General features: G+C 43.9%; 1 protein-coding gene and 1 pseudogene across 12 annotated transcripts; one reads left to right on the top strand and one right to left on the bottom strand.

The window, feature by feature from the left end:
• The first annotated feature begins 111,501 nt into the window (after positions 1 to 111,501).
• Positions 111,502 to 112,730, top strand: LOC308588535 (tigger transposable element-derived protein 1 pseudogene; annotated as a pseudogene). Its single transcript, XR_014013517.1, has 2 exons — positions 111,502 to 111,589; positions 111,934 to 112,730. The product of XR_014013517.1 is annotated as a tigger transposable element-derived protein 1 pseudogene (transcript).
• Positions 112,731 to 125,061: 12,331 nt separating this feature from the next.
• PCDH17 (protocadherin 17) lies at positions 125,062 to 262,063 on the bottom strand. Of its 11 annotated transcripts, none has more exons than XM_081198273.1 (6): positions 259,403 to 262,063; positions 214,215 to 214,273; positions 213,872 to 214,044; positions 159,838 to 159,921; positions 134,771 to 134,845; positions 125,062 to 126,328 (listed from the first exon to the last, which is right to left on the bottom strand). In XM_081198273.1, the coding sequence occupies exons 1-6, from the start codon at positions 262,004 to 262,006 to the stop codon at positions 125,643 to 125,645; spliced, it is 3,681 nt and encodes a 1,226-aa protein (XP_081054399.1). In that variant the 5' UTR covers positions 262,007 to 262,063; the 3' UTR covers positions 125,062 to 125,642. The 11 variants fall into 11 exon arrangements, 10 of the variants coding, with proteins under 10 accessions (XP_081054399.1, XP_081054402.1, XP_081054403.1 ...); XM_081198276.1 differs by having other exon boundaries at positions 213,872 to 214,041; XM_081198274.1 differs by having other exon boundaries at positions 126,196 to 126,328; positions 134,771 to 134,840.
• Between the last annotated feature and the right edge of the window lie 15,031 nt (positions 262,064 to 277,094).

Genomic DNA, 277,094 nt, shown 5'->3' with positions numbered 1-277,094 from the left:
AAAGCCTTGCACTCTAGAAATTCTTTCTGGGCAAAATGAAAATTATAAAAAACAAAACACAATGTGATTTCACTCCAGAGGCAAGTTCTAACATCTGATATGTGGAACTCATTATATGGCAACCTATTCAAAAATCAGCTTGCTTGACAGGGTGAGGTGAATGCAACTTCCATTCAGCTCTGTGACAAATTAGTTCTTTTTCTACAGACTTTCACTGGAGTCCAGACACAAGAAATCACCTACAGCTGAAGCAGGAATTTAACTTTTATTTAATACTGCCAACTCTTCCTCTGAAAATGGCTTCTCTGCCATTGATAAATGTGCAGCGTTTCAGAATTGAGTTCAGAATTAAAACTTGACATTGGCCTTTAGCACTGCAGTGATACAACAGGCTGCCTTTACGCCAAACTCCAATGCACAATGACCGCCTTGAAACTTGAGAGCTGGCAATGCTGTTGATAATGTGGGCAGAGAATCATAGAATCATAGAATCATAGAATCATAGAGTTGGAAGAGACCACAAGGGCCATCGAGTCCAACCCCCTGCCAAGCAGGAAACATGCCCCCTAAAATGGGGAGAAAGTACCGTATATACTTGAGTATAAGCCAACCCGAATATAAGCCGAGGCACCTAATTTTAGCACAAAAAACTGGGAAAACTTATTGACTAGAGTATAAGCTGGTTCACCACACCACAGACCTGGTGGTGGCGGCAGCGAAGGCAGAAGGAGTAGCCCAAAAGGGCTGCTTTTGGGCCGCTCGTCCCTCCACCACCGCCGCCCGCCTCACTCGAGTATAAGACGAGGGGGGCTTTTCCAGCATTAAAAAATGTGCTGAAAAAGTCAGCTTATACTCGAGTATGTATGGTAAATGAACCGCCCAGCTCCTGCCAAGGCAGCAAGGTAGGAAGGAGGGACTTGCATAAAATCAAAGCAAAAACAGTTTCCCTTCCACTGCTTCCAAGTCTTCAGTGCTGGCGCGCATTTTGGGGATGTTTCAGGGGAATGGGAATGCTGTGAATCATCTGGTTTCTCCTAATCTGCCCTGGCATGATTCTATCAAAGCTAGAGCTCTGGTGGCAGTAAGGCAAAATGGCCAGAGAAGTTTCCATGGCAGATGGTAGGGGCTCCAAGACTGACTCTCTCTTTCTCTTTCCAGAGCAAGACACACCCTTTGGCCCCCTGGGGTGCCTTCCAGGTGGTGGGGGCACAAGATTGCAGCCTGAAAATCATTTCTCAACTAAACACATATCTAAACAGTTCATCAGGGAATCCACTAGGAATGTGGCTCAAGAGCTCATCAAAAAAGAAGCCCCAACCTTGCTTCAGATTTTTCTTTAGGCACACCTATGTTCTCAAAAGACTCACAGGCACTGACCTGAGTCAGACATTGGAAATAGCAACGATGGAGACATACAAGTGCAGAATGGCTCCACTGCTCTCTGAATTGTGAGACACCATCTACTCTCTGGTACCTTCTTTCCTGTTAACCTCGAGTTTGGTCAAGGATATATTGGATTAACTAAAGATGCCAAAACTGTTATTTTGCTGCCTAGATTTTACAACTTTGACTTCATGCCATAATAATAATAATAATAATAATAATAATAATAATAATAATAATAATATAATTTATTATTTATACCCTGCCCATCTGGCTGAGTTTCCCCAGCCACTCTGGGCGGCTCCCAATCAAGTGTTAAAAACAATACAGCGTTACATATTAAAAACTTCCCTGAACAGGGCTGCCTTAAGATGTCTTCTGAATGTCAGGTAGTTGTTTATCTCTTTGACATCTAAAGGGAGGGTGTTCCACAGGGAGGGCGCCACTACCGAGAAGGCCCTCTGCCTGGTTCCCTGGAGCCTCACTTCTCGCAATGAGGGAACCGCCAGGCTGAACGATAGGGGTGGAGACGCTCCTTCAGGTATATAGGACACAGAAGATATGATTTCCACCAAATCTCAAATTCTGTTTTTCTTCATAACTTTCAGTATGTGATATGGGAATGGCAATGTACACAGAACATTCTCCCTTTCTTGTAGAAGTAATGGTATTTCTCTAGATGGGCCTTTGGTGTGATCTGAAAAAAGTGGATAGGTGGTTTGCAAATAATCTCAGAAGTAGACTTACACAGGGCCTCTGAGTAGTGGCTGGCAGGATGAAGAATCAACCCATCTCTATTTATTATAATAACATGTATAGAAAGGGTTCAAGACTATGCAGCTAGTCTCTTCACTCAAGCTAAGCGCCCAGGCCAAGTCCATGGTGGAAGTCACCATGTTTTAAAGGGGGGCCATCCACCAACATTACTCCTCATTAAGCTAGTCCTTATATTCTAATGGCTTTGATGAAATGGCTCCATGAAATTAAATGGCAGATATCCTAATTAAGGATGCTGTTATGTCTGTCTTTTATTTATGGGTGAATATTACAGATTTGCAGCTGCCTTGACAGATTGCCATCTGCCATGGATGCGTTAGTGGAGATTTCTGTATTGCAGGGGGTTGGACTAGATGACCCTTGGGGTCCCTTCCAGATCTAGGATTCTACGATTGTAGAATTGACCAAGCTGTGGGTTTCTGAACAGTTTGCTTTGAGTCAAGAACTAGATGTGCACTAATAAGTCAGCTGGATTTATAATGGGGACCAGACAGGCAATAGCAAGTAGGTAGAAACATTCACAGAGAACCAGTGGCAATTAAGCCACTTTTCCCCACCCCATCAAGAACAATCTTTAACAAATGTTTTCAGTGGGATGTAAAAATATGCTTCTGTTTAAAAACAAATGAAAATGTAAAAGATCTCTCATCTTAAGAAAACAAAGTATATTACTGCAAGGATCTACAAAGAAACAGATGAGAACATTCTGCCTTGCAAAAAAATGGCTATCTGCTTTTCTGAGTGAATGAACAAGGTCTCATCATGAATAACAGGAAAAGTTTCACAAATCTCTCCCATATCTGTGTGCTGTGACAAAGTTCTTAATGGCTGTGTGTTGTGGCTCATGGCCATCATGGCAAATGGAAAGACGTCTGCTATTCAAACAAGATCAAGTCAGGTCCCTGTCAAGAAAACCTTTGATATTTTCATGAGTCTCTCTCTCTGTTTTTACCCTTTACTTTCTTCTGTCAGTGTCAAACATAATGGGAAGAACATTGTTAAGAAATGGAGCAGGTTTTGATTTACCCTCACAAAAGCCACAAAACACAGGTCTGCAGCTTTCCTCTCCATTCCTGAACTCATTTCATGGCACCTGTAGGTATTACGGAGGCCTGAAAAGACTTCGGTGATCTTATTGACCATATGTGCTATAATCCTACTTAAACACAAAAGCTGTGTAAAATAATCCATCAAAAGCCAGGAATGACAGAGTTAAGACTTCTTGTTCTATCCCTAACTGTTCCACACATTTAGGGACTGCACTCTTGCTTCTGGGAAGGCTAGCCCATGCATAACCATGTCTTTTTTCTTTTTTCTTTAGAGGTGCTTAATGGATGCTTGAAATTGATGCCTTTAATTTTATGATATCTAAAGTTAGGCTACCCACACTTCAGGCATTACCAGACACATAAAAGCATAAGTATATCTGTTCAAGCCTCCTGTGAAATGTCTGAAGCAGCGAATTACATCCCCAAACCACTTTGGATGCAGAATGACCAAGAAAAGGTAGTCCACAAGCAAAAGGTAAAGGTAAAGGGACCCCTGCACATTAGGTCCAGTCGCAGACAACTCTGGGCTTGCGGCGCTCATCTTGCTTTATTGGCCAAGGGAGCCGGCGTACAGCTTCCAGGTCATGTGGCCAGCATGACTAAGCCGCGTCATGCGAACCAGAGCAGCGCACGGAAATGCCGTTTACCTTCCCGCCGGAGCGGTACCTATTTATCTACTTGCACTTTGACGTGCTTTCGAACTGCTAGGTTGGCAGGAGCAGGGACCAAGCAACAGGAGCTCACCCCATTGCAAAAGTGAGTCCAAATGCAAGATTTGCCAGGATGAATGGAGTTATAAATAGGTGGCTGCACTTCTAGAATATTCTTTTAAGATCCAGTCTACACCTGGAGGAGATTAGAGTGGGATACTGAGCTGGTAAGATTTTGGACTATTCCAGAAAATGGATATGTACCTTGTTTCCAAAGGCCTTCCTGAATGTAGGTTAAACCATCTCCCAGTTATGCTGCTTTTATAATGCAGGGATATTTTTACTAACGAAAAGGATAATGTAGCCACGAGGAAGTGTACATTGCTGTTCTTTCCCCACCTTTTAGTCTTTGGGCAGTTCTTTCTTCTGAATTTTCATAGGATATTTACCTTCACATTCATTTTTTGTTTATTCTGTTCTTTGCAGATAGCAAGTGGGTCATACTGCTTATTCACTGTCAAAATGCATCATATTGTCTATGCTACGCCTGCTTTTCTCCACAATAATACTGTCTATGTACAAATGTATGTCTTCTTCATAGTTGCCCCATATTGATCTCCAGCCTGCTAATACAAATAAGTTTCAGGTGAGCCTGAAGATGTTTCCTTGCCAGAGCTGCAACCTTGAGCAGAGAGAGGCTCAACTAATCCCACTCTTCTTCTGCTGCTTTCATTGCTGTAGTCTTCCTCTGACAGAATCCACACGCACAAAACTCCCTCTCTGCTAACCAGCACTTGCCCATATATGAACTTTTCCTTGCCCTTTCCAGGCAGAGACAGAGCTAGCTGCTCTGGTACCTGGAGCAGCGCACATGCTGTGCACCCGGAGGCAGGGGGCGAGCGTCCCAGGGGGGCAGCGCGACGATGTCACCCCCCCTCAGGGATGGCACCCTGGGCAGAGCACGCCCACTGCACCCCCTTCCTCCGCCAGTGCTTCCAGTCCCACCCTGGCCAATCACAATGGGTAACTGAACATTTTAAATCTGCCCCCACCACTTTAAAAAGTGATCTTCACTTAAACAAAATGAAGTGGCAGAGTCCAGGAACGACTATGCCATATGATTCTGCTGTGTATGTAGAGGAGTTCTAATAAAAAGGTAAAGGGACCCCTGACCATTAGGTCCAGTTGGGGACGACTCTAGGGTTGCGGTGCTCATCTCGCTTTATCGGTCGAGGGAGCCGGTGTACAGCTTCTGGGTCATGTGGCCAGCATGACTAAGCTGCTTCTGGCGAACCAGAGCAGCCCACAGAAACGCCGTTTACCTTCCTGCCGGAGCGGGACCTATTTATCTACTTGCACTTTGACGTGCTTTCGAATTGCTAGGTTGGCAGGAGCAGGGACCGAGCAATGGGAGCTCACCCCGTCGAGGGGATTTGAACCACTGAACTTCTGATCGGCAAGTCCTAGGCTCTGTGGTTTAACCCACAGTGCCACCTACGTCCCAGAGGAGTTCTAATATAGATCTTCAAAAAAATAAATCAATCATTAAGCAAAATTAAAAGAAATGCTTTCAAGGATGAAGCCGGTCACCACAAGTAATAGGCCAACACTTACTCTAAAATCAAGAAACTGCAGTGCATAGGGTCAGAACTGTTGCCTTCTCAGCACAGAGAGAGTAATGCAATGTGTTACACAATGCCCTGGAAACTGATGGAAGAATAAGATTTGTGGGGCTTTGAAATCCATTTCTAATAATTTGATGCTTTAAAATCATTGGGGAGCTTGATAATGGAGAATATGGTGGGCATTAGGGATATTGTAAGGAGTCAAATGGGGCGCGGGTGGTGCTGTGGGTTAAACCACAGAGCCTAGGGCTTGCCGATCAGAAGGTTAGCGGTTTGAATCCCCGCAACGGGGTGAGCTCCCGTTGCTCAGTCCCTGCTCCTGCCCACCTAGCAGTTTGAAAACACATCAAAGTGCAAGTAGATAAATAAGTACCGCTCCAGCGGGAAGGTAAACGGCGTTTCCGTGTGCTGCTCTGCTTCGCCAGAAGCGGCTAAGTCATACTGGCCACATGACCCGGAAGCTGTATGCTGGCTTCCTCGGCCAGTAAAGTGAGATGAGCGCCGCAACCCCAGAGTCGGCCACGACTGGAGCTAATGGTCAGGAGTCCCTTTACCTTTTAAAGGAGTCAAATATGGACATTTAGAGGGAGAAGACACCTTCAGTTGTCCCCAGCACTTTTCCAGCTACTGCAAGTAAGTTCCTGGGCCCCTGGGAGTGCAGGGCACATGGCAGCAGGAGTGATGGAGGCAGGTGCTCTATGGGTGCCATTAAGCTTTTAGTGAACATTAAAAGCAGGTACTTGCACAAGGCTCAAGCTTTTTTTCAGTCCCTAAATTGAGTGCTCATAAAAATTCAACGCATTAGGGGTTTGTGCATCTCTCCTGAAGAAGCATAATCACAGCAGTCTCATCTCTATATATTCAGAAATGTGTAGTACAGCCTTCCTGGGATTACCCCACTTTGGACTGTAAGTGAGATACTGGATGTTTAAATTATTCCTCATGGGGGGAGGGGGAAACACTGCATGTTCTTATTTTACCAAGGGAATTTCCATCACATAAATCTGTAGAGCAGCAAAACTAGCACAGGAGAAGGCTAAGCTACTTCTTTTAAATATTCAGAACCTTCTTTCATGCAGAAAGACAACATACCTGTGCATGCTCAAAGTCCTTTGTACAGATAGTACACACATTGCTGGCTGAGAACACAGCCAGGTCGTTCTTTTTCTTGATTCAGACCGAAGCTGGTTTTGAGGGAAAACACCTCAAAATGCAATATTACATAAGAAATGGCAGGGTAGATGTGAGTTGTGGTTAATGTCATATGCACACCACTTTCGAAACCAGCAGCTGGAGCTCACTGGTGAAGAATAAATTAGAACACACACAGCCTGAGTAGATGGTACACAGCTAGACAGACTGATAACCTGACTCAAAATTGGGCAGCAGCATCACATATACAGTTTTGTTTTAGTGAAAAGCTTTCTAGGCAGGCTGGAATATGAACTTTTCAATTAAATCCTTCCAAATGAGATTAGACGGTATAAAATTTATAGTGTTGCCATTAAAAATATCAGCCAGCATGCAGAAAGGTTAACCCTAATCCCACAATTCAAACACAAAAAGAAAATGGGGGCTTTTGCTGGTGGCCTCCCAGCTTCTTCTTAATTTCAGGACTTAAATGGACCTTTCAAAAGCTGACAATAATCCTATATAACCCCTTTGTAGAATATTAGAAAGGATCCAAACACTGTATTCAAGAATGAAAAGATAAACGTTGCAATTACAGTTTAATCTCTTCAGCTACAGAACTCCTATTTGCTTACTTTCTCACCCAGTATCATTGTCCTTAATGCTGCCTTCCCCTCCACAGTCACACTAATGACAAATGCAAAATGTTATGCAGATGGTTTTAAAAGGCTTAAGCCTTTCAAGACTTTCATGAAAGATCTAGGAGAGGAAATGGTTGGCAGACGCTGTTTGTGGCTCCTTAAAGAGTCCTTGAAGAAAATGTAATGCAAATTTTATGCCATTTTTTTCATGTTGCATACTGTGCCCACAATAAGTGAACAAATTATTGATTTTCAATAGGGAAATTATATCAAACACTTATTTCATGCTTTCTGGGTCAGCGTTAGCCAGCAATAAGCTTGTCAGGATGACATTTATTTAAATCCAGTAACCTCTGTTATGTCAGAGGAGGAGATGCTGAGTTTGCACAATGAATCAAAGCTGTCTGCTTTAATGTAGATATCCTAGCACATTTCCTTAAAATCAATTTTAAGAGCAATGGAACATCCTCAAAGCACATGAAGCATTCTTATTGTGTGAAAATGGACCATTCATTTGGCAGGCTTTGAAACAGCAATTGTGTAGTGTTTTGCTTCTTTAAGGTAGGCCAGAGTATTACAGTTCCTCAGTCTGATGGGGTTTAAATTGATAACCTTTGCTGTCCATTCCAGGAAAGGTGCTATTTGGGGATTGTTTGGTGGAATGTGTCCCCGTGATTTTGGCAGTGGTAATAGCTGCACATACAAAACTGGCATATAATGGAGATGACTAAGGTGGCTTCTTTCTTTCACCTGATTTTCTGTGTACAGGAAGAGGTTTTTACATATGATGGAGCATTCAGTGATTCATCTCCTTCCTCTTGTGGTCTAGTCCAGGGACAGTGTGATGACCTTATCTGCTGTGTGTAAAGTGGGCTTCAGAGAGAGTTGAAGGAGCCAATCTGCCAGCCCTGCCTGCCCTCCTTGTACATCTATCTTCAAATGGAGATCTGTGGGCAGGTTTCATCTTGAGCATTTAATTCTGCAATGTGCATAGCCCTTTAGGTACTTTAACAATTAATCACCAGAAGATAGGAGAGAATGAAAAGTGAGAAAGGACATGTGAGTCACTCAGGCGTCCTGTTCCCCACATATCCTACCTTCCAATCCTGCTGACATACAAGTAGCTAACTGGATTCTGAAATCTGTAATAACACTGACAATTCCCAAGAATATAAGGCCTCTGAGAATCTGACTGCAGAGCTGTAAAATCAAAGGCTATAGAATGCATTTGGTGAAGCTTTGACCAAACTGTGGGAGGCAGTGGAAGACAAGAGTGCCTAGCGTGCTCTGGTCCATGGGGTCATGAAGAGTCAGACACGACTAAACGACTAAACAACAACAACACAAATTTAGCATCAAATGGAAGACACACTGCTGAAGTAAGGTCCATTCAGGATCAGCCGAATGGAGCTCCTGGGTCAATCCAAATCTGCCTAAAGCAGTGTGACTAGCATTCAGCAACAAAAGCAAGGTGGGCTTGTAAACAGAGCAATCAGGAGCCTTTACTGAGTGCAGCATTCCTGAACTGATCTGCCCCAGCACTGCAGCTTGCATTTGGTGCCAAATTTCAACAGTGAGAAACGCAAGCTGCTTGGCTCTGCTTAAATTTGGCACAGAATGCAAATCATGATTCTTCACCTGGGCTTGGATTAACCAGATGTCCTACGACGTCATGGGGTATAGAGGGGCTGGTCAAAATCAGATCTGGCCCACTGGCTGAAACTGGTCCCATACCCCTGCAGTTCATGAGCCACCCCTGCATAAACAACTGCTGGACTGCAACCAGCTTGGTGCATCCCAAGGTGTACAGGCTTGAATGAATCATAGAACGGTAGAGTTGGAAAGGACCCCCACCTAGCCCAACCCTTTGCAAAGCAGGAATCTCAGCTAAAGCATCCAAGACAGATGGCCACCCAACCTCTGCTTAAAAGCCTCCAAGCAAGGAGAGTCCACAATCTCCTGAGGGAGACTGTTCCCCTGTCGAAAGGCTCTTACTGTCAGAAAGTTAAAATAAAAAAAATCCTTCCAGTAGCACCTTAAAGACCAACTAAGTTAGTTCTTGGTATAGTTAGTTCTTTAAGGTGCTACTGGAAGGATTTTTTTTATTTTGACTATGGCAGACCAACACGGCTACCTATCTGTGTCAGAAAGTTCTTCCAGATGTTTCATTGGAATCTCCTTTCTTGTAACTTGAAGCCACTGGTTTGAATGCTACCCTCCAGAGCAGGAGAAAACAAGCTTGCTCTGTCTTCCATGGTTTAGCCCTTGAGATATTTGAAGATGGCTATTATATCTCCTCTCAGTCTCCTCTTTTCCAGGCTAAGATCCCTTATAAGGTCCCTCCACCCCTGAAAGATTCCATAACATTTGCACTCTGGGCTGCTGAAGAAGTTGAGAAGCAGAATGCAAGATAATGGGAATAAAGGGTGCCTGTTGTGGTTTTTTTTAAAAAAAGTCCAGCTTTGTTTTTAAAAGTTACTTACACAGTGAATTCTAGTTTCAGAGTCTGTTATGAATAAGTCTACCTTTACTGGACTTTTTCCCCTCATAATGATTGAATTATCACCCGATTTTGTGTGTGAGTGTGTTCTTTGCGAAGTGCTCAATGTCATCTTCCCCTTTTGTTGAAAAGTAAATTAAGCAGCTCAAAGAAGCTTTGTGCCAATGTGTTTGCTTCTTTATTCTGTCCGGGAATATTGGGAATTCAGATCGCCTCCTTTCTTTGCAACACCAAGTGTAATAGCTTTAAGAAGAGCATAAGAAGAAACGTTGTAAGCAGAGGGGGAGAGAAAATGCAAATACACTGTGGCAAAGGTCCCAGGAGAGAAATAATACATGCAGGCATGATGCATTTTTCTATGTGTTTGAAGCAACATTTCAATTCCTTGGTATTTATTGGAGGGGCATAATCTGATAAAACTTTTCACCCATTTTGGTAGTCCTCTACCAAGGCAGTGATACAGAAGAGCAGACTTGCTGAAGCTGTCATTCTTGCACTGAATGAGGGCCACCACAATTGCGCAATGCAGGCATGTTGTTCTGGGTTGGTGTTTTGGAGAAGAAACAGGAAGCAGGCAGCCTGCCAAAGAGGTATGCATGAGCAGGCAGCTTCAGAATCTCTAGCTGCAAAGGACCTGGTGGAACCCTTCTGGGCCTTCTGACCATCTGATACAAACCATCTCCCTCCTACGTTGATGCTTCAGAGAGCCTGTGCTTCATTGACTGGCACCTTACACATGTAGAGAGCCTCTTTGGGTTCCTCACAGTGTCTCCACTGAGGTGCTGGAAGGTCATGCAAGGGGCTCCATTACACATGACCTGGGCATTGGAAAGGTGCTTTCATGAGGTGTTGCCCTTTCCAGGTATGATTCTCACAGAGGGGAGTCAACTTCTACAGACATGAGGATTTTGTGCATTTATGTATTTATTTATTTGCTTTCATAATACAGTGGTACCTCTGGTTGCGAACGGGATCCATTCTGGAGGCCCGTTTGCAACATGAAAAGCCCACAACCCAAAGTGCCATATCTGCACAGGTGCGCAGTGCGATTTGGCTCTTGTGCGAATGCACAAAGCACAATTTAGCGCTTCTGCGCATGCGCGAGCGGCAAAACCCGGAAGTAACCCTTTCCGGTACTTCCGGGTCGCCGTGGGACGCAACCTGAAAAAAACGTATCATGAAGCAGACATACCATGAGGTATGACTGTAATGAATTTGCACCCCTCCCTAAATCTATTTAAAAATACTTCACTAAAATCAAACTAAAAAAAGCAATGGTAGAAAGAGATTAAAAGTAAGCAACGACAGTCCCTCAGAAGGTGGTGGACTCTCCTTTCCTGGGGGTTCTTCAGCAGAGGTTGGATGGCATCTGTCAGGGAGGCTTGAGCTGAGATTCCTGCTTGGCAGGGGGGTGGACTAGATGAACCTCGGGTCCCTTCCAACCCTATGATTATATGATTCAGTCAATAAGATGACAGACAAAACCAGGTCAAAAACAGTTGCGCCACAGATTAAAATTTAAAAGTAAAAGCTGAAGGAGGGGGCATTTACCTGGTGCCAAAAGACATCCAAGTCAGAGCCAGGTTTGCTTACCTAGAATAATGTTACCTAAGTGGGGCGTCACAACCAAGAAGGCCCACCCTCCATTTATCACCTGGCTCACCACAGGTAGTGAAGTACCCCTGAAGATCACTTAAGACTCTTTGTGATCCATTTTATTCCCCTCAGCTTTTTCTGACCTCTAAAAAGGAGGGTCCTGACAACTCCTCCGAGGAAGGTTGAGGGGAGTGCAACCTGTTCACCCACACCGGGGGCTGAGCTGAGAGGGAGCTGCAGGAGACGCCACAGCAATGGTGTAGAATGGAAGGCGAGAGCAGGATGACAAATTGGGGTGTCACACCGCTGAAATTTGGAAGCCCAGAGTCCACCACTACAACTCATCTTTCAAGCCACTCTTCCTCAGTGCAAACAGCAACAGAAGCTGTCCTCCTCCTCCCCTCAGATTCATTGGTATCAGGCAAATGGGAGCAAGCAGCTGAGGGGCAAATTGGATGCAATCTCTTCCAAGCCTCAGTAGCTGTTCATATTCAGGAGTGTGGTGAGGGAGAGGCCGAGCTCTCAGGAAGAGAAGACGGGAGTGGGGCGAGTGGGAGAGGCAATGCTTCTGCCTTCTATCCCTTGGTCAGTTCAGAATGTGGCCTTACACTCTCACTAAGCCAAGGGCTAAACTAGAACATGCTCCTTCTTCCTATGTGTTCCTTCCTTGTTGCAATCTTCAGTTCTCATCCTACTTGTTTGTTTGTTTGTTTGTTTGTTTGTTTGTTTTGTTGCTGAATGAATTATTTCTAACTCTGCATTAATATTTTTCTACTCTTAGTCAAACAGGGCAAGGGCACAAAAACGGTGTTGCAAAGCAACAATTGTTATGTCAATATTACGGTGGTATCCAAATGGGATTTTTGAATGTGTACACTGAAGTTTGCTACTAGATGCTGCCGAGACCAGTACCTCCTTAATGCACAAACCAGTGGGAAAATCTTCCAGAGCCAGGATGGTCTAAAGAAGGAATTATCTGGCATCAAGGCTAATATCCAAGTCTTTATGGGTTTAATTGAGTTGGGAATTTTATCAACAGTCGCTGCACCACCCCCACCCGGCATGACCTAATACATCGAACCAAGATCTTGATTGCAATTCAAGTGACCTTGAAACCCTAGCTGACATTGCCCTCAGCAATGAATGGGATTCTGGGAGGCATGCAGACGTACCCTTACAGGATATACCCCCTCCAAGCAAGACTGTTATCAGAACGACCTACTGGAAAAGTCCCATCTTACTATAGCTGATCCTATCCTGCTTCTTATTGGTGAATGGCAAGAGGCTTTGGAGGGGAAAATGGGTGAGCTTGATTCAGTAAGAGACCAAAATGGACCGGTTTTAAGGGTAAACTTCCATCAATAAAGCAGTGACCTGATTTTAAATAGTTCTACTCAAAAGAGACTTTTCAGTCTAACCCTGATTACTATATCTCTATATTCAAATGGCCGTTAATGTGTGTAGATAAGAAAGTTCAGAGGTATTAACTGAAATAATACCAGTAGCTGGGACTGAAAAGAAGGTTCATGGGGATTTGACATGTTCATGTTTATATTCCTTGGGGCACAATGGAACAAGAGGTGTTATTGATTTGTCCTTCTCTTCCTTGGAGTATTGCAAAACTTTTTGGTCTTTGCTCCCTAATTTTGCAAAATATAACGTGTCATTTAAATGGAGGTAAGCATCTCTTAGGTCAAAACCCCCATTTCACATATACTAGATGCTGCCAAAATTCAAATATGCTATAGGGAACATTGGAATATATCTAGATATTTATTTAATTAGTTTCCAAGCTGCAGCCTTCCCAGTGGTTAACTAAAACTGTGCTAATTTATATATTTTTAAAAAATGCACACTAAAGTCACTTTCTGCTGGCAAAAACCCAGCCACAGAAGGTGGCCATGATTCTAGGGTTGCAGTTGATTCATGCTTTACCACATACGTAATAATTGCAACTATTCTGAAGCAGTTTGGTTCTCTGAAATAGCTCTTAAATGATAACTGTCATGGATAAACTTTTCTTATCATATAAAAGCATTACCGATTAGTGGAGTCCAGCTTCTCAAATGAGATGCTCATCACTTGACAGCTGAAGGGTGGTCAGCATGGTGTGCCAAAAAATAGAATTATACACCAAGAAAACTCAGATTTTGGGCCAAGTAAATTCATAAAAGTATTACAGCAAGTCACATTATATAAATTAATATGAAATTACACAACATTTATTCTAACTTGGCCTATACTGAAGAGAGTTTAACGCTTTCAAAACTGCCCAACCTAAACATAAAGAATAAATCATGCATTTTAAAAATTACTTGAAATAAAATGTATGCTGCCCTTTGATAGTATGTATATATATGCGGGAGGAATGTGACTGTGTAGTGATGTTAATAATGTTTGTTTGTTTGTTTGCTTGCTTGATTGATTGAAAAAAGCCTCTTCATAAAAAATTGTTGTTATGTACTAATGTGCACTGAAGGACTTTTCAAGCCCTGTTGTTGTGCACTGATGGGCATAAATGGCTGTATTTTTAAACACACATACATTAAAATTTTTGTGCATTTTGAATGATCACTCCAAATAACCAAACATTGTATGCTTTTCAAGAAGGCAAAAATGTTCATGGAATTCACTTCCTGCCCTGTTTAGCACAACAACAATAATATATTAAAATGGGAAATATCACATCAGTTTTACAAATGGGGGCTTGAGAGCGAGGTCAATTGTCCTTCTGGGGACTGAAGCTCCACCACTGCTAAATACACTTTCACAGTTTATGCAGGTAAGCCTGCATGTTGCCACTCTTGAGTTCCTTTACCAATAATTGAGGAACTTTCACCACTTTGTAACAGCTAAATTTTGCTGCCTGTGCAACCTATTCCGAAGCACTTGAATCTGACCTTTGAGGAATTTGTAAGGAAACCGTATTTTTAAACCGTACTTTTTTTAACTTACAAAATGTGTGCATTTTCTCTGCTAGGGGCAGCAGAGGAGAACTTTGGAAGGAAATTAGAAGGGCATATTTCAAAGGTCTAACAGCTTAAATTTCCACGCTTTACTTTGCTGCATAATTTGTAATTTTAAAACTCTGCTGGGTTTCTCTCACTAAAGAGCACTTGCTCCAAACCTTCAGCATCCAGGGAATTCTTTTTTTGTGTATATTTTTTCCTCCCCACCAACAGTAAGTCCTTCAACAGGAGTGTCCTAGGGCCATGGCAGTAGTGGGACCTGAGAGGGGACTTAGGCTGGATTCTGAGCCCATTCAGCAGCCCAGCAACAGAGCAGGCCTTTAAAGGCTTGTTTCCCCCTGCCAGGCTCTGGCAGAGAATCAGCATTGCTTAGGAGTGTAGATTAGTTATCATTATTAGTTATCATTATAGTGGTTAGAATTATGGAGCTGAAAAATAGCTAAAAATAATGTTATGTACTCGTGAATTTTCATAAACATTCTATAAGAACTTTCTAGTAGAAAAGTGGATGCAATTCTTCACCCAATGCTAAATAAGTGGGGAGAAGCAGCTGCCCACTCACCACCCACTGCTGTGAATTACCATATAGTATATCAACTTTGGTTGAGATTAACTGCAGCAAATAATTACCATAATAATTACAATAATTGTTATAGAAATGGAAAAAAGCCTTGTAGAATAGATTGGGGTAACATGCATTCCTTTTAAAACAAAGGACTGACTCATTATAACAAGACATATTTTCTCTCCGAAACTAATTAACTTGTCAGTCAAATTTACTTGAACAATGTTTAAAATGCCTGTGGAATTCTGGAAAAAAGTTTCAGAAATGTTGAGGGTGGGTAGGTGGGGGAGATGGTGATCCATCTTCATATTTTCTTTCTCTTCTCACTTCCCATTTTGCTATATATACATAAGCATCAATGAAATTAATGTATGTCACATCACTTCACATTACTGGGAAGAAGGGAGAAAGACGCACGAACTTTGTAGCCACTGCCACCTAGTCTGGCTCCACTGCACTCCCACTGCTGGCACATGAACCTGAGGACACTTGATGTCAGTCACAATCTAAATGTAGCCCGTAGATTTTTGAGAACTAGTCCTGTATTGAACCAGCTTCCATCCGATTGGAAACACAAGCCATGGTTCAGCTGAGTTGTGCACACTTCAGACAACCTCTGCGCATGGACAAATGCTGGATCAGGCCAATGGCCCGTCTAGTCCAGCATCCTAGACAGTGGTCTGTGGGAAACCCCACAAGCAGGATTTGAGCGTAATAATAATAATAATAATAATAATAATAATAATAATAATAATAATTTATTTATACCCCGCCCATCTGGCTGGGTTTCCCCAGCCACTCTGGACGGCTTCCACAGACACCAAAAATACACTAGAATGTCACACATTAAAAACTTCCCTGAACAGGGCTGCCTTAAGATGCCTTCTGAATGTCAGGTAGTTGCTTATCGCTTTGACATCTGATGGGAGGGCGTTCCACAGGGCGGGCGCCACTACCGAGAAGGCCCTCTGCCTGGTTTCCTGTAACCTCACTTCTCGCAATGAGGGAACCGCCAGAAGGCCCTCGGCGCTGGACCTCAGTGTCCGGGCAGAACGATGGGGGTGGAGATGCTCCTTCAGGTATACTGGGCCGAGGCCGTTTAGGGCTTTAAAGGTCAACACCAACACTTTGAATTGTGCTCGGAAACGTACTGGGAGCCAATGTAGGTCTTTCAGTGTTATGTGGTCTCGGCGGCTGCCCCCAGTCACCAGTCTAGCTGCCACATTCTGGATTAGTTGTAGTTTCCGGGTCACCTTCAAAGGTAGCCCCACGTAGAGCGCATTGCAGTAGTCCAAGTGGGAGATAACTAAAGCATGCACCATTCTGGCGAGACAGTCCGCGGGCAGGTAGGGTCTCAGCCTGTGTCCTAGGTGGAGCTGGTAGACAGCTGCCCTGGATACAGAATTGACCTGCGCCTCCATGGACAGCTGTGAGTCCAAAATGACTCCCAGGCTGCGCACCTGGTCCTTCAGGGGCACAGTTACCCCATTCAGGACCAGGGAGTCCTCCATACCTGCCCACCTCCTGTCCCCCAAAAACAGTACTTCTGTCTTGTCAGGATTCAATCTCAATCTGTTAGCCGCCATCCATCCTCCAACCGCCTCCAGGCACTCACACAGGTCTTCAACGCCTTCACTGGTTCTGATTTGAAAAAGAGGTAGAGCTGGGTATCATCTGCATATTGATGGACACCTAGTCCAAACCCCCTGATGATCTCTCCCAGCGGCTTCATATAGATGTTAAAAAGCATGGGGGAGAGGACGGAACCCTGAGGCACCCCACAAGTGAGGGCCCAAGGGTCTGAACACTCATCCCCCACCACCACTTTCTGAAGACGGCCCAGGAGGAAGGAGCGGAACCACCGTATGACAGTGCCCCCAGCTCCCAGCCCCTCTAGACGGTCCAGAAGGATGTTATGGTCGATTGTATCAAAGGCCGCTGAGAAATCCAGCAGAACTAGGAAACAGCTCTCACCTTTGTCCCTAGCTCGCTGGAGATCACCAACCAGCGCGACCAAAGCAGTTTCAGTCCCATGATGAGGCCTGAATCCCGTCTGGAAGGGATCCAAATGGTCCGCATCCTCCAGGCATGCCTGGAGTTGTTCAGCAACCACCCGCTCAGTCACCTTGCCCAAGAATGGTAGATTTGAGACTGGGCGATAGTTGGCCATACTAGCCGGGTCTAAAGATGTTTTTTTAAGAAGCGATTTAATGACCGCCTCTTTCCGTGGATCTGAGAATGTTCCCTCACAGAGGAAAGCATTCACCACCCCACAGAGCCCATTGCCCAGCCCTTCCCGGCTTGCCTTTATTAGCCAGGATGGGCAAGGATCAAGGAGACAGGTGGTTGGTTTCACGCGTCCAAGCAGCCTGTCCACATCCTCGGGGGTAATGGATTGAAACTGATTCCATGCAACTTGATCAGACAGGGCTCTAGCACTCTCCCGCCCCAGCCCTGCTCCCACAGTGGTGTCTAGCAAGAACAGCACACTCCCCTCCTTCACTTTTCAGCAACTTTTATTCAGAAGCATTACTGCCTCTGATGGTGAAGCCAGAGCATCGCCATCATGGCTTGTGTCACCTCTTCCTCACCTTTTCTCTAAGCTAAAAAGTACCAAGTGTTTTGATCTTGAGTCACTCCATCCCCTTGATCATTTTGGTTGCCCTTTACTGAACCTTTTCCAACTTGACAACATCCTTTTTGAGGTCAGGCAACCAGAATTGCACACAGTATTCCCAGTGCAACCATGCTATAGATTTGCAAATCTAGCGCATGCACAGGTGATGACTTCCTTGAGTTCAGGAGATAGGAGGCTACGGATGCAGGGAAACCAAGCTGGTAATGTGCATCAGGTGAAGTCATGCCCACCCATTCACTGGTGTGTACAGCAATGTAAACATGCAATTTGAAGCACAGTGCACTCATACAGCTTCACTGTGTTTCAAGCTGCTAATGTGTACCATGGAGTGGAAGTGGCTTGATGTTCATGTATTATTTTATTTGGCCCTTAAGCTTTGATTATTCATTTATTGGCTGATTACAAAGTTGTGGTTGTGGTCCTACATTAAGGGTGAGGTGGATGAATATCATCCCACCAGGATTTTCCTGCTGTCTAATTTCTTTGTGCTTCCCAAACACACAGAGAGAGGAACAGTAAGACAGAAACAAAGATAGGAGCATAATTTCAAAAAATATTTAGGGAGTATCCAAGAGGAAATAAGAAAAAGTGTGTGTGTGTGTGTGTGTCAGAGGCAGAGAAAGCAGCAAGCGTCCTGGGGTTGCGCCAACCATGGCAAGCATCGGGGGGGCACGTGTGGCAATGTCACCCCCCTCAGGGATTACACCCAGGGCGTGTCGCACCCCCTGGACCCCCCTTTCTCTGCCAGTGGTGTATGTACTGGCACAGTGCTTGTTAATAGCTTAATAACTACCATCTGAATGGAAGAGAGATTGAGGGAGAAACAGAAAATATTACAAAAAAGTATCCACATGCTTGTGAATTCTTAAAAGTTCAAACAGTCCCATCTGCATTTGTTGTGAAGTCTTTCCAGTAAAACTAATGAGAGTAATTTTATCCATTGAACAGTTCTAAATTTAGTGACAGTAGAAAAGCAAGTCGTGCTTTTATTTACTTTAAGTGGGCTGTTGCAAATTTGATGTGGGCCTATCAATAGTGGGAGGATTCTATTTGCCCACCTTACAGAGTTGCTTCAGCATATGCAAAAGTGATATTTAGGTGCTCCTGGCAGCTTCTCAAATGTTGGGATTTAAAATATCTTCTTAGAGGTCATTCCAAGTATCTAGCAGAGTTTGCTGTACAAATGTGTTTCATCCCACAACCTGGGTGGCTTCATTTGTTAGAATCCACAGCACACGGTTATAGCTGTTAGAATATACTGTTCTAAACTCCTGTTGCAATTTTTCATTTCCATCAAGTGTCCCCCTCTGTTGTTTTAGCCTGTTATTGGACTTGTGTAGCACACAATTTGGAGAAACAGGAGGATAGCAGCTGTCCGATCTGTGATTAGTCCATGAATTGTAAATCAGGTCGGTTCACTTTAAAATGTGACTAAACAAATTTTTTTTTGAGCATTTCTATCTGATCCCTGGAAGCAAAATGTTTCAGAAGCTCCTGTGCGGAAAGCAATTAAACAAACATTTTCATAGGACTAGCAGTTTTTTTAATGGGAGTTTTATATTTTTCTACTAATGAGGCATAACACCACCCTTCTCCTTATTTTCACAGGAAAAGAGGACAGTGCCATAAACCCTAGAATTCTTGAGAATGGTCAAACCAGTTTTCTGTGAAAGGTGAGGAAAGTGCAAAATATTTATTTTTTCCATTTTAACATTGACTATTTCCATTAGCAGGCTGCTTAGATCTTAGCACTCACATTAGGACTCTATAGGAAGTACTTGCCACAGAAAATTGCTGTCACAACCTTTCGTTACTTTACACAAAAATCTGTAGGAACAGTAATTAGACAGTGATAAAAAAGACAGTGATTCGTTTTTGAGGGGCGGGATGCAGAAAATAAACCTTGCACCATAATGAAGTCCTTTGCCCTTCCCTCTAGTCCACCAACTGTGTTCTGCTCCTCACCTAATCAAGATCTCATCTCCCTTCCTCCTCTTCTCCCCCTTTCCCTAACATTCCTCCTTGGCTTTGCCTTCCTCTCTCCCCACTGCTCTTCCACTCTTCTCCCGTTACTTCTGATAACTGCTGGTAACTTTTCCACGCTAGGCCAAGTTCACTTCACTGTTTTATTTTATAATTGTCTTGTTTTATAATTCCCCAAAGTATTTTTCTACACTTTATCAGCATGTTCTAATCCTACTTCTTTTTGCATACCCCCCCCCGGTATTTTGGGAGGGCAATTCAGGGCACCCCACCCTATTGAACCCATTGCTCGCTCCCTCCCTTCTCCTGCAAGTGTGAGGTCACACTGGCCTGCACAGCACTGAGAGATGCCATGCCAACCTGCACGGCCTCCACCTCCTCCAGCGCTGCAGAAGTGCCGTGATGGAGGGAGGAGGAAGATTGGCAATGCACGGGGTTTTCCTTCCATTTTGGGGGGTCCCATGCTCTGGTGTGAGCCAGCTGACTTGCGCCACAGCACCGAACAAAAAAGTCTGTCTTTTGGTCCTGCACTGTGGGGCAGCCAGAGCATAGGAGTCAAAACAGGACAACTGGGATTGGAATCAGAAGACGGAGTGACTTCTGTCAATCTGTGATGTGCCCTGCTTAAATCAGGACACTTGGAGGGTATGTTATTAGTATATGGGTCCTATTTTGAGTCTACTAATTTTTAAATTAGTTTTAATAACTCTACCTCTCCAAATGTGGTGTGCTTTCTTGAGAAATACTTGGGGTACTGAATCCAGTTAACTGGCCTCTTGGCCAGACTGCTACTGTGGTCATTTGTTCTAGGCTCAAGGCTGACAGTGGCAGCTCTTCGCTCTTGCTCCTCAAATCTCAAGTGATGTCCGGTAAGCAAGATGCGAAGCCTTCTCGCCCTGCAGGCTTAGTCCAGACTTCTTAATAAAGGATCATGCAGGCTTGCCTTGGGCTCAAATGAAATATACCCTCTGCACTCAAATCCACTCTTCTTTTCAAGATTATTGTTCCAGCCAAAGGCCATGACAAAGCTGCAGCAATAAAACAATACAGATCCATAATATGAGCCAGCATCCATGATGTAAGAGAAAAGTTATCAGAGACAGTGCTTTTAAAAACAAAACAAACAAACAAAAACATTTAGGGGTATTCTCATTCCATTTGAGACTCAGGAAACACCGTGACAGAAAATGAGGCCGCCAGGGGGGGGAGCAACAGAACTAACGAGTCACCATGCTAGAGAAGAAACTAGAAATTTTATTTTTTTTAGTTTCTTCTCCTGTTAGATTCACAAAATGTTTAAGGGTATGCATACCCCTGCGTCCCCCAGAAAAAAGCACTTATCAGAGACATCAACAAATTCAAATCCAGCTTAATTTCAAATTAAGCCTCTGAATCACCACAACAATTAATAGTGATTTTAACTGAACTCTTTTTCCAGACTTTTTTGGCAGCCAGTGCCACTTTCTGTGTTATGAAAGAATTATTGTCACTCAGAAGAAACTGGATTTCTGCTGGGGTATATAAATGTTTCAGAAAGTGATTTCTTGGGTCTCTCTAAAAGGGGCAGGCTAACAGATGATGAATGATGTCATCCACTTGAGGTGCATCACAAATATAAAGTCTGTCTGTGTATGGGGCAGCCATGCAGTGGGCATCACTGGGGAAATCTGGTGTTTTTAATGAGTTACAGGTCCCTTCTAGATTCTATCCAGAAGAGCCAATCCCTTAGTTGACACTTATTCAAGGTCAAAGCAGAGCTTGGCCTTTTCAAGATTGCCTTAATGCAGAAGGGAGTTTATGCCTGCTCTACCCTATATGCCTGTGAAGTGATATGGCAGAGAAGCAGGGACACTGACTTGGGCCCCAGGTTATGGGTCCCCAAGGGCACCTATGACATAACGTGACATCATGGCGTCATGGAGTCATGTTGCATTGGTGGCACAGCAGCGCTTACAATGCCTCACAGGGTCTTCAAGGGCCTCACGTCCAAGGCCCTGCAAGACCTCCAACGTGACTTCCGGTTTCTACCAGAAGTTGTGTTCAGAGGCCTGGCAGGGCCTCGGGTGTCACTTCTGAGGCCTTGCAACTTCGGTTTCTACCAAAAGTCACGTTCAGAGTCCTACATTGTGGGTGCACCCTGCCCCCCCCCCCCCGGAATCTATGTCAGAGAGGATTGGGGCCCAACTAATCCCTGATTATTACATTCACTTTGCAAACAAGTCTACGCTCAGAGTTGAATGTCTGATAGTTTGCATTCAAGCAATCATGGGAACTTTAGTTCAGTGACAGATGAGAGCCAGTCTGGATGGGACGCCTTGTAAAGAATCCTCAGCAGCTGCTCAAAGCTCCCATTCCTAATTAAAACAAATTGAACAGCTGTTTTTAACGTGGTTAATAGTTGCACAGGCAATCAGGCTGAAGCTAAGCAGATCTGGTCAGTGCCTGGCTGGTGGATAACTTGAGGACTTCATGGACACTACTTTGAGTTCCATCATGGATGAAAGGTGGAGTATAAATGCCACCAATAAATACATGTGCACTGATGCATCTTCCAGGTCAGGCCTTGGTATTCATAATGCCATTTCATCCCGTTTCTGAAATGGATCTCAAGAATTTCATGTACAGGAATGAACATGTATACTCACATCACCTATCTTGTAATGCTCCCAGTTGGATGTTTGTTTGTTGTTTGTTTGTTTGTTTACTATATTGGCCTATGCCCACAGGTCTCAGGGTCGTTCACATGTTAAAATACACAAGGGATATGCAAAGCAGCCCTAAGGACGCTTCACAGAGCAGCATGCATATAAAGATTGCTCCCTAATAGACTTGTCTGTTCATCTGCTAGAGGCTTATATTCTGTAACGTGCATGGCATTATATAGTACATACAGTGCAGTGAATAAGACACACGCAGGGGGTATACAAATTGCATTTGGGAGGATTATATGTAACCAAATCTGAATGATGAACACATTGTCCATCTGCTTGTTTTCAGTGACAAAATTACCAGTCACAGCATTAATATGGAAGCACATTGGTGTGATAAGGCATACTTCAATTTGCAGGAGGTGGACACAGATTTGGAGCATGCTGCATGCTGCAGCAGTGTTTATCCAATTTAAGCTTATTTTCACTGAGGTCATTTCAGTCTGTCGGAATAGCTCCTAATACACATAGCAAGACAGACTCAACAAAAAAAGAAAGAAGATTAAGTGGGCGGGGGGAGAGAAAGGGATTACATAAAGAGGATGTTCCTCCGTGTGGCAGAGGAGGCTCTCTGGCTTCGATTTACAACACAGTGCAGCCAAAGTTCCCCAGAGCACCAGATTCCGGCAACTTTGAATGTACAAGACATTGACCCTTCAGAATGCAAACCAGCTGAGCTTCTCATTTGGCTCTTACTATTCAAAGGATTTGAAGCTTTAATTAAGGAAACATCCCAGGACGTCTTTCTCTTTAAATGGGCAGCACCTGCATCAAATGAAAATGATCTGTTTGGACTGCTTGATTTCCTAACATTACAGAGGCAATTGACAGCACCCATATGGCCATTAAAAGCATCTGATGAGCAAATACACAGGAACTGCAAGATGGTCCATTCAGGGGGGGAAAAGAAGATGAAATATGATTCATTCCTTGAAAAGTAAATTGCTTATGATAGAGCCATAGAAAGAAACACTCTTTCTGAAATTTGCACTGTGGATGGACAAGATAATTAAGACTGCCGCTGTAATGGTTTTGGCCTTCAGAATATTTAGCATAAGACTATTCTGTGAAAATTACCTCAATGGCATACGTAGATTATATCTTATTTTTGAACTGAATGTCAAAAATCACATCCTTCTTCTTGTTTTCCTGTGCAGGAGTTGGTGGCTGTGCCACAGCATGGTAAATTATCATTCCCAGCCTCATACACCTGCAAGAAAGATGTACATAATTTAAAGAAATGTAAAGGCTTTAAAGAAAACGTGGGAGTCTTTTCCAAAAATCTGCATTGAAATCATGCTTGTAGAAGAAAATGTGGAAACAGCTGATAGAATATATTTATTCAGACTGAATCAACTCACAGGAAACATTCAGACTGAAGTGTAATTCTATGATTTTAATTAATACAGAGAAAAGGGAGCTGCACTATAAGTTTTTCTACTAATTATAAACTAATGTTATAAAAGCATTAATACTCCCTGAATAATGTTGACTAGTCAGAAAGCTTGGAGTTCTGAGGATATTACTGGAATACCTACAATCTAGAAATGTGACTTTGGGCTGGATTTCACATTCTGTTTTCCATGCCCCAGTCACCTCTGTGTGCAGAATTTCTTCCTCCCTGATGCATCGTTATTTATTTAGGAGCATTTCTACCATGGCTACCAAGGAAGTTCTTCAGGCAGCTAACAATATATTTAAAACACAATAAAATAGACATTGATTGATTGATTATTTATTTTTATACCACTTAATATATTAAACAGATATTAAACATATATTAAGTGGTGTACAGAAAACAGAGGCAACAACTGACAACTTAAACTGTTACAAAAATACAGTTACATATAGAAATGTTACATTAATACAAAGTTACCCATTTTTATGTATTACTGGTATCAATTTGTTTTCTTTTGACACACCCTCCCTCTCAGCCTCCGGGTTCTTACCCAAGGGTCCAAACAAACTCTCAGCTCGCCCGCAAAAGTCTCACAGTGAGAAGAGTACCTGGAAACAGTCTCTTAATCTGCTTTTCATGGGGAGGCGCAAGATGGCTGGTCCTTCCTCAGGCTGCCCACAGCTGCATCTCATTCAGCTGCCCTCTCCATACCCAGTTCCAGCGTGTTGGTTGGGTTTCCCAGGGGCTCCAGACGATGGGGAAAGGGTCCCCTCCACTCACAGCTCTCCCCCCCCCCCCGTCCTCTCCCCCTCCTCCTCCACCAGCTGTTTTGGACAACTTGCACAAACATCCTGTGATATGGCATAATTAAGCAGCACTGTAATACATGTAATTTCAGTGCTAACTTAAAACTCTGCCCTCACACAATGTAATGGTGTGAGGAAACATGATATTTCATTTCTAAAGCAAAGCTTGCTACAGACGTAAACTGATTTAGGAAAGAGGAGGCATCCTATGTCCCCAGTGGCACAGGTCAGTGCTCTGGCTCTCAACCAGAAGAGGGGTGCGGGTGGCACTGTTGTCTAAACCACTGAGCCTCTTGGGCTTGCTGATCAGAAAGTTGGTGGTTCAAATCTGCACGATAGGTGTGAGCTCCCATTGCTCTGTCCCAGCTCCCGCCAACCTAGCAGTTCAAAAGCACACCACTGCAAGTAGATAAATAGGTACCACTGTGGTGGGAAGGTAAACGATGTTTCCATGTGCTTTGGTTTCCGTCATGGTATTCAGTTGCGTCAGAAGCAGTTTAGTCCTTCTGGCCACAAGCTGCCTGTGGACAAACAGCAGCTCCCTCAACCTGAAAAGCAAGATGAGCACCCCACAGTCGCCTTTGTCTGGACTTAACCAACCGACTTAACCAACCACCTTTACCTTTACCTAACCAGAAGGTTGGTGGTTTGTGGGCGGCTGTGGGCAGGGCTCCTGCATTACAGAGCTTGGGCTAGATGACTCTCAGGATCCCTCCCAACTCTAGAATTCTATGATTCTATATGACAGACTTTGGTAATATGGCACCCTGAGCTAGGGAAGGAAAATGGCACTCGCCCACCCAATATTTCCTATTTCCACAATAATACCTTTTGGTATACAGTGGTACCTGTACCTGTTCCAGAGCCCCGTTCGCATCCTGAACAGAACGTAAGACGTGACTGTGTGCGTGCGCGGGTCACGTTTTGCCACTTCTGTGCATGCTTCTGGAGCACAACCCGAAAATACTTATTCTGAAGTGTATTTATCTCGAGGTATGAATGTAGTTGCTATTTTAGTTGATCTTCTCAAAAGTCTCTCAAGTACACTCCCATGGCTGGGAGTTTGTTAAGTTTGTTAAGAGGGAGATAGTAAAAGCACAACGTCAGGCAATACCAATGAGACGGAAACATGGAAGATGCTTAAAGAAGCCAGGGTGGCTATGTAAAGAACTTTTAACTGAGTTAAGATTAAAAAAGGATGTGTACAAAAAATGGAAAAGGGGGGGAAACCACCAAAGAGGAATTCAAACAAATAGCCAGCACATGTAGACACAAAGTCAGAAAAGCTAAAGCACAGAATGAACTCAGGCTTGCTAGAGAGGTTAAAAGCAACAAAAAAGGCTTTTATGGGTATGTTCGTAGCAAAAGGAAGAACAAAGAAACAGTGGGGTCCCTCAGAGGAGAAGATGGTGAAATGCAAACAGGGGACACAGAAAGGGCTGAACTCCTCAATGCCTTCTTTGCCTCAGTCTTCTCCGATAAAGAAAACAATGCCCGACCTGAAGAATTTGGAGCAAATGATTCAGCAGAGGAAACACAGCCCAGAATAACTAAGGAGATAGTACAAGAATACTTGGCTAGTTTAGATGTATTCAAGTCTCCAGGGCCAGATGAACTGCATCCAAGAGTATTAAAAGAACTGGCAGATGTGATCTCAGAACCACTGGCAGTCATCTTTGAGAATTCCTGGAGAACAGGCGAAGTCCCGGCAGACTGGAGGAGGGCAAATGTTATCCCTATTTTCAAAAAGGGGAAAAGAGAGGACCCAAATAATTATCGCCCAGTCAGTCTGACATCAAAACCAGGGAAGATTTTGGAGCAGATCATTAAGCAAACAGTCTATGAGCACCTAGAAAGGAATGCTGTGATTACCAATAGTCAGCATGGATTTCTGAAAAATAAGTCATGTCAGACTAGCCTGATCTTGTTTTTTGACAGAATTACAAGCCTGGTAGATGAAGGGAACACAGTGGATGTAGCCTACCTTGATTTCAGCAAGGCATTTGACAAGGTGCCCCATGATATTCTTGTAAAGAAGCTGGTAAAATGCGGTCTTGACTATGCTACCACTCAGTGGATTTGTAACTGGCTGACTGACCGAACCCAAAGAGTGCTCATCAATGGTTCCTCTTCATCCTGGAGAAGAGTGACTAGTGGGGTGCCACAGGGTTCTGTCTTGGGCCCGGTCTTATTCAACATCTTTATCAACGACTTGGATGATGGACTCAAGGGCATCCTGATCAAATTTGCAGATGACACCAAACTGGGAGGGGTGGCTAACACCCCAGAGGACAGGATCACACTTCAAAACGACCTTGACAGATTAGAGAACTGGGCAAAAACAAACAAGATGAATTTTAACAGGGAGAAATGTAAAGTATTGCACTTGGGCAAAAAAAAAAAAAAAAAATGAGAGGCACAAATACAAGATGGGGGACACCTGGCTTGAGAGCAGTACATGTGAAAAGGATCTAGGAGTCTTGGTTGACCACAAACTTGACATGAGTCAGCAGTGTGACGCGGCAGCTAAAAAAGCCATTGCAATTCTGGGCTGCATCAATAGTATAGCATCTAGATCAAGGGAAGTAATAGTGCCACTGTATTCTGCTCTGGTCAGACCTCACCTGGAGTACTGTGTCCAGTTCTGGGCACCACAGTTCAAGAAGGACACTGACAAACTGGAACGTGTCCAGAGGAGGGCAACCAAAATGGTCAAAGGCCTGGAAACGATGCCTTATGAGGAACGGCTAAGGGAGCTGGGCATGTTTAGCCTGGAGAAGAGGAGGTTAAGGGGTGATATGATAGCCATGTTCGGATATATAAGAGGATGTCATATAGAGGAGGGAGAAAGGTTGTTTTCTGCTGCTCCAGAGAAGCGGACACGGAGCAATGGATCCAAACTACAAGAAAGAAGATTCCACCTAAACATTAGGAAGAACTTCCTGACAGTAAGAGCTGTTTGACAGTGGAATTTGCTGCCAAGGAGTGTGGTGGAGTCTCCTTCTTTGGGGGTCTTTAAGCAGAGGCTTGACAACCATATGTCAGGAGTGCTCTGATGGTGTTTCCTGCTTGGCAGGGGGTTGGACTCGATGGCCCTTGTGGTCTCTTCCAACTCTATGATTCTATGATTCTATGATCATAGTTACAGCAACTCAGTCGCCCATCTGACTGGGCCTAGTTATGAGTGTGTACCCATATAAATATTTGTTGTTGTTGTTTTATTTTGAGCTCCCACGGCTTGGCGCCCTGTGTGAGGGAGCCACCTGCACTGCTCTAAATCTGGTGTTGCCCTAACCACCAAAAGTGATGTGCCCAGGAGCCAGAAATCTCTCCCATTCATACATTCAGCCCACATGAGACGGAGGGAGCCGAGATACTACTTCACATGAAGGTTCACAATCGCCAGCGAAAACAACGACACAGACAAGGGATACCGCTATGCACTGGCGGAGGAAGGAGGGTGCTGGGGGTGCACCGCTCCGGGTGTCATCCCTAAGCGGGGGTAACATTCGGTGCTCCGCCTGCCTGCCGCGAGCCGTCGAGGGAAGGGGGAAGCTGCTACGCTGCTTTGCCGGTTCCTTCCTCTCTCCTTCCCACTCGCCTGCCTCCTTCCCATCCTCTCCCCTGCCTGCCTGCCTGCCTGCCTCCTCCAGCCGGGAGCGCGGCGCAGCAGCTCCCCCCTTCCCGTGACAGCTGGCTGTAGGCGCGGGAGTCACAGGCGGGCGGTGCGCCATTGCCCTGTGCTCCTGGCTGGAGGAGGCTGGCAGGCAGGCCGGCAGGGGAGAGGACGGGAAGGAGGCAGGTGAGTGGGTAGGGGAGAGGAAGGAGCGGGATCAGTGGATGCGCGCGTGTGTAGCTATCGCGCACCCGAGAGGGCACCCTCTGCACCCCTCGGGAGTGCGCCCGCCCTGGGCAGCGCAGGCATATGCTCCACCACTGCCACTATGGTAAGAAGTTGGCAAATAACTACACACTTCTCACTTTGCAGGAACCCTTCTCATTTGAAAATGAGAGGACACTTACTTAATTTATATACTTCAACTATCGACCAATTAAGGAGTAAGGAATTAATAACACATTTATTAACAGCAGCTAGTATGGTAATAGCCAGAACATGGAAAATCTTGCAACTAATGAATATTGATCACTTGCATAATATAGGCTGGCAAACAGCCATAATGGAAAAGCTGTCGTAAAAATTGAAGGTGGCAAGGAGAGAAAAAACAAGATAAATTTTACACTGTATGGTATAATTTTATGAGATATACAAATGAAACATGTGGACAAGAAACATTTACAACATATATTGCAACATGGCGTGTAGATAAGCAGGCAATACTCTTTGCTTCACTTCTATTATTCTATGTTTACCAAGTTGATTTATTGAACATTTCATTTTACTGTTTTACTATAATCACCTCATTATCATGTACTGTAAAATAATATGTTTAGTAGTTTACCCCCCTAGTGATGCATTTTTGTTAGTTATGTCATGTCTTATGATTTATATGTGTACAATTTTGCAACAACAAAATAAAAAAAATTGTTTAAAAAAGGGAACTGAGAGATCACCACAGATGTTCCTTTCCAGAGTGAAGAGAGCACTCGCTCAGTAGCAAGCACCTCACAACTCTCTCTTGCACTGCTTCTAGAAAAATCTGCAGTCGTCTCATCAAAGGCTCGTGAATCTGGACTGGTTTGGCTAAAATAACTGTCGGGCATCACAGTGGACTCTGGGGTGCCTCCTCATTCCTCAATGGCAGTGACACCCATCAGTTAAAAGTAGCCTCTGCCTCACCAGCTTCCCAGGTAATAACAAATACTTCACCTTGCGCTCCCCGTTTAAAGGCAAAATGAATAGCAAGGATGTAGACAAACACAGCAGTTTCCATATATATGATTCCTTGGCTACCCGTTGGCTATCCCTGTTGTAAATATACTCAAAGTGGCTGGATAGGAAATTGCCTGGAAGACTCATGCAAGCTACTCAGGGAAAATATAAATGTCCTGAGTAAATAAATATCCTTCCTGTCTTTAAAAACACAAACAGAAAACCCATCCTCCATCCTGATATAGAGCTTTGTGCAGTTCAAAAAGTTTACAAATTACCCTGTGAATGTTGGTTAGTCACAGTAAGAGCATTATTTTATTGACCCTGCACATTTTATTCCAAGAGACCAACAGGGCTGTGATGTTTTGATCTGTTTCCAGAAAGGAATTCTAACAGATTGCAGCATGATCCTTCTTTCCTAATAATTTATCAACATACCATACGGTGACAAAAGCCAAAATCTCTAACCTAATTTACATTTTTTTAAAACACCTTTTTGTAGGTCATCCAAAAACCTGATGAGATCCAAGGTGGCAGCTCTTGCCTGTCTGTTTCCCATCAGAGACAGAGTGATAGGAAGAAAGGGTAAGAAGCCCACCTGCAGACCCTCATTTCTCATCTGTCAGTGGCAGCTGGGAGTTGGTGGTGAATGCATAGAAAGCAGAGATTATTTTTACAAAAGGTTGTGCTCTGCAGTTCTGCTCACAGCCTCTGCTAAGCAATTTGGAAACATTAGACTTTCTCAACTGACCCTTCAGTAGCCCTGCAGCAGCCGCAGCAGCAGCAACAACATACTAGCTGTTGGTCATGGGAATTTTCAGGTGGAATTTCAGTACAAAATTTCCTGTACACAAATTACAATCCTTTCCATTTCCTTTGTTTGAAATATTAAAGCAAGCAGTAGTGTTCCATAGCTCATGAAAGGATGAAAATATTCTAATAGAAATCAGATGGTTTATTGATCAGAACAGGTTCGCATGTTGTCGCCTTGGCCCAGCATATAAGGGGCATTTTAGTACAGAAGACATAATCTGTGTACAAGAAAAGTACATAACAAGAAGATGAATATCAAGGGAGGAATTGTATACACAAGAAGCTGGCATATAGGAGCGTCTCCACCTCCATTGCTCAGCCCAGACACTGAGGTCCTCTTCCGAGGGTCTTCTGGCGGTTCCCTCGTTGCGAGAAGTGAGGATACAGGGAACCAGGCAGAGGGCCTTCTCGGTAGTGGCACCTGCCCTGTGGAATGCCCTCCCATCAGATGTCAAGGAAATAAAGAATTACACAACCTTTAGAAGACTTCTACCCTCTATGGGGAAGTTTTTAATGTTTGATGTTTTACTGTGTTCGATGCTTTAATTTGCTGGAAGTCACCCAAAGTGACTGGAGCAATCCAGTAAGATGGCCGAAATAATAATAATAATAATAATAATAATAATAATAATAATAATAATAATAATAATAATAATAATGTAAGCCAGTGTAAATTAAGCTGCAATTAAGTTACACCAGAGCCAAACTGTGGAGCCAAAGAATTTCAACTTTTGAAAAATAGGACAAATGATACTCAGATTTTGCCCTTTCAGTATTAAACCTATGTTGATAATTACTCTAAACAGTTGAACTCAGATGATGGCCCATACCTGGTGGTTCAAGTCCTCACCTGGGACTTTTTTTGTTCTTAGCTTAGGAATCAGAGTCTCTCTTTCTTGGGTTGATGCCAGTTGTCATTCCAGTGAAGCTTCAAGTTCTTTTAATACATTTCCATTTCTCTCTACAAACCTCAGTGAAACGTTCCATCCAGGTTTCTGCAGATATTTGCACATCTTTCAGAATTCTCTCCTACCTTCCATAGAATAATAACCCTCCCAAAATGTATCTCCTCTTTTTTACTGATAAGCTTAGATCTTCCCAAAACATGTTTTTTTAATTATTTCCACAGATAATTTCCCTTTGAGCTCACTGTTTACCATTCCCTCTCTCTGGCAAACCATGTCCATATATTTGCCTTTGATGAAGTAGTGTGTGGTCTGCAAATGCTTATGCCATGATGAACGTGTTAGTCTTTAAGGTGCCAGCAAATTTTGTTGTTTTAAATTGCTTTCTTGTTTTCTTTAAAGGTGTGTGTGTGTGTGTTTAATCAATTCCTCAAGGGTTCTTGTTGCTTTTAATCATTGTGAAAGTCTCATGTATTTGTGCAATTTCCTCTTAGCTATCCTACATTCTAAATCAAACCACCCATGGATCTGGCTTCCTAAAGTCTTATCTGATGCTGTCTTAACCACTAAGCAATAATCTTATGATATAAATTATTAAATTTAGAAATTTCAAAATACACTGATAACACTAGATACACTCTGTGCCTTCCATAACTTTCTTTCTACTGTCTCACTTAGGGTTCTATATGCATCAATTTACCTCTTACCGAATTTAAAATTGTACTATGAGGCCTCATGCCTCTGTTGGATTAAAGAATGGATTGTCTTAAAAAATACTGATTCGTTAGATCTAGAAGGCTTCAATACCAGATTCGGATGGCACACATATTTGTGGCACGGCAAAGCAAAAGTACAGTGTCCCAGGGCCCCTTGCAACTTCATGCAAACAGGAGCTTCATCAGGCCTTGCTCACATGTGGCCATGACCCTAAGGGCTGCACCACTCACTCCTTTTGCATTGGGGAAGCCGCCGCTGCCTTTGAACAGGGCCTTCCTACGACACAGATAAAAACACTGGGCCTCCAGCACTTCTCGGCTTACAAGCATTACATCTGCTCTAGCAGCAACCGAGTACTGACCTCTTAATTGTCTGTTTCAGGTGTGGTGCCCAAGGAAATATGGATCAGTGGACTGACTGATGGGGTGCACCTGTCGGTCACTGGCAACAAACTCTGGTTGCAGGATCTGGCCAAGGGCCGAAGGAGTGGTTGTGTATCTGAGTGGTTTGGTGGTGACACAGCAAAATGGGGGGGGGGGGGCTCGGGGGCATTGGGTTGGATCCTTAGCTAAAAAATCCATGTACGGAAAAGTAAGAAACCTTCACTTACCAGAATTGTAAGCCCCTCTCTCTGGATAACCCCAAATTGTTTCAGGTGAATTCAGCTGAAATGCCCTCCAAAATTCAATCAAAATCTGAGAGTGAAGCAGAAGGAAACCAGCCCTATTGAAGATTATGCTTCACTTGCAGTGAACTTGGTTTATCATTACAGCCCCCTCAAGTCTGAGCATCATTGGAATCACTGATGGTATTACCTAGGACAAAAAATTATTCCCAGACCTCTGAGCTGATAACATGCACAGAAATCCCTTCTGCCACAAAACCATCTCCCCTTATGGTCTGCACAGTGTTGTTGACATCTGAGAATCTGGTATCCCATTTATAATGACTATTGTGTGTAGAAAATATTAATACTGTATGATTTCTAGCTCAGTGCCTGAGCAAGAAATATGTTGCACATCAAACAGTCAGCACCGATGCGACAATAATAGACTCATTTACAAGACGCATCAACAAATAGTTCTTAAAGCTAGTGCAAATGTATTCCTAAAAGCATCAATGTTGGAAATGGAACAGAGAGAGTCTGCTATTCCCCAAAGTTAAAACTTCTTCTAAAAAAATATTTTCAGCATGCTTCCCCTCTCTAAAACATAAAAGATAAAAATGCTGGGTGTAATAATAATAATAATAATAATAATTTATTATTTGTACCCCGCCCATCTGGCTGGGTTTCCCCAGCCACTCTGGGCGGCTTCCACAGAAACCAAAAAACACTAAAATATCATACATTAAAAGCTTCCCTGAATAGGGCCGCCTTAAGATGTCTTCTGAATGTCAGGTAGTTGACCATCACCTTGACATCCGATGGGAGGGCATTCCACAGGGCGGGCGCCACCACCGAAAAGGCCCTCTGCCTGGTTCCCTGTAGCTTCGCTTCTCACAATGAGGGAACCGCCAGAAGGCCCTCGGCGCTGGACCTCAGTGTCCGGGCAGAACGATGGGGGTGGAGACGCTCCTTCAGGTATAAGAAATATGCACAAGATTTACAAGTGGAGCAGATTGATTCTGTCCTTCCAATACAAGGAAGGGTTTGCAGTTTCCCCCACTCTCGGACCAGGCTGCTTTACACAGGCTTAACTGGGTAAGTGACTGGCTTCACAGTTTAAAATCTTGCACATCGCCTTTTTTTTTTAATTGAAGGATGCAAAAATACATAATTTATATTTATTGGGAATTTAAAGTTACATAAAAAAAAGCAAGAACAAAGAGATTAAACAATACAAATCAGTAAAAAGAGAATAAAAAGTATAAAACATACAATACACTAAAATCAAAAACAAGAACAAAAGAATAAATTTTAAAACAAATCCAATATTCCCATATCCTTATCTTCATTAACTTGTTTCATCGACCTCCTCACACCTCCCTTTTTTGTATTCTAATTATTAATTATCTCAGCAAATCCTTTCCATCTTTCACTGTATTCTGTCCTTTAGTTGTCCTAATTTATTTTAGCCTTATCTTACCATAAAAAAACCTTAGAACTTAAAAATTTATTTATACATAACTCCTTATAACATTTCTACTAAAGCCTAATAGTTTCATTCCAAGATTTTCCTAACAGTCATTAATTTTGCAATATTTCTCTAAATGAATTTTTAAACTTTCTGCCAATCTTCATCCACCATCTCTTCTTCCTGGTCTTGGGTTCTGTCAGTCCTTTTTGTCTGTTCCATCTAGTCCATCAACCTGGTGATCTTATGTCTGAGACTCTTAAATCTTTTCCATGTCCCTTCTGCAGATCTTCTTCATAATTGTACCTGCACTTTACTTTGTCTTCTGCTGGTCTTGTACTTAATTTCCTTCCTTTGTCTCTGAGGAGTAGATCTCGGGGGAACACCCTAAGAATGTCTTTATCCCTTCTCGGCCGGTCAGCCCGTTCTCCATGGTTAGCACTAAAATCCAAAAAATATTCCAAAGCATACTTCAATGTCCCTCCAAAGTTGAGGGCCTCGACCACTCCAATCTCCTCCTGGCCCAAAACCAAATCCCAAAAGTCAGGACATCCCTGCATAGGAGGATATGACCAACTTGCCATCTCCATTCCCGACAGGACTCCGTCTCTCCAAGTCTGACTCACTCCAGATTCAGTCATCAGAAACGACAGCTTATGTTCTTGCAAGGCCACATCTCTCTCAACTTGTATTACTTGAGGTTCAACAACCACCTCCTCCTTTGTCTTCTCCGCGGCTTGCCCTGTCAGGGCAGATTCCTGGGTCAATTCTTGAGCAGGTTCTATATCAGTGTTCACTGTTTGACCGAAATTATCAATTGCAGTAGTCATCAAATCCATCTTCAAATGAAGCTGCTCCAAGAAAGCACTTGTCCTGCACAAAGCAGACACTAAGGCTTCCTGTGTCAACATTCTTGTCCAAGGTCAATGTCTGTTTCTCACGATCCTTAATCTCTACAGCTGTAGAGTTCCCCAGGTCCACTCCAACAACAGTTCAAAAGCTCCCTCTAGAGGAAACAATTTCTATTTGTATCCATCCTTTTACAAGCAGATCCAGCAACAAAATTGCTTTCGTTTTTCAAATATTTGTTCCTTTTTAGTGCAAAAGGAAACATTGGAGTCAATATGTTTCTCTTATTTGACTATCTGTCAACATACGTTATTATTCACAGTCAATGAACTTTCCCAAAACGTCTATCTTTGACAGCCCGTTCCCAGGTTCAAGATGATAGAAATTTATCTTTCTTTACTCCCTCTCCTGCAGGCTTGAACAATTTAAGATTTCCCCCCCTCTTCTCCTGCTTCCAAGGGGGGTTTTGTAGTTTTAACCGATGGAAATTTAGTCCTTTACAGATAACTTTCCAGACTTTAGCTTGCGATGTCTTTGCTTCAAGCTATTTACAAAAGCGGAAGGCGGACTTCCTGTTTAGACCTTCCCACTCCGGTGCCAAATTACGAAGTTTAATAATCCAATTTTCTGTTCTACTCACGGGTACTTGTTTAGAGTCCAATTGTCCACAGGAAAAAAGTCAGCGCTCTCTGACAACAGCAATGCGGCTTCACTCCGTGAAAAGAGCAATTGATTCGAAGCACTGCGCCACTCACCCCACGTCGCTCCAGATCCCCGTAGCCGGGTTTCCCCACGAGTAGGGGAGGCGCAAAAGGTGCCAGCCGAATCCCAGGTCCACAGGCTTCTCCCACCTGTGGTTTTTGATGGGTCTCCGCCTCGCCGTGGCGGTCCAGACCCTGATTTTCACGGATTCCTCCAGATCAGAGGAAATCCGCCATTGCCGGTGGTGCTAACCCGGAAGTGCGCAAAAATACATAATTATATCCATTCTGAAGGAAATCAGCCCTGAGTGCTCACTGGAAGGACAGATCATGAAGCTGAGGCTCCAATACTTTGGCCACCTCATGAGAAGAGAAGACTCCCTGGAAAAGAGCCTGATGTTGGGAAAGATGGAGGGCACAAGGAGAAGGGGACGACAGAGGACGAGATGGTTGGATAGTGTTCTTGAAGCTACCAGCATGAGTTTGACGAAGCTGCGGGAGGCAGTGGAAGACAGGAGTGCCTGGCGTGCTCTGGTCCATGGGGTCACGAAGAGTCGGACACGACTAAACAACTAAACAAGAACAACAATGTGCACTAAACATGGTGAGATGTAAATAAAAGAGAAAAAGAAAAAGAGAAACAGCACCCATGTAGAAGACAAAGTAAAGGGGGGAGGTGAAGAAAACCAAAATTGCATACTTTACAAAGTTGTTATTGTAATTCACCAGATCCTAACCTATTACAATATTTGTAAGAATGGATTCCAAATACCATTGAATTTGTCCATGGCAAGTCTGTGTTTATATGCAAGTTGTTCATATGTGAGTCTGTATAGGTCTTCAATCCAATCATAGAAGGGAGCTGCCACATTTTTATTTTTCCAATTCATCAGACCAAGTCTTTTTGCCTTGGTAAGGGCTTGGAGAGTCCATTCCTTTTGTAAAGTTCCATGTGCTGGGTATATAATTCAAAAGGATATTTTGCAACATAAATGTAAGATTATTCTGTACAGGTCTGTTGATAGTTTCTTGATAGCTTACCTGTGTTATAATACTTCCAATTCAAAAAAATCGCACTGTGATCAGAAACATAACATACATCAATATCACAGTTTGAATTTGATGGTACAAGGATGCTGTTATTAAGAAAAAAATCCAACCTAAAACAATTTTTATGCACTTGATTATAGAACAAAAACTTTTGGTAGGATGTCTTAAGCACCAAGGGTTAACCAGATTGACCTCTTGCATGTACTTTTTGAGAGTTTCTCTAACTAATGAATCTTTTTTTTCGTGGTGGTGTGTTTCTATCAAGGTTAGGATCAATTATTTCATTGAAATCACCTCCCATTATAAGTTTATCATATGTACTTTGACTCAGATGACTAAAACACTGATAGAACGTATCTGGGGAATCTACATTTGGCCCATATATATTATTCAACATTATTACCATTTTGGCAATTGTCACGCTCAAAATAAAATAGCATCCATTTTCATCACTAATAACTTGTTGTATATCCATCTTCAATCCTTTTCATATCAAGACCTCTAGCATTAGTGGTATAATTTGTAGTATAGTGGTACCTCGGGTTAAGTACTTAATTCGTTCCGGAGGTCCATTCTTAACCTGAAACTGCTGCTGCACCACTGGAGCACGATTTCTGTTCTTAACCTGAAGCACTATTTCTGGGTTAGTGGAGCCTGTAACCTGAAGCGTATGTAACCTGAAGCATATGTAACCTGAGGTACCACTGTATATACCTTTCCTACCCAATCCTTCATTAACACTTTTTTGTCTTGTTGCAACAAATGTGTCTCTTTTAAATATGTGATATTAGTATTTAAATATTTTAAATATTGCAGAATTACTTGCTGGTTTTTTTAATGTCTTTACATTCAGACTAACTTCATATTGTACTATTAATTTTCTTTTGGCCCCTCTTATCTCAAGTCATAAATCTTGCACATCACTTAACAACCCAATCTTGCTGACATTAAGGCAAGTGGGGAACAATGGAAGATAAATATGATCTTGGGAATCATCATTTCCCCTGACAATATCAGTGAGGGCTAAAAAGAGGGGGTGTTGAAGCTACTTCCCACTGGACTGGTCCATCTATGTGGGCATAGGCAAGGACTTCAGTTTGAAACCTTGGAGAGCCAGTACAGAGTCGTCATCATCATCATCATGTGTAATGCAGCAGTAAAAAGGCTAATGCAATTCTAGGCTGCTTCAACAGAAGTATAGGGTCCCGATCAAGAGAAGTAATAGTCCCACTCTATTCTGCCTTGGTCAGACCACATCTGGAATACTGCACCCAGTTTTGGGTGCCACAATTTAGGCTGGAAGGTGTGCAGAGGAGGGTGACCAATATGATCCAGGGTCTGGAAACCCAGCCTTATGAGGAATACTTGAAGGAGTTGGGTATGTTTAGCCTCAAAAAGAGGAGACTGAGAGGAGAGATGATTATAGCCATCTTCAAATATCTTAAGGGCTGTCACATAGAAGTGGAGCAAGCTTCTTTTCTACTTCTCCAGAGGGTAGGACTCAAACCGATGGATTCAAATTATAAGAAGGCAGATTCTGACTAAACATTAGGAGGAACTTTCTGACAGTAAAATCTAGACTCTCCTTCATTGGAGTTTGTAAAGCAGAGGTTGGGTGGCCACCTGTCATGGCTGCTTGAGTTGTGATTCCTGCATTGCAGGGGGTTGGACTAGATGAGCTTTGGGGTTGCCTCCCACTCTACAGTTCTATGATTCTATGATCTCCTTAAGGTTATAGCTAACCTTAAGGTGAGATTAAATAGCAGGTGAGCACCCTTAGGCACCGCTGAGAGTGTTTCTGGGGGCCAGCTACTCTGGGTTATGGGGCCCTTTGCCTGGACATGAAACACCGTGGCTCTAGCTGTTGTTGGACTAAAACAGCCATTGTCCTGGCACATGGCTCATGCTTGCCAGTTCTGAGAGGTGTTGAAAGTCAACAGTATGTGGAGGACTACAAGTTCCTGCCTCACATGGTGTAAGCAACACATCCAATACAGCCGTACCTTGGAATAAATACGCTTCAGGTTGAGCGCTTTCGGCTTGCGCTCCGCGGCGACCCGGAACTAAAGGAGTGCGTTACTTTTGGGTTTCACCGCTTGCGCGTGCGCAGACACTCAAAATGATGTCACATGCATGCGCAGAAGCAGTGAAACATGACCCGCAGATGCGCTGTTACGTCTTACATTCTGTTCAGGATGCGAACGGGGCTCCGGAACGGATCCCGTTCGCATCCCGAGGTACCACTGTCATAGTAATGCATCTTTGCCAGTTTGGAATATCTTGCTTGTTGATGTCTGAAACAGTGGGATTGATGCTGCTGCTGCTGCTGCTTTAAAGGAGGGAAGTGTTCGTTTCCTGATGACACAAAAGGACAGGAAATGTAGCAAATATCTTCCAAGAAGAAAAAAAGATGTGTGTCCTATGATTTAAGGAACTTCAAGACCAAACAGAAAGGCACCTGGAGGAAAACGACATGCAAAGGTACAAGAGGAAGACAGCTGAAGAGAAACAAAAAGAAAGGGAAAAAATATAACAGAACAAGGACACCCAGAGGCACAATCTGATCCAAATTATTCTGAGCGTCACAGCAGAATGAAATATCCAATCTGACTTCCCCTTACATACACTTGAAACAAATATCCCATCATTTGTGCCTCTTGACGTTTTGTGGTATGGATGTGCATACCTATGCAAAATAAACACGGGTGAGAGAGGCAGAGGTGAGCAGAGACTCCAAAATGAGAGACTTTAGCAGCAGGCTCCATAGATCAGGATCCAGCAGATCTCTGGCTGAGCTGGAGGTTAACTCCCTCCTTGTTGGCTCAGTATATCTCCCCTGGCTCAATGGGCTGAGCCAAGCTGGTGTAAGTCCTGAAAGAAAATGGTGTGGCAGAGGCATGGCAGGGGAAGGGCGGGGCAGGATGGCTTAGGTTATATATTAAGCCACCTGGCCAAAATGAAACTGGCAAAAAGGGTGGCATAGCTCAAACACTACTTTAAAGGCTTAGGCCAGCTGAGGCAGCAGTAGCCCCACTGCTGAATGGAGTTTGGATGTGCTGCAGCTTTATGCCAGCTCACCTTACACTGTCCTCCTTTGTGTGGGCTTCTTGGGCATAGGTTCCTTTCCTAAGGGTAGTGTTCTGCTGGTGCAACAGGGCTTCAGTTTCCTCTTCTTCCCCCGTAACCCACCCAAATTTAGCTCCCCTCACCCTGGAGCTGATTTTGAAGGCACACAGAGGCCTGGAGGAGACAGAAGAGGCAGTGCCACTCCACACACAGAACAGAATTCCCTTGTGCCAGTAGAGCTGCCCAAAGTGTGGCTAAGAGGAATGCGGTCTGGACTGGAAGTACAAAGTGGAGGTACACCATCACCCACAACCACCAAGCCCAAGAAGGCTTGTAAAAGAGGTTATTTTTTAATGACTTTTTAAAAATAAAGAATAACATTAAACATTGCAAACAACCAATAATGGGCTATGGTCCCCAGGGCCTTTAAGGGAGCTGCTTAAGCCCTTCCCTGCCAAGCCATCACATGTTTAGAGAACACATGCACTATGTTCCCAGTGGTGTGCTGCTCTCTGGCTGGGCTTCCCAACATCTGCACATTCAGTTGTATGCATGAAAGAGCACCCTGAGTACACAAAGTGGAATACACACGGGAGCTTTCACACAGTTGGGAACCCCAATGGTGCAGGATTTCTGATTATATTCATGTCAGGCTAATAGTGCTTTCCAGGTGTCCTCACCAGCTGCCTGTTTCTGAAGCCTGTCACCTGCCGGTGCCCTTTTTATCCTGTCGTTTCAGCTGCCCAGTAAATATTAATTATATCCCAAAGGCATCATAGACACTAGGTCAGGTTTTAATAAAAATGTATTCATCATTCCCCGCCTTCAATGTACTGGGACTGGCCCGTTTCTTCTCCAGCTCACTCAGAAGCTTCACTCCTCCCTTGAGAAGATGAGCTCTTTTCAAACAAATTCTAAATGCTGCGTGAAGTTACAAGGAGGCCTGTCACTTAAACGGGTTGCAATTACGTGGGCCAGAATCAGTGGGGGAGGTGCCTGCCCAGAAGGGTGTGCCAATGTTGGGAGCAGGCTTCATATATTAATAAATGTTGTGCTTTAGTGAAAGTTAAAGAGCATTGCCAGCACTCCTCGCATCAGCAGTGCTGAACACATGCTAGAGGTGGTAGACAATGTTGTCTCCCTGGGCTCCACCATAACTGCAACCTTTCCATTGATGCTGAGCCAGACAATTGCAATTCTTAGGCCACTCTTCTGAAGGTGGTTCCGAAGGGATCCCTGCTGTGAGAGTTGCTCCTCTACTGGAAGAAAAACAGAGTGGCCACCTGTTCCTATTCTCTCCCTACCCTCTTCCTTTGCAATGAAACAGCGGACACTTAAATAATTGCTGTTTTACTAATACTTCACACCTAAGCATGCTTGGCATACGTCAGGAAAATTCCTGACATGTCCTGGTTTTCGGGTGTAAAAATGGTGTCGGGGGAATTATGTCAAATTGGCAAAATGTCGGGGAAAACCAGGATGTATGGCAATGCGATGGAAAAAGCTCAACAATTTGGGTTTTTTCCTTTTAAAAGTTCATACCGAGAAACCATACATTATGCAGACGCAAGCCTCACTGAACTCCATGCAAATTGTTCCCTTATATCTATGTCCAGGATTGTAGCCTGAATGGGTTAGTCTTTAAGGTCTCACACAGGACTGTTAACAAGGGTCCCCATAAATTTCCAGGTTGGTAGGAAAAGACTATTTCCCTCCCCTAAATGTATGCACGTCTATGTCTTATTTCCAGAATGTGGAATAAGGTAGAAGGATATAAATGGACTAGGGCCAGAGAGATGAGGGTTAAGATCACCACCCAGCCATGAAATTCACTGCGTGAGCTTGAGTTGCTCAATGCCTCTCCGTGTCAGCTCCCTCACAGGGTTGTTGTGATGATGGCATGGGGGAAAGAAGACCAAGGATTTCCACCTTGAGCTCCTTGGAGGATACAAACTCAATAATAATAAATAAAGGATGATAATAATACAACATCTACTCCAGCCAACCAGTCTCTAGTTTTGAATAGGGAGAGGGTCAGGTTAGGAATCATGAAAAAAGACCAACCTAAAAACAGAAGGAGAGAAAAATGGTGATTTCAAAGCATGGCAGAAGTTTGAGCAGAATGAGCAGGTGATGACACTGAGGAGGGAGTTTCGAAAGGCTCTACCTTATCTTTTTGTGTTTGCCTCTGTGCTGCACCCATCTCTGCTATTTCTCCTTGTTAAAACTGGTTTGATTGTATTAAATAAACTCAGTGTGCCTCTATCCCAACTTTACTCAACCTCTGCTGTTGTTTAAAACTACCATTTCCTTCTCAGTATATTCCACCCCTGCTTTACTCAAACCTTCACACTTGTTCATGTGTAAAATTTGAACGGGACAGGAAAGAGTTTGTGGCTTTGAGAATGTGGGAAGGGATTTAACAAGAACACTTGAGATTCTCATTGGCAGAACTGTACCCCGTACCAGCCATGGACCAGCTTCCCCTAGTTAGATGGCATGCTGGCAAACAGGAAGCCCAAGGCTTCCCCAATGCCATGTCCAAAATACTCTCAAAGCAAAATTTCTTTGCAAAGCACCTGTGAATGTGGTGAGAACTGCACCTCAAAATGAGGCTGGATTTGAAATGCCATCCAAACTTCTGTTAGGAAAGGTCAGCATCTCAACCAAGGTGCAATAATTGGGCTAAGGAACTAGTGAGAATTCTAGAGGAAGGTATAAAATGCCCAAAGCTGCCTACTGTAGAGCTGCCAATGGATTTTTTAAGAAAATATTCAAAATGCTTTAGAATTGCATTGCTCAAAGATCACAGCATTAACTGACAAATATTTATTTAACAAATGTAAGGTAATTAGTAAGAATTTGCAGAATTGTTTCACACAACTACTGCCTATGTTCTCACACTGTATAAGGCAACGACATGTGAGAATTTCATGGGGTATGAGGAAATGACACACAGAAATTACTTTTTCACACCTGGGCAGGAAAAGAAATCTGTCTATCTTCCAAAGGTAACCTCTACTTTTGTTTTTCTCCACAGCTGTACAGTATAAATCTCTTGGTGTCACTAGAAATGTTCCCATTGTTCCTCATATAACTGAAGTACATGCATATCTTCATTAGCACTGAAAGGAAAAACTGATTACCTGTTTCAGAGATGCTTCTGCTATTGAAAGCTAGAGTGTCGCAACAAACACATGATAGTTACTGGTACCTGGCAGCTCCTTACATAAACAAAGTATCAAGACAGGACCTGGAAATGAATAGAGGGCCCCAATAGTAATGCCAGGGCAACATTAGGCCCTATTCAGCTCTGCCCCCAGCAGTAGCTGGCCAGACTAGTAAAGCAGGAAGTTGGTGGTCACTCTTTGTGGCTTGTCCCCAGCATCTGGGAAGCAAAGGTTTGCTGTCTCCAGAGATGGCCCACCCGTGAGGCAGACGGAAGCCGCTGTCTTGGGTTGTGGGATCTCATGGGCTCCCCACCCACCCCTGCCACCACACAACCCCTGTCAGCAAACCTCTGGCTACCTTCTTGTTTCACCTCTGAAGCATGTTTCCAAAGAGAAGTACACTAGCCATTCGGATGCATGCTCATCCATGGAGAAGGTCACACTGTGGCATCCCATGGGTTGGGATGGGTACTCAATGTATGAGGAAACCTTGCAGTGTCCTAGTACCAGGAAGCAGTAGCAAGAGTGAGTAAAACTTGTGTGTGTGATCAACATAGCAGCTAGGACCTGCTACATGTGTAAGACCAAGGTTCCAGTCTTGATAATCCATATTCGACAGTGGAATTTGCTGCCAAGGAGTGTGGTGGAGTCTCCTTTTTTGGAGGTCTTTAAGCAGAGGCTTGACAACCATATGTCAGGAGTGCTCTGATGGTGTTTCCTGCTTGGCAGGTGGTTGGACTCAATGGCCCTTGTGGTCTCTTCCAACTCTATGATTCTATGATTCTATATTGTCCAAGAATGCCTACATCTGCCACACACATCTATCCTAAAGGGGGAGGTGTTTGCAACTAGTCAGCAGTTAGTCTAGACCAATAACTCCAGCACCATCTTCTTTAGGAATGAGCAAACCCTTGCCTCTTTCAAGGCAGTAGAGACTCTCCCCTGTTTCATAAGGAAGCATTAACCAGGCCAATCAAACCCCCTCTGCTAGATTTAATAAGCCAAGAGGGACAGGGGTAAAGAGTGTGCTTGGTTGGACATAGAACCACAGGACCCTTGTCCACATCATCAGGCTGCATAAACTGAGTGGTCCACCAACACATTTTGGTAGGGAGTGCAACAAATATGGAATCGAGGTCTCTTCAATGTTGAATGACTTTATCCTTGAAATGTGCAGCTGGTTGGTCAAAGCAGGTCTTTGAGGGCTCCAGAGATTATTTCTCCTCTGTTGGATCAGCAACCTCTGGACCCACCAGAAAAAGCTCCATCAGGCAGTTGCTTGAGAATGAAATGCAAGCTATGAAGTTCACTGTCTTCATTGCCTGCACTGCCACACAGTAGACACAGTCCTATGCACCAACCTGTGTTTTGTCTGCTTCAGAGTGAGACTTGTGCTTTTGCTCTAGTCTGTATGGCTTGCTTCATAGCCCATAAGTTCATGAGCATATTTGGAGTGATATTGTCAACCACTCACCTCATCTCACTGACTGGGGCTTCAACAGCATTGTTGACTTTCTCCACTGGAAATTTCCCCAGAGCAATCCAGAATCTGTCAGATTTCATTAGTCTCTGGTGGCAGACCCATCCAAATAATCCAGCTGCCTTGCCAGGGGATGGGGGTGGGTATTATCGCAAACAATCCCAACGTCACCAAATGGTGGGCAGACCATGACAATATGGTGCACTCCAATTCCAATGCCCACCTTCAAAACACCCCTCACATCACTTGTGAGAAAAGACATCAGCAAACGTCTGCCCTGTTCGGTGTGTTGGACTGATGTCTCTTTGAGATAGTCCTATTGTTGGCATGGAGTTTAGAAAGCGAAACAAGTTCAAAAAGTTTGGGAACCAAAGTTTGAGAATCTTCTTTCCAAAAAGAAGCAATTCTGGGGAAATGGTTCACAGGTTCTTGGAGTCTAGTATAATGCAGGTTAATGATTGTATAAAAACAAGGCAACAGAGGAGATGAAAGTGTTACATTATTGGATAATCCATGCATCATCTGTAATAACCAGTAATAACTTCATAGGAAAGCAGAGCACTCAGACTGAAAGTCAAAGTATAGACATACAGTATGTGTTTCAGTAGGGGGGAAACCAAGAAAGCTTAGAAAGATTACAGAATGCAGTGCCAAGTGTAGCAATCAGTTAAAACAGTAAATGTGAAATGAAATGAAAATTGCAGCAGAGGTTAAGATAAATAATAAACCATATTTTCAAGTACACAAGAAATGAGAGGTCATTGAAGGAGACAGTGGGATTTCAAAGAGATAGCCTGGATAATTTACTAACCGAAGAGGCAGACATTGCTAAAATGCAATCAAATGAATTCTTTTTCTCTGTGTTCACACAGAAGACTGGGGGACAGATGTCAGCAACAGACATAAATTTCCCAGGAGAGCCAGTAAAAAATATCCAAGGCAGATAGATTCATGCTAGAACAGGTGATCAAAAAATTAGAACATCTGAAAACTAGCAGAGCTTCAGAGCTGGGCGGGGGGAATATGTGGATCCTCTCAGGAATTCACAAAGAAAAGGCTACAAATGGCAGGGAAAACAATTCCAGAAAGATTTGGAACCCTTTGAGGAATGCAGAGGGGACCAAGCTGAGGAACTATTCCCAGACGGTGGGCCTGGTCATTCTCACAGGTTGACAAAGCTTTGCAGGTATAAATAAAGGCAAAGGTAAAGGTACCCCTGATCGTTAGGTCCAGTCGCGGGCGACTCTGGGGTTGCGGCGCTCATCTCGCTTTATTGGCTGAGGGAGCTGGCGTACAGCTTCCGGGTCATGTGGCCAGCATGACTAAGCCGCTTCTGGCAAACCAGAGCAGCACATGGAAACACCGTTTACCTTCCTGCCAGAGCGGTACCTATTTATCTACTCACACTTGATGTGCTTTCGAACTGCTAGGTTGGCAGGAGCTGGGACCGAACAATGGGCGCTCACCCCGTCACGGGGATTCAAACCGTTGACCTTCCTATCGGCTAGCCCTAGGCTCTGTGGTTGCAGCAACACATAGGGTTGAGATTGAGAACCAGCCTTGCTGTAAGATAAATTATGGGGGCTGGGTCCCCTTTAACAAAAGTTTGCAAACTGGTGGCAGGTTTTTTAACGAAAGCCTGAAACAAAAATGTGGGCCTGTTCCAACATTTCAGTAGTCTGCCTTTAGAATTCTGCCAGTGCCTCAGTGAGTCTCTGGAATGTGGAGATGAGCCGGTTGGTTGATTGATATGATCCTAGTATGCTAGAATGGTAGAGTCTGAAGTGGTCCCAAAGGTCATCTAGTCCAACCCCCTGCAATGCAAGATTCTCAACCAGACCATACCTGGCAGATGGTCACCCAACCTCTGCCTTAAAACCTCCAAGGAAGGAGAGTCCACCACCTCTTGTGGGAGTCTGTTCTGTTGTCTATATGGTTTCTGGTACAGACTATATAGCTTTCTGGTTTACTGGGATGTTGAAGCGAAGAGTGAACACAGCTTAGGGCTCACCTTCTGCTTGTTTTAGAGGGATTCTTCCTGGTGAAAACGTTGATAGTTTTATATTTACTATTGTAGCCCACTGGTATAAGGCTGATATTTGTTTTATAAGTTAATAAACAGCCTTGACAAGGTCCTCTCTCATCAGGAAGGGTCATGGTTGGTGTATCACCTGAAGCTGGAGAAAAGCACCCCACGCCACTGGTGCCACCTGGGCACCTCAACAAAAATGCCTGGTTGGGGAGAGTGCACCCCAATTCCAAACAGGTTAAATCTCCAGCCCCTGAGTCCCAGCTGACGACTTCCACTGCTGTCCTAGAGTCAGATGTAAATGAGCGAGAGAGCCCATGGGTGACTGTGCAGCACAGATATCCAGATGACTCCACCAAGCAGTTTCATGCAGGTGTTGAACAGTGTGGGGGACAAGATGGAACCCCAAGGAGCCCCAAGGGAAGGGCAGCAGCCTCTCAGCACCACCATCTGGGTCCAACCTCCCAGGAATGAAGGAAAGAACAGAGTGTACGCAGAGCTTGTCTCTACAAGGTGGTCCAGAAGGATACCATGGTCGCTGAGAGGTCCAGGAAAACCAACAGGGTCACACTCTCTGGTCCATCCATCTCCCATCACAAATCAGTAGAATGGTCAACCAGTTTTATTTCCCAAAACCAGTTAGGAAGTCAGACTGAAAAGGATCTAGATAATCAGTTTCATCCAGAAATCCCTAGAAATGCTACACATCTTGTCCAAAACAGAAGTACTTAACAGTAGGTGATAATTGTTCATACTGGAGGAGCCATAACAAGAGGGAGGGAGGACCTTCACAACAGGGGCTGAAAAGCTGTCCTAACACTCTTATTCCACAGGTGCCCAGACACCCACAGGAGGGATCTCTTTGCAATAGCTATCCTTTTGGGTTAGGGGTGGTTAAGGGGTGCAGAGACTTGATTGGCCAGAGAGCAGGTGATCTGCAGAAATGCCTCCACAAGCTTCTGTAAGGAGCATAAAATATGTATGGGACAGAAAAGATTGTGTGGGTTTGATTACTTTTGGGTGGCTGGGGGCTTTAAAAGAATTGCTTGCTGTTCTCATTGGATGGTTGTGCCCTAGCAGCTCCACCAGAACAGCCTTCACTGCTTTTCTGACTTGAAAATAAATTGTCCCATGTGAGCCTTGTACTTCCTTTTTTTCTTTTTGGAAAAGCAACCCTTGGCCTACATGCTGGCCATGCATATTTGGACTTAGCAAACCTCTTGACACCTTCCTTTTTCTCCTTACTTCAGCAACTGTAGATATAATGGCTGATTAAGCTAATTTGTCGTACAGCATCTTGCAAGCAACTTAGAACAATCAATCACCTCACCATCACAAAGGTTAAAATAAACTACCCACCTGAATAATTTAGTCTGAATAGTTTCATAATTATATACTCATATTGCAGGGGGACTGACTATGACTGAGTGTGGGCTATGTCAGCCCTACAAAGTAGTCTAGTGTTGTTATACCCATTTTTCTGAAGGGAGTGGAGAGGAAGTTTGTGACAATCATGTTGTTAATTTGGAGAAGTGCAAATTTTGAAGAATAACTGTGTTTCAGTTTGCATATTGATCTTTGCCACTGCCAGTTTCTTACACTTGCTAATCACCATCATTCTATGGGTGTTTCAGCAATCATGGGACCATTTCTCCATGGCCACCAACTGTTCCTCTGGCACTGCATGCATCATAGAAGAAGGTGGGTGAGTCGCCTATAACTCAGAGTACTCGGTGTCTGTGCTTTTGAAGGAATGCCTTCATCTCCCACTCTCTTGTGCAGAGATATATGTCTAATTCCAGGAGCAGCCCTGAAAAATTAGGGAACTTGGAGGGCATGCAAGGTCCCTTGAAAGGAGGGAAGCGCCACCTCACGATGCTGAGACCTGGCCAGGATCCCCATATGGCTACTGCCTCCAGGAGCTTGCAGCTCAGGTCAGATAAAGTGTCCCTATTGCAGAAGAGGCACTGAAGCATGACTTACAATAAAATGTAATCCAGGCAGATCAGAAAAATCAGGAAGTATGTAATCATAGCTACCCATTATAGAACAGTACAGAGCTAATTATCTCCTTTGAACTACGCAACAAGATATATAAAGCAAAACATAATTAACACCACTACAAGACTAGTATATCCCAGACCAAACACCAGGTTTTTCCATTTATTATCAGAATTCTAAATCTGTTCCAAAATGCATTTATCTACTTCTGGAATGGGGACATATGGTGTGTGGTCTATGAGAAAATTATTAATTTGAATGGATAGTTCTAAATTTTAAAATACATTTCTTTATATTTCCTGAGGAAATATTTGAATGCACGAATCTATGCCTGGTTAATGGAATAGAGCCAGGTTTCTGAACCCAAAAAGTTTAAAACAACAACACACCCCACACCAGTTCAAGCCCCCACGGAGAGAACCTGGGAACCAATTTTGACTGGGTGATATGCCACACCATTCACACACCAGACAGCAACTCTGTATTTACTTCAAACACATTAGGCAAAGAAGAAGAACGCTAGAGGACTAAGAACAATTCCAATTTCATTCCAAGTATCCTAGAGTCCTGTGTCATGGGTTTTCCCCCATTTCACTTTTAATTTGTGCATGTAGAAAACAAGCATGTTGTACGGAAATCTAGCCTAGCCTTCTCTCTCTTATATGCTATTTTTCTATGTGCAGGATTTTTTATTTTATTTTTGTATTCAGCTATATGAGCCCAAACTCGGGTTTCGCACCTCAGCAAGTATTACACTTTAGAAAACTTGTTTAAGAGCACTGCATAATGACTTGCTTCCTCCCCCCTCTTTCTTTTTTGACACTGGCTTGGGGCACGGTGCAGCTTTTGCATCTCTCCAAGGACCAACTCTGGCAGAGTGTGTCACAGGAGGTGAGACAACTACAGGTTGTGCATGCATTTTTTATGCCTGTACACACCAGAGTTTACAGATGTGACGTCTGCTGATGTGCCCTCTTGCTTTAACCAAGTAAACAAAGAAGAAGAAGAAGAAAGTCTTATGCATTTGATATTTATTTTCTCTTTTGATATTTCCTATCTTTTCTTGTGCAATCTGTCCCTTCGTATTTGGGAGGGGGAAGAAGGGAGGTAATGTGCTTTAAGATCTTCATTTCTCTTTCTCTCTCTTTTAAAGTCTTTTTTCCATTCTGTAAGAGAGTAATGATCAAGAGATACCTACCATGTCTCCATAGTATCTCCTTTTTAAAAATATGTGTGAGCTTGTACAGTATATATAAGATTTAAGTGAGAGAAAGCCACCTGAGGTTTCATTAGGCAATAATTCAGGAACAAAGGTAAATTCACATCCCAACCATATGGGTGTTGAACAGAAACAAAATCTTGATAAAGGACACCGCACAATATTTAAAGCTACATCAACTAAATGATTAATATAGTGAAAGATATCGTGCTGACACAGGTGGCGCTGTGGGTTAAACCACAGAGCTTAGGGCTTGCTGATCAGAAGGTCGGCGGTTCGAAGCCCTGTGACAGGGTGAGCTCCCGTTGCTCGGTCCCTGCTCCTGCCCACCTAGCAGTTCGAAAGCACGTCAAAGTGAAAGTAGATCAACAGGTACCGCTCCGGCGGGAAGGGAAACAGCGTTTCCATGTGCTGCTCTGGTTCACCAGGAGTGGCTTAGTCATGCTGGCCACATGACCCAGAAGCTGTATGCCGGCTCTCTCGGCCAGTAAAGCGAGATGAGCACCGCAACCCCAGAGTCAGTCATGACTGGACCTAATGGTCAGGGGTCCCGTTACCTTTACCTTTATCATGCTGATGGAGCTATGGGAGCAGAATGAGAGTTAGGCAAGTGAGGGGGAATGAAAGGGAATTTAGTTGGGTTTGTTTTTACTTTTACATCCATGTTGAGGCAGCAGCAAAAATAGCTCATGCTCTTCTAGGCTGCATCAACAGAAGTCTAGTTTCCAGATCAAGGAAAGTAATCGTACCACTTTATTCTGCCTTGGTCATCTGGAACATCTGGAATACTGTGTCCAGTTCTGGACATCACAATTTTAAAAGGATGTTGACAAGCTGGAACATGTGCAGAGGAGGTGACCAAGATTATCAAGGTTCTGGAAACCAAGCCCTATGCGGAGCGCTTGAAGGAGCTGTGAAGGTTAGCTAGGAAAAGAGGAGACCAAGAGGAGATAGGATAGCCATTTTCAAATATCTCAAGAGCTTCCACGTGGAAGAGGAAACAAGCTTGTTTTCCCCTGCTTTGAAGGGTAGGACCTGAACCAATGGATTCAAGTTACAAGAAAGGAGATTGTGACTCAACATCAGGAAGAACTTTCTGACAGTAAGAGCTGTTTGACAATGGAATGGTCTCCCTTGGTTATGGACTCTCTTTCCTTGGAGATTTCTAAGCAGAGGCTGGATCTGTTATCTCAGGTTTAGCTGAGATTCCTGCATTGCAGGAGGTTGGACTAGATGACCCTTGGGGCACCTTCCAACTCTGTGATTATACTATACCACTGTCATCATTATGTCCTGTTACAAGTTAGAATGCTCCTGTGGGCAGACTGATCCAGCAAAGGGCATCCTTACATTCACTTTTTACCAGTGCTTTTTTTTAAAAAAAAGAAAAAGAACTGCCGGAACTCACCGTGAACACCTCCCTCTTAGAATGAAAAAAAAAATATGAAAATTGTCAATTTTGTATTTTATTTTTTGGAAGAAAAATTGAATCTGCCCTGGGAGCACTTGCTGAAGGGTGAACTACAAATACATATAATAAACAGTAAGATAATTCCATTTGGTTCCCATATTACAACCTCCAAAACAAGCAGGAAGAATAGGTAGTCTAAATCATAAATTTGTAGAGGTGCCATCAAATGGAAGCTCAGAGATTCTGCACTCAGCCACCCAGTTGGACAGTTGTACCAGCACTTGAAAAGGCATAAGGCAGAGGAGCAGAGGAGGTTCAATCCAAGCAAGCTTATGCAAGGTAAAGGTAAAGGACCTCTGGACGGTTAAGTCCAGTCAAAGGCAACTGTGGGGCTGCAGCCCTCCTCTCACTTCAGGCCGAGGGAGCCGGTGTTTGTCCACAGACAGCTTTCCAGGTCATGTGGCCAGCAGGACTAAACTGCTTCTGGTGTAACGGAGCACCATGACAGAAACCAGAGTGCACAGAAACGCCGTTTACCTTCCCGCTGCAGCAGTACCTTGCTTTCGAACTGCTAGCTTGGCAGGAGCTGGGACAGAGCAGTGGGAGCTCACCCCATTGTGCTGATTCAAACTGCCGACCTTCTGATTGACAAGCCCAAGAGGCTCAGTGGTTTAGACCACAGAACCACCCGAGTCCTTGTGCAAGCTTATGTGCAGCATTGAGAGCTCTAGCTGCCAGTAACACTACATGACATTCAAGACCATAGACCCATTAATAATGTTTTTACTAGTGGTGATATAATCTTTGATGCTAGCAGTAATTGCAGGTCCCTTTGCTGAATTTGGTAAAGCTGTTCATGTGTTCATCTCCATGCATTCTCAGGATGTGTGGCAAGAGAACGAAAGCTGAACTCGGCATGCTAAACCTATCCATCCCACTTGTCTCTGCCTGCTGTAGAAGGTCTAACGGGGGAATAATCTTTGCATTTAGAATTCTCCACATGATCAGGAAGCCTGGCTGGTTCCCTCTTTTTATTATTTTACAACATACAAATGTATTTTATGCCTTTGACCTTCCCCACTGAACGTTGATTTTGTTCTTCGCTTGCCAGAAATGATTCTGTCTGTAGATTATGTGTGACTAATCCATGTAGTTCGTATTTATGCTGTGGATGGAGGTAAAAGTTTCTGCAGTTCCTCTCCTTCTTTTAAATAAAAACTAATTGTGGTCTGTGGGAGGATATCAGATATCCTCATTACTCTTCTCTGAAAACAGATCTGTGGGCTTTGTTGTCAGTGGTGCACAAATGTCAATATGTATTGGAGTTCAGCAGCTAATCAGAATCATGTAATCCATAGAAACCATTTCTGGCTAACCGTAACAAATAAAAGCAGTTGCGTAAAACTGTGCAAGGGCCCTAACAGTAGAGGAATGCTCACAAGACAAAAAAGTGTCTCCCAAAAAATCAATATCCAAGTCTTGGCACACTTCAAACTCCTAAGTGCTTCAATGCTTTTGGGGGGGGGGGGTTGCAGGGTTTACGTAGTTTGGAATAGTCATAAAGACAGCTCCTTGGCACTTGCAAGTGTGAGAGGGGGAGAATCTTCATTTGCAGCAATTTCCCACTTGCAGAATCTAAAAGCCTTCTTTGTTTGTTTACTAAGCCAGTTTTAAGCACTTGCAGGAGACACTCGCTGGAGTCCACAGGCCAAAAGGGCCAGTCTGCCATCACTTCATATATTTTTAGCAAGGTAAGTAGATTTGGGAAAAACAGACCATCCATAAAACCACAGACAGCAATGCTGCTGCTGCTGCCTGGAAACATCTCTCATTTCTGTTCACTGCAGTTCACTTACTTCCTTGTATGTTTCCCCAGTTTTCAAAAAACAAATGAAAACACTTATGCAGACAGTACAGTCATGGGTCTGGATGTTAAGCAGTATGCTAGACCCCACTGATCCCGGGATCCAGCAAGTGTTAAAATCTAATCAAGCTTTCTAATTCCTGGAAACAGCCAAGCTGGCTTTCTGGTAAGGTGATGGGGACTGAAGGGCTCAGTGTGAGATGGCAAATGGGTGGCTCCCCTCTCAGAACAGGCAAGGCAGAGCTGAGGGCAGAGAGTAGCAGTGCTGTGAGCTAGAGGTAAAAGCAGCAAGCTGGAGAGAGAGAAGAGCCAGGACTGATTTGTTTGAATCCAAGGCTGCAGCTCTGGGAGAAGCAAGACCCCTTTGGAGTGTTAATGCTGTGAAGCCCTCCATTGCAGGCTCCGGATGCGTATATGGGCAAATAAACCATATATCCCAGGCATGTCCAACTCCCATGAGATTGTGATCTACTCCCAGTTTTTTTAAAAAACTGGTAGTGATCTACCCATTGTCATTGGAGGGAGGAGGAGCGTCTGGGGGTGTGTGGATTGCCCAGAGTTGCTGAGCTTTTTTTAGGAGGGCAGTGCCCAGAGTTGTAGAGCTTTTGGGGGGGGAGGGTTGCACATAGTTTTTTAAAAACTTGTTCCCTGTAACTTTTAGTACATGATAAGGATCCCACAATCTACCAGGATCAGCCGGAGATCTACCGGTTGGACATCCCTGATATATCCTAAAGACACCACAATCTCTGATGCCCCTCATTCTGATGAAACCAAATCCTGGGAAAATGCCTGAATGCCCTGGAATCTCACAGCGCTCAGATTGGTGTGGCAAGAGCACTACACCCACAAAAAAGGCAGTCACACTAGGATTTGGAGCACAGTTTTAGCCTGAGCCTTAATATTGTTCTGCTGTTTATTTTTACTTGGCTTATTGCAGAAAGGGAAAACATGATGCATGCATGGATGGATGGATGGATGGACACACATACCCCCTTGGCATTCATGTGGCACATTTCCAAAGGCTCAGAGCGCTTTGCCTCACAGCAGTGCAGTAAGGCTAGTATAAATGTGAGACCATTTTGTTTTGCATCTCTATGGAGTGCTGCTTGGCCATTGTCATACTCAAATGAGCTCCCTAAACCTATATGTGTAGCATGAACTCACGTGGGACTGTTCCTGGGTCTGTGTACAGCACTTTGCCAAGTTAATGCAGCATTCCTGGGTGTCGAATAAGGCAACAAACTGCTTGAATATAAGAAGAGCCCTGATGGATCAGACCAGTAGCCCATCCTGTTCTCGCAGTTGCCAAACAGATGCCTGGTATTCGCAAGCATACTGCCTCCAGCTGCGGGCCTCAAACATAGCCATCAGGGTTAGTAGCCACTGGCAGCCTTATCATTGGAACTAAGGGAGATCCAATGATGCTGTCCATTTCACTTTTCAGCCATTCACCAAATCTTTGTATCCCAGGACAAATCTAACAAATATGTAACATGCTCCCATTTTGGTGTGGCTTTGCTCTTCTGGAACTGGCATCTTCCAGTTTAAGTCTGGACACTCTTCTCGCTTGCAGGGAAGTAAACATGGGAGGGGGAGTATGAAAGGCAGAGGTCTGAAGTGGGTAGCCTCCTCACTGCTCTCTGTGCAATTGTGCAGAGCAGTAAATCACACATCCATGAGCAGAGGAGGTCTTGTGCTCCAGACCTTTACCCTCAAACTTGTGCAGGGCTGCAAACTGGCGAACCCTGATGCACTAGAGGGGCTTGGCAGTGCACCCCAAATCACCTCTCCATGTTCACATGCATGTGAGCAAAAAGGATGCCCAAACGGGGCTTGAAAAGATTTGCTGGCTGGAATAGTGTCACACATGTGCATTTGGTAGATGTTTTAGTTGTGTGTGTTGGAGTCTTTCTGTGGAAATCAAAGGAAATCTATTTCTTCCCTGAACATCTGCGTTATATTGTCTTAGGTTTTCCTTTCCTCTCCCACACACGCCTTGCTCACAATAATGCAGCAATATGTGCTTTGGGGATGTGAACCTGCGGCATTACAAGAAATCCATTACTTTCACAACAGTTGGGTAATGTGTAGTTTCACAGACAATACACAATTATGCAGTCATCACTTCTTGCAAAATATTTTCTTCTGAGGATACTTGAACAATCCCCTGAATGGAATAGTGCTGGACAGCAGTGAAATAACATCAATTCTCTGAAAATTGGGATCTCCATTAGCACAGCTTCCATCTTATTTCATAGAAGGTAATTGTTTATTTAAGTTACTATCCCCATCTGTTCCAAAGACGCAGACCCTGTTATCTTTGAATATTCAAAAGACATGGTAACAGTATAAATCAGTTTCACAAGTAGCCACTTGCCAGTAAATAGACACCTAGTGGCAGGCCACTTGCCTTTGTTGTGTGAGGACTGCTATAAGGTGTTTGGGGGGGGGGGTGATTGTGTGTGTGTGTGTGTGTGTGTGTGAGAGAGAGAGAGAGAGAGAGAGAGAGAGAGAGAGAGGGACACACACACAGAGGGGGGGGCACAGAGAGAGAGAGAGACAGAGAGAAATCCTACCCTTCCTCCCAAAGGAACGCCACCTCCACTGACTTACTAATGTTGGGTACTTTGGGTACTTGTTTGAAAGTATAATTACTCAGCAGCAGTTGAATTGCAGACACTGAGGTGTGGCTCACAAGGTAAGTGTTGAAGTAGCAATGCCACCACATAGGATTATCTCCTCAGCATTACTGCTACATCAGATCAAAATGTTTGTTGTTCTGTTCCCACACTGGCCAGCCAGGCGCTTATGGAAAGCCCAAGATTTGATGAGTGCGATAAAGGTGCGCCACAGCCCGACTCCAGGCACACTGGAGCACAGGCTATGGTGCCCAAAGACATACCTGTCTAGGTGTATGCATGTATGTATTTATGTAGGTATAACTTTTATACACCGCCCTTTTGAATAAAAATTCATCCAAGGCTGCCCATTGCCCCAAAGGTCAGGCTCTGGTTACACATATTTCTTCTTCCCTGTCATTTCTTTGTAATTTTGTGGGGACAGAGTGAAGCAGCCGGGTCAGGGGCAGTGATGGCAGCAATGGCAGAAAGCTCAACAGCAAGAGCAACTGAAAAGCCAGCCCAGCAGGATTTGCATTCATTGGTGCAACTCACCCAGCCCTTAATAAATTGTTTTGGGGCTAGAAAAGTTCAAAGCCAAAAGCGGCTGATTTCCCCGGAGCCAATCAATACGAGAAGTGTGCTGGTGTTAGGATCACAGCTGAGTGGGTTTTGTCCTTTCATCACTAGCTGCAGATGGCATGTAATTTAGGGATGCCCGTTTGGTGAAATTTACTAGCTTCTCTGGAGATTGCACATATGGGTTTGCATTTTTAAAAAACCAATTGTGCCATATATAGTATGTAAAGTAACAGATGTAAGTATTGACGGGAAAAGGATAACATTTTTTAAAGAAGCTATATCTACGAAACAGATACTGTGTGTGCATGTGGTATGCTTTGAAGCATCCTACGTGCCATTTTTAACTTCACAGAATATAGACAGAAAATACCAAAGCTCCTAAATTAGATATGAGAATCTGTCATTACGGTTTATGGCTTTCCAGCATCTATATTGCATTGCTCTTGTGGCAATGAAGCCTATGACATTGCCTGGCTCAGAATTTTCAGTTGCACAGGAAAGACTAAATTTCTAGTGCAGGTTCTTTGAGGGAAATATTATCTCCAGTTTGTCAGGTTATTTCCTGCTTGGACTACTGCAATGCGCTCTACATGGGACTACCTTTGAATGTGACTCAGAAACTATTACTAATCCAGAGTGCAGCTACCAGACTAGTGACTGGGAGCAGCCACCAGCACTATATAACACCAGTCCTAAGAGATCTTTGCTGACTCTCAGTACGTTTCTGAGCACAATTCAAAGTGTAAGTGCTGACCTTTAAAGCCCTAAATGGCCTCGGCCCAGTATACCTGAAGGAGTGTCTCCATCCCCATTGTTCAGCTCAGACACTGAGGTCCAGCGCCAAGGGCCTTCTGGCGGTTCTCTCACTGCGAGAAGCCAAGTTACAGGGAACCAGGCAGAGGGCCTTCCCAGTAATGGCACCTGCCCTGTGGAACGCCCTCCCATCAGATGTCAAGGAAGATATCTGAAGGCAGCTCTGTATAGGGAAGTTTTTAATGTTTCATGTTTTCATTTGTTGGAAGCCACCCAGAGTGGCTGAGGCAACCCAGGCAGATGGGCGGCATATAAACAAAAAATATTATTATTATTATTATTATTATTATTATTATTATTATTATTATTACCTCACATGGAGTCAACTGAAAACTGGAGAGCTATCCTAGCTGTAGTGAAGATATGAAACAGGAGCCCAGAGTCAAAGAAGTTAAAGGTGGTGGCCTGAGACAGAACAACCTAAAGAAAGAGTATATGGAGAATGTGGCTTCATGGAAAGGACAGCAGATGCAGGGAACTGAGGAGAGATGAGGCTTACTAGACAGATATGAAGAAGCCTCAGAGTACTTAAGGGAAGAAATGAGAAAAGTGCTTAGGAGACCAATAAAAAGCTAATGGAAGTAGGTCAAAGCAGGGATGGTGAACAAAGGAAAAACTAATGAGAACTTACAACTGGGGCAAATCTATATAGGGATTGGAGAAGGGATCCTGAGGGTCATATAGTTCAACCCTCTGTAATGCAGAGGCCATCCAGCCTCTGCTTAAAAGCATCAAATGAAGGAGAGTCCACCACCTTCCAAGGGAGTCTGTTCTCACCAGCTCTTACCATCTAAAAGTTCTTCCTGATGTTTAGATGGAATCTCCTTTCTTGAATTCATTGGTTTGGGTTCTATTCTCCAAAGCAGGACAGAACAAGCTTTCTCCATCCTCCATGTGACAACCCTTTAGATATTTGAACATAGCAATCATTTCTCTTCTCAGTCGCCTCTTTACCAGGCTAAACATACCCAACTCCCTCAACTGTTCCTCATAAAGCTTGGTTTTAGGACTCTTTATCATCTTGGTCATCCTCCTCTGCACATGTTCCAGCTTGTCAATATCCTTCTTAAATTGTAGTGCCCAAAACTGGACACAAGACTCCAGATGTGGTCTGACCAAGGCCGAATAAAGAGGTACTATAACTTGCCTTGATTGGGAGGCTAGACTTCTGTTGATGCAACATAGAATTGCATTAGCTTTTTTGCTGCCGCGTCACACTGTGGACTAATGTTCAGTTTGTGATCTATTAATACCCCTAGATCCTTTTCACATGTACTACTGGGAAGCCAGGTGTACCCCATCTAATATTTGTGCAGCTGGTTATTCCTGTCTAAGTGTAGAACCTTACATTTGTCCCTATTGAAATTCATTTTGTTAGTTTGGGCTCACTTCTCCAGTCTGTTAATGTCATTTTGAACCCTGATTCTGTCTTCAGCAACATTGGTTATCCCTCCCAGTTTGGTGTAATCTGCAGAAGTGATGTGCATCCCCTCAATGTAGAAATGGATTGAGGCACTGGGAGAGGATATATTATTTAGTTATTAGCCTTCCTTACACACGTGAGTGAGGACAGCAGAGTACCATCCTTTGCAGCTTTAAACTTGGAAGCTAAAACAAAGTTGATTTAACCTTCTAGAAACAATAATCCAGGATATAAAGCAGACCGGATTTTTGTGATATTAGCCCTCCCCCCCCCCTTAAAAACAACAATCACACACACACAGAGAGAGAGAGAGAGAGAGAGAGAGAGAGAGAGAGAGAGAGAGAGAGTTTGGTGAAGAAATAAAAGTAGACACATCTACAGCAATTACAGTAGCAAAATGAAGGCAGGTTAATCATAGAATCATAGAATCATAGAATCATAGAGTTGGAAGAGACCACAAGGGCCATCAAGTCCAACCCCCTGCCAAGCAGGAAACACCATCAGAGCACTCCTGACATATGGTTGTCAAGCCTCTGCTTAAAGACCTCCAAAGTAGGAGACTCCACCACACTCCTTAAATACTATCTAAGTTGTTGTTGTTATTTAGTTGTTTAGTCGTGTCCGACTCTTTGTGACCCCAAAGTACAAAGTGTAAATTCAGAAATGCAGAGCTCAGACATGCACATGTGGTCAGCTTGGAAGCATGAAGAAAGAGGAGGCTGCCCAGACAGGAAGGAAGTAGCATTTCTCTCTAGTAAGCTCTGTGAGCCTCGGCCCCTTCATGTGTCTATCTAGCAAAACCCAAAATTGTGGGTTTGACTCAATAGTGTCTCATACCTTCATCCAAGTCATTTATAAAAATGTTGAACAACAATGGGCCCATGTCAGAACCTTGCAATAGACCTTAACCTATTGGCAGAAAAGGCCATTGTTCAGGAAAAGAAGAAAGCAGAGAAGCAGAAGGTATCTAAGACTGGATCCAGGATCATTGTAATCCACCTCAAGAGTTGTTAGGCTGAAGAGTGCTATTGTCATGTCTTCAATACATGCATTAAAAACGTTAAACCATCAGACAAACAAAGCATCCAAATGTACGGCTGCAGATTCATATCACATTAATTACGTTATATTAATTTTTCACAGGGATAAAAATTTCAGGTCAGTTCTCTACATATTCCCATCAGTTGGCAATTTAGAAATCATCATAAAATTCATCTGCATTTTAATCTAAATTTCTTCTAATATACACATTTTTGTATGCAATTTTGCCTAGCAAACATATTTCTGCAAAGTTATTTCCCCCAGTGCAATGCATTTGGGTATGTTATTTTAAATAATGCGCACATTTGTATGGACACTTTCCTCCAGAATATACATTTTGTACACATTGCTTTTCTGGAGAACTGTATCACAAATTTGGAAAAAGTGCACATTTCAAAGGATGACTGATTCAGTTCACATTTTGATTCAGGACACGTGAACTGGGCAAATTTGCTTTTAAATGTAAACTGAATCCAATTTCTTCTCCATCTCTGAATATCACAGTCAAGGTCTTAAATCTCCAGAGTTTACTGAACTACAGAATGAAGAGCTTTTTAGTTCTTGGTGTAGAAGACTGGAGCCAAGAAGAGTATTAGATAAAACCTACCCTAAATTAAATGGCTGTGGTTTTAAAAAAATATATTCCTTCATGAACATACAAGAAAGAATTTTGAGTTCTAGCCAAATTTTTGTTTGTTTTTTAAAAGTATGTGTGACCTTCCAGCTTTGCAAAAATGTTGTCAGTGCAAAAATCCTCCACAGATATTGTTGGACTACACCTCCCATCAACCACATTCACTATGACCAATGGTCAAGGACATAGAATAGAATCATAGAATCATAGAATCATAGAGTTGGAAGAGACCACAAGGGCCATCGAGTCCAACCCCCTGCCAAGCAGGAAACACCATCAGAGCACTCCTGACATATGGTTGTCAAGCCTCTGCTTAAAGACCTCCAAAGTAGGAGACTCCACCACACTCCTTGGCAGCAAATTCCACTGTCGAACAGCTCTTACTGTCAGGAAGTTCTTCCTAATGTTTAGGTGGAATCTTCTTTCTTGTAGTTTGGATCCATTGCTCCGTGTCCGCTTCTCTGGAGCAGCAGAAAACAACCTTTCTCCCTCCTCTATGTGACATCCTTTTATATATTTGAACATGGCTATCATATCACCCCTTAACCTCCTCTTCTCCAGGCTAAACATGCCCAGCTCCCTTAGCCGTTCCTCATAAGGCATCGTTTCCAGGCCTTTGACCATTTTGGTTGCCCTCCTCTGGACACGTTCCAGTTTGTCAGTGTCCTTCTTGAATTGTGGTGCCCAGAACTGGACACAGTACTCCAGGTGTGGTCTGACCAGAGCAGAATACAGTGGCACTATTACTTCCCTTGATCTATATGCTATACTCCTATTGATGCAGCCCAGAATTGCATTGGCTTTTTTAGCTGCCGCGTCACACTGTTGGCTCATGTCAAGTTTGTGGTCAACCAAGACTCCTAGATCCTTTTCACATGTACTGCTCTCAAGCCAGGTGTCACCCATCTTGTATTTGTGCCTCTCATTTTTTTTGCCCAAGTGTAATACTTTACATTTCTCCCTGTTAAAATTCATCTTGTTTGTTTTTGCCCAGTTCTCTAATCTGTCAAGATCGTTTTGAAGTGTGATCCTGTCCTCTGGGGTGTTAGCCACCCCTCCCAGTTTGGTGTCATCTGCAAATTTGATCAGGATGCCCTTGAGTCCATCATCCAAGTCGTTGATAAAGATGTTGAATAAGACCGGGCCCAAGACAGAACCCTGTGGCACCCCACTAGTCACTCTTCTCCAGGATGAAGAGGAACCATTGATGAGCACCCTTTGGGTTCGGTCAGTCAGCCAGTTACAAATCCACTGAGTGGTAGCATAGTCAAGACCGCATTTTACCAGCTTCTTTACAAGAATATCATGGGGCACCTTGTCAAATGCCTTGCTGAAATCAAGGTAGGCTACATCCACTGCGTTCCCTTCATCTACCAGGCTTGTAATTCTGTCAAAAAACGAGATCAGGTTAGTCTGACATGACTTATTTTTCAGAAATCCATGCTGACTATTGGTGATCACAGCATTCCTTTCTAGGTGCTCACAGACTGTTTGCTTAATGATCTGCTCCAGAATCTTCCCTGCTATTGATGTCAGACTGACTGGGCGGTAATTATTTGGGTCCTCTCTTTTCCCCTTTTTGAAAATAGGGACAACATTTGCCCTCCTCCAGTCTGCCGGGACTTCGCCTGTTCTCCAGGAATTCTCAAAGATGACTGCCAGTGGTTCTGAGATCACATCTGCCAGTTCTTTTAATACTCTTGGATGCAGTTCATCTGGCCCTGGAGACTTGAATACATCTAAACTAGCCAAATATTCTTGTACTATCTCCTTAGTTATTCTGGGCTGTGTTTCCTTTGCTGAATCATTTGCTCCAAATTCTTCAGGTCGGGCATTGTTTTCTTTATCGGAGAAGACTGAGGCAAAGAAGGCATTGAGGAGTTCAGCCCTTTCTGTGTCCCCTGTTTGTATTTCACCATCTTCTCCTCTGAGTGACCCCACTGTTTCTTTGTTCTTCCTTTTGCTACGAACATACCCATAAAAGCCTTTTTTGTTGCTTTTAACCTCTCTAGCAAGCCTGAGTTCATTCTGTGCTTTAGCTTTTCTGACTTTGTGTCTACACGTGCTGGCAATTTGTTTGAATTCCTCTTTGGTGGTTTCCCCCCTTTTCCATTTTTTGTACACATCCTTTTTTAATCTTAATTCAGTTAAAAGTTCTTTAGATAGCCACCCTGGCTTCTTTAGGCACCTTCCATGTTTCCGTCTCAATGGTATTGCCTGACGTTGTGCTTTTACTATCTCCCTCTTAACAAACTCCCAGCCATCATGAACTCCCTTTCCTTTTAGTATTGCTGTCCATGGGATCTCACCCAGCACTTCCCTAAGTTTTATGAAGTCGGCTTTCTTAAAGTCAAGAAATTGAGTCCTAGTATGCTTGGCTGCTCCTTTCCGCTGTATAGTAAACTTCAGAAGAGCATGATCACTCGCGCCTAATGATCCTTCCACATCTACCCCACTAACCAAGTCATCAACATTGGTTAGGACCAGATCTAAAAGGGCTGTTCCTCTTGTTGCTTCTCCCACTTTCTGGACAATGAAGTTGTCTGCAAGGCCAGTGAGGAATCTGTTTGACCTTATGCTCTTGGCTGAGTTTGACGTCCAACAAATATCCGGGTAATTGAAGTCCCCCATTACTACTATCTCCCTTCCTTTTGCATGCTTGGCCATCTGTTCCAGGAAGGCATCATCTATGTCCTCCGTTTGGCTTGGGGATCTATAGTAAACTCCCACAAGGAGGTCTCTGTTATTCTTCTCTCCCTTAATTTTGACCCAAATGCTCTCACTTTGGCTTTGAGGTTCTAAATCTTGGATCTCTTCACAGGTATACACATCCCTGACATATAATGCCACTCCTCCTCCTTTCTTGTCTGGTCTGTTTCTCCGAAATAGATTGTATCCCCCCATTATTACATTCCAATCTTGGGACTTATCCCACCAGGTTTCAGTGATGCCTATTATGTCATATTTAGTTTGCTGTACCAAGAGCTCAAGCTCATCTTGTTTATTTCCCATGCTTTGCGCATTAGTGTACAGACATTGAAGTCCATTAATCATTCTCCCGTGTCTCTTATTTAAGGATTTTTTCCTCCCACCACTAGGTCCGCGTGCTGTTTGCTCCATTTGGTCTATGACATTTGGATGATCATCTTCATTAATTGATAGACTCCTACCTTCAGGAGCACTATCTCCCTCCCCCACATTAGTCAGTTTAAAGCCCTCCTGATGAGGTTTCTGAGATTTTTGGCAAAAACATTTCTCCCAACCGTTGTGAGGTGCAGCCCATCACTTGCCAGAAGTCCATCTTCAAGAAACTGCAGTCCGTGATCTAAGAATCCAAACCGTTCCTGTTTACACCATTTGCGAAGCCAGCTGTTCACTTCCACTATTTTCCCCTCTCTCCCTGGGCCACGTCGTTCAAAGGGGAGGACAGATGAGATGACAATTTGTGCATTTAGTTGCTTCAATTTCCTGCCAAGAGCCTCGTAGTCTCTTTTGATCTTCTGGAGGCTATTGCTTGCAGTGTCATTGGTTCCCACATGAACCAAGAGGAAGGGGTATTTGTCAGTGGGTTTTATGATTCCTTGCAGTCGTTCAGTTACATCTTGGATCTTAGCCCCGGGGAGACAGCACACTTCCCGAGACATCTTGTCAGGCCCACAGATCACTGCTTCTGTTCCCCTCCGTAGGGAATCCCCTATCACCACTACACGCCTCCTCTTGGGTTTGGTCGGGGTTCTTCCGTGAGCTGTCCGTTCCAAGGTCGCCTGCACATTCCCTGAGGACTGACTTTGCTGCTCGTCTTCATATACCTGATCGACTGTAATGAGGGAGAGACATAGGCACCAGGTTCCACCCAACTTTTGGGGGGAGGGGGGAATTGCATGTGTGTGACATCACCCGTATGACACACACATGTGACAGGGCCTGCCACAGTTGCAGGGAGGCCTGACATGGCCCACTGCAGTGAGGCCCGATGGGTCTCGGCCCCTCAAGATTGGGGGGAGTCCGCTCCATCCCAATATATTTCCTCAGCCCCACAGAGTTGGCACCTATGGTCAAGGATGATTGGACTTGTAACCTGACATTATTGCAAGGGCCACAGATTCCCCATCCCTGGTGCAGAACTTTTGCCATATATTACAGAACTTGTTCCCGCTCACCTTGTATTAATCTTGGTTTTTTTGTTTAAATGATCTTGGTTTTTTTATTTAAAAAGAAACCTTCCAAAACATTCCTAGATATGTGAGTAATGCTGAAGGCGGAAGATCTTTTTTTAGCTACATGGGAAGTGCCTTGTGGGTGTTTTTACTGTCCGCGCTATTCTGTTACATCAGCTCTTTTATCTCTTGGTTATTTAAGTGGTTATTATGTGCTAATGGTTTATTGCTATTGAGACTGTGATATTCATATGTAATTCTGAAATGCTGTTTGTCACTCTGAGGAACCTCGTGTGAAAAGGCAAGAGGGGATCAATCCAGATATAACACTAAACATGCAGCTGCTCTGCCAAAAACAGCAGCACCCCCACACACACACACACAAAGTATGGTTGTGATATTGTGATGCTGAAAGGCTCTTTGCAATCTTCCTACCATCACAGATGTGGGAAAGAGGTGGTAAAATCCAGAATTATTATGACACGAGGTAAATTGCATTCAATATTTCAAAGAGTGAGTGGTTGCTAAATGAATGGCTTTTGTTTCCAGCACCATCTTATAATTTGGCCCTGATTAATACCAGCAGTGAAGCAGCAACAATGACTTACAATGCAATGGGGCTTCTTCCCCGGCAAGCATGCACAGGATTTCAGGTTTAGCTTCAGAACTGGGAACAGGTATAAAACTGTATGGAGAACAGCATCAGCCTTGTTCTGGCAGGGCATGTGGTGGTACCTGATTTCCATTTCTCTATTCAGGTGTTAGCGAGCACATATGCTGGAGACAAGGGATCTGCCCAGACTTTTCTATTCAGCAGCGCAATCTGGTGTCTCTCTCATCTGTTCATTCTGCCATCACATATGGAAGCAAAACATAATTAAAAGATTGGACTGGTCCATGAGGCTTTCTGACAAGGATTGTTTCTAGACTGCACATAATTTTCTGCTATTTCTCTCAGCCTCCTGACGTAAATAGCCAGGACCGCAATTTTGCATGCAAATCATGGGCATTAACAGAAGATCTGATGGAGGTTCCCACCCCCTGTTGTTTATGAATGCCAGGCATTTGAAATTGCTAGGCACAGAATAGCTTTCACCTTGCAATGTTCTCTCCACACTTCCTGAATAGGAAGCAGGTTCTCCAAGGAAGAGCAAAGGCTGGCTGCCAAGACAAACCCAGGCTGGGTTGCACTGCCCCCATGGTGTGCCACAAGGCTGAGGAAATTGACTGAGTGATGACTGTACAAGCAGAACCATTCTTCCCACATGCAACTGCATTTTTGAGCTCTTGCAGGGACATGCAGAAAGCCAATCCATACACAGTCCTGAATATGTGACTGGTAGTCAGGATGCTGACAGTTGCATGGAACAGCTACAATACTGTTTGCATGAGTGGTCAGGGGGTTTCTTTACTTCAGTCATGTAAGGTTCCCGAATTCCTGTGGAGAACGGAAGGTTGACATTGCAGTTACTTCCCATGGCTGGCTCTTGGGGGAGATGTATTTGCAAGGGAAGCAACCACATTGGCCTTTTGCAAATGATTTGGTAGGCATTACATTACCAGAGCAGCATGGGAAGATGTCTTTAGGGCTTGTCCTCACTTCTGCTTTTCCTGCTGCTTCCCTCTGGGAAGAGCCACTGTTTTCCCGGGGGGGGGGGGAGTTCTGCAGATAACACGTTTTTCTGCAGATTGATGTTTGTTCTGATTCAGTGCTAAACTGGGTTTTCTGGGGAAAGTGGTGACACAGGTGAAAAGCCACTTGCAGCTGTACCTAGAAAGCATGGGACAAGCGGGAAACCTCTCAGGCCCTTGCTCTTCTAGGCCTGGGTCAAGCGGAAGCACGGATGACGTGCCCTTAGTCTCCCCATAATCTAAGACTGACTCCCGAGGCCTTTTCCATCCTCTCTTGGCAGCAGATGAAGTGGAGAACAAATGGACAGTGGGTGAATGAGTGGGAGTCAGTAAAAAAGAGGAGGAAAAGGGACATCTCCATGCAGTCTTTGGCCCACCACTGATATGCTGCCCCAAAGGGAATGTGGTGCCCATTCCAGAAAAGCTGGCTCACCCTTGCAGTAAACAGTCAAGACTTTCCTATTATGAATTTCCAATACTTTTTGTTTCACTTTAGCATATGAACACCTTAATGTTCTTTTTTAAAATATATTTTTTATTAAGAAACCAATCAAATCACATTAATTCCAAATTACAAAGCCAAAATTTTAATTTTTTTGTTGGGGGTACCCATGCTTCGAGCTCTGAAAGGGATCCAAACATCTCTCTTGCTGCTGCTTTAATATTCACAATTCTGTCCAAATAATATTCACAGTTCTGTCCAATCTTCACTTTATTATTTTCCTCATCTTCTTGTTGTTATCATATATTCCTTTCTTTGTGACCTCTGATAGTGTCCACAAGCGGGTTAAAAACAAACGTTGTTATATCCTGTGTGAATTTTCCACTGCGAGGCAGTGTTCCCCATTCCCTTGGGGTAAAAAGGGAGGCTGCATACTCCCATATCAGCCTCTTAATTACCAATGCGCCCCTAGCGGCCCCCGAACACCTTAATGTTCTAATAGTAACTGCAGAGATGAGATAGATAGATGGATAGATAGATAGATAGATAGATAGATAGATAGATAGATAGATAGATAGATAGATAGATATAGATAGACTCAATTATATAGATCCAGGTGTCTCTATAAGGCCCTAAATATTGTTTAATCAGGATGAAGTTTAAATATTTTTGACATTATTGTTCCTGAAGTACAAAGAGAAATTGTGACCTGAACAGCTGATAACTCAAATCCAGCAAAGAATCAAATCTATTGTCATCAAATTTATATTTATATGCATGGAACATTTTAATTGACACCTGATTAATTAGATTGCTTGAATACTATCACTATTATCAAGAACCATTTTGAATTATCCCCCAGCCCCCACCACTAGAATTGCCATTTCAGATTTCAGTGGGGAAGAACAAATGACTGTTGAAGTAGCTGCCGTCCAGAACTGCTGCCACTAAGTACGTAGCAACTGAGGGGAGGCTTGTCTCTTACTAGCTCATCATGCAGAGAAGTGGCTGAACTTTAGCTGGCTGTGCTCAGCATGAGTCACTGGTATCAGCAGCCAACACTCACATGGGGAGTCCATAGCTGCACCCCTGAACTGCGCCGCCTCCAGTGTTGCTGTGTGGTGCCAATCCAAAGGCCAAGTCCCTGCCTTCTCAGCAACTACTCTGCCAGTGGCAACCACTGCATGATCCATTACCTGGTGACAGTCATGAGAAACAAAATCAACCAGGTTTCTTTAGACCAAGTATGGCAAAACAGAACAATACATGAGGGCCATATACAAGAGCTGGGGTGATATTGCAGACAATTAGAAGACAGGCAACCTGGCCAGAGATAAGGGACACTTCTCTTTCAACCATGGTGTCACTATTAACATGCTTTGCTCCTCTCCTCTGCTGCCACCATTCTGCTGGGAGTTAATCCATGGTTGGCTTAGAAGTACGTCAGATGTCTCAACCCAGGCTTGTGGTTTGTTACCCTGAAACAACCATGAGTTTACCATGGCTTACAAATCAGAATTTGTTGAGTTTGGACTTAATGCTAAGGCAGGTGAAGGAGAAAAATGACTGCAATTTTGTCCCCACATACCAGCAAACTGAGCATCCATCTTTAAAACACAGTTAAGATTCATTTTTTTTATATATATATAAATTTTTATTAGTTTTACAACATTTTTTAAACAATACAAACAAATAAAAAGACAAACAAACATGTATAATTTCATAACCTTTTTTTCTGTAACCTTCGTTTCTCGGACTCCCCCATACCTCCCCTTTCTGCATCCCTGTTTCCAAGATTATTTCAGCAGCTTCTAAGCAATTTTATCAAATATGTGTCCTCTTAGTCCTTTCTTTAGCTTAATCTTATGTCACTGTTTCCCTTTTTCTCTCACCACCTCGGCACTTTAACTTTCATCAATTTTATAATAGCTCTTAAGATAAATTTTTAATTTCTTCCAGTCTTCTTCCGCCGTCTCTTTCCTCTGATCACGGATTCTGCCAGTCATCTCAGCCAGTGTAATATAGTCCATCACTTTCATCTGCCATTCTTCCACGGTGGGTAGATCTTGTGTCTTCCAATACTTTGCGATGAGTATTCTTGCTGCTGTCGTCGCATACATAAAGAAAATTCTGTCTTTCTTTGACACCAATTGGCCGACAATGCCCAAGAGAAAGGCTTCTGGTTTCTTAGGAAACGTACTTTTAAGTACTTTTTTCATTTCATTATATATCATTTCCCAGAAAGCCTTAATCTTCGGGCACGTCCACCAAAGGTGGTAGAAAGTACCTTCAGCTTCTTTACACTTCCAACACTTATTATCAGGCAAATGGTAAATTTTTGCTAGCTTGACTGGGGTCATGTACCACCTATAGATCATTTTCATGACTGGGGTCATGTACCACCTATAGATCATTTTCATAATATTTTCCTTTAAGGCACGGGTGTCAAACACAAGGCCCGCGGACCGAATCCAGCCCGCCAGACCTCGTCATGTGGCCCGCGTAGCCGCCGTTCTCGCCCGTCCAGTGCACCATCGCCTGGTTGTGCGCCGCGTCGCCTTTCAGCACGAAGGAGGTGGTGAGCAGAGAGGCGCCTCCAGAGGTCCCCCACCGGCGCGACCCCGCAGGCCGCCCGCCTCGTCCCACGGGCTGCCGCGTCTCTGGCAGGGGGGGGGGAGGCTTCGCAAGGCTAAAGAGGAAGCCAGGGCAGTGAGCGCGATCCATCCCGTTCGCTGCTCTGGCTTCCTCTTTAGACTTACGCGCCTCTCCGGGGGGGGGGGGGAGGCTTCGCAAGGCTAAAGAGGAAGCCAGGGCAGCGAGCGCGATCCATCCTGTTCGCTGCCTTGGCTTCCTCTTTAGCCTTGCGCGCCTGGGGGGGGGAGGAGGAGGCTTCGCAAGGCTAAAGAGGAAGCCAGGGCAGGGAACGCGATCCATCCCGTTCGCTGCCCTGGCTTCCTCTTTAGACTTGCGCGCCTCTCCAGCGGGGGGGGGGGGGGAGGCTTCGCAAGGCTAAAGAGGGAGCCAGGGCAGGGAACGCGATCCATCCCGTTCGCTGCTCTGGCTTCCTCTTTAGACTTGCGCGCCTCTCCGGGGGGGGGGGGGAGGAGGCTTCGCAAGGCTAATGAGGAAGCCAGGGCAGCGAGCGCGATCCATCCCACTGCCCTGGCTTCCTCTTTAGCCTTGCGTGCCTCTCCAGCCGCAAGAGATCTACCAGAGGTAGATCTTAACCCTTGCCTCACCTGGGAGCTTCTCTGGGCAGGAATTCCCTTAGCTTAAGTGGGGTGGGGGAAGTGTGGCAGGTAGGGGGGTACCTGCCTAGACACTGAAGCCACATGTCTCTCAGATGAAAATTGGGAGTGGGCATTGTGTAAAGTGGTCTGATGGTGGGCATTGTGTGAAGTGCTCTGATGGTGTGGGCATTGTGTGAAGTGCTCTGATGGTGTTTCCTACTTGGCAGGGGGTTGGACTTGATGGCCCTTGTGGTCTATTCCAACTCTATGATTCTATGATTCTAAGTGGCTGTGGATCTCCTGCTGCAGAACTGTAGGACTGTATAGAGTTGGGAGGGCCACCCGAGGGTCATCTAGCCCAGCCCCCTCACAATGTAGGAATCACAGCTAAAGAACGCCAGACAGATGGTCCCCCAACCGCTGCTTAAAAGCCTCCAGTGGTGGAGACCCCAAACACCTTCCGAGGTCATAGAATTGCAGGGTTGGAAGGGAACCCTAGGAGTCATCTAGTCCAGCCCCGGTGGACAGCGGGCACAATCCATCCCGTTGCGCAAGACTAAAGATGCTGCGCAAGGCTAAAGAGGAAGCCAGGGCAGTGAGTGGGATGGATCGCGCTCACTGCCTTGTCTTCTTTAGCCGCGCTGGAGAGGTTTAGCTCCTGGCTGGAGAGGTTGCGCGGCTATGGATCCCGTGCGCTGTCTTGGCTTCTTTGCTCTTTGGGGCTGGTGGGGGAACCCGGGCTTCCCCCGCAGCCCCGAGAAGCTCTGGAAGAAGCAGACAGGCTGCATGCAGCCTGTCCGTTGCTCTTTGGGGCTGGGGGGGAGGGATAATATTTTTTTCCTTGATTTTCCCCTGTAAAAACTAGGTGCGTCCTGTGGTCCGGTGCGTCCAATAGAGCGAAAAATACGGTAAAAGCCCATCAACTTCAGGGGTCTCAGCCTGCTCAAATATTTTAGGCTGATACAACCGGCCCTTTGAGGGTGACCAAACTGCTGGTGCGGCCCCCGATGAATTTGAGTTTGACACCCCTGCTTTAAGGCATTACATGCCGTAAATTTTATACCGGTGTTCCACAACCATTCCCAGTCAGCAAACATAATGTTGTGACCAATGTCCTGTGCCCACTTAATCATAGCCGATTTAACTGTTTCATCTTGTGTATTCCATTTCAGCAGCAAATTATACATTCTTGACAAGTTCTTGGTATTGGGTTCTAACAATTCAGTTTCTAGTTTTGATTTCTCCACCTGGAAGCCAATTTTCCTATCTTGTTTATAAACCTCCATTATTTGATAATAATGGAGCCAATCTCGTACTTTAGGTTTCAATTTCTCATGACTCTGTAGTTTCAGTTTATCTCCATCTTGTTCCAAAATTTCCCAATACTTTGGCCATTCGGCCTCCATATTGAGCTTTTTCAATGCCTTAGCTTCCAAAGGTGACAACCACCTAGGGGTTTTGTTTTCCAACAGGTCTTTATATCTTATCCAAACATTAAACAATGCTTTTCTAACAATATGGTTTTTAAAGGCCCTATGCACTTTGATTTTATCATACCATAAATATGCATGCCAACCAAATGCATTATTGAAACCTTCCAAGTCCAAGGTATCTGTATTCTCGAGGAGCATCCACTCTTTCAGCCAGCAAAACGCTGCTGCTTCATAATACAATTTTAAGTCCGGCAGGGCAAATCCCCCTCTTTCTTTAGCATCTGTCAGTATTTTAAATTTAATTCTGGGCTTTTTGCCCTGCCAGACAAATTTCGAAATGTCTTTCTGCCACCTCTTGAAACAGTCCATCTTGTCAAGAATCTGCAAAGTTTGAAACAAAAATAACATTCTAGGCAATACATTCATCTTAATAACTGCAATTCGGCCTAACATTGACAATTTCAAATTTGACCATATTTCTAAATCTCTTTTAATTTCTGACCAGCATTTTTCATAATTGTCTTTATACAAATTTAAATTTTTTGATGTCAAATGAACCCCTAGGTATTTCACCTTCTTAACAACTGTCAAACCTGTTTCTTCTTGAAATTTCTCCTTCTCAGTGACTGTTAATTTTTTTTCCAAAACTTTAGTCTTTTGTTTATTCAGTTTAAATCCGGCTACCTGGCCAAATTGTTGAATTATCTCCAACACCCTTTTTGTACTAGTGTCTGGTTCTTGTAAAGTCAATACTAAGTCATCTGCAAAGGCCCTTAACTTGTAATGTTTAGCTCCGACCTGTACACCTTTAACCTGCTGGTCATTTCTAATCATATTTAGCAACACCTCCAGGACAGAAATAAAAAGCAATGGGGAAACACAGTTAAGATTCATTGTGGTTTAAAATGATGTACAAACCAGGGGGCAGCCTGAAATATGAGAAGGAACTCCACCTGCTCTTTGGACAACTTTGCATAGTCCAAACGACTAAATCAAATCATGGGGGGAAATAAAGGCATACTAAATGCAAAAAGAATCCCCTAAGGATTTGTGTTATGTATGCACATAAAGTGAAGGAATACTAATGAAGAGACTAAATGGAATTTCATTTGGATTTTTTGTCAGAAATACAGTCACTTCAGGGGGGGGGAGTTACTCTAAATTCCTGCATATTTGAATACAGGACCATGGGAATTGCCAAATGAAATTAGACCAATGGTTCTTTTTGTGCTGCATGTTCACCACGAGTGTTGCTCAAGTATGAGACATCAGCAGATGGAGCATTAGATTGCAAAATGAAGAAGAGTGAACAAAACATACACTTTGTCCTCTTTTCTCCCTTCCTTCCTGAAACATCCCCTCACCTTAATCGCCCCCTGGATACATGCTGTCAGGGGCTTGAGTGCAACTCCTCTCCTGATACTCTTCCTCCCACCCTCCCACTTTTCTTTAAGTTGAACATTTGCATGCATACCCATAGAACCACACGTAAGCAGAGGCCCTTACCTTGCCCAAGTGTGACTGCATTAAACCACAGGTGGCACTGGAGTTCGGCATCAGGAGGAATAAATGGGATCCCACAACAAAATGTTCCTGGGTATTTAAGGTGTGACTATGTTTCAGTGAGTCTATTGCTGAGGATGCTGCAAAAAACCCCAAAGCTAGCAGATAAGGAATCCCTGTTCCACCTTGGACCTTATTCAATATACAAAATTTATTGTTTTTAGTTTCTGAACATTTAAGAGTGCACCCAGTCTGCCAGTGGAACATGAGATCTTTGCTACAACGTGAGAGCCATGAGGAAATGTTTGACTGGGAATCCAAATCAGCCTCAGCCCCATCTCTGGTCTGCAATAGCTCCCGGTAGCAAACACTCCAACATTAAATTCTCCCACCCAGTGCCCCCTAAAAATGTGGATTTTGAAATATCTTTACACCATCATAAAATGCATGTTTACATGTCAGGCTCCTGAAAATAGGTCTGGTTCCCTGCTAGTATATCTTGAAATGACACAGTCCTCATTCATATACACACAAGCGTTTTCTTTCTCCCTTTTCCCAGTAAAACAAAGCAATCACAAAGACACAAAGCACGTCGGATAAGAGGAATAGTATTCCTATGACTTAAAGGTGTGGTGGCAGTTGTGGGAGCAGCACAGTCATGATGTGATGATGAACCAACCTTGTTCAAAGCCTTTCAATCCCCTGTCCCCAAATTAGAAAAGGGGAGCACCACAAATTACTGTAAGAATATCCCCCACTTACATGAAGGAAACAGTATGCATTTTGGGAAAGTGGGTTCCAAGAGCATCAGTGAAGCAGCAATTCCTGCTCTCCACATTAGGCTTGGCATTTTCCTTTCCCTTGGCACAAACTGTATGTGCTTAGAAGGCAGAAATTCAATGGATGAAACTTTGGTCGTCCCCCCCCCCAAGTTGTGCAGAGGGGGCTGCCATTACCTTTGGAATTTCTGCCTAAGGGCAGGTGGCCCTCATGTGGGTCGGGGTGTGTGTCTGGAGAAGTGGTAGAAAACCTGATCCAACCTGTGGGACGGGGGGAGGTCACCAAGGCTCCAGTCTTTGGGAATTGGGAGAATAATATAAAAGGAGGGGGGGTTTCAGTGAGAAATTGGGCTGTAGGGTGCCCCCTGCCAAGGGTCAAGTATGAACCCTATTTGGCCACCAGCTTCTCAGTTGTTGTTTGTTTCCCTTAGTTATGGTTAAAATTTCTTGGTTTGCACATAATGTTCTGCAGCACACTTCATAATTTCCAAAATCCACATTTTGGGGCAGGCAGCACAGAAGGTTTTTTTCTTTGGGGGGGAGGGGGTGTCACAATGGGAAAGCAGCAGAACCTGGTGGTGTAAGTGCTAGTGGAAGGGAACCCTTCAATGACACAACATTTGCAATGGCGAGGGGAGACACACATCCCACCCACCCCAAGTCAGCTCCTCCCGCCTGCTAGTCCAGGATGGCTCCAGAGTTTTTAGCTGGCAGAAAAAAACCCCGGGTGGGATCCTGCTCAGGGAGGGGTGAAGACAGAGAGGAGAGGCTGGGGGGTCAAACACAAAGCAGGGAAGAGGACACACAGCAAGTCTCTCCTGCTCTGGACTCAACAGTGAGCAGCTCAGGAAACCAGAAACACAGCTGGGGGGGGCATGGGAGTCACTTTCTCCACCATTAATTCTGCTACACTCAGCTGTGAGGTGAGCGAGAAGGCCACCTCTCCATGGGCAGCATACAAAGCACACAGAAGCCTGGGAAGCAGGTAATCCAGAACTCTACTTTGGAAATTTCTACTGGCTCTACTTTGGAAATTTCAGTGTCCAAGAAATGCAATTTACCCCCCCCCATGCAGTTTGGCCCCCAAAGGTACTGACTAGCACAGTGCAGGAGCAGCAGCAGCAGCAGGTGGGCAGCGGACCATGGGATCAAGGGGGCCGCACTGAGGCCCCCCCATCTCCCTCTCGATCCAGCCAGGAGAGAATCTGAAATATATTCCGAGTCCTGTAGTGATTTCATGCTCTTTATTGCAGCTTGTAAAACAGTGATTGAATTGCCCCCCAAACCTCAGGCTTTTATATACATTATTTACACAATGAGTCCCGTCTGATTGGCTGATTCTGCTTCCCTCCTGGAACCTGATTGGTCTTTTCCTGCAGGCCAATCAGTTGTTGCATTCTAGGATCCTACTTGCCTATTGTTCTAGGATCCAAGCTTAGTACAGAACAGAATCCCAGCTGGGATTGGAAGAGAGGAAAAGATTCCAGCAATTGAGACCCCCCCCCTCGAGACCTGCCGTATTCTGGGAGAGTTACACTGCAGGGCTGCCATCTAGGCCCCTCTCTTCCCTCACACGGCCCCTTCCACCCTTACCATTCACACCAGGCCCTCTTCACAGATGCAAGGAGCCCCCAGAAAGGGAGAGGAGGACCACAGTCTGAGATTCCCAAGGGGCAATTACAAGAGAAGTCTCAAAGGAGTACATTTTTGAGTCTCTCTCTAGAAGCTATGAACACAAAGCTGCCTTTAAAATGCTTACAATACTTTTGGACCTCCCATTTTCATATCTAATGGCCAAAATTCATAATTGAAACCTGTAATTTCTAGCACAGCGAGAGCCAATCTGTCCATGAAATAGAATTTGGGGCTCTTGAAGTTACTTTTGCCTTCGTTTTCAGAATTTGATGTGGGGGAAGGCACTCCCTGTAACAAAAAATAGTAATTTACATGCAGAGTGGCAGCTTCATTAACTACTATAGTGAAGCTATGCACAATCCAAAATTAATAGTGATTTTGGAGTCCTTTGGCTTGTGGAATCCTCTTGCTAGATTTCTGAAATGCAGTCCAGCAGCCTCATGCAAGGGAACACAGTAGTTAGGAGACCATTTATTCAGTTCTGCTTCATTATTATTCCACAGTTCCATATTATTATGCCTTGGCTTCCACTCTGGTCGTCTTCTGGCAAGAAGAGAATTTCAGAATAATAATGGAATTTTTGCATGTACTCTCACACTTTACTTGTCACACACTTTCACCCTTCAAATGTCTTCTTAGGTTTTTCTCCCCCTTCCTGCACAAGTACACTAGCGTGGAGAATGTGCCCCGCTAATATAAATAAATAAATTAGAGAAGAGAAGACCAAAATAGTGTTATTCCCCTAGTCTGTGCTTCCATTTTAGCTGTAGGTATGAGTGCAACAGACCTGAACCCAAACAATGAACGGAGGCACACTTAAAACTCCACCTCACATCCTTACAGGTGAGTGATATACCCCCCCCCCAAACATGTTTACTGGATCGTCTCTCAGGCATGTAGGTGTGTCTGTGCGCTCCTAGCAATTGTGGACTTCTTGGTCCTTCAATAAATAAAGGCCTTTTTTTGTTTTTCAAGAGCAAAACAGAAAGGAAGAAAAGAGCTGGCAGCACATTTGAAAGCTGGTGTTGCTGGAGTGCTTTCTATTTTATGCCTAGAGGAAAAAGTGATGAGACGTGAGTGAGGGAAGGGATGACATCTTTCTGAAGTAGTTGAACCTAGAGTCTGGATGCCCGATAGGAGCTTATTTTCACAGTGAAAGCAGCCCTTTCTGCATAATGAATAAAGATAAGATATTTGTGAAATGAAATATGCCACTGCCCCTTTCATTTCTGAAAGAAATAACTTATTCCCATGAAAAAACTGTCAGCATGGCGCATTGCTTTCACCAGAGTGTTAGCACATTTTCTTGACAGTTTATTAAAGTTTCACATAGAAGTCATGCAGATTAGTCTAAATATCTTATTTTGCCTTAACGCCAGATTCCTGGTGGTGGTGGGTTTAATTTAAAAAACAACCACCAGGAATGAAGTCTTCAGGTTCATTCATCATCATTTGGTTCTGAGCTTGCAGTATGCCAAAAAACAGTAAACACTTGTGGAATCTGTAGTAATTGAAAGCAGCAGTAAATTACATTTTAAGTGCTCATCAAGGTAAGAAGGAGGCTCTTCAGGAACTCATCGTAGGCTCTTGTTAGGAAATATGCCAAAGGAGGCCAACATGAAAGTTCAGAGATGGTGCTGATTCCCAGTCTCTTCACACACACACACACACACACACACACACACACACACACACCATTTCATTCTAGAGTGCAGGAGAAATAGCATTCCTGGTTTTGTTTAAAAAAACAACCACAACAAAGTGGCAGGATAAGGATTTCCTCCTCCTGACTTTTCAAGTGGTCTGCATCGTAATGAGTTCAGTTTTCAGAGCTCTCTTGGAGAATTCCCACAGAAACTCAGAGTTTTCCAAGCTTTTCCCTAGAAAACTGAAGGCAAAAACCAAGGCCAGATTGCTCATTCCCAACCTTACCTATTGGAAACAAATTTTCCCTTATCTGAAATTCAGCAGGACTTGACTGCTGACATCCGTGTTCCAGTAACGTGCTCTACTGTAATGCCATCTAGGTGGGCATGTCTTCAGAGATGCTCAGGAATCCTATCAGGTACAGAGTGCAGTCATCCAGTTGTCATTGGATGCTGACTTGTACACAGCATTTCTCCCCAATTCTGAAAGCAGTTAGTTGGCTTCCAGTCAGTTTCTCGACACAATCGGAGGTGCTGATTTTAATCTTAAAAGTTTCAAATCAAGCTTATGAAATGTAGGCTCAAGCAAGCTCTTCCCCCCCCCCCCTTTCCAGATGATCTTTATTGAATTTTTAGTTACATACTATACATATACGTACATTATGTTTCGCATTTGTTCTTGCGCTCCCGAGCTGACTTCCCTCCTTCCTCCTTCCGGCTTTTTTATGTCGTCTTTAACTTTTCGCATTGTCTTTGTCCATTTTATATATAATTCTTCTTCTTAATTTTTTTCCATGAAATGCCTGTAAACAAACAAATCTTTCTATATATACAATTCTTGTTGTCTGTCTATATTCATTTACAAATATTGTTCAACAATAGTACTAATATACATTTTTAATTCATTTTGATATTATTATCCAATAAATTTCTTGTGTTTTCCCGTTATGAGGTTTATTTTAATTCTACTGGTTTCCCTATTTCACATCATCTTCTCTATATATAACATAAATTTCCCCCATTCTTTTTCATATGTTTCATCACCCTGATGTCAATTTTTTGCAGTTATTTTGGCTATTTCTGCATATTCCATAACCTTGTACTGCCACTCTTTTTTTAAAAAAAATTTTTTATTCAAAGTTGTAACAAAACGTATTTTCCAAAAACATATCCTTATTCCCCCCCCCCCATTTTTCCTCCCCCCACCCTCCACAAAACCCATCCCCCCCACCCCACCCCCCGACTTCCCTCAGTTCCAGTCTTTGGTTTCTCCAATAATGCTATTTTCTGCACGTTACAGAGTTGTATAGATCCTCCAACTGTTTAGCTAATTATTATCAATAAAAAATTGTGGATGTTTATTCAAAACCTGCCAAGGAGTCCAGTTCACTTTGTTGCGTCTTCAAATACTTTGTGAAAGGTTCCCATTCATCTTTAAAGTCACAGTTATCCTTGTCCCGTAGCTTATGTGTCAATTTTGCCAGTTCTGCATAATCCATCAATTTTTCTTGCCATGATTCTTTAGTTGGGATTTCTTCAGTCTTCCATCCTTGTGCTACCAGAACTCTTGCGGCCGTTGTCACATACATGAAGATGTTTTTCAACTTTTTTGGCAGGTCTTTCCCTATAACCTTGTACTGCCACTCTTCTATTGTAGGCAATTTTTGCTGTTTCTACACCTAAGCCAGAAATAACCTCGCTGCTGTTGTTGCGTATAAGAACAGTTTCTGGTCATTCTTGTCAATATCCTCTCCCACCATTCCCAACAGGAATGACTCTGGTTTTTTCAAAAATGCATACCTAAAAATCTTCTTTAATTTGTTATATATATATTTTCCCAATACGTTTTCACTATGTCACATGTCCACCACATGTGGAAGAAACGGCCTTCTTTCACCCCACACTTCCAACAGTTCTTATTTCCTGTTTTATACATCTTTGACAATTTAATTGTCGTGAGGTACCATCTGTACATCATTTTTAACAGATTTCATTTTAACAATGTACAAGCTGTAAATTTTAGGCCGGAGTTCCATAATTTTATCCACTTTTCATACTCAGTGTTGTGGCCTACATCTATTGCCCACTTAATCACATCACTTTTGATTTCTTCATCTTTGGTGTGCCATTCTAGCAAATACTCATAGACCTTAGACAGTTTTTTTTTTGTTGTTGTTGTTATTTTGTAGTACTGCAGTTTCTAGTATTGATTTTGTTTGTTCATACCCTCTTGCTTTCTTATCTTTTGAGAAGATGTCATTCATTTGATGGTATTCCATCCAACTTGATAATTTGTCTTTTAATTCCTCATAAGATTTCATCTTAATTACATTGTTCTGTTCCAATAACATGTCTCTATAGGTCAACCATATTACTTTCATATTTAGTCTTTTCAGTGAAAATGCCTCTTGGGGTGACAGCCACCATGGTGTCTTCCTTTCAAACCACTCTTTATACCTAATCCAGACTTCAAATAGTGGTCTTTTTATGATGTGATTTAAAAAGTCCCGATGTACTCTGACCTTGTCATACCAAAGGTATGTGTGACACCCGTATCTGTTTCCGAACCCCTCCAGATATAATATGTCTGTATTTTCCAAATTGAACCATTCTTTTAACCATGTTATACATGCAGCTTCATAATATATTTTGAGGTCCGGTAATGAAAAGCCTCCTCTTTCCTTTTTATCCGTTAAAAGTTTGAATTTTATTCTAGGCTTTTTTCCCTGCCATACAAACCTAGAAATCACTTTTTGCCACTCTTTGAATTGGCCTTGTCCTGTTATAATTGGAATAGTTTGAAATAAAGAGTGTCTTCGGTAGGACACTCATCTTAATAGCCTGTGGCCCTCCAGATGCTATCATCCCTAGCAAGCATGCTTTATGGTCCATGATGACAGGAACGGCAGTCTGATTGCAGTGTTGGGATGCTGCCGGGGAGACGGGGGCAGCTGGCTCCAGACGGGGGCAGCTGGCTCCAGCCACTGGCCGGGCGAAACGCCGGTTCTCGGAACAGCATCAAAACTGCGACTCAAGCCTCAGAAGCCTTCAGAAGCTTAAGCACGCAAGCCAGCAGAGATAAGAACTCTTTGCAATGTAAGAGGCGGACAGAGACATGTGTAAGCATTATTTAAAGGCGTTTATTCAGCATAGTTCAGGAACAAAGGAAAAAACATGTCTGCTTCCCTTCGTGTCCAAGCAAAACAGCAGTAGCAAAAGCAATATACAAACGGAAGTTCCGAGGAAGCCTGTGCTGGAAGTAAACAGGCATGTGACACACAACAATCATGCCTGTTCCTTTTAAGGTGAAACAAAACTATATCCTAACATGCAGTGGCAGGGCCACAGATTCCCAACCCAGTGCACAGCCCTTGGGTGGAGGCTATTCATTTACCTGATGATATCAGTGTTAGGGGTGTAGGAGGAGATGATAATGTTTCTGTCTGTATACTGTGCTTCTCCCTCCCTCCCCAAACAATATGGGAATGATCCCTACTGTGGGGCAAGCAGGGGGGAAGGGTGATGCTAGTGATGTCTCTTAAGTGGGTGCCCCTGCCCTCTCCCCTCAAAAGAAAACCTTGGCAAACAATAAGGAAAAGCATAATAATGATGATCTTGATGGTGTTTGTGCACTTTCCCACCCACAGGCAGCTAGGATTCCACCCCCCCCCCAAATCAAAAATCCCAAGAACTTTTGAACAATTCAGGGGGAAATGATGGTGGTGATGATGACTCCCCCTGCCAAAAGCCAATAACTTGGGAGCAACCAGGAGAGATGTGATGATAATGATGCCTACATACTGCTCTCCCCAACAACTTGGTAATAATCAGAAAGAAAGAGATGGTGATGCCATGTCCTCCCCTCACCCTCAGGTTCAACTGAGGCCCGTCTCACGTAGCTGCCTGGTTCACGTGCCAGCAGTCAGCCCCACCAACACAGCAGCAAAGGGACAATTCACATGTTGCTTTCTCCAACTGCCCTCTCCCCATTTTCAAAAGCAGCTGCCTGCCACATGACTGGCACGCAACAAAACAAGTTACAGACAATTTCTGTGATTTCCCACGCCATTCCAATACACTTTTTTTCAAAGTAGCTGCCTGCCTACTGCTCCATGTAGCTGCCAGGAGACAAGACAAAACAAATGAAGCAGCAAACAGATGAATCTTGCACTTCTTCTTCCACCACTCCAGAGCAGCTGCCTGCTGCTTTCTCCACCAGTCCAGTGGGCAGAAGTGGCAAACAAGCCATGACACTTCTCTTCCTCCCACTTTTCAAAAAGCCACTGCCACCACCGCTCCCCCCCCCCCGCTTGAACAAGAGAGCTCCCTCCATTTTTTCATGAATAGGCAGCAAATCAAAGAGAAGGCTTGACACTTCCCCAACATCCTCGCAAAGGGGTGTCAACTATCTTATTTCCTTTCCATCTTTGTCCCACAACAGCTTCCCAGGCAAACCCTTCACTCCAGAAATGCCAAATGGAGTTGGAACTGCTCTGTGCTGCAGGGTCAGAAGAAGAAGGATGTCATCCTTCTGCTGGTGTTGGGTTGGAGACTCCAGCTTAGAAGGTTGCCTGCACATTATGTTTCTTAGAAGGGCCAGAGACTTCTTACAAATGAAAGCTCAGCATCTAGGGTTGCTGCTGACACTGGCCCTGGTGCAATTACTCCAATTGTCCAGCCCTTTTAGATCCCCAGGGAGGAGGAGGAGAAGAAGAAGAAGAAGAAGAAGAAGAAGAAGAAGAAGAAGAAGAAGAGGAGTGTGGATTTGATATCCCACTTTATCACTACCCCAAGGAGCCTCAAAGCGGCTAACATTCTCCTTCCCCTTCCTCCCCCCCCCCCACAAACACTCTGTGAGGTGAGTGAGACTGAGAGACTTCAGAGAAGTGTGACTAGCCCAAGGTCACCCAGCAGCTGCATGTGGAGGAGCGGAGACGCGAACCCAGTTCCCCAGATTACGAGACTATCGCTCTTAACCACTACACTACACTGGTAGAGCTGGACTATAAAGAAGGTTGATCGCTGAAGAATTGATGCTTTTGAATTATGGTGCTGGAGGAGACTCTTGAGAGTCCCATGGATTGCAAGAAGATCAAACCTCTGTATTCTGAAGGAAATCAGCCCCAGAGTGTTTGTTGTGGGGGAGGAAGGGAAAGGAGAATGTTAGCTGCTTAGAGACTCCTTAAAGGGAGTGAAAGGCAGGATGTCAAATCCAGACTCTTCTTCTTCTTCTTCACTTCCAAACATCACTACTAGGAAAACCATAGCTTTAACTATACAGACCTTTGTTGGCAAAGTGATGTCTCTGCTTTTTAAGATGCTGACTAGGTTTCTCATTGCTTTTCTCCCAAGAAGCAAGCGTCTTCTAATTTCGTGACTGCTATCACCATCTGCAGTGATCATGGAGCCCAAGAAAGTAAAATCTCTCACTGCCTCCATTTCTTCCCCTTCTATTTGCCAGGAGGTGATGGGACCAGTGGCCATGATCTTCGTTTTTTTGATGCTGAGCTTTGGACCATATTTTGCGCTCTCCTCTTTCACCCTCATTAAACGGTTCTTTAATTCTTCCTCACTTTCTGCCATCAAGGTGTGTCATCTGCCTATCTGAGGTTGTTGATATTTCTTCCGGCAGTCTTAATTCCTTGGGGTGTACGAGACATACATATCTTTCTGGTATAATTCCTCTGTGTATTCTTGCCACCTCTTCTTGATGTCTTCTAACTTGTTAGGAAGGCCTTTTTGGAGGCAGCTCCCAGGCTTTGAAACTCCTTCCCTAGATCAGTTATTCTTGGTCCTTCCTTGCTTTTCTTTCACTGGCAGGTGAAGAACTTATTTCAACAGGCTTTGAGGAACTGACTGCCTTTAATGAAAGGGCTGGTGCCATGCTGTTTTTATTATAATCACCTGTATGTTTAAAATGGATATTTTATATTTATATATAGTTTTAATTCAATAGTTAATTCCTGGTTAAAGATTGTTTATAGCTGCTCTATAGCTGTTTATAGCTTTTCTGTCCTGTTTATAGCTGTTCCTGTTTAATCTGTAAGCTGCCTTGAGTCCCTATCAGTGAAGGTTTAGGATCAGAGTTTTCCTTCTCCTAGGGGACGAGTCTCATCTGCCCCTCGCCTCCCTCTACAGCACATGCAGAAACCACTTTCTTGACCGCTGGACCCTATCTGCCAGAGCCTTAATTTGTTGCTGTTGTTTAGTCATTTAGTCGTGTCTGACTCTTCGTGACCCCATGGACCAGAGCACGCCAGGCACTCCTGTCTTCCACTGCCTCCCGCAGTTTTTTCTTCTTCACTTTTTTAAAGATATTTATTAAGGTTTTAAACAATATAATCACCAAACATATAAAATACCATCACCAAGATACAACAAACGAAGAAAAACAGAAAAAAGCAAAAAGATATACATAGAATAAAATATAAAAAAAAATACGAGATCAACTGTCCGTAAATCATATTTCCATAACCTTTTGGACTTCCTCACATCTCCCTTTCCTGCGTTCCCAATTATAAAATTATGAGCAGCAATTTATCACCTTATTCCAATTCTTATTTTGTGATTTTCAAATATTATGTCTCCAACTTTAGATATTTTTATCAAATACTTAAATACTTAATTTAAACATAATGTTACTCCAAATTTCATCTTTTTCTTAAAAATCACTTATTCTCATAATTCTTTCAACTAAATTGCTGATGCCATGTTGTTTTCTATCCTGCATCTTCTTAACATTCATACAGTTTATAATGTTTTTGTAGATAGTCCTTAAACTTTTTCCAGTCCTCTTCCACTGTCTCTTCTCCCAGGTCTCGAATTCTGCCAGTCATTTCTGCCAATTCCATGTAGTCCATCAGTTGCGTCTGCCATTCTTCCAGTGTGGGCAAATCTTGGGTCTTCCAATGTTTTGCGATAAGTATTCTTGCTGCTGTTGTTGCATACAAAAAGAAGCTTCGGTCCTTCTTTAACACCCTCTGGCCAACAATGCCCAAAAGGAAGGCCTCTGGTTTCTTGGGAAAGGTATACTTAAATACCTTTTTCAACTCGTTATAGATAATTTCCCAGAAAGCCTTAACCCTTGGGCAAGTCCACCAAAGGTGAAAGAATGTTCCTTCAGTTCCCTTGCATTTCCAACATTTATTGTCAGGCAAATGATATATTTTTGCAAGCTTGACTGGGGTCATGTACCACCTATGAATCATTTTCATAATATTTTCTTTCAAGGCATTACATGCCGTGAATTTCACACCGGTGGTCCATAACTGTTCCCAGTCAGCAAACATAATATTGTACCCGATGTCCTGTGCCCATTTTATCATGGCTGATTTAACCGTTTCATCTTGAGTATTCCATTTTAACAGCAAGTTGTACATTTTTGAAAGTACCTTAGTCTTAGGTTCTAACAGTTCTGTTTCTAGTTTCGATTTTTCCACCTGGAAACCTGTTTTTTTATCCAAGTTAAAAACCTCCCTGATCTGAGCATAGTGTAACCAATCTCACACTTTATCCTTTAATTTCTCAAAACTCTGCAATCTCCAAGTATCTCCAGCTTTTACTAATATTTCCCAATATTTCGGCCATTTGGCCTCCATATTGAGTCTTTTCTGAGCCTTAGATTCCATTGGTGACAACCACCTTGGGGTCTTGTTTTCTAATAAGTCTTTGTATTTTATCCAGACATTAAATATTGCTTTCCTGACAATATGGTTCTTGAAAGCCTTATGGACTTTTACCTTGTCATACCACAGATATGCATGCTATCCAAAAGCATTGTTAAACCCTTCCAAATCCAAAACATCAGTGTTCTCAAGAAGCAGCCAATCTTTCAGCCAGCAAAAAGCTGCTGATTCATAATACAACCTTAAGTCTGGCAGGGCAAACCCCCCTCTTTCCTTAGCATCGGTTAATATTTTAAATTTTATTCTGGGCTTTTTGTCCTGCCAGACAAATTTAGAAATGTCTCTCTGCCACTTCCCGAAACACTCCACCTTGTCCACCTGCCTCCCGCAGTTTGGTTAGACTCATGTTTGTAGCTTTGAGAACACTGTCCAACCATCTCGTCCTCTGTCGTCCCCTTCTCCTTGTGCCCTCAATCTTTCCCAACATCATGGTCTTTTCCAGGGAGTCTTCTCTTCTCATGAGGTGGCCAAAGTATTGGAGCCTCAGCTTCACGATCTGTCCTTTCTTTGAGCACTCAGGGCTAATTTCCTTAAGAATGGATGCGTTTGATCTTCTTGCAGTCCATGGGACTCTCAAGAGTCTCCTCCAGCACCATAATTCAAAAGCATCAATTATTCAGCGATCAGCCTTCTTTATGGTCCAGCTCTCACTTCCATACATCACTACTGGGAAAACCATAGCTTTTACTATACGGACCTTTGTTGGCAAGGTGATGTCTCTACTTTTTAAGATGCTGTCTAGGTTTGTCATTGCTTTCCTCCCAAGAAGCAGGCGTCTCTTAATTTCGTGGCTGCTGTCACCATCTGCAGTGATCATGGAGCCCAAGTAAGTAAAATCTCTCACTGCCTCCATTTCTTCCCCTTCTATTTGCCAGGAGGTGATGGGACCAGTGACCATGATTTTTGTTTTTTTGATGTTGAGCTTCAGACCATATTTTGCACTCTCCTCTTTCACCCTCAATAAAAGGTTCTTTAATTCCTCCTCACTTTCTGCCATCAAGGTTGTGTCATCTGCATATCTGAGGTTGTTGATATTTCTTCCGGCAATCTTAATTCCAGCTTGGGATTCATCCAGCCCAGCCTTTTGCATGATGAATTCTGCATATAAGTTAAATAAGCAGGGAGACAAAATACAGCCTTGCCGTACTCCTTTCCCAATTTTGAACCAATCTGTTGCTCCATATCCAGTTCTAACTGTAGCTTCTTGTCCCACATAGAGGTTTCTCAGGAGACAGATGAGGTGATCAGGCACTCCCATTTCTTTAAGAACTTGCCATAGTTTGCTGTGGTCGACATAGTCAAAGGCTTTTGCATAGTCAATGAAGCAGAAGTAGATGTCTTTCTGGAACTCTCTAGCTTTCTCCATAATCCAGCACATGTTTGCAATTTGGTCTCTGGTTCCTCTGCCCCTTCGAAATCCAGCTTGCACTTCTGGGAGTTCTCGGTCCACATACTGCTTAAGCCTGCCTTGTAGAATTTTAAGCATAACCTTGCTAGCGTGTGAAATGAGTGCAATTGTGTGGTAGTTGGAGCATTCTTTGGCACTTCCCTTCTTTGGGATTGGGATGTAGACTCATCTTCTCCAATCCTCTGGCCACTGCTGAGTGTTCCAAATTTGCTGGCATATTGAGTGTAGCACCTTAACAGCATCATCTTTTAAAATTTTAAATAGTTCAGCCGAAATATCATCACTTCCACTGGCCTTGTTATTAGAAGTGCTTTCTAAGGCCCATTTGACTTCACTCTCCAAGATGTCTGGCTCAAGGTCAGCAACCACACTACAAGACATCCATATCTTTCTGGTATAATTCCTCTGTGTATTCTTGCCACCTCTTCTTGATGTCTTCTGCTTCTGTTAGGTCCTTTCCACTTTTGTCTTTTATTATGGTAATCTTTGTACGAAATGTTCCTTTCATGTCTCCAATTTTCTTGAACAGATCTCTGGTTTTCCCCATTCTATTGTTTTCCTCTATTTCTTTGCATTGCTCATTTAAGAAGGCCTTCTTGTCTCTCCTTGCTATTCTTTGGAAATCTGCATTCAGTTTCCTGTATCTTTCACTATCTCCCTCACATTTTGCTTCTCTTCTCTCCCCCGCTATTTGTAAGGCTTCGTTGGACAACCACTTTGCTTTCTTGCATTTCCTTTTCATTGGGATGGTTTTAGTTGCTGCCTCCTGTATAATGTTGCGAGCCTCCACCCATAATTCTTCAGGCACTCTGTCCACCAAATCTAAATCCTTAAACCTGTTCCTCACTTCCACTGTGTATTCATAAGGGATTTGACTTAGATTGTATCTTACTAGCCCAGTGGTTTTTCCTACTTTCTTCAGTTTAAGCTTGAATTTTGCTATAAGAAGCTGATGATCTGAGCCACAGTCAGTTCCAGGTCTTGTTTTTGCTGACTGTATAGAGCTTCTCCATCTTTGGCTGCAGAGAATATAATCAATCTGATTTCGATGCTGCCCACCTGGTGATGTCCATGTGTAGAGTCGTCTCTTGTGTTGTTGGAAAAGCGTGTTTGTGATGACCAGCTTGTTCTCTTGGCAGAACTGTATTAGCCTTTGCCCTGCTTCGTTTTGAACTCCAAGGCCAAACTTGCCAGTTGTTCCTTTTATCTCTTGACTCCCTACTTTAGCATTCCAATCCCCTATAATGAGAAGAACATCCTTCTTTGGTGTCATTTCTATAAGGTGTTGTAAGTCTTCATAGAATTGGTCAATTTCAGTTTCTTCAGCACCAGTGGTTAGTGCATAAACTTGGATTACTGTGATGTTAAAAGGTCTGCCTTGGATTCGTATTGAGATCATTCTATCATTTTTGAGATTGCATCCCAGTACAGCATTCGCCACTCTTTTGTTGACTATGAGGGCCACTGCATTTCTTTTATGGGATTCTTGCCCACAGTAGTAGATATGATGGTCATCCGAACTGAATTCGCCCATTCCCATCCATTTTAGTTCACTGATGCCCAGGATGTCAATATTTATTCTTGCCATCTCATTTTTTACCACATCCAGCTTACCGAGGTTCATGGTTCTTACATTCCAGGTTCCTATGCAATATTTTTCTTTACAGCATTGGACTTTACTTTCGCTTCCAGGCATATCCGCAACTGAGCGTCCTTTCGGCTTTGGCCCAGCCGCTTCATCAGCTCTGAATCTACTTGTACTTGTCCTCCGCTCTTCCTCAGTAGCATGTTGGATGCCTTCTGACCTGAAGAGCTCATCTTCCAGCGTCATAATTTTTATATGCCTGTTGTTAAAAGCCTTAATAGCCCAACTCAAAACACAATCCACAAATGCTTAATATCTGGATAGTCCTAGAATCATAGAATTGTAGAGTTAGAAGGGACCATGTCCAATGTGGGGCCTGAACCCACCACTCTGAGATTAAGAGTCTTGTGCTGTACTGACTGAGCTACCCAAGTCTTTTCACCCTATTTTGATTACCCACCATTTAAATTTATTTCCATTCAATTTATTAATATTAGAAATCCTTTGTTTTGTTTTAATTTTATTTGATGTCCCGCCACCTCAGATGTGTGAGGCCCCTTCTCCTTCCGCTTCTGCAGACTTTGCCTGTGCCTGCCTGTAGTCTTTTTTAATCAGTCTTGAGTGATTTTATTTCAATTATGTATCCCCCTAACCCTTTATTATTAATTACTATTGCTTTGTATGTGTGCCAAATATTGGTTTTCAATTTTTCAATATTCATTCCTGTTATTATTAATTATTGGATACTGTCTTCATGTGCCTGTTTTCCACATGGATACTAGTGATTGCCATAAGCACTTGCTGTGCAGCTGGAGTCACCCAGTCTGTCCTCAAGGGAGTTTCTTCATCTACCTACCTACCTACCTACCTACCTACCTACCTACCTACCTACAGCATTGGTGTTTGGTTTGATTTTTGTAAATCTGCCAGAGAATAAAATAAAATAAAACCAGGATTAAGGGGTTTTCTCAGGATGGTGGGTGGTGCTTGTGCTTTGTCTGATAGGTGTGGGGGTGGTGGCACTTGGCCTTCTTCTGATAGGGAATGCTCTGTGGGTGGTGGACAGAAAATGGGTGGGGGTTGAGAAGGGTCACGGGGGGGTGAGAACGGGGGGGGGGGCAGAAACCCAGGTGCTGCTGGGGCAGCTGCCAAGCAGGAGAGAAATGGACAGACACAGAGACTCAGATAACCACCTGTTTGTCACGTGTTCCCACCCTGGGAGGGACCAAGCGTGTGCTTTGGTTAGAAGGGGTCACACTCCCAGAAGTACCTGGCACTTACCCTTCTTCTGGTAGGAAATACTTTGAATAAGGGGTGGGGTCAAAAAGTGGGGGTCAGTGAGGGTCAGTTGTGGGGAGACTTCCTGTGGCCGGCAGAAACACAGGCACCCAAGGGGAAGGACACCTTCCAACATTCCTCTGATAAAAATGTCCCTATTTCCTCTGAGGAATGTCGGAGGGCAGGGAAGCGGCTTTTGCATCTCAGAACTGCAGTGCAGAGGGAAGGGAATAGCCCTAAATCTCACTCCAGCGGATTTCCTCTCTGCGCAAGATCCCCCTGCCTAATTTCCACCCCACTTAGACTGCAGTTTCATGTAGCGAACTGTTGAGGAGGAGCCCTTTCCCAGAGAAGCTTCTTGAGGACACAGAGGACTGGGGGGGGGGGGGAGGATGAGCTCCTCTTCACTTACGCAGCGTTTTGATAAACCCTGTACAGTCATACCTCAGGTTACAGACACTTCAGGTTGCGTTTTTTTCAGGTTGCAGACCGCCGAAACCTGGAAGTACCGGAATGGGTTACTTCCGGGTTTTGGCAGTCGCACGTGCGCGGAAGCGCTAAATCGCACTTTGTGCATGCGCAGAAGCACCGAATCGCAACCCGCACATGCGCAGATGCCCCGCTTCTGGTTGCGGATGCTGTGGGTTGCAAATGTGCATCCCACACGGATCCCACTGTATATTGCACACATACAAATATGTTCCTTCTGAGCTTGGTGCCATGCAATCCTCGCTACAACCACCATTAAAGGTTATGCAGCTTCTCCCTCCCTGGCCACGTTTCTTGCTGCAAATATGAACTTGCTTACTGATGAGTTTCTGGGGAGATGCCAAATGAGACCAGGGCAGTAGAGGCTGTTGCCAAATTGCATTAACCCTTCCTGCTGCACAGAGGAAGCACCATTTTTGTCTTCTGTTGATGCAACCATCAGTTTACCCTTTCCACATCAGATTTATTTAAACAAAAAAACAAAAACAAAAAACCCCAGCATTGTATCTTATTTTCAAAGTAATATATTTGACGTCTGAATCAGAAGATCACCTGTCTGAATGGCAGTTCCCTCTTCAATCCTTGCCACAGTTTCCTCTGCCCTTACAGGCTTCGATTCCCCAGCTCCTATTTAATATTCAACTCACTCAAGAACATTCAATGTACTTTTGCAACAATATCACTTTTCATCTTTGCCTAGACCTTGAAAGTGAGAGAGGAGGATATATGCCTATTAAATACTTTTTAAAAAAAATCTTGACGGAGTTCCTCCATCTTCTCCAAAATAATTGCACCGTTACACTCATTCACATTCTTCTATAACTGTCAGGTGCTAGTTTTGATATGTAGCACAAGGCAAGCATCAGGTATAATCAAGAGCTCTTTCTTTACACCACAATTTCAAATAATTTTGAGAGTAATCTGAGCACAGGTCATTTCCTCATCTGCGATCCAGACAAGTAGTCGTCATGATCCACTATGCCTTTTGTAAAATCCTATTAGAACAATATTCTTTCAGCAACAATAGTTTGACTTTCGGTGGGGGGATCTATCATTTAAATAACTACCCCAGTCATATAGGAAGATGCAATTACACCAGGTGTTATTGACTGATGTGTTTAATAATGTAATAAAGATGTCATCTCTGACTAAATTTGTTATCTGAGAATAGGCCATTTTACCTCTAAAGCTGGCAAAGAAAAATATTGCTTACAGATAGGGGCGGTCTGCCAAGTTACCAGTGCTATACATTCAACATGTAACATGCACTCAGGGATTTCAGTGGGATCTGAAACAGAAGGCTGAGAGAGGCTATAAGCAGCTCACTTTGATCAAAATCTGGAGATTCACTGTCAGGATTGTTTGGACATCAGCCAACAGCCTCTAAATCTGCCCATTGGAGCTCATTGTGGTGGTTTAGTTACAGTGCAGTGTTATCAGTTGACAGTTATCAGCTTTTCAACAATCATGCTATTGGAAAACTTTTTTGCCCCTCAAATGGTTTTGGAGAAGAGGTTAGGGCAGCTACAAACATCCTTCCATAGTTTTAAAATCTGGACACTTTCTGGTCATGGTGGCTGGGAGTGATGGGAACTGGAGTTCAACAACATTTGGAGGGTACAACACTAGTTTCCCCTCCTGAACACCATATGGTGAGTCACAACTGTTTATCCTTACAGATTCTGAATTGCTCAAGTAATTCCAAACTTGTCATCTTCTTTCTGGAGGGAGACCTTTATGGGCCTGTTTATCATTTTGCACTCACCTCTACCATGAGGGCCTATTAAGGCCTTGCAGGGGTCTTGATTGGGCCCACAAAGCTGCTTCCCCCAAACCTGGCCCTCACCTGATGTCAGGTGTGGCAAAGACACAGCAGCAAAGGAGCAATTGGGAGTCTTAAAATATACACCCAATTATTCCTTGGAAAGCAGGGCTTGTATTACATTGCAAAAGGTAAGTTCCACTGGGATTGACAGACGCAGGCCTTTCTCTTCCCATCAGTGGATGGGAAGTGAAGAAGATGGCAGGAATAATGGAGTGCAGAAAATTGGAGATTAGGAACACCCACATCCATACCGATGCTTTCAGCATTCCCTCCATCTGGATGTCTCATATTTGGGGGTTCCAAAATACCTGGATCTTCTTCTGGAAATCAGGTTCTCCTCCCAGAGAGATCACCACAGCTGACTCTCTCTTGGGTGGGTAAGTTTGGATTGCCACAGCTACCCGATAGGTCCCTCCGAAGCACGGGACCTGTTCTGGCCAATGGGGTTGCAGAAATTGCTTCCGAGGGATAGATATATACCGCTGCACGTTGCTTTGAGATTCTTCTGTTTCGCTTCGTCCACCGGATCACACTGGAGATGGAGCTCAGCGGAAAAGACTCTGGAAACCTGCCGGAAAGTTTGCCTTTATTTTCCTTCTAATTTAAGGAATAGCCTTGGAGTTTTCCCATTGCATTTAATTCTCTTCCCAGTCCTTCCTTAACTCCCTCCCCCTCCCCTTCCCCCTTCTCTTGCAGGTTTTTCTTTTTCCTGTGGGATCTATCCCCTTTATCCGTGCTTCAAGCGCCTCTCTGTAGTGGTCCGCTGGAAGCGTTTGGGCTGAGAGTGCAGTTTCATATCTTGCTTGGTGGGGAATTCCCTATTATTTTAATCCCCCAAAGGTGCTTGTGACTCGGTTGAGCCTCTTTTGTGGACACATCATCCTGGGTGCCCAGATTTTTTTTTTTTGGGGGGGGGGACACCAGTCGTTAGCTGAGAGCAAACCAGCAACGAGGTTCTCTTTACCAGGGTGGGGCATTAATGCTATGGAAGAGGGGCGTACGTTGCAAGTGCCCCCAAACTTGGCAGGAATACCATTGGCAGGCCCAGGAGGACTGGAGACCATTGGTAGTGATTAGAGGGGGTGCGAGTGCCATTTTCTTTAGTGCGCACAGCGGCCATTTTGTGAGTATTTTTTGGCACGAATGTCACTCCTGTGACTAAGCGAAGTTTGGATGCCATTTTATGCACTCTGCTTTTGGCAGGAGCGCCATCTTGGATCCCCTTCGAGTGTGTGTGGGGGGGTGACGGCCATTTTAGGAACCTAACTCTGTTGGGTTGCCTTTTTTCCTTTATTTTGTGCTGGTTGAGGCCTCTTGAGGAGCCTGCTGATTTTGCAAAGGGCTGATTATGAATTTTCTCTCCTTCTCCCTCATTAAGCTTGGTCACTATTCCTCCTAAGAGGATCCCAGCTTCTGCGGAGATGGCCCTTCCTTCCAAAAGAATAATCTGCTGGCCTTTGCACTTGCTTAGGACTGAGCCTTCATCCTTGCCACCGACCCGAGCTGCAGGATGCTTGGAGGCAGTCATGTCAGAGTTGACTCAGGACCCCTGGGCCTTGTTCCGCATTTCTGCAGAATTTGAGGGCCTGCTTCAGCATTTTGGCCCCACATCGGATGAACACCCAGGGCCTTCTTCTTCAACAGTCAGTGAGGCCCATGGCCCTTCTGACTCTAGTGATGATGGGGAGGCTTTTCCTCGGTCTGGGGTCTTATTTAGCGATTCCCAGTTATCTCGCATCCTGGTACCGGCCTCGTCATGTGGGTGCCAAGGTAGCTTAGATGCTTCTCTGCAACGCATCAGTAAAAGCCAGGGTCCCACCTACCACTGCTTTCACCTCGGTCTAGGTTTGAGCCAGAGATTGTTGCTTCCCAGATGGGCAGGGTGAGGGTCAGGCCAGTACCTCACGCTCTCTCAGGTTGTTCCAGATGAGTGCAGAACCTCAAGATCAGACCCCTGCTGTGGCTTCATCCAAAGAGGACAGCCTGCCAGTCCCTAAGAGGCCCTCTACTGCCAGTCAGCATTGCCGGAAAAAGCATTCAAAGAAGCGTGCCAGGTGGGGTTGTGATGCTGACACCACATCTTCCACGGGTACATCTTCTTCTAGCTCAGATGCTGAGGACCAGGCAGTGGTGAGCATATTGACGAAACAGTCTTCGCACTCCAGTAGAGTATCGGCTGCGCTGCTTGAAATTTAACATAGTGTTTTCAGCCCATTTTATTCCTGGGGCCTCTAATGAAATCGCTGATGCTTTATCCCGTTTTCAGATGGAGCGCTTCAGGCTTCTGGCCCCGGACTTCCGTCAATTGCCGGATTCTTTTCCGGAGCACCTTTGGAGCCTTGGCAGCATTTAGTATTACAGGGAGTAGTAGCTTCACTTTCCCCTTCCACTTTTCGTTCATGCAAAAGGGCCTGGACTGAATCCTTAACCTTTCGCTTTCAGTCCAGAGCAGTGGAAATTGGGGTGCCTCCATCTCCTGAGCAAGTATTGCAATACTTGGCTCACCTATTTCACCTTGGCAGGGCCAATAAGACCCTTTGGATTCAATCAAATGCCATTTCCTTTGCCAGAGATCATTGCGTCAAGTTTGTGGTGTGCAAGGCTTTGGAGGGCTGGGGTAAACTTCAGCCCTCAAGGTCCATGGCCAGGAAGCTGATCACTTTTGACCTACTGGGTAGGACACGCAGCAAGTTAAGAGTCTGGGCTTGGACGTTGACTTGGCCTTCTTGGCAATGTTTAAGTGTCCTGGATGTCCAGATGGGGAATGTGATGGGAGGAGTTCCTCCCGATGGTGCGGTGGAGGCTGTCCTGCGAGGCAGCTCCCGCAGCCATGGTGGTGCAGCTGGGCGAAAATGATCTGCCGTCTTCCCCCGGCAGAAGTATGCGTGCCCGCATACAGGAGAACTTGGTTGAGATGGCAATGGCTCTTCCTGGACTCAAAATTTTCTGGTCACAATTGCTTCAGCGACATGTGTGGCGTGGAAACCACTGCCCAGCTACCAGCATGTGGGCAGTGGGCAGGCATTCCCTTCAGTGACACGGACTTGTACAGATCTGATGGAGTGCATCTTTCCAAGGCCGGAAATGATGTTTGGCTGACCAAGGTGTCAGCAGGGTTAAGGGATTGGTTACAGGTGTGGTGGTTTGGCGGCGAGCGCAGGTGCTCGTGTGGCGGTTAGGCACTGGTTAATGTGTGTGGAGGGGACGAGGCGTGGCTGTGACCTGTCCCTCCAATGGTTGCTGTGTAGGTATTCCATGAAAGGAATACAGGGGTTCGCCATGCATTTGTCCGACCCCTGAAAGGGGGATAGGGCTGTGCAAGAGCCCCTGGGAGCTTTCAGTGTGTGATCTTAGGGATCTGCACCCATCCCAATCGATCTCCCGGGGTGCTTACCTTGACTGACCTCTGCAACTGGCAGTTGTCAGTTCTGTTCCTGTTCTGGATAGTCTGGGACAGGTTCAGATAGTCTAAACTAATGCCTAAGCAAACCAATCACAGCCTGTAATCAATAAAGTTGTGGCCAAAATTATGCCAAACCTCAAACTAAAATTTGAGTCGTGTGAATTTATTTCTAGGCAGTTTTGGTGATCTAACCACACAAATTATTTTGATTTGAATTTCTACATAGAGTTATTGGCAGATTTGTTTAACTGAAGATTACTGAAGCATAGAACTAATGAAATGTTGATGCAACTGCAGACATTATCCCATGATTAAACGAAAAACTGCTTGGAAATGTCTTTTTCACACGCACTGTATCTTCCAACCCAAGTGCTTTGGGACTATTTGTTTTCACAATTGTGAAAATTACACTGAGGTGGCCTTGTAAGTGTGGTTTGCTAGAGTTGCGTGCTCTGCTTTCTATAGCTGCCTTGGACACAGATCGCCTTATCTGGATCAGGCTGAAACTATGAAACCAGACTGGCCTTTTCAGGCATTAATTAACCTGCTGTCCAGGCGATTTGTTTCTCTCCTCTGTGCATTTCTCAGCAGGGGATTTGCAAGGATGATAAAGAAGCTCAAATGTAACTCCTGTGCTTTCCATTAACTAAACAAGATGTGTTTTAATACACATGATTACTCATGCAAATAGAAGAAACAGCACAAGAACAAGTATAGCATCTAGATCAAGGGAAGTAATAGTGCCACTGTATTCTGCTCTGGTCAGACCTCACCTGGAGTACTGTGTCCAGTTCTGGGCACCACAATTCAAGAAGGACACTGACAAACTGGAACGTGTCCAGAGGAGGGCAACCAAAATGGTCAAAGGCCTGGAAACGATGCCTTATGAGGAACGGCTAAGGGAGCTGGGCATGTTTAGCCTGGAGAAGAGGAGGTTCAGGGGTGATATGATAGCCATGTTCAAATATATAAAAGGATGTCACATAGAGGAGGGAGAAAGGTTGTTTTCTGCTGCTCCAGAGAAGCGGACACGGAGCAATGGATCCAAACTACAAGAAAGAAGATTCCACCTAAACATTAGGAAGAACTTCCTGACAGTAAGAGCTGTTCAACAGTGGAATTTGCTGCCAAGGAGTGTGGTGGAGTCTCCTGCTTTGGAGGTCTTTAAGCAGAGGCTTGACATCCATATGTCAGGAGTGCTCTGATGGTGTTTCCTGCTTGGCAGGGGGTTGGACTCGATGGCCCTTGTGGTCTCTTCCAACTCTATGATTCTATGATTCTAAATTTTGACATTAATGGTAGAATTCTCAAGGAAAATCTGAATGGTGGAAGAGAACATGGAGAACTGCCAGTCCCTTGAAGATTAATGGAATAACACTGGGGAAATGCACCTGTCCATTCTTCCTGGGCAGCTTTCTTCCCAGTCCTGCAGGTTGCAAATATCTGATTTTAGAAAATGGGTCTGAAACACCAAGTGCCCTCTGAAACTACAATGGCACTAGATTTGGTGAACAAGAATTTATATTCATCTAGAAAGTGGCCCTGCTGTACAGAGAAGTTTCCCATAGAGATGGGCTGTATATTAGTGGGTGGATGCCATCCTTAGCTTCATTCTCAGCAGGCTTCATTTACATCTTTATACCCGTTTCCCCCGTTTTCGTATCTCTTACCAACCCTCTGGATCCTTGCCTGTTCTTCTGCTTCCTCAGGTTCTGCATTCTCCTGCAGTGTAGTTCACACATTGTGACTGTGTTGGGTGTTGCAAATCTTTCAATGCCTGGAGTGGATTCACTCTCAAAACTGCTTCAAGGCCTCCCATTGTCATTTGTTTTAATTATGTCATTTAAAAAATGCCACCCAACAACAAAGTTCTCTTAGGTTATAAGTAAAAAAAAACAAATCAAGCATGCATTTTTAATAATAATAATAATAATAATAATAATAATAATAATAATAATAATAATACAATAAACCGTGCTAGTGCCAGCACTTTAAAAAGTCTTCTTACACCATGCAGCTACATAGTGTGGGTGTCATTCCTGCACTTCATGATGGCGCTTGCAGCAACTGCTTCCTGCTGCTACCTGATGGTGCTGGCCTGCACACAGAGCAGTCTTTTCATTGGAGGAAACAGCCACATTCCCCTGGGGGTTTCCCAGGTGAAATGTTGAAGATTCCCTGTGTGTACACGGTTACTTTCTGCTCTTCTCCTTCTTCCCAGTTTATAGTTCTCTCACATCCTCAGCATCACCAGCAAGAAACAGTTCAAGGCAAAAAAGTGGACAGGCAGACAGAGGTGTGGAGCATTATATGAAATGTGGGGGGAATGTTCCTTCAACTCTTTGCTTTCTTGTGCTGCCTGGATGTTACCCAAGCATTGAAAATGAAAAATAAAGCAAAATACCAATTTGGACAGTGAGGAAGTTGAGAGCAGGGGAAAAGATGAAAGCCTGAATCAGTGAATCCAAATCCCAACAGAAGTTTGGCAGGTGACCAAGCTGGTTCCTGGGATGCCAGCATCCGTGGCGAAGGGCCAGCGTCTAATCTTGGATGCACGGCGTGTGGCACCTCGTATCACAATTAGGGCATGTTTGAGGCTCACACAGGCACAGGCGCTGATTTTACTGATGCCAGGGCCATGTAGAGGAGATCCCGTGAACCCTAACAAATGTTTCCTTGACAAGATAATTGCTTTTAACCATTTGGAAGGAGTTATAAAAGCTTATACTTAATGAAGACATTTCCTCCCATTTTATTCCTTTTCCTTCCACCAAATGGAGGCCAATGTTTCCTAGCAGGAACAAAATTTGAGTCAGAGACTAAACACTGCTGTAAAAATAGCACAGCAAGATAGTTTTTCGATCTCTACTCACTTTCCCCCTCCTCAAATATACATTGGGCATTAAAAAAATCATAAACTCACAAGTATTTATTATTTAAGCTAATTCTGCAGCATTGTAAAACAATGTGGAAACTGCCAGCTAGAGAGAAATAAAGTGTGCTGGCCTAGCAGAACTCGATTAGAAAGTGTGATTTGATTATCTCTGGCTTATTTGCATCACAGTGCTGGTTCAGTCGGTTGTACCTGACTGGAATATTTTCTTGGCAGCTCAAGCAGGAAGCTTGAGAAAAAAGCTTGAGAAAAAAAGAAGCTTGCTTCCATTTTCATGCTGGAACTTTCTGGCATGCTATTGGTTTAATCAATTGATTGATTGATTATCCCCTCCTGTCTCTGTTGCATTGCCTTCCTGGTTTTCTTGATGGGTTGCTTTGGAAGATCTCCACAAAGATGAAGTTGATCTTAAGGATGAGAAAAGGTGGAAGGATGGGATGCCAAGGAACTAAAAAAGTTTTCATGCACATGGATTGATGCAACCTCTTAATTTACTGTAGCCTTGAACGATGCACATTTCATCCGGTGAGATGAGGGAGATCACAATCAATCAGATTCTGATGTCTTTAAAAGTGACAATAAAACAGAAGACAGCTGTATATTTACTGTCTGGGAGCTGCAAAGAAGACCCTCTCCTGTGGCAATAATTTTTTAAAAAAAACATTACCTAACTACAGAGGTCAGCCTGAAAAGCAGGAAACGGAAACAAAAAGAAAACCCTGACTTTTTTGTTGTAAGAAGAAGGATCATTACTTGAATGATTAATTTTTCAAAGACTTCATCCCCCCTCCCTAAACATTTATTTCCCCCTAGTTTTCTCTTCTATGCGTTCTACAACTTCTTCAGCCAGGAGGGAGGATGCTCTGTCTATGAGCAACTGCTAGGGGTCCAGAGACCCCATCCCTGCCATGCTGCTTTCATCGACCCCCCTCTTCTTGAGCTCCCCACGCTTAATAATCTGGCAGGCAGGCAGTTCTTCAAAATTAAGATTTGCTATGAATTTCTGTTATTGCTCTGGGTTGCAGCATAACTAGACATAGCAAGATGCTCGTGTACATTTGAGGGCATTTCAACTGGACAACTGGTTTAGCAGAAAAACAGACTGGTCGAATTCAGGGATGTGCAGATTCAGACTCATTTTTTGTAGTGTGGTATCATTTTATTCTGTATGCATGTAGAGAGGATCAAGTGAAATGGACACCTCAAATGCGTTGAAAGTTATGAAGGGATGTGCGGCAGAGTGGAGAATTAGACAGAATGCCCATGGTTTTAACTTTTACAGTATAATAGCCATTCCCTAACAAAACCTGTATGTGCACATATCCTTACATTTGGTTTTATTTAGTTTCTTTGTTCATAATAATTTCTACAATGGTCATTTGGTATTCTTCAAACATAATACAAAAAACAAAGCAATAAAAAAAGAAAATAACATCCCTGGAATAATCTCCCTGTTCCTTAGAAAAATGGAACTTTAGCTTGTCAGAGGTAGAGACTGAAAGTGACCAGGGAATGACATCCCAAATGTGACACAGTTAAAGGTGCATTCTGATGTGGGGTTGATTCCATTGGTTTTCCTGGTTATGCTAGTGCTTCTGTCCTGATCTCTAACAGTCCCTTTACAAAGCATTAACTGTGGCATTATACAAACACCTCAGGTTACAAACACTTTGGGTTACAAACACTTTGGGTCACAGACTCTGCTAACCTGGAAGTAGTACCTCGGGTTAAGAACTTTACCTCAGGATGAAAACAGAAACTGTGCAGTGGCGGCAGCAGAAGGCCCCTTTAGCTAAAGTGGTACCTCAGGTTAAGAACGGTTTCAGGTTAAGAATGGACCTCCGGAACGAATTAAGTTCATAACCAGAAGTACCACTGTATGGCTTTTTCATTGAAATACTGCTGTGACACAACAGCAGATGCCATCAGACATGCCGCTACCTTCCACCTTAGCTCCTCGTGGGCTTCTGTTCCCCCTGAAAGTGGCAGGTGCTGGGATACCACCCAAATTTCATCCCATGACTTTCTGGGTTAACAAGGTTGGATTCATGTTTTTTTTTCCTGGGAGCAATTAACATGGAAATGAGCACTAAACTTCCTCTGTTAGGTTTCCAGAACTAGCATATATGTCACATAAAATGCAAATATCAGGGATAAAGTACCGTCTGGATACAGCCATACACAACAGTTGTGAGTCCTCAGAAGCCATTGGATTCTTATATCTCACAGAGATAAAAAACCAAGAAATGTAACAGTCATTATTGTCTATCATTTGACACTGGTTTATATGTTATTATCTCTTTTAAAGTGTGTGTGTGTGTGTGTGTGTGTGTGTGTGTGTGTGTGTGTAGTCAACTAAGAGATTTACCACAATGGGGAAGCCTATGTATTTACTGAATTTCATTTTTCCTGAGCATCTCTCTACCTTTGGTCTTCTTGAGGTTAATCAGAAATGGTACAATACAATCAAATCAAATCAAATCAAATCGTAAGTCGTCTATTTCAAACAGCACATTTCCATTTCACTGACCAAAACATACGGTTTGAGTAAAATTAAAATAGCAGCATGCTTTGACCCAGCTTTCGGTCTCCATCACAGGCACATTGGGGTCATATATAACATAGATTAAATCTACTAGGGCCAGAAATCTTCCTCTCTCTCCCCCCCCCCCCATTGTCTCAGAATATTGCCAGCCTCCTCCTGTTTTCATTATACCAATGTAATGCCAGCCATTTCCTGTTTTCATTAGACTATTGTAATGCTAGACTCCCACTGTTCTCATTAGTGCAGGACTCTGTAATGGCAGCCACCTCATGTTTTCATTATAACTTAACTGTATGGTGCCAGCTGCTTCTTGGTTTTTTCTGTACAGAATTATATTTGACCACAGCTTATATAAAGACACGTTGAGGGATTTCTAGGTTTCAGGAAAGAAACTGAGGAGAAGACTACTTTTCTACTGACTCAAGGCATTGCTCCCTCTTGCCCAGTATGGTCTATCTGACTGGAAGAGGCTCCAGTGTCAGAGCTATGTGAGGAAACCTTAGCAGATGGCTGGCATGGGCTCAGATGTGTTGGCCCACGGCCTTGAGAAGGAGAGCCAGTTCTACCTCCCAGGGTCATAGAGCAGTCAGTTCAGATAGACGTTCCTATATTCGGCATTCCTATATGTCACACGGGAAAGGCAGCATAGAAACCAGTAATTTAGCTAAAGCAAAATGATAGGCCAGGATTTGGACCAGGAACCATCTCAGATTAATGAATGTTATGATATTTTTGGGGGGAAAACTATTATGGGATGCTAGGTTATATTTTATTTAAGTAGTTATGTGCTTGGCGCTCCTGATTGGAGGAAAGGCAGGATATAAAAACAAATACTCAATAAGTAAATCAAATCACTCTCTCCAGAGAGGCTGCAGGCTTGGACACAGTACTGCAAGTGCATAAATATTGAGCTGCTCTGCTAATTATCAGTGATTATTGTGACTCCATTGATGTGTGTTTAATTTAATGGCATCAAGTATGGAACCAAGATAAGTCACCAGGGCATTCACAAGTTTTGTCACCCCGGAAACCTGTAATGCTCATTATTTCAGAGGATACAAACTTGTAATGGCACAAAATTCCCTATGTACAGTATAATGTATCCCCTTTCACCAATCACATGCTGAAAATTCTCTCATCTCTGGCATACAAGAGAGGAAGGAATACTGAAACTGCTGTTCAGTACCAGGACATGCCCAGTTGTGTGGTACATGGCTGATCCTCCATTGCCTGGTGAAAAGCTCTGTTCTGCTCTCCCTAGGGAAACCCTGGGAACAGACCCTTTCCTGGATAAAGTGGTGTTTTGTTCTCATTGGCAATTGCTTGCTGCCACAGCACCTCGCAATGGTCCTAGCCAACCAGTGAGCACGGCCTCCTTGATGCAGGTGCGGAAGGCATGTCCTAGATCACCACCCTTCGTTCCTGCCATACCCACAACATCTCTTTCCAGTGCTGCCCTCTGCCTGCAAGGCTCAGTCTCAAAACGCCCCTAATAGGTACAGAGCAACCCAATCCCAGATTTGCTGTGCTGGATGAGGCAAAAGTGCTGGGCTCTGCTCTGCTGACGGAGACACTCCACTGCTAAGCACTTCTTGGATATAATGAAGCCGCAGTGCCATTTTACAGGAGGTGAGTAGAGAAATGGTGGGAAGGAGGGGTGCTTAACTCTTTCCCTACATTCCCCTTCTCTAGTCCAAACCACACATACACATGCACACCACACAACAGCAGCTCTTTTCCCTTTGGCATACAAAACATTTTGTGCATCGTGTGTATCATTGTGGGGGTTGGGGCCTACAACAGAAACATGTGTTGGTCATTAAATCACATCCATTTCATTCATTCGCAAGCATTTCAATTGCTTCCTTGCGCTTTTTCATTGTTATTTTCCATTGCACCCATAGGTGCTCTTCTGCTGCAACTTTTTTTTCTTTTCCTTCCAAATGGCATTCTGCTATAGCAGCCTTAAAATAAATAAATCAGATCTGCCAAATTTCAGGCAGCTTGGAAAACATGCTGCCCAGTTTTTGAAAGGCAGGCATGTCCTAACTACAACCAAAACTACTCTAATAAGCTAGACATAACTATTTCTCTTTACAAATAGTTTGGTGAAATTTTCTTTAAAAAGGGAAACACAAGAATCGCAGACTCATTTAAGATCTCTGCCACTCCCTTAGCCAGAAAGATACCTGCAATAGGAGAGATGGAATAGGGGAAGATGGAAGTGTCTGTCGCTTGGTGTCAGAGCATGCAGGTGGCCCTGATTTCAATTGCTGGGGATGGTTGGAGGGTCTCAGATTGCAGGGCGAGGCTCTGGCCTGAGATCTTGGCAAGCTGCTGCCAGTAAGAGAATACAGTCCTAATGAAGGTGAATTAAGACGACTTGGTCTGATACAGCTGTAGCAACAATGGCTGACCATAAGAATAGCTGTGAAGATTAGTTTAAATAATATACATGTCAGAGCTACCCAACCCGGACTTACCAAGCTGAAACACAAGTCACCAGGGGCTCACAGTACAAGCCTATAAATGTTTGCTCAGAAGTCACAGCCTGTTGCATGGGGCTTACTCCCTAGGAGTTGTATTTAGGAATACAGGCTCAAATTCCTGACCTGTTTTCCTGATGGGTGTATGCAAAACTAGGGGTCAGTCACCACCTTGTGCATCCCAATGCACAACTGGGTGAATGCATTAAGCTTGATGGGACACAGGATTAGTAGGGATGGGTTCAACACCCGGAGCGTGTTATACAGCTTAGGTTATTGAGAATCACCTCTGCATTTCCTAGTTTAAAAGCAGCATTTATACCCATTCTTGTCTTTTGACGCATGAGTTCCATATAAACCATACTGAAATCCCACTTACGCGGTGTCATTTTTCTTTGCCTGGACAAAGGTTGCTTTTTGACTTCTGTTTTAATGTGGGGTTGGGGTTTCTTTCTTTTTTGCCATGTTTTAACCATTGTAAATTTTAATTGTTGCTTGGCAGAGACCACAAATGCCATCACAAGATAATATTGAACTAGGGTATTACCACTATTATTAAAAATACTGGTACCTTCATTCATTACTTAGGTGGATCTTTACTTATTTTTTGTTTTGTTTTTTACTTTATAGCAAGGGGGAAATGTTCTTTGTCATCTTCCAATTGCAGTATTATTAATATTACAAAACAAAGTAATTGACAGATGTGTAAAAGTTTGATTCAAATGATTAAAAGCTGCTGAAAACCATAAACTGTCAGTTTTCCCTGGGAAATAAAGACCCATCCATCTGCTGGGGGCTCTGAAAATGACTGTAATGAGTCACCTTTAAAATGACAGCTGTCACCCCAGGAACAAAGCCTTGAAGCTGAGCTAAAATATATAATAAATTATGTACCATGTAGGAAGAGCGTAAACCCTCCCGACACAAACCCTAGACCCCAAAGTCAGCTTCTAATTTTGTGCTATTTTGATCGCTTTCCTCAAGGTAGAGAATAATATCTTGTAACATTATCTGCGATCACTAGCATTTGGGCTAGGCCCAAGTCAATAAGAAGATAGGAATGCCAGAGCGATGCTACTTTTTGATAAGGTGCAGAGTGTCAGCTTATATCATTGCAGTTTCCTGTCACATTGCATAGAATGAATGAGGTTTTACCGGGAGAGAGGCAAGTGATAGCATCACACCTGAAAATTAATTCTCTTGAGCTGTGCTACCCCCAAAAGAAGTTATGAAATATTCTTTTTGGTTACTGGCTTGCAATTTCTCCACCGACTCAGAGTCAGGCAGTTTTGGCAAGAGGAACTCTCCTGGGGGTGTTCCCCCTCCCCATTTTCTCTCCCTCCTCCCCCCCCCATCATCATTTTTGTCTCCAGTTGCTGGTGTCTAGTGTGAAATAGGGCAGGTGGAGCTGTAACATCCTCTGTGAAATAAAATGCAAATTCCACTATGCAAATGGACCATTAAGAAGTAAATTAGATTGAACAGCGGTGGTAAATCAGCAATTATATTGTTGTTGGCTTAAAAAAAAAGCTAGTGAGATTCCAACAGAAGTAAAACCTGAGATGTTTGCAACACATGTTGGGGGTGGTAATACAACTCGCCACTGGAAGAGGTACCCTAGGGCTGCTGATGTGCTTTGCTGGATCTGGCGCACATTTTGCTGCTGTTTTTGAAGTTGTCTTCAAAAGAGGGGATGCTGAGCAAACTGCCTCGAGATGGCTGGTATTAATTACTGTTTATAATAGCTTCCATTTTCACATAATTATTGCATATTTGAGCACATTATGCCAAAGGATATCCCCAGCATGGGCTGGTGATTAGGATTAATATTTATATTGTGGTTAAAATGTCCATGGTTTACCTTTTCCTGCCAAATAGCTCCCAGTCCTTCTGGATTACCCATAGCACCTTTGGACCATATTAAAGAACAACTAAGTTTAAAAACACCACCACACAGGGCAGTGCCATAGCTACGGGGGCGGGGGGGGGGGCTTAGCTGGGCTTTTTTGCCCCAGGTGACATTTCCAGAGGGGCACCATTGAGGCTCCCCAATGTGTGTGTGTGTGTGTGTGTGTGTGTGTGTGTGTACACAAATGCACACAGGGGGTTGGGGTGCAAAATTGGGTCTTTCACCTGAGTGAAATAAAGCCTAGTCTCACCCCAGCACAGGGTCTACTACCAATCCCTGTATTAGGATCAGCTTCTTGAACCAAAGAATAATGATTATTATTTATTAAATTTAAATATGACCCTCCTTGTTCTAAACACTAGTCCTGCTGTTATGGGATATGTGGTGGATGAGCACTGCAGATGTGTGAGGAGGGAATTAAAACCAGAGCCTTGGCAGGATGCTGATTTGATGGGGGGAAACCTCATGACTTTGCCTCTGGCAAAATGTTGTAAGTTCACTCCAAGAAGGCCTCTGAACACCAAAACATGTTCTCTTTTATTTGGATGCATCTGATTGAACTCCAGATCTCAAAGGAGCAGGTTGATTTTTCAGGCTCCTCGGGTTCAGTAGATTTTTACACACACACACACACACACACACACACACACACACACACACACACACACTGCTTGCTACTGGGCTGAGCTTCCTGCTCAGAATTCTGCCTCTCAAAATACTCTTCAGTTCTGTCATTTTAAGGGTTCTCCCCGCCCCCAACCCCTGTACCTTTTGGGCAAATCTGCCCATCTCAGTCTCTCACCTTCTTCGTCCTCCTTCCCAATCAACTGTCAACACCTTGGTGCCCCCCCCTTTCTGGCCCACACGTGGTTTCCACATGTGAGTGAGGGATAAGGAGGATGCAGTGGTAGCTATTCCCATCCCATCATTCTCCCCTTTTGGATGAGATGGGAGTGGGCAACTGTGGCTCCCAGTCTCCTCCGCCATTTTCTTTCCCCATCTGGCTCCGATCTGGTGGAACACTCTGTCACAAGAGACTAGGGCCCTGTGGGACTTGACATCTTTCCGCAGGGCCTGCAAGACAGAGCTGTTCCGCCAAGCCTTTGGCCAGGGCACAGTCTGACTCCCTCCTTTGGCAATCTGCACAGAACTCTAGCCCAATGGTTGCCATCAATTTGATTTGAATTAATTTTATAATGAATGATTTTAGAATGTTGTACTATTTTATTGTTGTTAGCCGCCCTGAGCCCGGCTTCGGCTGGGGAGGGTGGGATATAAATCAAATTTATTATTATCATCATCATCATCATCATCATCATCATCATCTTTCCACACAAACCTCCAACTCACAGTCAATCCCCATCTGCAAAATGTGCATAATAATGCCAATCTATTTTATAGGGCTGATGTTGTGTTATTGAGATGATCTAGGGAATGGTTTGAAGCAAGTTTGTTTGCCCTGGTTGATGACTTTTCCACTGGGAAATGGGCAGGGGGAGTGCAACCCTCTTCATTCTCCGGAACTTCTCAGCAGTTTTCAATGCCATCACCTGTGGTGTTCTTCTAGTCCAATTGGTTTCATTAAGACTTGGAGGTGTGGTGGTGGTGACAGTCCTTTCTGACAGGATGGACCAGAAGGTTGTGCTAAGGAACTACAGTTCTGCCACATGGACAATGACATTAGCAGTACCTCAGGTTGTCATTTGTCTTCCATGCTGTTTAACATCTACATGATGGGAGGAGTTATCCAGAGGTTGGGGTTAAAGTCTGAGGGAAGCTGTGGAAACTGTTGTCCACAGGCAGTTTTGGGGATAGATGAAACATAGTCCAGATAACCCAGAGGTACTATGGGTAGGGAAAGTTCTTGATCTGGATGGAGGTGTGCAACCAATTTTGGATAGGGCTTCCCTCCTAAGAGACCAGGATCACAGTCTGGCATTTCACTTGGACCAAGTACTGTGGATAGTGATACTGGTATCTGGTCTTGTGTGTGTGTTTTCTAATTATAACAAACATCTATACCATTTTTTGTGTATTGTCCTCTATATGAACTCCATTGCAAAAGGATAGGAATAGGAGTTGATTGTTCAAATTTTGTTAGAAAAGGTTCTAATTTCTTGGTAATTTGTCTTTCAAGTATTTTTTTAAGTTAAAATGATAATAATAATAATAATAATAATAATAATAATAATAATAATAATAATAATTTATTATTTTACCCCAGCCACTCTGGGTGGCTTCCAACCAAATATTAAAGACAATACAGCATCAGACATTAAAAACTTCCCTAAACAGGGCCACCTTCAGTTGTCTTTAAAAAGTAAAATAGTTACTTATTGCCTTGACATCTGCTGGGAGGGCGTTCCACAGGGCGGGTGCCACTACCGAGAAGGCCCTCTGCCTGGTTCCCTGTAACTTCGCTTCTTGCAGTGAGGGAACTGCCAGAAGGCCCTCGGTGCTGGACCTCAGTGTCCGGGTAGAACGATGGGGGTGGAGACGCTCCTTCAGGTATACAGGACCGAGGCCGTTTAGGGCTTTAAAGATCAGCACTTACACTTTGAATTGTGCTCGGAAATGTACTGGGAGCCAATGCAGATCTTTCTGGACCAGTGTTATATGGTCTCGGTGGCTGCTCCCAGTCACCAGTCTAGCTGCCACATTCTGGATTAATTGCAGTTTCCAGGTCACCTTCAAAGGTAGCCTCATGTAGAGCACATTGCAGTAGTCCAAGCGGGAGATTACCAGAGCATGCAGTACTCTGATGAGGCAGTCTGCGGGCAGGTCTTAGCCTGTGCGCCAGATCATAGCTGTCAACTTTTCCCTTTTCTTGCAAGGAATCCTATTTGGAATAAGGGAATTTCCCTTTAAAAAAGGGAAACGTTGACAGCTATGAGCCAGATGGAGCTGGTAGACAGCTGCCCTGGTCACAGAATTAATCTGCGCCTCCATGGACAGGTGTGAGTCTAAAATGACTCCCAGGCTGTGCACCTGGTCCCTCAGGGGCACAGTTACCCCATTCAGGAGTCCTCCACACCAGCCCACCCCCTGTCCCCCAAGAACAGTATTTCTGTCTTGTCAGGATTCAACCTCAATCTGTTAGCCACCATCCATCCTCAAACTGCCTCCAGGCACTCACACAGAAGCTTCACTGCCCTCACCGGTTCTGATTTAAAAGAGAGGTAGAGCTGGGTATCTGCATATTGATGGACACCCAGCCCAAACCCTCTGATGATCTCTCCCAGCGGCTTCATGTAGATGTTAAAAGGCATGGGGGAGAGGATAGAACCCTGAGGCACCCCACAAGTGAGAGCCCAGGGATCTGAACATTAATGAATACTGTCTACAGATTTTTGTCCTGCATACAAGATTTGACCCTCTATTTTAGATAAATAGGGTAGGTTAAATGGAACAATATTTTAGGACCCAGTTTGTTTTTGATAATTGTGAATTTTAAAAAATTATTTTCAATATTGTGTTTTATTGCTGGAACTCTCCCTGGGACCTTAGGATGAAGGGTGGGAGTCACAATACCATCCGCAGAAAGTTGTAGGACACTTTGCATGGAACATCATCCTTCATCTTCTGTCTCTGGTGGTTTCTCCCTGATTCATGTTTGCTTTGCTGGCCAAGATTTGGATGACATCCAAGCCTGAGGGTGACGTGAGCAGCACCTCAGACTAAAATAATCTCCTCTTATCAGCAAAGCTGTCTCCGCTTTACATCCTTGATCCCACATTCAAGCTGGCATGCATCCAGAAAAGCTCTTCAGACATGATGAAAGTTTATCTCAGATGTTCTTCACCCACCTCTGTCTAGTCTGCTGTCCTCCCCGCTCACAATTTCTCTATCCTTTCTCAGTTTATACTGACCTAACATGTTCCTAGCATTTCACTGTGTCTGCAAAAGGTATAGTGAACACAAAGTTCCATTTTCCAACCGGCGTGTGCCATCTCTGACCCCATTCTCTTCAGCTCGATGTAAACCCAAAATGAGGACTATAATGGGCTTTTAGAGCTATTAAGACTTACCAATTTGGTGACAATTGCTCTTATAAGCTTAATGGGCAAGAATAGGGCAGTAATTTTTTTGCGGGGAAAAAGCTAGTTCACTTAGAATTGCTGTGTAAGTCCATTAGTGCAATACTGTGGCTCTTTAGCCATGAATCATTAGTGTCATGGATGGATGTTTCTCCACATGATGCGGTTGGTGAAATGTTCACAAATGTCTGTGATCTAATGGTTTCTTCAGTTTATATTCCTCTGTTTTGGAGAAGTGTGCTACTTTGAGGAAGATTTAGAAATGAGGTTCAAGAGAAAGAAAGAAATGAAATGAAGTCGCCAGACAGACGGTGGCAAAGTAGCATTACAACGCATGCTGGGACTGATATTATGGGTTTGCCTAATGCCTGCTGGCCTGCGTGCGGATGTATGAGAAGAAATTGCCAGTTTCCACGGGCAGAGGCAACTTCAATGCATTTAAGGCTGTGAGCTGCTTTCTGGCGGCTGGTGCAGAAGTCGGGGGCAAATCACAGCTTCAGTGAGCCTAAGAAGCTTATCTTGGTGCCAAAGATAAAGGCTTATTAATAGTTAGTAATCTACTGCTAAATACCCATTGAAAAACTTGTGAAATGCATGTTATTAAATCCTTTTCTCTAAAATGCATTTTTTTCACCAGGTCAAAGCCCCAAGAAAAAGTTATCGGCTATAATTGTCCGCTGCTAGGCATTTCATCTTTACAAAGGCATTTCAGTACCATTGAACAATGTAATCTACTTAACGGGAGAGATTTGTCTATGTCTTTTCTATGTAATGGTTTTATGCAACATTGTTGTCATTGTTTGCGTGTGGTCTTGGAGGTTCAAGTAACCACTGGGCTACTCTACCATAGAAATGAATAAGTCTCAATGTTTATTAGCACGGTGAGCATGACACGACTTCAGGCAAGTACAGAAAACATCTCTAAGGTGTGTCTGCTGTTCTATGTGTGGGGCATTTAGGGGTAGTGCACTGATACCAGGGGTTATTGGGAAGGGCAGGTGAGTTGGGAATGGGGTGGCAAGGCTCTGAAGACATGGGAGCCAGAGACGCATTCAGGGTGGTGCAAGCAGTTCCTCTGCACAGGGCACTGAGCCAAGGGGGTGAATAATAATAATAATAATAATAATAATAATAATAATAATAATAATTTTAAAACCCTGTATTTATACGAGTACCTACTGAGAAGATCCATTAAAAAAGCAACTGATCCAGAAGGAATCATGGTGAAAAGAAAGAAATTGGGGGGGGGGGGCTGCCACATTTTGTCCTCACTGAGGGCACCACATTACCAGAGTCCAGCCCTGTGCATCTCTGTGCAGTATTTCTAAAAGGCCCTTCCTCTAGTTCTCTACCACCGTGGCCTTGGCTATGCTGCTGCTGAATCCCAGGTCAGTGCAGTATTCATGGACAGCGGTGCTGCCCTGACTTAGGGGCAGGTGAACTGGGTGGATTTGTTTTGACCCAGCCATGCCCACCAGGACCAGCATAAGTCATTGGACCAAGGAAGGGGGTTGCCATGACCCACAGGGAATCCAACTCCATCCCTGGAAAATCATTCTGCTTTGAAGTCGTCATATTTCTTTTTGTTTTAAAATACTGAAATGCTACTTTTCTGGACAATGCCTATCCAAATAATAAAAACATCTCTCTCCCCCTTTTTGTCTCCAAGAATCAAGCAGGGTCACAAAAAAGCAAACAACTCAGAACTTCAGCACTGTAAACAATATGTGAGCCTTAATCTGGTCAGCAGGACAAAAAATTACCCAGGGAAGACCAGCCAAAACAAGTGAGTCCTCAAGGCCTTCCCAAAAGCCTAGCCCCCTGCTGCACCTCCCCGGGAGAGAATTCCAAAGGTGTGGGGCCACCCCAGTAAAGAACCCATTCATTGCGGTCTCCCACCTCACGCCAAGATCTCCCACCTCACGCAACTGAGATCCCAGTGAGCAGGCAGAATGGCATGGGTGTAGGTGGCCCATTGGATAACTCTGGCCCAAACGATATAGGGATTTGAAGCTTAAAACCAGCCACTTAATGTCACCCTAGAGAAGCTAGACTGGCTCCCTCCTTGTTCTCCTTCTGCTGGCAGGCAAAGATCTTACTGTTCCAACAGGTTTTGGGAAACTGGCAGCTTTAAGGAAAGTGGTGGTGCTGTTTTTACTGTAATTATCTGTATGTTTTTCATAGATCATCTCAGTTTTATTTCTATTAAAGCTCAAATGGTTTTTGATGTCCCCCCCCCCCTGTTTTTACCTGTTCTTAATTTTTCTGTATGCCACTTGAGCTCCTGTCAGGAAAGAAAGCTTGGTATAATCAATCAATCAATCAATCAATCATAACAACTCGGCCTGGAAACTCACTGCAAGCTGGTATAGTTGGCATAATACTGGTTATGGCCACATAGTTTCACCGAGTTCAAGTTTTTGCCCAGCCCCTGGTGAAAGGGTACACAAGGGTTGAATTCCTCAGCCTTTCGGTTGACAATTCTGCAACACTTCTCCTGAGGCAACAAGAGACGTTCTGGCTGCTGTGTGTTTTCTCACTCCATCGGCAGAGTTCTTCATTGCTGCTGCTCTCTCCACCTTCTCTAGCAACCTAACTTTGACATCAACCTCCAAAGACTTTGGATTAAACTACTGACTCTGGACCCTGTCCACAGTCAGAATAACTCAGTGCAAAGGGTGCTGGAGGCTCTGTTTCTTCCTGTTTCCATCGCTGGTGGCTTCTAGTTCCAGCAGAGATCCAGTCTTCTGGGCAGACTTCTGTGCAGCTGAGCTGCTCCAGTTCCAGCTGACCACAATCAGCTTGCCCTGGCTTAAAGTAAGGACTCAGCTAGATTGGTAAGGAAAAAGCGTTTTATATGCACTGTATATGCGACATAACACTGTGACACCAGATGGCTCTGTGGAGTCCCGTCTTTCCCTACCGGATTTCCCTGCATGAGTTTACAATATGTTTAACTGAATCAGTTCTTTGATGTGTCTAGCTCCAGCCTAACTCTCTCCAGCTGGGAACAGGGCTGAGGGTTGGGGCGGGGGCACTGGCCCAGCCCAGGAGCAGCCAGCTGCACAGCTCACGCTCAACCACTTTGAACTGGAGTGGATTCTTGCAGACCAGGAGCATGGGGGGGGGCTGCCAGGGTGATGGCCCTGGGTGTATTTTTTTGGGGGGGGGCACTGCTTACGCTGCCCTGCCAGCCAAGCGCCACTTTGTGAGTCTGGCAATGCGGCTCAGGGCTGGCGTTGCTCCAGCAGCATCCGTAGTGAGGGCTGGGCTCTATTCACTGCCGCACCCTGCCCCTCGGCACACGCCAGCCCGCTCTGGGCACCAGCAAACAATGCTGCTGAGAAGGACTATGAACTCCATTCAGTCCCAGTACTCAAAATAAATTCCTGGCTCCAGCATTTTTAGTTCTAGGTAAAATCAACAGTAGCACATTAAAGATTTAAAACAAAAATAATGTTATGGCAGAAGTTTATATGGCTTCAAGGTCATTGTGTCAGGTGTGCAGACTCACAATTTGCAAGTATATAAAGAAGAAAATTAAAAGGTGTGAGTTGAACACCAGTGAGATAAAAAAAATACAGTGGTGCCTCGCAAGATGAAAAACTCGCAAGACGAAAGAGTTTTTCGTTTTTTGAGTTGCTTCACAAGACGAATTTCCCTATGGGCTTGCTTTGCAAGACGAAAGCATCTTGCAAGTTTGTTTCCTTTTTCTTAAAACCATTAATACCCAGGGTGCATTGCTTGAAGAGGTGTAGTTGCGACTTGACTTCGAGGAGCAACTCATAGCACGCGGTGTGGTAGCCTTTTTTGAGGTTTTTGAAGACTTTGGTGAGTTTTGAAGCTTTTCCAAAACTTCTTTTGCAGCCATTTGGTAAGTTAAACTTTTAAAACTTTTCTGGGGTTTTTTGGATTTTGGGTTGGGGTGTTTGGAATTCAAGGACTTGGTGTTGGGGGGGTGTTTGCAAGAATCTGGAAGCTTGTGTGTTTTTTTCTGCATTTTTATGATTTTTTGTGACCATTGGGGCACTCTGCTGTTGTTAAAAAAAAAGATTTCTGGGTTTGGATTTCTGTGTGGTGGGTGGCTGGGGGGGGGTCAGGGAATTGTTGAGAAGGGGTTTGCAAGAATCTGGAAGCTTGTGTGTTTTCTGGGAGGTTTGGTGCTTTTGATTTTTTTGGATGCGGAGCACTGATTTTTTTTTGGGGGGGGGTGCGAAGGTAGGAGCTGTGCTGCCATGGGGCCCAAGAAGACTGCTGCTGCAGAGGCCGTCGAGAGGAAGAAGGAGAAGGTTACGCTGGAAATGAAGAAGGAGATCATCCGGAAGCACGACGGTGGAATGCGTGTGACAGACCTCGCCAGGGAGTACGGGAGGAATCCATCGACCATCGGGACCATCCTGAAGATGAGGGAGAAAATCCTTGCGACTGATGTAGCCAAGGGAGTCACCAGGATCGTGAAGAACCGCCCAGCTGTTCTGGAGGAGGTGGAGGAGTTGCTGCTCATCTGGTTAGAAGAGAAGCAGCGTGCAGGGGACACAGTGACTGAGGCCATCATTTGTGAGAAGGCCAAGGCCTTGCATGCAGACCTTGTCCGGCAACAGCCAGGAACCTCAGGCGAGCCAGAAGTCTTCAAGGCAAGCAGAGGCTGGTTTGACCGGTTCAAGACGAGATCTGGAATCCACAGCGTGGTCAGGCATGGAGAGGCTGCCAGTTCTGATGTTCCTGCGGCTGAAGACTTTGCAGTGGAGTTCCTGGAGGTTGTGACGACGGAGGGCTACGTTCCACAGCAGGTCTTCAACTGCGACGAGACCGGGCTGTTCTGGAAGAGGATGCCCAAAAGGACTTTCATCACTCAGGAGGAGGCCAAGTTGCCTGGCCACAAGCCCATGAAGGACCGTCTGACCCTGCTCTTCTGTGCCAACGCAAGCGGCGACCTGAAGATCAAGCCCTTGCTGGTGTACCACTCGGAGAACCCACGGCCGTCAAGAAACACAAGGTCAACAAGGAGCAGCTGAGTGTCATGTGGCGATCCAACAGTAAGGCTTGGGTCACACGTGTGCTGTTTGTGGTCTGGGTCAATCTTTCTTTTGGCCCTGCTGTCAAACAGTACCTGCTGGACAACAACCTGCCGCTGAAGGCTTTGCTTCTGATGGACAATGCTCCTGCCCATTCTAAAGGCCTTGAGGTGGACTTGTTGGAGGAGTTCAGCTTCATCAACATCATGTTCCTGCCTCCTAACACCACGCCACTGCTCCTGCCGATGGATCAGCAGCTCATTGCCAATTTCAAAAAACTCTACACCAAGGAGCTTTTCAGGCGATGCTTCGAGGTGACTGACTGCACCATCATCACCCTGCGGGAATTCTGGAAGGACCACTTCGACATCGTCACCTGCTTGAAGATGATCACCATGGCCTGGGACGGGATCAGCCAGAGAAATTTGAATTGCGCTTGGCGCAGCCTGTGGCCGGACTGTGTGGCACCAAGTGACTCTGATGCACCAGAGTCAACAGTGGTGCAGGACATTGTTTCCTTGGGGAGGACCATGGGCCTGGAGGTCACAGAGGAGGACGTCAGCGAGCTGGTGGAGGAGCATGACCACGAGCTGACCACCCAGGAGCTGGTCGAACTGCAGGCAGAGGCTGCGCAGGAGCAGGGCTCGCTGGAAGAGGAGGAAGCAACTGAGGAACGGCTGTCCTCCAAAGAACTGAGGGACATTTGCCAGAAGTGGAAAGATGTGTAGGCTTTTGCACAGCGGCACCACCCTGACAAGAACCTGACACGTGACCTTGAGAACACTTTTGATACGAGGGTCATGTCGTCTTTCAGGGAGGTGCTGAAAAGGCGGATGAAGCAGCAGACCATGGACAGGTTCTTCAGCAAGAAGCAAAGAGTGGAAGAGGAACCTTCTTTGAGTTGTCCCCCAGAGTCTTAAAAAATGTATGTACAGTACACTTTGGTGATTTTTAAATGCTTTTCTGTCATGTTTAGAAACTTAAATTATTGTTCCTTCAATTTTTTAAATGCTCTTTACAGTATGTGTGACTTTAAAGAGCACTTAATAAACTCTTTTTGTACCAAATTTGGCTTTGTTTGGACTTTTTTTGACCATAGGAATGCATTAATTGATTTTCAATGCATTCCTATGGGAAACCGTGCTTCGCAAGACGAAAAATTCGCAAGACGAAAAAACTCGCAGAACAAATTAATTTTCTCTTGCGAGGCACCACTGTACAGTTGGTGATTATGAGCTTAATATGCACTTAGGTAAAGGGACCCCTGACCATTAGGTCCAGTTGCGAATGACTCTGGGGTTGCACGTTAATCTCGCTTTATTGGCTGAGGGAGCCGGCATACAGCTTCCGGGTCATGTGGCCAGCAGGACTAAGCCACTTCTGGCGAAACAGATCAGCGCACAGAAACACCATTTACATTCCTGCCAGAGTGGTACCTATTTATCTACTTGCACTTTGACGTGCTTTTGAACTGCTACGTGGCCAGGAGCTGGGACCGAGCAACAGGAGCTCACCCAGTCACGGGGATTCGAACTACTGACCTTCTGATCGGCAAGCCCTAGGCTCTATGGTTTAGACCACAGCGCCACCCTGTCCACTTAATATGTAACAATTGGTGAGGCCAAGACAGGAGGAAATTGGTGAGCCCAAGAGCACCCAGAAACCTGTCTGGAAATATTTTGTAGCATGTGATTTCTGCCCAAGAGCAGGAAAGCAGAGGGCATTGCTGTGTGTAGAGCTGATATGATTTTTGAAACTCTTTCTGAAGTCTAGTGCTGCAACTTATAAAGGGCATGTGTGCAGCTTTCATAAATTTGGGCTGTCTTCTAAGGACTTCATTTGAAAGCCAATGAAGCCCTGTGAGCAGAACCTTGGCTGGGAGGCATGGGCTGGAATACTTTGCATAATATCATCATGGACAACTGGCAATCCAGTTAGAATGACCGCTGGGCTGTACTGAGGTGTAACACAAAATATATACTATAGCATTTTGCACACAGGCACCATATCACACAGTTATGTATGTGCCCCTAACACAAAGCTAAGCCCATGAAACCAGTGGTATTCAGCATACTTAGTGCTCTGATGGATTGTGACCTAAAAACAGATTATAACTTTCAATGGCAGATGTTAAGAACATGGTTTAAGATAGGGTTGCCATATTTTAAAGAGTAAAAAAGAGGATGCTATGACGGCCATTCAAAGCAAATAAATGCAAATTGTCTCAAATTTTATCCCTGAAAAAGAGGATGTGTCCTGAAAAAAAGAGGACACAGAAAGATTATTGCCTTTCATTATATTTTAGATCTGAGGTTTGGCTTATTTTATAACCTTTCTTCTGTTCTTTAGTCTGTTAGATCTGTAAAATTGTTGTAAAATTTGATAGTGCCACCTGAGGATCGGATGGTTTTAATTGGGGGCTGGATCCAGACCTTGGGGTAACATACTGGTCTTCTCTTTAAAAAGCAACAAGCTAGTTACATCCTTAAGGTGGGAACAATGTCACTACAACAAACCCATAAAGAGCTTATTTTGTAGCTGGAACTAAACTATAAAATTCATCAGCAGTCTTTTGGTACAGCTTTCAAATAAGCATGGAAAGACTGGAATGACCACAAAGGGAAGCGTTTTGTCTTGAACTTCAGTGAAAGATGCTAGCAAGCTGCCTTTGTTAGCATATGCACGAAACGAGGTGGGAAGGGCTGTGTTATTTTTGCCCCCTGCAATTGCAGGCATCATGGAAAATATGTCTCCAAAGGCTTGGAGATGCCTCATTAAGCTCCCGATCCATTTCTGTACACGCTGCTGCTGCTCCCACACTGACCTTTTACAGCTCAGATTACAGATGGGCATCTCCCCATTACTGTCAGTGAGAGGCAGCCTGTAGGGACACATAACCAGCGGAAGAAATACACTTTCAGCTGCTTTTGTCTCTCAGACCCAGAAGGGGAATGGCAAGAGGATCTTTGTCCCATGAATGAACGAACACACACACACACCATTCTCTGTGGTCAACCTCCGTGGATATCAGATAACTTTTGCTGCTCCTTTGCAAAGAGGAAATCAACTCTGTCTTGGGGGATGGGTTGGCATGCGTTGCAAGGCCTGTTTGGCACTTCCTTTGTTCTTCACACAGCAGCATGAACACAGCCCAGCTCTGAATTCTTTAGATGGAGTTGATGGCAGCAAGGCACCGAAACCTCATTGTGTCTCACAAGGCATATTCTGGCAGGACTCCTCACAGACAGCCACTTGCTGGAGTTTCGAATGCAGCCTGCGGAAGGGTAGGCATACGAAGCTGAAAGCAAAGGAGGGAAACAATAGCTGCCCCACCGCCAGGTCTGAGAATGGGAAGTAGTTTTGTTAGTGCACGGGGCTGCAGCAAAAAGAGAATGTCCAGCCGGGTGAATGAACTTCCTACCTGTAGCTTGGCAAAGCTCAGTCTCAAGAAAAACAGCAAAAGCCAACAAAAGACTTGAGTTAAAGTAATAATTAGACAGGAGGCACTTCAGCACATTGGCCAAAAGTTTCCAGCCTTGCCTTCTAAGTGAGGCTTTAAACTGAGATTTAAATTTATTAGAATCAATTGCTTTGAGTCACTGCACTCCATCAAATCACATAGTGATTCTTAGTGCCTTCCAATGTTTCAAGTATTTCAGTGGGTGTGATTCACCATTGCTCACTGGATGGAACAATTCCACCTCTCCTCTCCTCTCCAGCTCTTTTGGGAGCTCTCTCTGATGCAGTTGGCGCCCCAATCCACCCACTGAAGGCCAGGGGTCTAGACTACAGGAATCTCCACCCCACCTCCCATCCCTTTTCCCTTGTCTCCCCTCCGCAGATAATTCAAAATACCATGGCTTGTAGTACAGGTGATGCAACTGAACGAGAAGCAATGGAATCAACTTTCCAAGAAAGTTGGTATCTGTCCATTTCTTCCTCTCTCTCCCTTTAAAAAAAGAAAAGGCACAAAGTTCATTTTAGACTTGATTTCTGGAAATCATTGTTTGTTTTGTTGAATGTTTAAGTTTCTAATTAAGTTTATATTTAATGATAATTATCTTCTTTTGCTAGTAATTCAAGCTTGTGTGTTGCATGGGCACCTTGTTACACTGGCACGTTGGTGGCTGTTGCTGAATAATAATAATAATAATAATAATAATAATAATAATAATAATAATAATAATAATAATATATTATTTATACCTGGCCCATCTGGCTGCGCTTCCCCGGCTGCTCTGGGCGGCTTCCAACAAAATATTAAAATACCGTAATGCATCAAACATTAAAAGCTTCCCTAAACTGGGCTGCCTTCAGATGTCTTCTAAAAGTCTGGTAGTTGTTCTCTTTGACATCTGGTGGGAGGGTGTTCCACAGGTAGGGTGCCACCACTGAGAAGGCATAGACTCCTAATGTGCCCCTCAAATATAGACGGTAAATTCACCAACCCCCTATGCAGGGATATATACATGACCAGGTGCACTTTGCTGGTTGCCAGTGGGAGGGAGATTTTTGTGTCCCTTACTTCAGATCTTAGCGATAAAGTGCCCCATTGTTATTTCTAGTTAGTTGATAAAACTGTGTGTTTCCAAATTCATTTCTGGGTATTATGGAAGCACATTAGTCATTTGCAGGTGTCACTCATCACCTACATTTTGAAGAGCAACCCAGCCAGGCTTTTCCCAACCTGGTCAACTGCTTTCTCACCACCTTGCAAAGGGAGGGGGGGGGGAATATCTGGCTATCAAAACAAGCAGCCAGATATAGCAAGTGATGAGAAAACATTGCTGCCATCAGCTTTGGAGGAGGCGCTATTATGTCAATCAATCTTGTATGGATAGGCTGTTGCATTCCTCAAATGATGTACTCAGGGAGAAATAGACCCATTAACTTCTAGTAGGTAAACTACAACATCAAAAGAGTGTAAGAGGAGATCAGTTTCCCGCTAATAAGACACTAAGAGCTTGATGGCTGGTCTCCCCACACCCAATAAAATTCCACTTCTAGATTATTTTTCACTTGCATTGACTTCAAACAGACTGTCAGCCTTTGCAATTAAATATCATTTAAAATAAGATTTTGGAGAGCTTGCTCGCCACCCACATGCAAAACCAAACGTGTGTGTGTGTGTGTGCGTGTTTTAGTGTGATGCTGTATTCTTGCAAGGCACAGAGCAAATGGCAGGATGTTTACCGCAGCAGCAACTTAAAATACAAACCAACCCAGCAGGCTGGAAAAACCTCTGCTGCTTTCCTGTCGAGAGAAAACAGTCACACATTCTTAATAAAGGAAGCAGGAACTGTCAACATCCCCCCCCCTTCTTTTTTGGCAACCCAGTACCTAGATGCAGGCACTGCAATGTCACAGTTGCTTTTTCTAATTACCTTTGTGGTCCCGGTGGTATGTCTTTAACGCGTCTTCCATATTAATGAAGGCAAGAACAGACAACACCACTATAGGAACTGCTTTATTACTACTCTACTGCTGTCTGTGGGGTTTGGGTTTCTTTTGTATTGTTACGAACAGTCCTATTTTCCAGATAGGTCATATCAAACACATCCACTGAATAACAGCTATTGAAATCATCCATACAATGAATGCCGCTTGTGTTTGTTCACTTGTGATGTTCACTAATCACTTGTTGTGACTCTTCATACCATATGGGAGTCAGGGCTGATAGATGGGAGCTGCAGCCCTGGAAAATGGAGGGGCAAGAAAGTTGAGACCTTAATCAGGTTTCAGTCAATGATACTTAAAATCAACAGATCTTCATAGCCCAAACACCATTTGAATTAATGCACCGATAAATGCCTCCTGATGTCAGGGAATATAATTAGGTGGCCACAAGAGGGTATATATTATTGCCAAGTATCAAACTACTTGTTGACCTCAGCAGTGTTTCCTCCATTAAGCAACAAGAAGCTTGAAAGCTGGTTTGAATAAAATATTGGGTTCCATTACCAGCGACTGAACAGCTTGTCTGAAGTGCTGTTTTTCCAAGGGAGATAACCTCCTGCTTGTTGTTGACAGCAACATTTGATAAAAGAGAAGTTCTCTTTTAGCGGAGCAGCCAAAAGCATTCTTGATTTCCTGACCAAATATGAACCCACCCAGTCACCTAATGCCAACCTTTCCTTGACATTATATGGCCGAGTTCTTGATTTTTGAAAATTTGTTAATTCACATCTTGTGCTGTCTGTTACTTAACCAGCTTTCGCTTGCATTGATAATAGTGTATTATATGTATCTGGCTGACTGTACACATATGCAACAATACAATCCTCATCACTATTACCTGGCCTAAATCTAGCTGTCCAGTATTTAAGTCCATTGGGTTGCAACTCTCTTGGCCAAATGATACCCTGAGCTTCGTAAAACTTACCGGTGAGTACCCTGCCTGGTATCAACTGCTGCAACAGAACATCTTACAAAAAAGAATCATGTTTCCTCCCTTCAAACTTCTGGGTGACATCTAAATGCATACTTGGATGAAACCCAGAATAATGGAGAAAGGACACAGAAGTAATTCATGCTTCCTCTCTTGATGATTTCTTGGGGCATCATATATAATTTGTATTAAAGGGCCATTTGGCTGCCACTGCAAACTGAGTGGGGAATACACTCACTCTGCCCGGTCCGTTGTCAGTGGTTGAAGAGAAGATTGTTTTAAAAATGATTTAGTACATTTATCAAATGCAATGGGTTGAGAGTTACACATTTGGGCTCAGATTCAGTACTAGTCATGATCAGGCAGTCACTTCCAACGCTTGGGCATAGAACACACAACAATTCCAATTCATATCTTCCTCCTGCTGCTTCTGCACAGCAGCCTGTTTTTAACTGTGGGATTCCTTTGCTGGGTGGAGGCAATTACATTTCCTTCATGTGTAGCATTTCCTGTTCTTGACATTTCTAATATATTCTTGTTTATATCAATTTGCCTATTGCCAACAGTAGCCACAAGACACCTCTAAAATAGCAGCCAGGATAGATAATATCCATGATTTCTCAGCCTTGGAGAAGTGCAACAGTCTGCAATGCTTTATGTCAGGCATAGGCAAACTCGGACCTCCAGATGTTTTGGGACTACAACTCCCATCATCCATAGCTAACAGGACCAGTGGTCAGGGATGATGGGAGTTGTAGTCCCAAAACACATGGAGGACCGAGTTTCCCTATTCCTGCTTTATGTCCATAGCTCACTACTAGCTCCTCCTCCATGATCTCCTTTTCCTCCACTTCATGAGTTTGACTTGCAGACAGAATGAAGGTCAAGCCCACATTTTTATTTGAACTTTGGGGGAACTACCCTTGACTCATTCAAATCCAAAGTGCAATGGTCCACTTGCAAACCCTTCACAGTTTGTAATAACAAACATGGATCTGGGAACAATAATTTTCAAACCTCCCACCTGTTCAGAAAAGCGACCTGCAATAGCAGAACGCCTAAATGGGACTGACTTGTAAGTGTGCTCAGAGTTGCAACTGCAGAAAATAATCCACGTTTCCTAAACCAAATAAGATGGCACTTCCTTGCCTTGCTACCTGGCACTGTTTTCCCTGAAGATGCCAAGGACTGAACCTAGGGCATTGCACATCTATGATTACATTATATGATTTGTAATCATACTGATAAAGTTCAATGGGACCTCACTCCCTGTTAACTGTGTTAAAGATTACAGCCTATCTGTACATCACATCCCTAACTATATTTGAATTTTGCTCTTAATCCTATCAACCTTGTGTTTGATCACCCATATGTCTGGGGCTCTGCCATGCCATCGGACAATGGTCGGGTGTTGGCCAGCAGCCATATTGCAATTCAAAGGCCATTTCCCATTCAGAGAGACAAGGTGACGGAGTCTGTGACTGCTCCTCTCCACCTCCATGCTTGGCCAGTGCTGGAACTATCATTCTCTGGGGTCGAGTCATAGGCTCAGGGGTAGAGGTCCCAGCTTCAATTGCTAGATAACCAGTTACAGGATAACAGGTTCTGTGGAAAATTCAACTGGAGACTCTGGAGAGCTACAGAATGGGCAGTGTGTGCTTGTGTGTGTGTGTCAATGATTTAACCTGGCATATGTACAAAGAAACCCAGTGTGTGTTTCTTCACTTGACTACTCACTTGATCCTTTGCACTCGAGGGGTATCATGATGTGTGGCCCCATGGGATATATCTGTTGCTAGTCTTTACTGCTTTAGGATGCAGGTGGAAGGTAGACTTAGAGCTGAGCCAAAAGTCATGCGGAGAACTTGGCTTCAAAATAAGAGGCTTATAGTGGCCACTGCCTGCTTGTATATATCTGGCAGCAGTGCTAGCTACTCCCTCCAAATCATTTTTGCAGTTTTTTCATTCTTGCTGGTTTCTATGTCTTAATACTGTTTCTGTTCTGCATTATGTTTTACATTCCGTTTCTGCACACCGTTTTAATATTCTTTGAATGTAGAGCGGTTTATAAATTATGAAATAACTAAACAAATACGGAGCACAACACACTTCCACTGCAAAATGCTCACAGCCTGTTAAGGGGCATTTTTCCTAGAGGGAATTTAAAAGTTTGGATGTCCATACCATCTGCTCCTGAGCTGTACTTCTGACTGGTGTGATCCAGGGCAACAGATCTATCAGAAGCCCCCCCCCCCCCCGGTTGTGTGTTTTGCCTCTCAGTGTGGGAGCAGCATCGCAGCTCATGCCATTGGCATGACAGGAGCATTCCAGCTGTGGCATCCAACTGTGGTGGGGCTGATTTGCACATCATGACCTGATACTGTGGCCATGGCAGCTCTGTTCAGGCCCTTCTTGTCTGGTCAAGCTTCCTGTTTGCAGGAAGGACTGTAACTGTGTTTGGTCACCTAGGCTTGTAATCCTCCTCCAGACCTTCCTGCTCAATGCCGGAATGTCAGCTGGGGAGTGGGAGGAGGCAGCATGTAGAGCACATTCATGAGCACCAGGGGGAAGGTCCATTGCTCAGAAGCAGGGCATCTGCTTTGCATTTCAGGGTTCAGGCTGGGCTGTAAGAGATGCCTGCCTGAAACCTGGAGAGCCAGTCAGTGGGTACCATGCTGAGCTATATGGATCAATGGTCTGGCCTGCTATAAGGCAGCTTCCTGTGTTTCTAAATAGGACTTGAATGGCCACAGTTTCAGCCCCTGAGCAGTTTTCAGAAGACAGATCAGCATCAACTGGTAAAATTCTGGGTGATCTGCTGAAGATCTGCAAGTGTTTCTGTCTCCCCAATTGTTTAACAGAAGCAAAAAAAAGGCCTTTCACTCTTCTCAATTAGGCTGCTGAAATTAAGAGAGCTGTGAGCTGGGGGGAATTGGGAGCTGATTTTTATGTGTGAAGAACTAAGAGCTCAATTATGATCCTGAAAACAAATGGCTGTTTCATAATCTACTCTCCTGAACCACTGTTTTGCGCCTGGTTTCAACTGGTGAACCTTGAGGTTCTACTAACAAAGCAAGGCAGGTCCTGTAAGCCTGAAGTCTTCCCAGCCTGCCTTGTGACCTCTCCATGGATACAAGAAAGAAATGCCTGAGCAGGGCTTGGGTGATTGTGTGAACAGACCCAACAAGCACAGCCTTGCTGCTTCACCCCTTTTCTGTTTCACATTTGTCAGGCCAGGAAGCAAAACAATGCTTCAGACACAAACAGCATCCCAGAGTTCTATGGGGCCTAGTAATTGACAGCTAAATTAAATAAAAGCAAGATTTCCTAAACTGAGCATTACAGCTGTGAGTCATGAGCATTGCATTACCTAAGCCTGGTAAATAAATAATCACAACTAAATACAGATAATGTGTTAAAGAGCTAGAGCTAGTAAATCCCAGTGACAGAGCGCCTTAAGGTAAATTGTTTTTTTACATTGGCAAAGGCCTTTCTGGGAAAGCTCTGCATGTGTGTGTGTGTTTATGTCTTCAGACATGTAACAGTAACTGGTTACTTAATGCTGCAACCTTTTAGAAAATACATTTTACCTCCATCACTTAACATTGCTTATACACAGAAACTAAGCTTCTACGGAAGAATTATGTTGCTGGCAGTAACTACACGCCTGGTGCTCCTTTCTAAGAAGGATATTTCAGATGTCAAAGCTACACTAGCTTAGAAAATATTTCCTGGTAAAATAATACTTTATAGCACTCAGAACAACACATTTTAGATACATAAATTGATTTGTATCAATTAATTATGAAGAGGAGCTTCAAATATCAAACATGGCCATTTTGTTAATTCAATAATGGGCTCTCGGGTAACAATTCAAAGTTGTCTGGGGCATATGGCGTTCAACATGGGCAGGAGCACATGCAGACCTCAGAATGTCACTTAGGAGACATCCAGACTCCACAATTTGTAGGTGATTTGAAAACTATATCAAAGGAATTGTCATTTCCTGCTACCATCACTTCGAGGCAGGAACAGATGCCATGGTGAGGCAGCGGTGCCCATCTCACCTTGTGATGTTGGGAAATGGGAGGTGGTGGCAAGGTCAGTGCAGTGCAATGCACCCCGAGAGCCAACCTGGCACTCCTGCCTGTGTTTGCACCATGCTAACCTCACCACCACCTCCCACCTTCGTCTCCATCTCCCAGAAAGCAGCAGTGATGTGACTGAGCAGAGGTCAGGTGAGCGCCCCCCCCTGTCAGCTGCAAGGAGATGCAAGGAGGGTCACCCCGAAGCAATCTTAAATGTCAGGAAACAAGGCAGCTCCTGCTCCTAAATAACAGAGCCCAACTCTGTGTGATGGAAACCAAGTTCAAAGTGAGCTGTTTTCAGATACAAGGACAGGGAATTATTTTTAGTCCTATTTTGCTTTTAAGGATGTGATAACCATTGCACAACTAACATAACATCACCTCTGATACTACTCTCTCACTTCTTTAGTGGAGTGAAAAATGTGGAATTTGAAGTAAAAGAATGGCTGTGGAGCCTGAAATTTGCCAGCCTGAAGTAAGTTTGCTTTTCACACTGAAAAAAAAAGTAAGAAAATGATGGGTTCATATTTAATATTGCTGCTATGTTGCACAGTTTACCCAAAACACAGATATGGGGAACTAAGGAGATATATGAATGTTTTATGGTGCTCAGTTGTACTTACAAATTTAATTCAAAGAAAACATTAATTTTAAAACGTAGCTTTCGTAAGAATCAAATGCGGAACAGCACATAGAAAAGTGTGTGCAATGGACAGAGAGCGAATAAAATTACCAAAAATTCTAATAATAGAGGATGATAGGAGAGAGAGAAGGAGGGCTGTGAGCTCAAGCTGAAACCTCAGTCAATGTAACAGTAATTTCCAGGAAACCAGACAAAAGATTGTTTGTACCACATGGGCACCAAAGCATTTTCATGCTCCATGAACCGAAGTCTAGTATGAAACTTTGAAATATTAGAGTAATTTGAGAATTCAACCATGACTGTGATATCTAAACAGACGGCCTGTGTTCATGTGAGTGAGTGACGAAGCTCAGTAAAGAACAAGGTTCCAGGTGTTGGTTCAAGTGTAATTTTTGTTATTAAACATGGGTTGCGACAGAAGCTTCTACAAGGACTTGCACATAACCATGACTGATGGATGTATTTGTCGGCCGTTCAGTTAGCTCCATCAACTCACTCAAGACACATTTTGAACAGATTATGTACTGTGGTACTTGGTAGACCATACATTAAACAAGAGACTGCTCTGAGGCTCTGCTTTCCACACTCCAACAGGGGGAAGGAAAGAAAGAAAAGGAGAGAACAAAACTCATAGAGTTTGACAGCTACTGAGGCAACACTTGCCATTTACATCATAAGCCCAAATATATTTTTTTTGCAACACAACTATATATTAATTTAATAAAATACACAATATAGCTCTTATACACTCAACAATTTGGCTCAAATGCACTGAATCTGCAATAAATCAATAAAAATATGTCATTTGATGTAAACACATTGAATCTTCTTACATTTGCACATTTAAATGGTTTTGTGTGGATTTGTGTTGATGTCTGAAATGTTTGCACTCACTTGAGCTATTTTAGTGTCCACAAATGAATTACAAAAGGTGTTAATAATGTTAATTTGTCTCCTCTAATATTACCTATGAAAAGGTAATTATTATTTGTGATCTCATATTATGCCTCAGGTTTAAAACATACTGCTAGCCTAGAAGTTTTGCTGGACACTAAAGCATTCCCCCCCTCTCCTTTCCACGTGAGTTAGTTGATGCAGGTGCAGGACAAACAAGGACTCTATCATTTCACATTTAACTTTAATATGGCATGAGCTGGGTTACTAATGACCAGAATATTTTTGCTGAACAATGTTATGGAATGGATTCTTGGGTTTCTTTCTCTTTTTTTCCCTTTTTTTTTTTTTTGGTGGCAGATAACTTTATACAGAAATGGTTGTCACAAATGAGTGTTAATTCTTGGTGGGGCCTGGTTGACTACAAGACTTTTTGTTTCTTGGTTTCTGATTTTGGGATTTTCAGTAGAAGCCTATAATGACCGCTGGAAATCTATCAGAGAACTATTCCACCCTGCTTTTTATGGAGTCTACACATAAACAGTGAACAACTATCAATCCTAAAATATCAGGTTCCATTTGCCTATTTTCCCTTTATATCTTTCTATTAGATTGTCAAAGTGGCATCATTTTTCTCCCTCCTCCTTCCTTCTTGTTAACATACATCACGCCGTTCTAATGAAAGTTTGGTAAAAACGAAACCAGTGTTATCTGTGGAAAAAGATAGAGCAGTGAAAAGAACATACTTGTGGGCACTTCAGATGTTCACTAAAAGCCTTAAAGCAGCATTGGTCTTCGTTCATCCCTGTATAAATTTTAGAACCAGGGGAGATTTTTTTTTTTTTTTAATTCAGCAGAAGAAGCAAACAAATGCCAGGCTGTCTTTTGTGGTTTTTGTTTCATTTCCTCACAGCTACAGGGTCATTTCCCCGACAGTCCTGCAAAAGCTTGTCAATCTCCCGCACTACTTCCTCTGCATCCACTGACTCTCTCCCTAGTTCCCTGTTTGAACGGTCTATCTGCTCCAACACAGAGTCCATCTCAGCGGAGTCTCGGCTCACCCGGGAATGCACCTCAGCAAAGACCCTGGCCATCTGATCGGACGCAATGAAGGCAGCGTCTCTGGACTGTTTACTAGGAGATAGGTACTGGCTGTCACTGGCTGTCATGTACTGGCTGCTGGGGTCAGCCAAGGCTCCTGTTTTGACTTCGCAACTATCCAGCGGTCCTTTTGTTGAGGTGCAAGGCTCAATACAGGTCTTGGTTGGGCTGCTTGATGCTGAGGGAACCTCTTGGAGGAGAGGGCTCAGGGCACGTTTGGCTTTGAGATAAGGTTTCACATTGGCAATGAGAATAGTGTGCTCTCTCTTGTCTTTCCCAAATGTACAAAAAGTCTTTTTCCCCGTGGGGTTCACAGTTTCGTAAGTCTCAGTCTCAACATTAGCTTCCACTGTGGGGACAAAGAGATTTGTTCGATAATCTGCATTTTCAGCCTGGTTGGCAGCAGGGAACTGGGGCATCCAACATCTGTCAGAATGACCAAGCACTCGGCATTCATCTGTGCAATTAACACACTCCTCTTGTTCTGCAAAAACAAACAAGGGGGGGGGAATACAATGCTTTTAAAGTCATTAATCAGCTGCCTCAATCAGATCACAGCTTGCTTATTTGATCACTGGCCATCCTCATTACAAAAGGAATCATAATTAAAACATTTCAGGAGCATTGCATAAACCAACAAGTTGAGACCATCGATTTATTTAGAACTATTCTCAAGGTACATCAGTGGCTCTGTAGCCCAAAGGAAGCAGAAAGGGGCCTTGAGGGAGCTGCTCTCTATGGAACTGAGCTTCATCTGTAAACTAATCTGTGGTAGAAATCTGTTTGTCTCGCTACTGCTTAAATCGTTTGAGAGAAGAGCAAATGGTAGTGAACTAACTCAAGAGGAATTATCAGTATTACTTTTTAACACAAGAACCAATAACCGAACAATGGCTGACTCTACATAAACACAAACACTTCATAAAAATTAAGCAAGCTGAGCTTTCATCTTTGACATCTCTGTTGTTTGTAAATGTTTTGTTGCATGGCAGTCGTGTAATAAAAAGTGTTTCTCAAAAAGCTTCCTTTTCTAGCAAAAAACACAGGAATGGAATTTTTCCGCTTCTGCGCATTGAGTACAAGCTTGTCAAAAGAGCTATTGCAGCTGTTTTATTAGACATGAGTATGGATCGTGTAATTGGCTTTTATCTTTTTTGCTTTTGTTTTGGTAAGAATCTGTTGGAAAATTTGATTTCTGCAGCACTTACTATTAGGAAGTGTCATACATTTACGTTTTCTTACAGCTGATAATATTTTCCAGTCAGATTGCTTTCTTCTCTTTTCTCAAGAATCGTTAACAAAGTGGATTTTCTTTTCTCTGCCATGATATTCTCATGAGAATTATCAAAATGCCTGGAGTTACAATGGGCAGTGTGTATGTGTGAGTGCATTTAGAGGAAGGGCGGGTGGTGTGCACATGTGAAAAATGTGTCCTGGACACAATGAACCTTCCATGAGATTCCTGCTGGCTGACCACCCAGTGACAGGAGTAAGGGGCAAGCTTTATCCCCCAAGTGCAGTGCTTTGGATTTCTTGGTAAGGCTGAATTGCAGGGATTCAGTAGCATGAGAAAAAGTAACAGGGTGGACTAAGGGGTACAGCTAACATAGGAGCTAATCCTGTCCATGGCGATCCCAGTGGAAGGAAGAAGGGGCAGGTTTTACTGTATCTCAACTGATTGTAGCTATTCACTTTGTACCACTGGGCTGAGTGTCAGCCACTGAGCCCTGGGACATCACCCCCCCCCCCATCTGCAGATACCCACTTTCATCTCCATATCATGACACACACCCCAGCCTGGTTCGGTATGCTGGTCACACCAATGTGTGACAGAACCTAGAAACTGGTTTTCAAAGGAATAAATATGAAAGAAGTAAAGGAGTAAAATAGAAAATAAGAAAGTGAATTTCCTTAACAACAACAGTCTGTGTTTCCCGAGTATTCTGTAAAGCCCTGTCAATCAATGAACAAAAAATGAACACTGAACACAATATAGTCCTAGTTAAATTACATCTAATCCCTGTTCATTTCAATGGGGGCTTTTAAACACACATACATTTAACTGTCTTTGGTTGAAGTCAGTGGGACTTATGTGCTTAACCTTGGCTGGATGATGTCCAGAGTATAAATAAGCTGATTGCATGTGTAGGGCTTTAATACTTTGCATATTATCTCCTAAAAGAACTATCATCCTTCCATATATTATTTAAGAATTGTAAAACAAAATACATAAAAATGAAAATATCCCATATAGATTGCTCTGGCCACTCTACAACTGTGTAAAAAACACAAAAATCAGAACATTACTACTAGAAACTTTCAATGCATAGATGTGTACCAAGCCAGTCTATGGATGGCAGTGATTAATATATCCTTCTGAGGACGTGGCAGGGATTCACAGAATTACTTTATTTTCTGTATCTTGATGTTTCTGTGTTGCTTTTTGGCCTGACGGCTTCCACAGCAGCTCACAAAACAGTTTCCAAACTACCTAAGCCACATCTGGTGGACTATGACAAACCCAGTAGAATCACTGGCATTTTTGTTTTTGAATGGCAGTCCTGCTCCCACCCACGTCACAATGCCACGTCACAAACCACATCAGGAACATCCAAACCATATCCAATTATACAAGTTTTGCCAGTTAGTCCACTGCTATTAGGATTTTCTGAGCAACTTCCTGAGCAATAATGAAGATGATCTCCCTTTAAAATACACCAGGGAAAGGAGGCAGCCACACAAACCAGACAACAGGCTGAAGGTGGAAGAGGCAGAAAACGTTTTTAGAAAGAAACTGGCTGAAAGAGTCTTTTTTGTTTTCACCACTCCCTCCAGAAAGAGCCCCCTTGTTCTCTGTGCAGGTGGTCCATCCTCCCACTTCAAAACCTTACCTAAGTGACAAGGCCAGTCCAAGACATTTGGGTGTCAGGGGACAAGGGAAATCCAGATGGCATTTCTCCAAGCACACACTCCTAAAGACACGTTGCATGCTCTACTGGAAACCTCAAATGGGCAAACCCCATCAAGATGAGCAAGAGCTGCTCATGAGAAGGCATATTCCTTGTTCCCTGCCTCCCCAAACCCTGGCGCAGGGGGCCTGTGCAGGAAAGGGCTTCCATTGCCATTAGAGCAGCTCTCCGTATCCCTTTCTGCCACCCAGGTCAGAGGTGCCTGCCTCCCACTCTGCCCCCCTGAATGGTGGCCCACAATTTCCCAAGGCAACCATCTCAGCTCGCCTGGTCTCATCTGCTGGAACCGACCTACGTCACTACGGCTGACTCCACTACTTTCCTCTGAACGTGTGAACTAACGATCCTGGTTTGTATTTATGCTTGCAGTATTGACTAAACGTCCACTTGAGCTACCAGGGATTCCTAGCACCAACTGAATTAAATATGAAGAGGGGAGAGTGGTTTTAAGAGGAAATAAGCACGCATTGACCTTGAAGGGAAAACCTACCCCTTCTCTCTGAGCTTTTGTCCCACTGGGTTGGGGGGAAAGAAGGGAGGGGGGGGGGACATCAGCAGCTTTCTGTCTCTTTTATTCACCTTCCTTGCTTTCCTTTTTTATGTCACATCACACAAAGCAGGTTTGAAGTATTGATTATCATATATTATAAGCTGCTCACCTCACCAGTAGCCTGCAATTTTGACTTGCTGCAGCTAGCAGACAGGAGAGAAGTAAATCGAAGAGGTACTCTTGTACCAACAGCAAAAAAAAAAAAAAACAAAAAAGCACCTATAAACTCAGAGTGAACTGTTACCACCCACAGCTAAATGAGTATTTATGAGAAAGTGAAATCAATTTGAAAGGTAAAAATAAATATATAAAATGGGCCCTCATCTCACACTGTGCAGCAGAAGAGGTTGGTAAGGTGATCTGCGCCATTGGTCTTTATCACAACTCAGGCCGACCTGCTTCTCTGGTTGAAAACAAACCTTTAACAGTCCAAGGGGGTACAATAAACAGCAGCAGCCCGGAGGCTTTGTCAGTCTCTGGAGGCACCGGGGTAAACAATCAGAAGCGCTTTGTGTACATTAGGGAGAGCAAATCCGAAAATAGACCAGAGAAATTAGCAGCCATAGAAAGAAAAGGAAACAAGTTACCTGGAATTAACTATGGCTGGCAAGTCATAGCAAACAGGAAAGCAGAGAAACAAGGCAGCTGCAATAGAATTTAGAGTCGCAAAACCCCAGGATGCAGCCCAGAGAATGTGTGGTTGTGCTAATTGTATACAAATAGGAAGGGCTCTCCAAGCATACTGAACATTTAAAAAAGGGGTTACAGGGTAAGAACAAACTGAAATTACAGCTGTTGAAAACTGAAGTGCATGTGCCACCAAAATGGACAAACTAGCTACCAAGAGGATAATGTTTAAGCAGAATCATGGGGAGTAAAATGGCAAACAAGAGAGGCTTGGTATAATGCAAATTATTTTTATTTTTGAAATGTTTTCAGTGTGCATGTTGCAGCTTCTATTACCTTCTGGATCAATAGGAATTCAGCTTAATGTATTGTTTATAAGGTGTAACTGAATCCAATGGAACAGAAGTGCTTTGTCCATATGATGAATGTGCTTTGTGACCATTTTACGTATCTTTGGCACTAAAATTTATTTATAGCCCCCCCCCCACCGTTTCCTCTGGCTTCAAAGCAAATGACAACTGTTAAAATAAATCAACAAATATGCATGGATATAAAGCTAAAATTATCTCCATTTCTACTACCTAGAAAAATGGATAGATGTCACTAATTTGGAGCAGGGTTGCCAACAGCTTTTTATGATGGCTTCTGATGTAGCTCCAGCCACTTTAGATCATGTGGGAGGGGACAAGGATGTTCTCTGTCCCAGATCAGGACGGTCTTTTCTTGGGAGAAGTGAAACACTGGGCTGAGATACAAACACACAGTCCTGGAGTCCTGGAGAGCAGCTTCCCTCTCTGAACTGGCCGTAACTGTCTACCTTGATGACAGTCATGTCAAGAAGCTGCTCATCAGACAATTTAGTCTCTTGCAAAAGAGCTTTTTAAAAATCAGGCCTGGGGCACAGTTTATAATGGTTGGGATTTTTGAAAGAAAAAACCCTTTTAAGTGTTTTTTTTCTGGAGTGCCCCCTACACCAGGGTGTCTTCAGATACATATGCACCAAATAATATCTATCTGAGGCATGTGGAACTGCTCTGAGTATTTTGAAAGTGGTCTTTCTTAATCTGTGAAAGTGGATTTAAGAAAATCATGAAATGAAATATGCCTCTTCAGGAATTAGACAAGCACTTTTCCTTATTCCTTGCCTTTTAGTAATTTGTTGCCCATTCCCACAGTTTACATAACATGTTTAAAATAAACCATATGGGAACAGTTCCCTGGAGAATGAGCAGCACTGTCCATCCAGATTATATTATGGTTAATAATTCTCATTTTTGACAGCTTTTGTTGCTGCCACAATAGTGTCACAAAACCTTCTATAATTCATATCAAAATCTCTCTCTCTCTCTCTCTCTCTCTCTCTCTCTCTCTCTTTTGGAGGGGAGCAAATGCCTGCTGGAAAAGGAGCTGTTATCACAAGGTAAAGTTAAAGGACCCTCGGATGTTTAAGTCCAGCCAAAGGCGATTTTGGGGTGAAGTGCTTATCTCCACTTTCAGGCCGAGGGAGCTGGTGTTTGTTCACAGACAGCTTTCCGGGTCATGTGGCCAGAAAGACTAAACCACTTCTGGTGCAACGGGACACTGTGATGGAAACCAGAGGACACAGAAATGTCATTTACCTTCCCACCACAGAGATACCTATTTATCTACTTGCACTGGTGTGTTTTCAAACTACTAGGTTGCCAGAAGCTGGGACAAAGCAACGGGGGCTCATCCCGTCCCGAGCGTGGATTCGAACCACTGACCATCTGATCAGCAAATCCAAGAGGCTTAGTGGTTTAGACCGCAGCGCCACCTGCGTCTGTCCAGGTATCTATGGGGGGAGGGGGGCAGAAGAGGAAGGGATTCTCCTGATGAGAAGGATCAGCTAAAATGCTTCTTTTGATGCTGAATTCATCTTTAATTACAATTGATCTTGACATAAATAAGCAGAGACAAACAAATAGAGTTTTATGTTCAAGCTCCACGTTATTAAACAGAGCTCTCTGGAATCTACATATTTATATTGGTCTAGATGGTGTTTTCAGCTAGGGAAAGCAATTAGGAGGGTTAGATTAGAAAACTGATTGGCAATAAATACAGAACAATTCCTGCCCCCTCCAGGGGCCTTGAAGTCTCTTTTCTGTACAAAACATTCTGTCTCTGCTAGGGCTAGCCCTATATATGCAAGTCCTATATATTTTGGTGCCTGAGGCACCAGATCCCACTTACCCTAATTAATCTTGGGGAAGTCTGCTCCACAAATGGCATAAGAATAGATCGTGCTCCTCCATCATGCACCAAGTCTGTCCTCCACATTCCAGCTCTGAATGACCACCATATTCTGCCTTCCCTTCCTTACTGAGAGGGTTGTCTCTAGATAGCTCCAACTAGCCAAGGATTGCTACCATTGCTCCTTAAAGGAAGATGTATAGCCATATCTTCCTTTAATGTGGCCCATAAACTTCTTGCGCTTCTACCATTTATAATGTGTGACATCCATATTATGTTTCCTGGGAATCACTGTTGCCCCACACTTTCCCCTTCCTTAATCCAGATTATCCCTACCCAGCAATAATCTGTAGAGGAGGAGAAAGTTCAGATCAAACCACTGCCAATGGCAGGTGGGTCTTTGCCTCTCCTTCCCCTTTCTCCCATGCTTCCCCTTCCATTTCTGTTTCCATCTGGGGCCCCGTTTATTTCTGGATGTTGTCTCAGTTATTTCTTTCTTCTTGCCAGAGCTTATTCTACCGGAGCTTCCAGGCACCTTATGTCGTCTTTTTCTTGCACACTTGTGTGGTGTTTCTTTGGCAGGTGATCTGTGGGAGGCGGCAGGTGTTTCGTTCATCCCCCTTTTTCTGCGCTCAGCTGGAAACTGTATTTTGCATGTCATACATTTACTACTTCACAGTTTAACATTTCTTTGCAGAACCAGAAACAATGAATATTTTTTTAAAAATACTTCCTCAACCTCACTTTTTGCTATGTGAGAGGCAGAGGTTTGGAGGTGGGTGGGGTCTTGTTGGATGATCAGAGTTTTGTCCCTTCCTTTAGCTAGACAGTCAATGAAATGTTTGAAATGGATGCTAATGGAGGAGGAAGGGGTGCTTTACCACATTTGAATGGTTGGTTAAAAGCTACTTTTGGGTTGTTGCAGTTGTTTTTTTAAGGCTCACTATTGGCCCCAAAGTTTTACAGTATATTCCAGCATATTGTTTTGTGCATAAACTGATCCATGAAAAAAAATTTAAATCATTTTTGCACTGTTTCTGCGGGGAGAAAGTTGCCATTTTTTATCGATTTAGAATCAAGTTGAGATTAACCTGAACTAGCAGCAAAAACTCTACATACTCCATTTCAGTAATTAAAATGGCAATTTCAGATTAAACAGAAGTAGCTTCTGTGCATGTCTGCATTCATGCCCCAGGAAATTCCATTTTGCACATTTCCTGGGAGGATTTTTTTTGGGGGGGTGGAGTTAAACAATCCAGAACATGTGTTTGGATGTTGAGTGAGTAGTGCATTCCCAGTCTGATCAAAACAGAAGGGTGTGCGCTGAGACAAGCTTGAGGGGGAAAACAAACAGGATGCCGACAATGTGTGGTCATGGAACTGTCAGATTTTTAATTGCTGATACATGTGCTTAGCTCTCCTATTTGGACAAGAGACAAGTTGAACATGGAAAAAATGGATTTTATGCTCAATGTTACATTTTCAGAAATCCCAAAAACCATTTTTATTACATAAAAGTTGCTTTGGGATAGTTGAATAAGTGGCAAGGAAATGGGAGAGAGGATGCTTAACTCTTTCAATGGTCAGTATTTTTCTGCTTTATCTCCCCCCTCCAATAATCTGTGCCCCCCCCCGTTAAGTTCCAAATACACTTTTGCAAGTACAAGTAAGCATCTGTAATGGTAACAAATGAGGGAGGGAAAGCAGCTGACATGGAAAGGGATAATAATACAAAGATGCTCAGTGTTGCTTTGCTCTCTCCCATTCAATGACTCCCCCAGTGCTATGGCTGTAACAGCCACCCGCCCGCCTCCCACAATTGGGGGGAAATTAAATGTGTATCTATGTGATGTTTAATTAGGCCTGGAAAGGGTTAAGGGAAGATATTTCAACATGAACTCAACATGCATTATTTCAAAGGCAGTGAAGAGCTGATGGACTAGTAGTGGACCTAATTCTGGTCCATCACAGCTGGGATGAACTGCATAAACAAGAAGGTTATTTAAAAGGGTCAGAGCTGCTCTTTACTCCCCATCACATAAAAAAACCCTTGTACATAAACTGCTTCTGAGAAATCTGAGTGCCAGTTCAAACACAACCCTGTGAATGAGACTCCCTGTGGTCAGACGCCTCTGGGTGAGAGCTCTTGGGTCTGGACACAGCGATAGCCGCTCCTAGCCCTGTGCAGCACAGCCACTCCCCTGCCGCTCCTGCTCACTTACCCTCCTGCAGTGTCAGGCTGCTTGAAGCAAGAGAGAGAAACAAGAAGCAAGAGAGAGAAACAAGAATGTCTCTTGGTTCCTCTCTGCTGTTGCAATAAATAAAACAAAAAACTGAGCTCTGACGGACGATGAGCAAGCAAATGATCCACACTTGGAGCGAGCTGGCAGCAGCGCTCTGTGGGTGGGTGTAGCAGCAGTCAGAATTCCTTCTGTTGTCACCCAGAGGCTTCTCTCCACACTGAAGCCATTTTTAGGCCTCTGGTAGGAACATGGACATAGTCTGCAATTCTGACATTAAAGTTAGAGTTAATATATTCATGCAAGAAAAATAAAACAATGGTTGTTACCTGAAAATTTTCCTTCCTTACAGCGGGCCGGTCCACAGAGCCCAACAATGGGTCTTTGGCCTCTCCCTTGCTGTTCTGGAGGAAAATTGGAGCTGTGAGTTATAAAGCAGAAAACACCCTTCATGCCATACTCCCCAACCACCCGCATTATGCTTGCTAAATTTTAAATGTTCACAGCTGAAATCTGTGCCCAAAGCAGGTTCAAACCTGGACCCTCTGAAAGACAGACATGCGCATCCTTGTTCTCTTGGCCCCACAGCCTGGTTACCCTGCCCCCTGCACAGGTAAGAGATGCAAAAACCACGAAAGCCATAAATCTGTCAAGCACAGAATAGTGAAAATACTAACAACATACCCTCCAACATTTCTCTGGTGAAAACAGGGGCACCCTATTTCACCAATCATCATCATTACCACCATAATTTTACTATTTCTTACCCCATCCCCCATCTGACTGGGTTGCCCCAGCCACTCAGGGCAGCTTCCAACATATATAATAAAACATTAAACATAATAAAACACCTTCAGGTGTCTTCTAAAGGTTGTATAATTATAGTCATGGGGGGAAAGTAAGTGCACCCTCTTTGAATTCTGTGGTTTTACATATCAGGATGTAATAGCAATCACTTGTTCCTTAGCAGGTCTTAAAATTAGATAAATACAACCTCAGATGAACAACCACACATGACATATTATGCCGTGTCATGATTTAGTTAACAGAAATAAAGCCAAAATGGAGAAATCATGTCTGAAAAACTAAGTACACCTTTACTGCTTCCATAGGAATTAAGAGGCTATGTAGGGGCTGCTAATCAAATGTCCTTGCTTAACTGATCATCAGCAAGTGTGCCCACCTCTATAAGAGCCAAAGTTTTGGCAGTTTGCTGGTCTGGAGCATATAGGTGTGCTTTAACAGAATCCTAAGGAGGAAAGATGACACAAGGTTCTTAGAGAAGCAGGGAATGCTGCCCATGAAATTGGGAAGAGTTCTAAGGCCATCTCCAACCAATTTTATGTCCATCATACTACAGTGAGAAAGATTATTCAAAAGTGGGAAACATTCAAGGCATTCTCAGGGGTGGACGCCCCAGCAAATTCACCCCAAGGTCAGACCTAAGTTAGCATGTTAAATGTTAAGGTTCATGACAGTACAATTAGAAAAAGATGAAACAAGTATGGTTTGTTTGGAAGGGTTTTCCGGAGAAAGCCTCGTCTCTCTAAAAAGAACATGGCAGCACAGCTTAGGTTTGCAAAGTTGCATCTGAACAAACCACAAGATTTCTGGAACAATGTCCTTTGGACAGATGAGACCAAAGAGGAGCTGTTTGGCCATAATGTACAGTGCCACATTTATCAAAAACCAAACACAGCATATCAGCAAAAGCACCTCATACCATCTGAAGGAGTGGCTCCACCCCCATCGTCCAGCCCGGAAACTGAGATCCAGCGCCGAGGGCCTTCTGGAGGTTCCCTCACTGTGAGAAGCCAAGTTACAGGGAACCAGGCAGAGGGCCTTCTTGGTAGTGGCACCCGCCCTGTGGAACGCCCTCCCATCAGATGTCAAGGAAATAAACAACTATCTTACTTTTAAAAGACATCTGAAGGCAGCCCTGTTTAGGGAAGTTTTTAATGTTTGATGTTTTATTATATTTTTAATATTTTGTTGGAAGCCACCCAGAGTGACTGGGGAAACCCAGCCAGATGGGTGGGGTATAAATTATTATTATTATTATTATTATTATTATTATTATTATTATTATTATTATTATTTCAAGTACGCTGGTGGAGGGCTGATTTGGGCTTGTTTTGCAGCCATACAACCTGGGAACCTGGCAGTCATTGAGTCAACCATGAACTCCTCTATATACCAAAGTATTCTACAGTCAAATGTGTGGTGATCTGCCCAGCAGCTGAAGGACAAGGATCCCAAGCACACCAGAAAATCTACAACAGAATGGCTGAAAAAGCACAGAGCCAAGGGGTTGCAATGGCCCAGTCAAAATTCAGACCTCAACCCAACTGAGGTGCTGTGTGGGACCTTAAGAGAGCTGTGCATAAACAAATGCCAGCAAACCTCAATGAACTGAAGCAATGCTGTAAAGACAAATGGGCCCAAAATCCTCCACAATGATGGGAGAGTTGGATAAGGTCCTACCACAGCCATCTTTCCCATAGGGCTAGGTGGTGCATCGTGCCAGGGCGCCGGCCTCTCAGGCGCGGCTTTGCTGGCGGTCTCACCTTTCCCTGCATGCCTACCAGCTGCGCCCCACCAACCATATGGCTGGTGGGCTTGCAGCTTCCCTCCCAAGCCTCCTCGGGAGGAGAGCGATCCCCACAGAGGCTTAGGAAGGAAGCTGCGCCCCGCTAACCATATGGCTGGTGGGCGCACAGCTTCCCTCCCAAGCTTCTGTGGGGATCACTCTCCTCCCGAGGAGGCTTGGGAGGGAAGCTGCGCTCTCCTCCTGTGGAGGCTTGGGACGCGTGCAACTTCACTCCCAAGCCTCTGTGGGGATCGGTCGCCCTCAGTGTCGTGGGGGAGAGTTGCCCCCCACAATGGCTGGCAGTGCGCAGCTACGGCCACCCCAACACTATCTGTGGTAATTTGGGGTCGCTGGGCGGATATTTGCACCCCGGTGTCACATCTGCTAAAGATGGCCCTGGGTCCTACAGAAAACAAATACTTCATATTACGTCATGTTATTGCTGCTAAATGTACTCTACAAGCTATTGAATCATAAGGTGTACCTAGTTTTTCATACATGGCTTTTCCATTTTGGCTTTATTTCTGTTAAATAAATCATGACACAGTGTAGTATGTCATGTGTTGTTGCTCATCTGAGGTGGTATTTCCCTAATTTTAAGTCTTCATATGTAAAACTACAGAATTCAAAGAGGGTGCACTTTCTTTTTCCCATGACTGTACTTATTCCCTTGGTTTGAGAGTCACATAACTCCATACCCTCCCACATTTCTCTGATAAAAATAGGGCGGTCCAAAGGAAAAGCGGGACAATGCAGGATCACATCAGAAACCAGGATGGCTTCTTTAAATTTGGGACTGTCCCTGGAAAACAGGGAAACTTGGAGGGTCTGTAACTACTGTGTTTCTTTTAAGGACACATTCATATATAACTATTCTTCAATGTGTTGGTCAAAACAAGTAGGACTTACTCAGTGGATTTACAAATGCTTATTAAGACTTGAGAGTGGATCCATTACATGGAAGGGGGAAATATCTGGAAAAAGTGGGGTATTTAACATCTTGGTCTGCATTCAAAATCCCCTGTAAAGCAGGTAAATGGACTGAATAAATAAATAAATTGTTGTGTGTGTTGGCTGAGCTGCAAACAAAAGAGTTCCTTCACAAAGGGAGTACCATAAAAATATGGAGTTTTGAACTGGCATCCCAAGGAAGAGGGCAGCACCTTAGAACCGGCGATCAAGTGTCAAGGTAACAAGCAAGTTAAGAAGCTGAGTGACTGGAGGCTAAGTGCCTCCCATTGAATTAATTAAGGCATCACTTAAACTTTAGCAAGGGCACAGTCAGGGTGTGCTAGAAGATAAATCCTGTAATATATATATATATATATATATATATATATATATATATATATATATATATATATATATGCTTTCGTAGATTTTCACGGGTACAGGAATGCAGGTTTTGGTGTCTTCGGGTGTCTTCCCGTGTAAGAGTTGGGGTGTCTAGGCGACGTTTCGACGAGGTCTCACTCGTCATCTTCAGGCTGGTGCTTTCGGCTTCTTGTTACTGGAACAGAGCAGGATCTCAGTGTTTGAGTTCCTATAAATACTGTTGAGGGGGTGTGGTGTATAGCCTCCAACGTTCTGGGCAGAGAGGAAGTTCCCAGGTTAGTGTGTCTTTTCTTCTTTTGTTCATTAATTACTTGAGGGATATCTTGAGTGATTTCTTGAGTGATATTCTGAGTACCACTTAGGAGGGTCATTAGGTGTGGATTAGTTGCTAAAGCTTTCGTGTCTTGACCTCTTGAGCTTGTGGAGAGTTTTTTTTGAGAAGATGGCTGTACTGCACTTAGTTGTGCTCTGGCTTGGCTTCGTGTATAGGGGCGAGCTGTGGTTTTGTGCCCTGTGCCAGCCTGTGTACAGACACCATCCAGTAGCCAAACCATAGTGGCACCTCCGGATGCTGCACCCCCCTGCAATCCCTACACAGATCTGGCTGGCATTTAGGGAATGTCCCTATATTTCAGAGCACATATGATATTTAGGACCGATATCTATGGTCCTTCACTGGCTCCACATAATGTCTTTATGGTACGGTAGATGCATGTCACAGACATGAATTCAGGTTTCAAAAAAGTCTGAAATGAGTTAATAACATTGGTAAAACAAGTAACCACAATGACTGCTGTTTAAAAAGGGCAATTTAAATCTTTGATATATGCAAGCACAAGCCTTTGAATTGTCCTTTGCCCTCTTCCTCAAAATACAAACCAAACCACTTATTTTAGCTAGAGGATTTTTATCAGGATGTCTCCTTCAATTAGAAGATGTATTTTGGGATTAAAAATAGAACTGACATAACTACTTGTGGTAGGGATTTGTTTATCCGCATGGCCCAAGGATAGTTTAATAATGACAGATAAATGGAATGCACTTCTGCAGCATATCAGGAACATCTCTGTACTGCTTTAAACTAGTCCTTTGGTTCTCCTAGCCTAGTGCTGTGGCTCTTCAGGGTTTCAGATGTGAAACAGGCCATTGATTTGGGCAGCTATGCAAAAGACACTTGGATCACATAAAACATTTGGTGTACTTGCAGCAATAGTAATGGTGTTTGTTTGTGGCAGTTTCTGCCATTCATATTAAGCACAGAAATATCTGCCAGTATCAACAGCAAGATGTGTCACTGGAATGGTGAGCGCCCTCCCCAGAATTGTGGCTTTGCACCACAGGAAAATAGCCCTGGCTGAAGTGAAGTACTTATACAAGGAGAACATGCACAACAGCTTTATGCAGCAACTGCATGATCCCCCCGACTATGCCAACAGAAGACAAAGTCATTACCAGATGCGGAATGGATGGAGCTCTGGAGATGGATGCAACCATGGCACTTCAGATAAATGATAAATGGCATCTAGGCTCCCTATCCGAAATATGGCCAGTTTTTCCAGCCAAACCTTGACCCATATGCCTCTTTCATTATGTCCACACGTCTACAAATGTCTGCTGCAACAAAACTATGTTTGCGCTGTAAAAGCAAGATGAGAGACTATAAATACGTTGGGTTCCAGGAAGGCAGATGGTGTACCAGAGACATAAACATCAATACTCCTGTAATGCAAGCAGTGGGATTTATTGCGATGACCATTTCACTAAAGGTCACCATAAGCCTGCTCTCCCCCCACCTTTTTTTTACCGTTAGATGGATCTGGTAGACAAGACAAAATCCACACTGAATGACCTATAGGAAGGTTAGGAGGTGTAGGAAGAGTCGTCACCTGCCAATTCTACTCTTGATTATCAGAAACACAAAATAAAAACTTATAATTCTGTTTGAAAACAAATCAGTCTCTTACCAGGCAACCCAAACTATATACAAGTGGACACATCTGTTCATCCACCCATGTTTTGCCCTGGGCTCGGCTCACCACTGGTGCCCAGACCATGGAAAGTTGCCCATGAGGGAATGTGGTCATTGGGCTGAAACAGGCTTCCCCACCTCTGCTCTGCATTCCTGTGACAAAAGTGGGAGGGGCAGGGACTTCTAAACCTCTTTATTTGTCCCTCAGAATTCTCCCTAGGCCACACCTCCTCTCCACAGGCCACGCCCCCTCACTAGCCCTGCTTGGCATGCAGATGTCTTGCTCAGATGTCATGCCTCCTGCTTGTCTGGATGCAGGATGGAGAGGGGTGTGTGAGCGTGAGCAGAAACTAGCATGCCATTTCCATTCCTTGCTCCACCCACTTTTGCCATGTGGCCCTTGGAAAGTCACCCAGAATGGAATGTGGCCCTCAGGCTGAAGAGTAGCCTCACCCTTGTAGGCCTCCTGAGCAGGCCAAGTCCTCAATTGACTTTTTTTATTTATTTATAAAATGCAACATTTTATTTTATTTGTTTTTGCATTTCTGCGGACCTCAGAGCTCCACCATGAGCATGCTGCTGTTTTTCTGCAGTTTCGGTTGTAGCTGCCATCACTACCTGAGTTCACTATTAGAAGCCGTGCTTCTTGAGCAAGTTATGATAGTCAAAAGCCAGTGGTGAACTCTGCATTCTTCAGTGCAGGGCAAGGGCTTTAAGTTTGTTTTCACTGTAGTTGAAAGTGATTTCTGTGCACCACAGGAAAGACTGGAAACTGGCAGAATTTCTTTCATCCAAAAAGTTTGTGAATCGCTTGCCCTCCATAGTGATAATGATGTATTAGACCAACATTCCCAGCAGGTTCATTAGTGCTTGACCAGATGGCATCACAAACTATGACTTTCCAGATCCACTGAATTATGCTTCATTGAAAGCATTATTACACCCAGGTGAGAGATTTCCTGGATGAGGTTAGATGGCTTCTGTCTGGGTTATGGGAAAATCCATGTTTTGTCCAAAAGCTGAAATGCTACAAGTCTGCCCTGGCTTTCTGCCTCTCTTTGTTTCTAGGTTAGCAGATCACTCCATAGCCAGGAACTTGGTGCTCTCTTTGTCTGGAAAGATTTTAGGGCCATAATAAAAACCCTCTGCTTGCAAGGCAATTGAAATACTCCCCACCCCCCACCCCTCGGAAACCCAGTCATGCATCCGTAAGAAAAAAATCAGTAAGGTCCTAAATGAAGTATGAAGGTGCCTCACAGTAACTCAGTCCTAGATAACCACATGCAAAGCAATCACACAACTACTGGCATTTTACAAGTGTTTTCTGTAGTCTAGCTTAATAAATGAACAAGCTGCTTTTTCTATTTTAAACTAGTCAGATGATCACTGCATTTTCATGTGTGTTATTGGTATCTAGGATTGCCAACTACAGCTTCTAATTTCCGTGCACTTTGAAACATAACATGAAGTGTCTGTGTTGTTCAGTTCTTAGTAGTTTTGTTCTCCTTGAGCTTCTGGACCAAACTGGGATGCCCTCTCCTTCACCCCAGGGTTCAGCACTGATCTGTTAGCAGGCACAGAGGTAATTCTCCTCTCTCACAGTTGGTCAGCACAGTGCCTACAGATAATAGCTGCCACGGTAGTCTCCATTATCAGGATGATACAGGGTAAGTAGAAAGAGACATAGAGAGCAATCCAAACCCACGGTTTGCTGGAATTAGCAGAGTTTGAAATAGGCAGCTCTCCATCCGAAGTCTTTCATCCTGGCTCAGATGGAGAAAAGTGGAAATAAGCTGTCTGGGCCAAGGCCAGAGTAAGCCCTCCAAAAGGGGCAGGATAGAACAGGGGCAGACTTAGCCCTGCCCCAAAATCCTTTCAGCTCAGTCGCATGATCAAGACACCTAGCAGAAGTTTCACTGGCAAAAAGGATGGTGTAAGTCAAGCTCTATTTTAAAGGGTTATTTTCACTCTGCCAGGCTCAGCCAGCAGTAATCCCCACTTCTGAATGGAGTTTGCCCTGGAAGAAGGTGTGGGGTGGGGGGAAAGCACACATATGCTATGCCCCAAGTGGAAAACCCAAGTGTGTGGGAGGGGGGAATAAGGAAGACAGTAAGGGTCTCCATAACTTGCTCCTTTGTTAGGGTTACCAGACGTCCCCATTTCTCGGGGACAGTACCAGGATTTGCGAATAAGTCCCCGGACAAATTCCATCCCCGGAATATCCCCAGATTTCATCTAATGTCCCTGGGAAACGCAGCAGCGGCAGTCTCAGCAGCCCGGAGCAGTTGGCTCTGGCTGGCTTCAGGAGCTGCTTGGAAGTCCCCACATGATGGTGGAGCAGGGGCTCAAAGGTGCAACTTCCAGGCTGCCTCCACCTTCCCTGACCCCAGCAACTAAGGTGTGAAGGGAGGCTTCATGCTGCCTATCGGAGCAACCTCCCAACTCCTACTTTCGTGCAAGCAGGAGCGGGGCAGGGATCTCTCAGCTGTGAAGGGAGGCTTCACGCTGCCTATCAGAGCTTGCATGCAAGCAGGAGGGGGCAGGGATCTCTCAGTTAGGCAATGGGAAGCCTCCCTTCCCAGGTGAGGGATTCCCGCCCCCTCCTGCTTGCACACAAGTAGGAATGGGATTGGGGCTGCTCTGATATGAAGATCCCTGCTCCCTCCTGCTTGCATGCAAGTAGGAGTTGGGATGGGGCTGTGCTAGTGTGAAGCCTCCCTTACCAGCTAAGAGATCCCCCCCCCTCTTGCACGCAAGTAGGAATGGGATTGGGGCTGCTTCGAGAGGAAGGGAGGCATTGTGCTGCCCGAGCCTCGCAGCCACTGCTGCTTTCGACCCTCCTTCTCTGCCTTCCATGCCTGACCCATGGCGCACAGCTTCCCCACCACCACCAGAAAAGAACCAACAACTCAGGGGCTGCCCAGGCTCATGGAGAAAGGAGAGGGGGTGGCAGGGGGGTGGCAGGGGGGTGACCACCGCCTTGACCTCAACTGCCACATTTCCCCTTCCTCTGAGGCTTCTACAGTGGTACCTCGGGTTAAATACTTAATTTGTTCCGGAGGTCCGTTCTTAACCTGAAACTGTTCTTAACCTGAAGCACCACTTTAGCTAATGGGTCCTCCCACTGCCGCTGCGCCACCGGAGCACAATTTCTGTTCTCATCCTGAAGCAAAGTTCTTAACTATTTCTGGGTTAGCGGAGTCTGTAACCTGAAGTGTATGTACCCTGAAGCGTATGTAACCCAAGGTACCACTGTAGAAGCCTCAGAGGAAGGGGAAACGTGGCAGTTGAGGTCAAGGCGGTGGTCACCCCCCTGCCACCATCATCGCTGCAGCATCAACATCCCAAACATTTGTTTGTTTGTTTAAAGTGTCCTCGTATGCATTGAAAAAAATCTGGTAACCTTATCCTTTGTAACCCTTAAAGGAAAGCTGGCAGCACTTCTCCCTGTCCCTCACACACACCCCTGAACTGGTGGGACAGTTTCTGCAGGGCCATAGCTACCATTTTGCATGACTCCATCCCACACCATTCTGGGACTGCTGGGGCCAATGCTGGCATGGGAGGCAATGCTGTTCCCCCATCAGCTCTATGGGACTCGGCCCTCCCCTCTGTATCCAGATGTTGTTGAAGTAGCAGGGGATACAGCCATGGCCTCAGCAGCAAGACTATTGCTCTTGTAACTTAAGGGCCATCACAGGGTTGCTGCTTCCACATTAATTGCTCCTAACTCTGAGGTCCATGAAGCTGCAGATATAGTTGTAGCTATCAAAAAGACTTATTTTGAGCCTGTTTCATTAATCCTGCCCTAGGACACAACCTGTGTTGCATTGTAGAAATAAAACACTGCTCCTGACAGAAGCAGAACTCTTGCATCCAAAGTTTCTTTTTCAGCCTGCCTAATAGTGTCCATATGCATCAGCTTCATATTTTTCATCTCTTAACTTTCAGACATGTAATTTAGCTACACAGCTGCAGTTTAAAAATTATTTCTCTTTCTACCCACCCTCCCACTGCAGCCGCCAGTCTTCTCTCTCTCTCTCTCCCTCTCTCTCTCCCTCCCTCTCTCTCTCTCTCTCAAGTGACTCTGTGCAGTTCAGCTCAAGACAAATGCACGCCAGCCAATTTGCTGCTACCCAGGGAAAATGTTAGAACATAAAAACATTCCCTCCCCTCAGCTTCAGAAAGAGCCTAGGGCTCAGGGATGCAAGTATTAGTAAATCTGATGCCATGCATATGCTCCTATTGCAAGTGCTTATAGACAGACCTCTGGCATCTGTCTCTCTGTGTTAAAACAGGCTTAATTGTAATAATATCTCTCTTCTGGATTCTGAGCACACAACACTACAAAACTGACTATGACTGATACCATGATTAAAAATGTTTTCTTTTGGGGGGGGTGAATATATCATCTGTGCATTTTAATGAGCTGAGTTAATGATTGTGAGTCACGTGTATGACTCACATGTGTGTATGAACTTAACAGTGCCTAGTTTATTTTTTGATGCTTTTTTATTTTGTTTTACAGATTATAAATGTTGTATTGATTTAATAATCATATAATGTGTGTTTTGCTTTAATTGCGATGTTTAGCTTATTTTTTTAGTTGTTGCCTTATTAACAGTGTTTTGTAAATTGTAATGGATGCATTTGTAGATGTTCTATTATGTTCTAGTTATTTATTGTTCGTAAGCTGCTTTGGGATTCATTTGAATGAAAAGCAGCATAGAAAGATTTTATAATGAATCAAATAAAATCTTCTGCAAGATCTGAACAGTGAGTTTTGCCCAGAAGCCATGCTGGAAAGGAATCCTCTGCTGCCATCACACCCTCCAGATTGGCTTCCCTGCAATCTGCAGACCTCATGACCCTTGAAGAACTTCAAGCATGATGGTTTACTGCCCTGATCTCAATGTCCCATTTTCACTCTTGGCTCCCTCAGTAGCTGTTGCTTCCCTTTCAGGATCACATTGTGGGGGAAGCGGCAGACTACAATATTGGCCCAACTGTGAAAAGATCTGCAACAGTGACTGCACACTTCTTGGTTAAGGGAAGGGACAGTTTTTTAGGAAGCCAGAGGTAAATGGTGACCATGGGCGCTAGTCTGTATGGAAAGGGGACTCATCTGGGCCAGAAGGTCGCACAGTGAAGGTGAACCAGAGACTAGATGCAGAGGAGCATCAACTGGTTGGAATCAGAGCAATAAATCTGGGCCTGAAGTCATGGCCAGCCATACCCGTCCATGGAGTCCACACATTGAACCAGAAGAACAACATGTGAGGTGGGGGGGGGTCGTTTGCTATCCTTGATTTGCCAGCAGGTGTGGAGGGTAGGATAGCTCCTCACATCTAAAGAGAAATTCATGATAAGAAGTTTCTGTTTTATCACAGCCGTTCTGGGGCAACCCAGTCAGATGGATACATATAATTATATCATTACCACCACCACCACCACCACCATTATCTTTGATCTTCACTCTTGTGCCATATAATGATATTTTAAAATAATCTATTTCTTGCTTCTGGCAAAACCATATATAAAACCATATATAAATGAGCTGGTATTTAAATGCGGTGTGGGAAACCTCTCTGAGAAAGGTCACTGCTCTCAGCCAAACATTCCCCCCCCCCACTTCCCCCCAAAATCTTAGAAATGGTATTCCTCAGATGGAACCTTTAAATGTGCCTTGAATTACACTTTTGGCAAAACCTGGCAGCAACTCAGGGAAATGTGGAGCTCTTTGTACTGAGACATTTTTTGCTGTCATGCTGAAGCTTTCTAGCTTTTTTCCAAATTCCTCTCAGATGTTTTGCCTGAGGACAAACTTCAAATTCATTACAAATTTCAGTGTTTTGGTAGCAAATCTAGTCTTTGAGCTGTGCCACAGGGCTCTTTGATATTTTCACTGGAATAAACTAATGTGAGTACCTCTATGGAATTTAAAAAGAAGAAATTTTATTTTCCTTGATTTAACAGTGGAAACTGTTCACAGTCTCTTAATCAAACTTAATGCCTAGGAAATGTTTCATTCAGTATTCTATTTATTCCTCACTGGTTCCCTCTCCCCCCCCCAATTGCTAGTTCTCTTTCCTTCACACATATAATCTCTCATCAAATCTATGTGGCAGCAAGAAGAGAAGAACGGAGCTTTGCAAATCTGCAAACAAGTGTCTTTAGGTGACTGAAAAAAGTTTATGGAATATTACTTGTCAACAGAATGCAAAACTTGGATAGATTCGTGGGGGTAGTTCAAGGCTTTCCACTTCCTGGCTGAGTAAAAAATAACTGAATGAAGAAAATGTAAAGTATAATATTAGACAATTTGTGACCTAATCTTAGTAATATAATTTGCTTTCAGATAGGACAACAGCATTGGCAATTGCTGTTCATTCAGACCAGCAAATTTACACACATCCTTCAGAGGTATGACCCCTTTCTGCAAGAAAGAATGAAAATGGTTGAAAAGCTGACATCCAACATGAATTATAACAGCAGAGGCTGAATCTTCTCAAGGTCTTTTATTTTACAGAGCTTATTACTATTCACATTCTTACTCAAGTCTATAAGCTGTAAAATTCTCCCTTCTTGTAGCAATAACTCACTTTCTAGAATGACACCTTGTACTTTCTCTCTCCCTCTTGCATGGACGCACACACACACACACACTGCGACTTTCATTGTTATCATTGCTCAGTGCAGCAGTCAAAACTTAGTTTTCCACATCCTTCCATTTAATTCTACCGTAGAACAATAACAATACACCCTTTAATACACCTATGGAGTTCTTCTAAGGGGGTTGGTTCCTGTGCCTTCTTTGCTTTCCTCTAAGCTGAGGCAAGCCTCTTTCCACACAAGAGGCCAGAGCAAGTAGCCCCACACTGTGGTCATGCGGGGTCTGTGAAGGACTGCCCTCAACGTTTAACCTTTAGCCTTTCAGCTTGTGGCCCATCAGGCCGAGCAGAGCCACCAGTCCCCTCTTGAACACATGAAGCTGCCTTGGAATGAACCAGGCCACAGGCCCATCAAGTTCAGTGCTACCTTCTGAGGCAGGCTGTGGACTTCCAGGGCATCAGGCACAGGCTGCTTCCAGCCCTGATTCTTTCTTTTACTCTGGGAAGACAAGGGATTGAAGTGAGGGCCGTTTGCATGCCAAACATTCACCCCCATTTTTAACACTCCTATGCAGACACAAAAGTCAGAGCCTTATTGACATACAGCATCATGATCAGATACTGTACTGCAAGTAAACTACTGTTCTCCAATGGGACGTGCATTGGCTTGGCTAACTCACAACGTTAAGCCAATCTATGGCACAAAGTAGGACTGCAGCTTCTAATTTGCTCCCCTCCCCACACACAACTTCCATGCTACTGTGTCATGACTGGGCTTAGGGCTATGTGTAAACTTAGGTTCATGATTTGTCTTACAGCCAACAAACCAGGAGTAGTAAACAAGGTTTGTTTTGCACTTACCAATCACGTTTTTTTGTGGGAGACACAAACTAAAAGTCTGGGTTCACACATAGCACTAAGTCATGGCTCAGATCCCGGTTGCGCAGCAAGGGGGGAGCAAAGTGGCCACACTTTTCTGACTGTGAATCAGTACACTTGCTCTTTCATGCTTGCTCATGTTTTGACTAAGCATCACATGCAAATGTGGCCGTTAAGAAGGCCAATTTCAAAAAGCTGAAGGAGCTAGGGGGTGTGATCCCGTGGTCAGAAATACTCAATGAGCAGGGAGTCCAAGAAGGATGGGAGTTTCTAAAAGGAGAAATACTGAATGCCCAAATGCGGACAATACCAAATTGGCCTTCTTAAAGTCCAGAGTGTGTGTCCAACTACACTCAGTTTTCCCTTGCCTCTGTATCCTGGAACCCAGGAGAACAAGAGCACTTCCACTTCATTAATCCGTTCCTCCCGATTGGCAAGGATCAGGTCCAAGACAGATGATGCCCTTGTTGGTTCTTCCACCTTCTGGGAAATGACATTGTCAACGAAGCAACTGAGGCATTTGTCAGACCTTCATGCTTCTGCTAATTAATATTTGTTAGTTGTTTTTCTCACGAAGTGACTCAAACTGATTTGCATAAAAAGCTTATGACATTCATTTTTTGCATATTCATTTTTCAAGAGCTAAAAGCATTTTTGCACTCATTTTGTGAAATTGTGTCCGTTCAAATACCCAGCAAGCATCTATGGTGCTCTTCTTTAGATGCTTACTTAAAACATTTTGAATCATCCTGGCTTTCCCTTTCAGCATGACTCAGCCATGCTGCTCATCATATGGAAGGTGCTTAACTGTATCTTCTGTTTCATTTTGTCCTGGGGCAGCTGTGTGGCTCACTAGCCCCACCCACCTCAAACCTCACACTGTTAACACTTCCCACTCTTGACTAACCTGGGTAAGCCCACTCCCCACTCCCTTCACACATCACAACCTCCCCCTCCCTCGTGATAATGCCAGACCTTCTCCCCACTCCATGCAATTGGTAGGCCTCCTTTGAACCTTCCCAGTCTAAATTTTGATGTGGATCTCTTCCATTTTGCAGCCTTGCTTTGCATCCCCTTCTCCCCCATGCCTTCTCTCCCCTCCTTTCCCATGACCTCCCCACATGCACACAGACCACCCCCACAGAGTCTTCTGGATCTTATCTCCCCCACACACACTGCAACTGCTAAGCCCCATTTCCACAAACCCACCAAATTCTGAAGCAGACAGCCCCATCTATTCTGCGTCTCCTTGGTATCTGGGTTTTCATTTCCAACCCCTATTCCAATGCTACATCCTCCTTCCTCCTCTTTTGCTAATCCTCTGTCCAACACATCTGGCAAAGCTCTCTGGGTGCAAAAGAAACTCCTCTGTACATGTGCAGAGTGCCTGTGTGTTTTTTTCACCACCCCATGACTGGTCTCCTTAGTGCATTCCTTTTTCCTTTTCTCTTTCTCTCCCACCTCCCCGAGTGATTCCCCGTCTCACTACTTCCCTGTATGGGACACTTCCCCACACTATTTCCCCTTTGATACCTACACTTTAGCTTCCCTCCATGATTTTGTATCCCTTTTCTCCCTCCCCTTCTGGTAAACCCTGCTTTCCACCCACCCCGTCATGAATCTTGCTACAACAGTATTCTACTCAAAAGTGGCACCAAAAAAATAGTCAAAAGGCAATGTGTGAATTGAATATTACATTCAACAGCTGCAGTGTGCTGCGGAAGGTTTCAGTTGCAGTGATTTTTCTAACTTCATTCAAAATTCAAAATTCATAGAATCATAGAGTTGGAATAGACCACAAGGGCCATCGAGTCCAACCCCCTGCCAAGCAGGAAACACCATCAGAGCACTCCTGACATATGGTTGTCAAGCCTCTGCCTAAAGACCTCCAAAGAAGGAGACTCCACCACACTCCATGGCAGCAAATTCCACTGTCGAACAGCTCTTACTGTCAGGAAGTTCTTCGTAATGTTTAGGTGGAATCTTCTTTCTTGTAATGTTTCTTCCTAATGTTTAGGTGGAATCTTCTCATGAAAGGAAACAAGTGGATAATGATCTTTGATCCTGTGGGCTTTCTAAATAGTTTTATTTATTTCAATAGTTCATTTTCAGTCTCTCCAACAACTTTCCACTGTTGAGGTCTCTTCTGGTAAGAGAGAAGAGTTAAGTGGTCTGCAAAAACTGAGGAGGAAACCTTGAAGATACCTGCTACCCTAGAATACAATATAATTTCTGCCAGCAGTTTCAAGGGAATGGCTGGCTTAATATGGAATGGGAGGAATTAAAAGGTTTGTGGGGAATACTGAAATTTATTGAGAGTTAGGTGTAAAATAGTGTTGAAATCTGTATTAAAAATAACATCTCTTCCCTGTACCTAGCGTCGGGCTGACACCCCATATTTAACAGCTAATATTTTAAAAGCCACAACCAAGAGGAAACACCATGATAGCAATCTTGCATAGTAAGCAATGGAATGTGTTACAAAGATGTTTCTTGTGATCTCTCTCCCCCCCCCCCTTCCTGGTCTGCATCATGTTCAAGTCAATGCAGCCAGCAGCAGCAGCAGCAGCAGCAGCTGGGAGCTCCAATCTGCAGCCAACAGCATCAGCTCACTGAACCTGCACACCTCTAGGGACTGATTCAGAGCCTCACTGACCCTCTGGACAGACTACTGAGCATCTCATCCACAGTATGTTCTGGGATATGTACTGGCAAAGCAGCGGAATGCCCTGTGGGTGGCAAAAGCTAAAGAGAAATTTCAAATTGGATGGAAAATAAAGGGGGAAAGGGATAAAGCAATGGATTATACAAGGACTAAGGAGAGAGAAATGAATACAGTCAGGGATGGCTGAGAAACAAAATACAAGACTCTTTATCAGCACTTTAGCAGATTTTGAATGCTAAGGGTTAATACTGACAGGAGGAGAAGATATTCAGAAAAATAATTTTCACCCTGATATATTTCTGGAAGGACGCTTTTAACCATTCAATGACTAAAGATATGTGCGTCTGGGAGCATGGTTCATGATGTTCTTCTGAATCTCACTGAAATAAGTGGTGGTTAGATGTGTCGTTTGAGGTAGATTGACACGTATGCACTTTAATGCACCCATACATATCCAGGTTACTAGCTCTTGAAAGCATCTTGTTGCACGTAATGAGAGCTGGAAGATTTCAAAAAGATGTGACATCTATTCTGAGAGTAGCCTGCTCAGTGTGTGTTAAAATGCTGTTTTATACTAGTCTGCATTGCATTTGCTTATTTGGGCTGTCGAGAAGCTTCTATATGCACAGCCCCAGCCCCACAACTGTATCTGTCTTGTGCTTATAGTTTTTCATTTCAATGATTGGGTTCCTGGAGCACAGTATAAGAAGACTTACACATTTTTAATCCAAAACTAGTGAAGAAGGATATCAATCCCACTGGAAAACTGATAGCAGGATTAAGGACTGGCCCACAGGGGTGTCATTTAGGAAAGACAAAGAGGGCAATCTATGTTTCAGACCGCATTTCTCAAGTCAACTCCCTGGCTCTGTAAACTGGGCAAATCCTAGGACAATTCCATTGCCTCGCATATATGTGTGCTAAAGGCACAAAACAGTTTATACTAGGAAAGCCAAAAGGATGGCTTTTGGACCAGAGTTACTAACTGCTTATTATGAAGTATAAAAAACATAAGTGTAACAAATGCTCCTGAACTGCCTTGCTTTTTGGGTGGTGGTGGTGTGAGGAGAATTCAGCCTTGAGTATATTCAGGAGAAGACATTTCACAGTGCTGTTACTCACACACAGACCACTCTGAAATTTCTCTGGCCCTGAAACTTGAAATGCTGGAACTTCTTGGCCCATAAGCAACAAGGTTTAGGATCATAGAACAAAAATGCTCTAATACTTTGCTACAAAGCAGGACCTGCCTATGCCAAGCCCCTACAGCGGAAGAAGCCACTCAATCAGGAATACAATGGGTCACAAGAAGTAAGGAAGAGGGGAAATATGTGCGAATGGCCAGGTTCAACTTTGTACAACTCAATGCTCCTGTTCTTCTTAGGAAGGCCACAGTGAAAAGATAACCATAAACCTTTCCCTTTAGCTGTGGCCTGTGCCGCAACACATAACAGTTATGACCTTGCACTGATTCTCAGCATGAAACAACCCGGTAAAAATATCTTTTAGCAACATGCACCAGTTGTAGGAGTTCAACCCCCACTTCTCCAAAAGAAAAAAGATGATAAAGTGCTTTGTAAAACAAAAGTGAATTGTATAAGTATTTGTAGTTTTTGGCTTAGAGAAGCTACTAATTCAATGTGTTTTTCTATCAACGTCACAGATACCTAAGTGGAAGTCCAGCAATACCCAGGATCATAGTCTTGTCTAGATGATTATGTCTCATGGAGACACTTCTCTTCTAGCAAAGCCATAATCCTGAACTGAAGGCCAAGGCAGCAAGCCCATATATTAGGCTCAGCTGTGAGTAGCAGGGATTGTTCTCCTGCTACACTCTCTGTTTTGCACCTATGCAATTACTATAGCAGCACCCTTCTATTTGCCACACTAAATCTTGTTGTTCCTCTTCTACCTCTTAGCACACTTCCTTTGTTCTTCTCCCAGAGTTAGGCAAACAGAACTGGCATTCTTGTTAGCAACCTCTGAAGACACAGAAAATGCAGATATATCTAATCCCCTCCCACTTATTATTCAGGTATTGGTGCCTGCCAATAGGATCAGAGTGTCCCAGAAGACATGAGTTCGATGGGAAGGGTTAAAATCAGCTTGCTTCCTGACACTCTCCATTCTTGAGCTCATTCATCATATTCATGGAAACAGCACCATGGAGGGATCTAAGGTTGCCAATTAAGTTAAATTAAGCAAGATGGACAGGAATCTAAGTGAACAAGATCATTGTCATGATCTAAAGCAACTTCATTAATGGCAGAAAGCAATCTTGGCTAAGACAGTTCTTTTAATCAGGTTTTTCTGTCAGCCTTATGTCTCATTAAAAAGTTCCATTTGGGAGAGATTGCTCTTAGAGCTGTATTCCCTATGAAGGGAATGCTATGAGAATATTATGAGTAAAATTTTGTTACCAATATGAGATCGCTGCAATTGCTCATACTGACATCCTTCTTACTCAAAAAAGTGTCGTTTTAAAAAAACAAGTTGGATCTTATGACATCTTTAATCCCTGATGGAGACGCTGGCCTATCTAGTCTGATCATAGGGTTTGGAATTGGCTTGGGGAGATAATCCTGTCTGACTTTATGACATGGGTACTCAAAACTTTTTCTTCTGATATTAAAAAAACAGCTCTCTTAAATATCCCAGAAATGGATCAGGCTTTGGGACTGAAATGTCCTCTATGTCACCCTCAGATTCACGGTTTGATTAATCTGCCTCCCAGATCTACCAAAAACTTTAAGGTAGAGACTAATAGTTTGAGGCAGGAGTAGCCAAAGCAGGGTCTTAACCCAAGGTACTATTTCTGGGTTAGCGGGGTCTGTAACCTAAAGCATATGTAACCTGAAGCATATGTAACCCGAGGTACCACTGTATTCTACTTTTAAAAGAGACAATAACTTAACATTTTTTGCTAAGTTAAAAGAGACTTCATTCAAAGGTCATTTGTAATACCAGAACCTCCAATCAATGGCAATACACAGAAGTATACAAGCAGGCAAACAAAGGCACAAAGAGAGTACACAGCTCACTACCCTGTATCACTTTAAATCATTTAGTGCCTGTAAAAAGGCCCAAACTGCTTTTCTGAAAGAGTTTTTGTCGCTTGCTTTGCTCATTCTCCTATAATACCTGCAGGTTCAGTAGAAAACATTAATACACAGGTTCCGTCTAGCCACAAGAGTGGGGGCGTTTCAAGTGACCTCAAGTCAATTGGAAAAGAAAATCCTACATAGCACAAAGGAGCCTTTTTCTTAAAAGCGCCAAATAAGAAAGCATATCACTGAAAAGGTTGCTTTCACAATATTGCCTCAACAATTCTAAAGAAGAAAACACTTATTACAATATGATAATAAAGAAGAATCTGGTGGCACAGGGTGGAAGGAGGCCTGTGCGTTGCATGCAAGCAGACCAGCTGGTTTCTCGCTCCTAATTGCTCTGTAGTTAGTAAGCAGGTGCTGAACTGGTGAAGAGACTCTACTGAAAAGCCCTGTGTGATCCTGAGAGCTCCAGCTGTGGAGTTATGTCTCTGGACCATTCATACAGGCAAGCCATCATGTGCAGGTGACCCAGGCCCCTTTGGCATGTTTGTGTGAATGGGTTATTTCAAACCTAGCTGTGCAGACAACATTTTTATAGCACCTCAAATATTTCTCAGTAGAGGCCAATTCACACACACAGCCACCAATCACTAAGTGTAGGGTGAGTCAAGTGCAGAGAAATCAAGAGGTGTGCATGCATGTATGAATGAATGAATGAGGTCTACAACAAACATGCACACAGAACAGAGAAGCTGAGTGGGCTCAGGAGAAGCTCCTTGACCAGCTAACATGGTTTGTATATACTGCAAGACATGGAGGTAAGACATTTACTCGTTTTCTGGAAAGAGAAAATGGGGGGGGGGGTCTTTATATATAATTATCTCTCCTAAGTAGTTTTACCTAACTAAAATTAAGAATTCTGGTTTTTAAAAAATAATAAAAGTTTAAATTAGAGTGAATTTTGGAAGCAATTTTAGAGGTTCCTTAATGGCTAAACATCTGAGGAATGTCAAGAGAAACAAATAAAATTTTGATCCATTTAATAAAGCTGCTTTGAATGGTGCTTTGAATCCTTAACTTGTCATTCGGTGCTTTTCCCCCCCTGGAAAAATAGATGCCAATATTCACCATAAAGTTGTTACAGTAAGTGCACACTTTTTACCCCCCCCCCCCAAAGATGCCAGTATCCCCTGAAGTGAAGCACTGCCTACATTACCTGCAGCAAAATTTCAAGGTGAAGTTGGATGCTAAGAGACTTTGAACTGTTGCAATTTTACTCAGTAAAAGCAGACTATACTGAAATGGATTTGGGACTCTAAACTTGGCTCTCACTGAGATGGGTAATTAAGGTTTGGGCTCTGCCATTTCAGATTGCAGGTGGGGTTTTCATGGTTGAAAAAGCCTTACTGCAAAATAGAAATAAAAATGTCCTGCACGTAAGATGTAAGGCAGGAGACATGTTGGTTTTCTACATGCAGGGATTTGCAGGGGGAGAGAAATGGAGGATTCTTCCATCGTGTGATGCCCCACCTGCTGCACCTGAAGTGCTGCTTTCCAGAGAAAGCTCTGCCACAGAAGTACTAGGCTCAGTGTTAGAAAGGAGCCGGAACAAAAGGGCACAGTTTCCACTGTCAGGAAGCTGTGAAGCTGAGCTGGCAATATACTGTAAATAGGTGCCATTGAAATGCCAGGTTCATGTCAAAATGTTCTGGCTGCCTTCCTAGTCTCTGTCTTCTTTTGATTCTCCACCACTCAGCTTTCCTAATTTGATTTTCTCCACGATCATATTACAAGATACTGCTCATTAAAATAGAAAAGTATTTTTTTAAAAAATGACAGAGAAATCCAAAAAAGTAAAAAAGGGATAACAAAGCTAATTCTATAAAATCCCCCACCACACACAATGATTACATTACAATAATCTGGATCCTACCAAGTGAAGAAAGCAGAGACCTCATTCTATTAAATAACTGTACACTACCCCAGGCCTAACCGAGCCAGTTTTGATAACAGAGCCTTAGTTCATCCGATTATCATCAGCTCCTGCATTTAGGGAACCCGTGTGGGTAAAACAGGCCTTCCGGCACGTGGCCACAGTGGACAGTGAGAGTCCAACGAAGTGACGCTGCTCTCCTCCCACACGTGATGATGATCATGAGGACAATGTGAGGGGAGAAACCTTGTTTAATTCTTACACTAGATCAGGCTAAGATCCAGGAGATCCCAGCCTCCCCCCATGCCCTGCCCTCTCACCATCCTGGTACCTGGAGGTCAGATCTTCACTTCATCCAGATCATCATTCAGTTTCCAACAATGGCCAGTCAGATAACTGTTCCCTGTTATTGGTCCTCAGCACCTGGTACCCAGAGATATACTATTTCTGAACATGGAGGTTCCATTTAGCTATCCTAAGAGACACAACCTCCCTCCATCTGATTATCATTTCATGGAGTGTTGACCCTTACAAATGGCTCGAGTCAGTTATGAATCAAGCTGGGGCGTTCACCTGACATTACTTCAGTCAGAGGAAGGGGGGGGGACGGCTGTGAATTCATTTGATCCCCAAACTGTGTCACTTTAAAGTGCAGGTGGTTTTGAGTGAGGAGAACTGGTGGGGCTGCCTCCACTGCAATTTTCATGGGTGGCTTTGGCCAGTGGGATTTCACAGACTCAGCTCCCTCACAGAGCAGCTGATGTGGGGACAATGAACAGCAGGAATGTATAGGAATGTTTTCTCATGAAAGGACATCAGCTTGCAGTTGGAGGCGATACAGTCTGGAGTCAGCTTGGCCATAATCTGCTGCTTTTGAGAAGTAGGCCTGAGAGATACCTGAAACCGTCTTAGTGGGAGCTTCTTTGAAATGCAAACCTGAAAATTACTGTTGACATATATGTTAGATTTATGGGGCTGGGGAGAGAAAGTTTATTTTGGAGATATTTGGTGCTGTGGAGAGGATATTTGGGGAGAAAACATTATTCAAAGCGGGGGTGGTGGTGGTGGCTGCAGCCCTGCCAGCCAGCCACATTCCTTCAACAGGAGAGAGTGCTGAAAACTTGTAAAGAAGGGCAGGCATTGTTTCTTTCCTTAAAAAACAACCACAACCAAGTGTTTCCGGGACTCAAACCCAGTTGCAAGCTGCGCCCCTTCGCAATGGAAGTCATTGCCCCAATCAAAGAGCTATGCTTGGGTGGTTGCAGTTATTCCATGAGGGGGTGTCTTCATGTGTTAGAAGTGTTTGCTTTCTCATTAAGTTGCACACATTGTAAGCAAAACTGTCAGAGTTCTCCTGCTCCTCCTCAGGCATCTGCTGCTTTAAGAGACAAGACTATGATTGCAATCTCCAAGAAGAGGGAAAGGCATCCATCCTTTCAATGCAAATTCAGAGAGATAGGCAATGCTTTCAACTCACATCATCCCTACCACTCAGCGAAGGTGAGGCATAGCAGCTAAGGCCCTAGCTCTAGCATTTCTCCTGCCATAAACTCAGCCTTCTGTCTGTCTCAAGAGACAATGAAGTGTGCCTCCAGGCATTCTGTTAGCAGCACTGAATTGACCTTTCTGGGATGCAAGCCTGGGCAGTGGGCATGGAGAACCTGGGCTCCCCAGACGACAAGACCCCCTTCTCGGCCTCACTGATGTGATCCAAAGAAAAGCAGAACAATGTGTGTGGCACCAGCTTGGCTGCAGGAGTTGCCAGAAGGAGGTGTACAAGGCACCATCCAACTGTCTTAGGGACTCTACTCTGGATTTGTGTAGGGTTTACTCTTTAGCCTTTTTGGCTCCTGAAGATATCTCACAGGGTAGCAGATGTCTGAGATTTCCATCTCCTAGATGGGCCACCTTCCCAGGTCTCAACCTCAGCTCCATCCGCGTCTGAGATGTGGAAATAACAGTGCCCTGCCCTAAAGAGTTGTAAGGATGACTGTAATTATGTATAGAAAATGCTACAGCACAGCTGGACAGCAGTGAGCCCTAGGCTTAATTTCATGAGGTCTAATTTCATGTGGGTGACTATGAAGGGGAGCTGGAAGGTGAGTGAGACAAAGGAGTGGCAGAAAGATGGAGAGAGAAAACTCTGTCCTGTCCCTTTGGCGGCTCTGGCTGAGCTCACTTGGACTCCAGCCCTGCCCACTGGCAGCAAATGGCCACGACAGCTTACCCTCAAGGTTCTCAACAGAAAACAAAAACAAAAACCTAAGGTTTATTACTCTTAATGCAACAGCATCCGAAACTGCCATCATGTAACTTTGGGATGACAGATGCATGTCAATTTCTCTCAATCCAAGGAAAAGGTGCATTCACATAGCATATTTTGAAATGGGTGAAACGGTAACAAATTTCTTAATTCCCATTTTGGGCCAGTCCTAACACTCACCAATATGCTAATGATTTTTTAATGATGCTTTTGGTCAAACAGAAATTTTCACAGACTGACAACAATTTAAGAGGGTGGGGGGGGAGATGTTTCTTGTCTCCAGCTGTCATCCACTGCTCAGCAAAAGCAGGTAATAACAAGACAAAATATGCCAGCTACTTTTGCAAAAACTGCCTTTTCAATAAATTTACGCTAGGCAGTAATGAGCTGTGTTGTGCGGCATTTAATCTGTTCTTTAAAAAGAAGAAGAAGCTAAAAAGGAATTCTTTCAGCGTGGCTCTCAGATATTAAAGTCCGCACATCATTTATGTTGACAGTTCGGCTTCAGGCTATAAAACAGAAGAACCTGTTCTACATCTTCGCTTAAAAAAGGAGCAGAAAACCTAAACCCCCATCAATCCACTGTCATGGTTTTACATCTTATCTGTGGCAAAAAATGAATCATTGGAAAGATTTGTTCTGATTCCACAGACAGATCCATCAACTTGGTAAGGTTGTGAAACAGGTGATTCAGAGACTGGTAATTAGTGGCAACCATCCCATAGGAATGTGTGAACACCTTGTGCAACCATTCTTTTTGCATTCGTAAGTCAGTATTCTGGATTCTGTGTTTCAATTCTGTGCTGCCCCTTTGAGTGTCTCCTTAACTCAGAAAGGGGCAAGCACTTAGCGGGGCTGGCCCAAACAGAAAAGCAAACCGAGCAACTACTTGGGGTGCAGAAATCACAGTGGGATTTCAGCTATGGTAAACTGATGGGAGGCACACCTAACTGTAGAGCAGTTTGTTGGCTGACTGGATATCTGCTTTATTGCTAATGACACAACTGAGAGTCTTCAAATGTCTATCAGTTCCCTGGGGCACAAACACAGTGGTAAAGGTGAGGCAGTAAAGAAAGGCATTAAATGGGGGGGGGGGAGCCTGTGCTAGCTAACTAAGAAAGGAGGTGGGATGGGGTAGAATCCTAACCCCTACCCTGGATGCAATTAAATTGTGAAGGCTGCACAAACTGAAGGCACCACAGTAGGTATAGGGAATCAAAGACCCAGTGGCCCAACAGAACCCTTCATGCCCTCTCTCTGGTCCTTGGGACTCTCCCCGGGCCGTAGCCCCTCCCTGGCCACACACACCCCTTGCCAGTCCCACCTTGCACCTTCCTTGAGTAATTCTGAATCGATGGAAGGTGTCCTTGAACTCTGCTAAGGCTTGCCTGGATGGAGGGTGGAGGGGTGTGAGACTGTGTGTAGAAACTATCCTACTGTACAAAGGTAGCCATCACATTTGTTGCTCTGCCCCCCCCCCCGCATGTGGCCTCCCAGTAGGGATTGCCACCCTGATGCTGAAAGTTTGCTACTCCTACCTTCTCCGTTACACACATTTAGTACAACTAGTATCAGAAATGTGCTGCTTTGGTCTCAGGAAAGCTGCACTTCAATAGGTGTAGCAATGCCCAGGCCAAAACAGTGCACAACATTACCAATCCTGCACAGTAAGAGCAGGCAGAATTGAAGCAAGGACCTGATTTGGTCACTGCTGGCCAAGCACAAAGGAGCTACCACAAGGGATGTGAAGAAGCTTACAAAGCATGTTGCTCCCTGGACATGCAACAGAAGTCAGTCAGTTACCTATATCATGTGCTTTGTGCATGAAATGAGGAGAGGTCAAAACAGCTGGAATTTCAGATCCACTTTAGCCAAAACTGAGCTCATTTGCAATGCAAAATGTGCTTCTAATTAATGTTCGGAATCCGAATTCAACAAGATCTTTTAAATTCTTTGCAGTAAAAATTCACTTTTATCAAATTCTCAGTTGCAATATTTAAAAAAGAAGACACCCCCACCCCACCCCCGGAACTTTTACAATTTCACATGTAAAATTCTGACCCCGAGAGTAAGACAGCTAGCAGACGAAGGGTTTGCTCACCTGACAGAAGCAGATCAACAGACTGAAGTCTACTTGTGATGGTGTGGAGGGTGAGGAAAGCAAAGGAAAGCAAAGTCGGGAATGCTTGAAAAATAAAATATTTTTAGTTAACAAGGAGGAAAAAATCATTTGCAGGAGAAAGGGTTCATTTGCATTCCAAACCCCGCTCCCCAAATGGTCTCTGCTTGTGCCTGAAACAGCCATTTAGTTTGGTATATATTGCAGAAAGCTACAGAAGCAGCAGCAGCAGCAGCAGTCCATCATGAATCCCTAGGTAGTGAGTCTATCATGCTAAACATCACAAAAAGTTTCATAGAATATGATGGAGGTACTCTGGACAGAGATGTCACTCATCACTGAAAGAAAGCACAAACCTGACAGTGATGTCGACGTCATGCGGCAACATACAAAAAACACCCCACCCCCAGCAATTATTCTACTATAAATGATAAGTGCAGAAAGGCCCTATAATTTGGGGGAGACCCAGATTTCCTTTACAGTTTCAATAAAAAAATTCCTTCCAGTAGCAGCTTAAAGACCAACTAAGTTAGTTCTTGGTATGAGCTTTCGTGTGCATGCACACTTCTTCAGATACACACGAAAGCTCATACCAAGAACTAACTTAGTTGGTCTTTAAGGTGCTACTGGAAGGAATTTTTTTATTTTGACTATGGCAGACCAACACGGCTACCTATCTGTAACTGTTTACAGTTTCACTCACCATGAAGCTCCCACAATATTGCTGAAAGGATAAAATGAGGGAGGAGAGAACCATGGATTGTCCCACATAAAACAGGGGCAGGTAAACCTTTTAGCTCCACGCGCAAAATCCTTATCAAGATCAGCTGTGAGGACCCACTCATCTGTCACAACCCATCACTTGACTTTGCAAGCCGCCTCCCTGCCCCTTTGAACTCCAGATCCCAGAGGTTTAAAACAGAAGTATAGGGCAACTTACTAAAGCTTTAAAAGAGCCATGTTCAAGTTGGAGCCTCAAGAGGCTCACATAAGAGTGACGTGGACTAGCCTTGTAAAAGTGCTTTTGGGAGCATCTTCCCCGCAAGCAAGCAGGCAGTTGGGGTGCAGTGGGGTGCGTGGGGAGGGGAAGAGTCCTCCCTGCCACTGCCTACCTAGTCACTCCAATGTTAAAAGGATAACATTTTAAGGGGGTGCTTCCAAGAGTGCTTGTGCAAACCAAGGAACACTTTTACAAGGGGCAAAACACTTCTCCTTGGAGCAGGTGGGCAGCAGAGTCCCCCACACCCCTGCTGCTGCTGCCACTCATGTGCTCACTTCAGTGTTTAAATTATGGGGGGGGGGAGTCCCCCCCAGCTAGGGTTGCCACCACCTCTCCATTCAGTTAAAGGAGAAGCGTAAAAAAGTGCTTCAATGCCCCCCCATCGGCTGATCAGCAGATACCCAACCCTGCTGCCAAGGCTCTGTGGTCTTGTTACTTGCTGGTCATAGCTAATGCAGATTTCGACCCTGCCCCCTGTCCATCAGCTGATGGCACCAGCGCATGTCAGGTGATGGGCAAATGGTGCGGTTTGGGTAAAATGGGCTTGTGAATTAAACCAAACTCCTTGGTGGGCCAAGATTGGCCCATGGGTTACAAGTTCTCCAACCCTGACATAAAATGCAGACTAGGGATCAGATCTAAACGTGAGATTCTCTCTCACGTTTAGAACAGAACAAAAGCCTTGCATCTTGAAAATTAAAACATCAGGGATACCGCTTTTTCATAGAAGCATTCTTTTTTGTTTTTGTTCTGCAATTCTCCACTTGCCTTCTGAAATCTACTAATCTCAGTCTCAAAAGGGTCGTACCACCTGCCTTTTAAATGTATTCATATTTTATTCCTGAACATGCTCTAATTTGTCAATATGCACACAATACACACACACACCAAATGTTCACATTGGCCCTTATTGACCAATGTGTCACCATCTCTCTCTTGTTTGACCTGTGTCGGCCATAATACTTCCACGTTATCTTCTCATGTCTCTTTGGCCTTTGGGCCAGTTCACATACCCAGAGCGGTTCAAACAATTGTAATGTGGTCATGTGAATGCTTTACTGCCAGCCCTGAATGCTGTGTATATTCTACTGTACCAGTATTGACAACTTTTTTCTATTTCACTAAATGTGGGTTGCAATGTAGGGTGTTTTGGATGTTGTTATTGGTTTCACAGCAAATTCACAAACTCACCTAGCCAATGATCCTTTTCAAATTATGTCCGATGTTTTGACTGATGTTATGACTCCCCATGTAAGCCCAGTTTGCTTCCTAAACGAGGAGGGAGGACTATCAAACCTACTGCATGCAGATTTATGAATGGATCATCCATGAACATGTTGCCTTGCATAGGGCAGAATACATCTAACAAGGATCCTTGGCTAAGAGGGTATGGAATCCAAACCTTAATCCTAAAACAGTTCAAGGCCTTCAAATAAACGATGGCTTCTCTGCCCCTTGCAGAGCCTGAAGTGCTTTGCTGGATATAGCATGTAACTCTACTGTAATGACGTTTATTCAACAAAGACCTTGACAACTGTACTCCTTTACTGATTGTTTCTCCCTTTTTGTGCTAAGTAAAACAATTAATTTGTAACAGTGAAAAATACATCCACTTGTAGCATTTCTGACCTGATATCATATTAATTTAATCTGCTTTATGAATTGCTGGAGGAAATATTCAGCTATTTTCTGAAAGACTGACTTGGGGATTATTGGAGCTGTATAATTGTTCTACTGATAAGATGTGAGAAAAAATACTTTATTTGACATTAATCTTACTGAAATGGGCAATGTATCTGAGAAATAGATTGCTGTCTAACTGGCTTGCCAAAATATCTCTTTTTGAGAGCAACTGTAGCTCATTAAAAAAAATTATTTATTTAAACAGCCTCTTTTAAGAATGTTCAATCTTTCGTCAACATCTGTTGTCTCTTCCTCCTTAGGAACATAATTGTGCAGAATTCCAGTGTAAAACAGGCTGTGTACAGACTTCTCAAAATATTCATGCAGTTACCCTGCAGATTTTTTTTTTTTACCTTTTGTATATTTCTCCCTTTCTCTTACAATGAATGCACACAACATATGGAAACACCTGAAAATAAGTTTGCAAAATGCTCTTACTGAGATGATTACTAAATATATACCTCCAGTGCTTTCAAGAGAAGAAGAAAATGCAAGCTACTTGCTTAGAGCATAAGGTCAAACAGATTCCTCACTGGCCTTGCAGACAACTTCATTGTCCAGAAAGTGGGAGAAGTAAAAAGAGGAACAGCCTTTTAGATCTGGTCCTAACCAATGTTGATGACCTGGTTAGTGGGGTAGAAGTGGAAGGATCATTAGGCACAAGTGATCATGCTCTTCTGAAGTTTACTATACAGCGGAAAGGAGCAGCCAAGCATACTAGGACTCAATTTCTTGACTTTAAAACTTAGGGAAGTGCTGGGTGAGATCCCATGGACAGTAATACTAAAAGGAAAGGGAGTTCATGATGGCTGGGAGTTTGTTAAGAGGGAGATAGTAAAAGCACAACGTCAGGCAATACCAATGAGACGGAAACATGGAAGGTGCCTAAAGAAGCCAGGGTGGCTATCTAAAGAACTTTTAACTGAGTTAAGATTAAAAAAAGGATGTGTACAAAAAATGGAAAAGGGGGGAAACCACCAAAGAGGAATTCAAACAAATAGCCAGCACGTGTAGACACAAAGTCAGAAAAGCTAAAGCACAGAATGAACTCAGGCTTGCTAGAGAGGTTAAAAGCAACAAAAAAGGCTTTTATGGGTATGTCCGTAGCAAAAGGAAGAACAAAGAAACAGTGGGGTCACTCAGAGGAGAAGATGGTGAAATACAAACAGGGGACACAGAAAGGGCTGAACTCCTCAATGCCTTCTTTGCCTCAGTCTTCTCCGATAAAGAAAACAATGCCCGACCTGAAGAATTTGGAGCAAATGATTCAGCAAAGGAAACACAGCCCAGAATAACTAAGGAGATAGTACAAGAATACTTGGCTAGTTTAGATGTATTCAAGTCTCCAGGGCCAGATGAACTGCATCCAAGAGTATTAAAAGAACTGGCAGATGTGATCTCAGAACCACTGGCAGTCATCTTTGAGAATTCCTGGAGAACAGGCGAAGTCCCGGCAGACTGGAGGAGGGCAAATGTTGTCCCTATTTTCAAAAAGGGGAAAAGGGAGGACCCAAATAATGATTGCCCAGTCAGTCTGACATCAATACCAGGGAAGATTCTGGAGCAGATCATGAAGCAAACAGTCTGTGAGCACCTAGAAAGGAATGCTGTGATCACCAATAGTCAGCATGGATTTCTGAAAAATAAATCATGTCAGACTAGCCTGATCTCGTTTTTTGACAGAATTTCAAGCCTGGTAGATGAAGGGAACGCAGTGGATGTAGCCTACCTTGATTTCAGCAAGGCATTTGACAAGGTGCCCCATGATATTCTTGTAAAGAAGCTGGTAAAATGCAGTCTTGACTATGCTACCACTCAGTGGATTTGTAACTGGCTGACTGACCGAACCCAAAGGGTGCTCATCAATGGTTCCTCTTCATCCTGGAGAAGAGTGACTAGTGGGGTGCCACAGGGTTCTGTCTTGGGCCCGGTCTTATTCAACATCTTTATCAACGACTTGGATGATGGACTCAAGGGCATCCTGATCAAATTTGCAGATGACACCAAACTGGGAGGGGTGGCTAACACCCCAGAGGACAGGATCACTCTTCAAAACGACCTTGACAGATTAGAGAACTGGGCCAAAACAAACAAGATGAATTTTAACAGGGAGAAATGTAAAGTATTGCACTTGGGCAAAAAAAAATGAGAGGCACAAATACAAGATGGGTGACACCTGGCTTGAGAGCAGTACATGCGAAAAGGATCTAGGAGTCTTGGTTGACCACAAACTTGACATGAGCCAACAGTGTGACGCGGCAGCTAAAAAAGCCAATGCAATTCTGGGCTGCATCAATAGGAGTATAGCATCTAGATCAAGGGAAGTAATAGTGCCACTGTATTCTGCTCTGGTCAGACCTCACCTGGAGTACTGTGTCCAGTTCTGGGCACCACAATTCAAGAAGGACACTGACAAACTGGAACGTGTCCAGAGGAGGGCAACCAAAATGGTCAAAGGCCTGGAAACGATGCCTTATGAGGAACGGCTAAGGGAGCTGGGCATGTTTAGCCTGGAGAAGAGGAGGTTAAGGGGTGATATGATAGCCATGTTCAAATATATAAAAGGATGTCACATAGAGGAGGGAGAAAGGTTGTTTTCTGCTGCTCCAGTGGTGGAAAACTGCGGATTAGTAGATATTTGGCGTCTGAGACACCCGTTAGAAAAGCAATTTACCTTCTATTCAGAACCCAACCAATCCTCCTCTCGAATAGACCAGATCTGGATTTCAAAAGAAATATGCCCAAGAATTAAAAATATAGAAATAAAGCCAAAAGTAATATCAGATCATAACCCACTAGAGATGGAATTGGATAGCTATGAAAAAAGATCTTATAGATGGCGATTAAAAGACTACCTGTTAGATGACCAGACGGTGGTGGAAACGGCAAAGAAAAAATTGACGGAATATTTCAAGGACAATTGTGGCAAAGGAACGAAAGAAAGTACAGTTTGGGATGCCAGTAAGGCGGTCATAAGAGGATTTTTCATTCAACAAAATGCAATAAAAAATAGGAACAGAGAAAGAAATAAGGAGGAAATCCTAAGACAAATAATGATAAACGAACGAAAACTAGTTCAGAAACCTAACTGTTCAGAAACAAAGGAAAGAATAAAAATTCTTCAAACTCAGTTTGCCACAATAATAAATAGGGAGGTGGAATGGAATATAAAAAGACTTAAACAAAGGAACTTTGAACATGCTAATAAACCAGGCAAGTGGCTTGCCTGGCAAATTAAAAAAAGGAAAGAACAAGGGATAGTTAATAAAATAATAGTTGAGGGGGAAGAAAGAACAGACCCTAAAGGAATAAGGAGTGAATTTATAAACTTCTACAGTAACCTATATAATGATCAAGAAAAAATAGAACAAAGGAAGATAGAAAGATTTCTGAAAGAGAAAGGGGGTCAAAAAATTCCACTGGAGGGAAAACAAAGATTGAACATGCCTATTGAAAATAAGGAAATAGAGGAGGTAATTAAAAACCTGAAGAGGGGAAAAGCCCCTGGCCCAGACGGGTTCACGGCAGGCTACTATAAGGAAATGAAACAAGTCTTAGTGGAACCCCTGAAAAAGACAATGAATACAATATTAAAGAAAGGGGAAATCCCGGAAACTTGGAAAGAGGCGTATATCACATTCCTACCCAAACAGGATTCGGATCTAACCCTAGTCAGAAATTACAGACCGATCTCATTATTGAATGTAGATTATAAGATATACGCAGGAGTCCTGGCCAGAAGACTAAAAGAGGTACTGGCAGAGGTTATTCACAAGGATCAGGCGGGATTCCTGCCAGGTCGACAGATGAGAGACAACATAAGACATATTGTGGACATGCTGGAATTTCTGTCTATTAGGTTTAACAAACAAGTTTCAATGATGTTTATTGACGCCGAAAAGGCGTTTGATAATGTGGTATGGAATTATATGTTGAGAAACTTGGAGTATATGGATGTAGGCAGTGATTTTTACAATGGGGTGAAAGCTATATATACAGAACAGAAGGCCAAGCTGATTGTAAATGGTACAATAACGGAAGAGATTAAGATAAGGAAGGGAACAAGGCAAGGATGCCCTCTCTCTCCGTTATTATTTATAACAGTGTTAGAAACCCTCCTAAACTCTATAAGGAAAAATGGAAATATAAAAGGGGTGACCTTAGGTCGGAACGTATATAAAACCAAGGCCTTTGCCGACGACGTAGTAGTAATGACCGAAGAGCCACTAACATCAATAGGAGAGATAATGAGAGAGATAGAAACATTCGGAAGGGTGGCTGGATTTAAATTAAACAAGACGAAAACAAAGATGATATATAAAAATGTGGACCCAAAGACAATAGAACTAACCCAACAGCAATGGCAGATAGGGAAAGCAAAGAAAGTTAAATATCTTGGCATTTGGATAACATCTAAAAATATGGATCTTTACAAAAACAACTACGAGCCGGTATGGAGGGAAATAAGGAAAGACTTAGAGAAATGGGGACGCCTAAAACTATCTCTATGGGGAAGAATAAACATGATAAAGATGAATGTTTTACCAAGACTGATGTTCTTGTTTCAGTCCATACCTATAATAAAAGGAAGTAAAACTATAAAAGAGTGGCAGAGAGCAGTCTCGAGGTTCATATGGCAGGGCAAAAAGCCCAGAATACAATTTAAACTACTTACAGATGTAAAAGAAAGGGGTGGATTTGGGCTGCCAGATCTTATACTATACTATGAGGCGACATGCCTAAGTTGGCTAAAAGACTGGGTCAACCTAGAGAATACGGAACTACTAAATTTGGAGGGTTTCGATAACCATTCCGGCTGGCATGCATACATGTGGAAAAGTGAAACGAAAAAACACAGGGGATTTAGTAATCATATCTTCAGAGGACCGATAATAGAAGTGTGGGAGAGATACAAAAATATATTGGAACCGAAAACACCTCATTGGTTAGCACCACTCGAAATAATAAACAGGAAAACCACCAACATGGGAGGTAACCGGGTAACATACAACCAACTAGTAATTAAAGTGGATGGGAAATGGAGAATTAAACCCTATGAGACGATTAGAGAATACGTGTACGATTGGTTTAGTCATCAACAGATTAACCAGATGTTTAGCAGAGACATTAAAGAAAGAGGGTATGTAGACAATGACTCAAAATTCCAGACGGAAATAATAAACAGTAAGGTGAAAAATATATCTAGAGCATATAGGATGCTGTTAGACTGGAATTTGGCAAACGAGGAGGTGAAATCAGTAATGATTTGTTGGGCAAAAGACGTAGGCCATAGTATTCAGTATGAGGATTGGGAAAGACTATGGAAAGAGGGACTGAATTTCACAGCGTGTACGGCGATAAAAGAAAACGTTATGAAAATGTTTTATAGGTGGCATTTGACACCTGTAAAACTTTCAAAAATGTATAAGGTGAGCAAAAAGTGTTGGAGATGTAAAGATGCAGATGGCACGTTCTACCATATGTGGTGGGAGTGCGGGAAGGTAAGACAGTTCTGGGAAAAGATATATACAGAACTGAAAAAGATATTAAAATACACGTTTAGGAAAAAACCAGAAACTTTCCTATTAGGAATATTACAACGAGAGATAAAAAAGGAGGACTGCAGAATGATATACTATGCGACTACGGCAGTAAGGAATTTAATAGCTCAAAGATGGAAACAGGAAGAAACCCCAACAGTAGAGGAGTGGAGATGCAAGTTAACTGAATATGCAGAGTTAGATAAACTAACGGGAAAGATCAGGTATATAAAAGATCAAGTGTTTATTAAGGACTGGGGAAAATATGCGAACTATCTGGAAAACATCAGTGACGGGCAAATAACGCTAAGGGGGTTTAGAGATGTATTGTGAGAGACTAAGGTTATTGTTTAAGGAAAATAGAGACCAACAACGGACACAATGACAATATAAAAGAAGAAACGTGAGACCTTACTTACTGTTTCCGTATGATTTGTGGCCAGGCTGAAGGAAGTCCCAAAAGAGAGAAATATGTTATGAAAAATCTATGGAAACAAGAACTTTGCGCGCCTTTTTTGTTTGTTGTGATTGAGAGTTTTTGTTTTTTCTTTTTTTTATATGTTTGTGTTTCGTTGTTTGTGTGTATGCTGTCTTTGTGGAATAAAATAAAAAGAATTTGGAAAAAAAAACAAAAAAAAAACTTGACATGAGCCAACAGTGTGACGCGGCAGCTAAAAAAGCCAATGCAATTCTGGGCTGCATCAATAGGAGTATAGCATCTAGATCAAGGGAAGTAATAGTGCCACTGTATTCTGCTCTGGTCAGACCTCACCTGGAGTACTGTGTCCAGTTCTGGGCACCACAATTCAAGAAGGACACTGACAAACTGGAACGTGTCCAGAGGAGGGCAACCAAAATGGTCAAAGGCCTGGAAACGATGCCTTATGAGGAACGGCTAAGGGAGCTGGGCATGTTTAGCCTGGAGAAGAGGAGGTTAAGGGGTGATATGATAGCCATGTTCAAATATATAAAAGGATGTCACATAGAGGAGGGAGAAAGGTTGTTTTCTGCTGCTCCAGAGAAGCGGACACGGAGCAATGGATCCAAACTACAAGAAAGAAGATTCCACCTAAACATTAGGAAGAACTTCCTGACAGTAAGAGCTGTTCGACAGTGGAATTTGCTGCCAAGGAGTGTGGTGGAGTCTCCTACTTTGGAGGTCTTTAAGCAGAGGCTTGACAACCATATGTCAGGAGTGCTCTGATGGTGTTTCCTGCTTGGCAGGGGGTTGGACTCGATGGCCCTTGTGGTCTCTTCCAACTCTATGATTCTATGATTAGTTGGTTACACACACCACTTCAGACAATGATGAAGAAGAGTAACACTCTAGAACAGCAGTCAAGGCAATGAGCACTCCCACTTTACATTGTGGGTGCCCTTTGTGGGATCGCGCCTGGTGCTTCAGTTCCCAGGGAGCTTACTGGCAAACAGGGGCTGGCTTGCCTCTCAGTGTTAATTTTTGGAGGTTCACGCACAGCTTCAATAATCAAGTTTCTTGCTGGAGGTGGGGCCAGCCCCATTTATAAATAGGGGGTGGAGCAGACAACAGCCAGGCAGTCAGCTCTGGAGATTCACCCTCCCTTTGTTTAATGTTTCTTGTTTGCAGGTTAACTTTTTCTTCCTCTTTAGCAGGCACTGCTGTTGAAGGACCAGGAAGAAATTTTCCTGCATTAGCAGGTTTTGTCTTCCCCATAGCAATTCATCACAACTTTTGTGGTTATTGCCTTGAGTAGAATCCTTTCGTCTTTTCTTCCCTATATGGGGGGGGGCATTGTGCCTAACCTCCCTGTGGCAGCGATTCCAGGATCCCCCTCTTAAAGGGGTTATATATATGGGTGTCACTGAAAGGTCATCAGTGAACCACCCTGTGTTCAGGGATATAGGATATTTGGCTGCCTGCTACACTTACGTCTTGCAGAGCACCCCCATATCCAATTTACCCTGGTGAGCCCGTTCCCCCCGGCTGGGGGGCTGGGATGGACACACACCCAAGGCCTAAGTCAAGGTCTTCCTACATTCAGAAGTTTAATAAAGTTGTGGCCTAATTTTAATTCCATATAACATTTTCAGAGTCCTTATTCCTTTCTTATGCTCCCTGGGGGGGGGGGGGCTGTCGCTGCCTGGTCTCACAATCTGTACTGCATTCATTCCTGCTGGACTTCAAATCCTTCCTACATTTGCACTCTTGGGCTTCGTGCTACTGTATCATTTGGACGCTTAAGAAAATCGTAATTTCTTCAAGGAGAGAAGGTATTGGAGCAGCAGAACTGAGCATGTGACATGAAGACGCCAGAACACTGAATTTAAGACAAAAGGTACAAGCTGTAGAAGATCTTGGTTTACACAGAATTTGTCCAGCTTTATGTCCTTAAAGAGAAGCTGGGTGAACAACCCAGCTCAGGGGTAATGAATGGGATGCCCTCCAGATGCAATTGGACCACAACTCCCATAATCCCTGCCTAGAGCTGATGGGAGTTGTGGTTGAATAGCATCAGGAGGCCACCATATTGGCAACTGCTGCCATAGTTCATCCCACATGCAGCCATGGTTCTCAGACCTGTTGGCTCTAGGGGGGAATGTCAAAGGCTTGACTTTGTCATTGGCCAAGATGTTAAAGCGCCTTTATAAGAACTTTTCTCTATATAGTCGTACCTTGGTTTTCTAACAGCTTAGTTCATTAACAACTTGGAACTCGAATGCCTCTACTCGGAAGCCGGATGTCCAGAGCGGCTTCCACAGCTGGATGCTCCTGCAGCCAATCGGAAGCCACGCCTTGGTTTCCAAACGTTTCAAAGTCGAATGGACTTCTGGAAACGCATTCTGTTTGAAAACCAAGGTACGGCTGTATTACATAAATTAAACCCCACCTCTATCATTCAATTACATTCCTTTCAATTCAGCTACTCCTTTACCTCCTCCCTCCCTCCATAGGTCTTACTGTCCCTTTCACTGTGAGTCTGACAGCCTCAGTTCCGTGATACTGTAAGCTGAAGCCAATGGAGGGAATCCATTGACTTTGTAAACTGGAGCAACTTTGTAATCCATTGACTGTCTTTGGAAGGAAAGATCTCTCTAACATCAAATAAAAATCTTACAGTGACTTCTTTGATAAACAGTCCTAATTTTTCAAAGATATGATTTTGGTTAACCACATTTGCCATTCAGCAAAAATAACAAAAATGTATGAGGTGTCACGCAGAAAGTTAGATTCTTTGTTCTAAAATCCTAGCTATCTAGAATTATTTCATTCAAACAGACAAAACTAAAGTATGACATATTTGCTTTCCTCTGAATTTTAAATGGATCATTTATAAGTAAAGATTCTTAAGAGCAAATGGAAATGAGGTTACAATAAGGGGAGAGGACAAGTTCACATAAAGGGAAACAACAGAATAGACTAATTAATTGCCTATTATGTATTAGCATAAAGGGTAAACAAGAAGGAACATCAGTTCAAAATATGACACTAAATTATAATAATCAGTAATAGGATGTGCTGAAACATCCCCCCCCCCATACATCTGGCATTTTGCTTTAGGAGAGGCTCTGTGGCAAAATTCATTTGCTGGAAGCGTACTCTCCAGGCAGGGATGGGGAACATCAGGTCCAGGGGCCAAATGTGGTCCTTGTGGCCTCATGGATCCTGCAGGGCAGCCGCTTTCAGTGTTTCTGCCTTGGTGGAATAGTGAGTATTTGAACTCTGATGACGCTTCTTGACTGTCTGTCTGGAGGACAGAGAGGGCTGGGTGAGAGAGTGCAGAAACGAGCTCATGGTAACAAAGGTAAAATTCACATTGGTTGCTTTGCCTGTGGACCCACACACCACTGGCAAGCGGCCCCTGAAAGTTTGTTCAGAAGGGAATGTGGCCCTTGGGTTGTCTTAGGCCTTTCTTACAACACACCATACCACCCCCAACACCTGGCTTCTGGCACACAAGTCCCAAAGGAAGTAGAATGTGACAGTTCCACAAGGGGTCTTGCATGTATCATTTGATGCTGTCTCCTATGTAATAATGGCAACCTTGCTGGCCACATAAAAATGCTTTGGGACACAAGGGAATCCACATGGGATGGGATGACTTTGGTACAAGTTTTATAAATTAACTTGCTCACTCAAACCTGGTCATCATACTATCTACATTGCAAGCACAATTTTAAATGGAAGGGCTTCCCTCAAATTATCTTGTGAATTATAGTTTGGTGAGTTGCTGAAAGTTTTCTGCTAAGCCACTAGCCTTTGTGGTCTTTGTAGCCACTAGTTGTAGTTTGCATAACTACAAATCCCAGTTTTTCCTGATTAGAGGGACTTATTTTAAAGCTAGTTTATACCTGTAATTCAAGTGTATCCTGTGTCATATTTAAAAGCCTGTTTGTCTGTCCTATACTTCTGCTGGGGGGGGGGGAGAGACTGTGTCAATAGGGCTGGTTAGCATAACTGATAATAAGAATGTTGACAACACTGCCAAAATTTTACAAAATGGAATTTAATTTTATGCACTGTAGTTTCAGGGCTTTTGACCTCCAAATCAGAGGCTATTTTCAAAACTTGTCAACACCAGATATGATAGCATGAGAAAAAGTATTATGCATTCTCACCTGATTATTTCCTGTCTCCCAAAACATTAACTTTTCCAAACAATGTGTATTTTATTCTCAGGAGCAAGCTCCACCTGCACAGAAGCAGCAAACAGCCCAAGCAGTGTTAAGACTATAAAATCCATAATGCTGTGTAACCATATGCAAAAAACAAAATGCCCTTAAATGAACAATTGTTCATACTGAAGGAACTGGAAAAATGTGAGTAAACAGGGACTCTTCTCCTTGTAAATCTGCCATTTGAGGCCAGAAAAAGATGGATCTGAAAAAGAGAGAGACCTGCCTATGCATTTCATGCATCTACCTTTTATTACACATGGACAGAAATCCTTTAAATATAATGTGATTTTCTTAAGGGAGAAATCCAAAGAGAAAAGTCTCTTTTTTGTTCTTCTGAATAATGTCTTTTTCCCTCCAAGCAGAAGGTTAAAAATAATTTCAATGTCAAACATCTCATATCAAATCATGCTTTTAAATCTGATAAGCAGAAGCATTTGAATTATTTTTAAGAAGACCTTTATGTTGGAAGCTGCTTTTTTTAAAAAAAGATTACATTTGTAGTTTTTAGTGAAAGTACCCTTTAATAGTAGCCATAAATATGTGCATATGTAATGTGGACATTTCTTTTGTAATGTAAAAATTTCAGGGGGTGGGGCTTGCATTTCTGTGCTCTCTTAAAATCACTGAAGTTACAAGCCCACCTTTTGTTCCAAACTGTCCTCATCTGCTTTCTACACAGGAATCAAAGCAGCAGCCCACAGCATAATGATAAAAAAACAACGACGTTAAAGGCAACAGTGAATGACAAACCCCAGGTCGGGAACCCAAAGCAACTCCACAGCAAACGCACATGTGGGAGGCAGGACTGGAACCGAAATTGCTGAGATGTACACAGCAGGATCCCAGGTGCTTTATTTTAATCTAATAGTGCGTCAAAAATGAAGATACACCAAAAGCAGCATATTCAAAGTTGCACCAAAATAGCATATTTTAACCTGAGACTTTCAGGGACTGATGATATGGATGCTTGAAGATTTTAAAAAATATATATATATTTTTAAAATCCAATGTGACCTGACGTAAACTTTGGATGTCACACTTCTCTGAATTTTGCAAACATTTCTTAGCTCAAAAAACATACCAAAATGTATCAAACATTAATATTTTTGGAAAGAATATGTTAAGAAATTCAAATATTTTATATATTTAAAATATATAAAATACTATTTTTTGTTAAAGTGTTTATTTAAATGTTAATTTCCATGCTCTTTTTTATTTTAACCCAGGAGATTAATATGGAAGCCGGGCAGAATGGACTCATGAATGAAGACATGCAGTACTGACAGGGACCCGTAATAGTCCATCGCCACCCAATAATTCCATGACCATGTTTTGGTAGAGGTTAGGTGTTTATCACTCATCTTGTTTATAGTAAAAATCATCCTGAAAGTTATTTCAGTGTTTGAATGAAAACTTGCACACCTGTTGCGCACTCTGCCTTCAAACAGACTCGGCTGTTGAAAGCGAAGAGATTTTTCACACACTCCCACAACCCTCTGGTCCTCTTTGCACAAGAAAGAACAGCTTCTGCGGGTGCCTCCGTTGTCATTCAAACAATGCAATGAGTTGCACAGGGTTTCATTCATGCAGCTGACTCATGCATCCCAACCTTGACATTAAGCAGAACACAGAGTCTCTTCTGCTGCAAGAAGAAGAAGAAGAAGAAGAAGAAGAGGAGGAGGAGGAGGAGGAGGAGGAGGAGGAGGAGGAGGAGTGAAGGGCTTGTTGAGCGTAGTAGCTGCCCTATTGTTTCCAGGCAGAAGGCCATTGCAGACTTATTGGCAAGGGCACCCTGGCTGTGGAACACTCCCCACTTCCAAGCTTCGGCTTGCACCCCCTTGGCAGTTATTTGGCAGCAGTTTTCCTCTTCCACCAGGTTTTCTCAATGTGCTGTGTGGGCATCTGTGATATATTTGTTTATGTATTGGGTTATATGGCCATACTGACTAAAATACCTAACAGATGGAAGGAGATTATATTTTCCTTTATCGTATTGCATCTGATATTGCTGTGACCCCCCCCCCCCGAGATCACATGGGATGAGACGCAAGATGTAAATTCTGTAAAGAAAAGGGATTGTGAGGGAAGAAGAAAACGGCAAGCTCAGGCACTATTTCTTAGTTACAGAATTTTTGACATGATCAGCTGAAATGGAAAGAGGTTGCTGACCTCTCTACAGAGCTGGTGGGCATGTCCTGCAGTCCCATCCTTGCCCCTCTCCCACAGGGGGTTGGAATGGCTGCTGCAACCGATATTTGGGGTGAGAGTGAGGACTATGCAGTGAGCTGCTCAACTTCCCCTTGTCACTCCATCTCTCTCCACTCATCTCAACTTACTGCAGGAGATTCACTAGCACAAGGCTCAAGAGTCCCGGTTTTGGATGGTACACTTCAAATAAGAATTTCATTTAATTAATATTGTAAAATAACATGTGCATGTATAGTGCTATACAGAGACTACATAATTCTACTGATAATAATAATAACAACAACAGTGAGCTGGAAAGCCAATTATACAATCAGATTAAAGACCCAACAAATCCTAATTAAAGGGTAGGACAGAAGCAGATGCCTATGAAACAGAAATGCAAAGCCAGTATGTCGTTAGCAGGGCAAATCAAGAAAGATGTGATGAGCTGTGCAACAAGATGAAAATATGTAAGAAGAATGTAAGAGCATGCACAGAAATTTAACAGTTCTGCAGAAGGTATGTTAGGCTAACAAAACGATCAAGGAAGACTTATGCTGCATGGCTGAGGATGGGGATGGGGTCTTGAGATTGGTTACAAAAGCAGCCTTATTTGAAGTGAAATAGCAGGTACTTGAGAAACCGAAGTTATTTTAATTCAGAAACCAGAGTAGCTCATAGGAGTGGCATTTTTGGAACTTAAAATTGACATTAACATTAGGGTAGGACATATTTTACGCGGGTGGCACTGTGGGTTAAACCACAGAGCCAAGGGATTGCCGATCAGAAGGTCGGCGGTTCGAATCCCCGCGATGGGGTGAGCTCCTGTTGCTCTGTCCCTGCTCCTGCCAACCTAGGAGTTCGAAAGCACGTCAAGTGCAAGTAGATAAATAGGTACCGCTCCAGCGGAAAGGTAAACGGTGTTTCTGTGTGCTGCTCTGGTTTGCCAGAAGCGGCTTAGTCGTGCTGGCCACATGACCCGGAAGCTGTACACTGGCTCCCTCGGCCAATAAAGCAAGATAAGCGCCGCAACCCCAGAGTCGGTCACAGCTGGACCTAATGGTCAGGGGTCCTTTTACCTTTACCTTTAGGATATATTTTAACTGTTATCAGCAGCACATGCAGCAATACATATGCAAAGAAACACTAACCATTCAGCTTTTTCTGCAAATAATAATTATCCGGGATGCTAAAATATCATGGCAAAAGTTAATCTAATAAGTCTCTCATTATCCTGTAATACTTTAAATCTGTGCTGTAAGCTAAACAGTTGTCAAAGAAACCCTGAGCTCTATTTACACCAAGCTGAAGAAGACTGAAATAAACAGAGACTGCGTGCTGAGCTCTAATTACGAAAAGCAAATTGCTCTCTCTGAAATCTAGCGGGAAAAGGTTAGCTCCTTCCCTTGATTCTGCAGGTAGAAGTGGCAGGTGAAAGAGCCAAAGGAATCTCAGGTGTCTGCTCTCATGCCAGCTACGTTGATGGTAAGAAATTGTCTATGAGTCCACCAGTGGACTTAGGAGCTGTTAGGAGCTGCCTTGAAAGAATGAAGTAATGGAGAACATAGGAGTATTTCTTTACCATCTGAGGCATTTCAGATTAAAACAGCTATGTAATAGCTTCCAACAGCCCTACAAACTCTGCTTTGTGTGAAAACACACCAAGTGTTTGTTTCATATATCAATTTAGGCTCGTTCTTCCTGGGGTGGCTAGCCTGTGGCTGTGGACTGCTCCACTTCATAGCTCATGTGGGAGCTGGTTAGCACCACAAGAAAACAAGAGCCCCTCTGGGCAGCATCCTGTCCTCACGCCCACAAGCAGGATATGAGCACAACAAGCTCCCCTACTGAGACTCCCAGCAATTCAGAGACACCCCACCTCCAATCACGGGGGCCCAGAAGCCACAGGTAACCTTATCCCCCATGATTCTGTCAAATCCTCTTTTCAAGACATCCAGTTGGTGGCCATCACTACATCATCCAGTAGTGAATTCTTTAGCTTTACGGTTATCTGTGAGAAGTACTTCCAGCATTCAGCTTCACCATGTGGCCCAAATTCTAGTATTGTGAGAGGAAGGCAAACTTTCCCACTTTCTCTACACCATGGATAATATTTATTAATTATGATGGTGTTTATTATTATTATACCCTGCCCATCTGGCTGGGTTTCCTCAGTCACTCTGGACGACTTCCAGCACATATGGACATATCTGGACGACTTCCCAATACAGGGCTGCCTTCACATGTCTTCTAAAAGTTGTGTAGTTCTTTATCTCCTTGACATCTGATGGGAGGGTGATGTTGTTCATCATACATTGAAAGCATAAAATCAAAACAACAATTTAAGTAACACAATGAAGGTGCATCTTTTCCACAATTATTGCCTTGGTCAAAGTATTGAAAATGCATACTTAATATTAAGAATATTCCGTGTAAACTACAGTACTCAATAAACCTACTACTTTGCCAAAAAGAATTACCATATTTTTTGCACCATAACACTCACTTTTTTCCTCCTAGAAAGTAAGGGGAAATGTCTGTGCGTGTTATGGAGGGAATGCCTACGGGTGGCATGCCTACGGATTTTCCTCCTCTAAAAACTATGTGCGTGTTATGGTCGGGTGCGTGTTATAGAGCGAAAAATACGGTATCTATAATTATATTCACTAATAAAACAGTCCCATATCTTACTAAACCATTTTGTAAGAAAATTCTCTTCCAGTTTTTGCATATAATATTCTAGCAGCCACTAAGATATAAGAAACAATTTCCTTCTGATCCTTTGTTATCAAACCATCTAAATAATTCAATAAAAAATATCACTGGTTGAAGTGCACTTCATAACCCAAGCCTTCTCAGATGTGTTTTTTAAACAGTTTCCCAGCATCTATTTGCTACTTCGCACTTCCACCACATAGGGAAAAGGTCTCCTTTTTCTTTCTGTCCTTTCCAACATTTGGGGGGTATAATTGTTAACTGTTTTGGCAGGAGCGATATACCACCACCTCACAACTTTTTAGCAGTTTTCTCTTATTCCCAAATTCAAAGAAACATGTACACAGATGTCCACAGCTTTTTTCTAACCTCCATTGGTCTGTTTCCTCTGGGATTTGGGGCCCTTTCCTTTATGTGCTCTTTATTTTGTTTCTTTTCTGTGCGAAAGTTAAATAATAAATAACATACAGTGGAACCTCGGTTGTCGAACATAATCCATTTCGGAAGACCGTTCAACTTCTGAAACGTTTGACAACCAAAGCGCAATTGATGGTCAGCAAAATCCATTGAAAAAATGGATAAACGTGTCTTGAAAGCCATTCAACTTCTGAGGTGCGTTCGAAAACAGAAGCATTCACTTCTGGGTTGTCGGTGTATATACCAAGCTATGTTTATTTGTTTTTAGTATAGCTTTCTCAGATTCAGTCATCTCCCTAACTCTCATATACTCTTGCACTCTGGAACAAATTTGAAAGTACTCAAACCAAAATTAATTTACACCTTGCATCTCTCTCCACTTCTGCATATGAGATAATTTGTTCTTGATTTATTAGATCTTTTATTCTGAACATTTACTTCATTTCCCACATTTTAAACCTCCAAGTACTTCCCCTTATTTTATCTATGACCGATTCCAAAAGGTAAGAGCTAGGACTTAACAATTTATTATATTGATTAGACTTTAACAGATTTGGTGTGAACAAACTTGGCTCTCTCACTGTTCAGCCCTAATTCTAGTTTCTGAACAAATTAAAAAGCACAGGTCCAGTCTTCTGGGGGGCTCCACCAGCTACATCTTTCCAATAAACTGTCCCAAATATTTCTCCTCTCTGCTTTCTGTTAACCAATACCTAATCTGCAATAGGACATCTCCTCTTCTTCTATGACTACTAATCTTACTCAGGAGTCTTTGGCATCAAACCACTTAAAACTGATATGATTAATCACTTCTACACCCACCCACAACCCTATTCCGTTTACACAGAAAATCAGCATATTCATCAGAAAGCAACAGCCTTTGTAGAGCATGAGACTCTTAATCTCGGGGTTGTGAGTTCAAGTCTCATATTAGGCAAAAAGACCCAGCATTAGAAGGGGCTGGACTAGATGACCCCCGTGGCCCCTTCCTGTTCTACAATTCTAGGATTCTACGCTCTCAGAGATATCTGGTTTTCTAAGTGGAGGCCAGGGCCTTTTTGTAGAGCATTCAACCAAGCAGTCTGAACTGCTATCGCTCAGACACGGCTTAGTGAGAACTAAGTGTCTGCACTATTTTCCTGAACCACACTATTAAGCATCAGCTTCAAATAAAAAATGAAATAAATTCTGTATCACTTAAAACAGAGGTTCTCTGCAGTGGATTAACCAGCGTGCTAAAGTAAACTGTAGAACAGAAGTGTTGCTAAACCGGGAGCCCCAGCACAGCGTCATCCTCTAAGAGCACATCTGCTGCAGCAGAGAGTGCGCCAATCTGCCACAGGCAAGCCAGAGCTGTGGGCAGCTGTGCTCAAATGCAGACATTGTGTGTTTGTTCTCTAGCTTATGATCCCTGAAGGCAGTTTCTGAAATGCAGCGGACAGAAAGGACTACTCTGTTGACCAGTCAAGGCAAACCTGACCAGTCCAGAGGTTTCATATCGCCTGACAGTCCCAAGGGCCAATTTAGTATTCCTCTTCTCCAAAGAAGACTTTGAGGCCTGAGCACATATAGCTCAGGGAGTAAATAATCTGACTTGAAAGGGCTGGGTGAGCAAAGGACTCGACCTGCTTTATGCGCTATAGATAAATAGCCCCAATGCTTCCAGAAACATGAGATATCCTGCAATTAGAATGTGGCATTCAAAACAACATCAATTATCTGTCTCACACCTCCATATGTGCTGTACAGTCGTCCCATGGATATGAGAGCTATGCTGAAACTACACCAGTTGCCCATAGAGGCTTCCAGTTTCAGTCGGACCATCTATTCATTAACAGGAAGACATCAGTGAACATTTCATAAAATATTGGAGGAAGGTCTATCCTAGAGGGCTATAGTTCTTCAATGCATCCTTTAAGGCCACAAACATTGATGTACTTTAGCCACATGACCAATTTAAGTGGTCTGTTAGTTCATATGGTAGCATACACTGCAAGAAATAGAAAGGTGGGTTCTAATCATGTTATGGCAAGTAAATAACTTTAGTTTACTTCAATCTTGTATACTATTTGTGAGTCGGGAAGGTTCAATAGGTTCTAGATATGCTAGTCATGACTCTTTTTGGAGTGTCATTACTGATATCATATCATGTGATGTTCCTTTAAAACAACAAAGACTCAGCACAGAAAAGCGTAGACATTCCTTCCCAGCCATTTTCTGACCACAGCCATGCTAACCTCCTTAACAGCAAAATCACATATTAATGGGCATCTTCAACTAGTGCAAATATTCATAGCTGAATAAATATGAAGCAGCCAATGCCAACTGTTGCTCATCTATAGGTGTAAAATTCATTTATTGGCGAAAATGCTATTGTACATGCAACGAATATAATCCAGCTCACCCAGTTCTACCATGGTGAGAGGTGACGTGAGAAATTTGTTTTAATATGAACTAGTTTCTGCTTGTTCAGTACCAGACACAAGAAGCTTTGCATCCATCATTTATGCTGTTTTGCTTATCTGACACCTAAGTTTCAGCCTGTAATTTTCCATGGTGTGCATTAGGAGGCAAAATTATTAAAGAACAAATAGAACAGAAAAGCTAGGAAAGTGCAGGATAGACTGCTATTAATACTTACAATGAAGGAAACTCAAGACTTTTGTTCATGTTCACCATTTGCAACTCTCATTTGCACTATTTTTCTAAAATTATCGTGACATTCAAAAGTAAAATACATGATACTACTACAGCATGATTTAACTTGAATTTGCTACCTGGAATGCGTCCCAGAATTTGAACACCAATTTGCAAGTGGAGAGAACCTTTGAAAAGTGGCTTGATGGCTTTCAGTGGCTTTATTTGCTGGGGTCATTTCTGCAGCTTATCGCAAGAGAAGTCTGCACCTGTGGATTTATCAATCTTTGGTGCGTAAGGCTTTTGCATTGGCTGCAGAGGTGGCAGCTATAAGCTACGATAAGAGCTTTCAACGTTGGGCCACCAGGATCCCTTCTGCTCGTTGGGATTGAAAGGATCTCGATGTGTGGACTACTTATGTCTCTCCTAATTTTGAGCATAAGTCCACTGAGCAGCAGAAACCAAAGGATGCTAAGAAGTCAGGGAGGCGTCTCTTTTGCTGGGAATACCATAAAGGGCCCTGCCAGCGTCAGGGCTGTAAGTATTCCCATGCATGTGATAAGTGTTTTGGGGACCACCCTGCCATATCATGTGGGGCCAAGCGGCCTTTTTGAGGGCCAGGAGAGGCCCCCAGCAGGAACCAAAGGGAGCCTCTTCCCAAGCAGCCTGCGATCCTAAATGCTGTCTTATTGACCCTAGCTCTCACTCCCATTAAATTGCCCACCTTGAGGGCGTGGCTACTCAGGTATTGTGACACTGTTGCTGCCTCATATCTGTGGCTTGGATTTTCAGAAGGCTTTCGTATCCCAGTGGCGTTCCCTCCCAGGGCCACGGAAATTGAAAATCAAAAATCAGTGAGGGAAATGCCGGATATTGCTAGGAAAAAGATCAGGAAGGAATTAGCATTGGGAAAGATGTCTGGCCCTTTTGAGTGCCCTCCTTACCCGGATTTGCACCTTTCCCCTTTGGGTGTGGTGCCCAAGAAGGCTCCAGGGGAATTTCGCTTAATTCACAATTTATCTTACCCAAAGGGAGATATGTTCTGTCAGTAACCTCTTTAAGTTTTCTCTAATGCCGCTTTAAGGACACTATCCTGCTTGTGGATATAGCAGCTAAAGAGGGTCAGTACTACATGTGATATGGGAAAGATCCTGAAAAATCCACCCTTGAGCAAGGGAATAAGAGAGTTGGGGGCACTGTCACTTTTTGAGGGAAGGGAAGGGGCTTCTGCCACACACACAAACACCGTAATTTTCATTTTTAAAAAAGTACAGTGGTCCCTCGGGTTAAGAACTTAATTCATTCTGGAGGTCTGTTCTTAACCTGAAACTGTTCTTAACCTGAAGCACCACTTTAGCTAATGGGGCCTCCTGCTACTGCCACGCCGCCAGAGCACGATTTCTGTTCTCATCCTGAAGCAAAGTTCTTAACCCGAGGTACTATTTCTGGGTTAGTGGAGTCTGTAACCTGAAGTGTCTGTAACCTGAAGCGTCTGTAACCCAAGGCACCACTGTATCTTATTCATTACATGGAAGCTACCATGTCAGAAAACAAACAGTCTATTTTTCATAAATTATTAGGTGGAGTAGAGCAGTTTGGGGCTACACTCTGACTCTGGCTTTGCAACTTGTTCTTTGTGGAATTTCATCCCCCCCCCCTTTAATGTGGATTGAAATGAAGAGTTCCAGGTTTTCTTCACTGTGACAATGGTTAGGAATGGTTTTATGTAAGGATGTTATTATTAAATCATTCTGATCCGTGGACCGAGGGCTCTGGACTCCCACCCAACTCTCCTTGCTAAACTTCGGAGGCAGATGGTGTTCGAGTTTTATGATAATTTTTTAGAGTTTCATTATACTGTTTTCTGTGGATTGTTTTCATATGCACTGCTTAGAAATGTGAATAATTGAGCGATTTAGAAGTATATTAAATAAGTAACTAAGTTCCAAAAATATCATTATCAAGTGATTCTTGCATATATCCTTTTATTTCTTTTGTTGTTTTTTACACATTTGATATTAAAATTCTAGCCTGTTCTGTTCTCTTTCACCTTTTCCCCAATTGTAATCCAGAGTTTCATCTGAACCTGGGCTCACAAAGCCTTAGCTTTCACCTCTGTTTGAGACCTGGGTGTGTCTGAAGTCACAGCACTGAGTAACTGCCACCAGCTTCCATAAATAGTAGAGGAAGGGGTGGGAATTCTTGGCCAGAGGATGTGACTTCCTAGCAACCTTGATCCCAGGTTCCCCTGATTTTAGACATTAGATTAGACAATGGGACAAGTACATGAGAACTCTAAAATAGGAGCATGTGCTGTTCAAAATAAAGAGCTAAGGGACAATAATAAATGCAACACGAACAAACCAATTCTTCCCCATTAAATGAAAAGCAGCTCAAGAATCAGGGATGAAAAGAACTATTGAATAAACTTCAGTTAAATGTTACTATCATCTCCCTGAATGGTCTACAAAAGAAAAGGCAGGCAATTAGACCTACTTAATTCCTAATTCTTGCAAATCTACATCACAAATCCAAAAAAATAAGACTCATTTAAAGCCAAGTGGGCAATTAACAGCTTGTTGAAGCCATCAATCAACTGGAGATGTGGGAGGAATTTAAACAGATGTACGTCCTGTAAATCTTCAAGTTTCTCTCTCTCCCCACCCATCTAAGGGAGAAAGACTCCAGTCAGTTTTTGTCAGTCATGTGGGCAAGAAATGTGTGAACACACAGTTTTTCCCTAACTGAAAATTACAATTGGAAGCTGCCTGCTTTTGTAAAGGAATGGCAGGGATAAGAATCAGTTCATCCTTTGCCCACTCCCAGTCCTTCTGCTGAAAATGGCTCTCCACCCCCAGTTGTGAAGGGACTCAGAATCTTTCCCCCCATGTCATACCCTCCAAGAGTCCCGATTTTCCAGGGACAGTAATGGAATTACAAAAGCATTCTAATTTGATCCTCAAATGTCCCTATCCCCCCCCCCCCAGTGCTGCTGACACTGAGTTCAGGGAGTAGGGGAATCTGGCGCTTGTTCTTGAGCGACAACAGTGGCTGCAGTGGGAGCTGCAAGGAAGCCTCCCATTGCCTCTCCATGGCCGCGACTCCCAGCCTCCTCCCTTGGGCAGCTCTGGGCAGCTGCTGGAGAGCAAGCAAGGAGGAGGAGGAGGAGGAGGAGGAGAGGCTGCCACCGCCGAGGCCCAGCCCTGCGGGGCAGGCAGAGGGCAGGGCGTCCTGGGCGGGAAGAAAGGGAGCAGAGTGGAGCACAAGGAGTCTGGATTTTATATATATATATATGTTCTGTGCATCTGTGTCTAATCTTGCCTCTTTCTAAAATGTATTTATTGCTATGTGCTTTTCTTTTTTGCAAATCTACCAAATAATAATATAAAGTAAAATCAGGATTAAGGGGTTTTCTCAGGATGGCGGAGGGTGTGTGAGCTGTGTCCTGTTGGTGTCTTGGTGGCAGAAATGCTGTGTGAGGGGGACAAAATACAGTGGTGCCTCGCAAGACGAATACCTCGCAAGATGGAAAACTCGCTAGAGTTTTGCAAGTTTGTTTCCTTTTTCTTAACACCGTTAATACAGTTGCGACTTGACTTCGAGAAGCAACTCATAGAATGCAGTGTACATAGTAGCCTTTTTTGAGGTTTTTAAAGACTTTGGTGATTTTTGAAGCTTTTCCAAAACTTCTTTTGCAGCCATTTGGTAAGTTAAGCTTTTAAAACTTTTTTGGGGGGGTTGGATTTTGGGTTGGGGTGTTTGGAATTCAAGGACTTGGTGTTGGGAAGGGGTTTGCAAGAATCTGGAAGCTTGTGTTTTTTCTGCATTTTTATGATTTTCTGTGACCATTGGGCCACTCTGCTGTTTTTTTAAAAAAATTATGGATTTGAATTTCTGTGTGCTGGGTGGCTGGGGGAACAGTTGGGGAGGGGTTTGCAAGAATCTGGAAGCTTGTTTTTTCCTGCATTTTTATGATTTTCTGTGACCATTGGGCCACTCTGCTGTTTTTTTTAAAAAAAATCTGGGTTTGAATTTTGAAATGCTCTTTACAGTATGTGTGACTTTAAAGAGCACTTAATAAACTCTTGTTGTACCAAATTTGGCTTTGTTTGGACTTTTTTTGACCATAGGAATGCATTAATTGATTTTCAATGCATTCCTATGGGAAACCGTGCTTCGCAAGACGTAAAATTCGCTAGACAAAAAAATTTGTGGAACAAATTAAGTTTGTCTTGCGAGGCACCACTGTATGGGGTCAAGGAGGGTCAGTTGTGGGGCAGTGAGAAATATCCCTATTGAGGAATGTTGGAGGATATGTCATGTTTGGGGGAAAACAACTGGGATAGGAGGAATTTTGATTAGAAAACAGCAAGGAAGAACAGAACATCCAGTATATATATATATATATATATATATATATATATATATATATATATACACAATAAACATTATAAGTAGAAAAGTATCCAACTGACCTCTTACAGCTATTATTATTATTATGCTTACAGCATTTGAAGTGCAAAGTGCTCTGTAACACAAGCTCAAAAGTTAAGCTGTGTTTTTACCTACTGATTTTTGTCTAGCACAAATGACATCAAAGTGGAAACTAAAAAGAAACATGCATTTAAAGCTGACTACCTAAACAAGAAAAGGTTGCAGGTACCTTATTTGCCACCCCAGCTCAGTGTAGGCAGTGCATTTAAAAAACACAGTCATTGAGCAAAACCTGGAGCCCCACTCAGCTCTGTGTGAACACTTAGCACCCCCTAGCTCACCTACTGCTAAGGCCAGTCCCAGGGTACCAAAGCTATTCAGGTAGATCATTATTTGGAGTTTATCGTCCTACAGCTGATAAGCAGTACTTTACCAAACACTAGTCTTGTAAGTTATTCAGTGCAAGTAGATAAATAGGTACCACTGTGGCGGGAAGGTAAACAGCATTTCCTTGCACTCTGGTTTCCATCACAGTGTCCCGTCACACCAGAAGCGGTTTAGTCCTGCTGGCCACATGACCCGGAAAGCTGTCTGTGGACAAACGCCGGCTCTCTCGGCCTGAAAGTGAGATGAGCACTGCAACCCCAGGAGTCCTTTACCCTCCCCCCACTTGTTTCAGGGTAGGGATGCAGCCTATAGCTTCCGTTCCCTCAGTAGTGTTTCCCACTGGCCAAATCTGAGTGGCTGATGAGCTCATCCTTTCTAAGAAGAAGTTGATTATATCTATATGGTCCAGAAAGAGGAGCACTGAAGTTGCGGGTTGGGTGACTCCCATATACGTGAACACTTTTGCTTCCCCCCTCCCCCGCCTTTTATGTCAACCTAAAAACACTGGCAAGGTGTGAGGAAGACTTCGCCATGGCAGAAAATGTTGACTGTGCCCCTCTGGCTTAGGACTATCCAAAACTACTTCCAGAGCCAGGTCAAAATCAATATGGGCCTGGCAGGACAGAAACTGAGTTCCGCTCACTGCACACACAGGGACAGCTGTGTTCTTCTAGCCCAATGAATCCAGATGGCACCAAGAGTGAAACTGTCAAAAGCTGGAGGGGAAAATTGCTCTTCAGTTGCTAGCTGTTGCGTGAGAAAGACCCCTCAGAAGAACCTAAAATGAAACTCAAATGGAGCACACAAGAAACCTTTCCAAATATGGTATCAGTGTTATATGTTACAAAAGCCTAATAACATACAATAATAGTCTGAGGCCAGGGTGAATGGTTTATAGGAGCAGAAGATAAATAATAATTATTAACTGTGTTTATAGCACTTTCCCTCAAGAACTTAATGGGACCATCACAGTGGTTTTACTGTTTTGTTCCTAGAAAAATCCCGTGAGATAAGTAGTAAAAGGTTGTGGCAGGTCTCAGGATCACTCAGCGAGCTTTACAGTAGAGAAGGGTGTCCCTATTCTAAGACTGCACCTTTGGTCGTAATAAATACCCCTCTTGTTCTCAATGTGAAACTGCTGTAAAAAGTGAATTGTTGATCAAGGAATCACATTGATTAGTAATCTCTGAGAAGCAGTGTAGCTTAGCACTGTGTCCATTCACAAGCATGTTTATCACTTGATGAGTGCAACATCATGTGGTGACTTGCATGTGTAGACAGGCCATACTGACTCGATGGCCCTTGTGGTCTCTTCCAACTCTATGATTCTATGATTCTATGATCCCAATTCTGTCTTCTGTGGTATAAGCTACCCCTCCCAGTTTGGTGTCAAAGTTGTTTATAAAGACACTGAGCAGCACTGGGGCCAGGAAAGAACCCTGCAGCACCCCCGCTTGTCACACAGGTGAGGTGTTTGCCACTATGAAAGACTCAATTATGCAATCGATCTTCTGTCACTGGCTGCATTCTACATCACAAACAGTGGCATGTCACCTTACATATGTTACATTTCTCTTTATGCAAGGAAACAAATTCATACAAAGGAACGGGGGGAAAGCAAAAATCACTGGGAAACTGAGGACTTCTTTCTCATGAGATTTTGCATGCTGCACTTCTCTGGAGAATGAAAGCAGGGCCAGGTTGCTCATAATTTGCCTGCTCAAAATGTATTAACCCTGCAGGAAAGAGTTCCCTTACCATCGTCCCTTGCCTGTGTGTGGCAAACACTGAGTTTTTCTCACTACAGCAAGCAGGTGTGGAAGAAAGACAGATGAACAATTGGCAAAGAAAGTGCTGTGAAAGGCCAAGACTGGTATGTCTGAAACGTAATTGGCGATTTCAAAAGTACAGTATGATTCTCCACATTGTAAATCAGCAGCTCTAGGTAGTGAGTGGATCCTGAAATAAAAGTCAGTGTTGCAGAATCAATCAACTAATTGTATACTGTTAGTTAATTAAATCTGATCTGTTCATTAGTTGGGGTTATCACTATAACTTTTCTGTCCAGTGCAAGTGTCTAAACAGCCATTGCTACAGGGGCCTGAACTGTGCATATTTGTACTTTTGGGGTGGGGAAGTTTGAGAGTAAAGCATGTATTTTAATTCTTAAAGATGCAGATCTTCTGGACTAAATAAAATGTTTAAAATGAGCAAGGCTACAGCTGAATCTGTGCTTGCACTGCATCTTGCTGACAATTTTTATTGCACTTGCTTTCATATCCATTATTCTGAATGTCAGAGAACTATTTTAAGTACCAGCTTAGTTCAGCTTAAAACATGTATTAAAATATCTACATCTGAATAGAGAGAGAGGTGGCGGCGGGGGGGGGGGGAGTAACAGCTTATTTTGGATATAACCAGATGTTACCTCACCTGCCTGATTATGAACAATGAGCCAGTTGCTAGTGAGGAATGCCAATAGATGGGAGGAAGCCCGTCCATCCGCCTGAGGCAGGAGGCTGCGCACTAATCCGAACCAAGTTCATCAGCCCTGCTGCCACGCTCTTGCCCTTCCGTGGGGTTTTCACAGGAGACCAAAGCTATCAGCCTCTCACTCTGCTATTCTGAAGCCATACTCCAAATCCGCCACCTTCGGCTGCTTGAGCCGTCTCACAGTGGGGCCACAACTGACGCCTTGTTAACCGTGGGCGCTTTGGAGCAGGTATGAGGAACATAGCCTGGCACTAATCAGAAGAGGTTATGAAACATCTGTAAAACAGAACAAATCTTGCCAGTGCTCTTGGCCTTGGTCTGAACTGTCTCCTTTTCTCCACTTGTGTCCCCATTAATCACCCTGCATTTGGCCGCATCTCTTCTGTAAAGAAAATATATAAAGTAAAACTACATATATCTTATACAACACTGTATATCCTACCAATAGCTACAATATAAATGTAATTCTGAGCATGTACAGCACAGAGTAACTGCAATCAGTCTCCACATCCTTAGGTCTCCTAAAATTATTGCAACAGTGTGATAGTCGCTAGTGCCTCATAGATGGTATGTGAAAACCCAACATTTTGGCTGCTTTCCACAACAAATTAGCAGAACAAAAATATTTCCGATGAATTTATCCAAACATTTACTGATTCCAAAAAATGTCCTCTGATAGAGAATTACAAGAAACCGTTACTAAAATTAATCAAGGGATGAATGGTCAAGAAATGAATGGTTACTCCCATCTAATTTAAAACCTGGAGGGAATACCTGATTTAGGAGATGAAGGAGATTCTACTTGTGATGAATTTTTTAGCTGGAGAGAAAAAAAGTGTATTATTCTGAAATTGGGTGGAGGACAATTATTCACCCCATTTGCAAACAGTTTAAAACTACAAGTGATGGTATTTATAAACATACATTAATAGAACTTTCAATGACATACAGGAAACAACTTTGCTGATGATGCGGTTTGATTATTATAATGGCAAATCTTGAGATGATGTTCAGCCTCATCATGTGTTTCCACTGCTGCATATATATGGACTGAACCTGCGCATGCTGCACAAACCTGGGGGAAATATCCTCCAAATTGTTCTCTCAGCAAGAAACTATCCTACTGCTAATAACTGTGCCAATTTTTCAGTACTGGACAAATCAGAAAACAAACACTGCAAAGCTGTCCCTGACATCTCCATGTCATGAGCTTTTTGATGGATACCCAGAGAGATCAACATTTGATTAGGAGGTTATTTAGGAGATGGGAGTTTACGCCTCGTGTTCTTTCTTAAGATGCCCTCATACGCTTGCCAGAAGTGTATTCTGTAAGCTGCATCTGTGGGTCCCACGGATCAGAAAGCCTCTAATAATGAGAGGAGTGCTGTGATACACTATGTGATTCTGTCGTTCAAATAATGATACGTGCTGAGCGATGATGAATAGAACTGGGCAGTGTAGATTGACTTCAAGAGCTTGCAATGCATATTTGTTTGGATTTAATAAGACTTGGACTACATATTTATTAAGTGCCTACTGATTCCAAAACCTATTTGTCAAGATTAATAGTTGTTTAAAGACCCATCTGCAATTACTGAGCACAATAAGTGGCTTCTATAGTAATATCATTATCAAATAGATTAATTTAAAATATACAGTTAGCTATTTGCATGACATAAGTAGATTACTTTACACTTTAATGGGGAAAATAACTATTGTGATATTTCAAAACATTCCCAAACAACTAGGTTAAAAGCATTTTTTACAAAATCAAAACATCTCTAAGTTCCCAAATACAGTTTAAATTAATCATTAGAATTTTTTAAAAGTTAAGAAGAATAAATGTGTTATTTTTATGAGTGTTATTTTTTATTTATTTCACTGTGTTTGTATATGCTTTTTAAAAAAGAAATTTACATATGACCATTTCTGGTGTAGGTGGTATATAAACCTCTTAACACCTAAATACATAGTGATGTGATAGCTGTGTTTATTCTGATAATGCTGGTCTCCTTGAACTGACTAAAAGACCTTGATGAAAATTATCATCTGTTTTCAACAGACTTTAATGACTGTTTAAAACTGTTTAATGTCAACTGACATTTAGAATTGAAATGAATAGAAATGGAAACTAGATCACATTTAAATAATCAAACTTCATATTTTCATTTAATAATTTAGAATAGTATCACTTTAGAGGATGTTTAAAATTGCATATTTGCATAGGCTCTATAATTCTTCAGGATAGAAAGTAAATATAGTAAAACAGGAAATTTACAATACCCCAGCAATATTATATACCCTTAATTATTGAAATGCACTGAAGCCCATTCAAGTCACTTTTATAATTTACACTCTGATGCATCACCTGTCATCTCTGTCCTAGCACTCTTTATAACTCTTTAATGCACGCGTGCGCGCAAACACACACACCCCTCTACCTCTATCTCCCCTTGTTGTGATTGTTTTATCACTGTTTAGTAGGTCTGGTAAAATAGAACTTTGTAAAAGACTGAAAATCCTCAAGTCCACATTTTGTACATGAAACAAGGTGAACAAAACCAAATACCTCTGATGTAATAAGAGCCTATTGGCCACATCATTTATCTTGCCCTCATCCAATAAATTTAGGGCCCATGAGCTTGACCTGTTTCGTCCTCTCAGCATTCCTTTGCTCTCAGACTGCAAAACAGGGACTCACAGCCAATGCTTCCCGATACGTGACAGAGCTCAGCAGAGTTTTCCCACTTGAAAACTTCCACTCTATCCTTGAGTGCCTTTTCTATTTTTCAAACTTATTTTTCTCTATTTACAATTTTTAAGCATCATTATTATTCAATTTCATTAAGGGTACATATCAACTGAAATTAAGGTACAGTGGTGCCTCGCAAGACGAAAAGAATCCGTTCTGTGATTCTCTTCGTCTAGCGGTTTTTTCCGTCTTGCGAAGCAAGCCCATTGACGGATTAGCGGCTTAGCGCTATTGGCGCTATTAGCGGCGATTAGCGGCTTATCTGCTGATCGGATCAGCTGATAAGCGGCTTAGCGGCTTAGAAAAAGGGGGGGAAGGAAAACAAACCCGCAGGAACTCACAAGACATTTTCGTCTTGCAAAGCAAGCCCATAGGAGATTCGTTTTGCGAAACACCTCCAAAACGGAAAACTCTTTCGTCTAGCGAGTTTTCCGTCTTGCGAGGCATTTGTCTTGCGGGGCACCACTGTACTATTAAAGCAAAGGGGGAGGTGCAGTGCACCAAAAAGGCAAATAAGCCAAACACAAAACAATTCAGATGGACATTCGAGGGTACAGATATACAGCTGCAAGAAAACAGCAGTAGATGTGAGCAGAGAAACCTGTTTCCAATCAGGAACATACAATGCATAACTGATCAATAAAGCATTACTCTCTTTCAGTCAACACCACACTGCCCGCCTAGCTACCCAGACCTGACCTAAGAATAAAGACATATGGCATTGGGGCAGGGTTAAGAGAGGAACCAAGAATTATAAAGTTTTCTTCTTCTTTTTCTACTCTTCTAAGTCCTGGTCCTCAGAATCTGACATGTAAGCTTATGAAAAATGATTGCTTCCCACACTTTCCCCTTCCAATCTTTATGACTAACCAAAGTTCAAAGCCTTCATTTACTCATCCAGGCTATTATAGCTTTCAGAAACAATATGAAATTCTGTAAATTTCTGTACAAGTTCAGAGCATCTCCCTGTCAATGCTGTGCAGTATACGAGTTTGGGGTTCTTAGCAAATGCATGCTTAAAAGTTTCCCCACATGCTGATAACACCAGGTCTGAAAACTATTGGTACTCCTACCAAATACAGTCATACCTCGGGTTGAATGCGCTTCAGGCTGAGCACGTTCGAGTTGCGCTCCGTGGCAACCCGGAAGTAACGGAGCACGTTACTTCTGGGTTTCGCTGCTTGCACATGCGCATACGCTCAAAATGACGTCACGCGCATGCGCAGAAGCGGCGAAAAGCGACGCGTGTGTGCACAATGTGCCGTCGCTAGTTACGTTTGCTTCTAGATACGAACGGGGCTCCAGAACGGATCCCGTTCATATCCAGAGGTACCACGGTACGGGAAAATGTGCCCATCTGCCAAAACTGTATCCAGAACTGGACAGGAACTAGACTGCTCATTAACTTACACTGTATCACAAACACATTTGTACATACAGCTAGCTGAGCTGCTCAATGTCAATTTCTTATCTAAGGCTAGAGCTGATAAAAATCCATAACCCCAATGTTCTTCCAAGCTGTACCATACATCCCCCTCCCCATTTCATACTCATAATCCTGTTTTTATTTATAAGCTGCCTTGAGTCTCATCAGGGGAAAAGGCAGGGTATAAACAAATTAATAGCAACAACAACCCTGTAAAGTAGGATAAGATAAGAGACAGTGACTGACCCAAGTTTGCCAGAGTTATTCTAGAATATCCCTACCCAACTGGCTGGTGTACAAATGCTGTGTCAAACCCCAATTTTGAGCAGAAATTAGAGGGGAAGAATTTGTAGGGAATGTGTACCTTGACAGAGCAAAATGGAGTCCCCATGAGGTGTGACATGGAGGATTGGGAACCACACCAATTGCCTTGTGGCATTTTAAAATGGATAGTTCAATTTGTGAATTTGGTTTTGTCATGCCAAAAATTGGCTGAAGTCATGCCAAAGTCACATTTTGGTCTGCGTGTCCAAACATCATCCACGATGGCTGCCCCCACCTCAGGAACTCTCCTGTGGAGGCACCCGGCTGCCCTGCGGAGGCTTGAAAGGCTGTCCCTGAAGCCAGAACAGCGAGACGGAGCGCTGCACAGTGCTCCGTCTCGCTGTTCTAGCTTGGGGATGCCGGGGCTTTATGGGGAAACCCCGGGCTTCCCCCTTCAGCCCCGACACTGGCTGGGCTGGCTGGGGAAACCCCCGGCTTCCCCATAAAGCCCCGACAAGCTCAGCCAGGGCTGGCTGCTTGCTGGGGCTGTAATTCAAGCAAAGGGAGAGCTGCTTGCACGCGTGTAAGCAGCTCTTACTCTGCTAGATGTACAATGTGCTGGAAGGATGGGGACTGCCCCTTCCGCCCCTCCTCCAGCTTACTGTGCCGGTAATTCCTGGCATTTCCTCCTTTTGCGCTGGTTCCACGAGGCAAGGCAGCTGAAATGATTTGATTCAGAATGTTTTTTACTTGTTTTCCTCCTCTTAAGACTAGGTGCGTCCTATGCTCGGGTGCGTCCTATAGAGCAAAAAATACGGTAACTGCTTTTACAGCCACACTCCAACAGCTGCTCTGTGGGGACAATAATAGTGGCCTCTTATACGAGGCTATTGCGAGGTTTGCCGAGATAATGTATGTGAACACTTGAATTGTGCTATATAAATGCTAAGTATTATTATATTCCTGATGGCGTAGTGACCTTCAGTGAACAAATACATTAGTGCTAGATCTCCTAGAAAATATATAGCTGAGTTTAAAGCCACACTGCATGTCCTTATTTCTCTTTCTATGCTGCCTGCAGCAAATACACAAACCTTTCATTTTTTTCTCCTTTTCTTGGCACACTTGTGGATGGTGCAGCATAATCAGCCTGGATGAGTTTCTCTGCTGCTGGGCAGCTCAGATTATTCATATCGCTTACACTGCCTTTGAACTTTACTTGGGCATGGAATGTCCTTAGGTAATTTGACCCAAAGTGACTGCTCAAGTTTTGGGTTTGTTTTCTTTCTTTTTTTAAATCTTTGGGGTTATGAAAGAAACATTTTGCTGCAAAAAAGGGTGACTGCTAAGGTTAGAGACAGGCAATACTTTTTAAGATTATTAGAAGGTTGTTACATCACCAACCACAGTATACACACTAATTTCTTTTCTGTCACTGTCATTTGAGGTGATAGAGGTTTGGTGGATTTTTTAACATGCAAAACATTCTTACCAGAGGCAATAGTAGCATGAACGTACAGGCCACAGGCAGTGATGCCTCTGTCATGCCACCTTCTACTGAATACAAATCGTAATCGACTTCCTTCAGCTTCAGGACTGGTTCATACCAGCTTAAACATTTCTTGATCTCTCTGCACATGCTCCTGGACACTTGAGGTCAGGAATCTCAATGCATGAACGAACTCCACTGGAAAGCATTGTATTTTAAGGTAATGTGAGGCAGTACTTAACTTGTCCATCTCATGGTCCATTTATAAACATAAGTCAGTCAGGAAGGGAGATGTACGAACATTTATGGACCAGCCCTCAAAGAGTTTTGCAATCCTACATTTCTCACACAACCTCATCTTATGCTGGTTCTTTGTCTGTTTTTGGTGTAAGCAGAGCTTTTCACTGCAACAGCTAAAGCCTCATTCTGTGTTAAACTAATGGAGCAGGAACATGGGACTGACAAGTGACAATCTCTAGCTGCAGTCCTTCCCAGTAGTCCTTAGGATACGGTAGAAGGGTTCACTCAAGTGGTAGAGGAGAAAAAGACAGGAAATAGCAATCACTCCAGGTCTTTTATAAGGTCTAGGGTGCTTGTAATCTACAAATAAATTAAACTTGAGTACAAACCAGTTTAATCCCATCAATGTCCACATAATTAACAACTTAACCTAATCCTAAACCCATTACTTGATAATAGGTCCCTCTGAGTTTAATGGATTGAGGCATAATTAACTTAAATTCAGTCATTCTTCTGGGCTATTTAAGAGGAAACACAACATCCTCTAAAACCGTTCTCTGGTCAGTTGTGCTTCTCCAACAGTGCTTATTTTTAACTTGAAACAAAAATAAAAATATATCACAGCTGCAAATGCATTTATTATTCAGTAATATGATGCAATCCGGGTACACCTGGATTCGGAAATGAATGGGGAAGTCACTTCTTGGCTTGTGCAGAAGCCACCCAGTTCTGTGAACCATTAATCAAACTGAGCCAGAACAATCTTAAGCCAATGCATGTAACGTTAGCAAGCATAAAAATGCCATTGTTTTGGCATGGCCATGGTATCAGATCATTATCAACAAAAATGCAGCACTGAGTCTCATCAATCCATACAAACAGTTTGATATTCACTCAGCAATGGTTTAACTCATTAAAACTTACAGAAAAGACCAATGCTTTGCATCTATATTTTAAAAATTAATTTTCCTAAGTGCTTAAAGTCTTTCACATACCTTGCCTCAGTGCTCTTTACAACAACCCTGTAAAGCAGGTGAATGCTATCAACTCCATTTGTTGTGAAGCAGCTGGGGGAGGGGCTGCTAAGGCTAAAGTGAAAAGGCTCAGGCAATTGCGCACATGGAAAATGTCTTCCATAAGCCATTGAGAACTGCTGGCTGGTGAAGTAGACAATATTTGGCTAGACAGACAAATAGTCTTGACTGACATATAATCCACACTGAAGCCCCTTTCATTTGTCAGGTATAACTGTCGTGGCACTTTCCACTTAAGCAACTGCCACGCAGAGAGCATCCTACACAATACCGTCTCTTCCCTCTTCGTATTATGTCCCTGCGCTACGTTACACCATTTGATTTGGGATAACAGTAATGAAATTGTGGGTGGTTCTTAAGTCACTTAAACACACACACACACACACACACACACACACACGTTAGTAATCTCAAAAGTCAGTGCCACACATGACTGTTATTGGTTATAACTGCATGGTAAGTAAGCAACATTTTAAAGCCTCCTTTTTGGTCTCGGGTGCACACATGCACTCCTGCCTGGGCAAATCATTACATGCCTAAAGAGTGCCTTGTGGCTTCCACTCCTTTGCAGGTGGCTTTTTCTGCTGTTCTTAATAGCATTCACTTCTGTTCATTCGTATCTCAAAATGGATCCTCAAAGAGTGGAGTTGTATGTTCAAGTAATCTGCATTGTAATTATCTATGGATTTTCAGCTACTATGAAATTAATAAAGTCATGATTCTGAACTGCAAACCTCTGCCTTATGCTCAATAAAAATTGGTGGGGAGGGAAGAAATATGGTAGAATATTTATTATTTACTTAATTAAAAGATTTTGAGGCTGCTTTTCTGGACAAATGTCCACCCAAAGGTGCTTATAATCAAAACATGATAATATGAAAAGAAGAATAACACAGTTCAGTGTTCAGTAGAAGGGAATTTCATAATTGAAATGTTAGCAAAGGTGGCATGGGTGTAGGCAGTCTAATAATAGCAGGGCCAAACCATTTGTAGTTTTAAAGATTAACACCAGTACTTAAAAATAGGGTCAGAAACTTGCTGGTGCAGCTATTATAATGTGCAGCTATTATAATGGAGGTACTACAGACCTTGCTTCCAACAGGACTCTGGAAGCTGAATTCTGGACCAGATGAAGTTTCCCAACCATATTGAAAGGCAACCCCACAAATAATGCATTTCCGCCATCTGGTCTGGACATGAACAGAAAAGGGATTGCTGTGTTGTAACACAGTCCTCTCCAGACAGGGGTGTGGTTGGCAAAGCAGTCAAAAGTGGTAAAAAGCATTCTTGGTAACTGACCATCATTTGGGTTTCCATAATCGGTGCCAAATCCAAGAGTACCCTCAAATCACATGCTTAGTCTTCCAGTGTCCAACAACAGCTGTAAAACACCTTTCAGAGCTGTGGACCTCTCTGCCCAGATCACATTCAGATGGTTATGATTCAACTTATTTCATGCACTGGTTTAGGGTGTGGATATAGTCTGATGCCTCTCATTATTATCTACTTGAAGAACATTTGGGCATGAGGGGAAATAAATATTCTGTTTGGTTTTTCCTTTCTGACTCCTGATAAACACTTCGTGAACAGAATGCTCTATTTGCATACAATGCTGTGCAGCAGCGAGGGCAATACCTAAATCTGCTCCATCTGTCAGAAAAAAGAGAATGACAATTACCTCTTAAAACAAATCCCCCATGGTGAAAGCTGAAGGATAATGGAGAAAGGATGTAGTTCAATGCGCACAGGGGTAGTGGCTTAAAAACTGCCAATAAATGGGATAAAATAGACTAGATGTGAATGGGTTCAATCATCCCTGACCATCACCACAGAAGCAGGAGAACAGGAAAAGGCATCTGACATTAAGCAAAGCTACTGAAGTCCACTGATATGCACTGGGCAGTAGCACTTAAAAATAAGTCAATGTACGGTGGCGCAATGGGTTGGTGCATCTGGCTGTAACCAGAAGCTTGGTGGTTCAAGCCCACCCAGGGGTGGCTGTGGGCAAGACTGCTGTGCTGCAGAGGGTTGGAATGTCCCTTCCAACTCTACAATTCTATGGTTCTATTATTCTGTCCACTTCCATCCCCATGAAAAGTGAATGGGGAAAGGGCTCGGTCATTAAGCAAAGCTGTGCAGGCCCACTACTGCACACTGAATATTCAAAAAATTGTCAGTAAAGTAGTGGATATAACTTTCTTCCAAAAAGAGCTTTCCCCACATGCCCAAGGATGAAGCGGCTGCGGGGGAGAGAAAGGTGGAGTAAAGGTTGCCAAACTACTCTGGCATGTTTGAAGCCATTCCCACCAGTAAGAGTGACAACAGAACAAGGTTGGTTCTCCGTGGGAAACAGCTGCGCCAATGCAATGCAAGAGCAGAACCTCTCCACTCCCAAATAATCATAAAACAAGTATGAAGAATACCATAGTAAAGGGGCACAACTAGCACAACAGCTATAAATTGGGACATGCATCATGCAAATCACAAGCAAGAAAGAAGCAGCAGTACCATGAGGAAATGCTAATATGGATTGAATCTACCAAATGTGGATTTTAGATATACAGTACAGTAAGACCATAACTTACACAGGAATTACATTCCAGGGATTGTACATAAAGCCAAAACCTTGTATAGTCAAAACACACTGGGTGCAATGGTGGGTGGGATTGCCAAAGTCTTTTTCCCTGGACACCCCCCTTCTTTTTCTTAAACATTTTTCTTTTTTTTGCCAAATACATACAGCCGAATGCACACAAGTTAGATGTACATAAGTAGCAGGCTTACTGTACTAAAAATTAGTATAACGCATGCTCCTATGTTCCTACATCTGAGACGTAGCATTTTGTCCAAGGTCACCCACCAAGTTCATGGCTGAGATTAGATGCAAATATTTGAGCCAATGGCATCCTAGGTCACAGGACTACAACTTCACTGGCCTCACTCAGGTGGAGGACATTAGCAAAATGTATGCCTGGATCCCTGCTCAAAGAAATATGTTTTGATGTCACAGTACAGGTTTGTCACAACACAGACGCTGCTCTCCCATTGCTGAACTGCGCAGCAGAGCAGATGGAAAGAAATGTAATTTGGCACAGCGCCCATGGGAAATGGTGTGACATTTGCCCCTAACACCATGTAGTCACAAGCAGCCCCTTCGGAAGAAATTCACAGCAGAACCTCCACAATGAAAAGGGCATGCTTCTTCAGGAAAGGGGAAGAATCAAGAATAATGTATGTTGCTGGTGGCATATTTCCAGCAGAAATAACATGAATGCAGACTTTTTTTAAAAAAATCCTTCCTGCTTTCATGAAAAGTGGGCTCTGGCAGAATGAAGGTCAAAAGGGTTTATTGCAGTGTATCATCAGCTGAATGTGGAGGGGAAAAATACCATCAAGTCATGGAATCCAATTAAAAGAACATAAGAAATACTCAACCGGATCAGACCTAAGGTCCGCTTAGTTCAGGATTTTGTTTGCCCACAGTGGACCACTAGATGATTCTGAACAATCCCTGTCAGAAAGTGAAAGCAATGGCTTCATCTTCGGCAGGACGCTCTGCATTTGAACATGCAGATTGCTATGAGCTTTACGAGAGTTATTTGATTACACTTGGCTGCTACTCTGAACATCAAAGAGCCCAAGTCCAGAATCTGGTCATCTGTCCTGGATGCTTCAGTTGAGATTCCTGCATTGCAGGGCACTGGACATTGCAGATGGCCCTGGGGATCCCTCCCAACTCTACAGTTCTATGCTGCTAATATTCCTCACCCTTTTTCAGCAGTAGCAGACTGCCCCTTCTGCCTAAGCCTCCTGCGTTCACAATCCAACTCCCATTAGAATAATTATTTTTAAATAAAACATAGCCTCAAACCTACAATATTGTACATCTAAAATTATAGATTTTGGTTTCAAGTAAGCGTTGCCTTAACACCAAAGAAAACTTTAAAACTATTCTTGTTCACATTAGCAGTTTGGGGAGGGAAAGATAAGAGGCAAACACACTATATACATAATTTAAATATTTCTAGAAGCATCTTGAAAAAATTGCTGGCCGGGGTGGAAGATCCGCAATGACACTCACACCCTTCCCCTGATAAACCTACAGTTTGGGCTCTTGGGAAGTTTTTCTAGTAATAAGCACTATGGTTGCAAATTGTGGATTTCCCAGTGGATTGTGCTCCTGATGGATCAGAACTTCCTGCCTCTACTTTATTGCCCCTTAAAATCCACCACCTGGAAAGACTGCCTTAGTGCGTTTCATGATTGGTCCGGAATTGGTCCAATCTGTACATCACCTATTTCCTTTATTCATATTTAGAGACTTACTATGGCCACAGCTCTTTCTCTATGTAAATATCTGCATAAATGCTCAACAACTATTAACTGTTGCCAAAGCACTCAGCAGTCCAGGCACACCCTCTCCACTTCTGCACCACCGCTAGCCTTTCTCGCAGACAAAAACCCTCGGGATGATGCAGTTTAAATTTTCCCCTTCTGTGCATTTTTCTTCAGAAAAGGAGGACATGGCCCATTGTCACATTTAATTATGTGCCTGTTCTAATTTTGTAATTTACATAACTGGATACACACACATACATAAATAGGCCTGCAATTTAATTCTAATGGAGTTCCACAACTAAGCAAGTTAAGTAGGTAGATTTTCATCTCTTTTATGGAAATTATAGGTTAAAGCATTCTTAAGAATGGTAATGAGCTCCCAAATATAATTGCATAGGTAACAAACAGGCAAATTTGATTTCCTTCTCCAGCAGAGGGCCAAAATGCCAACCCTGTCCCTCTACTTTTGCATTCCAGATTGTTCACTCCTTCTGATTCTCACTCATGTAGTCAAAAATATGTGACAGTTCCCTACTGTTTATAGGAGTATCTCTACTTCATTGAAGACATTCAAGCTGTTCTCATTCCATCTTAACAGGGAACCCTCTGAGCTGCACTTTGTGGGAGGAGAGGAGGGATCTCAAACAGACAATTCTTAGCATTGTCACCAAACTACAATTCTCAAAATGAAGCCACAAAAGTGATATCAATCTGATACAAGTCTGCAGTGTGAAATATACCCTATGGTCAGATGTTTTAAAATACTATTATTATATTATATTATATTATATTATATTATATTATATTATATTATATTATATTATATTATATTATATTATATTATATTATATTATATTATATTATATTATATTATTATATTATATTATATTATATTATATTATATTATATTATATTATATTATCAGGGACGCCGGTGGTGCTGTGGTCTAAACTACAGAGCCTAGGGCTTGCTGATCAGAAGGTCGGCGGTTTGAATCCCCATGATGGAGTGAGCTCCCGTTGCTTGGTCCCTGCTCCTGCCAGCCTAGCAGTTTGAAAGCACGTCTAAGTGCAAGTAAATAAATAGGTACCGCTCCAGCGGGAAGGTAAACGGTGTTTCCATGCACTGCTCTGGTTCGCCAGAAGCGGCTTAGTCATGCTGGCCACATGACCTGGAAGCCATATGCCGGCTCCCTCGACCAGTAAAGCGAGATGAGCGCCGCGACCCCAGAGTCATCCACAATTGGACCTAATGGTTAGGGGCCCTTTACCATTTTATTATATTCTCATCTCCACTGTTTCAGGATGAAACTTGAAAAGCTTAAGTGAACAGCAAAACACAGGGTTTTTTGTTTTTAATTTAGGATTTTAAACAAAAGGAAAACATTTTGAAACTAACTAAAACCAAGCAAACACACTACTATTTAAATGTGGACTATTCTCCATTTATTTCAATAAATTTTATCATTGCCAGTAACTTTTTATCCAAAATGCTGAAATAATGTTTAGGATGGAGTGGCCTGCACATATTCACATCATCATTTCTTAGTATGCTCTGTTTTCCGATACTTGGAATAAACGAAAACAGCAGCACAAGGGGGACGGTGGAAGGGAAGCCCCTGCGGAGAGCCCCACTACCTGAAGGGAAGGCACTTGCATCAACAAGTTGGAAATTAAAATAAGGCTCCACATCCTTGTGTGAAAGCTCAAGCCATCAAAATCGGTATGTCTTACTTGAGATGAAACACATTTCAGATGGGAAAGTTAATGTGAGATATTGTACATTGCTCCTCTTTCCACACACTCAGTATTCTTTTTTCTTATTTAACCAGTGCTGGGGCCTCAGGGGTTACTCAGTGGCTCTCAGGACCAGGGGCAGAAATAAGTGCAAAACTCGCTTTATCACCTGATATGTGCTGATTTTAAAAAGTGGAGATGGAGACTAAGGGAGTCTGTGCCTTGCCCTTTGGGATTCTGGCAAAGTGAAAATCAACACGAAGCCAATTCAGGCCTCAGTGGTGGTTGTTTTTCTGACTGGCTGACAACCCCACCAGCAACAGGTTCCAGCAAGAACTGCATGCACATGACACTGTGTACTACAATTTACAAAAGAAACCTTGAACAACATTTTTTTTCAAGTGGAATGGTTCCTGAGATTTATTAAAATTTTCGATTAAACTTCTAAACTGAGCATGCAGTTCCTAAAAATACTTTAGCTGTGGCTGAAAGAACCAAGCATATTGCAAAAGACATCAGAAGTAGAGAAACCTGCTTAATACTGAACTAGACTATGAGATGGGCAGCAGCTCCCAAAGACTCAGGCGCTGCTCTGCCCTGAGTTTCTGTTTCAAAACTAGACCTGCCAGGAAGGAACCACCTCAGTATATGCAAATAATGTACCATATCATGTAGCTATGGCCCTTCTCGATTTTCTCATATGAATACAGCTAAGTCCTCTCTTCCCTACCAGCCTGGTATTGTGCAAGGCACCATGATAGTTCGGCCAGGCTTCTCCGTCTCATGCTTTACTTTAGATTGCCTTGCAGTTTGGCAGTTTCCGGGTCTCAATGGGCAGCACCACCTCCGCTTTTGCAAAAGTGGCTTACATGCAAGGTGCAGAAGACTTTGATTTGAATGAATAGCTCATTTCCATTGCCCAGCAACTGATGCGGAAGCATCATAGCAGGGGAGGAACAGGCTGCATGGGACCACTCCCCCCCCCCCACATGCATGCCTCTCTGCATATGGAGGGTGAATAGAGTTCTTTCACGAATTGGTTGGAGGTGGTTTTGCTAAAGTAAACATACACAGTACTAAAAGTACTGAATGAATTTTCAACCCTTCTACTCAGCTTTAAGCCACCTTTCTCCCCCAAATATTTTAAAGTAAAGCTGGAGAGATTTGGGACCTTTTTGCACTGGGTGTTGATGTGCTTCCCCTGACTGTAGTATTTAGTTGCTTAAAACACAGACATCAATCCGCAATCAAAATGAAAACTAAATCTCTATCGGAAAACCAGGGCAAGGGGTCCGCTGTCTGTACCTGCAATCTACCTATCAACAATCCAGCCTGCTCTTCACCACTAGTTTCCTGAGTTAGATGGAAGTGAAGATGGGAATTGCGTGCACGTCCTAACATACAACAGCAAGGCAGTTTCTTACCTGACCTTGTTAGGGGTAACCAACTTGGAGAGGATGGTACTCTTGGACATAAAGTTTCTTAGGTGGAGTCAGAACAAGGAGTGCAGTCTGACAGCTACTCTCATTTTGGGCACAGAGAGAATGAGAGAGAAGATGTTCTGTCCAGGGGGAAAAACCTATGGGAGGAAGCAACGGTGAACAACATTTCACAGATTGTGTCATTTTAGGGTGGGACTCCCAAACTAGGCCACGCTCACAGTTAGGGAGGAAATCACCAAATGGTGAAAAAAATCAAGGAAGTATTTCAGTTTACATGCTTTGGGGTTGTAAATTGATTCATATTGTATGAACGGAGGATTTGCAAAGAACATATTGGTGATCAAGGGGGGGGGGGAGTTCTAATTTACAAAGTGAGACCACCCTACCCAATATTTAACTTGGCCAATTTCTAGATATTTATTCAAGTGCTTCCAATTTTATTTTGTTTTTCTTTTATGAGCCAATGGATAAATATCACCGGTGGCATTAGGAAGTTCAAAACATACTGGAGACTCAAAGCCTATTAAGGAATTCAAACCTATTGTTTTGAAAACATAGCAAAGCCCTGGATTTCAGAAGCTGTCACTCTTTCTTATTCATGGGAAATTTGTTGTGCAAATATTTTTTATATAAATCATAGTAAGAACATTTTCCAAGGGTATGATACCAGCAACTTTGGCTGTTAATTTCATAATTGAGATCCAGGGTATATCTACACTACAAATCTCTCGTCCTGACCTAGCCACTGTGATCCATGCGACGGTCACCTCCAGACTGGATTATTGTAACTCGCTCTACGTGGGGCTGCCCTTGAGACTGACCCAGAAACTCCAGCGGGTGCAGAATGCCGCGGCGAGACTCCTTATGGGGTCTTCGCTGCGAGAGCACATTCATCCGGTATTATACCAGCTGCACTGGCTCCCGGTGGAGTACAGGATCAGGTTTAAGGTGCTGGTTTTAACCTTTAAAGCCCTATACGGCCTAGGACCCTCGTACCTACGGGACCGCCTCTCCTGGTATGCCCCACAGAGAAACCTACGGTCTGCAAATAATAACATCCTCAAGGTCCCAGGCCTCAGAGAGGTTAGGCTGGCCTCAACTAGAGCCAGGGCCTTCTCGGCTGCAGCTCCAAACTGGTGGAATGCTCTGTCAAAAGAGACTAGGGCCCTGCGGGACCTGACATCTTTCCGCAGGGCCTGCAAGACAGAGTTGTTCCGCCAGGCCTTTGGTCAGGGCGCAGCCTGACTCCCTCCTCTGGCAACCTGCACATAATTCTACTTAATTGGTTGCCATCAATTTGATTTAATTAATTTTTATAATGAAATTTTTAGATTGTGTGATTATTTGATTGATTATTTTATTGTTGTTAGCCGCCCTGAGCCCGGCTTTGGCTGGGGAGGGCGGGATATAAATAAAATTTATTATATTATTATTATTATTATTTGTATTGTTTCAATATCAGTTTGTGTGTCATGATTAAAAAATCCTGCATTGCAGGGGGTTGGACCAGATGACCCCCCCAACTCTACAATTCTATGATTCTATTACTCCCCCTGCCCCTGCCCCACCCATAATGATTATTGAGAGTTGCTATTAAGTGAATGCTGTTCTGGAGATCTCTAGCGTCCTAGCTCTCTCTCCCACAACCACGCAGATTGAAGAGTTCAGTGGTGTTCATATGATCCCAGCTCCATTATCATGTAGGTCAGTGAATTAGCAATTGTCAATCTATGGTGACATTAATGACCTAGATCCCAATCATGGAACTGAATCATGAGTGTTTTATATTTGTACAAATTTCTATATTACTTTTTGGTGAGCCCATTTGATTTTTTTAAAAAAATAAAAAATAAGATAGAATCTTTTACAATAATTAAATGAACATGAAACCACTGACAAGAGCCAAAGTGAGAATTTGTAGATCTCATTGATTTCAGTAGCAGAGATTTAACAACTTAACATTTTCACCAGGAAAGTTGAAGCTGCAGTTCTATCGCCCCTTGGAGGGATTCATCAGACTTCCCTCTGCAATGCCAGAGCAAGAGAGCGGATGTCAGATGACCCTTCCCACCGCCACAGCAGCTCCCACTGCCCTGGTTCTACCAACATCAGGAGGGTCAAAAGGGGTGGGGCATCTCGAAAAGAGTGGGGAACTCTTGTAGAGCTGGAAGGGACTCGGAGGGTCATCTCATCCAACCCCTGCAACGCAGCCTTTCAACCCTGACACACAAACCTCAACCCTGGGAGAGATTCATGCCAGCTCAGGGCATGCCATAAATCCACCCCATTCATGGTTTTCAGTGGAGGGGGCTGCTTTTTAAAGGGGAAAGGACACTGGAGGACTAGAGAGCTCCTCCGGCTTTACTTCCACTCTGTCAGTGTGTGACCCAAGCAGGACATTATTGGGCAATTAAACTGCCTTCAGTTTCCTCACCACAAGCAGCTTTAAGATTGTCCCACCAGTCTTTGGACCTAGAACGTGCCAAATATATTTTCCTGATTCTGAGCACCAGTGCAATCACATGTCTTTATTGCGTGATTCAGTTGGCAACTGATGGCCCAATTCAGCAAAAGCCAAGGTTTCGTAGATCTGCTCAATGAGGTTCACTTGCAGCATGAATGGAAGGAAACATTTCCAGCAATGAGGCAGTGTATGCCATAAGCTGCCCCCTCGCCCCCCCCCCATGCTAGGCTCCCGCTTTGTTCCTATACAGTGGTACCTCGGGTTAAGAACTTAATTCGTTCTGGAGGTCCGTTCTTAACCTGAAACTGTTCTTAACCTGAAGCATCACTTTAGCTAATGGGGCCTCCTGCTGCTGCCATGCCGCTGGAGCACAATTTCTGTTCTCATCCTGAAGCAAAGTTCTTAACCCAAGGTACTATTTCTGGGTTAGTGGAGTGTGTAACCTGAAGCGTATGTAACTCGAGGTACCACTGTAGTTCTCTGGAGTGGTGCTGGGTTATTAAGCTCTGCTCTCAAGACCAGGTTCACAACTTGCAGCATTATGCCTATAGCGGTCATTGGGCAAATTAACCATGTGAATGGCAAAGATGAAACAAATTTGAAATGCAGAATTTGGCTTCATAGCTCAAGCATAATACTGAGCTTGAAAGTGTGAATTTAGGGGGGAAATGGGATAGGTGGCTTTCACATGTATGTAATGGAATGCAAAAGACAAATAACAAATAATGGATACTATTTTCTGGCACTAAAATCTAAGTTTCAGAGATTGAGAAAACACTGAATCTTGAAAGTTGATTTGTAAACTTTAAAACTTTTATTATTTCCAGATCTGATTTCCCCATTTAAAACCTTAGAACTTTATGATATGATACTATTTATTATCTGTTCCACTCTGATTGTTTTGGTGTACATATGGTAGCTGAAACACACACAGAGTTTGCCTCATTCTCTTCAATTAGTCAAGGAACAACTCATGCATTCAGTGGAGATTCCTTCCCACAGAGAAACCTCCAAAATAGCCGCTGGGAGCATGGAATTCCTCTTCCACTTTGAAGCTCCATAAAGCATGTCTCACGTGATAAGAGTTCAGATTTATTTTCTTGTTTAGTTTGGCTGATAGGATTACATGTAGAGTTTTTAAAGCTGTTTGTGATTTCATCTGCATTAGGTATTTGATAATGAGGCTGGTGTTGTGGATTTTGCAACAGTAGCTGGAAGCTCTCTTCCCTGCGATGCTGCTGATGGTTTACGTCTAAACTGCACTTCCTATCAAAGCAAAGCATCAGAAGGCTTTCTAGAGACATTGAAAAAAATCTTACTGCTGGGCAAGAATGGAAGAATTCTAAATAATGAAGGCTTACCTTCTTCCAGACCCTAAATCAGGCCTGCAATTGTGAATTTTTTAGAGGCGAGGTGAGAGACCCCAATGCCTCACTCTTCTCCCTCTCCTTTTGGTAAAAAGCAGTGACCTGACACTCTACACCCCACCACCACCACCACTACTGCTCCCAGCAGAAACAACACCAAGCGTTAAGTCCCACATGTCTCTTCGTTGTTTCTAAACCAGGCCTGTAAAACTTTTGATCCACAAGGCCAAACAAATGTGGCCCATCAGTCCTGATTTGTTGCCTTATTGGGACTGCAAAAAAGGGGAAGCACTTGCCAGAGCACAGCACAGAACAATGTTTGGTGGAGCGCAAGTGGCACCGGCCAGCCCTAAATTACACTCCATGCAGGTGGGGAAATATACACCCAACACGCCCTTGGGTTCTAGGCTGAAGGGAAGCTGGTTCCCTTCAGTGGCCTAATCACCAGTTAGCTGAGAGATTGAATTGGTTCCTACTGGGTTTGAGGGTTTGGAATGTTCTTTCTTTCTTTCTTTCTTTCTTTCTTTCTTCTCTTTCCTTTTCCCTTTCTTTCTTTCCTTCCTTCCTTCCTTCCTTCCCTCCTGTTTTCTAATTTTACCTTTCCTACTGTTTGGATACACAGACTACCCAGATTTGAATATGGAAAGCACCCCCTAACCCCACCCTACTTTACAAAATTGAGATGAGAAGATGCCAGCAGTAACTGGAATGTTTCGCTTTGGAGCACATCTACACAGCAAGCTTACATTGGTTTTGTACCAGTTCTCCTGTCCAGTTCCCAAAATAACACGGAAATTAAAGTTTAGTGGTGGTGCAGATCGTTTTCTATTAGAGATAACTATATCTCTCTATGGAACTTCCCATGATCCCTTGAGGTAAAACTAAAACCATTTGGAGCTTCACACAAGCCTTCTTCAGGCATTCTTCTCAAGCCCCTGGTAATAATCACATGAGGGAGGACACAGGAGGGCCACACACATTTGCCCTGCTGCTTTGTCCTGCACCAGCCCTCTCTCCCTGCAAGACTGTCTGCTTGTTGAGGGCATGTCCACAATGGGGCAGCTTGCTGACTGCATGTAGGTTATTCCTGTGAACTAGGACCCTGAGTATTTGGGGTTCCAGGTCCACCTACATGCATCCAGTGGGTTAAGCTTCTGTGCACGAAGGCAGGGAAAGCACACATGCTCCTGCCATTCTCCCTCACTCAGTTGTCACATTGGGCAATCCCTGGGCTGCCATTGTGGGAGGATGGGGAAGTATTCCTGCCTCACTTTAGATTGCACATGCTTATGCCTTTAGATGGAGACCTGCAGCACAATGCCAAATCCCAGCAAAATGCTAGTGAACAAAGCAGAGTTCAATTCTGGTAACGCGGCTTGACGAGGATTTTTTGTGGGGGGAGCACACAGTCTAAAAATGAGGCACAAACAAAATGTCAAGCTGAACAATTTCCCTTAAAGAGTAGTAAACATATGGAGGGAGCTGCTTAGTAAGTCCAGTGAATCAGAGAGCATAAATAAGCTTATGAGACAGCTAGACATTTTTATAGAAAGAGTAGGTAGAGACTTCCTTCAGATAGCTAGAGTGAAGATAACTTAAAGGGGACATGCTTGGCTATTCCACAAGACTTTCTGTCCCAATGATTATGCTTTCTTTTACACAAGCTTTTTCTCCTTTAGGCCACCTGCCAAGATTTATCAAAGCACCCTCATTTTTTATTCTCCTTCCTTTATTTACATTTACCAAGGAGGCTAGCACAGAGCAAATATTGCTATCTGTGGAGCTTTCTTTTTAAGCAACATTTCCTGAAGAGCAGATATTCTTGGGTTTTCTTCTTCATTATTCCTTCGTTTTCAACCAAGCCTTGTCAAGTGAGATGAGAATAGGGACTGTGTTTGTTTAGCTGAGCAACTGGAAGATTAAAGCAGACACACACTGGCATTCCCAAGGATTTCAAGCCAAGTTAAGAGATGTGTCTTTTATTTTATTTCCCTTCTACAAAGTTTGAACATCACAGGCAAATAATAATAATATGGCTTCTCTTCTGATCCACTGATCAGAAAAAGCACCGTGCTGGACCAATACAACCTGAGAGCTAAGGGGAGCAGTGAGATGCCTGAAGCATCTTCTGTTCTGATCAAAGCAACTTTGCATGTGATGTGTCTCCACAGTTTGAAAGAATGACTCTTGAAGTATGTGGTGTGACCAGTCATTTGCTAAGGGAGGTCATAGACTTTGTGATCCTAAAGTTCAGGGTCACTTCACATGTGGCAGTGTAGAATGAAAGTGTGTATATATCACCAGTGCTGTTTTTCTAGAAAAATAGATGCCATAGCTCACCATGAACTTCTCCCTCATTCTCTTAGAATGGCAATGGCCCCCACCTAAGAGGGGCCGCAGCTGAGCTCCACTGAGCAAGTCACACACCCCACCATGTGCAGCCAACAACAGCTGACTGCAATGTATAAAAAGATACATAGCCACAGGGCAGGAGCTGATACACCCCCAGAAAACTGTGAAATGATCCTTATCTGAGCTCAAAAGAGGCGGCTTCCCTTTTCAAAGAATGCTGCAGAATATGGCAGTTGGTGGTTGGGGACCCTGGGACCCTGTTACTCCAGGACAGGGATGAGGAACCAGTGGTGTTCCAGATGCCGCTGGACTACAGCTCCCATCAGATCCAGCAACGATGGCCAAAGGTAAGGAATGCAGAGCAAGACTATACTAGAATGGGAGGAGCCATTCAGGTCACTTCTTCTGGTTTGGCTGTTACCATTCTGCTGGCTTGAATAATTCCTCCATACGCAAACACACCAACAGACTTAGCATTATAAAAATTTCTCTTTAGCGTTTTATTTACTTTCACATATGCTAAGGAAATAACTATTAGTCCTTATATTTATAAATGTGTGTACTTTTCTCCAAAATTGAGATGCAGCAACCTCCACAATTCTTTAGTTATGTAGCCTGGGAAGGGAGAATAATTAAAGAAAATTCAGGGACAATCTGTTCTCAAAATGGTATCGGAAATCATTAATGATGCACAGCCACACAATGAGTTCAGCATTATTAAACCCTCGGTGCCTCTTTTCTTTAACCTTTTAAAATATATTCTTTCTCATTTCCTGTTTTTGAAGATGTACAGTAAGAGTTACTGTTACTCCTTGAAGTACATCTGTAAAATACCTTCTGCTACCGCAGGCACCCTCAGGCATACATTCTTCCTGGGTATCCATCCAAACACATAAAACACTCAAATAGTGCACATACCCACAAGGATTAATCTTTCCATCTCTTAGGCATTTAGAAGAGTAGACCAGTCCAATCTACACGCTAAGGATGGAAGAGTTAATACCAGCTGTTTGCATGAGCTGGTTCCAGAATATGGTGAAACACTTTGCCTGAACACTTTGCATTATCACTCATATAAGCAATAGTAATGGTTGACTAAACCTGGTTTATTTTGATTTTTTTAATATTTTGCTTTGTAGGACAACTTGCAGGGTTCTAAGTGTTGTTTCTTCTAACAGCGTGAGCCTATTTTTTATATATTATATTGGTGTGACCTATTGACCACTTTCTTCTAAGCCCTGCAGAAACCTTGAAATTGTACTGCATGCAGCCTCCACCTTCCTCAGCTCACAGCCTGCAGCATCCCAACCATAACTCATAACTTTTGCCCAAATTTTGGCAAGCAACTCTGATCAATGGGAAGAAGTGAGAAAAACTCCACCTCTTGCCTACCCAGCCTGATTTGGGATATAGTTTGGACAGACCATATTATTTATCTGGATACATGAACTAGTATTCCTCAGTAGGAATAGAAGTCAGGTACCTCACAGGTGCCACTGGTGAGTGCCAGGATTCTGTTTCTGGGCCTAATGGAACACATGTTGGGCATTCCCTCACCCGGTGCCTTCCAGATGTTTCAGACTGTAACTCTCAATAGCCCCAGCTAGCACTGGAGAGCATCAGAGTGAGAAAGGCTGATCACATCCCTCAGGGTCTCCAAAATGGATGCAATTAGACCAGAAGAATCTACCTGCAACTCTGAACATTTCTGACTTTCCTGTTGATTACATACAGAATTAAAGAGGGCAACGATTTCCATGATATTTAGGGAAAGCAACATATGGTGGGCATATCCTGTTCACCAGTATTTTGACTTTCACTCTGCTTTTTTGCATCTATAGGCATTGTCCACTGTAGGTTTCTTCAGCCACTGCAACAAACAGCACTTGCATAAAAGCACAGTTGTGGGTTCTCCTATTCATTTAAATGGAATGTGAGAGGGGGAAAAAAGTACCTGGGAGATAGCAAATATATAGACAGGATGTACAAGGTTGTGGACAGGGAGATGAGAATCCCAGATTCAACTCCCCATTCAGCTTTGAAGCTGTTTTGTGGCCCTTGGACGAGTCTCAGTATTTATCCATTTATCCTACTTCACAAGGTTGTTGTGAGGTTAAATTCTAAATCTTCTTCAAGGAAGGCTGGCATAAAAATTTACAGAAAGCCCTTTAATTTTCCTACAAAATCCAGCAGATTTCTTGTTGAAGCAAGGCTTTTAAAAGCTACAATGAATTTCAGTGTAGATAAAATTTGATGGCAGCTAGGAAATGAAAAAAACCTTCCACACTCTTTCCCCAGCAAATGTAGTGAAGCTTTTAAAATGTTCCTCATAATGCCAAAATATATTCTATCTGTACAACCCTAGCTATAGAACAGTTTGGAAGTCTTATTCTGTGTTTTTCATAGTAAAATAAATTAGCAGGTATATATGTTAGAAGAGATTTTTATAGAGAGAAATATTTGGTACACAGAATAGTGGTTCAATTATAAACCAAGAGTCGCTATGCAAAGGGGGGAATTTGGCATCTATCATTTGGAAAACAAGGTCATGAGGTCCTCCCTTGAATGAATGAGGAATAAATTACAATGCAGCATTCTAAATATTCTACATGGAAACAAAATCTTATTGCATTCTTGACATGATCAAGAAAAGGAAGCCAAGCATGCATTTGCTGATGAATGTGGTACAACTCTGGCTGTGCTGGAGGCAAAAATCTAGTTCTAATTAATCACCAATTAATAGAAAGCTTAGAATGTATTTCTGCTTAATTATAAATATAGCTTCTCATTAAGAAAGACTTAATTAATCAATTTTTAAAACATCCTCAGTGCTGTGAATCATTTTCCACACAACAAGCTGAAATGACTAATGGAGATGAGAAACCAAATTCAAAATATTTCAGCTGTGTTCCTCCTCACTGCTTGGAAGCGAAATGTACAACACACACACACACACACACACACACACACGGACACACAGCTGATATACTCAGTTTAACTGGCACTGATAGGAAATAATGGGTTTCTTTTGAAATAAACTTACTCTTAGCAAAAGGGAGCATAAACCAAATCAGACACAGACTTTGGCGAAACAGAGATGCTTTTGTTTCTGTAAATATACCCCAGTTGAGAACAGTCACCGCTCTGCTGTACATCACTCTAGCAGTGTCACAGGCACCTGTCAGTAACTTCTTTGTAGCGTGTAAATGAAATGATTTACTAACTAGGGGCCAGGTCGTGGGTGTGCCAAGGATCTGCACAGCTTCCACTTATTTCAATGAGACTGGGGTTTTCAAACTGCATTTCAGGGAACTCCTGGGATTGTTTGGAAACTTGTCAGGGGCTTCCCCATGAGATTAACCATGGTGGACAAATTTCTCTGAAAGACAACTTGCCCCCGGAGACTAACCTTCCTCTGCCATGTTCTAAAGTGAGTTCTAAAGGGCCTGGAATGGTGCCTGGCAGGAGCTGTCTATCTCAGAACAGGATACAGAATCCTCCATAACAGGAGAAGCCAACGCAGTGCCCTCCAGATTTTGCAGGACTACAATTTCTATCATGCTGACTGGGGCTGATGGAGCTGAAGTCCAGCGACATCCGGAGAACACCACGTTGCCCTCTGCAACATGCATGAATATCTGGCAGGTGCTCCGGGTTCTCAAGCAGGCAAATTAACGAGTGTGTTGCAAGAGGTTGCAATTAAAAACAAACAAACACGGCAAAGGAACAGATTGAGGGCTCAAGTTAGAATCCACTGAAAAAATTTGAACCTGCATCGCACTAGCACTTGGTGGAGTGAGCCCTGTGTCGTGATTTGATCATTTAGTAGCACGGGCAACTCCTCATTTACACATACTCTATTTGTGCACAACTGTGCACACAGATGTTGCCAGGATCCTGGAAGTTGAACCCGGAAATGGGGAACACCCTGGAGAGGAGTCCTGGCTCCTGAGGAGACCCTCCCTAGGGCCCGGAAAGGACATCCTCTTCAGTCTCCTCGAAGGGTCTCCTCGAAGGTTCTTCCCTGCCCAGCAGCTGAGTTGATCCAGGCAACTCCCCATTTTACGAGACTTTGCACATGGGGGTTCGGAACACAACCCCCGACTCTTGAGGTTGCCAACCATGTTTTATATTTGATAATGAAATCAATCTTGGAAACAAAAAAACATGAAGCCACCATTAGTTGGAGTTGGTTCTGATTTCAAATGTTTATCCTGCCAAATTATCATAGCAAGTGAAAAAGGAAAAGTATAACCATACTGTGGCCATATTTTTCCACGCAATAAATGCAGCTATCACATAATATCTTGGGTCCCATGAGCTTTCTAACCATGAGTCTGTTATCACAATTAAGCATTTAGGCAAGGAATATTCCACCGATGTGGTGGAGAAGGGCAGATGTGATGATCAAACCATTGCTCTAACTGTGTAAATCCAACTTCACTCTTCGGGACAACACTAAGGAAAAACGGCAGCAAGCTATCCATTTCTAGAAGTCCTCAAGAACATAAAGTCAGGATCCAAAGAGCTGCTTTGTATACACCCGGTGAGATTTTTGCTTTTTCTGTCTTTAAATATCAGGCCCATATGCCATATCACAAGATACTCCCGAAAAGTCCCAAGACCTCTTTGCAGATGTGGAGCTAGTTAAAAGCCTCTCTGGATCCCGGGGGGGGGGACACCACTATTACTCATTAATACATGGCTTGTTGGGGCTGAACAGGCATGATAACTGTCTGTTCCAGTTATCCATTATTACATACGTATGTGTATATACACCAGTATATTTATATGTGTGTGGTATATGCATACAAACAGAGAGAGAACATGTTTGTGTAGCAAGTTGGCTGGAAGATTTAGTGCTGCATCAATGGGCTTGCCTATCTACTGCCAGAACAGAAGTAATAGGTTTCTAATCATTGCTTAAGCTGCAGACGTAGCAAGCGGTGGCTGCTTCACTCACCTGGTTCGAGCGGCTGGCTTTTAGTCGAAGTCGCTTTCATCTTGAGGGCCTCTCTCACCGACATGTCACAACAGGAGCCTTTGTTGGTATCCTGGTCACTGTCTGCTTGGTCACTGTCCCCATGGCCACTGTCTCTCAAGCTGGCTCTCTCAGGGTCCTTGAATGTGGAGCTACTGATATTTCATGTATGGAAGGAAAGAGAACAAGAGAGAAAGGGGGAGAGAATGTGTTAAACTTGTATTTATTTTTTTCCCCCACCCCATTTGAATTGTTCTTTCTGGCAAAGGAATTTCTGAATAGGATGCAAATGGGGAAGCCGAGAAAGTTATTTAATAGGCCTTACCTTTGAACAAACTGCTGCCTGCTGCCCATGTAATTGGGCTCTGCGGGAAAATTGTCTGTCTGTGAAAGAGAAGAAAAAAAAACATATCTAGTTGCACACTGGACAAATCTCCTGCAGAGCAACAAGATTTCCTAGAGGAGGAATGATTAATAATTCAAAAATAATTTTCCCCACCCCTTAATGTTCAGATTTGTACATTTTAATTAAATTGCAAAATGCTGGTATATCATTATGCACTCAGAACAATTAAGTGATACTGGCCCACAAATTACCTGCTGAAACAAACAAGGAAGATTTACATAAGTGACATGGAAATATGGCTTGTAATTAACCAAATACTAAGCTCATCTTAAGCTTTGTATTAAGGCAAGTTCAGATCACCACATTTTGTTCACAAGTATTTACTGTTATGTATCACCTTTTGCAGATGCAGTAGAAGCTCTCTTGACAAACAGCAAAAAAACCCCAGCTGGAATATTCATTTTGATTTATAAACAGATGTTGGAGAAGGTTCCAGGCTAGCTAGTTTTAAGCCCCCTGATATGATAGATTTCAGCCCCCTCCCCTGTCCAGTGAAGAACTATTCAGTCATGTAGCCCCACAACCTTACTTGATTGACTGCAGTCTGAATGAAGCAGCACAGCCGAGCAACAATTGTACCACACGCTTAGAAAGGCTCTTCTCCAGTCCATGTTAGTAAGCTCACACAAAGGCTTCAGTCAACAGATGCAGCAGCAAGTTGCCCATCTGCTCCTGAATACAGGAATCCCCCCACTAAAACAAAACAAACTTATCAGTGGTAACAGATAGAATATTGGATGAAAGCAGGGAAAAGGACAATCTGCATATGAATCCCACAAGCACAAGGACTTTGGATATTTGATGCGGTTCACCCACAAGATGCTATTGTGCCCCCTATGAAGGGAGATCAAATGGTCTGGGCTGGAATAAATAAGGGTGGAGACAGAGGTCACCAAACAGAGGAACTGATTGGAACTCCAGTTTTTGTTTCCAGGGCAGTGCATGTGTATTCAAACCACAAGCATAGCCTCCAAGTGCCACTATTCAGCCATGGAAATTAATAAGCTATCCTGCTTTGTTCCTGTGCCAAAGGAAATCTTGGTTTAAGCTGGGGACATAGGCAAGACTGCCACTAGTTTGCAGCCCTTTTAAGAGTATCTTAGCTCCCCAATTCCCTGCCTTGCTCTCCTCTACAAATATGAAATGCTCCTCCCTGTCCAGTTTGCTTTCCACAGTTGCCTGCCCAGCCAGTCTCCTGCTCACCAATGCTTTTCCCCCAGGCTCTGCCTGCCTCCACTCTCTGCCCGATTCCATGGCCAGAAGGCTAGGAGAGATCCTTAATCCACACCGGTGGGATCTTCTCAGCTCGGCAGAGGAGCATTGGAGCGAAACAAGTGCCTCAAAGCCAATGGGCAAGCAACTCCACCTGCATGGCTTTGCAAAGTTAGCTAGGGATTTCCCCCCCCCCCCACCAAGTCCCATCCCAAGCATGTCTACTTAAAGCTGTTGCTGTTCCTGTGTTTGGCAAGACCACTCCCCCCTGCAAGTCAATTCCACCAGGCCCAAGGGGTGGGACCTACACTCACACATACTCTGAGCAGCTCTCTGAAGCATGTGGCGAAAATGGTTTTAAGTTCTTAATCTGCTGCACCTCAAATGGTGGTTTTTTATAATGTAATATTATTTTATTATTTTCTTTCTGTTTGGGGTGGGACAAATTTTTAGTCGGGGCAGGGAGTCGTTTAATTTTAGCATAATTGTTTCTTGCTTTGTTTTTACTTTCATTATTTTGTTACATTATTGTATAGTTTGTATTTTGTTTTTTAAGGGGCAAGGGTCAGGGCTGCCTGGGAGTGGGCCTCAGCCAACAGAATGGCTGGGGTGGGTTCCACAGGGGCGGATATATTGGGCAGCTGGTCCTGACCGGAAGGATACTGGAATCAGCAAGGGAAACCCACATGACCTGAAAGTGTTGCTGTGCAATGCCAGGTCAATGATGAATAAAACCACTGTGGATGGAGGATTTGATCTGGCATGTGTGACAGAGACTTGGTTGGATGAAGCAGATGGGCCTGTCCTTGCCGCTGCTTGCCCACCAGGTTTCTCTTACGCACAGCAACCCAGGTCATGTGGGTGGGGAGGGAGGGGTTTCAGTGATTTTTAGTTTGCAACAGGCATCCTACTGTGAAGACCCAGTTTTCTGAGTGCATGTTCTGGAAGTTGGGCAATAGGGGCAGTACTTGATTCCTTTTGGTGTACTGGCCTCCGCGCTGCGCCAAGGATTCCCTGCCGGAGCTGCTTCAGGTCGTGGCGGATATGCTCGTGGAGACACCTAGCTTGGTTGTCCTGGGGGATTTTAACATCCATGCTGACACGAACTTACAAGGGGCCGCTCGGGACTTCATGGAAAGCATGTCCTCCATGGGGCTGTCCCTGAATAAGTTTGGCCCAACTCATAGCCACGGACATGCCTTATCCCTGGTGTTTACCTCTATGGATGTTGGTGATCTGACACTAAGTAAAAGTGAAACTAAAGAAGTGCCATGGTCAGATCACTTCCTGGTGCAACTGGACTTCTCTGCAACCCTTCCCCTCTGCAGGGAGGTGGGACCGATTCGGATCGTCCACCCACGCCACTTAATGGATCCAATTCGCATCCAGAGAGTGGTAGGGGATGTTTTATCCCATGTTGATGGCCTTTCAGCTGATTCCCTGGTGGCCCACTGGAATGCGGAGTTAACCAGGGCTATTGACTGTCTAGCTCCAAAGCACCCTCTCCAATTGCATGGAGCCCGCACAGCCCCATGGTTTTCCCTGGGCGATGAAACATTTGTTGAGACAGCTAGAGCGCTGGTAGCAGAAAACTCACTCTGAATCAGACCAGACATGGGCTAGAGCTCAACGTCGAGCCTACCAAGCAGCAATGGCGACGGCGAAGAGGACCTTCTTCTCCGCCTCCATTGCATCTGCAGAAAACAGCAGCAGGAGACTTTTTCAGGTGGTTCACAGTCTATCAGAACCACCTTCATCACCGGGGCCAGGTAGGGACCCCAAGATCTCCTGCAATGCTTTTGCAAAGTTTTTTGCAGATAAAGTCGCTCAGATTCATAAGGAGGTAGACTCCACCGTGGGAGCAGGGCCAGGGCGGGAGAGTGCTAGAGTCCTGTCTAGTCATGTTACATGGGATCAATTCCAATCTGTTACCTCCGAGGATGTGGACAGGCTGCTTGGACAAGTGAAACCGACCACCTGTCTTCTTGATCCTTGTCCATCCTGGCTGATAAAAGCAAGCTGGGAAGGGCTTAGCGATGGGCTCTGCGGGGTGGTGAATGCTTCCCTTCGTTAGGGAGCCTTCCCAGACCCGCTGAAAGAGGCGGTCATTAAACCGCTTCTTAAAAAAAATCTTTAGACCCGGCCAATATGGCCAACTGTTGCCCAATCTCAAATCTACCATTCTTGGGAAAGGTGATTGAGCAGGTGGTTGCTGAACAACTCCAAGCACGCCTGGAGGATGCGGACCATTTGGATCCCTTCCAATAGGGATTCAGGCCTCACCATAGGATTGAAACTGCCTTGGTCATGCTAGTCGATGGTCTCTGGCAGGCTAGGGACAAAGGTGAGAGCTGTTTCCTAGTTCTGCTGGATCTCTCAGTGGCCTTTGACACCATCGACCATAACATCCTTCTGGACCATCTAGAGGGGCTGGGAGCTGGGGGCACTGTTATACGGTGGTTCTGCTTCTTCCTCCTGGGCCGTGTCCAGAAAGTGGTATTGGGGGATGAGCGTTCAGACCCCTGGGTTCTCACTTGTGGGGTGCCTCAGGGTTCCGTCCTCCCCCCCCCCCATGCTTTTAAATATCTATATGAAGCCACTGGGAGAGATCATCCACAGCCCCGGGGCAGCTGACTCCACAGACACACAGATCCTCAGGTCACAATTCTCCTCACTACGGTGAGACATTTTGTATTTTTATTTAAACTATAGGAGTTTTCTAAAGTTGCATTTTTACATAGAAAGAGTCACGTGTAAATATTATGCAAATATGTCTCATCTTTTTTGGTGATGCATTTCCTCCATTTTGATGGTACATCCTAATTCTAAGCATACGCCGTCCTCGCTGAGCTGGTCTTTGGGGAATGCCAACTTTAGAGATTTTCCAGTAAATATTGTGTACTTCTATGAACCTTGGAATATCCCTGTGCATGCAAATATTTACTGCTTGTTTCTCTGTGACCTTGTGGTAGCTACAGTCCTCTCTGCACTCAGCAGCTGAGTTCACTAAGAAGGAGTGATATACTGCTTATGAGGGAATAGTGGATTTCTCATTGCTTTCATGGAAGCTGCATCTGGAAGTGTGGTAATGTCACCTGGCAAGGTAAGCCTCGTCTCATAGTTCATGCAACTAACAGATGAGGACTGTAAAAGTTTACATGGATAATATCACTACAGACTGAAGGTGGGAGATCCAGTGAATACATATTTTAATTTTATAACGTGCTAATAGAAAATAAATGTTATGGGGGAAAGTGCTCTAATGAAGGCTTCATTCTGGTATGCTAATTTTGTAGGTGTAGGTTTGTTTTCTCCTAATAGAAAAATAATAAACCATGTGATTCCCCACCTGAAGTCAAAAACAGAAGTGTTAAATTCCAGGAACAGTTTTATTTTATTTTTACTACTTTTTGTGTGAACAAAGCATCTCACCATGGTTTGTTTCATTATATGAACACATCCCAGTAGATTAACCATGATTAATTTGTTGCCAACAAACTATGATCATAAGTCATGATTGTGAATGGCTTTCAAGTCTTGGCTTGTTCTGGCAAATGCTTTTTATTACACATGAACCCGACACGGTTTGCTAACCATGGTTTACCCTGCTTCATCACAGACCTCTGCCAAGCGGAAGAGCAGCGTGAAAACAAAACCACCCCACGCCTAAGTGGCTCTTGCTCGCCCTTTGCCTAAGAAGAATTCACGTCTAACTCACAAGACAGACAACTGAACTTTGCAGCTGCTGCTGAGAAAATGAAATTTTAAAGCAACTGCAACTAAGTAGAGTGGTACCTCGGGTTAAGTACTTAATTCATTCTGGAGGTCTGTTCTTAACCTGAAGCACCACTTTAGCTAATGGGGCCTCCTGCTGCTGCCGCGCCGCCGGAGCACGATTTCTCTTCTCATCCTGAAACAAAGTTCTTAACCCGAGGTACTATTTCTGGGTTAGCTGTATTTCTGTAACCTGAAGCGTATGTAACCCGAGGTACCACTGTATTCCTTACTAACATCTAAAATTAGTGGAACATGAAAGCAAAGAGCTAAACAAACTGTAAAAGGTAAATGTAAAGGATCCCTGGATGGTTAAGTCCGGTCAAAAGCAAACTGTATATAGTGATACTCCAATTTCCCTTATTAAATTGTAGCAATTTCTGTGATTTTAATATGTACATATAGATATAGTTACACTACAATTGCTGAAGAGAATAAAAACAATCATTCACATAGGTCAAACTGGCAAAAATTTAAGAAATTCAAACCCCTTGCAATACAGAAATACAGTCCTTGGAAGAAAGGGTGGGGGGACCTAGTGAGCTTTCACTCAGTACTGCCCATTGTCAGTTGTCAGTACTGCCCATAATTTGCAACTCACAGCTACAGTGTAGTTAGCACCTCCTACACAAAGACCACTCAAGAAACAAACCATAGTTTGTTGGATCATTTGCATGGCAGCTTGTGGCTGTTTAGTAGTTTGTGAAACAAAGCATGGTTTACAACAGGCCAAATTAGGCCCACGAATCTGGCTTGTGTAGCCATTTTCTGTTGGCCATGCCCACCTGTAACTCACCTGACATGATCAGATCAGGCGCTCCCGAGAGATCCCCTGCTGATAGTAGGCATGAATCCACATGACAACATATGATGTCAGGTGAATGAGACTGCTGAACCCACCCACCTATCAAAAGGGATCTGTGGGGTGCTGGTCTCTTTTGGAAACCTCTACGTCAAGCTCTCATTTCTGAACCTTACACTTAGTATCTCTGGTCAGTTTCCCATGTGAACTGGAGGTTTGAATAATGTACTTTACTGAAAGTCACCTTCCTGAATATGTCCAAAAGGAAATAGCAGTTACAGTACTGCTATTGTCAATAGCATTATTTCCTAGCACCCTTTTGTTTATTTAATAACTTCTTACACAAACTGCAACATTCTCCCTAAGTCTCAAATAACCACTGCAGGCTACTTATATTGGCAGCTTGTGTTCTTTTAACAAACAAGCAAAAATCGGAGGAAACAAGTGCAAGTATGATGGATGTGCTTGATTTCAAGTCTCAGCAAAACTCTGATTCCCTTTAATAAGCGCTTCCAAGCATGGGGGCTGAAGCAAACACAACCAACAAATAGGACTCTTAAAAAGAAAGGGAAAGTGATGTGGCGAGCTTTCTAGTCAGAAGATCAGGCAGCTAAGGACCCAACCCAGCTCCAGTTGTTCCATTTCACAGGGAATGTTAGATGCAGGCCTAAATCTCTCCCACTGAAACCAGTCGGCCTCTTTAAAAGTGCTTAGTTTTTCATATTCTAAAGCTTTAGTGAAATAGTCACTGAGGGTCAACTTTAAATGGGAACTCTTGAGAACACTTGATTATTTTTGCAGCTAATTAGTTCTCATGTATTAACTGTAAAACAAGGTGACAAAGGAAACATCCTAACTTTTAAAATTACATTTTAAATTCTCCCATGCATCACTGGCGATACCCCTATATTACAAGTTCGAAGGAACCTATGCTAGTGACAATTTGCAAGCTTATTTACATATTATCAAGCACATAAAATGTCCTAAAATTCATTAATAAGATGGTAGTCAGAAGAAATGTAAATTATGAACAAGGATCCAGAGAACATTAAGCACTCTGCAGTGTCACTGATTTCAACAGAACTGCCACATCGAGCCATATTGAACTCCGTGGGGGTCACTTCTGGATAGCTGTGTCTAGGCCTGCACTGTCCAGCATGTGTTTAACTCTCACTGAAATCAATAGGGCTTAGAAGTGTTTTAACACTGGATTGATCATGCCCTAGGTTTGGTGAGCGGGTAGGCAGGTATTTACAGTATTTGTGGAAACCAGCCAAATACTAGAACTGAACCACTCTTGTATAGTCTTCTGAGAGAGTATTTTGGGCAAAAAATTGTTTCACAGAATTCCAGCAAATGTACATACACATCACTGGGTGGCCTTGCGACTGACAAGGCTCCTGCTGTGTTCTTCATCACCACGCCTCTATGCTGCGGAGCAGCGACGAGATCTGCAACATTGTCTAGGGCTATTACTGTATGCTCTGTGTGTCAGGACTGCAAGATGTGCAGGACTGAGTTGGATAGAACAGGAATGGGCTGTCCTATCCAGCATTCAGGACACTCTTTGTTCTGAATATTTAATGCGCATGAATAAAATAGTGTACAACATGGGAACCAGCAGCTCTGAAAAGGCTTCAGGCTCCTGTACAGCCCTCACCCACTGTGATGTCACCTGTGTCAACTATTAACACCCCAGGTTTGCAGAAGTAAGAACAAAGCAAGTGAAAAGGAAACTGACTGTATGTGTGTGCACGCGCGTGCTTGCGCATGCATGCACACACTCAAAACCAGGCAGAAGATGTTCAATGACCACAGGATGCTGAATCTGTTTTTTGGAGGGGGGAGTGGCAAAACTGAAAACTGAGTGGATGAAACAGAGTATCCTTTAAAAGGGGCATTTCTGGTTAAATTGAGGTTGCTAGGATCCTACCTCTCTGTGAGCTTAAGGGCAATCCCCTGCTCCTTCTCCAAGCTTTGCTTTTCTGTTTGTCCGTGTACAACGAAGGCACTCGGAAGACCTTAGGCGTATACAGGCCAAGCAATGTCAGCCTTCCTCCTAACCTTGGAGTTGGAGGACAGGGCATAGTCATACAACTGAGGGGACGATTCTCCCCTCTTTCTGCAGTTTCATGGTTGAATGGAAGACTGGAGCTTGTCATGTCAGGGGTCACTAAGCTGTCACCATGGCAAGTAAAAATATGGAACTCCGGCAATGACATAATTAACAACCCTTTGATGCAATCTGGGATAAACTGGGATTTCCTGAGGTCCAGCTATCCCTCCCATCCCTCCCCCGAAAGTCTTTCCAAACTCTATGGGGATGGTGACCAGAATCTGCCACTTATTTTATTTATTTATCTCATAAAAGTTACACACCACTTGATTGTAAAAAGGGAAAACCCCTTATTTCACTTTAAGAAATGTCGGTGGCATCAAGCCTAACAGCCTCTTCGCATAAAACTGATCACCAGGAGAGGAGAACGCTTTCTTCAGTCTCAGCCTGCCATAATACCCTTGGTGACGAACGTCTATGTATTTATGGTACTTTCCTATCATTGTTATGCCTGCCATAGGGTGTGAAAGGTCCACTGTCGGCAACCAGCAAATTCCAGGGCAGAAGAGAAGCATTGGGCAAGACGACTGCAGTGAAAGTTGCCATCTTTACCTTTCTGGACCCTTCTGGGCTACAACGTAGGAACCACAGGCATTCTGGAGAAATGAAGATGTGGCCGGTCACTTCTGCACCTGCCTCGCCCAGTGTGTCTCCTCAGAGCCCAGGTTGCTCACTGCTGCCCTGTTGCCCATACCTGCTGCTGCCACCTCCTCTGACCTCCTGTGATCTCTCTTGGGCAGCATTGGTGTGGCATGCGGGTACCAGAGCAGTCGTTGCTTGGGGAGTGAGGTCTCACGTCCCCACAGCTTATGACCTATCAAGTGAAATGCTGCCTACCCTCCAAACAGTGTGACCCCCTCCCCTGCTTCTGCAGTTCTGGACAGGGAGCGAAGACAGGAGATTTTAGGTGCTATGTGGCAGTTAAGTTGTCCCCCAAGGTGAGCAGAGCACCTTCTCTCTCCTCTTTGGGGGGTCTGTTGGTCTGCACCAGAGCCAAGGACGAGTATGACTATGGCTGAACTGTTTCATAGGGCAATGGTGTGCTTCAACCGCGCAGTGGGGGGCTCAATTCACACCTTGTCTTGTTCCCTTCATGAGTATAATCCAAGTGTCATTTCTCTTCCTGTTTTTTTAGAGACATGGGTACATTCGCATGAGTCAATCCCATCTCTAGCAACCATCTGCAGACAGAACACAGGATGATGAACGCAAGCTGAACAAAGATAAGACCTGTGAACTTCAAGGCTATTGAGATACGGAATCTGAATTTGGAGACAAGCGCTCAACAAGATCTAGAACTAGGAATCTGTAGGAGGAGTTATGAAATGAAACTGAAATGAGCCAAAGAAGCTGAAACGTTGGCAGGGCTGGAGGAGGAGGCTGCACTCTCACACATCCTTGCACCACCCAGCACTACTAGTGCCACCGGGGGGGGGCACCTGCACTGCTGCTTGTGGGCACCACCTGTCATCACCCCCTTTCCCATGCATGTGTGCCATGGGGTGGGGGGCTTCTGCATGGGAGTCTGAGACGCTGCTCAGCTCCAAAGCACGACAGACAGGGGGGGGGGTATGAGCCCCGGGCAGGTGCCCAGGTTTGCACTGGGAGGGGGTGGCTTGGTGGTCCTGTGTAAAGAGCCCACTAAAACCTGACAGTGGGTCCTAAGTGGTAGAAGCTATGCCCTTTGTATCAAAAGTTATTCTTTTCATATTCGCAAGTCTTCATACTTAACGTGCCCAATGGCAAGAGATACCTCCATGGTCTTGTTGAACAGGATTTTGCTTTGGAGGATGAGCTTTCTCATCAGGTTTTACCTTGGAGGATGTGCCCTGGGCCCAGGGGCTGAGCTTCCCAGGGCTGGCCCAAAACATTTTCCTACCCGGGGCAAAGAATATTTCCCCCTCACCCAATTCCATGTACAGAAGCTAACAAGGCGTTCAAACATTTATTTAATTTTAACCTATCATCTTAGGTATGCTTTTCATTCTCTTGAAAACATGGGTGCACTTTTTGTGCTCTGCTTTTAGGTTTAATCTCTGGCATCACTTGTTTAAGCACAGACTTCAAGGAGAAGTGGGCCAAAAGACTTGCACCTGGGCATCAGAGCAGGCAAGACGGGGATACATTGATCAGTGGTCCGATTGGCATCAGCTCCCCCTTGTATCTCTATGTGGGAAGGCTCATCGCTAGAGCAAATTCTTTGCATGAAAAGCTCTGAGAGTTGACCAGCAGCAGAGAGCCTCCTGGGCAGATGTATGAGGTGGTGGCACTCTAGCCTGGATTGCAGCAGATATACAGGAGCCAGTGTGTGACATGCAGCTGCCTTTAGCCCAAAGAAGTGGAGGACGGAAGTGCAGCTCTGACTTTGTGCCGCAGCCAGGTAAGACCTCAGGTCCTGCTGCTCTTGCAGGCCCACAGGCACAATACCCATAAACATGAGCCCTTACTGAAGAAAGATGTGTTAGCAGTTAAATTAATGGGTGTTGTTTTAATTAATGTGTGCAAAGCCTTACAGAGAAATTTCACTGCTCTTACCAAGGCTCCTTTTGCTTTGCTCAAAATTCCTTACATGTTCCAAACAGGGTAGGAACCTTGAAATTTCACTTTTAGCCAAATCCAGAACATACAGGCATGAGATATACGAACGATTATCTGCCTTGAGATAAATAATGAATGCTGTTATATGAGAATATTGGAAGGTTTTAAAAGAAAGAGATGCTGTGTTATGAATAAGTCACTATGCTGACACTCTATGCAAACAACATACCATCATCCTTGGAATAAAACCAAAATTAATAATATTCTTTATATCAGTCTCAAGTCTTCATTTAGAAAAGCCATTCAGCTCCCACCAAGGACCAGCTACTCTGATTTACTCCCTTATGGCTTGTTGTTTCCAGCAACAAACACACATGCACACACAAAAAACAATCTATGATTAGACATTTAGCATTAATATTTTTGAGGAAATGTGCATCACTGGGTAGGCAGATTTTAAAGTAATTAGATTTTCTGGACGTGTTTTCATTTAAGGTATGCAATATGAACAAGCAGTTCTCTTTAAAATGCTCCAGCAGCTATGCATTTGGGGTGGGTGGGAATGGAAATTGTTGTCTTTTGACAGCAAAAATAGACTTCAAAATATGATGTAATTTTGTAAAAATGATTTTAAGTAAGACGTTTCTATATTTTTCAGTATAAGAAAAAACTGAAAATATTCATATTACTGTTAATAAAAATGAAGACAACATAGTTAAAATAAAACAAATGATGTAAAGAGTCCTCTTCATGCAATGAAAATAATGTGGGGGGGGGACCTGGGGGGGAGCAGGTGCACCGGCCCTCTTCCCACCCTCTTTGTGCCTGCTTGCTCTACCCTGACCTTCCTGCATTGAATGGGAAGGTCTGAGAGAGGCTTCTTGGTGCATTCCAATGAGCATTCCTTCTCACCAATGGGAAGCCAGAGAATGCCTCTTCTCACTCGCAGAAATGCTTCTAGACACATTCAGCCAAATGTTCCCAGAAGCTCCATCCAGAAAGGCTTGAAGTGGAGCAGCATATCTGGCCTCTGCAGGGACAATGAAGACAGGCTGAAAGCGCTGGGGTCAGGGTAATGCATCTGCTTCTCTGACACACTTTACACGTGTTTTCTTCAGTGTATGAACAGGGGTATTTTAGGAATGTAGGAATACTGCTTTTTGGAAATTCTACCGAGGAGTTCTGTGAAGCCCCATTCATTTCACTGGGCCTGGTCCAGGTTAACCTTCTGTGTGTGGTGCCTACAAGTGCCACTTACTGCTCTTATAGTAATATATTTAGCTGTTTCAGGGCCATTTTGTACATGCATGCAGATTATTTGATTTATCTACATCTAATTATTGTGTGCATAATTACTGGGGCAGCCAAATGTGTGAACTCTGAAAAGCATGGGGCTTGAGGTTAAAGTTCTTTTCATGGTATTGCATCTGTGATGACCTATTCACAAAATCAAGCCACAATGTTAGTCATCCGTGATGAACATACTTGTTTGATTCAGGCTTGGGATTCTAACAGTTGCTTCATTCTGGGCACAGATCCAGTTTGTGGGCCTATTCAAATTCATTACTAGCTTTGTTACAGTTATTAATCTAGTATGAAATAACCAGGTTGGTTTGATGAGCATATGTTTCTAGGGATGAGTAAAAGAAACCCTAACTGAAATTTATCACAGGATCTGTTTGCTCCTTCTGGGGAGGAAGGCAGTTAGGAGCTTAGTGGGTTGGACTGTGGGGCTAGTAAGGTTTGAGCCCCATACAAGCCACGATGCGCCTTCACCTTTCTTTTTCAACCCCATCCTGCCCCTCAATTTCAACAGAATTTAATAGAAATGCACAGGGACATGGCAATTTTGAAATTTTGAAAATGCAGCCAACACACAATGGCAACTTTGTCATTCTGTGTGCATGACACTGGTTGCCAGTTTGATACTTGAAACATGGAATTGTAGCTTCAGCTGCGTAGATTTCACATGCCTCTTCCAGGGATCAGACAAATCTTAGCTTTGCCACTCTTGCAGCTTAACGGTAGTGGAGGCAACTCCAACTCACCATAGCACAAGATATATCATATCCATATGGCCTAAGTACCGTATCTATTAGGGATGTGGCCTCTGACAGCTGCAATTTCCCACCATCTTGGAGCTTCAGTGAACATGGAAAACCCTTAACACAACATGTTAAACTAAGAGGTTATTTGTTAATTGAATCAGTGCAAGGCAGCCATGAATTCCAGTATCACCAGAAACACTGAAAAAGTATATGGCATTTTGCATTGATTTTTACAAAAGGACTCTGAAATAATAATAATAATAATAATAATAATAATAATAATAATAATAATAATAATAATTTATTTATATCCCGCCCTCCCCAGCCGAAGCCGGGCTCAGGGCAGCTAACAACAATAAAATAAGACAACAATAAAATAAGTCATTTTAAGCCAAAAATAAATTAAATCAAACTGCAAGTTGCATTTAAAAAACATCACCTAGAAGGACAATTTAATGATAATTTTAACCAGAGCTACTACTGTGAAACACTGTATTTAAAGCACTTGTTAATAGTCTGTAACTCAACAATTTGACACATTTTCTTCATACTGTACTATGTATAGCAAAACAACATAATGGTTGGGTGCCTACCTTCAACTGAGCAAACACAATTACTAATAAATCACAAACAACTAATAGGTGAGGGCCATAGAGCAGTTCCAGCAGGCCCAGAACCACAAATCTTTATCATCACACAAACCACTGTAAAAAGAAAAAAGGAGAAGCTATGGTTGAGCAGTGGCATATTTGGGGCAGAGATCTCTACCATTTCTGCATGAAACTATTCCAAATTCCGCAATTAGCATGCAGTCTGCAAGCCTAAGCTGCCTGCAAAGGTTTACTCTGTGCGCAATCCACCCTTCCAAGGAACACTGCTCACAAAGTGGTCTGTTTTACTGTTTCAAACAGTTGAGAGAAAGAATTGGTTTTCTCAGCATAGCTTCCAGGGCCTCACCATGCTCTGCTTTCTCTTTGGGGTTTTTGTTTCTGCTTCACTGGAGAGGGTTGTTCTCCCTTCAACTAAATATAATTGTCACTGTGCCCTGCAAGTGAACAGGATTCTATACATGCTGGATGTTAGAAGAGTGATGATGGTCCTTAATGTAAATTTAATGACATCTAGGACACCTTTCTGCAGTATTGCTTCAAACCAGCAAGTTGTGATCTGGTAATCTGACTCCTTTCTCAGCTGTCACAAAAACTTACCTTCCCAGTCTATCCTTCCCATCTCTCCTTTTTATTCTTGCCTATTTTTGACCTTATGTGCCAATATCTCATGGGGGGAAATTCCAGATATTCTGTAATTTTAAAGATGTCAAAAACTGTACAACAGAAACAGAATCTAATTACTGGAGGTATATTTTGTTCCTGATAGCTTTATACCACATGAGCTCCCTGCTTTTCAAAAGTCTTCCCTTTAATTTCTAATGTTGTTTATTATTGTGATTATAAACATCTTGATGAATTTGTGATACATCAGAAGGGAGATAATGTTTTATTTGGACTACATGGTGCCCTTTACACAGTCCGCATGCTTTCACATTGGTGAAATGTAGAAATGATCACCTCCTTGCATGAATAGATATCATCTCCTAACTATTCTGATCTTCATGCCTCTTGATACAAAACCTATGGCACAAATAGCCATCTTAATTTGCAAGGTTTGCAAATCCAGGGAATTTATAAATGAAGAATCAGATTGTGTCTTAGAGAGAAATCTTTGTCCTCATGACAGAGGTCATGCATGTGAAAGTAAATACTGCACACGAACTGATGATAATAGTTTCTTCATATCCGGACCCTTCCCCCAGAAGCCAAAAGCTAGGAACAACATGCGAAAAAAACATGTCAGAAGAATTTTGCTATTGAATCCATGCCCAGAAAGAATTGTCTTATTAGAGGAAGATTTATTCCAAAATCTAACAAAGACTTAAACATTAATCAGATTTATGAATGTGAGGCTGCTGGAATATTCATAGGTTTCCCCCCACCCCACTCCCAGAATTACAAGAACAAGTATCACATTTTCAAACCGCATGATTCAGTGCTGGCCTTACTGCATGTAGGTGTTCATACCTGAAATTGTAATAAAGCAAAATGTCTTTGCTGACTTTAACTGCTTTTTAATTAAACATTACTAGAAAAAAATGAAATGGAACATCTCTACCCTTTATGGAGCAGCTCTTTAATATCTCATTGAAGCATATTCCAGTTCTTCCCCGGAAATCTTAATTCCAAGTATTTCTCCTTCAGTGCCACAGTAATTTAACATTACTGTTAAACGGCTCTGCAAGACAAGAGAACTGCATTCTGCAAAATGTGGAAAGAAGAGTCGACGACTGTGGTTTTCACAGAAATGGTACATTTTGACTCAGAACAGGAAGAAAACCCTTTAATCAACATGACTTTGAGGATGTACTTTCCTTTAAGAACTGCATTCTATTTTACAAAATGGAAGTTTCAGCGCTAATAGATAAAAGTTTTACAAAGAAATCCATGTAAGGTCACAGTGTCTCTGAGGATATGCAGAGTGTCGTCTTACCTGTCCCCCTTCTTTTAAAGAAATCTTTTTGAGGGAAGTATATAAAAAAAATTAAACATTTAAAAATATATTATGGCTTTGCATCCTCTTATTTAACACAGCAATTTCAAGTCTGATTTTTGTCAGGCGGGGGAAGGGCGTGTGGTTTGGGTGGAAGTGCTTCTCCCCACCCCCAGCCCTGCCAATCTCCACCCAAGGAGTGATGCCAGCGTGGCTCTGCGGCATGGAGTTCCCTCCTCTGTGGGTGAGCAGAAATGCCGCCAGTGGAATCTGCACCAGTTGCTGCCCATGGAAAGCCCCACAACTGGGCATTCTGGGATGCAGAGCCAGCTCGGGATCTGCTGGGTTGAGATCCAGCCCCACTGCCATCAAATAGAACCACGTAATGATTCTGGGGTCATCTACTCGAATTCCCTGCAATGCAGGAATCTTTTGCCCAACGTGGGATCCCTCAGGTCTGGGTCCCAGAATCTACTTGGAATGCCCAGCTGATCTCTGGGAGACGTAAACTGACAAATCAAGAAGGCTGAGCCTCAGCATACACAGTTTGGCTTACCAGTGAGTAGCCACAAGAAGCAGCTAATCTGGTTTCAAGGAGAATGAGTTTGTATTCTTCGGAATTCAATTATAATACTGGAGGGTTCAAACAACACCTTCATCCTGTCATGGAAAACATGGCTTCCTTCCTTACCTACCTGAATACATGTCTCCTAATAGAAAAGCAAATTCCAGAGACAATCTCCTGAAGGGCCCTTGCTTCTTTTTTCAAACAACCAGTCTTTGATCCTCACAATGATTTTAGTGTTTTAAAAATGTGCCAACTGATTAATTGAGGAGAAGATGGATCTTATGGTATCTCAACGGGGCTTCTCAAGACAAACTACTCTTCTGAGAAGGTAGATGAGGTTCCCGTAAGAAGTGCCAACTATCACAGTATATAAATATTTCTAGTCAAGAGAGAACACAATAGCTTTTCCTTCAGCCATCACCCAGCCGAGTCAATAAATAAACGTAATGAAATTCATGGCACATTATTACATTACTCAGTACGGCTGCTATTCATTTTTTAAAAAGGAAAGAAAACGCTGAAGATTTTTGAAATAATTCACAACATGTCAAACGCTTACGAGTGCCGCAGCAGAGACGGATGTTTTAAAAAGGATTTGTGAAGACTAAGTGACAAAGCTCGGCTTCACTTACATCAAAGTTAAGATAGAAGTACGGGAAACCGTAACAAAATCTATTTCGCTCTAAACCACCCGTATTGTTGTATGAAATATATTCACATCATTCACCACAGGTATGTATTATTTACTGAAGTAGCACTGCCAATAATAACCACATTGGACCGGGGGGGGGGGGGGGGAGAGAGATAAGAAAGAATCAAAGCAAAACGTTAGACTGTGCTTCCCTGTCAATTAAGCCACAGATAGATTTTGTCATTCTAGTTTCCGCATGTCAGTTTAATATACTGGATCATATTAAGAGTGCTGGGCTTGTCAATAAGACAGATCAGCATCCTATTAATGGAGTTACCTTGCTAATATAATTGGCTTCTTATGTATTGAACTATCCAGTATTTTTTTTGGGGGGGGGAGTGTGAAATAGGATTAAAAGGTTACAGTGGGTGCATCTATCGTGATGTTATATAAATACTATAGGAATTTGATCCTACGGATGGAAAGAACAGCTGCCTAATCACGTTCCCCCTGTTACATGAGCTTCAAAACAAGAGAACAGTACAGCAGAACAGATAAATCTCACCAGGCTGCCTTTTCTCCTGAAGGTAGTCTACACTTTTACAAGATATCCTGCCTGTGTCACACATGTAAGAGAAGTAAGTGTGTGTAAGGGAGAGAGGCGTAATTCTACCCCTGTGTGAAGTAAGTAATGGGCAGAGAAAATGACAAAGAATCAGAATGAAGGGCTACACAGGAATGAATATGCAAAGGGCACCATAAGTTCAGCATCTATTTTATTTCTGCATCATGTGGTTCCAGAAAATAAGTAGGAAAGGTAGTGGCTCAGACATTTAAAGGTAAAGGTACCCCTGACTATTAGGTCCAGTCGTGACTGACTCTGGGGTTGCGGCGCTCATCTCGCTCTATGGGCCGAGGGAGCCAGCATTTGTCCGCAGACAGCTTCCGGGTCATGTGGCCAGCATGACTAAGCTGCTTCTGGTGAACCAGAGCAGCGCACGGAAACGCCGTTTACCTTCCCGCTGGAGCGGAACCTATTTATCTACTTGCACTTTGACGTGCTTTCGAACTGCTAGGTTGGCAGGAGCAGGGACAGAGCAACGGGAGCTCACCCCGTTGCGGGGATTCAAACCGCCAACCTTCTGATCAGCAAGTCCTAGGCTCTGTGGTTTAACTCTGTGGCGTAGCGTGGGCGGTGCAGGGGGGGCCGGCCGCACCGGGCGCAACATCTGGGGGTTAGGGTTAGGGGGCGCAAATCCACAGGTTAGGGGGCGCAAATCCACGGGTTAGGGGGCGCAAATTACTTGCCTTGCCCCGGGCGCTGACAACTCACGCGTACCACTGGTTTAACTAATACTAAAGAGTTCAGAAACTCTTTTGTTTAACAGAGACCCTGATGAAGTTGAACGTTAGGTATTCTGTAAACCAGCTGGCAGAATATGCAAAAAACCTTTAAACCATCAATACTAAAAGAAGACAAAATACCGTAATTTGCATTTTTAAAGGTGTTGGGTGGTGCTGTAACCAAGCTATCTAGGTCATTTTTATTTTTTTTTAATGAAATGGCATAGTCTAACAAGACAATCATGTTGTTGTTGTTCTTGTTGTTGTTGTTTAGTCGTTTAGTCGTGTCTGACTCTTCGTGGCCCCTGGACCAAAGCACGCCAGGCACTCCTGTCTTCCACTGCCTCCCGCAGTTTCGTCAAACTCACGTTGGTAGCTTCAAGAACACTGTCCAACCATCTCGTCCTCTGTCATCCCCTTCTCCTTGTGCCCTCAATCTTTCCAAACCAGGGTCTTTTCCAGGGAGTCTTTTCTTCTCATGAGGTGGCCAAAATATTGGAGCCTCAGCTTCAGAATCTGTCCTTCCAGTGAGCACTCAGGGCTGATTTCCTTCAGAATGGAACAGTTTGATCTTCTTGCAGTCCATGGGACTCTCAAGAGTCTCCTCCAGCACCATAATTCAAAAGCCTCAATTCTTTGGCAAATCAGCCTTCTTTATGGTCCAGCTCTCACTTCCGTACATCACTACTGGGAAACCCATAGCTTTTACTATACGGACCTTTGTCGGCAAGGTGATGTTTCTGCTTTTTCAGATGCTGTCTAGGTTTGTCATTGCTTTTCTCCCAAGAAACAGGCGTCTTTTAATTTCGTGACTGCTGTCACCATCTGCAGCGATCATGGAACCCAAGAAAGTAAAATCTCTCACTGCCTCCATTTCTTCCCCTTCTGTTTGCCAGGAGGTGATGGGACCAGTGGCCATGATCTTCGTTTTTTTGATGATGAGCTTCAGACCATATTTTGCGCTCTCCTCTTTCACCCTCATTAAAAGGTTCTTTCATTCCTCCTCACTTTCTGCCATCAAGGTTGTGTCATCTGCATACCTGAGGTTGTTGATATTTCTTCCGGCAAACTTAATTCCAGCTTGGGATTCATCCAGTCCAGCCTTTCGCATGATGAATTCTGCATATAAGTTAAATTTTATTCCTACTTTAACCTCAAACTCAGCAACCAAAGTCCTCTTCTACCAAGTCAACCTGCAGAATGTGTGACCTACCAAACCCAACACAGCCCTCTCCCTATGTATGCAGACCCAGAAGGATAAATCCCTTGTTCCTACTGGCTGCTTGGGTGTGAGGCACCTAGCAGGCTACAACACTTGACTTGTGAGCTCTATTCAGCTTGGGTCCTAAGTTCAGCAGGCTTGGGGCAGAAATACACATCACAAAGTTAAACATTCCTGCAAAGTATTTCCAGGTAAGCAAGGGAAAGCAAGGGAGGAAATAAGAGGGAAGTTCTTAATACTTGTCCTGCCCATCCATTCTCCCATGAGAACCTCCCCCACCTAGCTTGCTTTCGAAGTTTCACCAAACTCCCCTCCTCTCTAGTGAGCTCCAAAACTGAAAGTCAGTTCATCAGCTGGGCAGAAGATGTCTCTGGGGCGGGGATCTGCAAGGCAGAACTGGCTGGCATTAACAGAAGCTCCCCTTCCTACATGTCGCTGAGAAGTTCCATTCAGCTGCAGATCTGCATGTGTGCCAGGAATATTTACCTGCTTTGGCTCTTCTTTGTGCAATGTGCACTGAGCCATATTATCCAGAGTTAGCTCTGTTCTTTTAATATCCACGTCTGTTGCTTCTGCATCAGCTCTATATCATTTTCATGGATCTTTCTTTTGAGGTTTGACACTCCTGTTGCTCCCTAAGGGTGTGCCATTCACACCATTTTCATTCTAGGGGAAATACGGTACATTGGTGGTAATTCTATACTCCCTTTTGCTGTTTCCGCTGAAACAACAGAAAGGTTACCAAAAGAGCAGGAAGGACAGAAACACACATGGATCTGTTTAAAAGTTTCATTTTCCATAACCATATATAGACAAACTGGAAATCTAGGAGGATGTTTTACTGAAGCACAAACTATATAGATGCTAGCATTGTGTAGCATTTACATAGAAACTTAGAATGTTCAAAGTGCTTCATATATATTATCTTCATCATTTGGTCCTGCAGATGTTTTGAATTTTAACAGGGAGAAATGTAAAGTATTGCACTTGGGCAAAAAAAATGAGAGGCACAAATACAAGATGGGTGACACCTGGCTTGAGAGCAGTACATGTGAAAAGGATCTAGGAGTCTTGGTTGACCACAAACTTGACATGAGCCAACAGTGTGACGCGGCAGCTAAAAAAGCCAATGCAATTCTGGGCTGCATCAATAGGAGTATAGCATCTAGATCAAGGGAAGTAATAGTGCCACTGTATTCTGCTCTGGTCAGACCACACCTGGAGTACTGTGTCCAGTTCTGGGCACCACAATTCAAGAAGGACACTGACAAACTGGAACGTGTCCAGAGGAGGGCAACCAAAATGGTCAAAGGCCTGGAAACGATGCCTTATGAGGAACGGCTAAGGGAGCTGGGCATGTTTAGCCTGGAGAAGAGGAGGTTAAGGGGTGATATGATAGCCATGTTCAAATATATAAAAGGATGTCACATAGAGGAGGGAGAAAGGTTGTTTTCTGCTGCTCCAGAGAAGCGGACACGGAGCAATGGATCCAAACTACAAGAAAGAAGATTCCACCTAAACATTAGGAAGAACTTCCTGACAGTAAGAGCTGTTCGACAGTGGAATTTGCTGCCAAGGAGTGTGGTGGAGTCTCCTACTTTGGAGGTCTTTAAGCAGAGGCTTGACAACCATATGTCAGGAGTGCTCTGATGGTGTTTCCTGCTTGGCAGGGGGTTGGACTCGATGGCCCTTGTGGTCTCTTCCAACTCTATGATTCTATGATTCTATGATTCTATGACTCCAGATTCTATCAGCCCAGCCAGCATGGCCAATGGTCAGAGGTCATGTATTGGAGTCCCAACAATATTCACAACCACCCAACTTATGGCTGCCTAGTGAGTTCAAGTAAAGGCAAATTTCAAACTGGAGACATCACCATTCACAACTAAGGGTTGTATCCAGTGCTGCACAAACAGGGTTCCATTTGTGTAATGGGATTTCTCCTTCCTCTCCCCCACTGAAAAAAAAATCTACTGCAGAGGATGCTCTGGAGCAGATTTTGAGGGTGTGTGGAAGTGGGCTGTAGTAGAGAGGAGGGGGTAGTTTCATTGCACAAGCAGAAGTCTCGTGTGCAAGCAAAAGAGTTGCATTGGATGCAACCTAATGTCACTTGCCATGCTACACTAGCTGTCTTGAGTTTCTTGCAGCTTTTTCCAGAAGCACAGACAAAGCAATCACTGCAACATTGTCTTCTGCTGCAAGAAGTGACCAGGCATTGCTGCAGGGACAGGCAGGCATGTGGTGTTCAGAAAGGGCTGAAAGCAGCCCTCTGTGGGTGACTGTAGTAGCTGTCAGAAACAATAGCTGCTATAGTACAGTTATAAGGACCCTTATGGCTATATTGAGGCTTGTTTATGGCTCCTGTGTGAACTAGCCCACCGAAAAGAATGTTCCCTGAAGGAAGATAAAAGAAACCTCTAGTCCTTCTACAACATCAGTACAAGTAAATTGTGAAGATTACTTTCACACATGGATGCTACTCTTGGCTCATTTGTATGTAAATAAAGCAATACCTAGCAAACTCCAAAAGATTATTTCTATATTTACTTATTGAAACCTGTGTACTTATTTACATCCCCCTGTCCCACTAGGATAGATCCAAGCATTGCACAAAAGGGATCAATAATTTAAAGTTAAAATGTAACTAACATTTATCATTTTTCAATGTGTTTAAACCATTTTATTGCTACTGGTTTTGCCTTTCAAAACTGTACTGTAGTGAGCTTGATTTGGTTATGATTTAACCATATCAATTAAGCACTCTCACAGAGCCTGGAAGGTCCAGCAACACCGCGTGGCACCTCCAGGCAGCTGCCCATGGCCCCAGTCCTCAGAAGCTCCCACCACCAACCCTGCCCCCAAGTTCCAGCGACCTGCACTCAGTCGTACTCCCAGGGCTTGGGGTCATTCGTTTTCCTTTGCTCAGCACTGGAGCTCCAGCAGCTGTGACTGATGGACACATTTCAAATCACCCACCACGCCGCAGGGGCTCTGCTGTAGCTTTGCTCTAGGATTGTGCTATATTGGTATCCCAGAAGCCACGTGGAGCTATTAACACGGCAGGCACCAGCAGCAGTGCATTTTTGGGTGCTGCTGGCCCACCGCTCACTGTCACGGTAAGAGGAGGGGAGGCGAGGGGAAAGGTGCCTCCCACAGCAAAAGGGGGCCAACCCAGGCAGTGCCGAATCTAAAGCTTTCTTATTGTAACTTTTTATTATCCAGACATAGTTCATTTAAAAAATGAAAAGACAAGAAGCTAGCACACAAAAATTGCTGCAAGAAGTGGGAAAACAAGAAGATTGCCTCTTCCTTTTCATGAACTGTGAAATCGGAAATGGCAATATTCTGTTTCATGGAAGGAGTTGTGAACTCACATGAATTAGTTCATTCCTTCAATTTTATGCTACTCATTTAGACCACTTGCATGTGCAGTTTTGTTCAATGAAGCCTGTTTTTATTTTCTAGAGCTGGCGTCAAAGTAATATTTCCTCTAGAGACGCAGGTGGAGCTGTCTAAACCACTGAGCCTCTTGGGTTTGCCAATCTGAAGATCGGCAGTATGAATCCCCGTGATGGAGTGAGCTCCCGTTGCTCTGTCCCAGCTCCTGCCAACCTAGCAGTCTGAAAGCACACCAGGGCAAGCAGATAAATAGGTACTGCTGTGGTGGAAAGGTAAACAGCGTTTCCATGCACTCTGGCTTCTGTCACAGTGTCCTGTTGTGCCAGAAGTGGTTTAGTCCTGCTGGCCTCATGACCCGGAAAGATGTGTGGACAAACGCCAGCTCCCTTGGCCTGAAAAGCGAGATGAGCACCACACCCCATAGTCAAGTTTGACTGGACTTAACCATCCAGGGGTCCTTTACCATTTTTTTAACCTAAATCTTTCCTCTGCTGATCACCAGAAACAGAAGGCAGCTCTTGTTCACACATTGACAACAGGTTGAGTATATTTCCCTTTTCTGATCTGTTATTCTTCTCTGGTTTTGCTATGCCTCACAATCTTCCAGTTTAACTTGGATAACTTTTTAAAATTGATTTCAGAATTAGTGCACATGAAACATGCCATAATTTTAAGATTTTCAGTTGTTGTTTTATAAGTTACTAATGCATATTGTTTAAAGCAAAGAAATTTGCATATGATTATCCAAGTGCATCAAGATACAGATTGGATGGTGACTTAATCTAGACTCTTGGGAAGATGAGGCAAACTGAAAAACTGCAGCAAACTGTGTATAAGTATTGTGGGGTTGTCTGAAAATCATAAAAGGAAGAATGATGGATTCCTAATGAAATTAATCCATTCTGGTAACTTGTAAGCCAGTATTCTGCAGATAAAACCAAATGGGGAGAACATCATTAAGCACACCTAATATACATTTCTTCCTCTCCCGCTAGAATATAATCATGGGGTTATGGTCCTCTGAAAAGGAATTATGCCCGTTTCTTCCTTTCCTCTCCAATAACAACAAAGAAACAAGAAACTGGAAAAAGCATAAGAATACAGAATGGAACCAAAGGATGATTTATTGTTGTATAATTTTATTGTACATCACCTTGTGTGTAATAGTAAAAGGGTGATTCATTAATATTACCCCAAAAATGCTATGCTTTGCACACAGTTATTAGGGAGCTCTTTGTTTTTATTGTTCCATTAATGACCACGGCACTTTACAGATTAATGCAAAGTGCTAGGGTAGGGTAGCAGTTAGAGTACTGGACTACTGCAAAGAATCCACAGGAGGAGAATCCCAAGAATGCTGACAGTAGAACAAAATGCTAATAGAACTCTGCCTTCAAATCAAAGAATTCAATCTCAAAAGATAGCATATCAACAATAAGGCTAGATGTGTTCTCACCATTTTCTGGATTGGAGAGAAGCTCTGAGTTGCACTATAATAATAATAATAATAATAATAATAATAATAATAATAATAATAATAATAATAATAATAATAATAATAAACCCGCCCTTCCCAGACAGGACTGGGCTCCGGGTGGCTAACATGAAAGTATGATACATTAAAACATAAATCAAACAACAATAATAATAAATACAAATACAAAATCAGAGAGGCACGATTTGGAATTTTTACTAATTTTGAATGCTACTTACAGTTATAATTCAAACCCCTTTATCTGCCAAGTTATTAGTACTATATAAGTTTATATTTTTGTGCTTTCACTCATTACCGCTGTTGTGAACAGTTACTCTAATTTTGCATATAGCTGTGACTGATTTGTCATAGACAACACTCTTTGCAGTTCATTGCCATTAACCCTCAGTATTACCTTGTAGCTCTACTGAATCCCTTGAATTGAAATATATATATAAAATAAGGAGGACTGACTAGATATTTCTTCCAGTTGTAACGTTGGGATTTTGCCTTCTCTGCTTCCATGAAGACAGAGTTAAGTTGACCAATGTGACCAAGGGTCTTGAAACCAAGCCTTATGGTTGAGGCAGTTGTGCATGTTTTACCTGGAAAAGAGGAGGCTGAGAGGAGATAGGATAGCAATCTCCAAATATCTCAAGGGCTGTCACACAGATCAAGCTTGTTTTCTCCTGCTCTGGTGGGCAGGACCTGAACCAATGGATTCAAGTTACAAGAAAGGAGATTCTATCAGGAAGAACTTTCTTCCGGTAAGAGCTGTTCAACAGCAGAATGGACTCCCTCAGCAGGTGGAGGACTCTCCTTCATTGAAGGTTTTTAAGCAGAGGTTGGATGGTCATCTGTCCTGGGTGCTTTAGTGGAGATTCTTGCATTGCAGGGGGTTGGACTAGATGATCATCAGGGTGCCTTCCATCTCCATAATTTTATGATTCATTCATTTATTGCATTTATATCCATTTTCTTTCTCCAAGATGTTAATGGTGACTTTCTCCCCCGCTGTCAGGCATGGAGAGTCCTCCCCTCCCTTAGTGGACTTTGCAGACAAGAATTAATGAGAAGTTTGTATTTTATGGTCTTTTTTATTCAGTTATCGGGTTGCAAGCAAAAACCCACCTCTCCCCACAAGGAGAACAGTTGGCTCCGTCTCTATGCATTCCTTGTTCTTTAATACGGACGGACCTCCTAGTTCTTGGGGAGGGAGGGTCCCCCACACTCTCTAATGGTGTCTCTGCTGGCTGTTCCCTCCCTTCTGTTTCTCTTTCCATTATCTTGTAGCTAGGTAACTCCTGTCTAAGCTGTTCAGTGTCTGTCTCTCTCTTTGCTCCTGAAACCGCTGGAAATGGGGGGGGGATCTTCCCCCTCCTTCTCCTCTTCAAAGAGCTGATCTGCCTGAGAATGCATTTCCCAATCCTCTGATTCACACCATTCCCTGACACCCGTCCTCATTTGATCCCCACCAAAACCCTGTGAAGTAGCTTAGGCTGGGAGGCAGTGACTGGCCCAAGGTCACCCAGTGAGCTTCCTGGCCAAATAGAGATTTGAATCCTGACCTCCCAGGTCCTAGTCCAACACACTGACCACTACACAATACTGTCATGCAAACTTCTAGGTGAGCTTTCATGTGGGAAGGGTTTTTGTTGCAGTGGCGTACATTGATTTTTGAAGAGAAACCACTGTTGATGGAAATGTGGGGACACCCTACCCTTCCCCACAGAATTCACGCAATTAGTAAGCTATGCTAAACTACAAGCCTCCCTTTGAAAGTCTATTGGCTGGGCTTGCCGTGAATTAATCTGCCATTTCACACATCTGCCCAAGGGAGGCATTGTAATTGCAAATTTTGCATGTCGACTGCTGAGAGTCATAACAATTATATATGGGTGCTTCTTTTTAGAATAGAAATAGCCACAGGTGGTTAAAAATGGGTTTAAGATGGGAAACTGGGCATGCATTTTAATTAACCCAAATTACTTTGGGAATCATCTTGATTAGGAAAAAAAAACCTATAGAAAATCTATTGCTTGAAATGTACTTTAGAACAAAATAGGAGTTGGGGGAAGGAGACCTTTTCACTCTATCTTCTCCTACTCTCCAACTATTCAATATATAGCTTCCTTTATTAATATCAGCAAAACAAAAAAAAATCCCACCTCTAAGCCATCAGCTATTGTCACTGCCAGCCAAAGAAATCCTGCCGTTCTCATTTGTTTAAACAAATGCAGTTGTCCCTCATTTTACCTTTATGCTAGGATAAACAGCTGCCTAACTGAGCAGGCCAAAAGCTGTGTAGTATAGTCACTAATTGTAAGGCATCCCTTGCCAAAATTCAAAATGCTGGGATGAGAAGTTGCCTCTCCCCGCAATTTAACAGAGCTAAAATAAGTCTTACTTCTGATGGCAGAACTTCTGACATGTAATTGAAAACTAGTAGCAAATGAGCTTCCTTTCTTCATAAAATCTTTATTTCAAGAAATTCATATTCCTCTCGATAAAGAAATGCTGTACATCAAGGTGATCTATGAATGAACAGCAAAAGAAATCTACTCAATAGACTTTGGCTTTTTTATTTTAGGCACAGAGCTGTGAGGGTTGGGCAAGGTTGCCTTCTTGAACCCTCATCACAATGTAAGGCTGGTTCACACATACTGGTACAATGCAATATTTGGTTTCTCATCACTTGATCACTGCCAGCTGAATGTATGGACAGAGATGTGTTAATGATGGGCAATGAATTCACCTACTATAAACACATTCTCCTTTGACTTATCTTCCCTGACATGTATATGAACCACCTTCATTGAACAGCACTGTGTTTAAGAGGATGTGAGAAGATACAAAAGTGATGAAATAAAATGCAAAATCTGAGAAAGACAGACAAGGAAAAACAAGGAGGTGGCAAAACAAAACAAATAAAGCCTACTTTTCCCAAAGTGGGGGTTAGGAAAGATCACAAGCAGTGCAACTGCTGTGGCAGCAAATAAGCAAGAGTCGGAAAGTCAGAGTCCAGGCTTTTGAATGTGCTCCTCAAGAGCCTTGGGGGGGGGGGGGGTGTTTCATTTTGCTCTGTGCAGGTGCAGGACCCATTTGTGGGACTGCACCAAGACAGTGAAGAAGTTGCCAGTTTTTAAAAACAGCCTACGTAATAGTTTATTACAGTCTATAATCCTTTGGATATGATTTATAACAACAATTAGGGCCATGAACAAAAAAAGAAGTTTCCTTAACACCAGTAGGTGTATTGGATTTAGATCCAAAAGACCTAGAGACACATCTGACCACTGCTTTGGGGGACACAAGGAGGCTGGGGTCATCTGAGCCCTTTGCACTTACTTGCAAATGCGTGTGACTGAGCAGGGCCAAGGAAACACCGCTCAGCTTGCAGGGCCAGTATCCCCTCCAACCTGTTCCATGGGAATAACCGTCATTGGGCAAGTGAGGGCAAAACAGAACCAAGAGTTGCAGGAAAGATAATTGAATAAGACCTGCTAAGAAAGGTTAAATATGCCTGATCCACAGCCACTGTTTTTGCAATTTCACAGAGATTATTCTTCATGGATGTGTAGCAAAGTAGATAAGAGAATGAGCTAGGAAATCCCCAATTCACATTTCCTCCCTGCTCTGCACTCACTGAGGGACCCCTAGGCAAACATCTATTTTCTCAACCTCTGTTTGCAATACAGGAGAAACACTACCGATCTATCCTATAAGAATGAACAAAGATTGCTGAGATATTGCCTGTCTTCTAACATCAAATGGAGTGGTTCTTCATATGTATTTAAATATTCTCCAATTCTGAAGACTTGTTAGGAGGTGCACAGATTACACAGAATTGTGTGACTCTGAAAGAAAAAGGAAAAACAACTCCTTCCTCTTTCCCCAAAGAATGTAAGAGGCAGGATCTGGCTCTGAGTCATTGTATAGTGTTCACTGGATAAGAGGCTAGAAAAAGGACAACATCTTTTCTCAGGCTGTTTAACTATTCTTTATAGGCCACATAATATCTCCAGAAAATGCCATTAGATGAGCATTGTTAAGTAAGATTCTTTCTCCATTCCTGCTGAAGTGGATCTCTGTCTCCCTTTGAAGCACGCTGCTTCCCACCCCCACCCCCCAATCCTGACTGCACACACACATTTAGTTTGTTTGAAGTGTGGCCTAGATATTGAAATAATTTCTGAGGGATTTTATAGCCATTAAAAAAAATAAAAATAAAAGGCTTTTAAATCCATTATTTCCTGGGTACTCTAAATTCGACTGTATTCTTACTGTCATTTGATCCAGCAAAAAAAAGAGAGAGAGAGACAAAGAGATTGGGAAAGAACACAGTGGACAGTTTTTTTTTACAGCTGTGGCAGGATAATCTTGTGCCTGATCATCAAAGCAGGATTGTGTGGTGTGTTTTTTTAAAAAAGAATGATCTTCAGATCTGCATCTCAAATTACACACAAGTGTATGCAAAACAGCTAAGCTATCAAGCTGGCAGCCCTGAGGATTATCTCAACAGAACACGACAGAATGCACTTGGAAGGCTCCTAGTTAAAAGGTGCACTGATGCTGCCTTGGGAATGCAGAGATGCCGTTAAAGGGGAGAGGCTACAACAAAAAGTGCCTGAGGGGCTGGGCCCTATCCTGCAGTACACTTACTTCTTAACAAAAGGTTATGATGGACAAGTTGTATTGGAATACTTCCCAATGGGGTTCTATTTTGATCACTGATTTAAAGCAAGGATGACCAATTTTTGGGTGGTAGAGTATTCACAGAAGAGACTTGCATCCCATGACCCATGAAGCTGTCAAGAGCCAGAGTAAATAAGAAATAACACCAGTTAACTCTGCATTCAAAGATGCCAAGGCAGTGCAGGCCTAGTGATCCGGGCAGCTCTTCCCAGTAGGTCTTGCCCCAATGAGGCAGCTGCAAGGCCTGAAGGTCCCCACCTTCCCACCGCTCTCTAAGGCACTTCCTGGGGTAGCTGAAGCCCTTGCCTGTCCTTGCTCCGTCCTGCTCATTTCTCTGCATGTTCTGGGAGATGGGGGGTCTAGTTGCAGCAGGAGGGGGAGACCCAGCCAGAGACTGTTCTTGCACACTAACCCCTGTTGCCCCTTCAGCTTCTGACACCTCTTCCTCCCCGTCTGCTCCCTTTTCTCCGTCTGACCGTTCATCCCTGGATGCTTAAGCTGTGATTCCTGTATGGCGGGGGGTTGGACAAGATGACCCTCAGGATTCCTTCCAGCTCTACAGTGCTATAATTCTATGAGTGGCTGATGTAGCTGCCTTCTTGATTTGGGGGAGGGGGTTTAATTCCTGCACCATTTGGGGGGGGGGGTCTGCCGCTTTTTCTGCTCTTTTACATGTGGCAGCCACTTTGTGCTATACCAAGCCTCCTACCTCAGTTGTTTTATGTTAAGCCAAACACCTCATGGCAGCCATTTTGTGACTGGTGCTCACAACACTTTCTCAACATTGTAAATGTGCCCACTGGCCCAGGAAGGCTGGTGACCCCATAGATTGTCTCCATTGCACATTTGTGTCCTCATTGGTGGGTACTGACCTGCAGCTTAGCTACTCTGTGCCTGGTTCACTATGAAAGACTGGAAAAGGTGGTCTGGGTGCCGCTTCCCCTTTGCAAGTCTCCAAGAAAGGAAAGAGGAGAGGAAGAAGGGATATTGCTTGTGGCCTCCCATCACACCCCCGGCGATCTCTCCAAACGATCTTGGAGTCCAACAATCTCACTTTTCCAATAGAAAAAAAATGTGAAGGAGCAGACACGCTGGCAGCCACCTTAGCAGAACATCCCAAGCCATGGCTCAAGCACTCAACCAGCTTCAGTGTTTCAGGACAGATATATGTCAGTTCTCCCACAATCAGTTCTTCCTTTAAAGCAAGCCTGAAGAACCTTTGATCCACCTGAGTTGAACGCAAGAGTGTTTCATTGTTTTTGTATTTATTATTGTTGTTGTAACCTGTCCTGGACCCTTATTGCAAAGGGCAGGTGAATAATAATCATGGCCAGCCACTCCCAACTCTACTACCTGCCCCAATCCCAGGGTCTTCCTAGTGCTGCAGAAAGAAGCAAGGGGTCAAGCACTTGGCCGATCACAGGGCAGGGCTGCTGGGCTGCATTCGGTGGCACAACTTGCAGAACTATTTCCATTGCAGGGATGGGCATCCTGCGGGCCTCCAGGTGTTCTTGGGAGGACAACTCCTCTCACCCTCGACCAGTGGCTGGTGTGGATGAGACTTGGGCACCCAACAGCACCCAAAGGGCCACACAACTTCCATCCCTTTTTTTGCCCCCGTGGTTCTCTCCAGAAATAACAGCTCAGCAATCGGCAAAGACATGGGTGAAAATATGGCTACTAATATAATTTACTGGCAAGCTCTGGTATGGACTTGGGGTATTTATTAAAATGAATAAGTAAAAAGAAACCCAGGGGTGGCAATCCTATGGCAAGATCCACCGGGATGAGCAGCCTAGGATGCTGCAGGCAGCTGAGCTCAGCCGGTTTTCAGGGCACAAGTCCAGCTCAGCCAAACACAGACTGGCAGAACTTGCTCAGCGTGGCTCAGCAGGTGTAAATCGCCCAAAGGGGGCACTGTGGGGCACAATGAGAGAGGGAGAAGGAGGCTGGATCCTAAGCTGGTTTGGCTCATCACCAGGAAACCCAGCACAGAATGTGAATGTAAAGGCTTCTTTTCCCTCTACCAAGGCTAAGGCAGGACCGCAGCAGCGACAGCCCTGCTAGCTACTGAATGGGCTTTGGCTCGCGTGTAATTTTACACCAACTTAACTTACACAGACTTGCTTTAGGCCAGCTTCTTGTGCGCAGGATGGCTCCCCTAAACTGCCATCAAGAAGAAGAGATGGAAGCAGCACAGCTATCAACAAAATAATGAAATTGTTACAAATTATTCATTAAAAAACAAAATTGCAAATTGTGAAGTCCATGCCACTTCATGGCAAAATATCTTTTAGCTACTATTAAAAATACATCAAAATCCTTCAAAATTTTGATGATGCTATTATTTACCTTTTGTTTTTAAATCCAATAGTCAATTATGTTCCCGTGGGGGGGGGGTTGGGGGGGAGGGAGGTCAAAGTATATATCTACAAAGCAAGAGAGACTTTACAGCTTTGAAGACTTGCAATTGATTTTTAATGCACAGCTTCAGACACTACAAAGGCTGTTCTCCTCTGATAAAGACAGTAAACAAGAAATTGTCCTTTAAATGTTCCCTTTAATGTTTTTTTTTCTTTAATTAAAAATCAATCAAAATTGTGCAGCAATTTTGTTTTTAAGTTCAAGGTTTCTGACAGAGTTTTGTTTTTGTTTTTGTTTTGCACAATGAGAAGCGCCCAAGGTTGTTGCAGAGGCTGATAAATTCAGGAGTTGCAACCCTGGATTGATAGTCTGGAATCCTGGGCTATTTAAACTAAACTAGGCATGACTCAGGATGGAGCAGCCAAATTTGTTTATACACGTCTACCCCATTCAAGTATAAAACAAGAAATAGATCGGGGGGGGGGCTATCCAGAAGCAAGCTCCATGCACACCACCCCTGAATTTTTGGGGGAGGAAGGTGGGGTATAACATATATATCATTGTGGCTGCCTGTTGTTTCTGCCGGTGTGACTCTTGCTATGGCCAGCCACTCTAGGGTCACAGATGGTTCCAGAAGGGAGCAAGCCGCCATGAGGCCAAAGGGTTGCAGGAAGCACCAAGGAGACTGGGTGAAGCTGAAGGAAGACCAAATGGTTGTTATTTGCCCTTTTTAGAATCACAGAATTGTAGAGTTGGAAGGTTCCCCAAAGGTCATCTGGCCCAACCCCCTGCAGTGAATGAACTTGTTGTTGCCCTCAATTGAAAGAAACAAATGCCAAATTTGCACAGAATTCTGCCTCTACAACAATATTATTCTCAGGATATGGCCTGGGCTCACTGGCCTGAGTCACCTACGGAGATAACTCGGGGTGCTCTCTCAGTTTATGCACCCCACCCCTTCTACTGATGAAAGAGTTCCTTGTCAGAGGGGGGCAGGGGACAATTCCATTGTCGACATTTCCTTCCTTACATACTTGCTTACACAGTTGATATGAAACAGTGAAAAATCCTTTCCTCATCCTAGGACTTTCTATTTGTTTAAGCCTTAAATTAATATTTGATCGAAGCAGACTCTGAAATAATAAACTATATTGTTATCCCAGGATACCACAGAATGTGGTAACTCCACTGTGCAGAAGTGCAAATGAAAACTTTAAAATCTTGTGCTTTTTTACTTGTGTTTTCTGTTTTCTGCTAATGGTAAACATTACTTTTTTATTTTAAAAAAGTGCATTGCTGCATTTTATCACTGGAAGCAGTTATTTTTAACAGAAATGCACCAAACAATAGAAATAACTCATTATTTTTTAAAAAATTACTGAAACAAAATGATTTTTTAAAGTAACATCTAAATTATTTTAATGTATTCCATTCTCCTAATCAGACCAAAGCCTATTTATGTAGATTAGTTACATCTACAGTCTCAATTTATCCAACCTGTATTTATCCTTCGATCACAAAGCTTGTTAACTTAAATGGTCTTTTATTGTTATGATTCGTTTTCCCATAATTATGCAGTTTAACTGCCGGATTTTTTTTCTGAATAAATATATGTAAACGCGCCAATCATATTCAGCCGTATTATGCTAGATGCTCAATGAACTGGAAGGAGCCATTTCAGTACAATAAAACTGCCTGGAAGTGTTCCAGGGCAGGGCCTGCAAATACCCGTAATCAACGCGTCAGAAGGACTAGAATGGGCAAAGGGAGGAAGGCTGGCACATGAATCTCAATAGATCGTCTGAAACATCGTCTGAAATTAATTTCGGGTGTCGATCACTCCAAGAGCAAAATGAAAATAATTTTTAGAGAACACAGATGCCTAATTTCTGCTGCACGGGCACGGCCTTTATCAACACATGTGAGTTCTTCAGTGCCGTGAAACAAGTTTCTTACACACCACCCATCTGCCACAAAGCCTTGGGATACCGATGGCTTTGAAGACTTACAAGACCACTTCCATCCCCCTGAACCAAACCTTCCTGCATTCTCACTCTCCCATTGGCTTTCTGAAATCTTTGGGCTTGGGGGAGTGGGGAAAGCCACAGAAATCCATTTACCGGTATATCCCTCCCTCTTCCCCAGGCTAGATACCCCAGAACAGAGAAGGTGGCAAGCCCCTCAGTTAGTTTCCTGCCTTCTCTTTATGAAGCCACCTGACCATGGCAGCTCAGGGTGTGACAAAGAAAGAGGGAAAGAGTTGAGCACAGTGCAGAACTGCAACCAATGAATTTAGCCAGCCAGAAGTCAATGATACTATCGTTTCCAAATGGGGACAATGACTAATGTGAGGTAATACATCTAATTCACTTGGAGGTGGGTTTTGGTCTATTCTTTTAGTACCTTAATTGACTATAGGGCTGACTGGGCCAATTAACAATAAAGCAGAAAACTGGATATATTACATGTCTGAAAGCTAAAGCTAAAGGGACCCCTGACCATTAGGTCCAGTTGTGACTGACTAGGTTTGCGGAGCTCATCTTGCTTTATTGGCCGAGGGAGCCGGCATACAGCTTCTGGGTCATGTGGCGAGCATGACTATGCCACATCTGGTGAACCAAAGCAGCGCACGGAAACACCATTTACCTTCCCACCGGAGTGGTACCTATTTATCTACTTGCACTTTGACGTGCTTTCAAACTGCTAGGTTGGCAGGAGCAGGGACCTAGCAATGGGAGCTCACCTCGTCATGGGGAATCGAACCGCTGACCTTCTCATCGGCAAGTCCTAGGCTCTGTGGTTTAACCCACAGCACCACCCACGTCCCGTCTGAAAGCTACTAGGATATAAATCCATCTGTGCGCCTTACCGATCTTACGCATAACCTAGAAATTCTAGAATTCTTCCTCTGTACCTCCCACAGCCCCACAGGTATATTCCACCTGCAGCAGCACCGGGGAGCAAGCCAGGGCTGCCCCTCGGACCCTCTTCACTGCACCCAATGTGTATTTTTAATAATAATTATAAATGATTAAAGGTCTACACATTTAAATAAGCATGCAACTAGCCCCTTTTCGCAAGATTTGTGAACTTCTGTGTCACCCTAAGATATGATATAATGCAGGAGAACAACTCACAAGTAACTTGGATAATAGCTAGCGACATTGAGAAGCCTAAATCCATTCCTATGTTTTCTGAAAAAGAAAGATCAGTGTAAGTTTTCCCCTTTAATTAAACAAGGCCAATGAAATACAGTAATGTTAATGAAAATGAGATTTAAAATCCAATCTTTTATGTGTCTACTCAGGAGCAAACTCCATCAAGTTCATTTGGACTTACTCTGCTGTATAAGTCTGCACCCTAAGAGGAGCAGCTGCCACAGAAGAGATTCAAGGCTCTTTCTGCAAACTATGTCAAAATTAGGGATGGGGAGAAATTTGATCAGTTCACATTTTAATTCAAACCTACCTCATTCACAATTCCCAAAACAATATGCAAACTGAAATGCAGGTGTACAAAAAGGATACAGTAGGGAGAAATGTACAAAAATGCATTGTATTAGGGGGGAATTCATGCAAAAATGTGTATATTAGGAGAAATGTGCGCATGCACACACACACACACACACACACACACACACAGAGCATATAAATGCTCATACACTCTTAAAACAAAATATCTCCAGCTGATGCAAAATTAGATCAAATTCAATTTAAGACTGGAGAAGTGAGAAACTGAGAGAAACTAAAATCGACAGATTTCTCCATTCCTTGTCAAAATGTCACTCCTCATAAAAGCACCTCCTGTTCTACCAAGCCGAAGACTCATAGCTATGGATAGACCTCTCCTCCCACTAACAGTGGAAATGGGTCCATTCATATTAATTTGGACATCTCCTGCATATACTGAATCTAATTTAAGACTAGTCTCATTCTTAATTGACAGCGCCACACTCCTTATGGTGCCAACACAAGTCCCTCCCTGCCACAGAGTATAGAGCCGTGGGTGGCAATGACACACCCTACCACGGGCTTCTCTTTCCAAAGCTTACTAAAGCAAGAGGTGCTGGTGAGGGCTGGCAGGCGTCAAATTCAACAATATCTAGGAGGCACTGCTTTGGCTACCAGGAAGCAGCCAGGGAAGCCAGGAACGGTGGGAACTACATTTTCTGTGGTTCCTGTTGGCCCTGGTCACAGCTGCAGATGCTTACAGCAGGGTGCAGGATCTGAAGCACCAGTGAAGAACCTCCAGCCCACCAGCCTAATTGGACATGACCCAGCAAAGAGCTAAATTGGGCCTGAGAGGACATTTCCCCCCAAACACATCCACCTGGCCCACACCAGACGTCATACATGACATTATGTAGGGGCAAGTAAAGAAGATGAGGTGGCAAATAAATCACTGAGATGCTGATTGTTTCTTGGCAGACAGGGCTGTCAGAGAGCTCCACGGGGACCATCAGCACTGATGAGGTTCTCAGCACTTTGAAGTCCATTTGCAAACTGCTTGTATTCAATCCTCTTGCAAACGAACAACAAAGGCACCCATCAGCTGACTGGCACTGAGAGCTATACCAGATCAAATAGCACACACTGGACAGGTGCCCTGCGCAAAGGCAAACCTAAGTCAGATGTTGCTAACCTAAAGCAAGAGCAGATCAATCCAAGGATCTTTCTTAGCACAGCTGACACCTTACATGAAGAAGTCAACCTATACAGAAAACTGTGGGTGCAAACGGATATGGATAGAATACCTACTGCAGTGGTACCTCAGGTTACATACGCTTCAGGTTACAGACTCCACTAACCCAGAAATAGTACCTCGGGTTAAGAACTTTGCTTCAGGATGAGAACAGAAATCGTGCTCCAGCGGCGTGGCAGCAGCAGGAGGCCCCATAAGCTAAAGTGGTGCTTCAGGTTAAGAACAGTTTCAGGTTAAGAATGGACCTCTGGAACAAATTAAGTACTTAACCCGAGGGACCACTGTATTGCACTATCCAAAGTGTTTCCCCCACAGAGTCTGTCTAATTTTGTTTGTTTGTTTACTGAATTTATATACTGCCCTATATCCAGAAGCCTCAGGGCGGTTCACAGAGTAAAAACAGAATATAAAACCACAAAATACATAATTAAAATAAAAACAACAACCCAATACCCCCCCCCCCCCGCAAAATACAGATGAACCTGCACACCTGGATACGCAAAGGGAATGCATGCTGCCTAGGACCACAACTACCAGCTTCTTCCCATATTGCTGGTCAGCCACACATGCTGTTGTGCCTGAGTATCTCTGGTGCTTGGAAATAGTTTTACTGAATAACATTTTCAGCCCACAGAACTGCTCTTTATCTAGAGAACACCAATAGTGTCACCGTGGATTTAATGAAGGTGCTTTCATTTCAAATGCACCATTAATCCTCCATTCTCACAAAAGCAGTATGTCCCCTCTTGGCTTCTTATCTTGTAGCTTCACTATCAATGTTGCAACAATCTCCCTCAAACCATGGCAGCAATGAAACCCCTCCCAGCAATTGATCGTGGTGCTGTGACGCCTTGGAGGCTGCACATACATCACAGCTATGGGGAAATTGCTGAGTCTTGTTAAGGAGAAGGAAGAAGACAGGAGGACCTGCATGGATAGGTCAGGTAGCTAAGGAATGCAGATCATGAAGGAAGTGAGTTGAAGAATGAAGGGGTAAAGGCAAAAACATGTCTGAGAAAAACCACACATAAGATCTAGAGAAGTGAGGCTGGATGGCACTGAAGAAGGATGGAGACAGGCAAGAGCTGGAGAAGCTTAGACACTGCGTTTCAGGATCCAATAATGTATTGGCTTGCCAAGAGTTGACAGTTGTGTAGAAGCTGGGATTCTGCCAGATCTGCCTTCTCATTGCAGCTACACTGTGACACTTGCAGTCCAAAGCAGGCTGTGGGAGCCAAGGGGAAGTAGGGTAGAGAACTGAATTGGGCATCTTGATTTGAACGGACCATCTGTCATTCACTGCAAACTTCTAGTATGCATACTTTCAAAGTTCTCAAACTCTGAGGATTCCTCAGTTAACACAAAGGGAAAATCTATTTAAGCCTTCAGCACATAGTCCTCAGAGTCAATCTCCAGAACCAATTTTCCCCTCCAGGAAGGCTGGCTTTCCAATTCCCCATCTGCAAAGCATAAGGAAAGGGAAACTAAAGTGCAATCCCAACTGGGATATTGTGGGCAGCCAAAATGGGTTCAGACTGAAGACCTGATGGAGAGGTCTGCTCTAATGGTTTCTAAAGCAATTGGTCAGGAAGCCAGGATAGGTGGTCTTTGAGAAAGAGCAAAGTGTTTTGGCTTGGGTAAGTGGGCTTTGTCATGGTGATCTACAACTTGTGCAAGCTGGGCTTAGCAGGCTTCATTTAGGGCTAAACATGGTATTATATTAAATGCAAGATCACACTGAATGTACTGGTATTTTTGTGTGTTTTAAGCGGGAGCCATGGGGAGCCTCCTTCAGGATGGGGACTGAAGAGAGGGAGTTATTCCTCCCCCCCCCATAAAGCACAGCTTCCCTCCCACAGCAAATAGCTGCTTCCTGATCATATCCTTACCCTTGTGGCTGATTTTTAAAATATACATTAAAATGATCATTTATTTGACATAATTTATAGTTGCCCACTTAAAATATACTGACAATTCTTTGTAAAGCATCTATTCCAGATCTGAGGCTTCTCAGTACAATTTCTGGATAGTAATGGACTTTGCTGTTGTCTTTGTCCATGGAGTTTTCTTGGCAGGGATACTGGAGTGGCTTGCCGGTTCCTGCTCCAGGTGGATCACGTTTGGTCAAAACTTTCCACTATGACCTGTCCATCTTGGGTGGCCCTGCACGGCATAGCTCACAGCTTCTCTGAGTTATTCAAGCCCCTTCGCCACGACAAGGCAGTGATCCATGAAGGGGATCCCATGGACTGCAAGAAGATCAAACACATCCATTCTTAAGGAAATTAGCCCTGGGTGCTCACTGGAAGGACAGATCATAAAGCTGAGGCTCCAATACATTGGCCACCTCATGAGAAGAGTAGACTCCCTGGAAAAGACCCTGATGTTGGGAAAGATGGAGGGCACAAGGAGAAGGGGGCGACAGAGGACGAGATGGTTGGACAGTGTTCTCGACGCTACAAATATGAGTCTGACAAAACTGCGGGAGGCAGTGGAAGACAGAAGTACCTGGCGCGCTCTGGTCCATGGGGTCACGAAGAGTCGGAGACGACTAAACGACTAAACAATGGACTTTGCTAAACAAACAAGAAATCTCAAGTTCAAATCTTGTCTTTGACATAAAATCACTGGGTGGCTTAACACAGATCCCTGGCCTGGTTCAGACAACCACAACACAAAAACCACAGCTGAGGGGGTTGGGAATGAGCTGTGGAACGACTTGGATTCAGGTACTTCCTTTCCTCTCTGCTAGAGGAGCAGCTTAAAAGCTGCACATTGCACCCAAACTTAGGGAACTGTGGTTTCTTCTTACCAAAATTAGTTTAAACAAACCACAACCAATGGGAGAGATGAGAAGCAGGGCTCATTTCATCAGCTCTGCAAGAAAGACCAGCTCATCAGGCACTTCCTGCTCTTGAACGGTTTATATGCCAGCTGAGATAGCATTTTACAGTCATTCTGAATGTTCTTTATATAGACTGTTTCTGAGAAGGTCTGACTATCGTATTTGGGTGAAATATTGTTTCAACGAACCCCTTCTGTTCTTGGAAGACAGAACAAGGATTTTCACTAGCGCAGTGGAGTTTTTCCCCCTTTGCTCCCCCACATCTACTCGGGGGGTTGCAACAACCCCCAAACAGCATGCGAGGGAATGGGAGGGGAGGATGATCCATCAGATAGGGGAAATGCAGGGGCTGGTGGAACAATCTCCTTGCCGCTACACTGAATTCCACTTGTATTATTTGGTCCCATGAGGTCTTCATAGTAATTACAACAAAATGGTGATACTATGCAATCCTCCTAGGCATGCATACTGAAAAAGGGGAAATCTGTGGTCCTCCAGCTGCTATCAGCCCCAAGCAGAATAGTACAATTCTTGCACTGAATGTGGAAGTCACATTAAAACATCTGGGCCTGACTTCTGAGGAAACCTCCTTCAGCACATGCTGCATGAGTTCTGGGACACAGGCCCTCATTATTTTTCAAAACAGGACTATCAGCCAGAGATCCAGGCAGCTAGTGAATTTCATTAACTCCTGTTACCTGAAAATTGCTACACACATGAAGGATAAAAACAAAATTAAGAAGTATGTGGCAAATTTGGTAGTGGATTTTTCAGTATGTAACATAAACACAGCATCTTAAAAAAGAAGAATTCTCCCCCTTTCCTGTTGCTGTGTCCTCAGGCTCTATTAAGCCTTCTCAGAACAGACACACTGAAGTTTCTAACAGCAAGCAATGCAACAATAGCACATATAGATGAACAGCATGAACACAGCTTATGGGTTTTTTCTTCCCCCCCCCCCCCGAAGTCTCTTCTCTTCTCAGATGCTACTAGGGACACCTGGTGATGAGGTTGCAATGGGATTTGACAGTAATCTGTCAGCACATCGTAAACATCAGGTGCCTGGAAGTATTATGAACGATCTGTACTTTATCTTAAAATGTTACAGGACTGCCTACCACAGCAAACCGTGGCGATTCTCAGCTTGAGAGTTTCTTGCAAAATGGCCTTTTTTGTTGCCACTGCTCAATAAAAATCTGCAGCCGTGGTTCTCTTATTCTGTCTCCACTCTTGCTATATTTACAAATCTCTCCGCACCAGATCACAAGTACAATCGTAAATATTCTCTATGATCATCAGCACGACTTGCATATGTAGATAGTTTTCAATGCTGCTGTCATGTCACTTTAAAGAACCTATATCTGCTGCTTTCCCTTTATCCATCAACTCTTTCATCTTTCTGAAAATGTAGAGAAAAAGAAAGAGTGGCTTGTTTGCCAGAAGTAAAAAAACACACCCCAAAAACAAGCCTTTTGTGTGTGACTGTTAGCATGAAATTACTGCACTTATCCACACAAGTTTTCTTCTTCTGATTTTACATGCAAGGATGCTTATATCTGAAAGAAACAGAACAAATCCCTGTTTGCCTTACTTAAATGACTTGGGTCTGTATAAGAACTTAAGAACTGTCCAGCAGGTTCAGATGAAGGTTACAAACAGGAAACAACAGGGTGGGGGGAATCAGTTATAATTAGCCATGTAATGAGAAAAGCTTACACATAATATGCCTTCTGGATTTTATTTTTTGAGTATTCATCAAGCCCTGGACATCCAACTGGGAGAGGGCCTAAAGGATGTAAGGAGTCCGGCGGTCCTGAAGGTTCCCAAGTGGTTAAGGGTTTTGTAGAATAATGCAAGAACCCTGAACTTGGGGAAGTCACTCTCTCCCCAGCCTCCTCAGCCCAGAGTAACCTCACAATAATAGGAGTACGTAATACTATAGTACACATCCAAAATAAGGGTGAGTTGAAGCTCTACTTTTTCTCGCATGCAATCCCCTCTGGTTTACCTGAACATGAAAACCAGCCACCATGGATCATTCCCTCTTAGAGCCAGTTCCCTAACCAAGAAAGGTTCATCCTTGCTAGTATTCCTGTTTCTGTGGGAGCTTGTTCTAAAAGGGGTGGAAATGGATCAGAGCTCCTTGCTCCTGCAATTGCCATGTTGTGCTGCCTTTTAGATTTCATGATTTATAACACAATAACTGTTCCAGATGCATAGTATTACAAAATGTAGTCTGTTCTGCAATCATGCAAAAATGAAATAAACACCCAGAGAGTTTTACTAGTAGATCTTTTTTTGGGGGGAGGGGGGTTAACAGTTTGTTCTGAAGACTAAAAAGCATGGAGATTTAAAGAGTTCACAGTTACAAATGTATGGGGGTGAGGGATTGGGGTTCCCTTTTTAAAACACATCCCAAAAAACATTTGAACTATTTTAGCACTTTGGCTGTTGTGGTTCCTACTAAAATTTGAATTTGAGGTATCAACATCAGGTGCACTGATAACTTTCTACACTTGGATTATTTGCCACTGTGAAAAGAAAGACACAGAAATCCAACACATCAGTTACTTTTCCTTGTGCAGGGAGATTTTTATTTTTCCCCATGGGAAAGAATTCAAACATGAGATTCCTCCACCTGCAGCCTGATGTGATATAGTCCCAGAAAAGCTGTACCGTACCATATGACTGCGACACTTGTGTAGCCAGCTAATAACGCAGTCGCTTACCTTTTAAAGCCCCTGTTATTTGAGGGAAAGAGTATTATTTCACGCTAGTGCCAGCATCTTGAGGCATCCTGGCCTGCTGAGACTATGTGGGTCGAGAGTCGTATTCATTTCTGAGGAAGTATTTTTATTTAACTCCCTTAACCTGGGTTTCTAGCACTGGTCCATCTGTACCATTGCATGAAATGGAGCAATTCAACGAGCCTTTCCCTATCCTAGCATTTTCAAGCCAAAAATGGAGGAAAGTGACATTTCTGCCCAAGAAAAAACAGGAGAAGCTTCACAGGAGGTATTTAAGCAGGGGCTGGATGGCCAACTGCAGCTCCCACATGGAACATGAGGCTGGAGCAGAAGCTCTAAGATTCTGTCCTAAGCTCCAGGGTGGAGGTTTCCATTACTAGCTGCAGATTGGAAGTAGCTCCTCAACTTGTACCCAAGGAGCCTCATACCCACAACCCACAGAAATTAGTCACCTACCACTTGATTGAAATATCTGTTTCGAGAACATGTAACGCCAGGGGCACTATTACTTATGGCCTAAACCTTGGGGCCCCTGATTTTCCCAGGTGGAAAAAAAGGAGAGAAAATTTAGTCTGCTGACTCCATAATCCCCTCTGCCACACCATGTTACAGATCCTGCAGTTAGTTCCCATCCATGGTTAGCATCTTATTACATATATACAGAAACCACAGAACACATTTTTAAGGGAGGAAATTCCTCTTTCAGTTTTATATAAATTTCAGGACAAAAAGATATTATGCAGTATTACAATGTAAAAAGGAAAACAAGTCATGTTTGCCACCTGGGATTTTACACTACATTAAAATCTTTAATGATTCAGCACCATCAATACATGTGTTATTTGCTCTAGATGGATATTACATGGTTTTAGCAAAATATAATTCTCTAAGATTTAAGTAACTATTACACTAGATAAAAATGGTTTTGGAGAGGGTGGGTTTTAGAGGGCTTGGTATTTTAATTACTCCATTTTACATTTTTAAGACAGACATGATCTAGACAAATGCCACTAGGAAAAAAAATATCCATTTTAAATGCATGAATTATAAATCAAATTACCTTCCGTTCTGCCCTAACCTGATATTCTTCCTCCAAGTGTCACTTTTTGTTAAAATCAATTTCAAATTTTGAGTATTGCTCAGCTCACCTAATTGATAGCAACACACATTCATGATAAGCATAAAATGAAATTGTTTCTGTAATACAACTCAATAGTGGGAATTGAAGAATCGTTCACAGTGACCTTGTAAGGGGGTTTGCAGTTATTAAAAGACATAACTCTGCTGGATCAGTGACGGCAGTATTTGGGCCTAAGGCTTGCCAGATATCAGCACCCAGCCTCAGCACAGCCATTGGAGATTAGTCCAGCATAATGACGTACCAGGGAAGTGTGGACGGCAACCTATTATATGGGGGGGGGGCATGCTGGAGGCCCACAGGATTCCTTTTGGTGGAGACAGCTTCTGCTCTCCCCTCAACATTGGTTCCAAGATTGGTCCCCACCCCCAGGAATGAACAACAGCCTATTCACCTACATAGGAACTTGAAACATGAGCCATTCAGCGACACCATTCGAGTGGGAGTTCAAAATGGGTATGGGCACATTTTGTGTTCTGTTTCTTGGTGACACTGGAGTGTGACGAAGTGTAACTTGCAGCGGGACAGAATGTAAGGGAGTGGCCTTCTGAAGCCCAATTCCACACATGTTTACTCAGAAATAAATCCCCTTAATGTCAATGGATCTTACTCCACATATGTTTGCTGCGAGAGGCAGAAAGACAGAAAAGAGCAAGCAACCGTAAGTATACGAAATCATGCAGAAATGAAACTCTCAAACCCATTATAATTTCTTTTCAGTGCACCAAGAGCAAGAGAGCAACTTTCCCCATTAAGCCTGGAACATAAATGAGTCTCTGTCACTTCTGATACACTTAGATCATTCCCCTGTGACTCAGAACAGCATATTAGAAGCAACCCGGGACAAAACATACGACACTGGCAACGTGTTTAGCAGCCATTATCCAGCTCCTGCACAAGGTTGTTTTGTCATAGGCAAACATCATTCCATAACTACCACTATTTGTACACAGAAGAAAACAAACCCAGGACAAGTCCTGTTCCATAGGGCTTAGACCCAATCTACTCATCATGCAGAATAAATGAAGGGGTGGAACTTTGAAATGTACCGCTTCAAAGTTTAGGTGAGGGTGGGTCATGCTTTTTATGCTCCCTGCATGTAATAGACCAGCACATCAACAAGAGCTGAATCCCAATGTATATAGTATTTTACTACCATGCAGAGAGCTTGCAAAAAACAGTGTTTGAAAAAAATATGACACCCCCCACCTGCAAACCAAAGTGGAACAATCTAGAATGCAACCACTTCATCCTGAATTAGGTGTAGATTGACTCTGAGTAGCCCGAGACACACCCCAGTGAAGTCCTCAGGTTTCAGCAAAACTGAGCTCAAACTTAAGCCTCCTGGTCCAGGCTATGGAGATGCCATCTATAGCCTACAACAGCCCTCTGAAACAACAAGGGCATGATTTCGAAATACTGAGACCCTGGGAGATGACTTCCATAGAATCATTATTCCAAACCAATGATCTTCCCCCTCGAAGAAAATAATTTCCTTCTCTGAATTAAAACCAATAACCAATGCACAACATTCCACCCGCGTTTGCAAGTAAAGAGAGGAGTGGCATGCAACCCACCCCAAGTTGAACATGTTTAAATTAGTCATTACAGGTGGACAGTTGTGCATATGCTTAAGTCTCTACTAGACTTTAAAAGTAATTAATTTTAGCTGGATCATTGCCATTCCACAAACATCTGCCATCAGTTTCAGGTAAAAGCATAATGTAGCCCCACATGTACTTGCACCATAAAAATTAAACCATTTCAGAGCAGATTTACACATACATGTACACTACTAGACAGTTTAACAATGCAACCCTTGATAAACGCTGGCTGAATGGCTGAACTGACTCCACTGAAAAGCACTACAGTCAAGAGAATGTACACTATTAAAATGTTATCCATTGTATTCAAACTCTGATGATCCATTCATACATGCAAGTCACCATTTGATTTGCTGCCATCAAATGAGGAGCACGCACACCTGCCAAGTCAGCCTGAAGTCCTTGGCTACAAGGCAAAAATCAAAATGTCGATTCATGCCAAGAATAAATATTGTGCCTTCGCATCCTTTTTATTTATTTGTTTGTATATTTGAATCCCATGAAGTGGAGCTAAACATATAAATTAAACATATATTCTCAGTCCAGCTGAAGTTAAGCACAATCCGAGCCAAGGGGAGGATAAAGGCACGTGGCTAAAACCTTTTCTGTGGAATTTCAAAGTGTTTAACTTTCATCAGATAGTAGCAATCTAGCAAATCTCACTGCAGAATTTATGTCTCTTTTAACTGCTTAGTTCTTTTGGTCATGAAGAAAAAGTGGCAAGGGCACACAGTACTCTTATGTCAAAAATAAATATTATGTGTACAGTATATCTCTGTGTACAGATATATTTAATAGGACATTCTAAACATGAAAACATACGTTTGCAAACAGAATTCACCATGACATACACGAATGGAGAGCTACATATACTGCATCTGCAAATTTCCTCAAATCAAACCCCATATATGTAGATATATTTTTTTATTAAACTGAACAATATCTACCATCTCCACTTAGCAGCGAGGGATAGGCCTACCCATTTTCCCTGGGAATATTACAGTGAAACCTCAGACAAAGCACCTCTGCTGGCCAATTTCCAGTTCTGAGAAACCTGATCAAACATAGTGGCTCTAGGTCTAAATGTGCACCAGTTTCACAGTACCGTAATGCTTCATTGGTGTGTCATTTTTTATTTTGATTTTGCTGACCTAACTTCCAATCAACCTGCTACCAATGAACTGAAACAAGAATCAGGCCCAAATGCGGGCAGGTTTTTGAACCCTGAGCCAACCCATCTTGGGGGGCGGCTGGAGAGAGGCCTCTCAGCAGGTTTCACTGCAGACCTAAAATGCAACTGGGCAGTGAGGGAGTTTCGGGTCATTTCTAAAAGTCTCCTACCTGAATTATGGACATCCGGCTCGGGGGAGCCTCACTGGCGTTAGTCCCTTGCCCTGTGAAGCTGGTGTGGCACCCCACATGGCCCTGCGGCACAGTCAGGTTGTTGGAGGCAGGTTTCAGGTACATCACCTCCGACCTGGGCGAGCTCAGGGGCAGCCGGGTCTGGTAGTCAAAGTACATGGGGGACGTGGCCAAGGAGGGGCTGCTGACCACGTTCATGACATTGAGGGGCCCCCGGCTGTCCTCCCCTTCACTGGGCACGAGCATAATGTCGTTCTTGCTAATCTTCTTCTTCTTGCCCTTGCTCCCACCGCTGCCTCCTCCCCCACCTCCGCCACCACCCCCTCCACCCAGCTGGGGGTGGCTGTACTCAGCAATGCGGCAATTGTAGGTGCGGATCTCCTTGTTCTCCCGCTTGCACTTCACGGCAATGGTGATCATGGCAGCCAGGAGGATGATGGAAACGGTGCTCAGGGTGACGATCAGAGGCAGGGACAGGTCCCAGTGGGGTCGCCTGTGCTGCTCGCCATTCACCTGGGGCTCACCTGCTTCAGGCAGAGGTCCAGCCAAGGCCCGCACAATCAGCTTGGCCACTGCGGAAAGGCTGGGCTTTCCGTGGTCACTGACCTTGACCACGAGCTCAGCCACAGGGCTCAGCTCTTCCCAGTAAGGGTGCAGTGTGCGGATCTCCCCACTGGTCGGGTCCATCTCAAAGAGGTGCTCCTCGTTGCCTTCCACAATCTCGTAGGTGAGGCGCCCACTTTCCCCAAAATCGCTGTCCATGGCACGGACAGTGCCCACGGGATACCCAACGCCAGCGTTCCGCGGGACCTGGAGCTCGGCGGTGTCATTGATGAGGGCCGGCAAGACAATGAGAGGAGCGTTGTCGTTGACATCGAGGACAGTGACGCGGACGGTGGCGTTGCTCTCTCGGTGGGGGGAGCCAGAGTCTTTGGCCAACACATGGAACTCAAAGTGCTTGGTCTGCTCGTAGTTGAAGCTACGCAAGGCATAGATGGCGCCATTGGTGGGGTTGACGGAGACATAGGTGTAGATGGAGACGTCCCCCACGTGCCCTGGCAGGATGGAGTAGGACACTGTGCCGTTCTGCCCCAGGTCTGGGTCCTTGGCCAGCACAGAGCCCAGGTACTCCCCGGGGATGTTGTTCTCAGGGACCTGCAGCACGTAGAGGCTCTTGCTGAAGCGGGGAGGGTTGTCGTTCTCGTCCAGGATCCTGACAGAGAAGGATTTGGTGGAGTTGAGTGGAGGGCTGCCCCCGTCTCTAGCCAGGATGGTGACATTGTACTCGTCCTGCACCTCTCTGTCCAAAGGCCGGTCTGTCACCACGGTGTACAAGTTGTCATAGTTCTCCTCTAGGGTGAAGGGCACGGCCCCGTCCCCCCCGCTGCCATCCCCTTGCACCCGGCACTGCAGCTGCCCGTTTTTGCCCGAGTCACGATCCGTCACTCTCACCAGGGCGATAACGGTGCCGGGAGGAGCCGCCTCGCTCAGCGCCCCTTGGCGCACCGAGACGAAGCCGATGGTGGGCGCGTTGTCGTTGCGGTCGACGAGGCGCACGGTGACTTTGCAGTGGGCCGGGATGGGGTTGGGCCCCAGGTCGCGCGCCTGCACGTCGATCTCCACGAGGCCGCCCTCCTCGTAGTCCAGGTTGCCCTTGACGCGGATCAGGCCCGTCTGCGGGTCGATGCTGAAGAGCTCGCGGACCCGCTCGGGCGCGTAGCCGCTGAAGGAGTAGAGCACCTCGCCGTTGGTGCCCTCGTCGGCGTCGGTGGCGTTGAGGTCGATGACAGCCGTGCCCAGCGGCGCGTTTTCCGGCAGCTCCACCACGTAGGAGGCGGCCTCGAAGACGGGGCTGTTGTCGTTGGAGTCGATGAGGCGCACGTTGAGCTGCACGGTGCCCGAGCGCGGAGGGTCGCCGCCGTCGAGCGCCGTCAGCACCAGCGTGTGGTGGCTCTGCTCCTCGCGGTCGAGCGGCTTCTGCACCACCAGCTCGGGGAACTTGGTGCCGTCGCCGCGGGCCTTGACGTCGAGCGAGAAGAGGCCGTAGTCGTCGCGGGTGAGCACGTAGGTGCGCAGCCCGTTCTCGCCGGCGTCCGGGTCGTGGGCGCTGGCCAGCGGGAAGCGGGTGCCCGGCGCCGCGTTCTCGGAGATGTCCAGGTCCACCTGCTCCGACGGGAAGGCGGGCGCGTTGTCGTTCAGGTCCTGGATCTCCACCTTGATCATGCAGATCTCCTGGTCGTTGGCGAAAACCTCGAGCGACAGCTGACACTTGGCGCTCCGCCGGCACAGCGCCTCGCGGTCCAGGCGCTGCTTGGTGTACAGCAAGCCGCTCTCGCCGTCCACGTCCAGCAGGTGCGGCGCCGAGTTCTCCAGCACGCGGAAGGTGGACTTGGCGCCGCGGGCGCGCTCCAGGGACGGCAACCCGCCGCCCGCGCCGGGCTGCAGCCGGGCATCGCGGCCGATGTTGCCGATCACCGTGCCGGCGCCCTGCTCCTCGGGCACCGAGTAGTTCAGGTTCTTGAGCGCCAGGGCAGGCAGAGCCCAGCACAGCAGCAGCAGGCAGCAGGCCGAAAGGGGCCACATCCCCGGGCGCGCCGACCAAGCCCCCCGACGAGGCCGCCCGCTCTGCCGCCGCTCCCCGCCGCCTCGCTCAAGTTCCAGGACCTGTTGCTCGCCAAGATCCGCGCAGACCCGCCAGCCCCACCATGGAGGCAGCGCGCGGGCGGGCGGGCGGCTCCCCCTTGCTGCCTCCAACTTCGGGGTGCGGGGCGCGAGCGGGGCGGAGAGAAGAAGTCAGAACCCCGCAGCTTCTTTTCTGGACCCGAAGAGAAATCTCCTCAAATGCCGGGACTTGAGGGCGAGAGTGCGCGCGTGTTCTCACGGAAGCGCTTCCTCGCTCCGAGGCGCCTGGCCCAGAAGCGCAGCCCCGCCAGCGCGGCCAGGGAGGGGCGAGCAGCCGCCGGGCGGGGAGGGAGCCGCAGTCGCTCGGCCAAGACTTGCGCGGCGGCGGGGAAGCGACGCCTGACGGCTCCGGCTGCCGGGTTTCCTCAGCGAGCCTCTTGCTGCAGTCGCCGATGCAATCTCGCCGGCTGCGCTGCTGCCGAGCGCCGCATCTCCCGGCTGGACCCGCCGCCCGCTTGGCCGCCTCCTGCGGCGCCAGAAATACTGTTCTCAATCGGAGGGGAGGCAAAGCGCGGTGTCCAGAAGCCCCCCGAAAGAGCCGGGTCTCTGCAGGTTTGTAAGTCCTACACACCAGATCCTCCTCCGGGAGGAAGAGGGAGAGAGAGATGATTCAGAGCCCGCCACAGCCGCTCCTCCTCCGGATCTGCAGTGGGTCTCTCGGCAAAACGAGACGGGGAGGGGGTGTCAGTTAAAAAAAGAAAAAATCAGCCGCCGGCCCCGTCAGAGGCACGCCGGGGGTCGCTGCGCCTGGGCGATCGGGAGGAGCCGCCGCCGCTGCTGCTCGTGGCGCCGCCGCCGCCACCGCGACGAGCCCCTCGCCCGCCCGCCCGCCCGCCTCTCGCTGCTGCCTCTGTGCGTGTCTGCGAGAGCTCTGCACTTTCCTCGCTGCAGTTTAATTTCAGTTTGCCTGCCTCGCTCTGTCTTGGCCGTCAAGAGGAAATCAACAGGCAACCCATGGCTGGGCGCATAGAATGGAAGGGGGGAGGGGGGAAGCGAGAGGTGGGCGCTGTGTGTGTGTGTGTGAGAGAGAGAGAGAGAGAGACGCGCACACGAAGTCTCTCCCTAAAAGGGAAAACAGCCTTTGCATTCACGAGGCAGCGCCTTCAATCGCCCCTCTTTTCTTCCTCGCGCCTCCATCTCCTCCCCACCGCAAATGCCACTTTTGTCCTCTTCACCGAGTAGAGCTCACACAGCTTGGCTAAAAAAAATATTTTCGAATCCTTTTATTAAAAAAAAATGCTCTCAGAAACTGGGAGGGGAAATTATGAGGCTGCAGCAGCCAGCAGCTACGGCTCTTCGCTGCATTTTTACAAGCTTTTTAAAGAAATACGTGCCTGTGGAGCGACAGCAAAACGGGGAGAGATTTTTTTTTGGGGGGGGGGAGTTGGCTGGCGGGAGGGGCGGTTATTGCTGGTGGATGAAGGGTCTTTAAAACAAACACACGCACAACTCCCTCCCTTGGACTGGATGTCAGGATTTCACAGAGCAGTCTTTACTCTCTCCCGGCTGTCGTCCATGGAAGCCAGAGCCAGAATTGCAGGTGTTTCGAAGCGTCTGGGTGAGTCAAAGCTCGCCGAGCAAAAACAGAAAGCACAGAGCACCCAGTCAGTACCGCCTCACGTTGCTCCGGGGCAGGCGAGAGTTGCAGCTTCCAGGGCTCTGGACACACAAGACCCCCCCCCCCCCGGCAGTCCGGGCTGGAGGATGCAATTCTACAGTCTCAGAAGCGCCGAGCGGGAGCAGGAAAAGAGGCTGCTTTTAAAAATAATGCCATTTGTTGCAATCCACGCAGAGCTGGGGGGAGCCCAGGCGTGGGGAGGGTGCTGGCATCGGCCCCTGGAGGTTGAAGGAGGTTCCGAGAGGGCGAGAAGCAGCCTGGGATCCCCACCCCCACCCCCGCTGCTCTGGGATGCAAGGTTGCTGTGCCCCCTTGTTTTCCTGGGTATCACGTGTGATAGAGACACCCAGAGTTCAGATGGGGGGGGGGCGGGAGAGAAACACGCCGCACGCTCGCACTGCGCACACACGCAGTCTGAAAAGCCCAGCTCTGGCAAGTTTCGGCACTGCTTGGATGTACGTGAGAAGCAGTTGTCTTCTCTTGCTGTTATTTTGTATCTCTATGTAAGTCCTGAGGAGGATCGACGGGCCAGGAGCGAATCCTGCAATCCGCTGGAAGGCGAAGGCTGCTTCGGTCGCTTCCCACACCTGAAAGCAAAAAATCCTCTCGCGGGTGGGTCAGTGGGTCAAACCCCACGCGCAGCAGGAGGGCGCGCGGAGCCCGCAGCGAGCAAATCCATCCCGCTTCGATCCCGCAGCAGGTAACGGCTGGGAAGACCGGAGGCAGATGCAACAGTTGGATGTAGCCAAGGAAGAGGAGGATCGGCAGGGGCGCCTCCCCCTCCTCCCTTTCTGCAGCATTCGCCGGATGCAGCCGCAGCAGCCGCCGCCGCCGCGCAGCCCCGCGCTCCCTCCCTCGCTCGCTCTCTCTCTCTCTCTCTCTCGCGGGCTCCCGCCTCCGTCTTGCCGACTGACTCTATTCACCTCACGCCGCCGCTTAAACATTGATACTGATTTCTCGCCAGCCAATGGCGGAGGAGGCCGAGGAGCCGGCCTCCAATGAGGGGCGAGTGCCGGGCTGCCGCGGGGCGGGGCCAGAACCCCCCGGGCTTCGCTGTCATTGATGAGAAGGGAGTCGGAGGAGAGAAGCGGGAGCGAGAAGCAGGATGGGGCGCGGGCGACGCGGCGTCTCCTCCTGCTCCGGGGGCTTTTTCTAGGGGGTGCGCCTCACGGTGTATGCAGCTCCCCCTCCCTTTCGCAGGGTCCACGTGCAGCCAGATTCGTCCACGTTCGATTCTGTTTTGTTTAATCCGGATTTGCCATTTCCAAGAAACGCATGAGAAAACACAACGCAAACCTGTTGCCAGTTTGCAGCGAGCAGCGCCCCATTGGGCATCTCTCGACAACACCCCTTGCCATCTTTCTTGACTGATGGCTGTTGCAAAATAAGGGGGGGGGGGAATGAGGTTCCCACGGATCCTTTTGCCCCCAGCCTAGGGGAAGGTATACTGGCCTGCCCACGCCCTGCAAGGCATCCTTTGGATGAGGCTGGGGTGTAGGGGACGCCAGGAGCTCCGCACTCGCTCCCTGGAGAAGCTGCGCGATTCAAGCAGTCGCGCAGTGGACGCGAGAGTGGCGCTATGGGAAGCACCTTTGGAGAAGGTAGCGGAGAGGTCACTGAACTACTCGCAAGGGTGCCAGCAAAAGCGCAGCAAGGCGAAGATGATCCGATTCAGTCCCACGCAAAGGGGAGGCACATAAACGCATCCAAAGTCCCCTTTCTCCGCTACTCAAAGAGCGCAATGATTTGTACCAAGCCAACCCTCCTGAGGTTAAGGCGCGAATTTAAAATATTTTTAATCAACTAAAAGCTAGGTGCACTGGGGTCGGCGGGCAGGCAGCGGCGGAGACAAGGCTGCAAGTCTGTGGGGTGGCTCCCGAGGCACGCAGCTCTTCGCCAACTTTGGGCACTGTAATTGAAACAAAAGTTTCTGGTCCTCGTTGAGAAGGGGCTGAGATCCTGTAGACCGGTCTTCGACACCCTGGTCTACAGCTCCCCTTTCTTCTCAATGAGGACCAGAAACAACAGCGGAGAACTGACTAGGCGTCGTGTTCCTCCCGGCTCTCCCAGTCCTAGTAGAGGTGTAAACGCATCGGGGGCCAAGGCTGCGCTGTTGCCCCAACTCGTCACTTGCTCTGGAAATCTCCGTTCAAGACACGTCAGGACTGGTTGGGGAAGGAAAGCATTGTGCGCCTGGCAAAGGGCGCTTTCTTCATTATTCCTGCTAAGGCTAAGCCCTGCCCTGGCATGGAAAGGAGGCCTTAAGCCCCTTACACTTGGGATGCCCGCCCCCCCCTTAATTCCTCGTTGCCACGCAAGTCTTCAGTAGCGGGAGGGGGAATCCGCACACCCCCGTGCCTTATTGTACCCAGGAAGGGGACTTCCCCAGGTGCGCCCTGTCCTCCACCAGGACTAAGAGAATGGAAAAAGGTCCAAGGCAGAAAGGAGCGCGCCTCGCTCGCTTTGCCTCCTGCGCGATCTCGAGAGAAGCAAACCCGGCAGCAGAGGAGGGCTGGGACTCCCCCCAGGAAGAGAAGGCGGGGAGGCGCGCAGGGTCGCCTTCTGGGCCTCCCTCCGCTGCGGTTGGAGGTGTTAGTTGTGAACAACAAACTTGCAGGGAAATAACGCGCGCAGACTCGCCCTCGCCCCTTCCAGGAGGCATTTGGGGAAAGGTGAACGTTTTTGATTGCTTAAAGCATTGATCTCGATTCATAAATACTAAAGTCAGGTTGCCATTTATAAATTGTGAATGACTCCCGCGTGAGAGACTGACTTGAATCACTTAAGGATGGGAGGGAGGAAGAGAATATCAGATTGTGAGGGCAATTACAAAAGCCCCTGGAAATTATCTAAAGGGCCGGGATTTTTCTTTCCTTTTTTCTTTTTTTCTGGGGCTTGGCAGACTTCTCCAAGGATAACTGCTGGGACTCTTCTCGAGCGACGTTGTTCATAAATCTCAGTCCGAGACGCGTCTTGGGAGGATTTGCATTCCGGTTCCTGTCCTCCTCCAGACGCTTCCCCAGCCAAGCCCCCTCGGCAGCCTGCAAATGGACAGCTAGCCGTGCAGAACGGCGCTGCTGCTGCTGCTCGCCATTATCAAGCCGATACAGAACTGTGCAAAAAGAAAGGAGGAAAGGCGCGCGAGCGTGGGGCGGGGGCAGAGAAATGGGAACAAAACCCATAAAAGCGCATGCAGCACTGAGCAGCACCGGAGAAGACTGAAACTCAGGATGCGATTGGCTGAGAAAGGATCTCCCAGGATCATAATCAGATCCTGGGCTGCGCGGTGGGGAATGCCTCCTGCTGCAGCGCCCACGCCTCTTTCCCTCGCTCAGCCAGTCACGCAACTTTGCAAATTCATAACAACAACAACAACAACAACAACGTCTATTCAGATAAAACTGCGTGTCGCGGGAGGGTGCTCCATCTGCGCTGCTGCTTGCGGTGGTTGCAAGGCACCTTGCAAAGTTTGGCCGTGCTTTATCTTCTCCATAGGAAGCGCGGGGGGGGGGGGCGAGACCCGCCTTGCGATGAGGCTGTGCCTCCCTCTAGTGCGCAGAGCCAGTAGCACGGCCTTGGGGGCATGTTCGCTGACAAGGAGCAAAGGATGCCCTGGACCAGGCGCAGCGGGTGGCGCCTCAAAGACTACTGAAACGGGCAGGTGGTGCACGCTCGGTAGTGCTCAGTGGTGCACGCTCATTCGCACCACAGAGTGGTTTCAGCTTTTTTTTTTTAAAAAGTTAGATGGGCTTTTATTTCTAGAGGTTAGAATGGTACTGAGGTTAGAATGGTACTGAGAAGGAGCAACCGAGTATGTGTTAATGGCATTGCCAATGTTAGGATGTCTGTGTTATCAACAACTGCTTTTCTGCATTTGATATCTCTCTGATGTTGCCTGTTTACAGCAGCCACCCCTCTTCTCCCAGGATAACATGTCATGCATCTGACAAAGGGACTGAAGTCCGCAAAACTCATTACAGTATAAATGTGCTATGTTGGTCTTTAATGAACCAAAATGCTGTGTTGTTTCTAATGTCTATCAGGCTAAACCCTATAATTTATTTAGGAATTCTAGGAGGTTTTATAACTGAGATGTGTAATGTTCTTCTACGTGCCTTTTTTTTCTTAACTCCCCCTCCCACAAAAGAAAAAAAATCTGTCACCACCACAGAATCTTCCACTACAAAGTAGTGGAACAGAGACATGATCCACATGGGATGAGCATCTTAATTATTGCAAAAAGCACATAGTTTAAATGGAGTTCCATTTAAACAAAGAAGATGACCACTACCAAAAACAGCCACTGCCCAATTTTTTTCATAGGGTTTATGGAAGTTTGACCAATCAGTTCTTTTGAGGAGGCAATGGGGTATGCTAGTTATTTGGTGAATTGCAATAGTTTTATTATCTATATAAACAGTTTTCAACAATGAAATACATATTTTCTTTTTTGTAATTTTCAAATTACAATCTTGATGGACCTCATCCTTTCAATGAAATCATTGGGAATTTGAGGTGAGATCCAATATAATGGGAGTGAGCATTTGCTCACGCAGTGGGGCTTCTACTTCTACCTCTGTATCAGTTTTGGAGGTTTGAGGAACCATCCAGAACTGATTTGGAGGGCACATGGAAGGCACATGTAGGGGGAAAATGAGAAACCAGAAGTCTTATTTTTCAAGTGGTTGTCCATAAGCAGGCAGACATCCCTGGAAGTCACCCACAATTCCCTAGTAAATATTGGTTTTGTAGAATTTTCCCACCTCTTTTGTTTGCTTGCTCTGGATCAACTGATGTCGTTCCCCAGAATTCCATGCAAATTGCGTCAACATACATGCACACAAACATGTTTGTTGTGCTAAAGAAGTTGTGGCTGTTATCCAATGACTTTTCATCAGTAAATAAAGGTGCTACTGGTTTGCTGAAATTATTGAGTCATGTTTTTAAATAACCCTTTATGTTTCATGCTTTATAGTGGTGCCACATATATAAACACATTAGGGGAATGGTATATTAATGTGGTTGAGGTGGACACTAAAAACGTGTGATGAATCTTATACTTCACTAGATCATCAAGCGATCTCCATGTGGAGAAAGCACTGGTAGCAAGCAAGCTTACACAAAGGCTTGAATTGAACACACAGGCTTTTCCCTGAACACATGAAGGTTAAAGGTGTGAGCATGAAGATCTGAAGGAGGCTTCTGCATGTGTTCAGTTGCACCTGCTTAGAAACCTCCATGCAACTGGGAACCTTTGTTTATCAGGGGATAATGGATGGGGGGATCTCTTACTGACAAAAATATTGCCATTTTGCTATCGTTTTTTGGAAAAAGGAAAAGCAGTTTTGTTTTAACATCACTGAAAACCAGCTGCCAGTGGCTCTTTAAGCATTTGTTGAAAGAACCTTTTAGGTTACACTTTTGCTTGTGCTTTTTCTCCTCCTCAGTATGTGTATATTGTGTGAGTTTTGAGCGTAAACAAAAAATGGTAAAGAGCATACTGTAGATAAGCTTTCGAATTGTTATGTGGCATTTTACCCACATATCTGTCAAGTAAAAGGTTAGAATTTTCACTCTTCTGAGGAAAACATACCAATTAGCAGCGAGGCAATCCTGTTGTAAGCTTAAAGCTTGGGGGGAAAGTTTTGACATATTTGCAGATACAGTCGCTGCCATTTGTGGCCGCATATTTCTATGATTAATCTTCTAGCTGACCCAGACTTTGTGGTGCCTGACATGCCTACTAGAAAAGGACACGATTCAGCCAAGCGTATGCACAATGCAGCATGATACTCAGATACGTTTACTCTGAAGTTGGGCACACTGGTGGGATTAAATCCCTGTGACTTACATGTGTGGGGTGGATAACAAAAGAATTGGCTGGATTCAAAACTTGAGGCTTAGCACACTCTCCACCAGGAGGAGAGAACAGCACCCGAGTCCCCAGCTGGGGCTTCCCATCACTGCTCTGCATGCAGCCAGTCCATGACACATCTGCTCTAAGGAAGCATGCGGAGGACTTTATCCCCAAAGCCACACAGAGATCAATGGGAAAATCAAGCAAATGCAGAAGTATCTCCTGTTGGAATAAAAGTGCTTCATTTTAACCTGGTGTTTTTAATTACTCTCTTTGTCATTGGAACCCCACAGCCAGGAAGTGCAACCATTCCCCTCCCACCAGATCCTCTCCCTGCGCCAAACTGGAATCGCGAGGGCAGCTGCCATTTCCTTCCAAGGAGGTGCACCATTGTTCCCTGTGGAACACAAGTGCAAGGTTAGAAGCAGCACCACACTTGGCACTAGGAGCAGAGTGGAGGGAGAGGGCCAAGAAAGGCAGATGTGCTGCTCCATGGGAAAATGAGAGGACATTACCCTCCCACCTGCATTCGTGACTCAGCTTTAAAGTGTGCATTTATCTGCCTGTCCACATGAGCACTATGATGTTAGAAATGAGTAATCACAGCTAGGGTTGGACAGATGTCATTTCAGTTTCACATGCACTCTGTTTTAGGTTTGTTTCTTCCTATTTGCAGATACACACACACTTATACACACAATATTTAAAACTTTGTTCACGTATTATATACACTTTGTACACAATCTTTCCCTAAAATACACATTGTTTAAAATGCATTTCTTCCATAAAAGTCATGTTGTGCACATTAAAAAAACCTGAAACAGTGTTGCAAAACTCAGAGAAGTGTGTAATCCAGTTGATTGCTGTGTTTCACTTCATGTATAAGTTCTGGGCCAGAGAATCGGGTCAGTTCAAAACGCAAACTGAGCAAATTTCTCCCCCTACTCACAGCAGAAGTAGCCACAGAGTCCCCCATGAGACCCTCCCACAGTGCTACAGTTTATTTATTTATTAATTTATTTTGACAATTCATATACTGCTTAATCACAGTCATCTTTAAGCAGTATGCAGGAGATGTAATATAATGAAACTAAATATCAATTAAAACTCTAAAATCAGAATTCAGTCTAAAAGCCTGCTGGAAGTTCTTCACAAGCATCTCAATACACAAATTATGCTGGTCTCAGGCCTCAGAAAAGGGCAAACTACTGCAAACAGAATGATCTTTTATAGGTACGGGAGTCATTTCCAGGTGCTCATTCAGCATTCATTCTGGTTTATTTGCAGTTTATATGATGCTATGTTACCCAAAATTGCCACTGCAATTTTTTCTTTGTTTTGGCATTGGGTTTGTTGGGCAAGAGTGCCCAATTCACTTCAGCTGAGCACCCTGAATTTGTCAGTATGCAACTGATTCCCAGTCACAAAATAGTGACAGTTTGCAAAACGAGTGGCAACAAGAAATCTAGAAACTCGGAAAATACCAGAAACATTCTTGCCCACTAGTCAAGGGCCAAAGGACACTCTGCATTTACATTTGTAGGTGTGCATCTAAGGTCTTTTACGTGTGCACCTCAAAAGTTGAAAGAGACAGCCACAAGCATGCTTGCCACATCAGAGAGGCAGGTGTGTTTGACTCATTGACACACCCAAGTTTGAGAGTACAGGCGCCCCCCACTCTCACACAATCAACTTGTGCTCAACCGTATATACATGCGGCACTGGAAAATAAATAAACAATTTCAATCCATCCATCAATCAATTCAAACCTGAAATGGAAGGAGAGAGCTGGAAAGTCCTTGTGGCTCATGAGGAGACCCTCCCCAGAGCCTGAAGAGGATGTCAGTGAGCCAAAAGTCAAGAAAGAAAAGGCTCCAAAATGAGGCATGGGAGCTCTCACTGCTGCCGCGCTACCCTGCTCAACAGCTGTTGGGTGGGAAGCTGCACTGCAGGGCCCCCCCCGCTAACACGCATTTCGCCCCAGAACATACTAAGAACTTCTGAGCATGAACACCGAGTTACACAAGTTGATGCTTTAGTTCACCAACAGATTTTTGAAACATATTTTCAAGCCCAGTTTCGTTATGGCAGTTTTTGCATTTTTTATTAGTTTTTGCTAACATAATCGGCACTCTTCATTATCTCGTTTGTCTCTCCTGCTGTTTGCTAAGTACTGATAATGTCTTTGTTCTTATAAATAAACAAACAGAAGGTTTCTTGACCAATCTCTCTAGATGTTTAAAATTTCATTAAACATGAGCTCGACTGAACAGTTGTGTCATCACAGTTAGTACACTTCAATTAATACAGTTTGATTCTATGGCAATAGCAAATGTTGTTACACGATGAGTTCACCCCTCACTTATGCCAGGGAAGCCCTGCAAAGCAGTTCAGATGTGCTGAGCATACGCTCAACAAGAAGCTGCTGTCCATTCTGACTCCCCAGCACACTAAAACACCTTCAGGCTAAACTAGATGCAAAGGCACCAACCACGACTGCTAAATCACATCTCCTCCACATTCAGGCGTACAGCCAATAATAAAGAAAGGGGTGGGGACATGGGCATAGCCAGGATATTTGTTGGGGGGGGGCAGCCAAAGTTGTTTAGCTTTTTGGGGAAATCAAAGGTAAAAATACCTGGTAAGAGGACAGTTATTGTGCTTTTAATATTCTTTTGGGATCCGCCCAGAGTGGCTGGGGTATAAAGAATAATTTAAAATTTAAAAAATACATTACAGGGGATAGGATGGGCAAGCTTCTGCTGGGGGGGGCCCAGAACCTCAGTTAATTGAGTACTTTCAATGCTTTTCAATAATATTTGTGGATCTACGCCCATGGGGTGTGGGCTGCTTTTAAGATCAAAATGGGCACACAGGTGAAGAAGCTGAACCTCCCTCCTAACCACAGCCAAATAATTTTTTTCTCCCAATCGACCTGGCAGTAAAGGCAGAGAAACAAAGGGGCTCAGGGAGCTGACCATGAAGAGATGAGCTCCCCAAACCCATGTGCCCCTTTTGATATTAAAATCAGATCCTATCCTCATGTTATTTCTTATATTTATTTAATCAATTTCTATGCTGCCTTTCATTGGAGGATCACAGGGCAGTTTACAATATAAAAGCACAAAAATACATAATGTAGTAACAAACAAAAACAATAACCTAACTAGACATTATGGCAGCAGCAACGGTTGTTGTCACAAATGTGCTCTGTGGGGAGGCAGTTTCCCCAAACCACGCCCATTTGACAATCAGCTGACATCACTTGAGAGGGATGACTGGGTTAAATCCTGCATTGGCCTCACACAGGTGTTCGGAGCACACAACCAAGGGCCAGGATTTAACACTCTCCCATCAGCTGATGAGTAGGGCTTAAATCCTGTTCAGTTAGGCAGGATTCCATGCAAATCCTTCCAGATTCAGGAAGGGGTTTGCATGGAACGCCCCCCCCCCGGCCTTAAGAGGAAGCCTATCCCCTTCATCCAGGGAAGGGATTCTTATTTAAACTCCTTCGGCAGCCAACATGCCTTTAAACAACCATGCACATGGGCTAAGGACTCCTGGCAAAGTTCTCAGGCCCAAGAATATGGGAGAAAGAAAGAAAGAAAGAAAGAAAGAAAGAAAGAAAGAAAGAAAGAAAGAAAGAAAGAAAGAAAGATACATTGCTGACACTTTGCCATAGGAAAACAGGGCAAATGCAACAACGCTATCTACCAGCAATAGATTGCCTAGTTGTCCTTAATGGGAACGCCCTGGACTGAGTGGTCTTAGTTAAAAGATCAGAGTTTAATATCCAAAAATTGTATTCAAATTAAGATTTGCATTTGCAGAGAAAATGAGTAAGTTGTGCCCATACTGCACAATTTGTTTTAATTTAATATGTACAACAGTTTTAAGTTTTCCAAATGGGTAACTTAGGATAATTGCCCACATCATTTATGTGTTTCCTCATTGGTGAGTCCATTGTGCTGTAAAATAGCAGGCAGAATTGTTTGGAAGAAGAGTTGCATTTTAAATTAAACTTCCCATTGAGTTGTCATATGGATTTGATCAGACTGTTATTGTACATGAATAAAATATAGAAAACTTCTACAGCACATTTATTGAGGCTTAAATGTTGCCTCTTAAGGGTTGTGCTTTTCCATTTCACTCTTTATTGAGGAGTAGTCAATAGCCAACATCTAGAAATGGTCACATTCAACCTTAATTAAATGCATATTTGGGAAACTTAATGTAAAGTGCTAGCCCAGAAGGTTAGTTAATTTGGCTGTAAAGTGAAAACCATATTGATTGATGCAGGCCACAATACTGATGTGAATTCCTCTGAAATATAGCATTTGCTGTCCTGACTGTTGGAAGTACCTCGGGTCATCAAATTGATGCAGAGGTTATTGAACTCTTAATGCAAAACTTAATTACTCAGAAATCTGTTGAATATGCATCTTTTAAAAACTTACCTACTGTTATATTCTTTAAGGGACAATGACCTCTTCTGACCTTTGCCTTGTAAGAATGAAATGTTCTCAATTCAGATTGAAAATGGCAGGTTTCCTGAGCCTGCAAATACCTAATGGCATGCATTTGAATTAAACCACCCCTTGTGTTGAGCCAGATAAAAATGTACTTTGTTAATATGCAAGGACATCTGTGAGCATTTTATATGAAGCAATTATGTGATCAAGGAAGAGAGACCCGCACACATCTTGATTTGGGTCAAGCACAGGCATGAAGGAGTTCTCCAGCCATCAAAATGCCTATCCTACTTTTACTGAATGGCTGGATACAACTTTTGAGGTGCATCCCCACATCTAGCGCCACCATTTGTATTTAGCTAGTTGCTCCTGACTACTGCTGGAATCAGAGCCAGTTTATTTCTCTACATGTAAAGGTGTGTCCTGTTCTTGTGACTGTTACTTGTTAAGCAGCAGGTCAGCTGAGTACTGCCACCCTACCCACCCCACCATCTCCCATTTACATGAGACCCAGCTGGGATGCTGAAAATGTGGTTTAAAAAACGTGGCCGTGCGGGCCTCTCCAGGGAGAAAATTCCTGGGGCGTTACGCTGCAGTTTGGAAATGCCTTCCCCAAACTCCCTGTTGATCCATCTTCCCTAGCAGGTTTGACCCAAAGCAAAGCCTCCTCAGACGATTTTAAAAATCAAAAACAAAGCACTCCTTGAAATACATTGGGCCCACCAAAAATATTACAGTGAAATTCTGATTCACGTGAAGTTAGTGGTTGGATAATGCTAATTTTCAGATACAGGCTGACTGTCCAACTGTTTGTGGTGGTGTGGGAGTCAATGGGTTAAAGTACTTTAGTTTATCAATGTAAACAAATATGCCTAGTACAAAACCTACATTAGTGCAATGAATTTCAGCATCACAGAGGTCAGGCTTCAGCTTTGTGGGGGCATTTCCAAGACCCCCTGCTGACCAGTGGAACCACCTTCCAGCCTTAATCTTCCACCTTGCTGCTTCTGTCTGTTTGCTGGCTTCTCCAAGCAGGAAATCAGAGACGAGACAAGAAGAAGGAGCAGCTTCCATTGGGCCCTGAGGAAGGAAACACTGGTGTGAGCAGCAGGGACAGGGGCAAGAAATCAGGCCCACTCAGCAGGGGAGGAGCCCCACTGAAAACCTCTTGCCCAAGAGTCCTCTAAAGTCTGGAGCCAACATGGAGTTTCTATAGTATCTATAGAATACATATTTGTATATAGTATTCTCCAATCTATATTATCTATTCTCAGATTATTTTACTTAAAGTTTTGAAAGCCTTTTTAAAATCCTCTAAAATAGACAGTTTATGTTGGGGGAAAGGAAGGGTTATCAGATAGGATGCAGCACCAGTTACCTTGCAAATCTGGAAGCTGTGGAAGTGATTGTGTGTTTGAAACTGTGCACCGCGAACATCCATCTCAGCTCAAGGCAATTGGCTGCAAGCTCTGGTACACTCTAATTAAGGTCTTATTTCTCATCAGGAGAGGGTGGTGACAAAAAACCCCTTTTGTTTAAATGGGAGTGGGATGGACTTGTTTGTTGGCAACATACTATTTACAATATGACACTTAGAACTGGAAAACAAAAGTGTGACCCAATATTCCCTCAATGGTGAGTGTACGACCATAAGAATGAGATTTCCAAAGCAACAATCCTCTGTTTTCACAAAAAAATGTATCTGTTTAGCTAGCGTTACCCTGAGAGATATTGCCCATCAGATTTTCCTGGGTATTTCGAGAGCATAGCATTCATATGAATAAGTGCATTCATATGAATGAGTCTTGTGTTTCTGGAATAGCTTACTTATCCTAGAATAGTAACTACTTACAATGTTAAAACTGTACTGGGGAGACTTGAGTTACCATTTCTTCTCAGCTGTGAATCTTGTTGGCTGAGCTGGGCAAGTCGTTATCTCGCTGACTAACCTACCTCACAGAATTGTTGTGAAGAAAACATGGGATAAACCAGTACATTAAGCCAGGACCTTCATAGAGGAAGAGTGGGATAAAAATTAAATAAGTAAGTAAGTAAGTTCCACTTTCCCTTTAATTTCTTAATCCTGTAGGAAAATATAATCCCACTCTATTCTGCCTTGGTCAGACCACATCTGGAATGCTATGTCTAGTTCTGGGCACCACAATTTAAGAAGGGTGTTGACAAGCTGGAAGGTGTGCAGAGGAGGGAGACCAAGATGATCAAGGGTCTGGAAACCAAGCCTGATGAGGAATAGTTGAAGGAGCTGGTATGTTTAGCCTGGAACAGAGGAGACTGAGAAGAGATATAATAGCCATCTTCAAATATCTTAAGGGCTGTCACATGGAGGAGGGAACAAACTTGATGTCTCCTGCTCTGGAGGGTAGGACTTGAACCAATGGCTTCAAGTTAAAAGGAGATTTCGACTCAACATCAGGAAGACCTTTCTGACAGTAAGAGCTGTTAGACAGTGGAATGGTCTCCCTTGGTTATGGACTTTCTTTCCTTGGAGATTTTTAAGCAGAGGTTGGATGGTCATCTGTCCTGGATGCTTTAGCTGAGATTCCTGCATTGCAGGGGGTGGACTAGATCAGTGTTTCCCAACCGGTGTTCCGCGGCACACTAGTGTGCCGCGGAACGTTGCCTTGTGTTCCGTGGGAGGGAGGCGGGCGAGTCGGGCGACGAGAGGCGGGGCGGCTGCGGCGAGCACACGCGGGGCGGCGAGCGAGCTCCCTCCCACATCCCATCGCCGCTCGCTTCGGCCGGCCTACTGGAGGAAGGCGTGAAAACCTCGCGCATGCGCAGGCCTTCCGCCTGCGACAGCCCAGTAGGCCGGCCGAAGCGAGCGGCGATGGGATGTGGGAGGGAGCTCGCTCGCTGCCCCGCGTGTGCTCGCCGCCCGACTCGCCCGCCTCCCTCCCACGGCACACCAGCCTACCTCCGTGGGAGGGAGGCGGGCGAGTCGGGCAGCGAGAGGCGGGGCGGCGGCGGCGAGGAGAGGCCGCCCAGCGCGGGGCTCTCGCCGTCTGCCTGCCTGGCTGCCTG

Source organism: Podarcis bocagei, assembly GCF_964188305.1.
Source record: "Podarcis bocagei genome assembly, chromosome: 6".
NCBI lineage: Eukaryota > Metazoa > Chordata > Lepidosauria > Squamata > Lacertidae > Podarcis > Podarcis bocagei.
The sequence above is the reverse complement of the archived record's forward strand: the minus strand, read 5'-3'. Positions and strand labels throughout refer to the sequence as shown.

Coding starts and splice junctions, on each gene's coding strand:
- PCDH17 (XM_081198273.1), bottom strand. CDS start 262,006: ATGTGGCCCCTTTCGGCCTGCTGCCTGCTGCTGCTGTGCTGGGCTCTG. Junction 134,846..159,837: donor TGTTGATCTGCTTCTGTCAG/GTGAGCAAACCC, acceptor ATTTTCCTCCAG/AACAGCAAGGGAGAGGCCAA. Junction 126,329..134,770: donor TAAGGAAGGAAAATTTTCAG/GTAACAACCATT, acceptor TTGTTTTTGCAG/AACAAGAGGAGTGTGTTAAT.